General features: G+C 39.6%; 1 protein-coding gene across 37 annotated transcripts; it reads right to left on the bottom strand.

Annotated features, from left to right (window-relative positions):
• Positions 1 to 49,554: 49,554 nt before the first annotated feature.
• On the bottom strand, positions 49,555 to 281,314 carry LOC137779604 (neurexin-1a). 37 transcript variants are annotated; one of them, XM_068567607.1, is made up of 24 exons: positions 281,164 to 281,314; positions 278,294 to 279,637; positions 262,164 to 262,181; positions 260,698 to 260,727; positions 259,977 to 259,988; positions 259,472 to 259,519; positions 199,831 to 200,132; positions 196,675 to 196,698; positions 195,450 to 195,611; positions 191,031 to 191,472; positions 185,220 to 185,603; positions 177,593 to 177,796; positions 175,457 to 175,483; positions 170,291 to 170,413; positions 169,308 to 169,689; positions 167,896 to 168,086; positions 166,924 to 167,097; positions 163,021 to 163,140; positions 128,856 to 129,037; positions 89,801 to 89,972; positions 83,486 to 83,575; positions 81,784 to 82,103; positions 62,435 to 62,522; positions 49,555 to 51,406 (listed from the first exon to the last, which is right to left on the bottom strand). In XM_068567607.1, the coding sequence occupies exons 2-24, from the start codon at positions 279,003 to 279,005 to the stop codon at positions 51,102 to 51,104; spliced, it is 4,512 nt and encodes a 1,503-aa protein (XP_068423708.1). In that variant the 5' UTR covers positions 279,006 to 279,637; positions 281,164 to 281,314; the 3' UTR covers positions 49,555 to 51,101. The 37 variants fall into 37 exon arrangements, with proteins under 37 accessions (XP_068423708.1, XP_068423707.1, XP_068423711.1 ...); XM_068567606.1 differs by lacking the exon at positions 281,164 to 281,314 and adding an exon at positions 280,961 to 281,022; XM_068567610.1 differs by lacking the exon at positions 281,164 to 281,314 and adding an exon at positions 280,961 to 281,022 and having other exon boundaries at positions 62,444 to 62,522.
• Between the last annotated feature and the right edge of the window lie 7,044 nt (positions 281,315 to 288,358).

Below are 288,358 nucleotides of genomic sequence, written 5' to 3'. Positions count from 1 at the left end.
TGCTACAAACCACTAGATGTCACTAAAATGTACCCACTGTCCCCGTTAAGGGCAGCAATGGTTTCGCTATTACTGGTGTTTAAACGCGGTATACCATCAACCGAGTGATGAAGTTGGCAGATTGATCAACATTCATCAAAAGCACAGTATGGACAGCGCCTCTAACCATAAAGACCAATGAGTACGGTGAGTAATGGCACTCCTGAAATGCCCTTGAGAAATGTATAATCCCCAATTCTTCTCACAGTGATGCTGCAACAGTTGAAGGCAGATTTCGCAGGGCAGCCCTCCGGGGGTGTAACTGAGTGAATATAAGTGCAGGTGGTGCTGAAAGAGAATACATGCTCAGTCAACTTTACCTTTATAAATACAGGCACAAAAGAAAAATCCCAAGTGTTGAGCTGCATACTTAAAAGGAGCATGTAAGGGGGGAGACGGCTGAAAAAGAGAGACGTCGTAGTTCAGAGATCGACTGCGTTGTTGACAGAGTGAGGAGTAGAGCGAGGCGCTTCTCCCTCTCAGACCCGACTCACAAGTGCAGCCTGCAGGTAAGGCACACCGGCATGGCTACTGTGTGTTTATAATCCACCCCACCCCGTGAAAAAAAAAGAAAGATATAAAAACGACTGAAAACACAGAATGCAGAGGATGAGGAGTCATTAAAAAGACATTAACCCTTTCATGCATGAATTATGATGACCTCTCAGGATTTGTTTTACCAAGTTATTAAGGCTTGAAAAAGAAGATTTGAACCTTAGTTTTTTTATCGAGTTTTTTAAGACGTATATGCTCACTCAGGTGGGCAGCATGTGTTTTTGTTTTCAACTGAAGAAATATGTATGTATTTAATAAAGAAATCCCTTTTTTGTGAGAAATGTCTCTTACACTTGCAATCGCTTATCACTAGACAACCCTGTCTCCTACAAATTACGTTCCTCCAGAACTAAACTGCATCTTCAATTACGTTGACTATAGAAACATATTTTCACCCTGATTACGTCTGTGATCAACGTATTACAAATGATTATACGCATATACGTTGCTTATACACACATTTGAGTTTTATTGTTTATTACAAATTTGTTTATAATTGTGTGCTCGTGTTATTCTTTTCTTGCTTTCCCGCTGGATTTAAGCATATTTGAGTTTCTAAACTTTGCAGAGAAAAAGAAAAGGGCGGTGTGAAGCCGGTAACGGGGCCGGTCTGAAGACCCGTTGGCCGCAGGTGTGAGGTACTCACACACCGCCCAGGTGTGCATTTGTGATCGTGAAGTGACAAAATGGACGCCATTGTCCACTTACTTGAATGTGCTCTCAGCTTGCTTATTCACAGTGCATGTGCAATGCCGCTGCAACAAATACTCCTTTTTGAGGTATAGGTGAGATTATATTCACATTCCATGTGCAATAGGTTAAGGGGAAACTTTTAAACATACATATTTTAACTTGTTTATTCAATTCCTAATAAAAGCACGGATTTACACCTCTGATTGCGCTGACTGTATGGTTTGTGGTAGAAACACTTCTGCAGTTTTAAAGCCACTATAAAGCCGATGGAGGCGAGGTTGTACATTGTCTTGGAGACAGAAAACCGGCAACATGCGCGCACATTTTAGCAACAGGTGCAGTCCTCCCACAGGGTGTCTTCACAGAGTGTGAAGCTCCACCTTAAGTTCAGACAGATACAAGGTTGGACTGTCTAAGCTATGTCAATGAATCAATAGAGCGCCCTGTAATCTCTCTCTCTTGTTTGGTAACCAAGTCTCTTGGAAAGGAAGTAATGCCTTTGAACAGAGAGGATAGTGCAATCTCGGATCAAGGACGATGTGTTTTCTTCAGGGTATTTTGTGGAGGTTGTTATCAACGCAGCAGGAGAGAAGCTGTTGTGGGAGTAGAAATAGATAGAGACAGACAGACAAAGCCAGACAAGGAGGGAGAGAGAGAGAGAGAGAGAGAGAGAGAGAGAGAGAGAGAGAGAGAGAGAGAGAGAGAGAGAGAGAGAGAGAGACAGGGGGTGGGGAGGAAGACCGAAATTAACAATCTGTCATTTTCTCTACTCATAAACACGCAGACTGTTTGACTCACTACTATACGAGCATGGAATACTTGGAGAGAGAAAAACGTATGCTTCCATTTAATTCACTATGAGTAGACATTTTAAAGCAGCAGCATTCAAGCGTTTTTGAGCTCATTGACAATCAAGACAATCCTAATACATTTTGGAGCAATCTGTGCGTTTTCCTTCAGTGCATTTCTCATTCTTTGCTTTCTGAAACAATCAGGTTTTATATACTACTATTAGGAGTCCCAAAATGTTTACAAATCCTACACATATGGGCTTTACACCATAATAGCATGGCAAACACTCTAATTCCCCCAATCATGTTCATCCAATAAGGAAAAAAGGGATTAAATGAGGAAATAAATGAGTGAAGGGAATGCATTTGTAAGATCAATGATGCTCATGTGTGCTTGTTTTATTTGACTGAAGTTATTAGGTTTCATGTATTTTCCATCCTTTAGTCATGCCTTCAAGGCTAATAGAACTACAAAGTCATTTTTTTTTAAATTTTTTGATTAAACAACACAGCCTTGTGTCCCAGTTTTTAGAGTTGATAGTTGTGGGAACACAAGCAGAAGAAATACAATTGGTAGCACTTTATAGTAACTACACACTATTTAGTATTAGTAAAGTTAGTGAACATATAATTCATCATTTATATAAACATTATTCCAACAAGACTACTCATGAGTAAGAATGAAACATTTATAACAGTGTTTATGAATTGCATACTAATAAGTTACTAATGAGTATTCATGTAATACATATAAATACACATATAAATGATAAAGTATGTGTTTATTTATGCTTTGCTAAATAGTGTGTACTAATAATAAAGTGCTACCATATAATCTTTACCTTATTCAGTCCAATCATTAGTTGGCGGTGTCCACTGTGTTCCCAGGAGTTATAACAAAAAAATGTATTCTCATTCTTTTTTGTTGTGAACCTATTTTCCCCTCTGACTGTTTGCTCTCCTTTTGCTTCAGTCAGTGATTTCCTGCGTTTCCCACAGTGCCTTTCATTGGCCTGGCCGAAGGAGCTTCTCTGCACCCAAAAGGTTCAGAGTAATCACAAAGGCAATAGCTTTTTCCATTTGAGAAAAATAGGTAATACGAGGAGGTAATACCAGTCGCTCAAAGTACAAACACAGAAATTATTTGCGACCTTAAACTGACTGAATTAGTAGCAAGATTTCTGTCTTTCCTGTCTATCCTTTATGCTCAGCTGTGTTCTGCAATTACACACAGGCAGTAGATTTTTATTTCTCATATTTCAGCCCAGTCGGTTGGAAAAATGTTGGCGTTGTACGTTACGGCAAAGCCCCGGTATATTGAAATATAATTTCTATGTGGACATTTTTTCATTCAGGCAGAGCAAACAATATGTCACAGGTCTGTCACCCAGGACACCGCTGTTCGAGTCCTGTGTGACACATAAAGTAAACCTTGTGTTTACACTTGTTTGGTAACGTTGTTAACAAGCGCTGGTTACCTGAAGTGATATGGGTGTTATTTATTTATGTAATATGTTTTTATGATGTCATCATTTTAACACAAACCATACAAACTATATACAACCTCCCTTTTGTAGCTTAAACCTAACTAAATATTTCATAGGTTAAACAATGTGCGTTTCTGCAAGCTTGATACAAACTATTCATGACATACTGTATTCTGGGGTTTGCAAAAACATACAATGCCAGTATTTTGCCTGGCAACTGTGTTTTAGGCCTGACCAAGCTCAGTGACTGAGGAAGATTATACATATGGTTGTTTGTTGAAGTATGTTTGAATGATTGTTTTGTGGACACAACGTCATGGAAGTGGGAACTTTTTCGCCTTTGATTCTCAGCAAATGAGACTAAAACATGTACTGAAAATGGATGGTAGATCACTGATTGATAGCTAACAAGAAAACTATATTGAAAGAAAAATGTGGCTGTTTGACCCAGATGTAGAAATGCTTAAAATATAACAGTCTGCTTTCCCCCTAAATGATAATTATTCAACACATTCCTTCTGTGATAACTCCAAACTTGGACATAATCAAACTTAAACGTTTCCGGTCAATAGAATATTGTACGTTTCTTAATCGTTTCTGGTGGGCCAAACTGTGAACTGTTAAAAAAGAAAATGAATATAAGAGATTTACAGATTGAACAGTGGTAGAGGGAGAGACAATAATGCAAATGTTTGTGGGGAAATCATATGATTGAATATCTCTTCTAAGCAATATTAACATAACATCTAATTGTAATGGAGTTGTGTGTACTACTGACTTTCCAAATCAGAATAATTTTTAGCGCTATGCTGAACAAAAGTTCAACTTGTCTCTGAAGCTGTGCAGTAAGGTGTGGAGGCGTACATCTCTCAGAACTGTGCAATCAAACTAAAAACATGTATTTCCCCACATGTACTAATAGCTTCAAATCAGATTCATATTGAGCACAAAATAGAGACCATCTGTTCCTGAGCCATATCCTATTAACCTAAATTATACAACCATGTAAATGCATATGTTGGGTAACATATCAGACTTAGTTTACTTTTTTTAATAGTACATTTCTTTTTTCTATTTTGTTGAGATACCGCTGTTATATACTTAATGTACACTGACTCGTATTAAGTTTATCTTATTTGCAATATTAGTATTATCTACAGTAATTCACATTGAGGCTTCTCTCAGATAAATTAATTTCACATTTAACAAATAGCTTTATCGGGGAAATACGTTATCTATGAAAAGTCTCATTAAACTGATTCTTAATGAATCCATGGAAAGACAAGTCAGTTCTTTGTGTCCTCTGTCAACGATCAAACACTCACATTACACTCACACACAGCAGAGATTATGGTAAATATATGCAGATGTGGAGTTATTCATTATTCATATAGAAAAGCAGACAAAACATGCATTCTGAAATATATAATCTTAATCTGTCTGCCAATTTCCTTTAATCACACTTCCACTTGGTTCCTTTAAAATATTTGATCTTGTTTCCAGCTGTTTGACCCACTGTGGTCGGCTAAGCCTGCAATTGTCAACCCTCCAGTCACCTGGCAACGAAACACTTCTAAGCCGTCAATCAGGGTAAATTACACAGTCATAACGGAAAGTTAGAATTTTCTGGAAATCATTTTAACCCCAACCAAAACCTTCCCAATCTCAGAACAAGTAGAGAGGCAAAGTATGACTTCATTAGCTGGTAAAAGATGGACTCAGATTTTGTCGCTGTTACCAACATATCAACCTGAATCTACTCTCTATTTAAGAAAGAAATATAACCTCAGTTATATTGTTCCCTGTTTGGTGAGAATAATTATGTGCATTTTTTTCACCTTCTTTAACTTTATAATGAATACATTCAGTGTTTTGTAGAAGAATGTAAGGATACAAATTTAGTCGAGTGAAGTGTTTGCTAAATAATAATTTATTTGAAGAGTGGTGCGATACACACCAGCCTTTTTGCTAACATAACAGGAGAGAAGCATTTAATCAGAGAAACAGTACAAAAAACAGCTTGTTTACTGCAAGCTCAAACATTCAGTAGGGTAACAATGTAATGACCAAGTAGTGGAGCAAACGTGAGTTAATAAAAGAGCAAGATGATCAAATTATAAAAAAAAGAAAACCCAATGGTTTCAGTCTAGAATTGTGAAGCCTGTTTTATCTTCCTCTCAATTAAAAGCATGTATCATTCTTTGACATGAACGACCTCTCTTTAATTTTATGTATTTTTACTTGTTTTAAAATTGGTTGTTGAATGACACAACAGATGGACATTCAACATCATCACGCTGACAAGTCCAGCCTCGTTGTGTTTATACTCACGCCCATGTGACCATGGTGCATGAGCTTTTTACTTCTGGATATCATAAACCTATAATTCCCACAGATTTTCTGCAATAATCCAAAATCTAATGGAACAAATACCATTGGCTTTTAGTCCAGGGAAGCAGTGTGTTGCTAAATTCCAGGTTGTCCAACACAATATGTCATCCCTGCAGCACTCTATTTGGTTTGATTAATGAGCATGCTGTACTGCAGCCTTACGTATCAAATAATGACCTACATTGTATATCATTGTGACTCCAACAGACATAAGCATGTACGCTAGACTTCAACTGCATCTGAATCTCAAGTATAAAAACTAAATCAGGTCAGGATGTAGGAGTGTAGATGCAAGCGAGGCATCAATCTAACTATTCAAAATGTACAGATTGAATGTAAACATGCAGCTGACAGAAAACCTTCTCAACAGAGGTCCTTTAGAAATCCCATTAACATTCAGGTCAGAGTCATAGCCATATCGGTTTTATTTTCCCCTGAACCAAAATCTGACTCCCAGCAGTGATAGTCTCTGTATGCGACACATAAAGGTTCACAGAGGGGGGTTCATTCTCATTTTTCTTCTTCCTGTCTCAATTCTTTGCCACTTCCCACATCCCCAAAACAACGTCTCTAAATAGATTGCACATTTGGCATCTCAATGCACATGAGTTGTGCCCTGAGATGTCATAGTACATTAACCCAATTTCAATGGATTTAATCCTGTCTCACTTCCACCAACAGCCCACCACCCCGAGGTCTCCTCTCAGCCCCCCTTGCTGTCAAAAGACATGCTCCATTTCATGGCGGCGGTGTTGGGGAGCGTCTTCTGTCTGTTGTGCCGGCCAGGAATATGTGACTAGAGGAGGACACGAGTAATAACTAAAACCCATATTTTCTTGTTTGAGACGGTTTTTAAAACTCACAGCACGAGTGCAGAGTGGGCATATCATTAAGCGTATCTAGGTCTTGTTCAAACCCGCAGGCAGTATAAATGAAACCTCTCCTAATGGTCCACGGAACCATTTACAGGCAACAAAATACATTGTCTCTGTCAACTAAAGGGAAATTTGAGTGTATCTATTGAGTCTATTCATTTTATTTTGGCCATAACACTGTTTCTCTACAAATGGACCTTAAGCAAAACGATTTTCTCAAAGCATAATCATGATTGTGTGGGTATGCTTGGATGTGCTTTTCTAGACTTTTCAACAGTAAAACTTAAGTTGGGGTCTTGAGGCTAAAAGGAGCTAAATGAGAGCATTTCTTTTCCAGATATAGACCAGATATTTTTTAACTGAAATATTAATGAAATATTGATATTTACCACTTGATAATGATGTACATGAGCGCAAACTTCTGATTCCATGGTCAAGACGTTACAGTCAGCTGGCTGCCTGCCAGAAAAATGAAATGCAAATGTAGCCAACAAAGTTTTCAGCATCTGCAACAGAACAGAGCAACTTTAGCATATTTCTGCTTCTTGCGTCTCCTCTTAGACCTTTCTGAATCATTCTGTCCAACAAACAAAGAGTTCTGCGAAGCAGAGAGGTCTGAGAGGAAAATCAGCAGCACCCTCGCACAGTAACACACTCTGTGATGTATGTTGTTTAGAGTCAGCCAGGAATTCAAGAAAAACCTGCAAAGAGTCATAATTGTTGCAGTATATACTTAAAAAAAAAATCTCTGTGGGCTTGACACCACCTCTCACTGCTCCGTCAGTCCCAGCTTCCTCTCCCAGGGAGGCTGTTAGCATAAGATTGTTCTTCACTCTTTTGAAAAATCTGAGTTGAAGAATGGCTGAAAAATTGCAGCTCCAAATGTGGTTGGAAATCTTGTCTTGCACTCCAGCATGATTCTCTGACATTGTATTCTGATACAATATGAAGCTGAATTGCTGTCATAATTAGTCAGAATGACCTCTCAGCTTTACAGAGCTTTTAAGTATCTTTTTGGTTTGGTTGTTTGGCCCATACATGATAGGATTTAGTTATCATTTGTATGGTTATCCAACAGATTTCCAAATTACCTGCTGTGGGCCTCATAGATATGGTTTAGTAGGGGCCTGCTACACCCATAGAAGGTTGAGAAGGCGTCATCCATTCACATGGTTGATCACCGATACGAATATATAATATGCCTGAGTAATTATGACGGGAGCAAAGGTGGAAGGCAGGTCATTTAATATATAGAGAGTGGGGTGGCAATCAGGGGTTGTGTCTCGAGAGTACACTACAATTAGCAAAACTCTTGTGAGATGGTTAGGCTAGACATTAACCTTTAATGGTTAAGGTTAGGTCATTGGTCAGCGAGTCTCATCAAGCATTTTGGAAGTTTTCCTTATTTATGGGTTACAACATATGACTACAGGTCAGATAGGTCCAACAAACACAGGTCTTTCATCCAGGAACCTGCTATTCTTGTCTCGTTTGAAACCAAAAATCATCTTTAAACATATTTTGCTATTCTTTTATTTGATCTCAAAAGCGAGGAGACACTTTTATAACAAGACACACTAAAGGAAAGCGTCATCCTTCTCTTCTCAGGTGGACAATACTCCACTATATCTTTACATTATAGTTGTTGTATTATATTGGATACTTCTGCTCCTTCAATTTAATATATATACATATAATATATATATATATATATATATATATATATATATATATATATATATATATATATATATATATATATATATATATAATGTAATATTGTAATTTCAAGTAGTACCTTTTTAAATAATTTGTTTTTTAATCTCCTCCTTCCTCTATATCGCCCCCTAGAGTTTGTAATATACACATGGATATTATCCAAACAGAAAAATAGGCACATCAGGTACTCATGTTATCTGGGGAGTGTTGCCAAAGGCAAAAACATTGCAATTTTTGATGGTGATAAGCATCAGAAAATTGTGCAGCGACTTTAGTTTTCTTCATTGGAGCAGGACGGCTGGTTGAGTATCTTTTTGATAAGACATGAGACACGCCTAATGTGATGATTGAGATTAAGCAGCATGTTGACAATATACATTATTTGGTTAGATCTAAATTCTTCAGAGGGAAACACATTCAGGGAGTTGTACGATGTTTGATGTCGGGGTATTTTAAAACAGATTTACAGTTTTGTTTTTTTGCCGACTAAAAATTTACATATACATTTTTTTCAAAACAGAATTTAGATTTTGCAGTTGATTTGGATCCACCGCTTCCTAAAGTTAAAGAAAAAAAAAACCTGAGAAGAATTTATATCTGAGTAAATTGGAAATCAACACAGACTGTTATAAATATAATTGGTTGATTATATTGCTCATTATAAGTGACGAGCACTAAGTGGCAATATTAATTTGACTCATGAATGCCACTTTGGCATAAACAACACAAAGACAGAATGAGCCGGTCACGTCCAGGAAGCAGCCAGTGTTTCTCTGCGAGGAAACAAAACAGTGTTATCATCGCTTTAATGCAAAGTCATCCTGTTTGACACTAATAATATAGAACATCTTTTGCTTTAATATAGAATCCATTTCCTGCCCGCAGCGATATGATGCATTCTACCGCTCTTCATTCTGTGTGTAATGAGGAGGTTTCCATGTCCGCATGCAAAGGGGTGGAAGGGATGTGAACACCTGTGTAACATATTGCAGCCTCACACAACAAAGCTGCAATAAATACCACCTTTCTGAAGCCTAAGGCTTAATTTGTCAGCTCTTCAGTGACATTGTCAACACAAATTGAACATTATAAGCTTCACAAAGGCTGTATTTATTGCAAGGCTATTGAATTGTATTTGCATAATATTATACAGGTGTCCATGTTGCTGTATTCTATGCAAATGGGAATATTCAAAATTGCAGCACTTCAAAGATTTGGGTTAAAAATGTAATTAGCAAATTCCAGTTAGGACAAGGAAATGCAGTGTTCATTATACTAAATACCTATCTATAACTCCTACTTTATGGAAACTTTATATCCAAGAATGTCTTTTTGAAAAAATCATAACCACAGTGGCCCTTTTTAAATTTTTGACATTTCTGTTGCGGATGCAGTGGTAGCAGAAATAAAGAAAAAAGACAAAGAAGAAATGTCAGAATGATGAGTTAGGAGCTCATTACCAGTCAATTTACACAGTAAAAATGCGGGTACTTTTTTTTTACCAAGATAGTGAAACTTACTTCAATGCCTGAAATGACTTTGACTTCTTAGTATACTGAGGTTTGCATAACCTGTTTCTGTTTGTTCTGTTTCCTGGGTGCCATCACCTCTAGCACCCATAACTTTTAAAAAGAACATTTCATACCATCTCATCGTCTGAGAGGAACAGTTTCATGTCCTCTACCTCTGCATCACTTCCCCATAGTGCGGTTGGTCTCTGACATTCCAAGGCAACATCTCATCTGCAATACTAAAAAGCTGTTATACTGTTATACTTTCCAGTGGAGGACTCAGACAATGTCAAAGTGGAGCAGGAAGGCAAAGGGCAAAGATGCTGCAATTGATCTTATTCAAGCAACCATAGCCTGTAAAAGAAGAAGCTTCACCCGGGGAGGACTCGTCCGACGTGTCCTCACCCCTGATGCTTGTGTACTTCTTTAGTAAGTGACCTTTTGATCATCACTGAACACTATTTATTTACAATCTCATTCCAAATACAGTGTAGATACAGAACATTAGTATTGACATAACTATGTGCAATATAAAGATAGATAGTGAAGTAATGTCGAGGGAGCGTGGTACCCACCGTCTGGTTCCCCCCTCAGGGAAACCCTGTTAGCACTGAGAGCACTTTTCCCATCCGTCCATCCATTTTCAGCCGCTTATCCGGGGTCGGATCGTGGTGGCAGCAGGCCCAGCGGACCGGCCGAGGCTTCCCTCTCACCCACAACATCTTCTGGCTCATTCTGGAGGACCCCGAGGCGTTCCCAGACCAGCCGGGAGATATAATCCCTCCAGCGTATCCTGGGTCTTCCCCGGGGCCTCTTCCCAGTTGGACGTGCATGGGAAAACTCTAATGGGAGGCGTCCAGGAGGCATCCGGATTAGATGCCCGAACCACCTCAGCCGACTCCTTTTGATACGAACGAGTATCGGCTTAACTCCAAGCTCCCTCCTGATGTCAGAGCTCCTTCTCATATGTCTAAGGCTGAGCCCGGCCACCCTATGGAGGAAGCTCATTTCGGCCGCTTGTATCCGCGACCTATGCTTCTTTCGGTCACGACCCAGAGTTCGTGGCCAAAGGTGAGCCGTTACAGCAACTGTTTTACTGCTGCAGCTGCACCGATCCGCTCACCTTACCCTCACTCGTAAACAAGACCCCGAGATACTTGGATAGCCCGTGCCAACGAGTCTGGCACCCCATACACCCGCAGCACCACCCACACAGTCGAAAGCCTTCTCCAAGTTCACAAAGCACATGTAGACTGGTTGGGCAGGACCCCTCCAGTAGTCTTGCGCAATAGATCAAATGGCATTTTGTGTCCAAATTTAAAGGGTGTTCCTTACTTTCATAGCTACAATCAAATAGTTATATATTTATACACAATCTTATATCACATTGTCTCGTGACACATTCATTTTTATGCATAAAGCTTGAGCTATTATTTCTCCGCAGGTAATTTTACCAACAATGATGCTAACGAGCATTTAATTGTAAAAGTACTCAAATCTTTGTAATTATGTATATTATGTAAATCGGGTCATTAAGTGATATCTTTTTTTATGTGATCCTATGCTTTGAATTGTGCTAAGTGTCCGAGTTAGACAGTTTTTCCCAAACCTTTTAAAGTGCACACTTTCAAGGGAACATTTTCCTTTAACTTTATATATAGCCATAACAGCCTCAATTGATTTTGATGAATTCATTTGTTTTGTAGATATGTGGGAAACAACACAACGCTGACACAATGGTGGTGCTGGATGAAGAGTCAGGGACTCATCATGGTCATGTCAATAAATGTGTGTGAACTACAAAATTGAACTGCAATCTATTCACTGCTTGTTGAGACTTTAATTATAATCAAAAAGCAGCAAATCACTTATAATACACTTAATTCACAATTGAACCATTGACATGATATGCTTTAAAAATAGAGATAAAATATAAGTGACAACATCTTTCCACCATAAAACATAGATATACACACATGATGCAGTCAAAACAGTGTCAGAAGTGAAAAATCAAGTGATGTCCAGCACTATGGGAGGCTGTCAAACCAGAAGAGATCAGCTGTCAAGTCACCAAAGACTGTGAGGCAATGTACAAAGACTGTTGCTCTCTACCAGATTTCTAAGCTGCAACGGGTAACCAGGCAACTCAAACTCTCTGTTGGCCAAGGAACAAGTTTCTGAACTCAACAATTTCATTTTTTTGACAAAACTTTGTTGTCTTTCTGTCTTTCTTCTTTGTCCTTAAATTTGCTCTCAAACCTTTCAGGAAATACGATCTCCTCCTGAACAAAAATTAAAAAGAGTATTTCATAAAATATCCCAATCCAAGCTTCAACATTTGTTCGTTTACACTGCTAAAATAGATTCTATATTAAAGGATCAATTTAATTAGCTTGTCTTACATTTCAAGCAATGGTCTACAATGGTTTCTCTCAACTAGACAGTCGTTTCGGAGGTAATAATGAATATCTCTTATGAAATTGTACACATCCATTCCCTCTTCTCTCTCATTTATGAAATATGGATTATGTTCCTTATCCAGTGATCATAAACCACTGCTGCCGTGTTGCTGAGTCTCACATCTTAATCATCAAGGCCTGATGTTGAATATATCTGAACAATCCACTTTGTTTTACAGCATCACAACCAAGTCAATTGGTTCCAAATCATAAAGTCCTTCGACGCAGGGAGTGATATAGTCCCTTTGGCTTCCAGTGATTGGATTTAGCAGTCCTTGACTCTACATTTTATTGGTTGCTGGCACTGATCTACAGAGTGATCAATAGCTAGAAAAAGACTGACCTTGCTGAAATTGTCCACCTTGGGATCACGTGAGGATGGAGTTGTTGATGTGTGTCGCGCCCTAGTTCGACAGTTAAAAGGAAAGCATAAACCTCTCCGGCTAATTCATAGGAAGTGGTTGTTTTAATGCATGAATAAATAGGGAGCCAGCCAATGAGCCACAAGAAGACAAATCCTACATTATGCTTTCACACATACCATGCTTTGTAGCTATGGAATAATTCCAATAATTATGAGTCTTATTAAAGGAAGACATTGAAGAGTAACATTGTAGTGTGTTCTCACAAGGCCATTTAAGGGTAAAAGTGATTTAAAACAATCTGTCTCTCCCATTAAAAATATATATTTCTATTACAGAGAGAATAGTTGGTTAATATTTTCATAAAAGGGAATCTGTGCAAAAAAAGAGAGATATAGTATGAAGTTATGCTGTAGAAGAGAAAAGCAGTTATTTGTACTGACATTTTAAGACTTAAGCCAGCGCAAAATTTGACTTCCTGGTTGTCTTAATATTATGTTTTGCACATGGTAAGCTGTGTTTAGCACATCTGAAATAAATCTTTAAGCACAAATCATTGATAATGCATGAGTGTAGCAAATACAGCCATTTACCATTCATACATAATTTACAAAACAGTTAGATACATAAGTGAATATGTTGAATAAATAAATAATTTATAATTAAGAGTTGAACTCGATCTTATAGCTAGCAGCTCCATGAGGCTATAACATACACCATAGATCCACATTTGTGGAGAAATGCTGGACAGACAACTTTGCTGAAATATAGTAAATGTACACAGGAGCATATCAGACTCAGATAGACAGTCTCAGCTTAATGTGTAGTTAAATTAACATTTTAAGTATGTTGCTGTGTTAATCGTGCCTCAAATTTCATTCTTTCTAACAGCCATCTGCAGACGCTTCCTCTTAATGCAACAATACGTTTGATTGTATGTAAGTCAAACCAAACCTGGAGCTCAACACTCCGAGCTCCAGCTCCTCCCCCCTCACCCTGTGTGACTTCCCCTCGCTATGGAGTCCTTCTGCTTCCCAGGCTCCATCCTAACCCAAGACCTCAAGTGGGAGCTGAACATCAGCTCCATCACCTAGAAGGCTCAGCAGAGAATGTTCTCACTGCGACAGCTGAAGAAATTCAACCTGCCAAAGACAATGATGGTGCACTTTGAGTCCATCCTCTGCTCCTTCACCACCATCTGGTACGCTGCAGCCACTGCCAAGGACAAGGACAGGCTGCAGCGCTCTGCCGAGAGGGTGATTGGCTGCAATCTGCCGTCCCTCCAGGACTTGTTCGCTTCAAGGACCCTGAAGCGGGCAAGGTAGATTGTGTCCAGGGTGAGAGGGATTATCTACAAACTGGAGGTTGCGGTCCATCAGGACACACCAACAGTTTTTCCCCATCGTCAGTCGGCCTCATCAACAGAGACTGGGTCCCCCACTGACTCACTCTGTGACCCCCAAATAAGTTCCTACCTGTCACTCCCCTGTACATGCCTTAATATCTTATATACACTTGCCACTTTCACATTACACTTACATTTTTACCTTAAAGTACTGTTATATGCTTGTCTGTGCACTTATATTCTAGATTAAATTGTACATTTAAACATACTCCCATTTGTTGCACTCTGTTTATTGTTCAATGTTGTGCACCACCCGCCGTGACAAATTCCTTGTATGTGAAAACATACATGGCGATATATGGTTCTGATCCTGATTCTGGTCGTCAGGATCCATCCTCTGGAGACCACATATGTCTACACCAAACCTCATGGTAATCTATCCCAATAGTAAAGAGACTTCAGAGACTTCAGATCTCTTGTGTTTATGTGTCTAAAAATAATGCAGCTCTTTGTGACGCAGATATGAACACAAGAAAGCCTTTACACTAAATATGTATATATTAATAATACAATCATCTGATCAATACTGTTCCTTTTCTTCTTCTGTCAACAATTTTGTTCTGTATTATAAATAATAGTATGACTCTTGCTAAGCTATTTTATCTTTCGCTCATTTAAACTTGAATTTGTGTTCCGTCTTCTCCACAAAAGAAAAAAAAAACTCCATGCTTTCCAATCAGAATAAGTCATACAACATACACATGATGCATGGCGCTGGCTTGTGCCAAGGAAATGACTTGCACCTTTATGTTATGATGGTATTGACTTTGTCTAATAAACGAGTAGTTAAGGTAGGATTGTTAGGCGATTATCAGCTGTGACAACCTGTCCTTTGCTTGCAGCTAGTTTAGGTTTTTGCTAATATGCCAGCGATTCTAAGGAGACTTCAGGTGAAGAAGGCAAATATGGTGTGGAATGGCATGATTAGAAATAACCTTCTTGCAGAGCCATCAGAAACTGCTCTGAAGTGTCCTTTGAATCGACCTTACTGAAAATCTGGACAAGTGCCTGGATGCACGGCATAATAAACATTGAAAGATTTTTGTCAGGCAAGCAAGGCTTGGCAACCCTTTTGTGATGACTCATGACTACCACAGGCCTCCAGTATAACGATATAAAAAAAGTATTAAGTACCTTACAAGTAAGGACATTTGAGTAAAATTCCTCGATAAACTCTGAGGTGCTAAACTTTTCATAAAATCTTACTCTGTGGGGGCTTTAAAACACGCTTCTAAAGAGGAAAGACTGCCTTTCACACTGTACTACAATGCAGAGGAGCAAAGACTCATATAAAGCAGCTCACATACCAAATTACCATCATTCTGGTCTTTGAAATAAAAACACACAAAGCCAGTTGGAAAAGATCTCTCAACAACAACACTAAGTATTTAGCGTCATACCATCAATATCAAATGCAATCATCAAGGCAGAGAAGTCATCATAAGAGAAGCCTCATGTCATCATCATATGCAGACTTCAGTGATTGACTGTAAAAGACAATGCCACGTTGATTACTTTCCCTGCATCCACATCCAATGTATAATTAGTGTATATCCATCCATCCATCCATTTTCAGCTGCTTATCCGGGGTCGGCTCGTGGTGGCAGCAGGCCCAGCAGACCGACCCAGGCTTCCCTCTCACCCGCAACATCTTCCAGCTCATTCTGGAGGACCCCGAGGCGTTCCCAGGCCAGCCGGGAGATATAATGCCTCCAGCGTGTCCTGGGTCTTGCCGGAGCCTCTTCCCAGTTGGACGTGCCTGGAAAACCTCTAATAGGAGGCGTCCAGGAGCCATACGGATTAGATGCTCGAACCACCTCAGCTGACTCCTTTCAATACGAAGGAGTAGCGGCTCGACTCCAAGCTCCCTCCTGATGTCAGAGCTCCTTTCCCTATCTCTAAGGCTGAGCCTGGCCACCCTACGGAGGAAGCTCATCTCGGCTGCTTGTATCCACGACCTAGTTCTTCCGGTCACGACCCAGAGTTTGTGACCAAAGGTGAGGGTTGGAACGAAGACCGACCAGGAAATGGAGAGCTTCGCCTTCCGACTCAGCTCCCTCTTCACCAATTAGTGTATATTGTTTTTCATATTCTTTGACCACAGTATTATCTGCTTGCTATCTTTCAATTTGTTTTTCAAGACATGAGGCACATTATCTGAAAACAACCTACTTAGACATTGCAAGGATCTCTAAAGAAGAGGACACCAGTACTCAAGTGTAAGATCAGGCTTTACTGGGGCTTGATTTGATTGCTTATACAATTCCCATTCTTAGAAATTCATAAGTGCACATGTAAATAAAAGTGTATTGCCTAATATTGCAGTCTGATGCAAAACAAACAGTGTGAAACACAATTGCAGGCTTTTCAGAGATGAAAACAGAGTTTTTGTTTGTTTTACTTGTCAGTAGGGTACAACTGTGATGTTTCTTAACTGGACCTAAGTGCAAGGATCACACCACATGTCTAATTTAGGACTTCTGTTATCTTTTTCTTGGATTCAGCACCCTGGACAGCTCTTTTGATAAAAAAATAACTCAATGTACAAACCTAAAAAATTGCACACATATATATATATATATATATATATATATATATATATATATATATATATATATATATATATATATAGCTATACACGACAAGCAAGGATATCATTACAATGGTGGATATGCAACACAGTCTTTGTCCTTTTAGCTAAATCTCAAAATTGGATTTTAAAACACTTTAACTGCACAACCAACAGGTGCATTCTGGGTCAGGAAAAAACTCTCATGATGGTGAATTTTTATTGTCAGCAGTGGTTCCGATCCTTTACTTCAGTAAAACTACAACACCACACTGTACAAAAAAGCACGTAAATGTCCTTAATTAAAGTTTTTTTTCTTTTCAATGTACTTAAAGTATCAAAAGTAAAAGTAGTCATTGTGCAGTAAAATGTTCCCTGTTAGTGTTTTCTTTTATATATGATATAAAACATATTACTCCTGCATTAATGATGCATTTAGTGCTGTAGATGTTTGTGGTTCTGGTCATTTTAACTCCTTTATACTGTTAGTTTAGTCTTTTCTATGATTCTTATCCACCTTCTAATTCTTTAAGATCGTCTTATGTTTGTGGCATTGCTGTCCTGTGAGACCCATGTATCTCTAAGAAGTCGTCTTTTTTATGAGTTCAGAAACACAGCTGTTGTCAGCTTTACGATGTAGCAAATTCCAGTTGCTTTAAGAGACTTTTAAAATATTTTATTTGGCTTCAAAAGTAAGATATTTCGCTCAATACATAAAGGAAGACTTTCTGATTTACTTCATCACAAAGATTCAACAAGAACACATATGGAGATACATGCTTATTGCTGGACAAGAAAGGTATGACATTTTTATCTGAAATGTAACTAAAGCTGTCACAGATTGAAATGTATCCTTCTGTAGTGAGTAAAGCTATAAAAATGTCCTTTAATATGTTTTCTACTTAAATGCAATACTTAAGGTACAAAGTCACATGAATAGCTTTTCAGTGCTCGTTCTCCAAACTCGCAAAAAGGTTTATTGTGTGCGATTGACAAGAGATTGGAACAAATAATCATATCATCCACAGAGGTTAACTGAGCAAATGAATAGCATTCAGAGCAGATTACGGACAACTTTGCAGAGTACAGAAAAAAAACAACAGCATCAGAATTAAAATTGCTATAATACACTTTTGCTACAGTCACTGCTGACTGATGGGTTGCAACTCTCCTGGAGAAATGTTCAGCAATCAATGTGTTGCTTAGCAACATAGCATTGCACACGTACAAAAATAAATAAGCAGGCTCTTATGTGTGTGCTTGATGAATGCACCACTTCTGGTGTTACTTACACCTGTGTAGTATGTCTTGTTGTCTCGTGAGGTGATGCTTTCTTCTGCTGTTTATTGTATAACAAGCATGATCCTATTGAATTCACATGTTTCTATTCCTTTTCTTATTTCTACACACTGCCATTGCTGTTGAATTTTGGATTTCTCTCAGTTTGTTCTAGGCTTTTTTGCGGAACGAAAGTGTACATGTTTAGAATTGATATTCAGTTTTACTCATAGGACGCAACGTCTCCATCTATAGAAAATAAATGTACTGTCTGGCTCAGACGCTGGGCTTCGCTTGAACTCGTTCTACTAGTCTACAGAGTTTTGAGAACCATAAAAAAGTTATTATTAAAGTAAATCTACCTCTCGTACACTTCTTCACCAAGGCCCATCTTTCGTGTAGAAGGTTTGGACGTTCTACAAAAGTGAGAAAAAGTGCTTAGGTGCTTGTCAGAACTTCTGACTACAAAACAACTCAAGCTTGGTAGAGAGGAATTTTACAAGAAATCCAGTGTGGAAGAAAATGAAAGAAAAAATAAATTGGGAGATAATGTCTACTATCACACATGAAATGACTCTGACTATCGAGGAACTCCATAAAGACTTGAAGGCATACAAGCTGAAGAAATTTGAGACGCACTAAAGACGACTAAAATGGCACTGCTTATAACCTCCAAGGCATGAAGATGAAATTCAACTCTTCAGAGAAACCAAATTTTGAACATACTGCAGAAACAGAAACTCTGGATAACAGTGGCTCTTATATATTGCACACAAAGGATACCTCCAGTTCTATTAAACCCCATTTGTAAAAATAAAAAAACGTGAAGGGGACAAGGGGTGAGTGGATGTGTTATTTGACAACAAACAGGACACATTTCCATTGTTGTGCTGTATATGCCCCAAATCTCCTTATCCAAGTGTCATATACGATATCTAAATATCAGTCCATGCATGCCATTGTGCATGTATGCACATTTATCACTAAGTGGATGGGAGATGTAAAACTGAGAAAACTCAAATCATGCAGAGCTGGATCAGGTTGTAGATTACATGTTATTACAGCAGTGTTCTCTGCAGAATGTTTTTCCCTGCTTGATAAATCAAGCCCAATGTCTTTTCACTCCCACAGTGTTCAGACCACAAGCTGTGTAGTTGTCTGGAAAAACGGGTCATTGCCTTGATCATGAAAGCTTGTTCATGCTGTAATAGAGCGTGATAAATTAAACTCACTTTAACGGCTTTCAAACCATCATCTGCATTTTGGTGAAGTCCTCTCGGAGCGGGCGGTGCTCTCTTATTCATTACAGTAATCTACATCCAAGTCTTCTGTACTGGGCACAGAAAAAGGTTCATTAAATTGCATTTTCAGATATTGGATCACATTTCTTCCGTAACCGCCAGTGCAAGGAAAAGGAAAATAACGTGACCCGGTTAACAAGTGGGATAACTCATAAAAAATATGAAAAAAGAGACAGATAAATTGAAAGATGTCATTTCAACAGCTTCCTGGAAGATTATCTCGCGTAAATATTTGATGGCCTCTCTTTTTTGTGTCCGATATATATATATCCATTTTTAAAGCACATGTTTTTTCCACCTTGCATACATTAATCTTAACCCTTTTGCTTTTACGACAATATGACAAAGAATAGACCCAGCTCTTGTTTAATGGATGGTTTCCACTTTAACTGGATGGTTTATACTTTTAAATAGCTTACTATATTCCGCACAGTAATCCAAAGCTGTTGCTGCCTGCCTGTTCATGAGTCTTTCCCTCTGTGGAAGTGGATTAAAGCGCAACAGACTACGTGCTAACGTAGTGACTGTACAGCAGCGTTCCATAGTGTTCATATCTCCACTAGTTTACTCAAACAGCACCAAACAGTGAATAAACTTTGCAGACATGTCATCAGACGTTATATGGCTGAACTGTGGATATGTGTGTCCACCTTCACTGACAGATAAAGCACCTGCACTGTATCAAGGCCACGCACAATCGTCCCTCTGTGATCCTTTGGCTATATTTGTTGATTCACTGCACAGAGGGAATGTACTATTGATTTGCCCAGCCGTCTTACTTTCTACAGCTTAGACTGAAATGATGGCTTACTGACTGATGGCATGCTGCACCTCCTCTCATGCTGGGATCCATATGGTTTGAATCCTTAAAATTTCCAGCTGTATTGTGGAGCATTATTAAACAAACTGATTTACACTAAATTGATGGCAGACTTCCCACGAGTGTGTCATCCTTTCATCTTTTCTTAAATCAAGTATAGTCATTTTATCATCAATAGTGCCTCATTGCAAAAACGCACCAAGTAACTGTTCAACACCCCGTCGGCATCAAATACAACGACAAATGTGTCTTTGTTAATTTTTTTAATCACAATTATAGTTTAATAAAAATGAAAACAAAAAGAGTTTAAAAAACTAAAAAGAGAAACTCATTTGTTTCTTTAGAGGACTTTAGTTATTGTTTTCCACATTTTAAAAGAACAATGTACTGATCACTACCTTTAGAGATGGGTGGGCACAGGCACATTTAGCTTAGGGAAGTTCACAGTTCACAGTAATGGCAGAAGTACGATCCTTTAGGCTAATACTCATTGGAAGTAAAAGTCATGCATTCAAAGTAGGAACACACATATTACCAGCAGAATGCAATTACATTATCATAAGTAAAATCAAACATTCTGCAAAAAACAAATGTCTGTATAAAGATATGATACAGTATTATCATACGGTACATGTTTATGTTATCGCTGGAGTTGCTCAATTAATCTGCTTTATTTGCAGTTGGGTAGTTGAATAGAAGTATAAAATAGCATAATTTAGAAATACCCATGTCAAGTACAAGAATCTCAAAGCGTTACTACAGTACTTGACTAAATGTACTTACATTTTACCACAGGTTAGTAGATATTTAGAAAAACTTCTCAATAAGAGCATTGAGGGAATCTCAATCACATTGCCTCTATCTGAAACTCATCTCGTCATCCACAATTCTGTCAGCACACTCATTTTATCAAGACTGTGGCTTTCCAGCATTGGAGACTATTTAATAGTAAAAAAACTACCACATCAACTTCGGAGCAAAAAAAATGACATTTTTCTTAATGGAAAATGTATTACTCATTGCTTGTCACTGCTCAATGACACTTTAACATCATCTTGCTTGCAACCAAGTCAATTCTAATCTATATTCCTGCAGCAAAACACCTTAATTCAGATTAGAGCATGCACAAGTCGTCTTTTCAAGCGCATCTCAACCCCAATTTCAGATATTTTTTAGATATATCCATAATTTAACACGTTTAATCTTGAGTTTTTTTTGGGGGGGGGTATCAAAGTAGGATCATATTCAGTACAATATGCTGATAAAAGATATTAAGAAGTAGGTGTGCAGACTGCTGGAGGCATTGTGTTACTACTTGCACTGATTCTCCTGTGGTGACACTTATTATTAAAACCATTGCATATTTAAACAGCCAACTTTGCACAGAGCCAGTTATATATGCTAAACTCCTTCTATTTTTAAGGTAAATATGTGCTCTGCTCTCACGCCTTTAATTGCTTAAGTGCTTTCCACAGCACACCTGGACTACAGTATCCATATTGGGACTACAAGGGCTGTTAAAGGCACTTATAATTCCAAAGGACAAAAGGCAGAGTACTGAGACTATTAGAGACACACCAGCCATACAAAACACTACAAAGTGCAGAATCTCAGTAGGGAGATGCACTTTGTGCCATGCTTAACCATTAGCCCAAGACAACTTTGAGTGGGTACACCCCTGAATGGATTCTGTCCACAGGTAGAAGACTGAGACAGATAAAAAGAATTATCTCGATATAATGTGTTGAAATATTCACCACTGTAACACGGCTCCGTTCCTGTCTCCAAGGGCCTGGCTTTTCTTGACTCCAGACTTGGCGTCAAAGAGTTCATCCACATTCTATAACGATCTTGTATTAAGCAGTTCTTAGGGAACCTTGGGCTCACATCCAAGTCCCTCAATAAACCTGTCAGACACTCTTCCCTTGAAGCTGCACTGGGATTTCCTCACTGGCTTCTTGTAAGTGCTGCATGTTCTCTTGTGTTACTTTGTGAAGTCAGAAAACACAGTATTTGTAATATCATGTAAGAACAGGCACATTTATTTATTTGAGCTTACACTTCCAGTAACACAAGACAATGTTTGAAGAATTAAAATTGTAAAGCAGTGACCGATAAAAAAAAAAAAGAAAGACATGAAAGTGTTATTTGGCAATAAAAGCCAAGGGCTTACAAAAAATGTCGCATGTTGAATTAAATTTTTTTTTTTTAAAAATCTCAGGATGAAAACACAAGCAGCTAAACAGAGAAAAAAAATGGAAGTTTCTAAAGGACATAATCACATTTTATTATCACACTGATGACTGCCTTGAACACAAGCCATGACCCATGTGCTGTGTGTAGCGGATGTTTCGTTTGCAGAGCGTGTGAATTGATTCAATCCATTCTTGGATTTTTTTTCTGCCAACGTGCTGGTGTGATTTATAAATATCATTTCAGGATGTGGTGTCGCTTTTCAATTTCACACTGTCTTTTCAGGAAGCCAGCGACTGCGATGCAGTTTCCATGCTTTTCCCTTGCAGGGACAAAAGTACTGTGTATAAGATATTTATTTATCTTAACCCTTTTCAATAGAAAAGCCATTTACCGGATAGCCACGAACAAAAAAACTTTTTTAGACTATCAAGCAAAACAAAACAACCAGCTAGGAGGCAAGTTTGATGACACTGCATCACATTTCGGTGTCCAAAAAAACCTTTAAAATATTGCACGGATCTACGAGGATCATAGGCAAGGGGTAAGCTGAGCTACTCTAAGAACAATCAATAAAGCACTACATAACAAACACACCACCAAAACACTTCTGGAATATAAATACATTTCATGTTAGGTCAGATATAGTTTTAGATTTCCAAATTTTCCCATTAATAAATACTACATGTACAAAACTCTTCAATGGTGCAAACATAGTGACTTTTGACTGCTTATGTTTTTCCCTTACAATTCTTTTGCTTTATTGTCAGGTGGTCATACCTCCTCCTTCCACAACAATAAAAATCCATCATGGCACCTGCACACAAAACAAAACCTGCATCAAATACCATCCCCTGGTCAAAAAACTCAAACAAAAACAAACCAACCAACCTACGTATGAATATTTTAAATGCTACCACAAACACTGAAATCCTTCAGTGCAAAAGGCACATTTTCGCCTGGGCTGAAAAACAACAATGGCTGCAGCACACGTGTCTGAGTATGTATGCAAAGATTCATTAGGCACCACTGACACCCTGTGATTGCCTCAGATAAAACGATTCGGCAGGTTAAAGCCAAAGTGAGGAGTGAGAAGTACCATATTCTGTACAGGAACAGGGAAGGAACAGGGAAGAACGGATCATTTCTTCCTTCCTTTAAGTTGTTGATGCCAGCTGCGAGAGTGAACATAATACCCTGGAATCTGCAGCATCGATCGGACCCCGCCATCCTTTGAAGTCTTCAGTCCACTCATATAATATCAATGAAGCTGAAGTTAGAGGCCATGGACGTTTTATTCAACCTGATTCTCTTCGCTCGTGTTTCTTTTTTTTTTTGTTCATAAGCTTATTTAGTTTCCACTTTGATGTTGCAAAGAAAGAACTCTTTCAGGACACATGAGGAGATCCAGCATTCAATCATTCATCCACAGGACTGTTTACATCTGTGTGGTTGCAGAGAAGGGTTTGACATTTATTAGCGCTGTTGGGCAAATTACCTGAAATATTTAATCAACTGATACACTGACACTTAAGTTCCTAGTAATTTGCTAATTACTCAACAGCAATACATTATGAATTCCACGAGCAGCACACCTCAGTCAATGGACGCGTTTAAAGACTCCCCACCCACACATCACATAGTCTATACTTAACACCTGTAGAAATAGAAAGCGAGATATTGCAGTTTAACAGCCTATATTTTGGAGGTATTTATTTAACCCTCTTTATAGGACCCACGGCCACACTTAACTCTCTTCATTGTTCCCTACACGTTAAGCCTTGCCCCATGTTGCATTTATATTGGTTAGCTTATCTGTTATACTTTTGCAGCAGGTCATATTCGGTCTTCAAGGTTTTCTTTTGCCTGAAAGTTTTTTCTGACCACCAACAGCTGGCTTACGTTGTGCTACTTAGTGAGGCTTTGCTGCAAACACTGCTTGTATGTGCTTCTAATGAAGTACAACACCAGAATATTAACTTAACTTGCTAGTATTAACATGCTTATGCCACTTATCAATATTTTAATTTGCATTTCAACCAAAACTATTGACCTGCTTTGCTTTTCAAATGAGGCATCCTTGAAGGTCTCCGAGGTCCTGAATTGCATTGATTTATGGATGACTATTTTCACTCCTAGCCATATCCTATCAGTCAGAAGAAAGGCGAGCAGACAAGGTAAGCACATTAAACCTGAGCATATTCATTATATTGTAATGAGCAAATTTTAGACTAAATTTAAACATGCTTTCCATTTTGCATGACACAAAGCTACAGCGGTCTCTCTATGGGCCATGTTCCCTTTGGCTCGATACCACCTGGAATGCTAAAGATGACCCAGTATCCATTTGCTCCTGTCGTTTCTTTATCCCAACCGCTTCCCCCTGGAGTCAAGCAGCTATGAATAATGAGATGAAGCCCCATGCATTAATGTAACAGCATGGCCCCTTAAGGAACGTGTGCTAGCAGGTGATTGTTCGCGGCCTCTGTGGGGCTGTCAGTAAACATGTGCCACATGCAGCGTGGGCCATTTTAGCAGGAGCAACCTCCCTTGCCCGCACCCCTCACCCTGCGTCCTGGGAAATTATGGATGAGTCTCTAGCTAACCCCAAAGCAGCATGTTAGCTTTCAGGCCACCTCTGGCTACAAGTGATTTATGAGTACACATCAACATGAGCATTGCTTATAATACAGTGACATTTAAAAGACTAGAAAATTTCGCAAGAAATTTTGAAAGTGTGGCTACTACTGCCGTAAGACCTCGCAATATATAGCTTTTGTTTCTGACGCCCGTCTCTCCTCCAAAGCACTTGAGTTGGTTTGTGTGTTAAACTGATTGGCTGATATGAAGCACCTGTGTGCTGCCGTCGTCATGGTGACCAAGTGAGCGCCAGCAGACTGATTAGAGGCAGACTGGACTGTGGACTTAAGGAAATAAACTACTGAACGTCCTGAACACACACAAACGTATATGAAATACCATATGACCTTATTAATGATCACAGTGTTGACAACTACACAATATAAAACACACGTAAACGTCTTTGTGTGTCTGTGTGTGTGTGTATGTGTCTGTTTGTGTGTGTGTGTTTGTGTGTCTGTTTGTGTGTGTGTGTGTGTTTGTTTGTTTGTGTATGTGTTTGTTTGTTTGTGTGTGTGTCTGTGTGTCTGTGTGTGTGAGACAAACAGACAGAGAGACAGAAGTCATCTGTGTTGTGTGTGCGTGTGTAAGTGTCTGCGTGTCTGTTAAACTGCCCTAACGAGAACACCTGTGGGTCGTTTGATCAAAGGTTGCCATGGTGATGACTTCAAAGGGACTTCCTTACGCTGAGCTTAATAGACCTAAATACTGTGGAACTCCTTTCAAACTATTTTAAAAAAATGGTACTTTAAAAGCCACTATTGCTTCGATATCGCATATTGAGCGTTAGGAAGACCTGCTGAACAGATACTGTGACTGGCGAGTCTGTACGATAAAACATGTGTCTGTACGGGCGATTTACAAATCAGGTACGAGCTTCAGGGGAGACGTGGTTTTGGAGGGAGATTTAACATGGCGGCGGATGGCAGAGCGAGGTGGACTTGCTCTCACATTCAGTCCGATTTCAAGACGTCTGAGTCTGTTGGATTCCTATCGACCGCAGTTTATGACAGAAGACAAGATTTCCAACGTTTCTATCCAACAATGGTGTATGAAGAGTGAACATTGTGGGAGTAAAGACAAAATACGTTTTATTTTTTTAACAGTTTCTGTCGCTTCTTCTCACTCTGTTAATTGGCGCGCCACCCTCTACGAACGTTTCGTGAAATTTTTTTTATGTTTTTTGCATTTTTCGGGAAAACGTACGGGCGAATCTCTTAGAAAAGTCATACCTCACGATTCCCGCGCAAACCGCACGTTTCGATGTAATTTTTGCGCATGTGCTGGCAACGCTCTGGGAGGAGTAGTGGTTTGACTATAAGAAGAATAATAATAATAATAAGCCCGCAGGAGAACATGAAGTGTGCTTCCAGCATGGGGTCTCTGACCCCATGCGGCTGAAGCCACACTTAATGAAAGAGATGAGATGTGCATCATGGGTAATTGAACACACTTGAGTATTTTTACAGTGGAAATAAACATAGACTGCTTACCAGGAGATATCTGAAGGCAACGCGCCAGCAATGCCTGAAAGCCTTAAATGACTGACGGATGTTACTTTCAATATGCTAAACATTCTTATTCACTTCTGCATCTGCAGGTCGATATTTGCAGGATAATCTCTCAGTTTTCAACTGTTTCAAATCCATCCAACTCGCAGCCTCATTTCATACAAGCATGGCTAAGCAAATATTTAGAAGTAAAGTGCACTGGCTGATGCCTATAACATATGCCTTATTGATCACAAAAGACTGATAGGTGTGAGCTGATGATCAATCAAAGAGCAGACAAACATTATTCAAATTCTGAAAACTTTTATAACATTTAAGCTTTTAACTACATAAACCAAACCATACATCCACTTTGATTAGACATTCATGCACTACTTTCATAATCATTATTATTAGTATTTATTGTGTTAACACAGAACCAACTTATAGATTGAAAAAGCCTCCTGGGTAAGCCGATCAAGATACAGTACATTTTAAACAACACAGTCCCTTATTACATTTGCACGTTATACATTTACAACAACACGATGCAGTGTCTTGCATTTAAGTAGTAAAATAGAACGGTTCTGAATAAGTTTTCAAGAAGTTATTCGTTGCAAATAATTGTATGTGTCGTTACCATAGTTAATGAAATGCTTGATGTGATTACGCCTTTAAACTTCAGTATGCCAGAGTTCATGTGTGTGTGGGTCCACCAGTGGGATTTAAGCAGTTTATTTATGTTTGTGTTTAAGAAAGTTCTCAGTACTAATGTGGATCTGCAGCTAAATTATCAAATGAAGCTAAAAAGGGATACCTTCACAATAAAAACAGTTGCAATTCCTTTACGTCACATTCTAACATCGTCATTTAACTACAGTGGTTTCTCCTTTTTGGCAAATAAAATGATGTATTTGAAATAAAACGATGTATATCAAAATAGATGATTAGACTGTTGAGCAGGAGATCGCTGCTGCCTTGACTATGCTGGTACGGTGAGAATTTTAAAAGTTTACTCCCACTAATCTAACAGTGGAGAAGCTGCCGCTCTTATTGCTCCATTGCTCAGGAGACAGACACATGGAGTCCCTCAGGGGCAATATTTAAGTCCCTGTTATGGCATTTCAGCCCGCTGCAATGGCTTCCTGTGCAATTTTCAAGCCATAAAAGGCAGTACTGTCTCAGACAGGTAATGGCATTATTACACTTCTTGCATCTCATTATTTTATTTTAAATGCGGAACAAGTGCTGTGGATACCGTGTACTGAGACATAATGCAACTGGGTTGAGCAAGTTGTGTTCTAATTTATCTGTTTATTGTCTATTTATCTTACCCTTCATTATAATTGTGAGACAGATTCCAGTCTGGTGAAAAAATTGAGGCAAGCAAGTCCTTCTGGAGCTCTAAGGTTTGCCATAAATAGGTACTTAATGGCTTACAGCTGCCACTGCATGTACTTCTGTTTTGCTTTATTATTTTGCATAAAGTCTGGCAACAGTCATTCATTATTGTTGCCTCCAATGAACAAGAAGGGGACCTTAATCCAAATGGAGCTTTATTCTAGTTTAGTAGAAAGAGCACAACACCAGAGTTTTATGTACTGTAAATAAACCCAATTATCCCCTATATTGGCCTCACAATGACAGTCAGAGCCAGTGATGCTTGAAGTCTTTCTCTCATTTCCGGCTTCACTTGTTCATTTGCTTCAACCTATAACAAACTGTTCCGTGTGAATGACGTTCATATTTTCTCAGATAATCTAGTATTTAAGAAAATACTGTGACGTGATTATCCATCATTAACATTACATTAGATCCAATTTAAGCATCAGGCTCAGCCTCAATGAGCACTCTTTAAGAGGCCAAAGTGCATGGGGTTTATTATTTGAACACTCTTTTTTGCTGTGCTTTCTAGAGCAAGAAAGGATACGTTTAGATGTCACTGATACATATTATTTCCATTTACTGAAAGGAGAGAAATGCAATCTTGATTAGAAAAGAAAATAAGCAAAATTAACTTTGAAAGGCAGCGGAATAATCTTGAATAGGTGATGCATAGACACAAAATGTTAGTCCGGTGGTAGTTCCTTCCTGTCAGCCACCACCTCCTTATCTAAATTATGCATTACTAAACATTCATAATCTATATGTAATACTGTATACGTATAATTCATGAAAATGGACTGAACGAAAAGCTATCTCAGAGATGTCCACGATAAAAAATATAATGTGAATGAACACATGCTGTATCTACATACTGTACAAAGTATATGCTTGTATACACAGACTATTTCCACATAATACTTCCCTGACATCTTTTATATATTTTTGGCTATTTTTAGGGTTGCCTCCTCAAGGGAAGCATCAGGCTTGTCACCACTGTGCTGAAAATGTGTCACTATCCTTATTTTCTGGGGCTGTAAGAGCAGGACTGAACAGCAGTAGGTAATCTTCTTCTTCTTCTTCTTCTTCTTCTTCTTCTTCTCCTTCTTCTTCTTCTTCTTCTTCTTCTTCTTCTTCTTCTTCCTAACACATATTATCATATGTGATAATCATGGGATGACGATGGCATCAGACAACATGTATGTGTTCAATGATGTGTGGGAAGTGTATTTGATGTATATTATTACAGGGAAAACACTCTGTATCATTGAAGCAGGTCTCTAACTGACCATTTGCTGAATCTAACTTCCGTAGTGACTGTTCACGCTCTCCATTTGAGCAGGACACATACAGTATGGAGTTTACAATGACAAGAGTAGCAGACGGCAGATTCACCACACAAACTGTGTCCTTTTTTCCGGGCTTTAATTTCACACAAAAGTAAACAAAAACGGGCTTCTCATCTCAAGCCAACAAGCCTCAATTTTGTCTACTGAAATGACGACTGGCAGATCGTATCAGCTGTTGCTAGCTAGCTAATTAACATTCGCTCTGAAGTAGAAATAAAAGAGTTCTCGTGCTGCAGTGTAGAGCTTGTTAGCTCCAGTGTAGTGTGAATAGAAGTGTAATTAAAATTGTATTTGTTCAAACATAGCCTAATTGGATGGCTTGGATAGTTACTAAAAGAAAACATACATGAACAAACAACCTAGAGGTTACATTCATGCTTTATTGTTATTTTTTCAAACACTTTTCAAAAGGCTTTGAGGGTGATCTCACAGAAATGACCCCGACCTGTTCACCGTGCAGTGGTGGTGGCAGTATTGTGTTAAAATGACATGCCGGTACCAGGGAAACATTGTCAACAAATAGTAAATTAGGATCTTTCGTAGAATTGGACTCACGTTTAAAACATATGAAATGCTCAGAGCTAGTGATGTTGTCTTTTGTCACTCCGAACAAATTGAATCATTGATTATTTTATTCGGTTTTTACGTCTCATAAATCTAAGTCTTTTGGTGCAAAACCCTGTTTTTAGTTTGGGCTTTTAATTATTTAATCCTTCAGTTATAGGTGTGCTTAAAAACCCCTTTCCCCTTTTTAATAAACTACACACACAACAAACACAACACAAACAGGACTTGCACAACGTTATGTTGTATATATTTTTCTGATTCTTATTTACAGCCTAAACTTTTAGATTTTCATAAACCTAACAAAGTGGTTTTGTTGCCTGAACGCTAAATTGATTCTGTGTTGGTGGCACATAGGTTTACTCATTACATGCCTCCACCTCGCACGAGGGCTGCACGATTATGGCCCAAGTCATAATCACGATTATTTTGATCAACATTGCAATCACAATTATTTATCTTGATTATTCAATCATTTCATGAACAACATATTTTTATTGCGCTTTCATTACATTACATATCTTTTAGCTGACGCTTTTATCCACAGCGACTTACAATAGTAAGTAAGAGCATTCAACCGTGAGTACAAACTCAGAACAACACGAATCAAGAGAGTACAATTTCTTCGATAAAGTCAAACTACATAGTGCTATCAGTGAGAGCCATCGATGTGCTGCCAAAGTGCTGCTGCTACTGTCTTTATTCAAGGTACAGTCGAGAAAGATAACTTTTTAATTTGCGGCGGAAGATGTAAACTCTTTCTGCTGTCCTGATGTCAATGGGGAGCTCATTCCAGCATTGTTTAAAGGAACAAGAACACTACTTCCACGTGCATTGTTGTGCTACATTCTGGCAAATATTCAAATGTTCGCATCAGACTGGTCCTTATCACATCCTTATAATACCTCGGAGAAGGAAAATATAAATAAAATTACCTCACACACATTTTATCCAAAATTAAATCAACTGAGCACTGCTTTCTCTTCTATGTTGTGCTACTTTCCAGTTAATGTACACTGTACACGTCTTCGAATCAAAATAATGTTCTTATTCACCCAAAGCAAAAATACGATTTACCCAAAATTAAGGGCTAACTAAAAAGAAATATGCCATCAAAATATTCAACATCTATTTCCTTCGTGACGTTTTTCATACACTGCAGAAAATAACTGTTTGGGGATCACGTATTTCTTGTCTAGTGTCTAAAGCCTGCGATTGCATCCGTTATTTCAGTGTGTATTTGGGAGGTGGATGGATATGCTGTCACACTATGCAGGGTCGCTGTTGTGGTTTTCTGGGTTGACGTTGGAAATGCACGCAGATTTCGTGAGGTAGCGTTAGCTTTTGCCTTCGTGCATATGTTGTACTGTGGTTTGTGGTGATTTTTTAGCTGGTGTAACAAGTTAGTTGTATTTCTCTGCGGCACAAACGCAACTCTAACACACTCTGTGCACACGATTTGTTCTTGCTTAACATCATTTGCCCTATAAATCCTAACAATTTCCACACAACGACTTGCCTTCTGCTCATGACATGTTATTTACCTTTCAGACGGCGACACCCGTGAGCGTCTCTGCTCTGTTTTACTGTTTCTTTACTCTTCCTCTAATAACTGAGTCGACTGCATGTAGAACTTTTTTTGAGGCTGTCTGCAGCCACCATGACACCTCTCACCTCGTTCTCCTCTGCTGGATGGCTGACTGTTAGTCGTGGTTGATTTGGCTGAGTAAGCATTTTGAATGTTAATATTGCTGACGCTCATGCTCAATTAATTGTGGCAGCCAAAATCGTGATCGCGATTAAAATTGTATTAATTGTGCAGCCATAAATTGCACTGTGCTTAAAACCATGTTGAGAAATCACTTTAGCTCGAATCAATGGAGCATAAATGTCCCCAAACCAAGAAGCAAGAAAGATAGAGTAGGCGCCAACAATAAAAACAGATAGTATGGTAGCGTCCTGTTCCAGTATTTCTTTCTACAGCAACCTGTAGCGTCAGTTAGCTAATAGTATGCTCCCTACTAGTGAGATGCTTTCATTGACAGCATATGTTCCAGCAGATACACAGCTGGACACATATCTTACATGTTCACCTTTCTATGTTTGCTTTTGAAATACCAAAAGAAACAACAAACTCTTGAGATACCAAATATTGTTGTTTCTCATGCCAGGTAGCACCGGCACCGCTTTGGCATGTAGCCTGCTGAAATCCAAAGCTCGACGGCCTGCTGTTGCTAAACTGGACGGGTTTTTAAGTGAACATTCTTTATGTGTCTAACAACTAAGATGGTGGCGGCAGATTGTGTTATTTGTTTGTGTGTCTTTGTTTTTGTGTGTGTACTTGCACATATGTTTGTGAGTGGGTTTAAGAGAGTGTGATGAGAAATCGCTGTTGTCTCATCCCATGTATGTTTGGCATGGAGCCGTTCTGCTCAGCAGTGGCTCGTAGAGTAGAGGACCCAGACTGCAACGCTACATTTGGGACTAAATGATACTGCGAGGCATTGTATCAATTAGATAGATGAATGACCAGGGGTTTTAATTAGAACACTGGGTACACCGTCTATTTCATTATTCAGTGGAACCAAACTAATTCTGCTGCCCAACAGCAGCGTGGAGCCGGCTGCTCCATCAGGAGTCTGCCTCTGATAAGAGCACTGGGGCTTTGAAAGGTGGTGACATAAAGAGGAATAATATGGTCTCATCAGAGGGAGGACAAAATCCGAAAAAATAACATCATCCAACTGGGTAAAGAACCACAGTTCCGCAGTTTCTGTATATCCAGGCATGCCTCTGATCTTTCCTCTCATTGTCCTGAATGATAACAAACTCTGAGAACTTCAAAACCCATATAATGTGTTGTGCACATCCCTTGAACCTGTGTAAACTGAAGTCACCTCAGTGGCTGGTTGAGAGAGATTTTGCTTCTGTTTAAAATAGGATGCTGTATCTTAGGCGTTGATTAATCACCTCTTATACGCAGAGAATGTTCTTTACACAACAACAGAATTTCATTAAAGCCAAAGTAAGTTGTCTCACAGTTGGCAACAGGAGTGTAGTTTTACATAGAAATAGGGTTTACGAATGATGGAGAATCCTGTGATGTGGTGGAGTCAGTGATCTTTGAAGTCCCACTCAAAGTAAATTAATTTCAAGGACGCTGTAAGCGGCCAGCAGATCTGTCCTCTAAAAAAACGTCAAACCAGCTGTGACATTTTCTGGAAATCCAAAGCACGGTGAGGCTTGTTTCAATATCTGTTGCTGATACTGTATGAATTTAAAATGGATTCCTCATGTGAATAGATGTAATACTTACCCAGTGTTCTTCCTTTTGAAATGATCTTCCTATTATTCCTATAACATTTCTGTTACACCTCAACCATTATTACAGAAAAACATTCTCTCTTGTGGGAGACATCACATAGTTTAAATGTCTAGGTTTTTTTTTGTCAGCGTTGATCAAATCCAATTATTAAAAACATTTCCACCCTGACATTTTTTCTGACTTTTCTCATTTGAATTATTTCAATCAAAGCAGAAAAATACTAATTATGGCTCCAGTGACTCAGGGGAGAAGAGTGGTATATAAGTTTTGACAATAACTTCAATGTTATATTACCAAGGATGATTATTATTAAAAAAAAACAACATTCTTACATTGCACAGTTTTATTGCTGCTGATGAAATAATAATAATATGACAAACCAATGCTATGATGGGAAAACAAGATTGCTGTATTAATATGTATAATTGGTTTGAACTGAGCAAATCAGGTTCCATCAGATCTCATTCTGACCTCGGTTATGCATCACTGACTGCAGACATCACCCTCTATTACTGCCGTGTGATGCACTCTGAAAAATGCCCTTTTATATGTACTACGAGTAACCATGCTTCTTTGCTCAAACATTCATTTGTATTACGGTAATGGCTGCGTTGTATTAAAAAGCAGCATATGGTCCTAGTCCAGTCTCTGGCATAAAGTGTTGACAATATGCTTTTGCTATGTTCACCTCATTTTACAGACAAGTACTTTATTTAATACCAACAACAAGGTTAGATGACACTGTAGGTAATTAGTCGGGAGTCCGTTGATCGCTTTTTAATTGCTCAGCAATGCAGCACTTTGATGAGAAGCAATAAGAGAGTTTCACTGTGTCCTCTCTGCAAACACAGCACTCTATTACAATCTGGACTCCACAATACTGCAAATGTGACAGCACTGTTATGCTGCACAATAAGCTTTTGAGCTACCTCCCCTTCTTTTACAGTTTCCTCCAGTGAATCATGTCAACCAAACAGTTGTCAGCATTGTTGACATCTTTTGCTCTCCTGTTTTGGCAAAAATGTAAAACATAGCAAAGGGAAATGCTGAGACGGCACTTGCCGCTTTCATTTTGTTTATTCTCTCCGCCTTTTATTTTTTGCTGGCTGCAGTTGGCGTCCCTCTAAATTGCACAGTGACCCCAATACCCCACCCCTGCAACACACAAATACACACACTCAAATGCACACACAAATTGCTGTCTTGTCCCCAAACAGCACTGAAGGCCCAGCAGATATAAACAAGTTACTGCTGCACACAGGAGGCAATTTATTGTTGCTCCTCTGCAGTTATCCACCTCTATAGGTCAAGATCAGAGGGACCTCGTTGAGCTAAGCAAGTCCAGAGGTGAGGCTGTGAGGCCGATAAGGTTTCATTCAGATCAAGTGATGTTACATAATGGCAGAGAGATGATAAGTCGAGGTTTCCCTTCACTGTGGCACCATGTGAACACAAATGTTTGACAGAAGATTGTTAAAACAACTCTCATCTGACTTCCTGCATTCCCTGGCAGCCGTTCTGAATAAATGATATCAGTACCTGTTGTACTGAAATGAAAGCAAATGACCCTGCCCTGACAACTAAACACTGAACATATCATAGCGAGGCCTGCACTGCATTTGCAATGATGTCTGAGTAGTTTAGTTGTGACTTTCCTACAGCAGAACAGGGAAATGCAGAACATGTCCTTGAGCTGAAAACAAAGGTTCAGTGAGCCTTCCAGACTCTCAGCAAAAACGACCAGCTCTTGGAGTACAAGAGGAAGAAGTGGTGATGGATCAATAGCGAGTCTGGCAGAATGTGGTGCATAGGTATTGATCTCTGAAAAATAAAGGATGAAAAACAACCAACTGGCCTTTTCTAAGAATCACTTGTCTCGTGCAGCATAAGCTTGAGTCAGACGTGGATATTTTCCTGATTTGTAGCTTTTTAGTTCATCTGTTCAGTCAGTCAACCAAGTCAAGGGATCTCCACAGAGATTCAAACTGAAATGCTACATCAACCTGAGTCATTAATAAAATCCAGGGACTGATTCAGATGCTGAGATCAGTGGAGGAAGTGCCAGCATTTACAAAAAAAATTAAACTTAGTGATGTTTCTGAACGAAGAGAACCAAATACAGATGTATTTTCAGAAACCGAAAGAACTGCTGGCTGTGGTCTGTCACCATTTTTGAAGCTCTACCAGGCAGGAAGAGATCCTTTTTTTCTGTGAAAGTGGTTTCCAAGTTACAATATGCATGTTTTCACTTTGAGGTAGAAGATGTATTGTTAGTCCTGCCCTCCTCCTCCGCTGGTCAAGTTCCCGCTTCCACACTTGTCACTCATCTTGATTAGCTGTCCACAATGAAACAGCTTGGAGCCTGGGGCTAATGTAACTAGCATCCATAAAGCCACTGCAGGTGTAGAAGAAGCCCACACAGAGCCCAGAAAAACTACAACAGCATTTCTGGTTTTAAGAGTCTATATGCCACATGTTTAGCTTTGATACAAATCTCCTGCACTTAATATTACAATTCAGCTGTCACAGTTTCCTTGTGTTTCGCCTTCACTGAGTTTCCAGTCTCTCTCTCTCTCTCTCTCTCTCTCTCTCTCTCTCTCTCTCTCTCTCTCTGTATCTGTCTCTCTTACTACATACATTGTTTTAAGTCTTCTTATTTATAAAATCTTATAAAATTAAACCTTAATATATATATATATATATATATATATATGTATATATATATATATATATATATATATATATATATATATATATATATATATATATATATATATATATATGATCAGTTTAGTCACTGTGGTTGAATATGATAATTATTATGAAATAGAAAAGAAAATAATTTGTAATAATAAGTTGTCTATTAATCGACTAACCTGAGTATGGCAGAACAGCAGATATCTTTTTGATGATATAATATAGGTGAGTATTGTTGTCATTCTAACTATTTCAGGAATGCGGACATTTCCTCTCAGTAATTGTAAATAATACCACAAAGAGAGTTGAGAGTCTCCTTTCTGTTAAAGCTGTTACTGAAGTCACGATGGAGTAAACATTAACTGTTTACATTCATGTTAAAAATGAATGTTTTCACTGCGTTATTTTCATGAAGCGATTAACTTATGCTACCAAAAGGATACCTCATGTATTTTTAATATGATAATTTAAGATAATAACTATTTAATGTGCACACATTTATATCACTTATGTGTATCCACCTTTAGAGTCCGACGTGTCACAGCTTCTCTTGTTCAGGGATTGATAGCTTTTCAGATCAAGCTCTCCTTGCTCGTGCAGATGTGCATGTACCTGAGTCAGCCAATTCAGCAATATGGAGCTTATGGGTACTCTTAACTGAGTACATGGGCCACAAATGCCTTTAAAACAGACCAACAGCACATCTATGGGAGAAATCCACCCACGGAGGTACAGTAAGTGGCAGGTCATTATGTCCTGAAAAACAAAGAATACATTAGAGCTCTAATTGCCAGAAGATCATAGAGTTACTTTCATTCACGAGTGAGACGACTGTCTGGCAATCAAGCAAACAAAACAATGCTGAGAAAACTGAGAGAAATCTGTGAAGAAAGAGTTCACACTTGTTGATTAATTGGAAGTCACTTCAACATTACTTGATTGCATCGGTTGTTCTTGTGCTTCTCAAGTTGATTTCCTGTTATTTTAATGAAACTACTTATGCACCCAATTTCAAATGTTTTGGTTGATATTGTCACCATTTTGACTGAAACTTAAATCAAAGGCTGTATGTTTTGTCATATTTTCTCTGCTGTTCAAGTAGAGCATCTGTCAAAAACAGAGTGTACCCGTGCTGCAAGTCAATAACGTGGGAACCCTGTTTTCATGAAACACCTTGCTGCAGATCACACAAGTGAGAAAAGCAAACGTGCCATTCACTGATTTATGTGCTGTCCTGTGGTCGTGTGCATATTGCACAGCTGACTGAGGCAAAGACGACTGCAGTCACATGAGGATGCACTTGTGAACAAGGGAGACCTTGCTATAATTATGATGACTCAGTGCAATGTTGACAGCATGTCTGTGCGCTGCGCTGTTTATTTTAAAGACAGAGAGCATGAGCATCCTATTAAACCGTGGATAGAAAATTGCCTCAGGTTTTATGTTTTCAGGCAGTGATGACTCAGTTAAGAAGGCGACAACCGCAAGAATACACTTTCTTCCCAAGATAAATAATAAATTGTGACCTTGTCCATGACAATAAAAACACGGAGGGGTTTAGATTTCATTTGAACTTGTAGGCACATTACCGCTCATTCGCCCACCCACCGCCTTTCTTTCCTCACCACCTCAGCATCACATAATACCTTCACATAGCCTCCTATTAATGTACACAGGAGGGAAATTTAACCTTATAAGCAGCATAATATAATGGACTGTTTAGTAAGCCTTGGTCCCCTTTGTTTCTGCTGCTATGCCTGTCAAACTAGACCAGCACCCAGTGGAGTTTACGATATTAGCTCTGGCAGATTTACCACTGCAGTAATATGAAACAGTGGGGCTTTGATTTCTCACAGATGTCAAAAGCAGGCTTCTCAACTGTGACTGCTGACCGTGGCTTTTGTCATATGAATTTTTATCAGCTTTTCTATCCAGTAACGTCTTTGCTAGGTTATGGCATGGTCCTTTGGGAATATTTCTACGACTTCTAGTACATGGTAACTTGCTGGGCATGGTAACATTTGCAACTTACAATAGAACATGCACACACTTTGTCCTTTTTTCTGGGTTATGGAAAGGCTAAAGAAAATGAAAAAAAAAACACACTCTTTCACAGTCTTGAGATATCAAGGAACACTCTTGTACATTTACAATGTTTAAAGTGCAATTTGTGCTTGCTATTTCTAGTTACTCAGTGCCTATAGTTTCTGAACTACTGAAAGGTGAAAGCAGCAATCAACTCATCAAGTCACTTATGTTCTTTTAGTCAATGCCCACCATATTTAACATATAGAAAGAGTGTGTCTCCGTGACATCAAGAAAATACAAAAGGAAAGTGACTCCAGCAACACAGAATGGAAATACATTTCTTATTCCTTCATTACTGCACATTATTACTCTGGAATACTGACTGAACCGATGCAAAATAAAATCTCACGTAGCATTGATCGAAGGATATTAAATATTGATTTCAGCATTACGATGGATCCCAGAAGCAGAAAATAAATTTAATTTGAAAGAGCATATTTAATTCTGGGAACAAAGATTGTACCCGCTGGCACAAATCAATCAGTTGTTCATCATCTTCACAGCCACCACCACAACAAAGATAATGATCAGCTCCAACTCTCAAGCAAACAGAAAGTGACTTGTGCTAATGAGAGCCTTCCTCTTAGGGTATGATTAAGAGTCGGCTGACAAAGATAAAGTGCATATGCTCCTCAGATTAGACGATATCTGCAGGATGAGACTATTTGCATTATGACCTGTGCTGCTCATCTTCCCGCAGCAGCTCTAAAATGTTATGGCACATCAGAAATATTTGTTAAATTTCCCGTCAGTTCCAACTGATTGAAGACTTCACTGATGTCTCCAGAAACTTTGTGGGAAAGGATCACATAACCCCTTCAATAAAACTCTTGTTTAACTTGGACAAGTGCAGCTACAAATCCTCAGCTTGTTTTATTCTGACGCATGGAAAGCCTGAAAAAATAGACATGACTTTCTTCAGTTTAAAACATGCCACTCCAATATTATAATATTATTAGATCACAGTGTGCAGCTTAGTTATTTTTATCATGTTTTTTGACAGAAATGCACCCCAAAATTAATTATTATTGAATTATCTGTTATTGTCATTAATTATCTGATATCTCATAGACTTTTGTTTCCTGCGTAGATCTCTAAATAATCCCACACTGTGACATCGAAATACTGACAGCTACTCTTAATAAATCAAGCATTCCCGAAAACAGTTTTAAGCTCTGTAACCCTCTTAGGATGTCCTCTGCCGACACGACTCACGTGACTTACTCTTTCAGAGGGTAGAGCTAAGATATGGCAAAACCATACGAGGCATCCATTGGCACTAACCACATCATGGATGTCAGGAAGAAGGCTAAATAACGCTCCAAATTTGGGCTCAACAACAGTATGTTTAAATATTGGTCTGCAGGTCGTAGCTCAGTCCTCTGTAGACAATCCAATTATTATCTGCTGTTGCCTCCATCTACCTGCAAACACACAAACTTGATTGTATCGAATATGAGATGATTAGTTGAGGTTATTGACGATATTTGGATTCAGGTGAAGGGTCAATGTTTGGTGATGATGTTAGTTAATACCATATCATCAAACCTCATTAGGTAATATTTTGTAAATTCTGCGATTTTTTTGGAGTATTCAATGTTTTGTTCAATTCCAAAACAGTTATTGTAGATAAACAATTCGGAGCATTTTTTTTTAGCACATACTGGATGAGACCTAGACCTTGTTAAGTGTTTGATTGCCCAAATATGAGAGGGGTCTGAATACCACTGTGTGCAGGTATGCACTGGATGCAGATACAGTATGCAGCCTACATCTTCAGGCTCTGAATGTCCTCAAACTTGTAGCCAAAGTAAGCAACTCTACTTCCTCTTTGTTTTATTCCCATGTCCTTAGAAGTCATATGAAGCAAACTTGATATAACAAAGAAAAAATAGGAGGAAACTGTCACCTTGATGTTTCTACTGCAGTTTTTCATTGAAGCTGGTCTCAGAGGACAAGTGCTAAGGAAAACATCATTATGTGGGGAGAAATGTACCGGTAATAAACCCAAATGGCACTGAGAGGTGCAGTTGTCAACCATGATAAATGGCACCTATGCATCCTGAATGTGTTTGGTGCCCTTGCCATGTTGACTCCCTCTCCTGAGGGCGGACTCTCGACTGCTGAGTTTGGTCTGGAGCTCCAACCTTAACCCCTCCGCACGGGGCTCAACGCTGACAGGACGAAGGCAGCACCGAGATTGCCAAGAATTCTGACTCACAATGCTTTACTTATCCTCATTCACATTGCATTTATAAGGTGTTGAACGTGTTATGGTCTAGGAAAATAAGAAGGAATGGTGTAGAAGTACCATGTGTCATACAAAGAAAGGTTTGCTTTGTAATGTCTGTTGCCTCTCATTTACATGCTATGTTTTCAAAGCATACGATGTAATTGTGCACGTGGTTGTGTTAATGTATGATAATATAATACAACTAACCGCAGTTGTAGTCACTGTATCAAATTAAAAAAAAACAATTACAGATTCTGTACTATGATGACCATCTGAGGTATCAAAAATCGCAGCAAATAAAAAGCTTTCCTGCCCTGTGATGGACTGGCGACTTGTCCAGGGTGAACTCTGCCTTCGCCCCTTGACAGCTGGGATCGGCTCCAGCGCCCCGCGACCCTAATGAGGATAAGCGCTTCAGATAATGGATGGATGGATAAAAAGCTTTATGCTACATCATTGTCCACACAAAATGCAAAACAAATGAGAAAAACAATAGCCAATAAAGAAATGATCATTTTAAACTGAAATAATACCATAGAGAAAAACAACGCGTTTCATTTAACTGAGTGAAAAGCTTTAGCTCATGTTAGGCTTCTTTTCCCATTTCTGTACAGTTAAAGGGCTGTACTGCTAATGTACAAGCAGGCAAGGGTCATAATTCAAGATATTTTGGGAATAATTTGGAGACATACTTCTGTCTCATCCATTTTGCAAAATTGCATAATAGCGAGGATATCTGGGAGAATTTCTTTTTTACATGAAATAAATTGTCTTCAGTTTAATTTCAATGTGCTGCTTCGGGAGCAAATGTTTGTGTCTTACTGAAATGCTCTGCTTGTTTGATCTCTATTCTTTCCTCATCAGAAATGTCCGATACCCAGCCCGGTTCCTCTAAGGTCACATTGGGACGTGACTTTTATCAATCCCCGGGGATTCTCAATTACCTACAGAACTGAGACCTTTCAACCACCTTCACATTTCCCCCTTTTTCAGAATATGTCATAATATTCAAGCAGCAATTATTTAAAGAAACATATGACAAGGAATAAAAAACAATGCCAAAACACCCTAGTTTATCTCTTAGTGTAGTACAAACTGGACAGAAATTTTCAGTGGTGCAAAGCAGTTCGGCAGAGAACGAGCGACAACCCCAATCACCAAGTCTTTATTTAGTAATCAATATGAAGGAACAGCTGCAATTTAAACATTTAAAAACAGAACTTGTGCCAGCATAATTTTTATTTGGCCTTGTACAAAAAAAGAGCAAAGCCTTTCACAGCTCGCTGCTGTGTGGTGGTTCGGCAGGCCTCACTAAACGGATGCTTACAGATGCACTGAACGTTCTGCGTAAGCACAGTTTTTTTTTGTGTGTCTGAAAGATGAACACCCGTTAGTGATCTTGTAAGACTAAACACTTTTTGCTCCATGGACTGTAATTAATTTGATTCAGAACATCAATATCAAATTGTATTTTCAGATTCATGGTTAGACATATCTCCTTTAACCTGGTCAGTGAGAGTTGCTTCTATTTAGCATTGATGATTCATAGCATGCCAGCTTATGGTTTCTAAACAAACACTGAGTAAATGAAATGGAAACTTGTGTAGTCTGGTGTACTGCTGTGAAATAGAATCCATTAGGCGTGTCTCAAGTTCGGGGAGAGGGCATGAAAACAGGAAAATGGATGATTATAGAAAAGGGGAATTACATTAGTGTGTCGAATTAAAGGGACATCTGGTATCCAGCTGAGATGGAAGCAAAGAGACTCAGTCAGAGAGGAGAAATGGCATATGATGAATGCAAAAGACAGGGACAAAGACATTGTGTGTGCGTGTGAGAGATGCAGGGGAGGAGGGATGAGAGGAAAGGATAAGCATGGTGCTAAAAATACCTCCCCACCCTATGAGTTTTCGTCTATTGGCATAGACGATGTGTGCTGAAATAAAGCCGTGAGCTTGTTATTGTTATTTCATTATTTCCTAAATTGTGTGTACAACATATATAGTGTACCCCGAGAGGGAAAACGCTTGAGCGAGTTGCTGGCAACTGGAAATGAACAAAAGTGCACAATTGACCCACTGAGAGCAAATTAAGTAAAACAACATTAAAAATATATTATCAAGGATCTCTAAAGCAACCAAACCATAACAACTGTCTGGGTCATATTATCTGAAATTCCAAAGATAAAAAGGCTTTGTGGATGATTCAAAAGTTTAAAAAAAACATTCACTGTTCACTAGGCCTTCTGGATACACAGGATTAATTTGGGTGAGACATTCAAAATGTAATCAAAACCTACAGGTTTACCATATAAATGCCAAAGGGTTCATTTTCAACTTTTCCCTCACTTTAAATTGTTTTTGTTTCCGTCTAAAAGGGTTGCACCAATGGACAGGCTCTCAAAATGTTATCTAAGGTCTGTTCCTGATGGCATAAGAAGCTCCCTCCCAGCATCCTAGGGGCTGAACATACATTAAGGCTGATCTGCTCGGCCTTGACGCGCTGACAAAGACATTCTAGCTGCGTTGCCTGGAAGATATACTGTAAGTTATACATGAGAACATGACAATATTTGTTGTCAGTGGAGAGCTTTACCAGTTTGTTATGAAACAAGTGCATAAACTGAATCTGCTGTCAACATTTACAGGTGGTTAAAACACAGTGTGGCACCGAGGAAGAACACAATAGTTCTCTCCTGCTGTCAGATATGTTATTCACTTTCGGGGAGCAGCTGTTTACGCCATTGCTTTCTGTTATATTTTAGCTGTGTTACCGCAGGCTTAGAAATCACTGAGGGGTTTCTGATTATCTCTGTGAAATAGTTGTTGTGCAGACACTGACCTTGTGTCTCTGAAATGGTCCAGATGTGTGTCCTGGATGAACGCTCATACCTTCCTGCATGTTTTGGGGTGAACACCCGAATGGTGCAGGAAGCCACAGCCGCGCTCCGGGAGGCTGCACCTGAGCTAAATGCTAACATGTGCATGCTTAACATGCTCATAATGTTAATGTGCTGATTAGACTGTAAGATGCACAACATCTTAATTCGATGCAGTAGAGTGATAACTGCAATTTATTTTATTATTTTTGATTTACTTTAAACACAAAGTACAGCAGAGAATGATATGAATGCCTCTGTTTTGTCATCTTAAGCAACATATTTAACACATTGTAATATTTACTTCATAGTTTTAGAACATAAAAGTTGTGAAGTGCAATTCATCCTGAGAGAGACATGAATGTCTGTACCAAATGTCATCCCCGTCCATCCAATGGTTATTTATACATGTCAGTCTGGACCGAAGTGGTGCATTGCTTCGCTCTAGAAACATGCAGAATAATGTCTGTAAAGAAGCCCCACTGAGATCAGAGAGAGTTTCTAAATCCACTAAACATGCACACTTACTTGTAGCCCAACAGAGCATGGGTAAGGAGAGACCAACAACAAACACTTTCCCGTCACGGGCTTGTAACACTGAGAGGGCAGAGAGGAAACCTGGAGGTGGAAGGACAACAGTGTGACACTGCCAGACATCAAGCAAAGTGGGAAATAAACTGCTCGGATCTGTAACTTACCCTGACAGGGAGAGACAATTGTTGGCCAAGAAGTTAAACATGCCAGTGGCAACTCTCAGCAAAAATAGCTTCATGTAACAACAATGGAGCAGAGGCAGAGGAGGAAGGTCCAAGCAGCCTTTTACAGTGAAACTCACCCTCAGCAACTCAACCGTTCAACAGAAGAGGGCTCTGACATCGATACGGAAGAACTAGAGTATCACATCCTGACGGCAGATAAAGACAATTGCACGAATGTGCTTCACAAAGTAGACTATACTGTTACTCTAAAATGTCTGACTCCTACGTGGGACACATTAAACAATACAGAGGAATCCCACTATAGAAGCATCTTTTGCAAGACAATCAATCTATACAACAGGAGAATAGGGCAATACCAATTCATCAACAAGAGTCGGAAGTGGACACAGCTGAAAATGTCTTCTGTCATATTGCATGCACAGGGCACAATCACATATAATGCATTACATGCTGAAAAAGTAAACCATAAAAAAAAATGGTTGCAGCAGCACAACGCATCGAGTAGCAGAGTGTAGCTCAGCCTAGATCAGGTATATGCCCTGTTCGACCTTGCCTGAAGAGCATGTGCTGGCTGGTTTCAACAGACAGAAACTACTGCGGGTTCACTGGAGTCTCCCCGGGAACACTCCCTCAACACCGCCTCACGGAGGAAAGAGATGACAGCTTTGAACCGAACCTTCAGGGAACAGCAGCCTTTGGTTCAGATGTCGTATGTGGAGGTCAAGTAAAAATCCAGGAAGTGCAAATCTTCATGGAAAAAATTAACTCAGGCGACAGCAAATATAACACACACACACACACACACACACACACACACACACACACACACACACACACACAGATATCATATTATTTATAACATACAGCTACTTTAACTGCTGTCTTATCATCTTTTCTCAAGCAGTATAACAAGATTTTACTGTGTAAGAAAGTATGATCTCTTAAATATGTTGTATTTTTCAATAATGTTTTAGATATATTTTTCTCTCCTGATTCCATTTTGTTTGATGGAATAATTGAGATGATGTTTGAGTATAATCAGGTTCAAACATTGTGTCCCTCTTTGTGTTCATTGTATCTAATAGGCACTCCCATTGTGATGTCATTGTTGAACAGAGTCGACAACTCGTTGTGATGATGTGTGTGATGTATTTGCTCTAAATACTGGTAATCCAGTTGATCCTTGGATGTTGTTTTTTCTTCTATAATTTACATTTGCATCAAACTACCTGCATTTCTCCCTTTTACTTCTGTGCTTATTCTACTCTTCCCCCGACAGGGCATCGTCCAACTCACAATATGCCCTGTCCTTTATTCTATCATCCCAGACTGTACTGCAGTGCTGTTTTGTCTTTTTTTCCAACCCAGCCTCAACTCAATTTAAGTGTTTATACATCACAGCCTGTGATAATTGAGATTAAACTGTTCCCACGAGGAAATATGACAGTACCAGAAATAATAATTGAACAAAATACAAATGAAGTCACATGTACAAGTATTTAGTCTGAAGGAGTTTTCGCAGCAAAACAAAAGCTATATTTTAGCCGACATAACATTGGCAGTGCGTTCTCCTGCAAAAGATGTTGCGATGGCAACATTTCAATAATTAATTGTGATGAACTGTCAGAACGTGCATCCGTACAAGCAGAAGATCAAATTAGTGTGTGTCTACGTTCTGACAGGCAGCAGAGCAAGACCAGCATTTTGCCATTGTGTTTGCACATGTCCTGGCTCTCTGCTAAGACTTTCTGTAGGCTAACAACTCTAGTCCTTGATTATTTCTCAAGACCACTGTTTTGATCCAAATGCAGAGCACTCAGAAATGCAAACAAGAAGAAATTATTTTCCCCATGACAACTATACAGTGGTATAATGTGATTTTTGACTTAAAGGAGTGATAGCTTATTTTATAAGTCAGTTTCTTCATATAAAGTCAGTCCCAAATGAACACGCTGTATTTAAAATAAGAACCGGTTCGGTTATTTCACACTAGAGATATCTTTTGTTGTTTTTTGGTCTCTGCTGTGTATGAAAAAGGTGACGCTACGAGCACCTGTGCACCAATTTAAAATGTTTCAACATTTGAGTCAGACCTCAGCAAACCTCCAGATAGACTTTACGAAGCTGAGAGGCCTCTTCTTAATTGTAAAGCTTTTGACAAGGAACAAAATCTGATTTTTTTTTTTGTGTCACATTTTCAGAGACTTGAAAGCGGACTTCCTGTATTCTGCTTCATGATATCACTTGTACTGAAAGCATCGCCAGCAAAGCTCTCTTGCTTCACACAGTGCTATTTTAGTATGAATGTGTGATGTTGTGTTTGCAAGGCACCTACCCTGCTGAGGTGTCCATGAGCAAGCGTCAGCCAACTGAAATGAGGAATTTCCATATGGAGATCAGTAACTTAGCAAACATTACACAAAATAATGCTGCTTGAGCAGCTGATGAAGAGCCGTGACAGTTGTGGGGACCCTCTTGAAGGACCATCTGTTTGCTGAAGGGGTTTTAATCCGACTCATAGGCTGTCACACATATGTGCTTTTTTCCCTGTTCCCCCATTATCTGAAAATCAAGGACTTAATATAGGACTTAGACTAGAGTAAGGCTATGTAACGCTTCAGTTGAACTAGATCTAACAAGTAAAAGCCTTGTAGAGCTTTCCATTGTGTGTCAAGTGATGCTTCATTGTCAAGTATCTGATCCTTTGACTGAGGCGTATGGAGTGTTTGACCTCTGGTAATAGTTTGGTGCTCATATTTATTCAGCGACATGATGTCTAACTAGGTGTTCAACTTCATACAGTGTTTAAAATATGTTTGAAAATTAAAATATATAAATAAATGCTTAAAAATGCTCTAATCATTTTCATCAAACTCACATGTGTTTACGTAATAAATACAATATGCTGTCGTCAATGCAATATTTTAAGATTTTCAGACAGAAAACCTGTTCAAACACTTGATTACAAGTGAGAATGTTAACATTTACAATCAAGCCCAAATCTTCTAGTGTGAACGTGACACACACTTTCCCAGCACCTAGCCTACTATAAATCACACACTGCATGAAGAGATGTAAGAGTCAAAATTATAATCAAAAAACAGATGAAACAGTGAATTAAATAATTAAGTCAGAAGTCACTTCACGCATCTTTAGGACATTAGACATAATATCAATTGTGACGATTCATAATGTATTTTAGATATTCAAAATTACATAAGACTTGACAGTCTGGCTGCTAATATATATATATATATATATATATATATATATATATATATATATATATATATATATATATATATATATATATATATATATATGCCAATAGTACCAGTTGTAAGATGTATTATTTTGGTGAATTTGAGATATCACTTCCCTCATTTTTGTATTTGTGATAGACAGCAGTTATTTCTTCATAGACACAGGTCACAGGTCAATAGGTCATGAACGAGAGTTTAGTCTGTCATGAAGTTATAAAAATAGTATAGTATTGCGTACCATAAAAATGTTAGGTCAGGCGTAGTTGGCATGCCAATAAAACATTTCATAAAACTAAAAAATTTGTACATGTTAAAAAATGTTAAATAAAGGTTCATCATAAATAAAGTGTCCTGGGTTTGAATTTCTACTACTGGCACGTTGCTGCATATTATTCACTTTCTCCACCCTCTCACTATCCACGCTGCACAATAATAAAGGCAATGCATAAACCTGAACAAATATCTTCATAAAAATGTCATGTATGTATCAAAAAAGTCATGTAATTTAAATAATTTTATAAAGATGTCATCCCATAGTATGCTACCACATTAGTCATTGTTTTAAATGCCCTGAAATGTTAGAAAGATTCATAGTATAGTATGCCATAACAATGTAATACAAAATGTGTCTTAAAAGTTGATGTATTTTACTGTATACTTTTTCATTAAAGTGACATAGAAAATATAATATTTCAATATGCCATAAAATGCTTTGACGGTCATAGTCTAGTATGTAATAAAAAAGATCAGAAAAATGTAATAGTAAAGAATGTCATACAATTGTTCATTGTACAGTATGTTGTAAGAAATCATAGCACAGTATGTCGTGAAAAATGTCAGAAACAGTCAGTTTTGTGCGGTGTTGTGTCCAATTGTCATTGAGAGTATGCCATTGAAATGTCATCGTACGATATCTTTTGCAGAATATCATAATGTATTTCTTTTAAATAATATTAAAAAAATGTGTCTTTGTATAATTTACTTTTTTATGATTATTTTCGTCAATCCATAGTTTTTTCGACATGCTACTTTATAGCTTTTCTATGAGTTTTTTCAACATGCTGTACTTCAAATACTTTTGTAATCATGTTGCATTCATACAATAAACTAAGTCGTAAAAAAAAAATGTCAGAAAAAGTACTTGTAAAGTATGGTGATATACAGAATACATATTGTAGTATGCCTGTGATGACCCGCTCACCGTGCATGCCTGTTACGTTGTTTGTGTGGCTGTTTCTCGTGCAGTACACTCATCAGCAACTGGCAACACATGGCCTTTTGTGCCCGTATTGAATTTCCGACCCTCTTGGAAATCAGTGGCTCATTCTCTCTCCTCCATCACACACTATTTGGTTTTTGGTTGAAATTGTGTTTTTTGTGTCTACACCATACAACAATGCATACACACTTTTCCACTCGTGCCTACTATGCTGAACTTACGTACTCCACATGCCACTGTTCGTTTAGATTACCCTTTGTGTTGCCTTTGAATTACTAATTTAAAAACATGTGAATATGTTTACACTATATTACAATTATTTATAATATATATATATATATATATATATATATATATATATATATATATATATATATAATTAAGATATAATAACATATACATATAATAACATATAGATATAATAACGTGATGTCATAAGGGCGAACTGTTCAATATTCTAAATGTAGCTCCTCCCCCGCGCCCTACTGGCTTAGTTTCTAAATAAAACCCAGATTCTTAACTAAACTAACCCTAAGATGCAACTTTGCTGTGAATAGACAGTGCAAGCCACCATACAACTGTCCATCCAGAAACATCCCATAATATAATGTGTACTATTGGTACTGTAAAAGGAGAAACATCCTATATTCAACATGTACTACAGGTACTATACAAGTACTCACATCCCATAATTCAACATGTACTATTCTTGCTGTAAAAGTAGAAATATCAGAAAAAAGGCTTATCATGAAGAGTGAGGGGACACTCCCATGAGCAAGATATTAATGTTGTTCACTATTCCTGGACTTTGTTAAGCATAGTCTTCACTCTAGATGGTCAGAGAACATTATTAACTAATACTTAACTAACGAGTAGTAACTACCTGAATTAATCATGAATTGCAGCCTTTTTACCATTTACTAACACTTTACAAATGATCGTATCAATCATCTATAAGTCCTAATACTTCATTTTAAAATGGGGAATCTGTCATGTATAAAGTATGTCAGACAATGTTATTGAAGTTCAATGATAAAGTGGTGCAATACTGAAATGAAAAGTATAACGCCTGCATGTTGAAATACATTGTGTTAATAGACCGTCGTAGTTTCACTGAGGTGGTATCTTCTTCATTTGATTCTTCAAAACTAGTTTTTATCAATATATTTTTTACGTGGAATACAAGAAGAGTAACATTTGAACACAAAACACTAGAGAACAAAAAAGAGCAAACAAAAGAGAATTTATAATCATTATTTATAGTTCATGGTCATTTTCCTCATACTCAATCCAAGTACAGGTCTCCGGAAAGCAGAATTGACTGACAGAATGACAGAACAAACACAGAACAGTTGAAATGGAGACTTATTTTGAGCTATTCTCCTCTGGTTTTGCATCAGCCCAAGCACACATTAGACAATCTTATAATACCACTTGGAAACACACACAGCAAGTTTATTTATTTTAATCATTGTCATCATCCATCATCATTATGATCATCATCATCATCATCACTCATATTCTTGGTGTTCATTCTCTCTCATGTAAGTCAGGATTGAGGAGGAAGGCAGTGATTCTACCGGTATCCTTAAGAGCGCCACACAAGTTTTCATGCCACGCCTCTCCGCCTATCAACGCCTTGTGCAGTTTTTGGGAACGGTTAGGCTACTACTGGTCCGGAATCATCTATCTCGGGTTGGCATTTGTATAAAAACTATATAGGAACACATGTAAAAAAACAGGGGAGAATCAAATAATTATCCAACTGAGAAAAATGCGGATGTCTTCATAAAATCTTCTATGTCTAGCAACACTTAATAACACTTATGTCTTCTTTTTGTCCTTTTTATGTTTTATTCAAAAATGGTTGAGGAGCAGTTATAGTTTGCATCATCTATACAACAGGCTATAAAACACCACTTTGTCACAGTCCAGAAAGCACATATAGATGTGGTTGTACTGTATATAAACATATGTACTGTAATAAGATAATTTTGCGTGCATGGCTCCAAAATGATCACTTTGAGACATCCCCGTGATTCTGAGAAAACTCTCTCCTTTGAGTTTACATGATGTAAAAACAAAGGTCTCCAGATTTTTTTACTGGCACATATTCTTTTAAAACATAGTCTTTCAACTGCCATCCATTCTCACCTTTGTACTGCGGCAGCTCAGTCAGTCAGGTATTTGTCTTTGCCGGCCATCACGCCTCTTAAGTGAGTACTTTGGCTGATTCCTCGGGCAACCATCCGTTTTTTTTTTTCTGAATTCACCGTCTCCTGATATTTTTTTTCATCCACGGTAAATGTTTGGCGTATTTATGTATGTATCTATTTATGCATTGTGTCATTTCCTCTAGAAAAAGTCTCAACACAATCACAGGCAATGTATATGAAAACAGGAAGTTTGTAATGCTGATTCTCCCTTTGCAAAGTGCGTCAGCTCCTCTGTTTACCAGAAACAAAGGAGTTCGATCACATAATCCTGGCCAAGGAAACAAGTCACAGATGGGTTAATGTTGTTTGGTTGTCATGTTCGATATGTATTCAGTTCATTTTCGACTGGTTGCCAGAGACATTTTCTATCCGTCTCCTTCTGGACTGAATCTTTTCAACTGTCTCAAGTGCTTGACTCTAAAGAAAGTTATTTTTTCACTTTTCATATTTACTTTTCAGAGCATTGTCTTGTAGGAAAAATGACTAAATAATGTTCATCTTTGTTATTATACTATACACATGTTGATGTCCTGATTTGTCTCTTCCACAAATGTTCAAGTTGGTCTGGCAAAGACCAAAGCTTTGACAATCACACGTAGTACTCCTTGTCCTTGTTCTTCTTGCTCTTGCTTGAGGTTTTTGCGGTGTTCACTGGCTTCTCTTTGACGACGGTGCCGTTGGACTGCGCAGAGTTGCTGATGTAGTTGCGACTTTCGTCTACGTGGTACGAACCTTCGTCTCTGTTCCGGTATTTGTACATAGCGTAAAGCAGGATGAGAATACACAGCGCCGCTGCTGCCACGATGCCAACCACCATCCCCGTTGTGCTGCTGGACTCCCGGAAGACCTCCGACGTGCCTGGGTAGCCATTCGGTCCAGCACCAGTGGGGTTGGCTGCAAGGGAGTCAGAGGTATAATTACCACCAGTGTTCTTCGCTCACTATCTTTTACATTTCATCATTATTGGTTTAACTGGATTCATAGTTGGGAACAAATGCATCTATTCTTTGCATGTGTGTATCTATATCACAGTTTAAAATGTTGCCTCAAGGTTGCTGAAGCTAAAAGTAAATGTTGGCTGATTGGATCAAAAAGCATGTAGTTACACTTCGAGGCAACAACAAACAACGTGTATCACTAAACAATGGTAAGCATTTGAATAGAATCAGTCAGATTGGGTGTAGTTAAATTAATACAAAAGTAGAATCTGAATCTCAAAGCCTTTAGAAATCTTAATGGTTTGCAAGCTAAAACTGTCAAAACTTACCCTCACAGTTGAATAAGAAACTAATACAGATTTTGACTGAATTTTAAATTATTTGACAGTTACAGAATTGTCAAATTACTCTAGAAATTATATTGAAATGCCACCCAGTCGTTCCTGCAACTCCCTGGAGAAATAAAAAATGCAGGAGTTGGACATTTTTGTAGATTTTGCCTTTTATCTGATTGCCTAACAGCATTTCAATTTCTGCACATTTTTTTCTGATGATATTCAATTACAGCACAGTCATGAATAAACAGAGCACATTTCCTACATTCACTATATGTCTAAGCAGCATGACTGCATCACATAGTTTGTGAAAATACATCTTTCAGAGAGAAACAATTCTACAATTGACTCAGCAGATTTTGCCAAAGGCTGTCCCCATCTTCTGTTCTGAAATGGTGCCATTCAATGGAGCATATTTTGAAAATGCGTCAACCCCCTGATATTATTCAGTCCTCCTGGCACGTCTCTGTGTGTGTTTTTGTAGCAGTCATCATTTCTGCTTAAGCCCTCTTTGTTGCGTTTCGTGAAATCCAAACAGTCAACACTAACATTTAGAAATGAAAGCACTCTGGTTCCGCTGGATTGGGGCAAAAACATTTTTGAGGGATTTACAGCTGGGTTCAGATCTTAGTTGTGTTGACGTGAAGATGTTACGCTTCGATTAGCATTTACACTGGACAAACTGACACGTAAATAGCTGCGTTTTCCTGTAGGTCTGAATCATTTCCTCTGTGTTGACTGGACAGCTATGTTAAAGCTGTACAGCAAGCTTTGCAGTATTGGACTTTCCTGCGGCTTCTTGCCCACAGAGTGCAGGGACATTTATGGAGCAATGCACTGAAGAGCCTTTACTGTAGCAATGGACATCCTGCGCTGTGAAGCAAAATATGGACCACTTTGTACCTCCCTGTAAATTACCTTTAGAATGGTTCGCTCAAGGTTTGATGTTTATTTTGAAATTCTGGTAGAAGTGGTGGACTAGACACTGTCAAAAGCGTATCTTCCACACCTGCATGCTAACGGCACAAGGTTTGTCAGCTTTAGATTGTGTTTCATGAATATTATTCATATTATAACGCTACAGTGCTAAATGCTGTCCGGATATTAAAGATGGTTTACATATATTTTAGTTTTGCCTATTCAGTATGTTCACAGTGTGTTCATGTAGCCACCGTAATGTGTAAAGCTGAAGAGTTAGACCAGCATTGTGCCATCTTATGATAAGCCTAATGGCACATACATGACGAGTTACTACAATATTTATCTGAATATTTGTAAATATTGATGTGAGCCAGAGTCATTCATTTAAGAAATTAGATTTTACATTTACAATGACAGGTTTCAACATTTCCCATGTAATGAATATTTTATATTTATTCAAATTAATATGACACGTTCCGTCCCTTATGTCCTATTTTGCTGTCCCACTTTCCTCACTACTTTTGTTCAAAAACATATTGGTTCCAAAAATAATTGCATTCTCCAGCTTTGATATCAAACCAGCTTAAAAAAAGAAATTTCAATTTAAAACAAGAACAATGTCTCTTCATTATTTCAATCTTTTGATCTTGGCCGGTCAGAGGGATATTTCCACACGGATAACTTTCTTCCTGAGCAACAGCTCAGTATCCATAGTAGAGCATCCATCGAGGAACTCTTCATCCAACTCGTACATCAAAAGGGAAAAGCATGGAAAACAAAATGTAGCTGCTATACCTCTCTGAGCGCGAGCAAAGAGGCTCAGAGAGCCTCTTTGTATAAAACAGGTTGTTTCTCCCTGATCCATGAAGGACAGGCAGAATGAATGAGATGATACAGCACATCCCATCCTACACACTACTTTTGTTGCAATTTCTGAATGTGGAAAGAGCACAATATAAATGCAAGACAGATCTTTGGAATTTTTTCAAATGACAGTAATACAACTGGCTTTTGCTATTCTAATTTGAAGGACTGTGACAATGCTCTTGCATGTTTTTTTCCTATTTAATAAAGGATCAAATGTACCATTCTGCAAACCATGCTAATTTGCTTTCTTTTGGGATCCATTGGCTCTTGACAATTTTCAATTGAGTAAATCTATCGTAGTGAACAAAACTTTATTTTTGTCATTGTTACATCATTACTGCTTGGAAAATAATGTGCAATCATTACACTTCCTACCACTATTACACAGTAATTATTGTTAATGTTATGATCCAGTGCCAGTGTTTACACAATAAAGAACTTTCAATGTTCGATGACACTGATGGCATCATGCTGTACTCCGCTGGATCGTTTCCACCAGTGAAGAGGGAAGTGATTGCCTATCAGTATCCCACCTTCATGTTCTGAAAGCTGTCTAGGTTATAACACAGCGCTCCTTATGTCTCTGATAGCTCTCTTTACGGTTTCTCTCTCTTGAGTCTCACTAAGTGTTGATGGCCTTTGGGATAAAGTACTTTTTTAAATTGCATTCATTTCTCTTCTTGAGCAACAATGGACACTGTTTGTGAATGGTGTAATATTAGCCAATGACCCACACCAATGGCACGTGTGATTTATCTTAGCTTAGCGCTTGTTCGTGCCATGCCTAAAGGGCATAAAAAAGTGAAAACTGCACAGGGCCAAAGTTCTCTAAGCGGTCTGCCAGGTGAAAATTTGTTGCTGGTGTTCATTGACATGTTTTCCACCATGGTTAGACTGATCAGTGGCCCAAGTATACTTCCAATGCCAGCAGACATTCAAGGGCAAGTGGAGAGTACCACTGGTGGATTGAGTGTGACTGAGCGTTGCAACAGATTAGCTCTGCTTCTGACAAGCCCACTTATCCTTGCAGACAGGTGTGAAGAATGCTCTCCCCTTGTGGGCAAAAGCCACTGGTTGCCACGGCTCTTCCCCTGCAAGTCATTGTGCGGGCATTATTGGTGAGTTACTTTCATATTTGCCATCTACCCTTTGTTCGGGGTCAAAAAAGTTGAAAGTGTAGATAACGTAGCAGGTTGATGGAGGGGAGCGCTCTCAATGTGACACTCGAGGGTTGTATATGAGACCACGGCTGGCTCTTACAGCAAGGAGACAGAGCTAGAATAGTTCAGGAGGCAGGCGGACTCAGGCTGCTATGTCAGGAGTGAGTCATGCGATAACAGAACCACAGTGCACCGTTGTTCCTTCTGTGAACCAACACTTCCAGCTCTGGGCTTTGTTATTCCCTCTCGCCTGGATCTGTTGATTGGCTCCCCACAGGCTGCGTTCGCACAGAGACTTTACAATTGGGACACCCTCAATCAACAGACCACATTGCATCGTTCCTTAGTGTAAAAAAAGAAAGAAAAAATCAAATCTTTAAGAAATCCAACACAATTTCTTAACAAAGAACGCTGAGTAGTGACCACTACTTCAAGCATAAACGCTGAATTTAGCACAATGCTGAAACACCATGTTTTGTTCAAAAGATTAGCAGTCATTACAGCTCATTAACTTGCATTTTGTCTCAGCAGAGTCTATCAAAGAGTCACCTGATGGTACATAGGGATCTCCTTTAGATTGGCTGATACACCTGACGATGCGGCCCATTTGCTACCCATGAGTGTGGCTGTGCACCCTGTCCCGCTTTGTTTCAAGATGAGTTCACACAATTAATGTGGCAGACACGAGGCCTTTGAGGAAGCCTCATAAGACTTCAGTCAAAATGCATCTGACTGTCTATTTATTAGCACTCCATCACCTCAGAATGAAGGCACATAAACTGAGAAAGAAATAGCGCCTGAAACAAGTGTTTAAAATGATGGCTGCTCTTATACTTCTCTACTCGAGCTTACCCAAGGGTAAAATTAGACATGGGGAAAATGACCTTAAAGTGGCGCCTAGCTTCATAGCAGCATAGCAGGGATGCAGTTGTGAAGCGATATAGGTAAGCTCAGTGGGGTTAACTTTTGTGTAAACCGCCAGAATAACTTTCTCTTCTCCGTCCCAGAGCGAAACTAAAATTACAGAGTCACATCGAGATCGTCATAAAATCCTTGCTGGTTTATTCACAAGGACAACAGTTAATGTTTCAGTTATTTAGTCACAAATCATTTGCTTTCACTAGTCTTTGTTGAGAATCTGCAAGGATAAATAAAGAAGCAAAGACGATCCAATCTGTGACCCTCATTTATAAATGTTTGAAAGATTTGCTGGGATAGTCAACGAGGATTACTTATCGTCACACATAGAGGCAATGACATGGACCCACATCGGTTTGGCCTCCATGTTCTGCTGAGTGCATGGTTGATATCATATTTTCTCCTAATTCTACATGGATTCTTCCTGGAAACACAAGTGTCCCTCTTGGAGATATTAGTATCAGTGCAATAGAACTCGTCATTAAAATGCCTACGCAATGCCGGATATGATTTTCCTCCTTTTTGCCTGACTTATTTTTGCCATGTGCTCTCAAGGAGAGGAATGGGATCAGAGATTTCAGACTGTCAGGCGGAATTTAAATAAATGACCCTCTTCAAAGACAATCTTTCCTCATTTGTAGCCAGCGAGAGGGTTCATTTGTTTGGTAATTTGTAACAGGGTGAGCAGTTGAAGGGGACCATGGATGAAGGAATGGAGGGGTTACTTCAGGTGTGAGTAGCGCTCGTTGAGCGTTAATGGAGCAACCCGGACTACTTAAAATATATTGAATGGAGAGACTATGATTGGCCTTTCTTTAACTGATGGTGGTAATGTGACACATTTATGGAGTGCATATGGATGATGCTTTATTGTTAATGTATGCACTCTGACAAACGTTGAGTTTAGGCAAAAACTGAAAGTTATTTTTAGTAGGACAATAATAAAAAGGAGATTTTGAACTCGGCCCTCTGCAACCTGCAATAGTTAATTAACATGAGTGGCGCATCACGCATCGTTGACAGCTTAAGAAGGTGTGGCTGTGTGATGCCTTTAGAGCGACCGCTGGCTGCGTTGGCATGCTCAATGACACGTTGCTGTTATTCAGCCAAATTATACCATCTTCTTACTTCACATATCCAGCTATAATCAAACGCTGTCAGAGCCGCCATATAGTTTGGGATCAGTCTGTAGACAGGTCACTGTATCAACTGCAGCAAAGCCAAAACACTTATTAAATCCCTCTTGCCTCTTTAATTATCTGAATGTCCTCGAGAAGTGATGAGAGCCATCCTGTACTTGTGACATGCTGGCAGCATGCCTGATGACAGCGTGCATGTGTGAGCCTGAAGTAGCTTTGCTCATGCTGATGGTGGATGAGGAACAGAGAGCTGAGTGGGCAAGTGAGAATTATTAAAAGGTGTCTGAATTAGCCCAAAGGAAGGTATGGCGCAGTTTAAGCTTTTGCCCATAGGGGCTCCACTTAAAGAGGTGAGATGAAGAAGCTTACTCAGCTTGAATGTCACATGTCTGGAGCTAGTTTCTTGATTAGATTCATAGAGTCAGGTTACATGTTACTTGGGTCTATTTTTGTGACGTATACAGTTGGTCTCTAGCGACACAGAAGCGTTTCCTGGTAAACAAGCTGAGAATTTTTCTGCAACCAAATCTAAACTACAGACTCACAATGTGGGTTATTAAAACAACAACTCTACTGTAAAATGTGTCCATGATTGTGATAGCCACTCTTTTAGTTAAAAAAAAAAAAAGTTTTTTTTTTTACTAGAGACGATTTTGCATAATGGCCGAAATAATATGGTAAGTATTCTATTTTTCTGGCTTGGAAAAAGACAGTAAGTGCCCAGATCAGAGGCCTTTCATGCTGCCACTAGACAGGGAAGTCAATTAAGAAAAATGCAGCATTAACGTACACCTTTGGAAAGCATTTCACCGATTGGTCAACTGTGAATATTTCCAAGCATCAGCTTACTTATACCATCAACATAACTGACCTTTAGCTGGGCTTCTTTTCTTGGGAAAGCAAAGTCTTTCATGCCCTACTTAGACTTATAAACCGACACATTGTGTTAGCATCAATGTCAGCACACCCAAAAGATGTGTGGTGGAAAAATAAAAATAATTGAAAATATAAATATGGTGGGATCAGTAAAGAGAAAGACTGACAGTGAGTGTGAAATCCTGTTTTCTCTCAGAACACACTTAATTTAAAATAGAATGTAGAAAGAAGACTTGGACGGCATAATCCTTACTGAAAGAGCGCAGAAAAACAAAAATGGCAGAATTCCATAAGATTATCTGCATAAATTGGCAAGGTATGCAGTAATAACAGAAATGATTTTCTGTTAAGAGCTTTTGTGATGCTTGAAGGTCATCAGTGCTGCTTGATGGGTACGAGGTCTTGTCCCATTCAATGGGCATCTAGTCTTCAGAAGGGTGTTCATTCACTGCTAGAGGCATTCTGTTGGCATGCAAGGTGCATGCCACTGTGTTCAGCAAAGGAGGGAATGAACACACACAGAGCTCCAGCTGGGTATGATTGAATAACCTATTAAATGTGGGCAGTGACCTCTTAAGCCAGAACAGTGCTCTTAATGTTTCATTAATCTCACAGCTACTTTTAAAACAATAATTTACTCTAATTTATCCCCCTCTGGCTGGGTGCATTCCAGTCATTGCCATCAGGTTAAAGAAAGTATTAATTTGCAGTTTGATTTATTGGTTTACTCTATGTATTGTGTTTGCCCACCCATAAATTAAATCTATTAAACCAAATGTCAACCACATTAGTAGCTGCTACAGTTATGTCACTGCAGAAGGTTTGAGGACAGAGAAAAATGAAAGAGCATAGAATGAAGAGGAAACTAGAGATGATTAACCTAATAATATCTTAGTCCTTTTATTCACAGCTCCAGTAGTCTTTCCCAGTAGATTGCCCGTAGGCAGGTTAAGGTGAAATGTAGAGACGAGATACTGCTGGTGTGTACTTGCATATGAAACAGAGCTCATTTCTTTAATACATATTACATAATTAATGATGGCTCAATGGTGGAAAAGGTGGAAACCAATTAAAGATACATTTCCAGCGGATGCGTACAATGGTATTTTAGGGAACATAGTTTGCCTTCAGTGTATTGTGTATTCTGAAAAAGAATGAACTGTATTTATTGAAATAAGACATTTTGAACTTTTGCTATGGATACGAGCATAAAGCAAAACAACAAGGGAGTGGTTTGATATTTTGATAAATACTCTCTGGAAACAGCTAGTTGCAGCTAAAATGGGAAAATTCTGTCTTTACACTTTGTTTTTTGGACAGATTAAACAATTGTAAAATAATACATCAATCAGTGAGCGCTACAGGTGCTGTTAGAGATATTTTGTAACCAGGTTAGCCGTCTCCAGTATTTATGCGTAACTAAACCAACAGGGCCACATTTGGACACAATTGGTCTGGCAATCGTACTGTGAATAGAAACTATTGCACATGAAAAGAAGAAGTCAAATAATTACATTCACAGTATAAATGATGAAATTCATACTGTTTACAATACCATATTGCAACAAAATAGTGTTATCAAATTGATCAGATTTGCTGACTAAAATTTGACCGATTTGAAGAAATAAGGATGGCTAGCAGCAAGAACACTCAGGAGAAACCCCAAATGATGGGGAACAAAGGCGGTTGCAGGGTAACCTTGGATTTGGGTCACTGTGCAGCAGCTGCCCTCCATCAATGGCCTGCATGACGCCAATGAAATGAAGCAGGCCGGTAAGAGACATCCGTTCCAGCTGACCCCATGCAGCTCGACAACAACCTGTTCCATTAACTTTCAGCACGAAAACTGAGGTTGGTACTTGAAAATCAGCACCAAGCACCATCTTGACAGACATCTAATCAGGCTATTTTCACACAACTCAGCAATTTTCTCCAGATGATTGGCCAACACTTTACTTTGGCCTTTAAATGAACACTTTTTTTTTGTGGAAAAGGATACTTTTATGCTAAATGTCCAGATTTATATAGTGTTTCTTAAACATCAGACTAGAACCTAAAAGGCATATTACTTCCCTTGTTACCATTCTGTCTCAGGTGAGATCATATGGGAACTCATGCAGTTTACACATTTTACTTTCCTTCCCAATTTCCACAATAGCCATCACAAAGACAGAGGCCCTAATGGGTGTCTGAATTTATGGTCACAGTGAAATTCAGTTCGCACAGCCCTGATGCTTCCTTCATGCACACTCCATCATTACAGATCCTCTTTTACAGATCAGATGTGTTGCAGAATCATGGGTCTGTGTATCCCTCCGTGGTTTCCTGAACCGGGTTGTGTGGGGGGTGGGGATTCAATTTGCTGCAGTATGATCTAATCTGAGTCCTGCCGGGTGATAAGCTCTGCTGGTACCACCGGCTTTCTATGGTTTCCGGGGGTAAGAGAAATAAAGCATGGCAATAAGTAAGTTTACCCAATTGATGTCACTCAACTGCTGATAGGGACTGCTGTGGGACTCCAGGTGATACATGGGATGATCTAGAGTTGACCTTGGGCCACAGATAGCTCACATAATAGTCTGCTTCAAAGCCCACCTCTAGGAATCACTTATGCAGCAACATTATTATACGGTATTACATGTTCTGTGAAGTCTGAGCACAAGGTTGAGAGAAACAGAGATATCGAGATGGGGCACGTCTGTCATCTGCTTTTGAGTCAATGTGTTTGCTGCAAAACTACATATTTGTGTCATTAGAAGGATTTGGCTGAACAGTAATATGAGAAAGTGGTCCCTTTATCAGCGACAGTGGATCCAGTTCTTTATGTATAGTAAACCCGTCTGCGATGTGGTGAGTGCTTGGCAGAGCGTGTGAATCGTTCTGAATGTAGATATTAATCAGCAAACGGTGTTAGACAGCTGCCACCCTGGGAGCCCACAGCTCTGGTGTCAAATCCCCTTCAGTGATCACAGAAGGAGAGGGATACTTTGCTCGGGGAGTGTGCGTCCCTGAGCATCACACAGTTCGCGACTGATGTTTTGGCAGATGCCCTTGTCAAAAAATATCATAATGTAAGCTGCTAGTGTGAATCAATGCGCACACCAATCTCCTGTGCATGGCATTTGACAGAGTTAGCAGATGTGCATTGGAAGCACCTATTGTAATGCTGCACAGTGGGAATATCACTCTAATGTGCACTATGAGGGTTAGCAAAAGCGATCTTGCTAGTGGAAAGCCAAAGGAACAGGAAGAGAGACAGACTAGAAAGTTGATAGTCTTTGCTGTGGGGCAGACATTAATTTAGTGGAGATTTTATGACCACATACTGATCGATAGCACATCGAGATGGAGTGGGGGGCCTTGGGTCTGGATTTAATTGTTCTTTGTGCGTCTCATCACTTCAAAATGCATTTGAAAATCCTTCTATTCAAAGGCGGGAGCAAGGGTTAGACTTAATTGCCTTCCGTGTGTGGCAAGGTAAGAGATTAAAAGTTTGGCAGCATTGCAGGGAACAGACGGATATACAATCCCAATTTGTCAGAGTAAAGCTAATAATAACCGGCGGAACAGGGAGTGCTTCCTTTTGTTCCCACACACAATAACAACTAGAGACCAAAAAAAATATTTGTATTTAATGAAGAGAGACACCTGATAAATGCCGCAATCATAAACTAAAAGGTATATCATGTGCAGCTGCCATGAACAATAGTAAGGAAATAGGAAACAACAGGATGGACTCCCACTGCTCGCTGTGAAACGTAATTAACAGTGGAAACCCTCTACACACTTGTGCAAATCAGCCTTCACACACTCTCTGGGTTTACCCTCACGCATCGGAGTCATGTGGGTCTGACAATTACAACTGTGCGTTGTTCTGTCTTTGTGAGAACTTATCTGTTTGTGCATTAGAAAATGCTGTGTGCTGAACGATGACAAAATAGGTGCACAATTAATCAGTGTACGAACTGAAAATTTGAATTTTATGACAGAAATAATTTAACACTTTCGGACATGCATTTTGTGGTTTATATTTTTGTTGTTAAATAAAAATATTGTGAAGAGGTTTGATATATCTAAGTTGTAACTTATTTTAGAACCAACTGCCAGTTAGCTTAGCTTAGCATAAAGACTGGGACCAAGGGAAACAAAAATAAACCAATTAAAAAAAAGATAAATTATTATGAAGTCAATAAATAATAATTCATTAATTATTGAGCTTCAGAGGTGGTAGTGAGTGGATTTCATTATTTTTAATAGAACAAGAAAAGATGGCCCGTTTCCAATACCTATGTTAAGCTAAGCTAACCGGCTACCGACTGTAGCTTTATAACTAGTGCACACTATGTCGATCTTATCTATAGCTCATCAAGAAAGCAAACGTTTTGACCTATTTCTTTAAGCGATTGCAGTTAAAACGTAAGCCCAGCTGACCTATGTTCAGATAGTCCATTGCAGCCGAAGGCTTTTCAGACGGAAAGTTTTACTGCATTTATACTTTCTGCTCCTGTACATTGAAATATAAGAACCAGTCATATCGTACTCAATGGCAGAATGGAAGCTTCCCAGACCGACCTAATGGACAGCCTCTGGCTTGCTGTACAAGAAGAGAAACTCTGCCTCTGAGAAGAGTTCAAGCTCGAACTAAAGCTCCACTCTGCTCATTTAAACAGTGTGTGTTAGCCTAGAAAGTCTTGGTGGGGGCGGACTATGACACACAGAGACACAGTGACACACCCAGAGAGAAGTAGAATAAAAAGAGATGACTAACCTAACCCACCTGAGCTCGGCTCACAGGGATCAATGTCTTCATCATCGCTCGGACACTCGGCTGATGCCACCAGCAAGTCGTCGGTAGTCTGAGAAGAGAGAAGCACACAGTGGAGTGGTGAGGGCATGAAATACTTATCTGCATCAACAGGGTAAGATGGCTCCCACTCAGAGCTACCAGTAGTGGGGTTTCCAGAGGGTTAGGTTAAGGACAACGAGGCAGATGAGATGTGAATCCAGACAGCTACACTGTGTGGCTGCTGGATTTAGCTGTCAGCACGGTCACACGCTGTCGTGCGCTGCAGCAGCTGCTGCGCTGCTTTCCAGGCAACGCTATCCTTACAGAAATAAGATCTGATTACCGAGGAACAGTGGAGGCTAAAGTTCACAGCACAATTGTCAACTTGCATGCTCAGTTTGTGCAGCAGAAAGTGGCTTTGCATAGCCCCTCAACGGATAGTTAAGAGCCATCACAACACACCTCTGACATTTAGAGGACAAGCAGCCGTGAAGCCTTAAAGAAAGAGATTGGAAAACAAAGGGCAGAGCAGCAGAGGTTTAATCAATATTTTTTTCCTTCTCATTTCTTTCAATGTGAGTCAGTATCTCTTTGACAAAATGACCGTAAACCAAAATCATTGCATATCCTGTACAGAAGCGCTTCATTATTCACAGCAAAATCCATTTTAGGCTATTTTCAATGCACGTCATCACCCAACCAACACGACTCATTTTAACTTCTTCAAAAATGGGAAAGGGCAAACAAAGGATCGGGGAAAAAGTATACTGTTAAAACATTATACTGCAATGTTCTTTTATAGTCTCGCTTCGGGCCATTTGATCAACTCTGCGTTAAAGGTCATTTAATTTAAGCATGCCAGCCTATTCAGGGCCGGGTTAGATTTTGGGTTACGGAGCGCTGCTAAGCAGAATAACCTGCTGCTATACATTTAGCCTTGCACCTCTACTTACCCTGTTTGCACTAATATTTTAAAACTTAAAATGCAAAACTGACCTATATATTGCACTTACATTGTCATACTCTCTGGTGTGGATGTGTATGGAAGTCACAGTGAGAAATGCATCAGGCCCCAAAATTGAAGATGGACCTGAGGTTTTATTTAATTTGTGCCATTATTTCACTGATGTTTGACTGTGCATCAAACTATATCTGCAAGTTGGATTAGTATTGACTCATCTTAAGGAAATTAAAGGAGATGTCATTTGCTTAACATCCATTTGGCTTCATATAATGCAATTTTATTGTGACTAACATCATTTGGACATTCTGGACACGGACCAACATCATCTTTACATAATAGACCGGAAAATGATAGATCAAACCCATTAAGGGAGTTGTGGCGGAGGGCTGTTTTTGGTGCATCTGTGCTGGGTGAGGCCCGGGGAAGCCGTCCAAATGTATATTTAATTTGCTGTGCATGAGGCTGATATACAGTGTCGGCCATCCAGATGGCAAAACCGCCGGATCCTGGAGTGCCACATCCATCACTTCAGCCTTGTGATTTGTTTTTCCTGGCGGGAGATCTTGACACTCTGCACTCACTGGCAAAGGTACGGGAATCAAGTAATCAATACTCCCTCTCTCTTCTTCCCACCTTACCACTCTCAATTTCTCTCTCTCTTTCTCTCCTTTCAACTGTGTCCTTCAGATTTACTTGGAAGCAGAGAAGAGAAAGCAATGAGATGTGGGTATACTAGATGTAGGTTAACTCCCTACAGAATAACCTGAGCGGAGGTGTATGCCCATTCATATTTACATGTTTCTGTTTCCTCATTCAGGTCAAACCGCAACAGCCTGAGGCCTTAAACTCCATATTTGTTTATCTCTTTCACAGAGAATCTTTGATTTAACAATGAAACGTCCAAGAAATGAGTTCATTTTTATGAGATGAGTCTGCATTTTAAAGCTAATTTTCAATCCTGCAGAAAATCTGCCCTTTCAAAATCATCATTATACAGACATACAGTAATAACTGAAAGGAACTGAAATCTGTCATTGCACCATGATTGACATTTTTAAATAAGTGACAGGGAGCCATGATGTATACTTTCATAGCACCGCCATAAAAAAAATAATTTCACCCTTTCAAGGACAATGGCTGTGTGTAGTTCTGTGTAAGTGAAGCTCAATTGTGCCTGTAAGCCACTTCTAAATCCAATTCTTCTGTGATCTTATCAAAATATCAACCCTATGCTTTACTTTTAAATTAATCTTGTGTGTATGGTAGATGTAAGCCTCTGAATCAACACTAAAATGAATTCACATTTTACTAGGCATCTGTCTGCCAGCCAGGATTAGTGTGTCGGTCAACATTTTGATGTGGTCATGACCTGGTTGGAATCCAATAACATTACCAATTCATGGTGTCCTCCTCCAATGCTTGACTTCTTTTTCACCCGTGACAATTCAATGTGGGCTATGTGACGGGCTTAGCATGCAATTTAGCCACTGTGATGAAAACTGACATGGTAACTTGGGTGGGATGTCTGGAAAGGACACTGGAATCTTTGGATATCTTTTATTAAAGGAGAAAAACATGGCCTATGCATGGGGTGATTTCAGCACTGTGATTTCGAAATAAAAACAAAAGAGGTTTCCTGATCTAAATGTCACCATTTTCTTACGTTTTCCAGGAATACTTTACGTGTCTGGGAGAGTTCATTAACTCAGCAGAGTCAAGCTTACTGATGTGTAGAGCATCATGCCCACAGGAAAGATGCTCCAATAGATAAGCGAATAAACAAGATGTACCTGTAGTTCATTTTATGAAGGTACTTCTAAAATGCTAAAAGCAAAGGCCCTGGGCTTGCGATGCATCATTAATCTAGCGGTAAAGTGCTGAAGCCATGGTGAACCTAAAGCACAGCTCATTTATCTGCCCGCTCAGAGCAGCACAGAGCAGAGTAGTATGAGATGTACTGAGAAAACCTGGGAAGACAGTTGGAGTATGGAACACACAATATGGCAGAAAAAGGGGTCCTGGAGAGAGAAACCTACTTTTACTGTTTATATAACACAAATTAATTTGTTCAAGTAGAGTCATTTTACACGTGTTAGGTGTCAGGGCAGTTTTATAAACAAACACAAGAAAAGTTAAATACATCTTGCTTGACTATTTAGCGGAGTACAGTTATTGGCTGACCTCGGCTCTTGCACTGATTGAACCATCAATGGAGATGTGGACCAGGAAATTCCAACCCGACTCAGCCAAAGGCATCCTGGTGCGTTCTTTAGCAGTGTCATGGTGGTTTTCGATCTCTGACGATTGATAATAGTCCTCCTTAATGAGAAGTCCGTGGTCTACATGCATGCTCACTAAAGCTTAGTCAGCGGTGTCATTCTGCCAGACAATAAGTTATCTCTAACCCCGCAAACACTTTTCTGTTCCCCACCAATGCTACTACTACACAGTGTCTAATGCCACATTCTAATATCTACAGTATGGCAACTTGACTGTAACGCTCTATATTTGTACACTTTTCCCCTGAATGCCCGTTTTCCCCTGTAAATCCTCGTAGGGAGAGGAAGGGAGGGCTGCTCTTCAGAGAGGAGGCTGTGTGCTGCTAACCCAGAGCTCAAGAGCAAGAGACACCTTCTCTGTGATAACCTGTCGGCATGTCTCTAAGGAGAGCCGTGGGTTTTCACATTGTTTTCTCTCTGGTCTAATTTGATGAATGCTCTCTGGCACACAACATGTCTCTTTGGAGACGAGCTGAAAGTCAGGAGGACACTGAAGGCATCTGAAGGGTTTATCCAAACCATGCCTCTGCTGTCCCGGTAATGTATTCCACTGAGGATGCATGCGGTTTTCTTTTTCCTCTCTCCTTTTGTCCCCCCTCCCTCTTATAAGCCCTGTTTTTGTCCAATATAAGCCCTTGCTTTACAAATCTCTTTTTCTTTCTTGTTATATAGCTAATATGTAACAATAATACAATGTATGTTGTTTGACTCAATGTCTGTATTCTGTTGCTTATCAAGACTTTGTGTAAATCATAATACTTTTTCAGAATGCCAAAAATGCTGTGCAGTCAATTCTGGGTTGATTGAAAAACTCAAACAGGAAATGGCTTTGCTCCACACTTTCACAACTCATAAAACACCTTCCTGTTTACTAAACTACAAGCAGACCTGCAGATTCTGCCACATAACTTATCTTTCTCTGCATCTGATCCATCATTTCCACAACTCATACGTTTACATAGTTATAATATGAAGAACGTTGCCGATCACAGTGTATGTAATTATATTTTATTCATATCCAACTTTAAATGGAGCAGGTTTTAGAATTATTTTGTGTACGAAAAATGGATTTGTTGGAATAGTATTGCTTCATTAATAATGATGCTGAGAATATCTATTGGAAATATTTTGTATTTTGTGTTAGAAAGTACTTTTCTGTCAGAAAAAATGAAATCGCAAATAAAAAGCAGAGCATTATATTACAATGCCAGGAAAAAAAATATTAATTGCGACAATATTGTTTGATGCTCTTCTTGATATTATACTTTTTTAATAAAACAAAAAAGGAAATCTCATGATAATCCTGGATAAATCATATCAAGGTTTCACTCAGGGCTCCAACACCAAAGGTGTTACTCATATCTCGTCTCATTACATTACTTTTTATTTAGCTGACGCTTTTATCCAAAACGACTTACATTTTTGCTCTATACACCGTAGACACAGCAATGGGGAGCAATTCAGGGTTTAGTTAAGTTAACGCCGAGGACTACCAGAGCATGGGCTCTAACCACCGATCTTCTGATTGAAAGACGGGCATGCTAACCGCTGAGTCACAGTCGTATCCCACAAGTCTCTCGTTGGCCATTGAAGCCAAAGCTCCAAATGCCTCTAAAAGCAGAGGAATCGGCCTTCCTTATGTTCCTGTGCGAACCGTGGGCCATTGTTTCTCATGCTGACTCTGATTTACGATAGTGGCCCCACTAGTGTCCAGATCTGACCACAGTTGTAGTCCACACAGACTAATTGGGAGGAGTTTGTTGTCCTAAACCTCACTCTTGCAACAACACCTCATTAGAGCACCCGCATGAGAGAGAGGGAGAGGGAGGGAGGCTGTTGGACGGCGTATAGAGCGGCACATGGTTAGACACGGCATGCATCTACACATGGCAGCTATCACACTGCAGGAGCAGCTCTTATCAGAACGCCTGATGACATCCAAGTATCTAACTTAGCACGCTGGAACTAGGTCGATGTTGATGAATAATTTAGTCCCAGATGCTCAATAGATTCCAACTGAATAATGAAGGCGTGTGGGCCTTTAAGATGGAGTTCAGCTCAGTGTATTGCCTGGCCTTCGCCCACTCTCTTCCTGCTGCTGGTCTGCTAAGCTGTCAACATCATGGACTCAGACAGACACAGACTACAGCAAGGCTGAAAGACAATGGAGTGACGTTATTGCTATCACAGCACAGCTGTGCAGCATACAATGAATGGTTTGTATTTATTCATGTGTAAAAAACTTCTGAGACATTTTGTATTATCTTGGCTTTTTTACAATGAAACAAAAGCTCTGATGTGGGGCTTCACGGTGGTACAACAGATTGCCACTGAGAGTGAGTGAGTAGGGAATAGGGGACAACCAGCTGGGTAAAAATGGTGTCCAACTCTCTGCCGTTACCTCGCTGAAGAGGGTTTACATCCGATTCTATGATTCTCAGCAATTGGATCAACAAAGCATTAAAACAGGAAAAGAGTAGTTGCTCTTTTCCTGTTTTAATGCTTTGTTGATCCATTTCATTATTTTTCCCAGAAAGTGAATAGAGATGTTACTGAAATATTGTCAACTGAGTGTTTCTGAGCACTGCACTAATCTCTTCTCATAGAAAATACAGTCCTGTAGTCTTGCACCGACAAATTATGTTGAAAATCCCTCACGTCTGAACGTCACACACCTTTGACCTTTTTGAAAGTGTTGTGCTGCTATTACTTATGGAGAAGAAAAATAACTACAAATATATAATAGGCACAGTTGAGAGCAACTAGAAAGTTTTGTTAGCATAAGCCGACTTTAAAACACTGAAACTATGATTTGTTGATAAACAAACTGTTCTGCCCACAACAATCCTGACTTATGTGACTCCAACAACATCAATTGGGAAAAAAAAGCATAACCACCATCTTTATTCTTCAATGCTGTCAGTAATTAGCTGAGGCATATGAGCAGACCAATGAGGGCCTTCTGCAGGTAGTGTGATTCTTCAGTGCACATGAGAATTCATGTTAAAAAAGATGCAGACATTTCTCAAAGGCAATTAACTCAGAGTAATTGGTATCTCCTCCTTTCTGTTTATGTTTCTTTTTTTCTGCTTGTGTATGCCATAGCGTTAAACTGGCCGTGGTGGACATCTGTTTTCTCTTGCTAAGTTATGAGCCACTGTCCCTTTTGGGAGAAAGGCTTTGCTTTATTTAAAACGAAGCAGATGTTGCTGCAACTGGACCCCAGGCAGAGTATCAGAGTGTCATTAAAAAAAGAATGGACGGAGGCTCTCCATCTCCTCCCTTGGTACCCACATGTTCCTGTCTTGCCATACATCTTCCTCAAGGCTTAAGTCACTGCTCCCCAGACAGTCTAACAAGGTGCTGGGAGGCAACTCCACACACCTGGTACACTCACAGCGCACAGTGTGGAAACATACAGCCATAGCTTCACACAGAAACACACACATACCAACTGGTAATGAATGATATTTCATTTTTCTTAAATGTCAAACAGTTTGGTGGATTCAATATATCCAGAAACAGTTATTTGTTAATGTGTATGTCCTCAACAGAGCAATGGATTTAAATATTACTGAGGTGTGTGAGGGTTGTTGCTAATGCAACTGTGTGATGATGCTTTTCTTATAGTGGGAGCAAAGTTAGTAAGTAATCAATACAGTAAAAACGTCCAGATTTTGTGTTTAACGATGAAAAATAATTGAACAAAAAGGCTTTAGAATGAGTGAGCAGTGACAGGGCAATTGCTGGTTTGGTGCACAGGCCCAGAAAAGCTATCCCGTGAGAAATGAAAGGCTGCCTTTGAGAGAGCGACACAAAGGGACAGGTAGGGTGTAATGTAGAAGTGTAAAGGTGTACTGTACAAGTGGGTATGGATGAGGTAAATAGAGAGCTGCTTCTAAATGTACACATGCCTGTGCCCTCATTAATTGTGGTCGCTCTGTGGGACCTAAAACTCTGCTGTGTGAGGACTTCTTTTAATGTGGCTGCTTCAAGGCACTGCTGCGCCACTTTGTAGATGTTTCTTGAGTCCCCACCGCTCTCAACTTACTTTCCAGGAACAGTCATCCGCATGGCCTTAATAAAAAGTCAACACTTAGCAAAGTGTGTGATGCGGCTCAGGCACCGAGGTAACCAGGAAAGATGTCTGGTTGCGTGGGAGGAAACACAATCCATTTCCCAGTCAGTGCCTGCGTCAAACTATCACCATGTCACTCACTGACTCAGAGTGAACCATGTGTGAAGACCGGTGCCCAATTCCACCCCTCATACAACCCGAGACTCAAGACATTCTGTGCCACTAATGACACAGTTGATATTTTGATTTCTAATTAAGCAGGGGGCTTTTTATGTATTACGGGGGACATATAAATAATATACACACAATATGGACGAGTGCCTGTAGACACCTCACAGCGCAGAGAGAGCACATTGAGCGGCTGCCATGTAAGATACAGCTTCAAGCAGATTACACAGGAGAAGGCTGGATGCCTTCTGCTAGCGACATGCTCTAAATGATAAAATCTTAATATGAAATTCATAACACTATCTGCCTCCATCTACCTCCTACGCTACCCCCTCTTGTTCTCTCATTTCTTTTTCTCTTTCCTATGCGTAAACACGGCTCCATAGAAGTATATTACATGGTCGACTATGTCCCTCCCCTTTACCCCCGCTTTCACACTTCTCAGATAAATGAAATCTGTCTGCATTGAAGCATTTTCCCCTCTGGATGTCCTGATATTTTCCTTATCTGAAATCGAATCTGGTGCTCTGTGCACGTCTGTAGCTCGCCTTGGTAGTAATCTGGCCTGAGAGCAGAGAACTGCCCTGCAGGAATATCATACACTAAGGATAAGCTAGCGAGTGAGGGAGGAATAACAATTACCAGAGAATGGCTTGTAATCATGGCGCTTTCCATCTAAATGCTAACATACATCACATTTGTCATTTTGGGGAAACTGTTCAGTTCATTCCAAAGTGACGATGAAATTCTTCATATTCTTGTTCCTTTCCCTCAAAATCTAAAAATAGCTGACAAATATAGGCATACATCTGTGTGTGTTTTGGGAAAGAGAGCGGCGGAAGCAAGATATGTGCAGCTTGGCCACAAATCACTGTCTTCCTGACTTCACCTGCGTCTTGACATGCAGTCCCAGTCCCTCATCAGGTGACAGCAACAAATTTGTCAACTTAATATAGATGCCATCACTGCTGAGATGAATGTAAGCGGGTCTCAGTCCCGTGAGTAACGTTTGCAAAAACATGACATGAGAAAAAAGGAAGAGAAGTCTTGCCCTACAACAGCAGACCAGGTCACCTTTGGCTCCCACAGAGCGTCTTCATAATCACATTTCTGTCCTCCATGCAATGATATTAAGAGGAGACTTCACAAAAGACACAGTATTACATTTCAGGGCGGAAATCTAAAATTGTAGTAGTACAAATTCTCTATTGCCAAGCAAAATAAATTGTTCCTCACCAATCCATTCCTGTGGCAGTGTTGTAATGTAAGCCTAGAGTCGTTTGACTGGATCGGCTCTTAATTATTTATAGATAGTTTATTATTATTTTTTGACTTGTCATTCAACTTTTGATTTTATCTTATTTATCCTCAAAGGAATTCACTGATATTTTGTGAAAATATTCTTATTTGGTCTCCCGCCAAGAGTTTGAGGAGAACATTGATGCCACTTCGGTCCATGTCTGTATGCTGAATATGAAGATAGAGCCAGCAGCCATTTGGCTTAACTTTGCATAACGACTGGAAACTGGGAGAAACAGCTAACTTGGCTGTTTGAAGATAACTAAATTCACTTACCATTTACATTTTATCTTGACTTTTGTTTTTTTTCCTTTTTACAGATATATTTGTACTGATTAAAACAAGTAAATGTGTTAATTAGTGAACATTGTTATCTTTGAACAGAGCCAAGCTAGCAGGTTCCCGTCTTTGTGCTAAGCTAAGCCTATGGAGAAAGAGAAAGAGAGAACATATTTCCCAAAATGTCTACCTATTCATTTCAACAAAGTTAGATTCAAATTGTAAGCACTCGTTGCCTTGATTATGTTACATTCTTTGCCGACGTCATTTGTCCGTTACTCTCTTCTCTCGTCCACTTGCCTAACAAACAAACTAGCTTCATTTGCTGGCATGCGGATGTCTTTATTTCATTTCTGTACCTCCTGGAATGTGTTTTACCTTAATTTAATTGGCGTGGCAATGACATTACTGTATATTATCCCCGCCTTCCATCCCTGAAATTGCCTTTGTTGCACTCGATCTGGTGTTCAACATCAGAAGACGGCTGCCATCTTGGTATGTGTACAGTACGATCTTAATCTCAGCTGGAGACTCAGTTGCCACACTTGTATGCAACTCCAGATACACAAAATTAGATAGATGAGTGTAGATTTACACTCTATGTCTTCCAATTCATAATGTTCCTCGCAACCAAATACATTTTTTACAACTGAAGGGATAGATAAAGAGTTTTATCCAAAGATAAAACAAGACTATAATGTCAGTTTTGGTGAGAACTCAAGTCATACATTTGACAGGCATTGCTTGTATCACAAATAAAGGTGCTTTTAGATGCATAAGCCTCTGTCAGTTTATGCCTGACACTTTCTATTTTATCTGATGTTCAACAGTTGGGCCAGGACTATTTTGTTCTTCTACAAATCATACTGTACAAGCAAATGTCCTGAGAGACAACAATATGGTCGATAAAACATGCTGTAAAGCTGTAAGTGTCTCCTCTACGCACAATCCAACACATTATGAAATAGAGACAACATTCACACTGCGTAGGTTTCATTTTTGTCATCCAAACAGACTTGGTGGGACGATCAGTCCTCTGTAAGGCTGCCAGTAGTGCACAACCTGCAGAAGCAAAGATGCTTCTTTGTTGACTATCTTAATAACAGCAATATGAAGTACTTGGCTGTAACAATTTTAGAAACCTTTAAATCAAGCAAACAGGAAACAAAGTACCACACGAGGACAAGGCTTCCCGGGGCCTTAAGCAGGCTATTTTTCAATTACTGTACCTTCTGCAGACGAGCTTGTCTCTGCTGTTGGCTATCAAAAAAGTGCAAAAAGAAACATTCAACAAATGTGAACGCATGTCAACACACACTGGCATGCATGTGTTCAACCCCTGCCAAGGTGGACTGGATCAACGAGTCACATGACCTCCATGTGTACAACACGGTGTTGAAGGGCAGCTTCCATAATGGCCCCCGGTGAGGCTTAGATGATGGATATGGTCTGTCGCTGGGAGTGAACGGCGCAGCCTGGGGCCACTGTGGGGCCACCGTGGGTCTGTGGCATTGCCTTCTCTGCCATCTGTCAGCACTGGGTGGGCATAAACGCATGACTTGGGCCCGGGGCCGTACACACCAGGAACACCTTCAACAGAACACACCTCACTTCAGGGACAAGGTGGGGAGGTCAGCGAGACAGACGAGTGCTGCACTGGAGTGCTGTCTGTCTACATATCCTGCATTTGAACACGTTTCTGCGCTTATCCAATGATGGTTACACATGAATACTGTTTTTTTTTAGTTTCTGCGGCTTGGAAAGGGAGTGACACCAGACCTTATTGTGACGGAATATGATTACATTAAGACCAAAAACACAATAGTGCATCCATCAGTGAAGCAAGCCATTTGATAGAAAATGCCGTTTTTTCCCTCAAGCTTAGAGCATCTCAGTAGCATGATGGTCAATCCCATACTTCTGCATTGCAGGAGAAATCTTATCCTGAGGATGTTTTCTTTCTGTGAATAATTGAAAGCACCACAACCTCACAGGGCACCGACACTCCAAGCTAAACACTGCAGTCAGTGAGACACCTAGATTTACTATCCTGAGTGGAATGGGACTCATCAAACATCATGAATCCTTCTCCCCGTTAATGTGGATCATTATGTGTTTCCTTAGTAACCTCTCTGTTAGTCGTGCATGTGACCGGTTTCAAATTGGTGAGCATACAGAGGTAGAAATTAGAAAACAAAAGTAAGTGTGTCTGCTTTTCATCTGACATCTATTCCTTTGAATACAAATAGGAGACGAGAGAGAGAAAAAAAAACAATAATCTCTGCAAATCAATTAATTTCTCATTTAGCTCTACTTGGTGCAGGCATGAATATTAAAATCTGGCTCAGATTTGAACTGATTGGATGTTGTTATCATGTGAAATATGAAAATGAGGTAGGGTCCGGCTGATCTGAAAGTAATGCTAACTGTGTTAAATGTTTGGTAATTCTTCAGAGGAGCACTTCTTTGATTCAAAATGTTTTACTGTTTCTTTTTTTCTGTAATGTTTTTCTGTTTAACAATATGTCATCACATTTCATTCAAGTGAATTCAAGCAAAATATTTTCATGAACTGCAAAAGAAGGAAACAAAAACGAAGAGGATAAAAAGACATGAAGAATAGTTTTATATTTGACTTTTCAAAACCGCAATTTCCCTTTTTTCATGACAATTTAATTCCAGAGGGATTGGGGTCCAGGTGGGTTATTACCACATCTGTGGAAGATAGTCTGGGCAGACTCTGCATTTCATTTAACTGTCAGCTGAGTTTGTTGGTGGACAAATAGAATACCATTTACCTTCAACAGCCTGGTATTTTCTCCGTCTCTCTGACTTTCAACAAAAAGCAATAAAAGCTGTCCTTCACAGAATTCAGCAGTCAGAATGGTGAGCACTGTATGCGAGTTGTGATCACAACGCTGACACCAGCACAAACACAGATGGGTACAACTCCTAATCCCATAAAACAAACAAACAAAGTAAACCCATGCTTTTTATTCTTAAATAAAATTAGCAGGAACCTTTATCTTAACTGCCAGCTATTCAGAACACAGTTCTACCTTTCTTGTTAAATGCTTGCGTTTCTTTCATTACTTGACAAGAAAAGGGCCTTTTGAATAGTTATTAATATGCCTGTCAATCAAAAATAACTTAATGCACTATTGTGAGCAATTTGTGTATTCAAATCTTGGTCAAGCTTAACTGAAATGTAAGGAATCTGGTGATTGTTTGGTCTGGGCCAAAAGACAAAACCAAAATGGTTTATCTTAATTATCTATATCTTTATTAAATACAAGAGTATGCAAGCAACATTATGTACTGAAGAATACATTTAAAATATCTATGGAATGAATATGTAACATACATAGGCCATATGAAGACATTAGACTGACTTATAATGGCGGATGTTGGATAGTGCGTTCGCTGTTTGATTTCACAATGACCTTCGGGTAGCATTGGTATTCCCAGAATCCTGTATGGTTTCCTGTAGTGGTATTGAGTCATTATTTCCAGGAGGTAGTGGGGCAGTGTGACCAATCACTTATTTTCTATATCTTATTTTCTCTTGAAAAGAGAAAAGCTTAAAAATGATTGTGTCGCTTTTCTATCTTTTGATTCAGAAGGAAATAGAGCAGCCACTTGGTTTGACTGTATGGAGTAGAGAGAGAGCTGGTCACTGGGTTGGTCTCTTTATGCTCCATTCTGTCAAACACCTACTGCAGGTGGGGCTCCTCAATGAACTTCATGCTACTGACGTTTAAGTCTTCACATGTAAATGTAATAGAAAATATCCATTGGCACCATATTTTCTCTTTCATAGTTTTCTCTTTAACATCATAACTGCTCTCGACTACCAAAAAGAGCATGAACATGACAACATTGGCCTCTATGTCTCCTTTTCAGTGAAACACAGTGGAAAACAATGCATAACCTGAAAAAAAGAGTACTACTTACAAGTTTAGGGTATGGGAAGCTAGTGAAAAGGACTACAAAAGAATTAGTGCAGATGAAAATATAACTTAATTTAATTTAAATTTCTGTTTAATCATAAGTGACTTCAAACAGGCTTTTCATAGCAATTGACTGTACATCTATGGACGTTTAAATTCAATTGCAACAGGTAGAACATTAATCTGCAGGATTTGGCTTTCTGGATGGTGGTTTTAGATACTTGGTTTAGACGATGTTGACTTGCTCATATTCAAAGTGTTGACAGTAGATCATGTATCTAAAATGAATAAAGACTGAATCATCCTTAAGATCACATCCAAGTATAATATCATGTAACACAATGTAAGAACCTGCAATGCAGTTGCCTGAGTAGTGCCTAATACCCAAGTTAAGTCTCAGGTCTGAGTATCGATGCATGCAGGATTAGTATTAAATCTAGGCTGTGCAGATTTATTGCAGATTAAGCTTGTAAAACAATAATCCCTACTGGTATCAAGACAATCACAACAATGCCTGAAGGTAATAGCAGATAGAAAAAAAAAGAAAAACAGTGCATGGATGATAATAAAAGAAGAGAAGCTGCAAACTGAGCAGTTATTGGATACTAAGTTGCAGAAGATTTTTCACCACAAGATTACTGTGACACTAAGTTTATTATAGTGTTTTTGTAAGAGCCGGGGAAGAGGCTACAGGGTATTCAAACACTGCACTAAAAGTGTAGCAGTGCAGCGTGCCAATCTTCGATTATCCCTGTGAATTATAGCGAAGCCAGGTTTTTAGCCCCTCGTCTCAGGGCCCCAGACAAACAGAGCCACTACAAGCCAGATCATCCGGAACTCAACCATGTGCTGTGAGTGCAAATTAAATGGCCCGCACAATGCGTTTTGAATGTTCCTCACTACTCCTGAACGACCATTACACCCACCTCACCTAGGGTTAATTCAGAAATAGAAGGGCCAATTGGCTATTTGGTGCCAATGATGTGACATAGTGGCCATTCATTCCCTCAAGGGACAGGCTATAATCTGCATTTCTTGAAAGCAGCAACAAGCTCCGAAACAGAAAATGCACTCTGCAAAAAGGCTACAAAAAAACTACGGCGAGCATTAAACGGTCAATTCTACTGTATGTTGGATTTAAGGCATAGTTTACTATATTGGTCCAAACTAGATAACACTTCAAAAAAGTGAGAGATTGTTATTCAAACACAGAGGAGAAATGATTATAATCTTGGTGATCCTCTAAAATTTCAAGTTAGTGTCACCAGCAGGTAAAAGTGACATTTTCTTAGGGAAAAACATTGACATCAAATGATTAAATGATTAACACAAAGGTTTGTACCGACAGTCATAGCTGCCAAACAATGTAGCCCGACTGGCGATCCCTCTTCTACCACTGTGAGATTGATGTTTTTGGTTTTGACTTAATTTTATTCGAGCCTAATGTGAGGTCCCGGGACAGAGCATGTCTTATCTGTACAGATTGTAAAGCCCTCTAAAGCAAATTTGTAATTTGTGATTTTCGGCTACACAAATGAATTTGAATTGTAAGACCTTATAATACAACATGTATGTCCTAGTGTCTCTCTATGATGCTGAAACCAACACAGACTTTAGAGGATGTTGCTGCAGACAGCAGTGGAGGTGGATGGCAGCCTCACACTATGGCCGCTTGGGAGATTTATATACTGTATGTCTGCTGGCCAGAGTTGATAATACAGAGGGAAGCAGGTGAGGATCTATCACTGTCAAGAGTTCTCAATGGTTCCTCCAGATAGCGGGCTTTCATCTTTTTTTAGCCAGGAGGGAAACGGCTACATAGGGCGCCATCTCTAATCCTCGAGTGCTTTTGATTAAGAATCATCGGGTGTTAAATGCTCTCTTTCTACGGCTTGACATTTTCCTTCATTTTGTTCACCAGCAATTCAAAAAGCTGCACACAACATGTTGCTGTATTGGCTTTGGCTTCCATGTATTACTTATTTATTAAATACATCACAACAATATTTAGCACTTGCCCATTTGCAGCAGTTGTCAAGTGTTACATATATATATATATATATATATATATATATATATATATATATATATATATATATATATATATATATATATATATAAATTAGGGCTGGGCAAAGCTCAAAAAAAAGAATTGCGATTAATCACATTATGAGCCAAATTCAACAATAAAGTAAAAAAAATAGTGCATTGAATGCTTTTATTTTAAAGTAATGTTACCAGAACAATATTACAGCATTCTGGAGCAACAACAAGTTCACATACATACATAGTTTATAAATATTTTTTCTTTTTTTTCTGAACAGGTACTGCTCAGTAGTAAGGGTCCCTGTGAGGGACAAACCACTCCTTCTTTGGTCCATGTTCAGTCTGTTGCTTACCTTAAAGATGTTAAAGACCAGCAATTAATTACCAATTAGCACAAAGAAAGTTTAGAATCACACATTTTCTCAAGCAATAAAATAAATCAGATGTAAAAATAGTCTAAAACATATCTGTCGACAAGAGAAACAAGAAGCCCTTCTAGGTGTCTGTGTATGGTAGCTGGTCCTTTGTATGTGACTGGATGCAGAAGTAGATGGTTCATAGAACAGGATTAATTGGATGTGACCAGGCACCGCTTCAGGGAGCAGACAATTCATTAAGACATGGCAGTCCGCCTCATACAGTAAGCTGCCTTCTATACGTAGGGCAGGAAGCCACTTCAAAGACTATTTGACATATTGTAGAATTCTTTAGTCGGGAAACCGCAAGATATTATTTAAAATAAAGGTAACATCAAGGCTATGCCCATTTAGAATCTCTGCATCTGTGTGGCTTATAAGTCCTGGAATTGAATCACTCCAGTATACCTCAAGCAAAGGGGGAATTATTCGAACTATTAAAATAAAACTTGTGACTCATCAGCTTTTCCCATGGTGCATCTCTGCCCTGATTAGACAAGTGAGCTCTAAGATGGTAATATTATTTCTTAATAAAGCATGAGGACACCCAGTGGTTTGAGAAGAATGACATTAATGTAATGCTACCCATAAGCCAAGGCCCACAGTATTTAATACAATAAACCCCCAATTGAGCATTTAAATAACTTTTTGATAGGACACCTGAGAAGTCAGAGTTCCCCCAGACACTTTAAAATCATTATGCTACGGATGATTAGCACAGACTTTACCCTTCAGGAGATAAGTGGGCTAGTGCACAAAGACATATCCTACAGCTCCAGAGCCAGAGTTACTGGAATATTTAATTGTGCTCGTCTATGTTGACCACGTGTGTACAGCAAGACAGCAGTGTTGACTGCTAACTTCTTTTTTTAAGGCATGTATCAACAGTAATCAGCTATAAGAACCTAGCAATTATGCACACTTATAAGCGACTGGTTACTAAGATCAAGATCCGTTTCATTTGAGTATCTCAAAAAATTATGTTCCAAGTTTAGTTGTGCATTTAAAACATGATATCAATCACATAATATTGTGCTCAACACAAAAAAATATAATACAATAAAAATCCCTCTATTTTATGCTGAATCTACATTTATCTATCTAAGTGGTTTTATTGGAGTGGAGGGGGGGGGGGGGGGGGGGTACACTGAAAGCGATATCGGGCTCCTTAGCCGCTAAATACTCCACTATATTCACCAGCTAGTTGCAGTCACTAATTGTTATTTTAATCTGGGCTACCAGTAGGTTCTTCATTATGAGTGGACACTACCAAACAAAGTCATGGGAAACAGTGTTCTTAAAACAAATTAGATTACAGGTGCTTTAAATGCTAATGCTGAAAGCTCCACTACGGCCGGCCATACTCAAAATGTACGTGTCTCAGTAATGTAAGGATCTCAGGATATAAAAGAATTCACTGAACTGCATTCCCATCAGAGTGGAGACTGAACAGCTGGACAACGATTAAAATGCTGACTATTCAAGCCATGGTAAGAGACAGTGATTGCACCATTTCTTTTTACAGAGGCCAGACACAACGTCTTTCTAAGTGTAGTGTCCTGAAACAGCAATGTCCTACCGCGAGTGGTCTCCATGGGAAGGTCGTCAAGTTGAATCAAACTGAAGGCATTGACATCTCCCAATGCACACGTTTCTGCATGCTTCATTCATTTCTCCGCCTACATCACAGAGCATCTCTTTAATCCGATGACCTTTCATTCTGTACGAATGCATTAGATAACACCTAAACCAACACATTTTTCAGGTCTTTAAAAGGCACTTTAAAAGGTGAGCTTGCAACAAAACTTGAGAGAACTAAATTAATTTTGCCAAAAAGAATCGTTACAGTATCACCACTAACCTGAAGCCTTACTGGTACACGACTAACATTTAAAACAATAGGCACAAGTAGATTCCTCTAAAACATATCTACACACAGCTGAAAAATAATTGCACAGTACATTGCAGTGCGCTTACACCAAAGCCACTAGCTGTACACAAGAAACTGTTATTGATTAAACTATTCCATATACGTATCAGAATCTGCTTAGCATAAGAGCATAATAATGTCAGGTATCCAAACATCTGATCATATCTAAAGCATGAAATATGTTGTGTGTATATCTCTGTAATACACTGCTTTTCTAAATGACCATGGCCATTAATATCACTTTATTTCTCTTTTGATGAAAATGCCTGAAAAAGGAGGGCATCCATCTTATCAAGCATGTTCCTCTCTGCCAATCTTATGGCTCCTTGGTGGCAATTTATAACACCACATGGCGCTGGGATATAATTATAGTCTATTGTTTGATATTTTGCCTGCATTACATGCTTCTGCAACGGTTCAGGAATCATGCTGAGTCTGAGAGAAAACCATTCCACTGGATCAATATTTATGATTGTATTATTTGTCAGCATCTGCAGACCTTACACAAACGGTTTAAATGGTCAGATGTATAGAGATAGAGAGCAAGGAGTTAGGGGACAGCCACTAACGTGAATCTACGTGGTCCACGTGAATCTTTACTTCACGTGGACCTTTTCATAATATGAGCTGGAGCTTGAACAGTCTGCTCAACTCAAAGAAAAACTTGACATTTTGTTTTGCTTTGAATAGTTGATCTTTTTTTTAAAGCTCTATACAAAAGCTTAAGCCAGACTTCAAAGATACATCAACATTCAAGGCTTCTCTTATGCTTTCACTTCGTTCTGAAGCGACAATGTGAAAATACAAATTTAGTTTACTTCTGAAAAATGAAACACGACATTGCACTTCGAAGGCACTAAAATGCTTCTGCTAATATTCTTGAAATACCTTTATCTTAAAATAAAAATAGAGACATGTGCATTAACTGTTGTCTGAATGAAACTGTGAAGGCATACAAAGTCATACCTATAGTGAAAAAGGAATAAAAATCAAATAATTTATTTATATTTTCAATATGAAGGGAAACACACCCCCTTCGCAAGATGCTATAATCTTCCTTTACCCAATCCGATTAATTCAAAATGAGATAAATCCAAAATGATTTTCAAAGTTTTTTGTCAGAGGTGATTACATCCTGACTAAAGGGTCTTCTTAGCGCACAACTACGTATTCTTTCCCTTCAACTGAAAACTTGAAATTCTGAACCTATTTTTACTTTGTTTGTGTTCTCGTATGTGTAGCTTTTTGGCTCCTCGTGTGTTTTTGCCATCTAATTTTCAATGCAATGATGCAAGTAAACAAAGACAACTGTTAAATTCCTATTTACCTTTTGAGAACCTCGAGGATTTAGCAGTTACTTTCCGATTAGGAAGTTGATTCTTGTGCACAAAAAGACATTTCTAAATGGCACAATAATTATTTAGTAGTTTTTTGTTCTTGGAAAGGACTGTGCGAGTAAACGTTTTGTGTTGCATTGTTTACTCACACATTGTGACACCTGAGAAGTAATATGCTGCTGCAGATGCTGTCCCGCTCATGCAGGACAGATAAAGGTGATGGAGGACCAAGAGATGATGGTTATCACTCTAATACACACACACACACACACACACACACACACACACACACACACACACTCGCACATCTGATAGCACGGGGAGAAACGCTCAACAATGTGCCTGTGGCGCTGCTCCCAATGCTGGAACGACACACTTATTTTCCTTCAGCTTTTAGGTCACAGGATACGAGGAGAAGACAAGCATGACACAATTAAGTAAAGCAAACGCTTCACTATACAAAACCATGATGATGACATGTAATAGAATAACCCAGGATGACCTTAACGTCAAGTTGTGCATTGTGAGTGTTTCAAAATGGATCAAGTTGAGGCAATAATGACACAAGTTTAAAGATGATCTTACCTGCTGTGGCTCTCGTGGCGTGGTCTGTTTGACTCGCCTGCTGGACGCCGTGGTGGTGGTTATCTCCATGATGGACGTGGACGTCTCTGAGCGATTGGCTGTGGTGCTTGACTGCGGCGTGATAGAGGAGGGTGAATCCCCCACGAGCCGCACGCTGCCCTGGATCTTAATGTTGGGATCTCCCTCTGCGGCCATGTTGAAAACCTTCAAGCCATTATAGTAGAGGCCCGAAAGCTGGCCCTGAAAGGATCGACTTCGGTCTCTCTCCCAGCCCCCAATCTGTATAGTGGTCTGGCTGTTGAAGATTGTGAGCTGCCGCCCTGCGGAAAAACAATGTTACATATATACAAGAATGTCGGACTGTGGAGTCAGACACTTTTACTTAACAGGAAAAAAAACAACCACAGAAAGACAGATTATTTGCCCAGTGGCTAATGAGACCAATAAATTGTGGGTTGTAGAGGCGAACCCTGGTAATTTATTGCAAAAATAATGATGAAATGTTCATGATAAGAAAAACAAACAAACATGGAAAATAAAAAACACAGGATTTAGAAAATCAATGCAGCTTTGCTAAAAGGGCAGTCTAAGCAAAAATAACAAGAACAGAAAGATTAATCAGAAATAGTTATGTTTAAACATTTAAAAAGATAACATAATCTTGAAAGTAATATGAAAGGGACAATTTGTTTGCAGAAAATTGCCTGGGAATTAAGACAAATAAATAAAACATTTGTCTAACAAAATCTAAAAATCTTTTATACCATTATGCTTTGCCTATGTTATCTTGCAATTTCACTTCTAATTTCAAGGTATTACAAACTTGGTACGCGGTAAGCATGAAAAAAACCAAACATCATCTAAAATGGCTACAGACTTTGTGAGGATTGGACTTTTCTTGAGTGCAATCTCACAAAAATCAGGACACACTTCAGGAAATTTGAATCTATTCATCCTTTTAGCAAAAGCAACCAAGGGAAATTAAACAGAGCAGATATGGTTTGGTTAATGAAAAATTAAAATATTTGATGACAGCACTTTCATAGCGCTAAACAGAAGACAAACAAAATATACAGATGATAGGGCTTGTTTCACATTTAAAGTGAAAATGTTAATAAGGTATTGAACTATAAAAAACAAAGCATGCACTCAATTTGTTTTATATTACAGTTCCTTGATCTAATGCCCTATACATATTTACAATGTCTGTTAAAGGGACTCAGAATTCTGATGCCAATTCATATTGCTCTCTATTTATCACTAACAGTTTAATCAGAACAATCAAATGACACCAATTACTGTACATGTTTCCAAAAGTGTTTCAAATAACACTTGGCAATTTATAAATAACTAAACAAGAAAGTTTAAATTTATCATTTAGATGTTTACAGCAAAATGCTACTGTGGTTTATAGACATTTTAACAATGCTGATATTACTTCATTAAGTGGATTTAAATTCATATTTACAGTCCCTTTAACCTTAATTTGACAATAAACACGTATTAAAACAGCTCACATCTATAAAATAAATACATTTTTATGAAAAGTATGAAACACTACAAACTAAATTTAACTGTCCAAATCATTTTATTTTAAGTTTTACTGAACATTTATTTTTTTATGGTTTATTATTTACAAAATATTGCCACAACTTGGTTATTATCAAATTATTTTATTTGAAATTTTAATCAGTGATTTTACCTTTGTCGAGTAGCCATTCGTCAACTACTCGACCGAGTCGGTATGGGATTCGCTGTCTAGCAATCGCCAGGCGTTCGTTATCATTGTTGCCTTTAAAGTTTAAAGAGACATTTCAGTGGTTACAATCTGTAGGGTCAAAAGTTAAATGTTCATACGCTGGAGCGATACAACTGCACAATCTTTTTATATTTAAAACGTTTTATATATTTAACAACAATTTTACTAAAACATTATTTGAACAAACTTCACTCATTTTGTTTTATTTTAGCCAACCAATTAGGCCTATATTAATTGAAAATAAGTGGACTAGCACGCACACGTTTCATCTAGATTAATAGACCTATGTTATCAACCAACCCAAATCACAAATTTATACATTTCCATTACACAATATTTACTCAAATATTTCCATCCCCTTTTAACTGGCCTTTAAATTAATTAATTACATCATTTAAATTTATTGTTGACTCAACCGTTTATGGTTTAAAGGAAAATTTAACTTTAACATATTACAAATGCCCACCCCATTTATAAATAGCCTAATTTACACGAAATAATGAACTAATTGGAATACAACAATAAACATTGTATACAATCACAGCATCTGGTCAGAGAAAAGTCAGAAGACAATGTCAAAGTAGGCACAAACATTGTACAATCTTCAATAAAACAGCTTTGACAAAAGCTACGAGTCATAAGGAAGGACGTCTAAATATTGCACATTGATGACGTCGGAGGTGATGGAAAAGTAGCTTTCCAAAAGTATTCAGGAAATAAGCCAAAAAAAGTGTGACAGAAAGATCAGTTCCAGAAAAACTCCACTCCAAGAATGGAGGAGCACTTCGGCATTAATGAGGGCAAACTCTGCATCACCCCTTTGTCAAGGCCAATAACCCCTCCAGAACAGAAGACTTTCAGCAAAGTGGCACTGTCTCGAAGAGCTTTTCCCCTGGCATTGTCTGCAGAGATTGAATTCAGTCAGCTCCATTCTTCCCGGCAGATTGACAATGTTTGTCCCATCAACTATATTAATTCAGTTCTGGCAGATAAAAGATCCGGTAGCTAACAATGATTCGGTGAAGAATAGCTTCGAAGGGGAAAAAGTGGCAGAGACATGACGGAAAGGCGGTAACTTTGTAACAGATGCACACAGTTGGCCTGATGAAAGGTCTTAGAGGTAAGAAGACGCATAAAAAGACATTTTTTAATCGCATCAGCTTGAATTACTGTAGAGGATCAGCTACCAGAAAAGGGTTTAAAGCTTGGCTATAGAGCTCATAGAATTTGGCTGCAGTTGATTGTGCCCGGCTGGAGCACAAAGGCTTGTGAAGGAGATTTAGTGGAACACTTCTCCCTCAACACTGACGTAGACGGATGCATTCTGCATTACAAGAAAGCCACACAGCGAAACAATGTCCAGTTATCTGATGTGATGCTGCACATTCGGGACACATTCTGAGTGTACCTATTTTCATATTTCTATACTTTTTCCGCCACGTTAAAGTGCAACCCAAACTCAGCCTTTAAACCTGCACATGGATGACATCTTTAACATAAATTGGTTAAAAGTAAGGATTAAGATGTAAATATACAATATTTAATGATTTCCTCACAAAGTTGGGCACTGTAGTTTTTAGCAAATGTCACTCAAGCGTGAGGAAATCGTTTGTTGGTTAACTATTTTCAGCTGCAGATTAATTCAAGCGCGGGGCTCAGTGAGCATTTACAACAGCGGAACTGTGTCTGTGGGATTGACTAAAATAAGTAAAGTAAACTACACTGCCCAGGCTCATGGTAATGAGGGAACATGTCACCCAGTGCACAGTGTATCTTATTAATGTGTTTTAAATAGTTTTTAGACAACAATTGAGCTCCGTGGCCCAGAGGTGTAAATCATAACAGGCTGGATATACACAGGCAATACTTTTAAGAACAATTCCTTGTTGTTTTTGGTCATTTCATGGGATTTGTTAACAATAACAACAATTTAGCATACCACCAGAAACCAAAACACAACAGTATTGTAGTAACTAAGAATAACTGAATACGATATTGAATTCATTCTTCAGCGTAAAAATCACCAAGCTTCCTCCAGGTACGTGGATGTAAAGCACACCAGCTTTCGGCTGCTTCCAGCTTATGTAACGTACCATTCTGTGGAAAACACACTGAATTTCTCTGATGCAAGGCTCCTGGAGCTCTGCACCACCTAAGTCACCGAAGCGCTGTGCATGATGGAAATATTTTATACAAACAAATTTCCTAAAACAGACAAGCAGGCGCGCACACAGGACTGCACTTTCTTATATTGTGAATGTGTTAATTTAATGTGTAATCCATTAATTGCTGTTGTCATGGAGTATTTATGAGCTTTGCTAATTCCTGCCACCTCCATTTGTCAGTCATGGGGTGTTAGTTATGTCACCTCTCTGTTTCCGGCTACTGTGACACCTTATCCGAGGAGAGGTCACCAGCAAACTGGGCTCAGGAGAACAGTTAGCCTCCAGCTGTTGGGAGGACACATGAGTTATGACTGAAGGAGAGCAACACTCATTCAACGGCTTTTTCTCTGACTAATTAATTATTAATTTATGTGAATTTCATTATACAATTGCTTGCTTTGTTCCGTATTAGCCGCAACGTATAAACACGTTCATCTTTTTGTGTTTCACAACGTGCTGCTCTGAACATGTTGTATTACTACTGGAAAGACAATCTCAGACGGGCAGGTGCACACACAGAGTAAACACACACTTATCCTCGCACAAAGTATGCTACTGTGCCAAAATCCTCTAGTTTTGTGCAGAAACATGCTCCATTTTCATAGACAGTCGTGCTTTATCCGCTTGGCTCTGCCCCCCTGTGGAACACTAAGTCCATCGCTAAGTCTATCCTTATTCTGAGGTTAATTAAGTGTGGATATAATCAAGGTGTGATCGTGTATTGATCCTCACTATGGGACACCAGAGTGTTAAACAATGCTATCCTCTGGGCTTCGATGCAGCAGCAGAGCCCATTCATCCTGCCCGCGAGCGGCGCCTGCGACTGCTGCTGAGCGGTGATTTGGTTTGGTATGGGACAGCCTGGCTTATCGCCTCCGCCAGACAGCCGCGATTCAGCTGAGCCATCCCAACTGACCCGCTTTGCCCTCACTCACTTGTTTTCTTTTTTGTTAATAAAGTGGTCAGATAAGGTGGAAGCTTTATCTCATTACAAGCTCTTGGACACTCGTCACATTAAATGAACAAATATGCAAATGCTTCCTCTGTTCATGGATCCGGGAGGATTAAAAAAAAGGAAGAACCTACACAAATCTCACTTTAATTTGTATTATTCTGTTCTCTTTTTTTTCCTTTCTCTGGCTGTGGCAGCCATTGCACCATTTTAAAGCATGCTCAGGGACTACTGCGTGCACAATGGGCTGAATGGGCTGATGGCTAAAACACAGAAGAAACCGAAGCAGGATGGAGCTAACGCTTATGGATAACGCTTAGCCTCCTTCTACTCAAATCAGACTCCACACTGCAAGGTGGAAAAAACAGGACAGAGGGTAAGATCAACAGAGGGGGCAAGGCTGCACAGATAGGGGTAAAAAGGACAGAAAAAAAGACGTAACTTAGAGCTGAGGGGAGTGGAAGGAGAGACAGCGAGCTCTGTAAGTGCACCACGCTCTGATAACAGTACAAGAATAAGGCCAGGGACTTCTCCATTATCTTTGTGTGCAGCGAGTGTTCATTGGGTGCTCCGATAGGATACTGCGCCGTACCCTGCGGGCCTGGCAGCGCCATTGTGATGGTATTACTTCCATGGCTAAGACTCGGGAGAAGGGGCTGATTTTATTTTTGTTGCTGCTCCGCCTTTTGTGTGCACTACAAAATAAACGCGGGGCAAGAATAAAAGAAAAGAGAACCAAACTACAACAAACACAAGGCTCGTGATGTGTCTGTGTGTGCGTTTAGCAATTTTAGATCCTAGTAATTGTGCTAAAGACTTTTAATGGTCCATAAGTATGCAACAGTATGACACTTTTTAATGAGATTACGAGGGCAGCAATACAGGTCCTGGTTGAAGCAATTATTTCCTTGCTTTGAGAATGATCGCTCCCTGTCATACAATCTCCTGCTCTCTGTCATTCTCACTCTCCAGCCATCAATTTTAACTTTGCTGTCTACTCTTATTATAATCACTGTTGTTCTGTGAGTGGCCTAAGAGTGTCTGGGAGCTGCTATTATGAGTGTGTTAGAGGCATACATGGATACTAATCAAACTACAGGCGAGCTGAGAGAATAATGGCTTTGTGTGCTGGGGGTGAGGGGAGGAACTGCGCAGTAATTGTGATTGGATGTAATTAGTCTGCTACGAGCCTAATAAGGTAGCTGGATTTGGCATTGTCACTGATGGATGATTGGAGAGGATGAGATTGGTCATTTCTCCCCTGCAGCATTTACAACTCAGCACTTATCATAAGAGGAATTATATAGCTTTCTAAATGTCCCAATACATTGACCAAGAATTAAAAATGAAGAGATTTCTGTTCCTTTACAATATGTTCACCACCAAGATAAAACATACTGCATAATGTTTTTAAATACCAGACATTAAATAGATTAAAATTATTATTAAATAAATAATAAATTAAATAATAAATTATTAACTTCAAAGGCTACAGGACGTAAGTGATCTTGAGTGATAGTGTTTTACCAAGTGGTTCATTTTCTAACACCATCATATTTTCCTCGGAAGTATTAAAACCTTTAATTACAGACACTTATGTATCCCATCAACTTCAATGCTGCACCTTCGTGTATAAAAACAAAGTTGTTTTCATCAACTTCATCTAGTTTATGAGCAGCACATCTGGATGTATCATCGGCGTCTCGAGGACTGAGGGTGTTTGTTGTTTCAAGATTGAGATCTTAGCATCGAGGCGTTTAACCCTGCTGTGCATTCTGCCATGTCCACGACATGTCAAAATACATTAGCTTCCATTTTCACCTGAGGCAAGCAGCAACGATTGAGTCCCAGTGATAAAACCGTCTTTCATGTGGATGAATGCACTGGTCACAGCTAAAAAGGTCACCAAACATTAAGCAAAAGGGTAGCAACAGGTTGAATTTGTCTTCCGTTTGTCCTGCTGCCCAGTCAATTGATGCATGCTCACAATCTAACACATTTGGATTTAGGGGCGCAGTTCTTACTCTTGTTGAGTAAGCCTTGCTATGCAGTCACATAATAGTCACACTTCTTCAATACTCTGTAGGTTTTGTCAAAGCCTTTGAGCAGTTAAACAAGTGTACAATTTTAACAACAGAAGCAGTGGCATTTAAATTCATTTTGAAAGCCATCATACGACTAACATCTTGACATTCTGCAGAAACATACCAGTGTTGCTGAGTTGTTTTCCATTTCCAACAGTAGATTACTTCATATTTTCCCAAATAAAAATAATGAGATGGCTTGCATATTCACCAATGAATCTCCACTGTCCAGATTTCAGTGATAAAAAGGTGGAACTTAAAACATATTTTATACTTTCAATTAAATTACTGAATACTCATTACATGGGTCAGTAATGCGGGAATTCATCTTCTATTGTCATGTAAACTGTGTGTATTAAAAGTGCTACAAAAATGACTATAATTACTACTATGAGTCATCAGTTATGACACAGTAAACCAATGCAACTTAATTTTTGTCAATCTGTAATTATAATAAACATGTGAGTGCATATTCATGGTTAAATGTAACTAATCATCTGCCATCTATTTCTGAGTAAGCAACCAATTAATAAAGGCATTCATTGGTTTTGAGTAGCTTATTAAAGGTTTATCCACCTTGTTGCCTTAATTCAATCAATCTTCTGTATTGGTAAAGAAATAAATATTGAACAGGCACACGATTACTTGCCACAGTAAAAGTGGTAATTTGTCTGTAAATAGTCTATTGATTTGCCGTTCTGTGAGCATAAACTGTAGGTGGATGATTTATTTATATGGGAACTATAATGCAGACATGTTGACAGGGTAGGTGGATGCCCTTTTATACAGTTTATATTTTAGACTATGGGAGAGCTTAAGTGCAATCCATTTACACAGACCCGGCTTGTTTAACGGCATTGATTAATGTAAAGTGATAAACATCAGAGATGAGAAATAAACTCAACAACACTTGTATTATTCGTGAGAACTGCTGGAAACAGAAAAATAAAAAGCAATTAAAGCACATGCCAATTCAACATGAAAACATCCTAACAGACAAAGCATTACTTGTTGGCTTGATAATCTAACGTAATTAGAGACAGAGTGGGTGACTCACCTGTGGGGTAGCGCTCAATGACTGGCAGGTCATCCACCTGCAGAGTGGCATTACCCCCACTCCTCGTAAACTTCACTATATGGTACTTTCCGTCATTTACAAACTTTGACGTCTCCTCAATATTAATGTCATCTGTTCCGACATTAAACACAACGGCAATATTTCCTTTTTCCTGAAAAGAGAAGAACACAGAAGACAAGAAGCTGTTAGTGACAATAAACATAACTGCTTTGGAAAGTGTTTTGCTAAGGGATTATTTGTAAACTATTACACTTTTTTTTTCTTAGGGGAGGGTCGTCGTTGTTTTTTGGGACAGTGGGGGAGGCTCAAAATTGATTGATATTTTGTGATCACGCCATTAGTCATTAGGCTTTAGTGGGTGCAACCTTTACTTTATTCTGCATCTTAACAAAGGAGAAATACCATAAGGTAAAATGGGTCATATTAAGTCACTGTGATTAAAAAAAACGTCTGGAATATTTAGTAAAGGGAACACAAATACACCCACACATATTAGAGTTAATATTTCTAAATAGAAAACATCTATTTTAGATACACTTTGTTTTGCTTCCGTTTAAGATTAAATATTAATTTACATTTTTAGTAATTCAGGGAGGAAGATAAAGGTCAATGGTAACTTATTGCAATATAACTGCATCGATGACTTAATGGAATAAGCGTGATTGAATTATACACCTTTAAAAAAAAATAAAAGTCAGTATGTAAGCAGCATTTATTGTGCATTAGCTGTACTGCACTTTTTAAAGTGGGAAGTCCAGCTTAATGAAAGGAGGCATACGGTTATTGCTTTTTGGCCTGCAGCCCATTTTCCAGAGAAGGACCAGGGTCCAAACATACTATAATGGTCATTTTAACAACAACAACAACACAAAAAGCAATTTTAATCAGAGAAGTCTTTAAACTGTAAAACAAGTTTAAACAACATACTCCACAAAATCATGGAAGGAAGGACATTTAACATGATGCCATTAGTGTTGCTCTTTTCTCTGTGTGGCGTTGCTGTGGTCCTGTGGGGTTCACATCTGTCGCGCTTTTGAGGAATATTTCCGATCACATTCTTTTTTTTTTGTGTTATAAATTACTCTAAGTCAAGGGTCTGCTGAAAGAGCCATATTGGACCAAAAAAAAACAAAAAACAAATCTGTCTGGAGCCGTAACACATTAAAAGCCTTATATAAGCCTTATAATGAAAGCAACACATGCTGTAAGTGTCTATATCAGCCTACTATCAAAAAGTAGGCTACAAATACATGAGCATTCATGATTAAAGGTTTATTTTCCCTGCAGCATCCTGGAGCGACCCTGTCTCCTACAAACTACGTTCCCCCGAAATACGCATCTTCAATTACTTTGACTAGAAACATATTTTATCCCTGATTACGTCTGTCTTTGATATTTTACAAATACATTGATTATACGTCAGTGATTGCATACTAAAATACGTGTATAAGTATTTGTAATACGTATTACAAATACGTTGCTTATACACATATTTTAGTTTCATTGTTTATTACAAATACGTTTATAATCGTGTGTTTGTGTTATTGTTTTCTTGCTTTCTCGCTGAATTTAAGCATATGTGAATTTCTAAACTCTGCGGAGGAAAAGAAAAGGAGCCGTGTGAGGCCGGTAACGAGGCCGAAGGCGCCGGTAACGGCCCGCGTCGCACAGGGTCCGGTCTTTAAGTCGGGTTGTTTGTGAATGCAGCCCAAAGGGGGAGATAAATTCATCTAGTGCAGTGAACTCCTGCAGTGAACTCAACAGACACTTGGATCATCTTCTCATTACAAAGCTAACATGCAGGCAATCCTTCCGCATTGGCAATGAAAGCAAATGATTTGGTCCAAGAACTGTTGAATCCTCTGTTCTCCTCAGCTAACTTTCTTTATGTCCCTTTGGGATCCACAGCCCATCACACATCCGCAGGTTTGTTTGCAACAACCTGCCTGGCACTGTGCCAAGCTGAAGAAGCTAACAGAAGTGTTGAAATTTGATATTTTGCTACACATTTTTACAGCATTAGAAAACATTAAGAATGTTTGTCCTCCTACAGAAACTATATTAAAACAAAAAATATATATATTTTCCCCCCATCTTTTTTCATTATCATATATTTTTGAAAAAGCTCCAGGGAGCCACCAGGGTGGCGCTAAAGAGCCGCATGCAGCTCTAGAGCCACGGGTTGCCGACAACTGCTCTAAGTGAACATAAAACATGCCTGGGCCTACAACCAGAGAGATTACTGTATGGATTATTGCCTTGGATTGGAAGCCTTATTTAACTGCTGTATGTGTTCTTAAACATGGTATTGCTCTTTAAAATAAAAACATTATAATAAAAATTTACCAGCACTGTGCATTTGGTCCTTTATTGTTTTTATGATTTCAGTTCAATGAATTAAATAGTGAGTGGTTAGGAGTATCCTCGAGCGCCAGTGCTTGATGTACCTGTTGTGGCCTTCTGTCTGAGGCTGCCATCTGGTTCTTTAAAAGTGCAATCTTTTTTTTTTTCGTTTTAGTTCCAGCCAGTCATCTATCACATGCACACACACACACACACACACACAAACACACACACACAAGCTTCTGCGCCTCCCTTTCAAAATACTGTAGACACATCCTTATCAGCAATTTAAAAGCCTCAATGTAGCTTCAAAGCGCGCAGAAATTATATCATTGAATCTGAGCAGTTTGTGTGAGATGGAATCATTAAACTGCAGTGAATACTGGCATCATTACGCAGAGAGCATAAAAACATAAGCATGGGAACATTAAGTGAACGTCTCACAGGAAGTTTGAACCCAGCTTAGCCTCAGTTTCCTCAGGTCCACATGCTACGGGTATCTTCTCTAATAAGCTCCTTCAGCAGGATATGATCGCCGACTCAGAATCTTACTGCAGTTAAGATGTTGGTGCAGCCTCTCTCTCTGCTTATGAGCTGCAGTGAAAGCAGCATCTGGTTGGAGGCTCAACCTGCTGGAGCAGTGCAGCACTCTGCATGTCATTATCCAGTCAGCACAGCCAATACTACACTACATCTCTCTCTCTCTCTCTCTCTCTCTCTCTCTCTCTCTCTCTCTCTCTCTCTCTCTCTCTCTCTCATGCAAACACAGACTCTTTTTCAAGCCACACACACACACACGCGCGCTCTAGTTCTCTTGAAGTGCAGAATGAGTCCAGCATGTCTCAAGAGCCACAAGCTAAAGTGCAATTAAAACCATTTGTAATGTGTCACACCACGTTACCAAAACTAGGACAATTGTATGCTTTGTAATGTAATTTCAACAGATTATATAATCTGATGCATTAAAGCTACAGCACTAACACAATTTACTGACTCCTCGGGGGCACAGACACCAATCAACAAAAATAAAAAGCAGATGGCTACAGTGCTCGTGTCAGGTTTCCACAACTGAATGGGCGAGTGGATGCTGCAGAGACACTGGTTTTGTAGTAAAGCCTTGTTCTCAGGTTAAAAGATTCACCCTCTTCTTTTTGAAAGCCCTTCAGCAAGATCCAGCAGATCTTTTAGCAAGACTAACTGCAGCCAGAGGCAGCAGAGCCCATGACATCATCTGACCTCGGACCACAGCTGATTTTTACACAAAAACATACTATATTTGAAGTACTTGACTATACAATAAGCTTCTACTTCAGACTAGAATCTGCGGTTACAAAGGGCAACTTTCTTTCAAGGACTACCACACACTGAACACATTAATTTAGAACTTTTTATTACCATTGCTCTTGTAAAAAAAGAGAAGAGACAAAAAAAAAAGGTTTAGTGAAGGAACCAACCCAATTAAAATCCTGCTTTTAATAGCCTCCTTCAATTGACTTTTAATGTTCCCCATGGTCTCGTTAATAAATTTACTGCATTTAGTCACAAACTGCCAACTCGAATTTCCATAGCATAAAAGAAAAAGCCTTCATAATCTTGAAATAGATGAAGAGGTAGATGAAAGGGGGTGGACAGACAAAGGACAAAAAGCCATCATATTTAGGGAGTCAGATATCAGATGAAAGATAAGAGTTAAATCTTGAGGCTGAGAAAACAGTTACATTTTTGACATGTTTCTCCCAGATTAACTTTTAGTGTTATTGCCTCTGCGCTCTGAGATAGGGCTGGCATTTGCTTTAAACATCAATATTATTTTTTTCTAAATAATAATCCTATATATTTTAGCATTTCCTGAAATTCGATCTACTTAGACAAGTAGTATCTCACAGAGAGGAGCCTAATCCTGGAGCTCTAATTAGATGCGGCTTATGTCAGAGTGTGATTGATAGCTGCTTACATAAACCCGATGCAGTGCACCCTGTACAATTTTAGTGCCGCTATCTTGGTGAGGACTGCTCCCCACAGGGTTGCGCCACTGGGAACATACTGTATGGTGCAAATATACCGCACCCGAAGAACTCAGCCCTGCCTGACACTCCGCACGCCGCCTTGATTAATTGCTCATCAAGCTGCAATAGAGTTTAATTAACTGATGAAGTTGATCCACCATTCTCCTCTAATCTGCTCTTTTTTATGCTTCTCATCCTTGCAGCTGGAGAGTGGAGTAGCTGCCGCAATACTCATGGTGTCAGTTTCTCGTTAAAACTTCCCATCTGCACTCATTATACAACCATAGAGATACTTGTTTTACTGGCTATAAAGCCAAAAACAGCCTCTGCAGACAAAGTGTTTATTTTTTTCTGTAATTATTAGGAGCACTGAGTAGCATCATTTTTTTTATTCTTTTAATCATGTCAACAAAACTATGTTTGAATAAATATGTATTAAATGCTTGAAGTCATTCAATAAAATTCCCTTAATGACAATTTAGGTTGTAAAATATCCATAAAACTTAACTTAGAACTTCTTTATAACAGTGTTACTATAAATAACACATCAAATAATACATAACACATTTTTTATTTATGTTTTTGTTAAAATGATATGGTATGTTCATAATCTGCTTAAGGCTAAAACAAACCAAGTGCAAAACAGAGCGAGTTGAATGATCCACGCGTTTGGAAAGGCTTACTGGAGCGAGCATATTTCCCCTGCCCACGTTAAGACTACGGAAAAAAAAAATAGAGAGAGTGAGAAGTGGTGCCGGACGTCCTCTCCAATCTTTGGAAAAATGAACACCGCGGTGCAGGCTGTAATGTTTTGCTTGTTTACGAGTCATTCATGTTGACAACTATTGTGCACCCGCCACATTTCATATCTCACCAGTTCGACGCCTCGGGGCTGCAACACATCTCCCTCCGGTGAGCGTGTCTGTGAGGGTCTGTTGGCAGGTGGGAGAGCACCTCCGTCATCTACTCAGCGTGTGCTACGGGTGGGTGTCTCTGTGTGTGTGTGTGTGCATTGAGGGGATACTGTGCTCTCACTGCATAAGCTAAATGTCTTAATGTAGCTGGGGCCAGCAGACTGCTGTTCACCTTATCTTTTAATTACCTCTGACAGTCTTCTGCTTCTCCTTTTTTAGAAAAGCCTAGTTAATGAAATTACAGAAGTAATGGAATAATCAGAAGAAAGGTTTTTTCCCCCCTTACAGCACGTAGTCCATAAACTACATATTTACAGTAACTTATCTCTAACCTGCAATTATGGGTTCGCAAACATGTGTTTATTTGTCACTCAGACAAAATTTATAACAAACATTAAGACAGTATAAAACCACTTCTACGGGGTTGCAGAAAATGAAAGCCGAGAATCACCAAACGATACATTAACTGTCTAATATCCCTGTCAACTTAATGATGTTATGAATGACACAACTACAGTATATCTATATGGGAAGTCAGTGGGGCTTATATTACATTTTATTTCACACATCTATGGTAATAAAAGATTAAAGCTCAAAATCTTTAAAAAAAAATCCCTATTACAAATTACAAATCAAACATGTCTGTGACCTATACTTGCTTTGCAATATATCCTATCGTGACATGTGTATCGTGATACGTCTCATGATGTGCTTGACCATACACAACCTGAATATAAAGTCATTATTTGGAGATTACTAAAATCACAGCCATGTTTTAGGAGAACAAGTCAAGTTTATGTATCTCTTACTTCTTGTCTTTATTAACTGTGTGAACTTGGACTCAACTCCTAGAAAACTATGTCCATGGATTCTGAGCTTCACATTAGCCAACTTTTAAAACGTGTTCTAAAACAAAGTTGTTTGACTTCATTTCACTATTGCCTTGGAGCGTTTCCATTGCGGTAAGGTATAAGTGAGTTTGCTGGGAGCTCCGCTTATTTCAAAATCAAGTCCGTTGGCTAAAGTGCCTAATTATCTGTGAAGTTGGCTTGAAATTGTTTCCATTGCTAGGAGATTCTCTCAAGTAGCTTTCTTCAGTAGAGCTTCATCAAATACCTCAAGTTAATAAATCATCAAGTCAACCGCAGCGGCTGTTTGACAGAGGGCTCCAAGAGACACACTGCTATTGTACCGTTATGAAGTGAAATAATGCAAAAACATTTATTTATGCTTATGTGGAAGCAGCACCTTCTGTGTGAGATGTTGCAAGAACACATACATAACCTCTGAGTTTTTTTACACGGGGGAAACTATTGCATTTAAAATACAGTTTTCCACTCATTGGTGTTACAGTAGCACTGTAGTTCAAAAGTTCACATTCAGTTTGAAGTGTCCATAATGGGAGCTGGACAGTGGCACTTTTGAAAAGCTGCTGTTTTTGAGTTTTTTTCCCCCCTTGAAATGACATTTTGCTGTCAGTCAAAAGTCTTTCTCTTGCCCCCTTTGACACATTCCATCAAGGGAGGTCAACCGATATCTAAAATTGTGTTCTCTCTCACTCAAAGAAATCAATTCAGGTTTTGAGGTGATTCTCCTGTCTGTCCTCTTGTGACAGCTGGAACTCAGTTGGGGTGAGTTGACCTTCATTTCTGTCCTCTCCGCCAGGACTTTCCTGCATCCCTTTGAGCACACTCAGAGTCCAGCTCACTTCATCTCTACGGTTCATGCAGCACGGCTCCCTGGCTAGTTTGGGGAGAACGGGGATAGTAGAACCACCTTAGTGAGGAATGGAAAAGGCTCAGGTAGAGCTGGAGACATACGCCTGAAGGCAGGGGACATATGCTATCTGACCCGTTCTCCTTAGGCCAAGACTCCCAGACACTCAACACGATAAGGATACACATCGTGACAGACATGTTGTCATGTCTGCTTGAGTCATCTCTATTTCAGGAGGAGAAAAAAAGAGACCAGATCAGATAAGTATGTCCTGCATGTCAACATTTATATACTAAATCCTACAAATTATAAACAGTGGCCTTAAGAAGCGGTGCTATTATTCTGATGGATTTCACCAAGCTAGGTTTCTTGTTATATTAAGATTAATAATATTAATAGACAATCCCGTCTTGTTCTACTGAGATCAGTTCCACTATGTTTTCTCACAGTGGGAGCGCCTCGTGTAATTATGTGACAGGTTTGCTAATCCCGTAAAAGGTGTCACACACATTTCACCCCAGTGAGGCAGAATCGCAATCCTGACATAGTTCAGATAAATGATGTCTCATTTCCATAATTATGGCATTGTCTTTTCAATTTATAACCATGTCATTATTTGGGTGACTGATATAACAATAAGTTCATAACACAGAAAATGTGTCATTTTGACTGGCATAAACAATTCATTGATGGATTTGAGGTCAAACATTCGTAAATATGAGCGTAATAGAGTCCAACCAAAGACTATTTTCTTTGAGAGCAGACATTCATTCTGACATTTAAACTCTAAAAAACGTTCTCAGTTTTCTATAGCTCAACTTTTGGCTCAGTTTGAGAGAAAAATAAAAAAAAACCTGGCTGGAACTAATGCAACCAGGAGAGCTCCAGTCTTTCCTCATAGCACATCAGTTATACAGGTGAAATAAAACACATGCACTCCGAGCATGAAATAAGAACTTTAAATCTGTTATCAATTTCACCTGTGTGATCTAGCTCATGAGGAGAACTATATGTACGTACGCAACACAAACAAAAAGATTTAACGTATTGGTTTGATAGAATGGCCTCAAAAATAATTGACAAAACAGAAGAAGAAAAAAAAACATCACAGCAAAGCTTCCCGGTAGACTTAAAGAGCAAACACCCCACACCACTTTTAGTATCTCTACCTACAAAAGTACCTTGTTTACCAAGTTATCCATACTTATATTCCCCATGTACTATATTTATACCCTTACATAGACTAACATAGACACTTTTGTTTTTGTTGAGGAAGAAGATGTTCTTCGAATCGAGAGTGAAATAAAAATAGCGTGAATACTGTAACCTGTGAATCAACACCACAGCCCCCATACTGTAGATCTATGCTCCACTATAGACACTTCAGAATAAGACTACCACGTTGTTGGATTTAGAGAAATGGATGTCTTCCAACAGTCTTGACACCACCATTAACTGGTAAAGTAACAGTTATATTTGGCACCAGGAGCCAGCAACGCTTGCCTGTTGCATTAGAGCCTCTTGTGTTTAGGAGAGTAAATTTAGCAATAGCCTTTAAAAGCGAAAACAGCTTAGATTCAGGCATGAACATATCACTACACGCATTTGTATAAAATGTAATACATTAAGCTTGTTAATGGTAAGTGATTTAGCCTCATAACTTGGAACAGTTTGTACAAATATGAATAAAAAAGCCCAATCATTGTTGTTTGTGCTGTAAAATATATTCATCCATGATTAATTTGCTATTCATGGAGTTAACTGTAAAGAGAAAGCTATTGTTGCAACATACAGGAGGATTGGTAATACAGGTTGGAGGTTTTTAAGGTTGTTGTTATAGTGAGGGCACAGTAGGAATACAGTTACAGCAACAGTCATAAGAATAACACTCACAAGAGAAACACATGGTCAATGTTAGCTTGCATACCGGATATCTACCATCCATAAATGTATATTGTCATTGGGTGTCATTTAACTGGGTTAAAGGTGCCGTTTTCTTTATAAAAACCCCAAAGTACTTGTTTCTAATACTTCCACTGAACTAAGAAACTGTCAAGCTTTAAAATTGCCCCTATCAATCAAGAGGCTTTAAAGGATGCAACAAGCAATTTCATGGATGACTTTTTTCAACTTCTCCAACAGTATTCCCCATCAGCCCCATGTATTATTGTGGCATTTCGTTCCTTTATCCAGCCCAGTTTCTCTTTGATTCCAGCGTCATAGGCAAAAAGAGTCCCTTAGTGCCTTCTCACTTATTCATGTCCACTGACTTCCTTCTCTTTTAATGTTAACTTAAGCTCAAACTGATTTTCCTATTCCCACTCTGAAGCAAGTTCATCTCAGAAGAGGAGTACATTAAACAATCTAGAACAAGAGGTGTTAAGTTACTATGCTTTACTTAAATCTCCGAGGAATGAACCTTGTCCTAGATTGTTCACATTATGGGAGCTATGGTTGCTTTCACAATATTTTAAAAATGTAATTTAACACCATTGTAGCTGCTCCCAGGCCTCATTTTCATTTTGAACAATGCCTGGCAGATGGAGGGCTTCAGCGAATGTGGGGCAGCTGAGAGTAAAAATATATTTGATGTTGAAGTATTTGTGATACAGAATCAAGCCTCCCTGTTCGCTGTAAAGGATGCTCAGCTTGCAGGCAAATGGGTGAAGTGAGATCTAATCATTTTGCTCCAATCAATAAAAGCTGAGCACATGAATGGATGCCCTATGAATCCTTAGTAAGAGAGCCAAAAGTGCATCTTTGAAAGAAAATTCATTTCAAAAAAAGAAAGAAAAAGACAATCATTAATTTCTTCACATAGAAAAACATGTATTGTAATATTGATTCCTATTACAGAACAAAATCAAACCAATCCTTACTCTTGACTACAACTGTCTCCCATGTATATATTATTTGGCTGCAATACAAATCATTTATAACAGCGGTAGTCAGACACACAGGATAGTGCTGTCCTACTTCACACTAAGAAACAAAGAAGAGATTTGCTATATACCGAAAAGAAAACACATTAAAATTATCAGGAGGGACAGGCGTGAAAAGTGGGATTTCTGCGGTGTATGTGATTTTACTGAATACTGTTTCTCTACAGTCCTAAATGCCTGTCTGCTCTGAGCCATATCTTTTCAAAACACAAGGGAGCCTGATACTTGGACAAAGCACCCTAAAGAGATGGGATAGGATCATTGTCTTTATCCCCAGGTCCAGCAGCTCTTTTTGAGTGAACCTGAACCAGTCGCTCTCTACTTATGCATGCATTCACACACTGCTGAAGATTGTGAGGCAACAATACAACTACCTTACTTGAACCAGGTGTATTAGAGAGTATATCAGGTTTTAAGTTTATGCCATATTTGTGTACTGACATCTAATTTCTGTTAGGCTGTCGAGTAACAACAGCAATGGTTTTCTCAGTTGGACCGCACAAAAGCTGGTTTTCCCTCAGTTAATGACTTTCTACAGTTAGCCAATCACAGGCAGCCGCTGAACCTCAATGGAGACATATCATGCTCAATTTTCAGGTTCATACTTTTATTTTAGGTTTACATAAGAACATGTTCACATGAAAAACATTGTTTTTCTCGTAAAGCTGTATTCACCCTCTGTTTAGCACCTGTCTCTTTAAGCCCTCCTGCTAAGAAAAGAACAGTCTGCTCTGACTTACAAGAATAATATGGTGCATCTTTGCAAAAGCAGTTTTCAAGCTGTGGGTGGAGATAGTCAGATGGGGGAGTATATTATAATCGGCCAGCATATGACAGATGAAGGGGAACCAACTCTGAATGGCTCGTTAAATCACATGTTTTCTGATCTCGGCAGCACAGATATCTGACTGGGTTGTCATATTTTACAGTTTGTGGATTGGAAGAAAAAAGTTTCTTTATAAAAAATTTTATTTAAAAAAATGTGTATTCTTGTTGATTTGTCTGCTCGGATGGATAGTAGGTTACAACAACAAAATACATACATGCACAATAAAGTGAAGACCAAATTAGCAATACAATCTATCTATCATATATATATATATATATATATATATATATATATATATATATATATATATATATATATATATATATATATATATATATATATATATATAAATAAGTCTAAGGATTACAAAAATAAATAGTATACATTCTTGTCAGTTTTCCTAAACTGAGTGAACGGCCATCAACATCTGCCAGCTTCCTCTGCACACAAGTTTTTAAAATGCATCTCTCTCCTCGTCTTGTGGCAGGCTGACATTATGGTGTCGAAGAAAATGCCTGTTAGGGCCACAGAGCAAGGTGACAAGTCTAGCCAGAAGCCGTCATTATGAGCCAGTCATGAACCCAAATACATTTTTATTATAGGGCAGAAGCAGTGCTTTTTTTTTTCTTTTTTCGTTTTTACATTCTCCAAATTAACACACCCCACTGCAATCATCAGCATCAACTTAAATGGATCTCAATCACCTTAATCAAGAATGAGATGCCACAACTGTTAATGTTTTTTTTCTTCTTCTCACAATTCGACTAGGTATAAACATGCCTCATTCAACCCACTCAATTTCAGGATTCAGTCCAATTATTCTCACTTGTCACTTATTGTGGGTGCAGTAAGAAACACCTAAGAAATGGCTTTGGGTGAAATTGTACAGATGGAAACGCAGACTGTGGTAAAGACAGCCCTTCTGGACACCATGTGACAGCTATTTGGATGCTTGTCATCTCTGTGGAGCTGACCAGGCACTTTCATCCAAGTTCAACGACTGTTGTGGCGCATACTTGTTTCTGCCCACCTTGTTTATATGTACAGATGCTACAACATGTGGTCCACAGAGGTTTAGCGGGGGATAGAAGTGACTAGTGCAGCACAGACAAGAAGGTTTCAAAATGATCTACGCCTTTTCAAACAGCAATTTCTGTGCATTAGTGGCTCTGCTAAATCATGTGCAGCTATGATCGATTCATGCCGTGTACAATGGTTGGTACTGGTCACAAAACAATGGCGCCGAGTGGCTAACTTGCGCCCCTGAGATGTGGCTGCCGATGCCACCGCCTCATTTGTCTTCACAGAATCCATGTTGGTTATTAGATATTCGTCAATTGATTATCATTAGTGTGACTGAACTTTGTAACTCTGCACTGTGTAGCAATTCAATGGTCAACTAAACACGGTATTGACACATTTTAAAAGTTGCATAATGAGGACTTCAATTACATTTGCGCTAACGAGACAACATTGATTAAGGCAGGCTCTTGGGTTGGATCAACAACAAATTGATGGAGGACTAGCGTGTAAGGAGAATGTCTTCTCACCAGTGGCTTTTTTAACAATGTTTTTTTATTCTATTCTGTAATTGATTTTCTCAGATTATTTTGATGCCAAAAGCCAACTCCAAATTTGACTGTTAAGGTTCAGCCAGAAGGTATAAACAAACAAGATAACACTGTCCACTGCCTTTTTACAGACTACTCAATTTAAAAAAAAAAAAGAATCCATTTATAACCCTACTACTAGTCTTACTGCAATTGGTAGACTGTTCTTCTGGACTGTGGTCCACCGTTTTCTGGTCTGCTTGTTATGGCATATCCTGCTGGTGGTGAACTTAGAACAGGCAGTCAGGTGTTACTACGATACACCTTAAAACCTGTCAGACAGAAAGCCCAGCACATTTCATAAGGCCTCTCCAGAAGTTGTGGTCAGGCTATGGAAGAAAAGTAATTTGCTGATACCCTTTCCCCCCACAGTTAACCTAATTTCTCCGTGCTGGGCAATTTCTCCAACCTGTCCAGAGATAGGGAACACAGCTCAGCCTGCTGAGAGTACAGACTTGGTTTGACTCCCTTCTGGGCCGGCTGATAGCTCTCACCACAAAGTACCACCTAGTCCTGTTGATGATAACTACTGAAGCCTTATTGAAGTAAGCAAACTATCCAGACCTCTGTAACCTTTTAGAACAAATCACCTCCAGCATATCAATTGATTACAGAGTATATAGACATGTAGTAGAAGCATCACCTAAAATACAATGGTTCGTTAGTTACATAGTACTAATATTGTGGTCAGTAATGAGAGATTCAGAGGGTGGACTTCATACGTACAATTTTTTATCTCCTTTTCGGCATAAATATGTAAACCGCAGCTATTTTTCTGGTAAAACAGGATCCGTAGGGGCCAAGGCAAGTGATGAAGACTTGTGTCAGGCCAAGTGAGCTGGAACTGATGGTGCACATAATTAATGGTCTGAAATAGACTGAGAATTAGTGCTGGGCTGGGATGTTAATTGACTATGATACTTGGGCTGGTGCCTCTCAGCCTGGGGCTCTTACTCTTCCCCCCCCCTCGCTTTGCTCTATCACTTCACTTCGATTTTCGCTGTGTCCTATTTCTTCCACTCCTCGCTTGCTTTCCCCTGATTTTGCCTCCTACTCAATTTCCCTCTCCCTTTTTCAATCTCATTTTCCATGTTCCTTATCCTTTCCTTGTCAGTCTCCATTACCTTGAAGGTATCTGGGGACTTCAAAAACAGAAAGAAAGACATGCGATGTGAACTTCTCATGTTGGAACTGCAACCTACACAAACTTTGCAAGCCTCGGCTGTCTCTCGTACGGGACAGAGAAGCCTCTGTCCTGATGAGTCGTAACACTAATAGGACTACCATGCTAACACACACAGAACTGCAAGGTAACAATGCATAGTTACCGTGACATTGTGTTGATACCACGGGTTTAGCATCCTCTTCCATAATTCATCTGTTTAAATAGATGACCTGTGCAACTCTGGAGCACGAGTTTGGGAAAGGTTGTGTACTTTGATAAATATGCAAACGAGGTCATAAAGAAGCTGGGTTCAGCATTTTCTTCAACCTCCAATAAAGTTTTTCCTTCCACAATCATAGGATTGGACATTAAAAACAGAGACTTGGCAAAACTGAAGCAGCAGAGCCTGAGATATCTTATCTCACTTATTTCGACTAAAGGTCCCAAACCACCAGATCCTACATTCCTCATAATGCAATATATTAGCCTATTAGACTATCCTGCTTAAGTTTGCTAACTTTTTTAAAAGCTCAATTTCCCTGTTAAAAACAAGAGAAATAATAACAATATTAAGTTTATAAAAAATATTAATGAAAAGTGTAATTAACAGTACTGGCACTGACACCTACAGTAGTGTTTTATGTCAGGAATAAAAATAACAGAAAAGAAGCTGACATTTTTTCAATTGTCTGCGAGCTAAAACGGTCTAAAATTAACTTTATCTACTTTTTACCATATATATATATATATATATATATATATATATATATATATATATATATATATATATATATATATATATATATATATATATATATATATATTAGTCTGAAAACACAAAGAACAAAAAATATAAGCTACACATTACTTTTACTTCCTCCGTTGTGTTAGCGTGTAATAATTATTGAAAGCCTGGTGTAGCCTCCTGAATAATTCAGTTCCACAACTTATCTCGTTCTCGTAATTTATTTCCTCAATCACAAGTGCAGCAGTTGCAAAAGCAGTTTGTTGAACAACTAACTTGAAGGTTGGCCACGAAGTGGGGCCTTTTATACACAGGTTATCATCACAGGTTCGTCTGGCATTGGTCTAACATCTGATTCGCGCTATCTTGTCAGGAGCAGAATCCAGTATTCTCATCATTTTCTCACAAACTAGGACGTACAATGTGCCAATAATCAATAAGCGATAAACAGGTTTGAGTGTTGGGGAGTGCAGGCTTGTGACTAGTTTTCCCTCAAGAACTGGATTGTATAGACAGAAACAACTACAGCTGCATATTGTTTTCTGACCTCGCTAACCTAACCTGAACTTCAATAGGTATGCAGAATATGACAAACATCTACAGAAATTAAGGATTTTTATTATCAGTCTGCTTTGAGTAGATTCACCGTAGCTGGTACAGAAACATGCATGCATGTGTCTGTGTGTTGTTAGCGTGAATCAATATTGGAAGCCTGGTGTAGCCTCCAGAAGAATTCAGTTCGACAACTTCTCTCTTTTCCGTCATGTATTTTCTCAATCACAGGTAAAGTAACAAGCGTTGCAGTTGCAAAAGCAATGAGTTGAACAACCAACTTTCAGGTAGGCAAAAGAACAACTGCCCCACAAACGGAAGTGGGGCCTTTTCATACACAGTCTATCGTCACAGGTTCGTCTCCCCTCGTCCTAACATCTGATTCGCTCTATCCTGTCAGGAGGAGGAGAATCCCGTGTTCTCCTCTTTTCTCACAGAAAGAGATATAGATATAGATTTATATTATCAGTTTGTCATTGTATTGATGGTTATTGGATAGAATTTGGTTTACTTTAAGTGGCAATCAGAACTAAGGTTCTACAGCGTAGCATTTATTCAGCGGTTGCAAGCACATCTCACATGTACAGCATGTACGTGTCTGTCAGAGGGCGGATGGCCTGATGATTTTACTGCAAACCATTTATCCCCATTTGGCGGGAGGCAGGTGCTAATTTCAGACCCGGCCTACTGTCATTAGTACTATAATCCATATGTGAGAAAGACATTATTTACGTAACAGAAGTAATATAAAAATTATTCCGCAGCTTTCCATAAATGCAGTTTTGAAAAAAAAGGAGTCAGTAGCTCTTGGTTTTGTGCGTTTTAGCGGAACTTTTATTAGGTCCGAAATGGATGTTTTTGCTACATGTATTTGTATGCTAAACACATTTATTCAATGATTATAGAGCAATTCCAGCTGTCATAACCACTACCACAACCAAACTCACAGCATGTTGGACACTGCCAAAACTTCTCAACCATCATTTATCGCTTGCCTCTGTGCCTGACTCACAGAGATTGACTGGTGATGGAGAGGAGGAGAAGCAGAAGATAGAGCAAAATAAATAAACTGGAGTTAATGACGGAAGTCAATTATGGGAAAAAAAAGAGAAAACAGAGCAAAGCAAGGCTAGGAAGAAAATAAAGGTGATAACAGGGAAGAGAGAAGGGGAAAAAGTATAGAGGAGGTGCACTAAGATGGAAGCTAAGAGATAGGTATCACGGCAAACAGCTGGTCTGCAGGGAATTGGCTGGACTGAAGGTATAAGGTCGGCCTCATCCCTCCATCAGAGATTACATCGTGTCCAGATGTCTGGTTGTCCACACGCAGATAGAAATCACTGTCATCCCAATACCTGCCCAATCACTACCCATTACTCTCTCTCTCAACCACAGATGCTTGCTTCCCGGCTACACACGTTGCCTCGGAGATGATCCCTCTGACATCACACTGTCATAGAGGTCTCACCTGTCACTGCACATGACCATTACCTTCCATATTACTGAGTAGGCTTTTTTTATTTTTTTTGCGTGGGCCGCCGTGGCTGAAGCGGCCGCTGGCGAGAGCAAGGAAAGGCCGCCATTGATTTGTAACGCTGAAGGACAGGCTGAGGTTGGAGGCCTGAGGTTGTGGGACTGAGCTTGCACAGGCTGTCAGGGTTTAAAGGCTGCTGAGTTCTGAGACAGCTCAGCGTACTGAGGCATTTATCAGCAGCAAGGTAACTGGCTTCTCTGAAAGCAGTTCAGGCGAAAAATGAACAGCTGCCATGGCTGCGCTCACAAAGACCCCACCATTCTTTCTGCCTTTCACCAGCATAAGTTCCCAGCAACAGGAAACAAGTCAGCCATATTGTCATTCAAATACATAACTACTCACAACGAGACATATTTCTCTGACGGGAAATGGCATATTGAAATAGAGGGCTGCTAAACTGCATACGGTATGCAGGAAGGAAACAAAAACATTTCAAACAGCATCTGGGATGCACATTTTCTGTGCTTTGACCATTCACAATCTCCTGAATTTATGGAAATATGTCTCTGTGACAGCATATCGCTGAAAAAAAACCTTTAGAGATAAAGAAATAAATGAAAAAAATAGAAATGCTGCAAAATAAGAGAAGTAACCTCATCTATTTTTGAATAATCTGCCGCCTACTGTAGACGCTGCCTCACCCAGATATGCAAAATCCATGATATGATATTTATAATGCCACCAGCTCTTCTCAACACAAAAACCATTGACACACTGTTCTTTTCACCTCTCCAATTTCTACCACATTCATTAATTAGGTGGTTGGTATAGGACTGGCTTTCAAGAATCAGACAGAAGTCTCCTTTTACTCAAATAGCAAATGCACCCTAGTTGAAAATCAGTGATGTGAAAAATAGAATAAGATACTTTGTATTTAAAAGAAATGCAGGTGTAGCAGTAATCACAGGTTTGGTGAAGACATATTGCAAAAGAGAGACTAATAATGCTGTGGAAAGTGGATATTGTGAGACTGCAATGTTGTGAATGTATGTATAGCAGAACTGCATACTAAATGTCTTGCGATGTGCTTGAAAGAGTGTCTTTCCAGTCTGACTACTTGAACTGGAGGATGTTTTAGCCATGTGTCCTTCTTTAAAGGACAATTTTCCTTCTTTGTTTTCACTCTGCAGGCTGTGTGCGTCAGTCAGTAGCCTCGTCTAAAGTCTGGATGGCTTCATTATCACAAGAGCTGCCTCTTGCACTAAAATTGCTCTTGCGTTTTTATTACAAAGACGTTAGCAATGTATGTGTCCCTTGAATCAATCAGGTGTAACCAGATGCCTGTTCTATTACCGCAGGAGAGCAGTGTATGTGTCATTGGTTCATCCAATAACCTTACTTGTAAGACAATGATTAGCCATGTGGTAACAGTGCATTCAACAACTTCAATATTATTATATCACCTTTCCAATTGCCTGCTATTCTGCCATGGCTCCAACTGTTATTCCTGTCGCTGTCCAGCTCATGGTTTCCATATCTCTGTCTTATTGAAGCTCAAACAGAATGTGGGCCTATTTCCCCGTGCAGCTCAAAATGTTGGGGAGGGCTGCAGATTAAAAAGCTTTCCCCTGGGTGTGCTCACCAGGCTGTTCAGCGCCGCTCGCCAGGGAGATTCACTACATACATTCTCTTTTATGGCCCTTTCCTTATTCATCATAACACAGCTTCAATTTTATTAACTTCTCCAGCCAAGCATACATCTTTGCCTGTGCCATCAGTCTTTCTATTTCTATCCATACAGCACCCCTTTCCATCCAGTTCCCCATGATGCTCATAAGCTTACGCACACAAACGCAAACTGTTAGTCGCTCACATGTATACAGATTTAACACAGGGGAAGGCTGGGTAAATGGACACATTTTTTATTTCCATCTAAACTGGTCTTTGTCTTCCTGTTGGTAAGTGCTGTTCCCCAGCTGTGGCTTTCCTCAACTCTGTCTCAGGCCCAGCTGGCCTCCTTCACAAAGTAAGTTGAACATGGAAAAATATGAAAAGCAACATTGGATATTATATTATGAAATACTGACTTTGGAAGAAGACTGCAGTCTGACAAGTAGAAATGGCAGCCATAAACAACTAATGGACAGACACATTATTCTTGACTTTTTAAATGTTAAATTATTGTCAGTGCACATTCATTTAAAGTATTCTAAACATGAACACATACAATTTTACTTATGTGTCCTTTTCTTGGGCTGTCTGAGCTCTATTCCAGACACTGCAACAAAGGGACATTTTACACTGGTCACGGTCTTCTCTGACATAAGAAACAGGCTGTGACTGTGTTTCTTTCACTGGTGTTAGTTGTGAAGATCTTGGCACCTACAGTTTGGTTCTTGTACGCCACCGTGGTTTGGATCTTTAGCTTTGCTTTATCGGGTTCACTTTGCCTATAAGGCATATGTCCTTGAACCCAACAGGGAGGAGAGTTGCAAACCCTTTGAAACTGTTGGGATGACTTGAGCAGAACTTACTATCTGGTGCTGCATATGTGCTAAGAACAGGGATGTGGTTCAGAAAATGGATGCAACAGATCAAACCACGTACTCTCAAGGAAGTTGATGGCACGAGGCTACCTCGTGTGAAAAGCTTTGATGGAGGAGCACTACCCATATTGTATCATGGCATCTGAAGTTTTTAGAGTGAAGAAAATGAACAGTGTTCAAAGAAACAAGGTTCAGTACTAGTGTAGATATACTATGGCTGTCATGTGTGCCACATGAGAAAAGAAGAAAGCTATCATAGGGATATCTGGATTTATGAAATATTGAGCATCATAGAAACACTGTACCCCAAAATGGGATATTGTGTCTACTTCTTTTTTTATCTTCCTTGATCTTATATCTTTGCATTTAAAAACTTTTCGCAAATTGGTGGAAACAGATCACTTCACAAACTGAACATGGAGTGGTATGAATATTTAGCAGAATAGCTCGAGAGAAGACAATGCCAGTTGGTCAGTTTACCACTGAATTATCTAAATAACTATACAATTGATTGCAATGTGATTTGGTACAGACTTTCATTGTGACCAGGATTGCCATTAAATATGCTAAGCATTGGTGGACCGTCAGGGCCTTCTAAGCCTTCTCTGGTGGCCTAAACAAAATCACAAAGTTAAAGCTATTTTATAATTATTTTTCTATAATTAAAAGTTATAGCTATTTTATAATGTGATTGTTTTTCACAAATGCAGTACATGTATTATAATGATGTTTCCTTATTAGCTTAATTTCTCATTACACAGCTATGTTCATCTATTCCTCTGCTCCTTCAGGCCTCTAGTATGCCTTGATTGGGAGTGCGGGAGTGTGCTGCGTCGTGTTTTGCTGCGCGGCACCGCCTAACCCACAGAAGGCTTAGGTCTAAAACGCACGACCCGCCACTGATGTTAAGACATTCTTTTCATTCTCAGGATGAATTGTAATAACTTTGGCTATCTTTAACTTATTATCGAGAGACAGTCAATTGTGTCCAATACTTTGGTTCATGACAACATTCTTCAAAATGAAAGACATTCCCACCAGCCTCAGTTGCTATAGTTAGCATGCTGAAATTAGGTGGATTGAGGTTACCAGTAATGTTAGAATACTGGTGCTAGAATTGACCATAACTCAGTATTAAATATATATCTCAGTTATTTGTAGCTCAGATAAATGAACATTAAGCATCACCTGAAGACAGAAAAAAAGACAAGCAAAACATGCCACGCATGATGCTCTGCTTCTCATTAAAGATTCATGAGTTGCCCTCAGCCCTCTTATCCCCAAAAAATATTCTACAAAAAGACACATTCATCATCAAGATGCTGTCTCGATCATAATGAGAAAAGCCAAAACGGAGCAGAAACTGTCGTCTTCAGTTGTCCGATTCCCACCATATGCTGCAGCTCCTGTCGACATACTTTCTGCTTAAGGGAAAGCCAATTTATTTCCCCAGAAGGATGGACCACTTGTGACATTTGGCGGTGGCGCATCAGACGTTTCATCCAGCTGTTTCAGACCCAGACACAAACAAAACACACACGCAGAGGTGGTGGTCGGGGTTGCCGTAGTCGCAACAGAAGCTTTTCTAAGTTAAGTGGGCTGACTTATGATTGCTGCATTTTTCCGTGTAATAAACTGTGGGGGTCCTTACATAACCACTTCTAGGTTGTGGTGCCAGCAAACGTGCACACATAAGAAGACGCATACAGCCAAAACGGTTGTGTTCCAATATCCCATTGTGTCAATTCTTCAAATAAATACTTCCATTGATGCCTTTCTGTGTCATATTGCATTTGGTTGAATGGCCCCCACAATATCTACCGTAGACCCCAGGAATTGTTCCTCCACGCTACTCAAAGTAATGGGATGGTTTGCCAAAAGCTATTAGAGTGTGATCTGCTTTGATCGGGAAAAGATGTGCTTCAAGGATGCCGATTCATATCACAAAGTACATGGACAAGATTTCCAATTCACTGCATTGTACTGACAAAACAGCAAATCTATTCAGCCAGGATGAGGCACAATTACATTTCATTCATATCGCACAATGGAAATTGTCCGGCAAATTAGAAGCATTTCAGCTGAGGTGCTTTTACTGTTCGGAAGAGAGCAGCCATCGCATGCATGATATTTGTGTTTAAACAATTTCAAAAATATGAAGAGAATACCGTATTTACAAATGTTATTAAATTGATTTGAAATAATATAACATATAGAGAAGATGTGACGTCATCATGTTACAACTCTTTTTAGACCTAATACAGACTGGTAGGGTTATATTGCTTTTCTATGAAAATGACAGCAAAGCATGAGCAGCAGGAAACACAACTGAATGCATCTGCAGTGCCAGTGTGTGTGTGCACATATAAATGTCTTACCGAGTACATCTTCAAGCATGCAGACGAGTTTGTATCGTTGTGTGTGCAGGGGAGTAGGTGTGCTACCCTGATAGAGGGTTTACAGGGTTGAGATCTGCATGGAATCTGGAAATAGGGCTGCGTGAATACAAAAAAAGGGGATTGTTGTGCCAGGCCTCCTGGATGCATGTCTAATAAAATGCTTTCATTAGCAGAGCCACCCAGGTGTAACGTGGCCATGAAGGCTGGATACCCAAGTAGATGGGGAGTGCTGGAGCCTTGTTATGGCGAGAGCAAATTTAAGCTCACTCTACCTGACATTAATCTGTGTGATGGCTCAATAGACTCTTTATGGCCCTGTGTGTATGTGGGCATGTATCGGTTAGTGGGTTCACATGAGAAAGGGACAAGTGTGTGTGTGTGTGTGTGGCACACTTGATTTGCACTGAGACATGCATGGCTGTCACAGGGTGCTGAAGGCAGGTCTACACATGCATGTGCTCAGATTTCCATACTTAGCTCTGGGGCCCTTGCTGATGTGATGTAATCACTTTATCACGGTAATGGAAATTGGATTTAATTCTCTCTTTTCAGCGGCGGCACGTTGATTCACCCTCACTTCAGCTTGGAGGGGAAAATTGACGGTAACTGATTCCTTACCGACTGCCCCTCATCCAGGCCATAAACACCGATCTTATTTGTAGAGGCGGTAAAATTGTTTAATTAAAAACAATAATTCACTACAGGTCGTTATGTGCTGCTAATTAAGCAAAGTTGACAGAGCAAGGTGTGTGTGGTGAGGTGGCAGTTACAGGAGATATATTGCGTTGTAGTCATTACCCTGATGATGCGGAGGGCATGTAGGAGTCAGTTCTCTTATTTGTGTCTCACTGAGGAAGCATCTTAAGAGATTCATGAAGAGATGAAGGACACACTTGTCGGAAAGTACAGGCAACCTGACTCTGTACTAGGGACTCCTACCAGCCTTAAAATGATGTGCTTCCTCACAAAATTTGTTTAGAAAGAAAAGAAGCTCTGTAGCCAAGTTAAACATTAAAACTGGCTGTAAAAAAATAAAAAATCTCCATCTCTCTCTCCCCCTCTCTCTTTCTCTGATATTCTACTACTTCCCCCTTCAACGAGGAGCTGGAAGTGCAATTTTGTAAATCCGCCCAGCAGATCAAAGTGCTACCATGTTCTAATGGCTGCCACCCACCCTCAAGTCTCTCCTTGGAAGAGCACCATCAGCAGAGAGTGTCTAAGAAGAGCCAAGACAGCCTGATTAATCTTCTAATAGTTCCAGAGAGAGATAAAGACAGATACTGGAGACGCAGCAACAGAGAAGGGAAGCGACAGAAAAAGTGGCAACTCAGTTATCGTATTACACTGTACGTTCTGGTCAGAGAAAGTGAGGAGACGACAAGCAACGGGAATTCTGATGAAAATGGCCACTTTTTGTCTTTGTTGTGACGATAATGCTCCTCTGTAAGATGGCGGCTCACTGCAGCGCCGTCTCCTGCCCTCCCGCCTCTCTCGTCTCTCTTTCACAAACTCCTCAGTCTGCTTGACAGGATGATAATAACTATCACACGGATTCCATAAATATGTGAAATAAAGATCAGAATACAAGATAAAAGGGAAGTTATTACCAACTCGGTTGGCAAGTGGACACGTTGGCCTTGGAGGATGTCATATTTGAGAAGTTCAGGGGAATTTAGAAGGCAGACAAATAGAAATAATGAGACAATTTCCCAATTCAATTGAAGCCACAAACTGAGCTTGTTCTAACACAATGGGCATATGTGTCAAATCCTTTGCATTTATTTGAGTGAAGCAAAAGATAATTTGCGTTTTACTTTTCTACACAAGCCAAGAAGCCACTTAATGAACTCCTTTTAATCCTTTCAGATCAGTACAATTAATCTTTTTTAGTGAAAAACTCAATCACAACCTTCAAAGAGGAGATGTTGACAAGCCCTTCGCACACTTAAGGGAATATCACTTATGCAGGAGCCTAAGGCAATCAAAATGAAAATGTATACACAACAAAAGCACCTTCAAAACCATCATGGCGTGAAAGCAAGCAATATGTTCAGAATGTGTAAAATAACTGCACATCACACTGATCCCTCCTTCTTTGGTAGCGCTTATATTAATAAACAAAATTATATTTGGCACATGGAAAATAGGCATTATGCTGGTGTACAGCCTGCATCACCGTAATCATTCCTCTGGCTTGTGTTGGATGTTTATTGTGTATTACTGGGGGGATGTGACAGAGAATACGTTGACTTGCTATCACAGCTCCTTCTCTGGTTCCTGGTGGTCTGAGATAGTGACAAAAGGAGGGATATGTTGAGATTAAAAGGTGAGCGGATCTACCAGGTAGCCGTTTTTGTGCCAGTTGTTGCATTTGAATGAAATACCAGGCAGGCTCTTTATACAAACCACCCATGTTTTTAAAGCCGCAGTTTGAGAGCTGAGCAATTACATAACCAGATGTGGTAGTTACCAAGCAATAAACACAAAACATGATAACACCTGTCCTAGTACTCATCCTTGGTTAAAGCAAGCATTTATGAGACCAGTGTATAGCGTTTTATTTTGCCAGGATTGAATTTTTTGTGTTAAACATCAGGTTCCAGTGATCCATAAAGGATTTTTAAAATTTTTTTTTTACATAGCCCGATACAGCTGATGCAGTAAAAAAAAAACAACATTTGCAGCAAATTTTATAATACTGAGCACTGCTCACTCCTCCCACCAATTATTGCTATACTTTCACAGTAAGTGGTACCACCTGGGTTAGAAAAACATCATGAAGCGATTCCATTATTTTCTATGAGCACGAAATCAGTCGGAAAACATTCACAGCGTGAGTGCAGCATCACAGCCGAGTTTGACTGAAAACTTACTAGGAACATTGATGAAAGTGCAGCATAGATTTTTGATTCCCAAATCAAGCTGTGGGGTTGAGTTATGGCCTGTGCCATCCAAGGCAGGAGTATGGAACACTGTATTGAAAGGGCCCACTACCTGACAAACGGAGAAGTGCTATGAGTGATTGTCAGCTTTTCAGTTTGTCTATGACAGCGTCTGTCTTCATTCAGCGCTCTTAAATTGGCTTCGGAACCGATTGGAAATGGTTCTTTTATTATACAGTTCCCATAACTCCCCCTCTCATCAAAGCAGGGCCATCTTTCAACTGGAAGATGACGTTTCCATTAGGGTCTGCCAACCTCTTACTGCGGCTCTGTGAGTTGTGGTGCTGGAGGAGAGCATTGTTAACCAACACAACAACAACAACAGCAGCAGGATCTCACTGTTTGGGCTTACACAAGCCCAGGTTGTTGCAAGGTAGTTCATCAGATGACTGCTCACCCAGAAACACACACAGTAGCATAGACACACATCAACAGACACACACACACACACACACACACACACACACACACACACGGCGTCTTTCTATCTCTCTTGCCCTCTTTTACTCGCTTTCTGACACACAAATACAAAAATTCACAGATCTGACAGAGTCTGACAACAGAGATACAGAAAAAGAAGACAGAACTTGGCCAAAGGGAGTGTGCCTGACAGCTCCTCCTCACCAGTTTCAGTGTTTCATCAAAGGTACAAGTGGCCCATGAGGTTCAGCTGCCAATCTGGCAACATGTTCAGTCCCCAAAACACAGAACGGGGGATCTTTCAAAAGACTGAAGCCCGGTAACTCCCTCCCCTGCACGTTACTGTCTTCATTAACTTTGTCTCTCGACGCGGCTCACGTAAGGCTCGGTTTTTAGAAAGCGGGACGGCTTCAAGGCACCGGGACAGCACACAGAGCGAGGGCACGTTCTGTTTTCTACCACATATTAAGGCAGCGTGTCGGCCAGGCCCGGTGACATTGTTGATGCTAATGAGGACATGGCTGTGCCCGGTGTGCGTGTGCATGTGTGTGTGTGTGTGGGTCGGGCAGAGCCATACGCTCTGGTCCCACTCTGGGAGTTTTAATTAGATCTACAATATCCGACTGTCTGTCTGCATTGGCCCAATCAGCTACTATTTGGATGCATTATAAATCATCAGTCTAAGTAAGCACTAAAGATCTGCACTTTGTGAAGCAATTCATCCATACAAGGCTGATAATAATCATACACTGCTGCTTATTTTCTGTTTTCTGTCCACCCCTTTTTTCTTTCTTTAGCGCTCTTTTATTCATTTCTCGAGGTGGCTGGGCTAAAACAGCGTTTCCTCCATCGTGATTTTATCAGACTCAACTCCTTGACTTTTGCACCTTGCTGTAAATGTCAGATTTCTTTATGAGGCCTGAGATGCGTTTATTGAACAGTTCACACTAACTGGCGCACACAAGTGTTTTTCACACCACACATGCATGCACATGTGATCAGTGCTTCACGGCCAACTATAATTCTGATTTCTACGAGTCTGCTGAAAATTCATGGTGTTCGTGGCGGGCAGCAGAAGAGTCGCTGCCCACAGAACCACCACAAATAAATCAAGATTTCATGGGAACTGAAATGGCTCCCTGCAAAACGTTACAAACCTGCAAGGCTTTTCTGAAATGTGTCCTGTAATTGTAATTATTGTCTATACGCAATTAAAACAAATACCAATTACTGGAATAGTAAAGTAAGTTAAGTCCTTCCGTATGGTTTTTGCCTTCAACTGTACACTTGTGTGACTCAAAATGGGCCAACAATGTAAAATAGAAATTCACCCAACGTATCTCATGCCATATGCTAGTGTACCGATCCAATCTCAGTCCTGATTCAGCATTCTTCTGGAGTTGTGGTTTATAACGGGGAAGTGATCAGGCCAGGGTGGCAAGCAGTACTGCCATGATGATAAATGTTGCGCATTAGAACAGTCTGGACCTCTGTGTCCAGGCTGGCCTGCTACTCCGCCTAGTGGAGCACAGAGCTGAGGGAGGGAAGAGGAAGCAGGTTTGACATGCTGTTCCTGAATATTTCTTTTTTTTAATCTACTTGTCACTCGTTGACTGTAACCGAGCCTTTCGGAATAAAGACCAAGGCAGAAGTCCTGTCCCTGGACCAGTAACTTATATGCCCCCCTCCCTCCCCGACGGACATCTGTGTAGACTTAGATCTTTCATGCATGCCATGTTATCTCAAAAAAAAAAGTAAACATAAAAAGAGAGACAAAAAGGAAAAAAAAAGTCACACATGCTGAACAACTTCCAACTGTGAAGAGCATGCACTCACAAACTCATACATGCATAATAGTGTTTATCCGAGAGTCTGACGGCCAGCGACAAATGGTCACAGAGGTTCTGAGGACCAGGTTGTAACTGACAAGCTGTCAGTTTTCCCAAAACACAGAGGCCGTATATAAGAATGGGATGGATAGGAAATCACATGCACATTCATGCTCGTGTCCTTTTACAGACTTAATCCAACTACGACCCTCATTCAATCTTATCCTACTCATCCCTCTGTGCCAACATCAGGCTTTTGCTTTAATGAAATGCTTGAGTCCTTACTCTTTATCTTTCAGCTTCATCCTTTCTCTTTCCCTCCTCCATTGTCTTTGGGTTTTTATCAGTCATCTTGCAAGGAAAGGTAATAAAAGGCCAACATACTGAGGGAGCCTTGCTCTGCTTTGTCATTTTGCCGTCTCGCACACTCCTTTTTGTCTTTTATTATTGTTTGTGGCAGCAGACCTTATCACTGAGATGGTCGTGAGATAAGCCCTCTGTGGTTCTTTGTGTTGAAATAATACGACAGGCTGATAAGGCCTTGTGGGTGAGTAGTTCACTGCTGCTTCTCTCCTCCCCGACTGCGTTTTCCTCTTTCCACGCTGTGTTAGGAAGTTCCCAGAGGGCCGAGAGTTATCAAACCTGTCAGGTTCCACCTTTGGAAAAATGTCAACCCACCCTCCTTGACACATGCAATTACATGTAAATGTTCATTTGCAGAGTACCGTGGCTTTAAATCGTTCAACAATTAACTCAAATGTCTAAAGAGATGAAGTGTTTACACACTACCGAATTTACAACTGTCAATTACAACATGCATGTTTTTTTGTTTTTTTTAACCTTACATCAAATTATTTGTAATAAGCTATATTGACATGCAAAAAGTTACATCTAGAGGATACTTTTGTTAACAGGTTGATGCCCAAATCGTAAAACTAAAGGCTTTGTCGACATATTGGAGCACAAGGAGTTAGTTCTGGACAGACACAAAAACCTTTCTCTGCCATCTGTTTTACCACTGATGGAGTCACAAGTCCCCGGCTCATGTCTAATCTTCTGCTCCTATTAAGATTTCATGAAGTGGTAATGATTATACAATTACTTCCAGCTTGCAAATACCATAATAATGGCCACGGCAACCCAGGTTTGTGACATTACGGAGTGGATGTTTATGGATTGAAAATCAAACAAACGCAGACTGTCTGACTGGCTGGCTGGACATCGATTTGTGTTGCTATTGACTAAAGGGTGGTGGGCAACACTGGTGCTCAACTGCAGTTACATTTTCATATAAATAACCAGGGCTATCTGTCCCTTAATTGCCTCGCAATTTACGATATGGTTGAAAAGTGGACAGAGTATCTATTACAATACAAAGATGGCCTTTGATTGATGGCATGTCGTTTTCTTAAACCAACCTCCAAAAACACATTTTAATTGTATCACGGTTGACTTCATTGCTTCATTGTTTGTCTCTTTTTCATCCCCCACAGTTGAAGCCAATACAGAGCTGACAAATGCAAAATGCCCGCATTGCCGATAGCAGCCCTCAGCTGTACGGTATACACTATAGGTGGTTGGGCTTCATACCTGATCAGACATTATAATGCTTCTGTGGTGAAGGAAGATTAAAACTTTGACTTGAGTGTTAAGCTCAGTCTGGATCCAGCAGAGACATAGAATTCCCACAACAATTTTCAAAGTCTTTTATAGCAGCTCCTTGTCAGACACAAGGCTATTTCACAAAGTGCACTGGTGAATTAAAGAGTTAAGGAGAAGCAGATACTTCAAGCATGACTGATGTATTAGGCCAAGTAAAGGGAGGAGACGAAGAGGAGAAAATGAATTAGGCCTCACATGCACTTTTAATTACTCTTGTCAAGGTATTTGCGTCACCCTTCTGGGAAAAGCACACCAAACCATCACTCATACCAACAACTTAGAAGACCCGCAGAATAAGTCATCAAGTTTAACACCTCTTCTATGGTGCAACATTTACCGCACCATAAACAAAAACATTCTCCCTGCAACGTCTCTATGAGGAAAGGTGCGCTGCATGGTTGATAAACTGAGCAGAATGAGGCCACTGATCCAGGGGTGCTCTTCTCACCTCATGTGCGTTTACCTGAGGGATAGAAGAGGACAAAGGAACAACATGTGCCTGTCCGTTTGATCTCGCTGTACAAGGTGCGCTGCACATGTAGGCTGCTGACACGTCATGGGCTGTTTGCTCTTGCACAGGCAGCACTGCCGGCCTTCGGAGCGCAGCTCTTGTTATAGCAGAGGGGCAAAGGAATATGTTCATGCACATGTGCACACACACGCACAACCTATTCCTTTGATGAGGCTGTGGAATAAGCTATCTGTGACCAGGGGCTGTGGAAGAGTGCTTGGCTGCAATGTTAGTCTCTTGCAGCTGAAAGACTCTGGCCAGACAGTCTGCCCTAAGAGCAATAACGTTGAAGAAAATACATATGGGTCTTGCAATATTTAACTTGAACGTCAAGTGCTGCTCAGAGTAAACTTGGAGTTAAAATCTGTGTTTCTCCATTGGATCCGAGTAATATTGACTGGTAGCCATGGAGGATATAGGGAGGGTCACTGTATCCATTATTCATAAACAAGGGACAAGAGGGGGTGTGAGTGTTTCTGCTGACAATGCGGTTGCTCTCCCAGAAGCCAACAGATATTTTAAAGGCGGATATAGTTCCCCATCTCGCTAACCCCAGTCACGATTGGTTTCAGTTGTGCTGACTTCCGTGTATCCACATGATACGTCTTGCCTCTCAATCTGCAGCTTCCTGCTGCTCATTTACTCTTAATCTTTTATGAGTCTGTGTGGTTTTTGGGTGAAGGCAAATGGTACAAATAGAGCAATCATTCTCTTGTTTCTGAAAGACACAAAGAGCATGACACTGCCTTCTATAAAACAAAACAAAAGAAAATGAAAAAAAGAAGAAGAAAAAAATATCAAGGAATAAAGTTGACTGAGCTATGACACAAACGGAGTCCACCAATTCACTCACTGCGGCACACAAGACAATGTTTCCACAGCAGCACATAATTAAAAACAGCATGCGTGTATGTGTATTATATTTTAAACAGGCTTTCGAAGGAAAGCACAAGGGGCTGGAGATGAGAGCTGTGCAGCAGTGAAAAAGGTAATTAAGTTGACCAGAACAAGGAAGCCGTCTGTTTAATATTTCATGCAGCCCCACACAAAGCACTGTGGAAGCCATCAACAACAGGGCACCGAAAACAATTAGGAAATAATTAGCCCAGAAACACCCTGGAAGATTTTTTGTTGCTGGGGATATATGTAAGTAATTGTAGAAGTAATTTCAGACTTGGCCTGTTCCAAGTTGACTTTGCTTGACCCTGCTAAACACCAGCAGGCACCACTCGGCATACAGTGTATGTGTGGTAGTACATGTGAAAGTACACACAAACATGTTTACTCTTGTTCAAAGTCTTTATGTTGGGATTTGCAGGAAATACACATCCTTCCAGTGTAAAAGTCAAACTGCAATTTGAATTATCTCTTCTTCTGTGAGGAAATGATACTGCAGCTATTGTGCATATTTCTCTATTTTTCACAAGAAGATAAAACAATTTTTAAGAACATTCTTTGAAAACAGCTTCTAAGCTCGAGCCTCTGGGTTCGTTTCATGGCAGCTGTTAACCGACATGCTTTCCAGTCCATTTTGAATTTGTATCTTAAATGGAATCTGCCAAGCTGGAATAAAAATGAAAAGTCAGAAAGTGGAAGTTACGCTAATTTGCCTCCAGTTTAGCTCCCTCATGGAAGCAGTGATACCCACTACTGGATTTTGCATTTCATCCATGTTTTACAAACACCTGTTGCATCCAACTATAATCAACCTTGTAATCCATTGGCTATTAATCAGATGATAGACAAGCCTTCTCGGACTATAAGCTGTAAACTGAGCGCTACAAAACTAAAATTTTATACCGTTGACAACAGAATGCATATGAATGCACAATATGCACAAATATGCACAAATATGCATAGAGTTTAAGCTAACATGAGCAGTTATTCTTGTATTATTTCATATTTGTGAATTGACTGTGAATCTGTCAAGTTACTTGAAGGCAAACAATTTGTCCAAACTAAAAATGTACATCCCATGACGAACAGTAATGTTGTGTAGTAACAAAAAATAAATAATTGCAAAAAGAGTAAAAATAAAATGTATTTTTTTATTGTAATGCCAATTTAATTACATTAACATGTATTTGTTGAAAGTTGACATGGCAAAAGAATATTTAAAATGAAGAAATATTTGTACAGAACAATTTCGAGAGAACATGTGCTCCATATGCGTTAGCTGGGAGATGATGTACTTCAGCGCACTGCAATGGAGCGAGACAGAGTGAGGCTATTTCCATCCCACCCTGAGGGCTGGGGCAGCTGTGTCAAAAGTCAACAACTATAGTGACTCCATGCTGCGACGTTCAGTCCCAAAAGCACACAAACGCTTTCTCCCATCCACATTATCTCTCAAATTTAACTAAAACCAAAAAGTCAAATAAATAATTTATTTACAGGATCATGTCCAGCTAGAATCGAGGGGAAAGTCTGAGCAAGTACAGCCTGTATCCGTCTGTTGAACCGTCATAACAAATAGAAAGTCAATGCTCTTAACCTTGTAACCCTGAAGAAAAGCGAACACGCCCGACAGTGTAACATTAACAATGAAATCAAATTTACCCCATGTTAGCCATGGCAATATTGCCCTGTATGAGGCAAGCCCATAATGTATTGATGTACAGCTTTGAGAATGACAAGCTGTACTCACTGAGATTTGTTACACTAATAAAAGTGAAGACACATTATTGTCCTGCCATCTCAAATGCACACACATCCTCCTCTCTCTTGTTCCCCCTCCCACATACACACATATTCCTCTTCATGGACCACTTGGCTCTGTAGTGGCAAAGAGCTTGAACAAATTGAGAAATGATTGGAATTGAAAGATGAGTAATGGTGATTCTAGCGCTGTCCCTTCTCAATATGGAGATGATGAGATTTGATTCTTTGAGGTCAGGTGCATCATCTGAGCTGAGTGGCTGCCCGGTCTATGACTAAAAGAGATAGGAGGCCATTCGCTCTCACATACAAGCTTTTTGCCACAATCAGTCGCGGTTGACATAAAATCAATGCTATATTTACCAGTGCCATATTACTACTATTCATCGCCATCACAGGTTCTGTACGTTAAACGTATTAGGAGCGAGGGAATACGTTAAGAGTTACGGACTATTATCCTTAATCGTGGCCGTCTCCTCCCCGTTCACGTTGGTGGAATTAAATCAACACTGAGGGACTAAATGAGGTCAATGAAGCTCCCCCATCCATGCCTCTCACTGCTATCTCCTCATCATGGTCAGCTATTAACTCAACATTACAGTGCCATTAGGCTAGCTATGTCACATACTGCACCGCAAACTGCCAAACAAACTGCCAAGCAAGTGGCACTTCTGGTTTTGCTGACACTCAACGAAACAAAGTCTAAGTGGGGAATAAGGTAAATGGCATTTGGTTGTGAATTTGAATGTGGCGGCGTTGGTTAGAGCTGGGAAGTTTGTTCATATGCACTACTCTGCCTAGTCCGTATTGAATGTCTTTTTTATATTTATCTTGTTTATTGTAGATAATATGTATATATGTACGACAAGAGTCAAATTCCATGTCTGTGTACACCAGTGGCGGGCCGTCAGGGCCTCCTAATGCTGTGTTTATATACCAAACTACCGTGTTAGTTTACTCGCTTGACAATAAAAGGGTTTTCACAACAATTTATAATAACACAGATTATAATCGCAGCATGTTAAAGGGGCCATGGCTTATCACCGTCGCTTCTCTCAATGAATAGAGCAATCTTTTCCACTATCAACTATGAAAGAAATAACCACTAGTTCTGCTTTATAATTGTTGTGGAATTCACAAAAACGTGGGAACATAAAACGCCCCCCTGTCTGGGTTCATAACACCATCCGTCGCCGCACACAGCACGGTGAATTTCACCAACTCCAGGAACTGCGTCTGGTGTTATGTTCCCATGTCGCTATCCACTATAAAAATAACCACTAGTTCTGCTTTATACTTGTTGTGTGAATTCTACGTACGTCGGAACATCAAACTCCATCGTGTCAAACAGGCTGTTCGCGCCGCCTCAAACGCGCCTAACGTTGACCAGGGCGAACTGTCCTCAGTGCGCCTCTCCGTGTGGCATCGCCAGGGTGGGGATCGGCCCACGTAAAGGGCGTAAGCGGTCTGCGGCGATGTCGGCAACCCCCCGGACCCGTCTCGAAACACGGACCAAGGAGTCTATCGCACGCGCGAGTCAGAGCATCTCTGAAAACCCCATGGATCAATGAAAGAATTTGAAAAAAAAGAAAAAAAAATACAATTAAGCGCCTATTTGACTAATGATTCTCAAATTACATGCTCTGTTGCTTATATACCTTTTAACAAAAGTAGGGAAGGTTGGCAGCTCCCGGCTGTCTAAGTTATCGTACCAGTGAGCCGGGGAAACTCCAGAAGTAAGAGTGACTTGTGTCAGCGCAAAGCGTGGAAAGTTCAATCACTTGTGAGATGGATGTGTTTACTCCTACCCTCTGTTCATTGGAGCGTGACAGTTCAATGATGAATAATGTCATGGGGAACAAATCTGTGTTTGGACACTGTTTCTTTAATACAAAAGCACTTCCGCTCAATTTTTTTTTGATCAGGGCTTGAATATTACATACAGAGTATTCAAAATGTTTGTTTGCTTATGTCAATGTGCTTGAGGAAGCAACCAGGACCGGGGCTTGGTCTGGGTTTATTTTCCCTTATTACAACAAATTCAACAGAGATGTGGTATTGTAAATGACATGACATTGCATCTTACCAATATTATGGTACTCATGTTTAGAATTTGCTCAAAGTGCATATCACAGACACAATGATACACACCAAATAGAAAATATTGAAAATCGTTCAACTGAAGATGAAATCAAACATTTTATCACTCCCCATATATGTGAGCATCAGTGTGCTTTTAGCTTTTCCATTTTCAAAGATATAAACAAACTGTATTCCCAAAATAACATTGTATGTGTCAGTTGCTCTCGATGTGTGCTAATAACTCATTGATGAGCCTTGACCGAGCAAGCAACACAGAAAAGCTGCCTAGCAGTGAATCCTGGAGGGCTTGCATGCAGGTCTGTTCTCTGTCTGCGTGCAGAGCAAACCTGAGAGGTAATTACTAGGTCTGAAACCTAACAGGAGTAGTGGATGAGAATAAGATCCCTTCCCTGGACAGGTGTTTTAATGGGAGTACAGGGGATAGCGTGACTCTGGTTCTCTCCGGAGACCCGCAGCCTCTCTCCCAGGTAACACTCTCACCTGAAGCATCAAATCAGACAGTACAGGATTCACTTAATGATGCACGCGATTGTGCATGGGTAAGGTGAACTGCAAAAGCTTATGAAGGATTACATTTTTTAACTTGAAAATTTGAGGTATTCAGACGGTTGGCCGAGTAGTATTTCTTCACAAGCCATTTTTCATGATTAATAGGAGAGTGGGGAGAGCTGAAACTGCAATTAAAGGTGTCTTCCATCAGAAGAAAACCCTCTTCCTAGAAGTCAGCTAAAGGAGGACCGAGGGGAACCATGCTGCACCAGAGAAGTCATTATTTCTCCACCATCCCCTCCGCTCTATGGAATACATTAACTTTGCTGTCTTAGCCAGAGTGCCTTCATTGCTTGTTTTTTTTTTTTAAAGGGATGCATGCAATTAGAAGAAGGGAAAGAAGAAAGTGCTTGAAATAGTCCCCAACCCCCACACAGAGATTGAGTACCAGCACACAACAAGCTCACTAGGCCCCTCGGGGCCCTGCCTGAGACTGAGGAGAGCCTCTGATAGTCACTGTCACCGCTGCTCATTGACAACAACAAAAAAAAAGGAAAAAAAAGAAAGGAAAACAACTGCAAAGCCTCCATTTCACTGACTAAATGGTTTCCTGAAAATGTACAGATGGATTTCCGATAACAGACATCCACCCTTGTTTGTGCGGAAAGATAAATGATACTTCCTTTGTGGGTGATAACACAAGTAGAATTCACCTCTATGTTAATATTCTTAATGTACACAGACACTGCACAGTGAAACATATTAGCACGTTGAACAGAGAAGGTCCTGCGCACCCAGTTTGAGTAAACTTCGTTTAAATTCTTCTTCTGCATGGATTACGAGGGTGCAAACACCCAGGATCATTACATCCATAATTACCTGTTTTGCATAATGTCATTGGGAATTTCCCTATATTTTCCATAACTACAAGTGCAATGAATTACTTTTCTTTACTGTATATTACTCGGATACTTAGCCCAGGCATACTATCATGCATAGACAAGTCTTCAATCCACATGGGACACTTGTCAAAGCCTTATGAATATGCCGCACCTTCGAAAAAGTAATAGGGATTGTTGAGAAATGGCGGAGGCCTTATTATGAATCTAGTGCTCTTTCCATGTGCGCTGCAGTAATGAGCCTGAAGAAAGTGATTGTCGTACATTTGATGGTTCACCGACTCCACAGTCATTGTCTTTATCTGCGATAGAAAGGAGAGGCGGGGGAAGGATTGCAATTCCTTTGAGGTGCATTTAAATCATAGTTTTCACATATTACTCAGAAAATTCCCTCTTGAGAGTGTGAGCTGAGATGGCGTCCTTCAAGCCCCGCTGGGTTTCCTGTCATCATGAAATGGGAGCAGGAGATTAGGGGGGTGAGGGATGTAGGATGGAGAAGGAGGGGGCTAAATACTGAAATCTGGTCTAATCCCATCTCATACAGCTGAAGATACACTCCTCCTAAGACATTTGTGCTCAGATCTAAGGTAACTGGAAGAAATTAAGGGAATAACGTTGAGAATCAGCCTCATAATGTATTGTTTGGAAAGTGTGCTTTTCTGAATAAACAAACAACTAATTTGTTTAGATTTAATAATGGAAATTAAAAGTTTATCATACTTCTCAAATGTTTATGCTTGTCTTTCGAAAATAAAACAAGTTCTGCACAAGGAGAAGTGAAATTAACTCACTCAATACAATTGTAGGAGCCATTAGTCACAGGTGTGTATTTAATTGTGGTAATGTGTGTTTTATTGTGATAGTTTAAATATGGGGCACCGGTACAACCAAAGGGGGTTTGATGACACATGGGTGTCGGAGAGATCAGACGGTTTTACAGCTAAACCAGAGTACTTCCAAAACAGACCAGGAAGACAAAATAACAACATGTAACCGTCAGTTTATTATTAAACGGGAAATCACTCAAAGATATACAGCTGGACTCTTTTACTGAAGCAGTGTGTAAGAAACAGGATCCTATCCCGCACCTAGCAGAGTGGCAGACACATTGATCAGCCACTACACGATGTTAGAGAAGAATGGGCACAGCCGTTTTATGTAATGGTATTTCACACTACAATGTCAGCCACAAAGGGTAAAATTCAACCATGGTTCTGCAGGTGACTAGCTGAGTGCTGCTTTTCATGCACACAAAAAAAAAAAAACGCATCAACGTGGCACATTTCGCACAGCTCATTGTGTTTAATGGGGTGCTGTAAAACACGTCCTTCCCATTGTAATTAATGAGGAGACGACAGAAGCGTGAAACATATCTAGAGGGTTTGTATCAAGTATCCCATTTCATAATATTATTGTGATTTCATTTCCTGCTATTCTTCCATTTGGCTGCATCACAAAGCTTAGAGAATATCCCTGATGGCAATTAAATAACACAACTAATTATGTTTGGTTAGCATACTATACAAGTCTTTTATAACACACTTTAAACGTAATGACAATCATTTAATCGGACAGCATTTCGTCAAATGTTTTAATATTGTGATTCATTAATAACATTTGGCAAAACTGTTGCACAGAATAAAACATTGCGTAATACACTTCCATTCTGTGGTATTTGTGGTTCAGCGAAAATAACTATAGGAACAACAATCTGTATGACCTTCATGCACCTCTTCTGTGTTTTCTCTCACTCTTCTCTCATTTTCTAATGAAATGCAACATTGCACAAAGCCCCGAGATCAATGTGCAGGAATACATAAATATGAAGCATTCAGAGTAACCGCTGATGTGAGTGGAGACACATTGCCCCTGCTGTAAGAACATTTCTTATCAACATTTCCTCCCTGTAAAATGTCAATGGAATGCTGCACATGTCATCAACAAAGCTACGCATGCACCCGCTGTAAGCTGCGTGATCTCCCTGCCTTGTTACACCATGTGAGTTCCCCTCTCTCACCTCTCCTGTCGGTGCAGCTCATGTCTCTTAACCTCTAACATTCATCACTAGTCCACATCAGTGAACTGAAAAGCTTGCATCCAGCCTGAAAATGTCTTCTTAAAAGATGTTTCCACGAAGATGTGCCCTGTGTCTTTCCTGGGCAAACTTCTCTTTGTGTGTTAGCTCTAGTGTAGACACAGAGTTGCAATGTATGACGTAAATATCTTTCAAGATGTTCACAGGCTACATCATTTGAATAAGTAAGCAGGGAATAAGCTGCAAACCTGAGTGTTCCTAGGAATTCACCTTTACCTCTGGTCAGGAGGGCTTGAATGAATTGCTACATGATATTTAAATCAAATGCAAAAGTGTGGGAATTGTTCGGCAAGAAGTTGGCAAGTGTGCGTGATGTACAAGCAAGTGAGAACATTTGTATGTATATTAATTCAGAGCCGCATTGGGATGAGCCACCTAGCAAAGCCCCGTTGTGCCATTTAATTAAAAAATGTGGCCTGTCTATGCAAATCGTTGGATAGCACATTTTTCATCACTCGCATGAAAATAGTGAATAAAGAAAATCTTGCCTGTTTCATCCCCGTTCAGGTGTTTCATGCAAGTGGACAAGAGCCCAAAAAACTGCAGAACACACGAGGGTCTTAGTGAAGCATTTGAACATCTGAGAGAGCACATCTGCTCTTTTACACTCATGATCCAATTGATGGTCTTTTGAACATCTTGTTGGTGTCCCTGTGTGGCAATTGGTGATAAATGATGTGCGTGAAAAAGGTTGAATCCTTATAAATTGGCCGGATACTCATGGATTTAAACTAGGGGCTAAAAATCACTTGGCCCAGAAAAAAAAAGCAAATCCGCACAGAGCAAGTACACCGCTGTCTCATAAGACCAACATCATGGCAGCTCCGAGTCCGCAGGACAGGCCTTCTTGTGTCACTGTGTGCTTACTGTATGTGTGCATATCGGTGTGTGGGCAGCTGAGGTTGAGGCAAACTTCAAGACCAATTTTATGTTTGTGAGCGTGTGCTGATCTGTAACTTTGCTGTGTGTGTATGTAATGTCCATGTATGCTCCTGGCAAACATCAGTGTCCCTTCCCTGGATATGTGCATGTGTGTAACCACGTACAACATGCAGATTAATGTTAAGGATAGACAGGTGTAGTACATTTTCTGAAATGTGTAATACAGCAGAAAACATTACCCTTATATTTAAGGCTTTTCAAACATTGTTTAAACCAGCCAAATGAATATGAAACACAAAAAAAAACTAAATAAAAAAACACAAAGGATTAACATGTAGAGGTTGATAACCACTTACTTTTGTGTTTTATTGACTAGGTTATCTTTGATGCGGCATGTTTCAGACAGATGTCCATCATGCCTACGCTCAGGTTGAGCACCCGTTAGTACTTTCTCTGCGCAGGCCATTTGTGTATCTAACCTTACTTCCACCAGTCGATAGAGGTTACTTAGCTCTGAGAGGACACGGTCATTCCGTGTCACCAGAATAAGAAAGCAATGCAGGCAAAAAGCCATCGGGCAATATAAATACTGCCAATGTAAAATATTTTTTCCACTTGAGCTCAAACAAAGTAAATCATCCACAAGCACTTCAAATGATTCAGATGGATAATGTTTATCACAGATTACTAAAAAAAAGAAAATATTAGAATTTGACTGTGCTTCACAGCAGTGGGGCAGCACTCCCTAAAGCACCAACTGTCCCGCGCTAATGAGCGTTTATATCAGTAAGATGGTGCTAGCGGGAGGAAGGTCATGTGGTAAAAAAATGAATTGTATCCAGGGTGCTCTACACACCTGCCACAACACGGGGACCAAACAAGGTGAGCAAGCTCCTTCTTACCACACACAACATAAACACACTGATGGCATGCATGTCGCCCTCTCCATCAAATCATGTCTTCCTCATTATTTTGTAGTTAGAGTTTACACTACCACCACCATTAAAGCCCTGTTAAATTGTCTTTAAATCAACCGAAGTCACAACCACTTCTTTAGATTTTATTTGTTTAGAGAGTACCACTTACAAAGGACGGTGTGGGTTGATCAAATTTAACTGCCAAATTTAAAGTCCCTTCTATTGCAAATAAGTAGGAAACGATAGAAATACAGTATGATAGAGCAATGTGTGGTAAAAAAACTGAATGAGAAAATGTGGCTTTATGCTAACACGATACATCTATAGTGATGTGTGCTTGATTAGAAAGCAATTGAAAGAATGCTAATAAACAGTTTTTGACTTACGATGTGCAGCTTCAGGAAGTCTCCGAGACCAGAGGAGCTGTCCACCCTCACCAGGACAGCATCCTTCAGGTGTGTGCTGAAGCCAATCGCTAGCCGGTCTGCCCTTGTGCTGGGACGGTCATTTGGCGGCCATGTGTATGTGATCAGTCCACCATCTCGCCCAAATATGTACGTTGTTCCCGCTACAGAGAAAAAAAAGCAGAAATAACATAGTATAAGACGTTGAGAGTGTATTCTCCCTTACAACCGTGTACCAGGCATGAACCACTGACCGTCAACACAACAAGATTATAAACACAACAAAGCCGCCATCAATGCCATGTGTACAGAGCACTGTCAGTCTGAAGTGTTTCATTGTGCTGAGTAATGACTTTGCAACGCACTGGACAACACATCACTCTTGAATAGCACTCAGCTCCATCTGAGGGTTTAAGTACACTCATGTCAATTCATGAGAATGGGAAAATTCAGCAGAAATGAGAGAGGCAGGTATTGCTGCCACTTTCCCCATAATGCTCCACAATTACTCAGTTTTACTGCCATCGCCCGCTTCACCTCGAGAGGGGAGAGACACAAGTGAATGCGAGCAAATTTGCAGTCATGTCCCCGGTGCCCAGGTAACCAGCATGCCAAACGGGCACCTCCCTGTCTCTCGCGCTTCATTAGCAGCCTCAAAGGCAGACTCAGCCGGCAGCCTTATTGACTGACTGGTCCAATTATGCCCTCCTTGTGACCTCCAAACCAGCTACTTCCTGTCTTGCTGCATTAGCTCGTTGTCTGTCGCAGCCATATGAAAGGTTTGAACATGACCTGGTAGATGGGAGAGCAGTTCTAATTACGTAGCTATTCAGTGAGAAAGAGCCCTGCGGCATTATTACAGTGACCTAGTCAAATTGACGGTTGGAAATAAGTCCGTCTCGCCTAATGAAGGAAGTGGTCTATTAAAACTGGCAGCTTGTTCCTGTATGAAGCCACATCCCATGTTGTGCTGCTTGCAAACCAGCCAGAGCTGTCAGAGTTGTCTCAATCAAATAAGTTCCTATTTCTTTGCAATTAGAAACCATCATTGGGATATAGTTTGAACTCCTTTCTGAGAGGACTTAAAAAAAGTATGCTTGTGGAAGAAAGTGTGTATATACAGTATGTGTGTGCAAGTTTAATTGAATGAGTATGGCATGGGGAAATAAATGCCTGTGAGAAACGTTGCAATGAATGCAGCTGTCAAATTAGCATAAAAACAGATATCTTTATGAAGAATTAGACAAATATCTGCTAGTGTGTTACATGTGTGTGTGAGTAAGAAGGAGAAACAGAGCGAGCGAGCGTGTTAATATTCATGAGGACGGGGAGTTAAACAGCCTGAGCCTGAACAATAGAATATAAATCATTCTGACTGTAATTTCAATATTTTCTTGTAAACCAGTTCACGAGGAAATAAAACTATCGATACATTTTGCATATATTTATTTATTTCTGTTTTCCTCCCTCTGGCATTTCTTGGCAGTGCAGTGAGTAAAGTGCGTCACTCTGCTCTCAAGTTCCTTTTCCAATTTCACTCCCTCATTGGAGTCAATACACAGTGTCAACCATTAGCTAAAAAGAATTCCATCATTAATTAACAATAATGTGATTAACGAATGAAGTTGCGACATACAGATCTATGGCGGGATTTATTGTTTTCATAAAGAATCACTCGCATTTGTAAAACGTAATGAAATAACACTGTAAGCATTCTTGTTCGCCTAATGGATAAAGCGTTATGAAGCTTGATGACTTCTACAAAGGAAAAGACATTATGTGTAATATATTTGCGAGGCAGGCATCATTTCTTTTTCATGAAGTCTGGCGGCTACTGCTGAAAACCTGCCTTGTTCCATTAATGCATATCTGATGTCGGCGACTTCACAGCGCAATCTCCAATTCATGTAGCTCGCGCTGGACTGTTGTCACTGTCTCCAAGTTCCCCCCCAAGCCATCGAACACTTGCTCCATGCTCCAGCTTATTATAATTAAGCTCTTTTAAACCATGTCAGAGTGGGAACTCACTGGGCCCTAAAGCGGCCATTTCCTCCTCTGTCTATTCACACAATTTGACACCCACTTTATCCCACTGACAGCTTATTTACTGTTGGTGACCTCAAAAAAAACAAAAAAAAACACTATAACATAAAGATTGCTCATTTCAGTGGGCTGGTACACAGATATTGCCACTGACACCCTTAAGCTAAAAGGATGAACATCAAGACCCTTATGTCAAGGCAGCAAAGGTCAACGCAACTAACTTCATTTCGACGTGTAGATTATATAAATGCTTCCAAAAGAAGATCCGGAGAATGATTATAATAAGGTTACTGATATGTGGTAAAGCAGTCTAAAAAGTCATGCAAGCACCCTGGACCAGTAAAACCCTCTTTGAGGGATGGTAGAGGATTAAGATGTATGGAGAAACATGGCTAATGCACACCTACACAGTTGTGCAGTGGCATGAAATCTGTAGACACATGCCTGTGTGACTCCAGTGGCGGCAGTAATGATGCGCTGGCTCCATATTTGTTATTTGGGCGCTCTCCCGAGACACATTGGCCAATATGGATCTGTTGTAGTCATTAGATACAGTGGTGTCCTGGAATTACTTCGCTGTTTGTTGTCTTGTTAATTTAACAAGAGTTTCAAAGTACAAAGTGCTTCTAGGTGGAGCATTACGCAATGAAAAACTAAAGAAACGGAACAAAAATTCTAATTGTATAGCTCCACATCGTCCATTTCTAACTCCTACATTCATATATATTTACCCAGAGCGGTCATGGTGTAGAATCCAAGAGGCTATTTTGAGTAGGCATTGGTGTGTCTTACTCAAGACTATTACATGATGAGACCTCCAGGATGAACTTCTCAACAACAAGCTTCCTCTGTTGAAGGATAATGAATTAATCTGTCCTCATGTTGGACTACATTGAGAGCTGGCTGCCCTCTGCTGCGTCAGTTAACATCAAAGAAGCTACACATTGACAGATCAAACACTCCGCTTTCATTAAAAATGTAGCACCAGCCATCCTTCCCCTGCATTTGGCCAAAGAGGTGTGTGGGACAGTAGACTGTAGGAAAGCGGGCATGGCCTCTGTGTTCGAGCTCTCTTGGCACTGACTTTTCAATGTCCATATCTGCTGAAGTCGGAGCATATAGCAAACTACTCCGCAGTGTCACGGGAAGAGGCGGATGTGTGCGAGCAAAGGAAAGCATACTGGCTCTGTGCCCAAGTGTAGCCGTTGTGGGGTGGTTAGGATAAACAAACAAAGCTTATACTGCTCAGCTCAGGTCAGGATCCCAGACCGTCTTTCCTCTGACCTCCAACACGGCCATCGTAACGAGCCTCATATTACCATCTCTGCCGAGAAACTGGGGAGGAATCCAATCATAATTACATAGTGGTGATGGAAATATGAAAAGGATATATGACATTATGGATCTGCTTTCTGTCAGCACCCAACACTTGCGTTTCTCTCTTTTTGCTGCCAAGGATTCCCGTAATGACTGGTGTGCAAAAATAGATTTTTCGAGATGTGGCATATAGAATAGCTCTCTCCGGTTATTCTTTCATCCTTTTCATGCATCTGTTCAATGGAATTTCAAAGTATGATAAACTCTTTTGCCAATCCTCTCTCGTTTATATATCTAATGTTAAGGTTATATAAGGATATAACCCAGTGGCGAGCCGTGAAAATTGTCATCACACCAGCAGTAGAGTTTAACAGCTGATCGTGCGAACCCACCTCCTTTACATCATGCACATCTTAGAACATCTATATAATCTAAAACACTAAAACCCATTTGTTACTGGGACAGAAATAAGTAGGTGAACATTTGCATGAATTGCTACACGTCGCTCATCCACAAACCATTTAAGGACAAAACTATATTAAGGATAACATCATTTGGGTTTATCTTTGGTCTGTGGCCCCCACAGGGAGGAGTACAATTAAAAGAAGCTTAATGATGTCTATTGGATTACTATTTTAGGTTTCGAGAGAAATCATTACAGCGATTTATGAGGACACCATTGTCTAATAAAACACGATCGGTATCTGGTAAAGGAGCCATCTCCGATCAATGCCCCTTAAGATGTTGTGCCATGAGGGATAATTGTAAGTCAACTTGATACATTTTTTTGTCCTTCCCCCTAATGTAGCCTTGTCACTATATCTTACCTTTTGGAACAATTAAAAGGTCTGGTGGCTGAGGAGATTAGGTGGTAAATAGATATTGGGGTTATGAGCAAAACTCTTCAAACATTCTTCTTTTCAGCTGCATGTTCCAACTTGTCAGCGATTACAAAGCTGTGAATTACAGAGACGGGCAAATAGAGGCACAGTTCACACAGCCTCAGTGTACAATTAAATGGTACATCACACCCTGTGATCCAAAATATTATATTATATATTATATATATATATATATATATATATATATATATATATATAAAAAATATTGTGGGGATTTGTGTCTGAGCCACGATATCATTTCCACGAGGCTTCCCTGCCAGAAAATAAAATTACTGAATAATATTCAAACATCTTTTTGACATGAACCAGCAATAATTTTTAAAATGTCAATAAAACTAATATAAATATCACATTTTTATTTTTCCTGTTAGCCAGTCTTATAGTTATTTCAACAGGCAAAATAATTAAAGGACAAAGAGCTCAGCTTTCAGCTTTGGTGTCAAGGACCTTAAAAATGTACCTGTGCATCATGTCTGAGTGTGACAACATGCTGAGGCGTTGTTTACACAGTCACTCCCAGCAATGTTGAAAACATATTAAAATGATCAATTATTTTAATTTCTGTCAACATATTAATTAAATATACACACGGTTGTAAAATAGTAGTAATTATTTGTCAAACCTTGCAATATTATATGATTATATAATCAGGGTGACTGTGGATCGGTGGGAGAGAAGAATCCTCATTCAGAGGACCAGCGGTTCGATCCCCGCCTCTGCTCGTCCATGTTGATGTGGGCAAGACAAATTTGTGTGATTTTGGTGACCACGAAGGTGTTATGTAGTTTAGTCAAAAGAATACACTGTAAAGCTGTTGCATGTTATTTTATGTTGATTGCTATGACATTTCTGCACTGATATTTTCATTGTCTGTTCAGACAATTCTCCAAGACTTTCTCATTTTACTGTAAACATTTGTGTCAGTTTAATCCGTTTATTTCTCATTTGTTCAGTGTGGCTGCTGCTATAAATGAGAAACATCTCGTTTATAGAGAAAACTGTACTTTCCTGTCACTGCACCGTGGGGTTTTGTGTTGGCAAGGTGACATTTCTGTCAGGGGTTTTTCTTGTCGGTGCCAGTTTGGTGTTCTGGTGACATGCTGGGAAATTAACTGCTCCGAAGTAGTCAGAGAAAAACTGTGGTATTAAGAATCATCTGGGATTGTTGCTTTTCCCATACCAAGTGTGGTGCACTGAAGTTGTGCTCTATGCTACTTCCATGCCTTTACCAATTTATGTGTACATGTACGGATCCTAATCATAGGCTTCTAAAGTATGCTTTGAGATATGTAGGCCAATTTGACACTAATGCAATTCCCTCACGCGGGACCAAAAATAAAGATGATTTTTTGTTGTCATTCCAAGTATATCCACATGTGGCTGTACAATGGAGGAGGAACAGGCTGGAGGATGCACCTTTTCCATTGCCAGACTGGCACTGTAGTTGGCTGCCAGTTCTGTTGGCTGTTCACCTAATGTCAAAGATCCATTTATTTTATTTGGCAAAAGAGCTCCAGAGTAGCACAGTAGCATAATGTTTTGTTGTTTTTTTTTCCCATGCTAAAACAGTTGCAACTGATAATTATGCGGCTTTTGCTCAAGGACACGCAAGCTTGTTTTGTGGAACAGTACATCCCTAGCTCTCTACTGTACGCTGAGTTGTTAGGGGAGCTGCTTTGACTGATGAAGAAAACTCAAAAAATAAAACTACTACTCATAGGTTGTTCTGCCCTGCTGCCAACAACACACAACCTTTGTGAACATCTCCTCACGACAAAAATCACTACTCATATGTGCCTCTATGTGTCCATTGACTTACAAAAATAGAGCCCCCAGTATTTAGAAAAAGAAAATGTAAAAAAAAAATGTAAATGAAAATGTCACAAATTATTATTTCTAAGTGAAGTTAAGTTTAGATGTTTGCTTAAAGGCGACAGCGTTAGATTGAGTATATGTTCAAGCTTGCAATTTATGCTCATTTTGATTAAATTATATTAATCTAGACTGCTTATTATTTTCTTAAACCTTTGACTGCAAGAAAATGTCCTTGTAAGTCCAGTTGTTGTCTTGAGTTGACGTCTGCAGTCATTTTAGTGTTCACAGGTTTGTTTTAGAAAAGGCTTTCAAATGTGATGGTGACTGCTGTGTTACGTTGCATTTGGAGGCATTGTAAATGGAGCATTTGATTATGGTAGGTCTACAGAAATCTATTTACTCTTGTCATTGTTAAACTTGACGTAACAATTTTGAAAAAGCCTTATCTGTTATTTGAAAACATTTCTTTTTTTCATGATCAACATTTTCATGATTAAAATAATATAATGATGTTAAACAAAAACAAAAACCGACCCTCGAGTTAAGGGCCAATTTAGCAGTAACCAAATGTTTTCACAAGAGGTGATTAATTGCCTGTCACCTTTGACTGGCAGCCTCTGTATGTGAGAATAGTTAAGAACAGTGAACAACAGCTTTGAAAATACCAATTGAGTGCAATTGTTCTTCCAGCTGTTTGGAGTCAGCAGTTAAAGCCCAGTGGGGACAGAAGAAGAACATTGGGCTGGACAATGAAAACTGGATAGAGCAAGGTATACAAAGCTACATCCCTGTGCCCCTCTCCTTCTCTCTCCCCCCCCCAACCCCAACACACACACACACTTTTTGTTCTGTATCTGTTCATCGTTCCAATGCAGTATAGCGAGGTCCTTTCAACAATTTAAACATCACTCTCAAGCTTTGCTCCTGGAGAAAGCCATTCTCCATCTTCACTGGTGTGTGATCAGTCCTTTGGGAGACTAAAAAGGCAATGGATTGTTGACTTGTCTTAATCCTCTCAGCACAAACAACTGCCTCCCTTATAATGGAAAAGGCAGTTAGAACAGAACTAGCAAGCATACAAAAAGGTTTCATCACAGGTTGAGGCGGGAAAAATGCTGTCCAACATACCAGTGAAATTAGAGCAAAACGAACGTTCAATGTCAACCCTTCAACTATATGTGAGGGGCAAGGTTCCCTAAAAAAGATGAAAACAATGAGCACCTCATGCATTTTATAGACAAAATATGTATTAAGTGAGAATTGATGGATCTTAAGCAATTTTGCCAGTGAGTCTATTACTACTGCAATTATTTCATGAAACAAACCCATAGCATAAAATACTGTATACTGCACACTCCGCCACCTTGCTTTGCTTTCTTCCACGCTTCTTTCTCCCCCATTTTATTTTTAAGTGATAAATCCTCCCGTCAGTCTTTATCAGAAGGCTGGGGTTGAGCGAGTCTCTTTTTAGTCAGCAGAAAGCGGAGTGGACAGAGGTGCTCAATCAACCAGGAGCACGACTTGCCTGCTTACTTTGTGTTGGCTTAATAACTCTGGGCATATTGGCATATATACAGCACAGTCGATATAAACTTTTACAGTTCGTTGCTCAGAGACTTAATCTTCACCACCGAACGATAGAGTGTTCAGTTATATTTATACACACCAATACCGTATGTGTATTTTAATGTGTTTCAGTAAGAGCAAATGTAATGACTTATTGATGATAATGGATGTAAATGATAAGTGGTACTGAAGCAAACATGGATAAAAAACAAAGCTGCATTCTCAAAGGGAAGATTTTAAAGGCCTCAGGCACTTACTCTTCGTCTTTAGGCTAGACTAGGCAAATATTCTAATTAGGCCATCTCCACAGTATTGTTTTAACAGTATCCAGTGACCTATGCGCCTTAAGCTCCTTCTAATGAAGACAATCCCAAAGCAGCATTTCTGCATAGTACAGCTGATGGTGTCCAACCTGCCTTCATAAGCTGCAAAGGATTAGTCCTCTCTCCCTGCTTTGCTAATTTGATATAATTAAATTAAGTGGGGACTAAAAGTGGAGCATTGCTGCTTGCCCCATGATTGGTCATACTTATTAGAGGGTATACGATTATTGGAATTATAGGAGCAACAAAATCGAATAAAAATGGCGAGAGAGAGAGAGAGAGAGAGAGAGAGAGAGAGAGAGAGAGAGAGAGAGAGAGAGAAAGAGAGAGAGAGAGAGAGAAACATAGGAGCACTGACGTCAGAACTCGAGGCTGGAACCGTATCACATCAAGGGGGAAGGACGGAGGAAAAAGGGAGGAAGAGAGAGAGAAAGAAACGGAGAGAGATAAAGATGTGCAATAAAAAATGGTTGATTAAGAAGTAGTTTAATATCTTTATACTGCAGGGAGCAATAGCAGAATCTCACTGTACTTTATCAAACATGCGCACAGGCAGACACGCGAATGCGCACGCACACACACACACACACACACACACACACACACACACACACACACACACACACACACACACAATTTAAGAATACTTGAAAACAATTGAGACAATTTCTCAAAGACTTCTATACAAACAGACTTTTTACAACTAAAGGAGTTGCATTAAACATTTTTTATGAATGCCTAATGAGACACTTGATATTGTAACTTTCTATAGTGTCTCTAACGTAAAAACACACAAAAACAGCCAAGTGTCTCTGTAGTGGCAGGTTTTTCGATTGGCATGAATAGTTTACGCCATCACATGACATGTCTATTACTTGTACAATACAATAACATCAACCGTAAACAAATCAGGTCTAAAACCTTTACAAAAAACTACTCTCCATATCAAACCAAAGTTACTATAACTAATGATATATTAGGGGCTATATACACCTTTGCATGTAGTTAATTCAAGATGTGTATGTTTAAATTCCTCTAAAATGTATCAATTAGCTGTATTGATTATTTTCACATTTGCTGCCCCCATTATCTAAATACTAATTACTTTTCATTCGTGAAGTATTAAAGTCACACAGGTGTATACACAAATAGGCTTTAACATGTGAGTATTGTGTGACAAAATGTGGTGCAACATTGGAAACAAAATGTAATGCCACTCACAGGAAGCATTTCTTCTTAATGTGGGATTATAGATGGACTCCGAACGTATCCGACCCTAAACTCATACAATCTGCAGTTCGACAGAGATTCTGAATCAAGAAATTTGTCCCTGCGTCACACTGTTGCAGTATTTGGCCACATTTCATCTTTGGGCTGCTCTGAAGAGATAAGCTTCACCTCACCATGTCGGGGCCCCCGGGCAGCCATACCAACTACCCTCACTCTTCATGGCAGGGAACCATCAATTCATGGTTGAGGTAAAGTTCTGCCCCTTGGGCCAGTAATATAAAGCCATGAATGCTCAGTCGACCAGTGTCACTCACACCCTTTTGCCCCTTCCTCTGCCATGCTCACTTCCCCTGAGCCCTAAGTGATACATGAGCCCCTGCCTTGTGAAGCAGAATTGCCCATCCAGGCAGAGCTGACAAGAACCACTGTCTTAATGGGGCAATACACCAAACGGGCCCTTTGTTACCCCGACCAGCTGCATATCTGCCTCCCTAGCCAACAGCCTTGGCTCTGATAGAGGTGTCTCACAGTATCGACAGCTTCTAATTTACTCTCTCATCATCACTTGCCTCATTTGCTCCTCAGACTCAAAGCTCCCTTTCTCTCAATTCAGGTCAGCCATTTTGTTTGCCAGCAATTTGTTGATTAGATTTTTTTGCATCCAGTGTTTAATTTGCGTGCCAGCGAACACACATATCAAAGTTAGACTAAGATAAAATCAAGCATCAGGCAATTCTCTGTTTTTTCATTCACAGTTAAAAGCCTCTTTGACTGATTGCGTGCCATCAAACATCGGTGCATTATTTAGTTTCAGTGTGTCTCTGCGTGGATGTACCAAACATCACAGCCTCCCAATGGTCTCTAGAAGCTGTTGTCTTCTCTATTAGGGAGCCAACAGATGTGGAGTATGACTGCAGTTCTAATTACCGAAAAAGACAAGTGTGGGGGATAATTACACAGTGGAAGTGAGGCAGAAAGTGGAGTCCAGGGCCAGAGCTCTGATCTGAGACTAGAGACAACTCCGGGTGCCCGTCACCATATGCAGCCAACCTGCATCAACACAAACACTGCTCTCACAAAGAAGCTGCTTTCGGCTCAGAGGGAGCTGCTGTTCTTTATTGAGCATAATCGTACATTAGCACTATTCACAAAAGCAAAAGATATAGCCGGCCGGTAAAATTACGACAGGATTGTGACGCAGTAGGGCATTTGTTTGAAATTATTGTAATACATCCACATCTCCTCCGCCACATGAGAGAGAATAGCATGAAGAGACTTTTCCACTGCCCCTCGTCTTTAACGAATCTCTGTTTAGGTCAAGGCATCGTGGATGTGCAGTGGGTAGATCAAACGCAGAGAAATGTACGGTGCAACATGTTTGGTCTTTCTTATATGCTGCTTGTCATTGTTCCCATTGATGTAAAACGGGCACATATTGGAGTACCCACATTAATGTATGAATAAAAATGTGTTCTGTACATTTAATGTTGTACTAAGAAACAGTTGCTTATGTGACGTCTCTGAATGACAGTGCTTGTTTTTAACTGTTTATTCCTAAGCCGTACCCAGGAGGGAACAGGCGCGCCTTGGCCTTAATTGCAGGATTAAACATCTGCTTTGCTTTTTGCTGAGTAGCCTCACTTTGCAAGTAAGCCTCTACTAAATGTTGAGATAGTATTTAATGAGCTGCATAACTTACAGAAATTATGCAATAACATGAACATGGTGAAAATATACATTACACACACACACACACACACACACACACACACACACACACACACACACACACACACACACACACACACACACACACACCTCTGCCACCACCTTATAAACAGGCAATGTTCTAAAGGAGCACCAATTCGAGAGCAGTGCCGTTCTTTATCTCACACTGATGCTATGCATCTACCAACAAATAAAATAGAAATAAATAAATAAAAAAGTGTTGAAATACAATGCATACCCACGCACAATGTTGCAAAAATATATGCTAATATTAGCTTGCACTTAGGTAGGCGTGTTTTTATCAGTCCATGCCAGAAGGCCTGAGGCACTAAGAAATGGAAGGAGCAATGAGGAAGGTGAAATCCCACACAATCCTATTAGAGTGGATTAGGGAGCAGCTTTCTTTCCGTTGCCACTCGGCTGCAGGTAAGCAATTGTAAATTGCAAAAAAAGAATAGTTGTGACATGGTTGGTTCTTATTTAGGCCTTGTATTGTAACAGGGCAGCCATTCATTTGTTTTTATTTTCATCATTATTCCAACACTCATGATATTAAAGTTGTTGGGTAATGATGTGTAGGGTAAGAATAATTAGAACACTGTCAATCAAACAACCCACGTAGGAGAGCAGAAGGATGCAGGTTTTTTTTTTTTTTGACGAGACATGTGAAACATAGTAGAGGCTCATTATTGATCACATGATCAATGGCAATTATACTTTTGTCTTCTGTGGGCTGGCTGCCACAGAAATCCATCCCTTCCGGCCTCCTCTGTATCTGGGGTCATCAGGGTGTAAAGGCTGAAAGATTTCACCCACCATCTTTAGTTCTTTTTTTACACCAATGACCTTTCCCAGAACCCAATTAGTCCCTCACTGGGGGAGTTATAACTGTACTCTTGTTACTACGGTATGTCTGAACGATCTTTTTTTTTTTATGTATCTTTAAAGTGTATTTTTCACTTTATAAGCCATTTTGAATTCTAACTAACCAATTATATGTTACACTATATAACTGAAACCTTTCCCCATGTGCAAATTTGCATATCACTTCCACTACCCAGTAAGACCCTTGTGACAATGATTCAAAGTGATCAAAGAGATGAAAGATGATCTGGGAGAGGGACACTTTGTGTGTGCAGTAAGCTTGTGTGCATTTGTGAGTAAATGTGCAATGAGTGTGTGTTTGTATACAAGCCTGACTGGCAAAGAGATAGCTGCTGCCTCATTATAATGACTGAGAATGAGGCTTCTCCAGGGTGACTGAACTCAATTCAGATTAGATTTTTTTTTTTAAATAACAAATGTGGGTTTTTGCATTCTGGATCTCCACTTTATTTTTTTTTATTTTTTTCTCTTTTCTTTTGTCGCTCCGCTGGGAAATAGAGAGGCATTTATAGAGTCAATCAGAATGTACTGTGGGGAACTATTTGAGCTCTTTCATTAACGTCTTTAACACGTTGACCTGCACTACAGATGCATCACTGCTCCACGCTTGATGTCTCCCATACAGTAAATGACTGCATGCAAAAATACAGCCGTGGTTCAAACACAGTTAATGTCGACGGGATGCTTTTCTCTTTTTTTGAAGTCTCCTTTCACATTCAATTGTTTTCTTATTCCTCTTAATGCACAAATATTTGACGTGTCCAAGTTCTGCTTGCCAATTTGAACGTGATTCCGCCTCTTTGCTATACAGTACATTGGTACATCTGTTGTACTCTTGTTTTGATGTGGCTTGCTGTTGAAACAAATGTCTTATATAATCTAATAATTATTATGTATCTGGTGTGGTTTCAGTGGTATTATCCCATCACAATATGCAATTGCATTATACAGGGTTAACGGCTGTGTATGTGTGACGCCAACATTGCATAATGGAAAACAGTGCACTCGACCAAGTGATAGTTTGACTCACATTTCTGTGCACGATGACGCGTTTTCCACATCACACTTGTTCGATGTCAAACGGATGTAACACTCACTCGCAAACTTTGTACCTTTAAAGAAATACCTTTAGGTGTAATAGGTGTAAACAGACAGATGGACGAGGATGAACAAGAACGAGGGAGATGGCAAAGTAGACGACGCTGTTGACGATGATTCACCGAGTGCCTTATGGGTATAGAGCTTCCTGACTCAAACTCATCCAAGACCAAAGCATGTTGAGTCAAAGGAAGGGGCTCTTTTTCTTTCTCTCTCCCTCTCTTTTTCCCCAAGTCTGTAACCAAAACCAGACGCATTACTCAGCTGACCCCTCGCTGTCCACCACACGCACAGTCAGGTCTCTTTTCCCTTCATGCCATCCATAGCCCGGTCACCACCGAAACCACAAAAACCACTGCGGGCGCAAAAGGCTGCCCACTCTGTCTGCTTGGATGGACTCTGCGGACCAACCAGAGGGCTGAGAGCAGGGGGGTTAGGCCAAGCGGTCGGGAAGAGATGGAGTACAGAGAGCCGGACATTAGGAAAGAGGGAAGGAGGAAGAGGACGAGAGTATCCTAAGATGCAAGTAGGTTAAAGACCTGCACACGAATACAAAACAGAAAAAGAGAGTGTTTGTGTTCTCACACATCAGAGAGAGGCGAATGAAACGACTGCAGTATTCACTCTCTCATTCCTGGGTCAATAACTGCCTTTGCTCCCTCTAGAGCAGAGGAACATGTACTCAGATCCTTATCAGGGCAGCTATCATCTCAGCTGCCTCACAGAAGCAGAGATACTGTCATCCTCACACTATCGCAGAATGACATCAGCACAGAGACATGGGAGTAATTATATTATACAAGCCCACAACACACCGGCAGCAAGGCAACATCAGAGAATATCCACTTTCTCTCTATCGTTCTTTCGCTCTCTTCCTTCACCACCTCCATTGTTCTTTATTCTCCATCTTCTTTCACTTCTTCCCCATGTCCTCTTTCCCCCACTTCTCTGTTCTCTGCAGCAGGGATAGCACAGGCGAGCACCGTCCCTAACCCATTCAACCATTAGCTCTGAAAAGTAGAGCTTTAAAAATGATTATAATCACATAAATTGCTTCGCCGACTTTAATCAAACCCCCGAGTTTTGAAATACAAAAGTCATTTGTGCAGCAGTTGATGGATCAAATGTTGGTGGTGGTGTGTGTGTGTGTGTGTGTGTGTGTGTGTGTGTGTGTGTGTGTGTGAGAATGGGGGGGGAGGGGGAGGTCATAGTCATCATGGATCTTCACGTTGACTTCAACCCCCCCTCCCAGACGTATGGGTTATGGTTATGGGAACACAACTGAGAATGTGGAAGATACTGTTTATTTTGAAAGCAAGAATTTCAGATAACTATCTTCTGTATTTAACCAGAGTTTAAAGCAGATAATCTAAAGAAATCAATGAATTTTCTCTTTTCCCATTAACCAGTAAAGATTAGTTTAAACTCTAAAACACTTTTTCCTACTGATCTGATCATAAATCCAATCTCAACGATTAAGAACAGCAGATACAGAAATATGATAACCTTGTTATCCGGCATATCGAGTATCATATCCATCTATGTGAAAGAGGACTATCACCTCAGGGAGTCTATTCATGATGAATGGTATGTCTGCTCCTCAGAGTTGATACTGTCTGAACCTCATTACTGCTAGCCCTAAACAAACAATGCATCATACTCCAACTCAATTTCATACATCCTGACCATGGTAATTTTCTTCTTCTTTCCACATAAATCAATGACAGGCATACACGTTCAATACAAAGGAGACGAAGCATGGTTTCGCTTTCAGTATTCTGATATATATATATATATATATATATATATATATATATATATATATATATATATATATATATATATATATATAAGAGAGAGAGAGAGAGAGAGAGAGAGAGAGAGAGAGAGAGAGAGAGAGAGAGAGAGAGAGAGAGAGAAATGTGTGTTTTCCTATGAAATCACTTAAAGGAATTGACGTCATGGTGGATATTTGTCAAAAATGGATGGATAATCCAACATTGGAGCAGGCAGAGTTAATAGTTTAATTTAGCAACATACTAAGTAAAGAAAAATGCATTTTCATGAAATCGAGGCAATTTACATATAGAGCTAACTGTCTGCACTCTATTGGCTTTGTTTGCTCTAATCACTTGAGACAATGTTAAATGCACTGTGACAATAATAGGATTAGATTTTAACTTTGGCGATGATACCACAAGCTATGAGAGAGATGAGAACAGTGGGGGCAGAGAAACGGTGAGAAAGAACAATTGAAGATGGCATAAGGCTATACTTTTTGTTGTTTAATACATAGAAATTACAAATACAAAGCAAAAAAGATACTGTTAAAAATACAGAATCAAACCTGAGGGGATTTGCATCTTGTGTTCACAAATTAAAATTAAACAATTGAGCTGTGCATGTTTAATTGCTGCAGAGAAAAGATACCCCATGTAAGGAACAAGCCCCATGAAAATTAAACCAATTGCAGCACAGCTAAGACAACATCACCAGGGCTTTTACAACAGCAGGCTTTGTCCTGGAGCCAGGTACCATGTTAAACAGCATGTCTCCCATTTTGCATTCATGCACCCTCAGTGCGCTGTTCAACCAAAAATGTAATCATGTTAGCAAGAAAGCTTTTCATTACCCCCCCCCCCCCTCCTCACACACACACACACACCCTTCCTACTTTCTCTCTCATAATAACAGCACGGTGGAGGCAGCAACGCTAACTATGATATTAGGTCTCGGAATGTGCCTGAAAGCCCAACATGCCCCGGAGGTCCTGAGAGGGAGCAGGAGGCGAGCTGAGCGCTGTCCACTCCAGACAGGTCACGGCAGAGTGGCCTAATTGCCTCTCTTGTTGTCTCAGTAGGCCGGCAAACCTCCCCATCTCCCTCATCATCACTGAAGAGCACTGACTGACTCCCTTGTTCGTACAGGTCTAACTCTGCCCAGTGATCCGGGCACCAGTTAAGTTTCTGAGCTGCTTTTGTGTCCAATAAAAACATCCTCAAAATGCCTCACAACTCAACGCCTTGTACTTTTAAACTTAAATATAAGAGACTCTAAACCATTGCAGTACTTTTGTCTTTTGTGCGTTATTAAGCAGTGTCTGCTGAATGAAAGCCAGGGTACCTCAGCATTACGTCAGTATTACACCAGTAGTGATTACGTCACTTAAAAACGCTTGGGCAGTATGGAAAGACTTCTGCGTGTTATACTGCTTCAATTTTAAACATCAGCATCACTCACAACTGCAGGTAAAACATTTTTTTTTAAAAATCATACTGCGAAAAATACAAGGATCGCCAAAGTATGAAAAGAAAAAAAAACTGCAGTATTTCTAAAATCATTCTCACACATGCTGTATTGAGGAGAGCATACTGCAGTCTACCATGAATACTTGAGGTGAGGTTATATAATTCCTCATACTTGAGATTCTTCCTATTTTATTTCCCTGTGTCATGAACCTTTGTGCCAAACAGGGTAAAGAGGCCTCATCCACACTCCACGCTGGGCGGAGGCCAGCAGCGGCTCGACGGCCAGCAGCGGCTCGACGCCCTGCAGCGCTGGAGACAACACATCTTTGTCTCTCCCAAACACCCAGGGGCAACATGGAGCGCTGCAGTGTTCTAATCCTGTCTAATCTGGACACAGAGAAGCATCTGGAGATAGGGATATGGCTAATCTCCGACACGGAGACAGAGGGCACTTTGCTGAGACTGTAAAACAAGGGATGGATCTAAGCTAGACACGTGTGTGTTCTGGAAAGGGTAAGCTTCAAAATAAACAATATTAAAATATATATTTTACTGGAATCGACAACATTAACCAAAGAGTGAATAAAGATTGCAAAAACTTTACGACTGGGACAAAATGTAAAATAGCTTAAGAAGTTACTGAACGTATTGCTAGTAAGACAAGGAAATACTTACTGTGCCCTGCTCTAAGGGATGCAGGGGATCTGTGGATGGCAATAGGCACAATATGGTGACGCTTGTTTCCATGGGACAGGTGAATGTGGTGGAGACTCTCAACAGCACCTGGTTCTGACCCGGCCACAAAGCCCAGGGCCAGGGCTGTGATCCACAAGGCCAGATGGGTGAGTGAGGCTGAATTCCGGTTTAGAGGCTCCGTTAGTGGCCTCAGAGGAGGAAACTGTGTCCACCAGCCACCGAACATCGTCCCTGAGTGGCCAGATGAGGATTCAGATCAAGGTGGAACTTTGGTGAGCCTTACAGCCCCATACTTCTCACCTTGCCAAAATGCACTTCGCCCAGAGACACTCGCACAGATCCACAGTGAAAGAAGAAAAAAGAAAAAGGGGACACCACACAAAATGTCGGTTGTGAGATTAAAAAAAAAAAGCCTCTTGCTGTTCTCCACTGAGTTAAGAAATCCGTAGCAGCACCCAGGGAGGTAAAGAGGTATCATAAATCATCATACAGAAACAATCAGAAACATTCACTCAGGAAATTAGGGCAACCTCCAACAGCAGTGGAGAAATCCCTGCTTGCTCCGATTCCCAGAGTTCCGATATTTCTCCCTGTTTCTCTGTCTCCTTGTTAAGCTTTCACAAAATCAAATATCTTCCCCAAAAAACTATGTGAATATTCCAAAAATTGCAATAGCCAGGAAAAAAAGAAAGCCAACTTCAAGAGACTGACAGCACCTGTGCAAAGTGAATTTCTTCAGAAAATCAAGACAGATATTCGGATGTCCCCCTCTTTTCCACCTCCAGTGGTCTCAAAGGATGTCCAGAGGAATGGGACCATAGTTAAATCCGAGTCTCATTTGCATGAGTTAGACAGCTGCAGCAGCGCGCGAGAGACGGCGTGATTGCACCTGTAAGTTGTGCCAAGTAGCGCACCAGTTCTCCATCTAGAGATCTCGGCTCTCAACGAGACCAAGCGATAGCAGTGACAGTACCTGAGAGAGCAGCCCTGGGCAGGAACACACAATCACACACACAGGCAGCGTCGCCAGCGCCGTTCCAGAAGATGTGCGCAAGAGGAAGAGGGGAGAGAGGAGGAGAAGGAGGAGGAGGGCAGAGGGAGGGGGAGCCTCAACAGCCAGCCAGGAAGCAGGAGAGAGAGTGGCTATGCAAATGGGCAGCATTCACATAGCGAATCACTGGAGCCTGAGTGCATTACAGAGGAAGAGCCTATTTAGGCAGAATAGCAGGAATTGAAGCTATGTCCCCCAGCCCTGATTCCTTTCACAACCTCCCTCTGCTCTCCCCGTTCAGTCATTTTCAATCCACTCTCCTGTGTGGACATTCATGGGCAGTAAAAGAAAGACGAGAATGCAGGACAGGCTCGATTCATTTTTGTTTTTACTTCTACCCTGTAATCTCTAGATTCTTCTCATTCCACTCCCCGTCTCCCTTCTTCTATCTTTTCCTTTTTCTTCTCTCTGAATTTTGGGAAGTTGTTTGATAATAGTCCTGCGGATATAAACAATTCAAGCCAAGCAGTCCAACACAATCCTTGCCTCTCCATCCCCCAGCAAAACTGTTTTCTATAGGTTCTTGACTGGACTCTGCAGTCTGTCACTAGCAAGATTTTAGAAGAGTGATGATGATGCAGCTCACATAGGCTCTCTCTCTCTCTCTTACACACAATCACACACACACACACACACACACACACACACACACGCGTAAACAAAGCATGCACAGTGCTCGCGCTGGCAGTATAGAACTGTCCACAGAGAGGGTGCTGAATCTGGGCAAGCCTGCCTCGCCTGCTAATAAAAGACCATTTCTCACAAGAGGGGGAATGCTGATCGCAGACTCCGTGCACAGCGCTGGGTTACGGGAATGTGGAGAACATGTGGACATAAAAGCCCTGCTGATAAACACAATCCGGTTCAGCTGGGAAGTGTGCTCAGTGTTCAGAGTTCAGGACTGAAGAGCACAAGGCTCAGCTGCAGTGTGCCTGCTTCTGTTTGCACACCGGCCATTCAACATCCCCCCCACCCCTCTTCAAAATTCAGTATTTTAAGCTGGAGGGGGGAAAAAACTGTAAGCACTGCTTAGCTGATCTTCACGGTTTACAGGGAATACACAGGCATTTCATGCCCAAAGAAAGACAACTTAGCTAGCGTCACACAGAGGATAATGTGTCCTTTTCCACTGACTGTTCACATGAAGGCAATGAAAGACACCTTTAGGAAAAGAAGAACCAATTAAATTAACATAAATGAGGAACATTTTACTTGATTCATTTACTGAATACAAAAACTTACTGTATTGTGAATTTTAATATAGCAAAAAAACAATGAAAGCAGTAACTTTATTGGTATGAAATTAACATAACCGGCAAGATATAATCTGCCATCTGGCACCAGGACAGATGAGGATTTCTCTTTTTTTTTATCTGGTATTGTGTTCCTATATAGTAGCAAAATGCGATTGAAGTACAAAGCAGATGCTGCACACATTAGGCGACTGTGCTGTTCTCACCTTGTAGAATCTCAATAACTTGGTGCAGCCACCTGGTGCTAAAAAGTCAGCCACATGGAACCATTGCTCTGTTATCATTTGCATTGGTGAAAAGGAAAGCTCCTGCTGAATGTGTTTACACTTTTATAATCATCAGCAGTGTGATTTGCATAATTGCACCTAATAAGGAAATCTATCAGGGCTGCTTGACAAGGACAACAACCTGACTTTCAATGTCCTCAATGGCAAACTTTTTGAGAAAAACATTTGATATTCTGTTAAATAGAAGAGTAATGTTTGCATGTTTCCACTGGGTATTTACACTTTATGAGGGCATGCATCGTGTTGTTGGTATGCAGCAGCTTAAGTTAATGACATCAGCAGTGAGGCATGCATTGATCAGGTTCACCATTAGTTACTTGTTAGTTTGTGCCCCCAAGTGGTGGAACTGTGAAATGCACAAAATGTCTGTTGGTTTCTCACAAAGCCAGCATGTTAAGCTGAAATAGTAAGTACAACATGACCATCGTGGCATACAAAAGGCTTCATTATAGGACTATTACCAAAAGCCTCACCACTGCATCAAATCACTTTGTATAATGATGAAAGAAGAGTTGTGTTAGGATACATCATTCTGATTTGAATCAATTCCTATAAGATCCCCTGCACTATAATGCCACTAAGCATTCAGAAGGTTGCCCATTGCTCTGATCCATCATGACAAATTGGCGAACTGAAGTATGAAGAGCAAGACAATCGGATGACAATGACAACTAAATAATTTCAGCCTGCACAAAAGCAAACACCTGGGACCAAAAGCTAAACCAACGTCTGCACAGTTACAATAGCATCTGCTTTAACCAGATGTAGAGAGATGGCCTCAAAATGAGAAAATCCTCTCCCACAACTAAACTTTCACGATTAGATTACTTTTTGTTTAGTTTTTTTCCATCGTGTTCCTAATCTTGTTCCCGTTAGTGAGATGTCTCCTTGACACAAAGCCAAATACAGCTCTTCTTTGTTTCCATTTAAGACCCAAAGGATTGTGCAAGTCTCTGATGCATGTGATGCTTTGAGCTCATACCCCCTTTTGGATTTAAATTTCTTTGTTTTTGTTTCTTTTGAAGGTAAAAAAAAAAGCCACCAAGTTATTTAAAAAGCAAACGAGGAAAAAGATTGAGAAACCCTTCTCCCTCGAAGTAAGTGATGAGAGAGAAGAAGAGAAATTGGTCTTGGGTGTAATCGTCCCTTTGAGAACAAAAGAGAATAAAAGGACATGAGTGGTCTGTAGTAGTTACTCACTTAAGACTCCAACCACCACAGTACACTCCACTGATGAGATGATTTTTGTTGGACTGGAGGAATAGTGGAGGGAGAGCAACGGATGGGGTCTAAGAGTGCCTGACCTCACTGGAGCAAGGCCTTTACATCCGTTAACGGTTTATCAGGCGACACTTTATCACACATGGAGAGACTCTTTAGAAAGAAACGGGCACTTGGAACCACTTTAAAAGCAATGTTTCTCCTTACCAAGAGCCACTAAGCTATTTACTTCAAACATCACAGGAAAATGCATTTAATTACCTTTTTTTTTTTTAAATAACTCAACCATCGACAAGCTAAGAGGTCCAGGATTACAGTCGCTTACTGCTTTCTATTCAGGTGCAGTTTGGTGCATCAGATGCAACCTTTGGCTCGGAGCAGATCAAGCATTTAGGGCTAAACCATGCATGAACCTGGTATACCTGTTGTCTGCTGAACACATCTGTGACACATCTGTGTCAGGCCCAGCAACATATGTGTCCTTTTAAAAGAGTGTTTAAAGGCTTTTACATCTGGAGTGTACTGTACACTGGCAGGGGGAATAGACTCCACTGAGCATGGTGTACTAAAGGTAGAACAAATGTCACAGTTACCTGTCACAAGTCACCTTATCTTCAGGAAACGTTATCAGAGGAGGAGGGGGAAGGGCAAGAAGAATAGCAATAAGAGGAAGGAGGAGAAAGAAGCAAAGATGAAGAAGAAGACTGGCTAGAAGAGGGAGAAGGAGGAGGACAAAGTGAAAAAGATCTGAAAAAAAAGACAGAGCAAAAGAAGGACAAGGGGAAAAAGAAAGGAGGAACATGAGGAGTAAAAAAGAAAAAATGGAGAGGGAAAAGAAGGAAAAAGAGGGGGAAGATGAGAAAGAGAAGAGCAACCAACTGTGATTGGTGTCAAATGTATCTTTTGATGCACACAAGACAGCCAGAGGAACAAGCGAGGGTTAAAGCTACATTACAAACCATGTCAGTCATTCGTCACAAAGACGAGGTATACAACATTATTACTGCCTGCCACTCATTGACACATGTTAATCCCAAGCTTTTTATATAACTGGAAGTATACTGTGAATATCAAACGTTTCATTACGCGTTGAAACATGCTTTGCCATCACTGCAGAGGGACAGACAGGCACACAGTGCGCTGATGCTAATGTATGCAAGTGTACGAAAATAGAAACAGAGTTCTGTCTTACTCATCCCCAGATGTGACATGATAAGAACAGACAGATACAGGGAGGCAACACTCAATACAAACACACAAGCTATACAGTATTTCAGCACAGCGGGCGGTCAGAGTGTTAATACCGTTTGTGTTGGCGGAGGATGTTACATCAGAGTGCCCGTCTGTCAGATTATGCTACTGTATCAGTTCCGAGTGGGCGAAGTTAACTCTGAGCGCCAGAGGTCAAAAAGGCATCGACTTGATGCTTTCTAATTCATCATCAGCACCTCAGCATCTCTGGCACCAGAGCCATGCAGCTTATGGTTTAAATCATCACCACCGTCACGACTATCTTCATCATTAAGTGATTAGCTCTTTCTATGAATATCTATTGCTCATGCATGTGCTGCTGTCGAGCAGTCAGTGATGCATGCACCTTTGGCTTAAAATAATCAGCGACATGGTCCTCATGCACAACAGAGTTGTGCTGCACACACTGTTCATTATGCAAGCTGTGAAGACTACATAAATAACACCACTCAAGCTGATAAAACGGCTCACTAATAAGGAATAATGCAAAATTAGTGTTGTAAAATCAAATCCGCAAATGGCACTGCGTGGTGGTGTAATGGAATGACTTCATTGTCACTTGGAGCCAAACAAAGAAACAACAACTCTACATTAAAACTCATTCATCCTTCTTCTAATTTTGACATTCTTATTAATTTAATGCATCTACTAAATGAAGTTAAAAAGAACTCATTTGAAATCACTGTTTTGATATTGTTAATAACTAAAGTGGTTTGGTTTTAGTATTCACATACTGCAGCGTTTATTTTGGTGTGTGTGCTTTTCAAGATAATGCAGAATATTTTTCTCTACACCATTTATCACCATAAAAGTACAGTGACAGGGTTGTAGTCAAATAATGATACTGTTTTGTCTTGTTTAGCATAAACACACAGATACCAACATGCACACAGCATTCTTCCATAACCAGGGCCAAAGCAGGCCAAAACTACGTATATGGAAGATTTTAAATTTTTTTATTGCACATTAAGTGTTTTTTTTTTCTGCTGCTTTGCAATCTGGCTGATGTGATAGACAGTATTTTTTTTTCCTGATGCATAAACAATGCCACAATATTGCAATTAATTTCCATAAATCCATTTAAATACAAATTAAGATCAAGTACAGATGAAATAACATTCAAAAATCCTTGAACCTAAGTGCAAATAAAGTGTGTGCGCATACACACACGCTTATGTATTTATGTGTGTCAGTGAGTGGGTGTGTGCTTGTGTGACGATGTGTCTGTGAATGCATAAACTAAATCCTGACTGTCAGTGAGAGAGATAGGGTTCAAAGGTCGGCAGCTTTCCGGAGGCTTTCTCTCTATCTCCTCTGACAGTTTCCAAGATGCAGTGGGCCACCAGGGCACTGTGTCTGTCTCTGTCTTTCCTAAAATCCGTCCAAAGTAGATCAGTTCCTTTCTCAAAGCGCTTCATCCTGAACAGGTCAAGGACTGCCTGTGTCTTCCATCAGGAGTCCAAAGCTTCTTTGTTAGCGCACCACTCTGCCACTAACTGGGACAACAATCTAAATTTGAAACAAACCGCTTTTTATCAAAAGCTTTTTGCCTACTTTTGAATGAAGTGCATTCATTTGAAGAACCCCCCCCCCCCCCCCCTTCCAAAAAAAACAACAATGCCCATATTCTGGTTTTAAACAATACCCATATTCAAGTTTTAATACAAAGCCCTGCTGCACCCAGCGCCAGTCGTCAAGTGGGGATCCTACTGCATGGATTCATATAATGAAAGTATTTCCATCATACACAAAGTGTATTCAATGGGCACAACACCACTGCTCTTCTTTAGTGTTGAGTGGGAATAAGTGAAAGTGCACTTTAAACTATTGAACCTCAATTACGTGGAATGTGTTGACATACATTACAAGGATTCATCACTGTGCACTTTTCATTCCCATCTCTGGTTTGAATCATCTAAGTAACATGAAATCATTGAAGAAAAATCAAGTCAGATGAACGCTATTCAGAGACGAGTATGGGGGTTGTAGGGCTCCTCCTGGCTTTCACCTTCATGACACAGGAGACAGAAGTTGCACTTCCCACTGGAAGCCATTCAATTAGAAGTGTTTCGCTGCTGGGTCTAAACAGAAGGTGAAGCTGAGCTGGGCAAACTGTTCTGTTCCTGTAGGAGAATCAAAGTCGGTTCTTCTGACCACATACTAACAAGGGAGTGGAACAAGGTAAAGCAGAGGAGCTGAGCAATGTCTGCTGCATGGTAGGGAAGCATGAGGGTGAGCTTCAGCAGAGAGTCATGCAGAGTGACAGTCGATACGTTTTTTTTTGTTTTTTTTAAAAGGAGATTACTTTATAGTCTAAATACTGTTTCAACAAGCTGATGCTGATGGCACTGGAGATCCTGCTAACAACCAAAATTAAAGGAGCTGGGCTGAGATAACATATTCTGGGTCAGTCCCACCCCGCTCCGCCACTCAGTCAGGATTTTTTCTCTGCGACTGTAGACGATCGCGGCAAACAAGGGCAAGATCTTTGGAGTGCCTTTTGACTCTGGTTTATAGGGTATTTCAGAGGAGGAACCGTCATGAGCAATGTTGATGTGTTGCCAGTGCCACTGTCCTTCATGACATCAAAAGCATGGAAATTGTGAGACCAATGCTTTAGGAAGTCAGAGGGGACCATCATGCAATCCCAACAGCCAGCAGGATTTTAGACACCAGTGGTGACACACTTTCACTGCCAGGTAGATGTAGAAGGCTGTAAGGGGATCTGGCGCTGTGATGTGTGTTGTTGTGTGGGGCTTTGGCTACATAATTAGACAAATTGGCCAAACCTACATGCAAAATGAATGGTGCTGCTTCATAGAGAAGAGTGCATAATGCACATTTAAAATGCAATTTACTGTACCCTGACTACTAATTTAATGCAAATACTTTCTGAGCCAATAAAAGTCATGAGGACAAGACATGGTTACATTTTCCACAGTGATGACACAGAAAACGTGCAACAACATACAATGCAAAGCGACCAGGAAGTCGCCAGTGTTCCAGAGCCATTCAAGCCGAAGTAAAAGATGAGTATATGAATGGCCAGTGGCCTAAATCACAGACAGCAGGAAATATATATCTGTGAAAAGTGTGTCACTCTAGTTGTCTGCATACATCACATTAGAAACACTAATATAACTCGCTGAGTTCTCAAGGCTGCTAATGAGGTGGCTGCCCCATAAACCACATATCCTGTCCCCAAAATGTCTTACAAGCCTTATAAGCAGGTTTCCTCTCAAAGTTATGACTAATGCCTAGTTCACACTGAAGGACTTACGCACTGATTTTTTAACTCCCAGCTCCCTGACAAAAGCCACACATCTGCGTAGTTTTTGCATTCACGCGTTGTTTGCAAGAATAAACGCGTTACCGATTTCCATGAGGAAACAAGAGACTGAACAAGAGAGCCAACGACATCAACACGCATCACTACACTATCACTTTTTACATGTCTTTTCTTGACAAAACGTAGTTTGAAAATCTCATCTGGGATTCCTCCTGATGAAAGATCTTGCCGTGTGTGACCGGGTCACCAGTCAGTCATGTGTGTGAAAACCACAACAAATTCAGGAGACAAGATTACAAGACAGCCAGTTGTGTAGTGTGACATGTAAAGAGGTCTGATGTATGTGAAGGTTGCGTGGTGTGAACTTGGCTTCAGTAAGTCAGTGATCTGTGTGTGCACCGATTCTCCAGCCAAGCTGTCTACAGATGAGAGGATTTGAGTAGTGCCAGACATGAAGTCTCTCCTTTATGCATCTAAACTTTAGAAGCTTGTTGAGTTCAAGGACAATTCAGACCAATGTTCTATTGCTCTTCAAATGTGGAAGAAAGACGGGAGAGTTTGTATTTTATATACAAAAGAACATAAAGCTTTTGAAAATATGACTCCATTCTTGGTTCAAGGCTTTGATTAAGATTACTTTTTCCAACTATCGGGTCTTTCACCCATTGCTCCTGTGTGTGAATATCTCACTTGAGTTCTCTGCTCTGACCTCAGGGTGCTATGCTCTGACCTCAGGGTGCTATGCTCTGACCTCAGGGTGCTATTCTCTGACCTAAGGGTTCAATGCTCTGACCTCAGGGTTCTCTGTTCTGACCTCAAGGTTCTCTGTTCTGACCTCAAGGTTCTCTGTTCTGACCTCAGGGTGCTATGCTCTCACATAGGGTTCTAAGTTCTAACCACAGGGTTCTATGCTCTGACCTCAGGGTTCTATGTTCTAACCTCAGGGTTATACGTTCTAACCTCAGGGTTCTCTGCTCTAACCTCAGGGTTATATGTTCTAACCTCAGGGTTCTATGCTCTAACCTCAGGGTTCTATGCTCTAACCACAGGGTTCTATGCTCTAACCACAGGGTTCTAAGTTCTAACCACAGAGTGCTATGCTCTGAACTCAGGGTTATCTGATCTGACCTCAGATTCTATGCTCTGAACTCAGAGTTACAATCTTGAGTCAAATCTCTGATTGACCCGTCCACATTTCTCTTTTCGGAGCGCCAAGTGAAATAACTTCTGACTCTTATATGTTTTCAACTACTGGGTCTCCCCCGTGTGTGTGAATATGGCTCCGAGTCTAGGGCGACACTTATGGAATGCACCTATGTGATCATGTGGGATGATATACAATGTGTGCAATTAGTCGGTGTGTTTCCTGGACCGCTGAACAAGTGCCATTAAGCCTAGAAAAGCTACGCCGGTTAAAATAGGAGCACTATAATAATTCTCAATTTTTCAATAAATTTTTGGTCCAGAGAGAACCGATTTGGGTCCACCTATTTGTGACCCCTGATCTAGAGGCTCTTGTAGCTTTATTACAATCATAGTATGTGTGTATTACTAAGCAGCGTTACTAATAATAAGAAAAAAAGGTTTAAGGGTAGAACATGTTTATCTATGCAGCATATCTGACTCTCCAGATGTCTACTTAATTTGGAGTAATAGTTGATTGTCTAGTAAACAAAGCAATATGATATGTCGGTCTGAAACAGTGTTGCTTTAGGGTAAAAGCTAAGGTAATGAAAGATACTGCAATGAAAGACAAGTCCACTTGTCATAAGCCAGGATATTTGGAAAAACTCAACAGCAATGTCTCAAATGTAAAAGTTATTTAGTTTTTTTGCATTTATCGGTTAGCGGTTCTTGATCGGTAAACGAGGGATGCTATTGGTTAGAAAAATGTTCACATGTAGCATCTAGGGTTCGCCATTAAGCCAATAAAGAAAGATAAGGAAAAATATTAGAAAAGCACCATGTCTGCACATACTGTTAGTGTAATGGTAACTCTGACCTCGGGTAACATTCATGGACAGGTATGTACTGGCAGAGATGGAATATATATTATGGATTTTGATAATTTGTTTCCAATTGGAAGAGAACAATTTACTGCTTCTTGTTTTCCTTTCGTCTGGAAAATATTGTTTTGATTACAGTGTCAATTTGTAAATCATGGAACTGAAAATATAATTTTCTCTAATATTAAACTACTTCTGACTGTGAAATCATTCACAGAATGTCAACAGAAGCAAACCAAACTTGTATTTCTCAATAGTTAAGTACACAAGCTATCGGTTTATTTGTTTTAGGGATGTGTAAGATTCATGCCACCGTTCTGCACAGTGTCATGTTCAACAGCCCGAGGGGAATATCCAGTGCCGGTGTATTACACACCAGGGTTGTTTAGCAGATACTCTATATACCTTTAATTAGCATTGTGGAGAAACAACAGCTTCTTATTTCCTGTCAACATCCCCTCCAGGCTACCAATTAATAAAAAACACCTCAAAGATTAGGTTCTCACCACTGCACTGCAATGAGCTCTCGATGAGATTCTGATTACACCAGAGATTACAAAGAAGACAGCTTAATGTTCTTAATGCTAGTGCACGACTCTGATCTGACTGTAGACTGTTCAATGGGACAAAGATAATGTTGAAAAGCACAAGAAGTGCTCTCCTCAACTGAGTTTGTTTTGTTGCGGGCGTACCAGAACTCTGCGATATGATATGAACAGCATGGGCTTATGAGGCAAGCTGACATATGTCAAACACTGCTGCTCCTCCATACTGTACGGATGCCATGGTGCCAGCTCCACGACACATAAAAGGCATGTGGCATGCCTCCTCACAGCTGTATGATACGTTTCACCATCAGTCTGTGGGTGTATGTGTGTAAAGCATCTTTATGATAATTTAGTATTCTATCCATCAAGCCATCTAAGTCATGTTAGTGATTCTCCACGACTTCATGCTGGGAAAGCACTGCTTGGGCAAAGTTACAGACGCGTTACAGCATCCACAGTGGGAGGAAAGGAGACCTGGTTTCCATGCCAACAGGCTTTACCCTCTGCTTCCTGGCACAAAAACCCATTTAAATTCAGACACTCAATCAGTACGAAGAAATTATTGAAAATTAGGGCAGACAGTGACCACTTATATTGAGTTGGAAGTAGAGAAAAATAGAGTAGAATGAGGACAACCTGAAGACAAACACAATAAAGCCTCATTCCCATGCTATTGCACAGGAATGAGGCCTTATTGAGGGACTCAGAGTCCATATTGAACAGCAAACCAGTAAAAAGCTTTGCAATGAGTGATAATAAGTGCAGATCCACATTCTGCAAAACTGTACAAACACATACAATAAATATGTGAAATTAGGTAAAGATCAGGGATGTGCAGTCAGGAGACACCTTCAAGAAAAACAAATAACATATAAATATGTTGCAACTATTTATTTGTGCTGTAAATATAATTTCTGTATGATTCCAATCATTTCAAGTATCATAATCAGAGGAGACAGCGAGGTGAGGCAAAGACGAGCTGTGCCTCACCTCAAATTGCGCAATCTGCCTTTTGCTTTCTTATTGTTTGTCATTACTGTAATATTTGTAGACACTTTTATTATACTCCTTTCTTTCCATGGAATAGGAACTAAAAGATGATAACTTGTTCTTTTACAACATGGTCACAGAGATTTTTTACTCATAAGGATAGACGAGTGGACTTCATTTACAAGTAAAGGTCAGACCATGCATACACTGCCTATTTGTATTTGTATTGAATGAGGATGAAGGTGGACTTGTTTGGCAAATCAAACGCACACGGAGAGTGTAGAGGAAATGCATTCTCTCTGAGCTGCTATACATTGGTCAAAAGTCAAATATGTACCTTATCTGTGTAAATAATGCTGAAATGAAATACAACCAGTAGTAAATGTGCAATCTGCCAATTGAATGGTGATTTAAGCTCCTCGAATGGGTTCTTATAATTGTAAATCTGAACCTGAAAGAGTCTGTGTCTCAGCAACCACAAACCTCATCTAGATCAGGTATGAAGCTTCTAATAAATAGTTTTCATTTCAAACGGGTGTCTTCATCTAGTAGTAGAGAAGCATGTGATAAACACCAGGTTCAAACATTGTTCATTATTATTATTATTATTAGTTTTGGGACATCAGTGGAACCTTATGGCAAAAAACAATACACATTTCATGTCTGTGCTTTTGACACAGACAGTATTATTAGGATCAATTCATTGTTGGTTTTGGATATATATATATATATATATATCTATATCTATATCTATATCTATATATCTATATATCTATATATATCTCTCTCTCTCTCTCTCTCTCTCTCTCTCTCTCTCTCTATATATATATATATATATTTCTTATTGTCAACAAATTAACTGGGATTTGCAAAGCCTTCCCTGCCTAACAACAGATCAGTTAAACTTTACATTGAACATGCTTTTATTTTTGGAAGTTTATTTTTGCACATTCGCAGGAACGTTTCCTGAAGCGAAAAGACAGAAGCACTTAAGAGCGATTCTCTCATATCTCGGGACACAATGGCTGTTCGAAGCTAGGCCAAGCTTTCAATACACACACCAAATTCCAAATATTTTTCAGACCCATTAATTTGTTTCGCTGAGCTGCTTTAAAAAGAAGGCCCGATCCAGGGCAAAGAGGATATTACTTCCATGTGACAGCAGGCTGTTTACTCCAGTGTTGCGTATCCCCTTGGCCTCACAACTGGACCGAGTTTCCCCTCGTATTGATCCAAACCAAACTAAGTGCTCCATGGTCATGCCACCAGAGAGAAAAAGGGACAAAACGGTCTGCTGTACTTCCTGCATGCTTGCATGTGTGTGCTTTTCCGCATCGTAAATCTAGAGGACCATAATAGAGGACCATGCACTATAATAAAAGACAATTTAAGGAACATGCCTGAAGAATTAAAAGAAGCTAAACTGACTCCAAAAAGATGCTACTTATAATACAATGTCAGAAAAATCCACCAGTGTGCAGATTGTTTGTGTTCATTTTCTGAACTTAGATTTCTTAGATTATTCTGTCCTTTTTTTAAATTATTTATTTGAATTGTGGCTTTTGTGGACTGATCCAACAAACATGTCAGTGTGTGTGTGTTCCTCTATGTTAGAGTAGTTGTCTATAGACTACGTGAAGAAGGGCCTCATGACAGAAATAGGGTCTTTTGTTTTTTCCTCTGTATGTGCTAAACCAAAATCAGACCCATGTCTAATGCAGATTACACACTGGATACTGAGCCTGGGGCCCAGACGGACTATTCTCAAGGTACGAGAATGAGCATTGACTCAGATGCATAAGAAATGGAGTGAGAGGAGTTCGTCTTTGCCCCTTGGGCACAGACAATGGAGACTAGACCCATACAACCTCCATTGTTGATACAATATTGACATGGCACTAATAGCTCTGGCTAAAAGTCTGGGTGGAGGAGCAATCAGGCGATACTAAAATTGCGTGAAGGCCAGGCTCACCCCTTGCTGAAGCCTCTCTACGACCCACTTTAGCTCAACAGTAAACACCATTCTGTTCGTCTCTGTGCATTACACTCAGATGCTACACCACTTCAGGCAAACCCCCTGGCAAACCTACTGGCATCAAAAATATCTCCTAGTGATGAGACAAATGCATGCTTAACACCATTCACAACAGTCATAGTTCATCTTACATGCACAAGGATCTGACAGACACTCATCTTGGCCAGTGTGGATTGTATTTCTTGTTCTACCCTAGTTTCACTGACTGCAGGTATCCAGAGGGGATAATTGGTTCTAAAAATACTACTCTAAAAGGCCCATGTGTCCACAGTTCATTCAACAAAAATAAAAGTACTAGCACATCACTAGGATGAAGTGTTTGGGAGATGATGAAGAGAAGATCTGAAGATAGTTTTTATATCTATGTCATCATCCCACCAATCATTCTGAACTAGAAGGTACAGCACTGTTCTGGAAAGTTGTAATACTTTTATCATAACACATTCACAGCCAAAAAAATGGTGGATAGCTGTGAAAGAAATAAAACCCAGTGCAGAGTGCATGTGGATACATGCCAGGCTCCAATGTAGAAGGGGAAAGGGAAGCTACATTATTGATTAGCGACTAAATACATCTATTCATCCATTATCAGAAACAACTTATTCTTTTCAGGGTCGGGGGGGCGGGGGGGGGGGTGTGATGCTGGGTTGCATGTCTTTGGACTGTAGGAGGAAATCCGCGTTGACGCAAAGAGAACATGCAAATCCAGACAGATCAACGTGTGCCCTCTTGTTGTGAGGCGCACTCCAGCGCTGGAGAATGGGTGCACTCCAGTAAACTGAAGTTCACGACACTCAATATACAATAAAACAGCACACAAATATCAATATGAAGTATTCTGCTCTCGATGAATGACATCTTCAATGTACATAGCTGTATTCTACTCTCAGACATCATATTAGTTCCCTTATGATTTGTGATCGACGGCCGTACTCTGCATGCTCTGAATGTTACGGGGCCGGGGGCTGAGGAATGGAGGTTTTCTCCTTGTGAGAGGGCAGACTACCCACTGGAGAAATATGAGGTAATGCAGCAAGCTCCCCATTTAGGTTGCTTTATCAGAGACCCATTGCGCTGTTGTAAATTGCCTGCACCTCAGCTTATGCAAATATATCTGGTAAAAAAGTGATATTTTCCTTAGAGACGCTGCTCCCGTTTCTTTGGCGCTCCCCTTTCTCCTCTCTATATTCCCATGACAATCCATCAACACAGATAAAACCCCGCCATCTCCAGCTTCATTTTTCCTTCTCATAGCATTTCCCTGGCAGCGAGAGGATGTCTCGCATCACTATTCCGAGGACTACTTCATCCTTGGTGAAAGAGATTCTTGGAAAGTATGTTTTTTATGTGGTTACATATTGTATCCCTTGGGACTGCTTATTGATCTGTCCTATTGTTTTGTCAGGTTAGTAGGAATAATGAGACTAGCTGCAGTAGCTAGACTCAGCAGGTCGAGCACTTCTGCGGCAACACTATATATGTGTGCATGTCCTGAGAGCTGTTCTGCTCCTACTGCTGGAAATGAGCCGTATCGGCCTGCTTAGGATGAATATGTATGACGGGAAGAAAGTTCCAAACTGCTTTTCTTCTCTCTTTAATAAACACGGGTGGTTCACGAGGAGTTCGCCATCTAAAATATCCCTCCACACCTCAAGCCCCACTGCTGTGTTGACCTGAACATAGTCTGAGGAATGAAAGGGAGAGTGAAATGGGCTGAGACGGGCTAGGATCAGGACGGGCTTCACTCGACTCACATCTCATGGACAGAAGAATCCTTTTAGTGTTATCATAGGGAGAAGATATGTTCGCCTTACGGGGTTGCATGGGAATCTATTAACATGTTCTGTTGATAACAAAAGATGGGGTCTCGCCAAGCTGGTAGAAGTGACACAGAATGCATTAACATTTATGATGCTCTCTCCTCTCTTTTGTGTCATCTCCAGAGTGCCCACTCTGTTCTTTTCTCCTTAATGCAGTTCAGCACATTGCCCATTCACCCCTTACTGTGTGAACTGCTGCAGAAGAAAATAATGATGAAAAAAAATCCCCAGTGCATGTTTTGCATAAGGAAATAGCCCATTTTCTAAAAGGAGCAGAAGACATTACCCTAGTTCTCTCAAAAGCTAAGCATTAATGAGCACTGAATCCCTTAAACAAAACGCCTATTTAACTGTCTTTAACGGAGATTAATATCATATAACTTTTAAATTGCATAATGTGGCTCAAAGTAAGTTCAATCTCGATGGTGTGTTTGAGGTTTTAATTTATGAGGCCACAGTGTTAGCCACCCGACCACAGTGCAGTGCAGAAAAGCATGATGTCATTCTCTATTTAAAAAAAAAAAACTTTTGATATGTGCATTTAAGAAGTTTTTTGAAACTTTTTACACATAATTTTAGCTCAGAATCATAAACTTAACATTTTACTAAACTGTATTTTTCAAGGAAAGGCTTGAGTATAGCTATCTGTTGTCGAGTTGATTGCTTTAAATATTAAAATAGATAATATGATTGTCATAACAATAAATAACCTGCAAGTAACACACTGAAGTTTACAACACACAATGGCACACAAATATCAGTCCATTTATAATCTGTGACTGACGGTTGTACAATGCATCCCGGTTATAAATGTTACAGGACTTCCCATGAGAGAAATATGAGGTAATGCAGGAAGCTCCCCATCTAAGGTGTGTTTGAGGTTTTAATTTGTATTGGTCAATGCATAATGCAACAGCATACAATTGCAATAATTTATAAGTCCATTTCTGGTTATTTTGTTTGCTTGATGGACTTGTTTTTGATGTTTTACTTAGCAGAACACAATGTTTGTTGCTCCCTCTAGTGGTACATCTCTCAAACTTTAATGAGCTTTCACTGAACCGTCAGCCAGATGTCCCAATCCTAAACTACTCTGCCCTGCAGAGTTAAGACGGCTCTCGGCCCCCTCAGTGAAGACAATGTATGTTCAAGCAGAGCTACTGAAGTTGGTTGAAGATTCCTTCTAAATGACCGAGTGGCAGAGCACAGCACAGTTTAGAGCCTTCACTTAGTTTAATTGGAGAATTGACAAAGCAAGTTTTCTGGTAAACATTGTGCTTCATAAGTCACAAATACACATAGCACACGGGCAGAAAAAACAATAATGAGCTGGAACACCAATGCTGTGTGAAAGCACCAGATAAATATGTCCATGCTGTTGATGACAACAACCACTTTTAAACGTCCGACACCAAGAATCTTCTGGATGAGTTGAATTAGCTCCAGAGGTGGACTAGATTATACGTCTAATGCTTTGAGTTGCGTATGAAGTATGTTTTCTTTGTATTTGTCTGACTCATTTAAAAACAGAAAGTGGAAGCCTACCGTCATTACAGAGCGGTCCTCCGAATGTCGTCATGCTGCAGTCACAGCTGAAGCCCTCCCACTGCTGAAGACACACACCCTGGTTGGCACACGAGTCCTCTTGGCACGTCGTGCTGGGGCCTGAATATGAAGACAAATGGCAACTTGCTGAGCAGACTTTTACAATAACATGCAGCACATTCTGCAGATTGACCCTGCAGTGAAATTAAATGTCACGCCGAACACACACACAAACACACACACACACACACACACACACACACACACACACACACACACACACACACAATAGGCTTCTGCAAATGGAAGCATACACGGAACAAACACACATATGCTGTGCAAACACTACAACTGTGAGTTTAGCCATATTTTGTATTCCTTCGATAAAAACTGCTTCAAATTCACAGGTTCAAGCCAAACTGACTGCATTTCCAGTCAACAGACTCAATAAAAACACCACACATGTACAAAAACATCATTTTTTTTAAATCGCTTTACGATTAAAGTATTATTATTAGTGATTTCCAACATTAAATATTTCAGAACAGCGGAATGCGTAATATTAAATGAAATGAAATGTTGCAATTCTGGGTTACAGACACTATTTACATCACGCTTTTATACAATACAGCAGCATGTATTTAAACTTAGATAAAAGAGAACATTACAATAATCTCTTGTTCCAGAGATTGATAAAAAAAAATTAAAAAAAAGTTAATTGCAACATAAGAATAAAAAAGACATTAAGAGTATCAAAAGTAATACTAACACCAGCACCTTAAAGAATAACAATAAAGATATATAAAGTAAAATATTTTGACTAAAAAAAGGATATGTTGTGCATACAATTTAAACTAATACTTGCAATATTGGAAAAGTAATTTCACATGATATACATGTACATGTATACATTAGCGTCTAGATTTGATGTACAGTATTGTTACACCAGCAAGTTAATGCTTCTACAAACTATAGACTGCAGTTCATCTTTCCTCCTCCAAGCGGCAACGTGTCCCTGAACACCTGTGCAGAGGTTGGTGCAGTCACAGGACGCATGTTACTACCAGCTGGGAGTGGGCTCTTAGAAGAATGATGCTCCGAAGGAGGGACCGGAGTTATTAATGTGCTGTTTAATATATGAACGTAATCGAGCTTCCAGATGTGTTTGAGGTCAAAGTATTTGTGCATCCAGGTATTTCCATCATTCCACGTCAGTCTGAGTACGAGTGGCAGTGATACCGAGTGTTTTCAGTTCATGGAGAAATGTTAGTGGAATGGCACAGGTTAGTATGATGGATGATGATGAGTATTATTATTATTAAAAGGAGATTGTTTTTTTTTTGGTTTCAACAATTCAATATTTAGTATTATTTGTCAACATCTGGATATTGGGTACATTTAATGCCACATGGATGTATAATCTGAATAACACACATAATCCTGCTTGCCTGGAGCACTCCTTTACAGCCAGAATTACCCACAGAGAACACATCTACCTTTTCGATAGTTGTTTTATTAATAGTGGATATTTATTCTTTTGTAACTTGACTTACTCTTGTGATATTTTAAAATGAGTCGCTCAGCTATTGAATACAGACATACATTAAAAACTCAACTTTAAAAAGGATGTTTTCTGAATGATTTTCGCCACAGAAACTTGCTGCTTAGCCGCAGTGTAGCTATATTAACTGCTTAATAGATTTATATGTTGGCTGGAGATCATTCAGAGCTAAAAATACAATTATAAAAAGCTGGTCAGTGTTTGTTTTGAAACGATGTTTCTGGAAAACCTTGGAATTCATGTAAATATAAATTGAATTGCATGATAGACTTGTAATTCCACTGCTTATAACGTCGTTCATGGGGTCCTATGGGGTCCAATAGGTGTTGACTTAAAAATATGTATGTGTATTGGCATACTTATACATATTTCTAGTAAATATAAGATACAGAATTATATTCCTTTTTTTTTTTTTTTTAGAAGACCCAATTTCGGTAATGTTTTCTGAAGCATGAAGTGGAGAATAATTCAATTATGTAATTTTAATTCATGTGGAATACAAATCCAGTAACTATAATGTAATTATATTGCTTCATATTTATCAATATACATCTGGATTTAATTAAATTACTGACCACTGGTGCTTCATTTTGAGGCCTACTTTAAACTGTTAATCGCAACAGGCTGTAAATTGTTCTTAATATATATCTATAGAGTGCCAGAGATTACAGGAATATATGGCATTAGTAAACATGGGACTTATAACAACGATGATTCATGTCATATAAAACATGAAAATGACTGAGGTTTGAGTTAGCATCTTAATTATTTTAAATGGGAATTTATGCAAGTGTATAAAGTCATGCAAAAATATTTACAATTAAAAGCACATACATAACCACAGCAAAAACTAAAGCCCAATATAGGCAACACACAAAACGCAGGTGTAAAACAAAATGTGATCTCCATAGACTTTGATACAAGATGGTAATGGTACTTGTATTCTATGGGACTGAAGCCTATTCCATACAGCAGGTGGGTGAATTAAAATTAGGCAGATCTATTGTTCAGGGAGTGGAAAGTGTGGAGGTAGAGACTGAAGACGTGGGGGGCGGAGGCATTGCAGATGCAAAGGGAGGAAGGACATAGGACTCTGTATCAAACACACAAAGCTATCTACCTTGCAAGTCAGCTTTCATCAATGCAACTTTTGTCAGCAAAATAATAGGAAAGGAAAAGGCAAAGTATTCCAGCTGTTAGTAAAGGATCAAGTCGTCAGAGATGGAGGAACAGAAACACAGACTGTTGAAGCAGGAGAGAGAGTGAGGAATGAGGCTGATGTCGGTTCTCAGAAGGAGCCAGAGGGGACAAATTGTATTGTATGGTGCAAACCGGATTAATCTAAACTGTTATACCAACTACTCTCCAAATCATCAGCAATATAAAGAAAAGACATTGTTATAGGTAAGTCATTATTATCGGAAGTAGATATGCCTTCTCCATGTTATTTGGGAAAATCTACAGTTATAGAAAAGTAAGTATTTTCTCTTATTCATATTCTGAAATAATACCTGCCGTAGCAAAATGCAAAATACTGTCGACAAATATATACTACCTTTTGATACCTGTAGATGTGTTTTAAAAAGAAGCCATTTTTCATTGACAGCGACCATTGATGCTATGTGGCGCGAAACAAAAACAGCGAGCTTGACAGACCCACAGAGGGCGCTGAATTTGATTAGAGTAGTAATGTCGAAAGATGAGAAGATCAGACTAAAAAAACAACAGCGGATGAATTGACAAATCAAACTAAGTGAGTGAAGTTGAAAAATAAATCTAATATTGTCTCTGGATGTCGTGCACACATTAGACTGGGCAAATGATATTCATGCATGCAACAAAGGCTTCATACATAATTCAAAAGGATTGCTTCTGGCAAACTCTCAGATCCAGGAAGCATGCATGGAGTAAAACAGAATGGGGCTAAAATGGAAAATAACACTGGCAGTATAAATATGGCAAAGAGAATAATCAGATTATGGCTAAGTGAAACAGAAAGGATTGCCTATGGAGGAGTGTCAGAGCTTGATGCATTTTAACAGAATGCTAACACACTTTATGGATGTTAAATTATGTGTCACAGGTTGGCAATGTGGCTGTGTTTTCACTTGTATGCGTGTCCTCGTCGGACAAGCACAAGAGGATAGTTTTGTGATAATGAGGGGAAACCTAAGTAATTATGAGACTTTCTCAGATAAATCAGGTTTAAATGAAACATCTCAGACCAATGCAATTCAAACCTGAGCTTATGTTAGCGCATGTAGCGAACTCCAGAGACAAAAAAAAGTTTGAAAGCAACAGACAGACAACACGTTTCCTTAGCGGGCCGAGAGATTACTCACCTTCACATCCTCTCTCTATCTGTCCCACACAGTCCAGAGCATCCGACATCAAGTCTGGGAGACGGCCGTTCAGATCCACCGATGCCAGACAACCTTGAAAACCCTCCTTAGCATGCACCAGTTTGGGCAGCTCCTTGAACATCTCTTTAGCCACCCCGCCAATATAAAGATGACCTGTGCAGAAATATGACAATACTGACCCCTAGTGGACACACAACACAGTACTAAGCTTCCCACGTTACGCTTGTTAAAGGAAGTAACAAGCGCATCACTTCAGACAGCATATCCTGACTAAAGAAACCTGGCGTTATTTGTCAATATTGATGATGCTTGTTTGATACAGAAAAGTTTGTTAACCACATAAAGTGCAGGAAGATAATCCTTAGTGTTGTTTCCGAATTTTTTACCCAAGTGTGTCAAATGTAATAATAAAAAAAAAAATCAATATTGTTTGATTTTTTTACATACAAGACAGAAATGTGTCACTCGTGTCATGAACTATCTCTATAAACTGTAATTACAAAATTATGTAAGGTTGCAAATTAGTTTAGTTTATATTTTCAGCACAACAAGTTTTCATAATGTTAATTGACCATTCTTTTAAATTCTTTTAAATGGATCAAATGCTGGCGCACTAAGCACAAACTGTCCTTCCTATGAATTCCCTCCTCCACACGCAAACCCATAGTGTTGCCTACCGAACAGATGGGGGCTGAGCTTTCTGCTCAAGGGTATATCAGTAGTGGTAATGAGTGAGAGCCAAGCATAGCTTTTTGCCTCCACACCTGCATGGTTGCTAGTGCAACCTTTCAGTCACAGACCAGCTTCTCTCACCTCTAGGCCACTGCTGCCCTAATTTAATGGAATCTGTAATATCTATCTATCTATCTATCGATATATATATATATATATCTATATATATATATCTATATCTATATATATATATATCTATAATTCACTATGCCTACGCACCCTTCAGGTCCAGGTTCTTGGCCCCCGTGGTCGTCTGCGTGGTGATCTTGGTATCAATCTTGACCATGTGGAGGTTGTTGGTGTCTCTGGAGATTATGACGTTGTGCCAATGGTTGTCGTTCAGGGGCTTGTTTGAGTTGCCTTTGATCAAGTGAGCTCCATTTCCCAGGTCAGACACATAGTGCAGGTAACTGGAACCGGATATTTCACAACATTAGTCGATGCGACCACGGTCAGCAGCGGAAGGACATGAACTTTACGAAGGACTTTACGAAAGGCTTTGTCCAAAAATATGTATGTATTCAATAAAGTCCAGTTCATTTACAGAGTTTTTGCGTAACAGACAAAATTCATCCGATTTCAACAACAATAAAATCAAAAAGTTTAGTAGAAAAATCAAAAAGTTTAATAAACCTTTGAAAACTAGAGTAAGAGTGTGTGTTTGTTATTGTGTGCTTGTGTGTTCAAATGTGCAGATATGAGAGTATCAGAAAGTGCAGCTGTCTAAGAAGGAGCTAAATAATTGGCAGGTTGCAGCGTTAACAAAAGGTTGTGGGCTGTGCTGAACAAATTTGTCTTGAATTCTTTAGTTTACAGGCAATTTCTGATTTGCATGCTTATTTTAATTAAAATGTTTGACTTTAATGTTTAGCACATTGTATAATACCTTAACTCCAGGCAATACTTAAAAGAAGGTCATTCTATAGCAGCATTTCAGCAAGAAGAAATGTGCCCTTGTGTGGTTGATTCTCTTTTATGTTGGGTATTTGTTGTGCCTTCATGAAGATTAAAAAGAACAGTAATAGCCCACAGCTCTTTCAGTAAATATTCTGGCATAGAGGTGATAAGAAAATAATTTGAATTCCCATTATAAAGGCGCCAAAGCTGTCAGGAATTATATTCTGTTTGGAAACTGTCATGTTGTATGAAGAGCTGCACTATACAACTATATTCCATTCATATGGAGATCCTCGCATCAATAAACTACTCTCAAACTAATTAAATAGTTGAAATGGTTACTTGTCTTTACACCTGGTGGCAGGTAAGATTGCCCTAAAAATTAAGTGAAGTGTGCAAAGAGAAGAGCTGTGTGGTTACTGGACCATGAGCAGTTACCACTCATGAACCAAAACAAGAGAGCCACCCATACAAATTCAAACGTATTAAAAAAAATCCACATGAAATATATCTGAGTACTAGAAATATTGTTGTTTGACAAGTTCTCTCACAGCAGGACTCCACAGTGAGGACTCCTGCACCAAAAATGCTCACAAATGTAGTTAAAAAAGGAAGAACATATATTGTGGTTGCCAACTTCATGGTCTAAAAAAGTCCAGGTAAAGTAAATTGAAGATGTAAAAAAGTAAATGATTTGCTGTACACATATGGGTGAGGTTTTTGCATCCACTCACCCTTTGACCAGCTCCACCACAATGAAGTCATTCCCATCCCCGCTGTTGAACAGGATGAGGCCGTCGGAGGAGGTGGTTTTAAACTGAAAGAAAAGGTGCATGGAGTAGTAGGCCTGCAGGGTAGTGAGGGTCACGTAGCTGGAGCGCGACTTGAAGGTGACGGGGTCAGCGATGATGTTCTTGAAGCCGATCATGGCATTGAGCTCACAGTAATCAATGTCGCCATTTTTACAGAGGTCTATGTAGGCCATGCCGTTGAAAGCGAGGCTCTGGAGGTGGCCGATAAAGTTGGACGGCACCATGGACATGAAGCGCTTCTCAGTCACAATGCCTGTCTCAATGTTATGGAACTCCAGTTGGGTGTGGTCACCTGCCATTTGACCTTTGATCAGCAGAGGGAGGGAGAGATGATGTTATTGGGGGTAACAATTAAAGGAGCAATGATTTACAATTACAACAACATTTAAAAGGGCGGGTGTTGCATGAGTTAATATAACACATTTTCAGACCAAATTGTTGAAATAAAAGTTTAAGTTTAGATTTTCTGTGAATAACTCATTGAAACTGGCTGTTTTCTTAAGGGTGTACATTGAGCAATACAGTGGTCTGAAATGTACAAACCAGAAAAGTACACACCGAATGTCAAAGATAACGTCCCCTTCCGTCTGTCTGCATAGTTTTATAGTAAAATTAACAGTTTTATTAAGATAAATGGGTATTATTCTCCCACATTGTGGCTTTTTGCAGCCATTTTTGGCGTTCTGCTAAAGGACATGTTTTTACATTGTCTTAGAAAACACTCAGAAAATCAAATGAATGAAGACTCACACCAGATGAGCAAAACGTCTAAACCCGTCACAGCACAATATAGTACAGATTAATTTAGTCTTACCTAGAATCTGTGAGCTCAACAAATCTTATGGCTAATTCATGTGTATAGGAAGAAAAAAAGCATTCGGTCAGAGGAGCATGAGGAGAAGTACCTTCCACAGACTGCAGATCATCTACGGTCAGTTTCAAACTCTTGCCTCTCCTGAACACACGTACTGTGTGCCACTCATTATCGTTCAGATTCTGACCCGCAAAAATAGTCTCTGGGCCTTTGCCTGCAGGACAGTCCAAACAACGGTTAACACACATGCATGCATACAGTAGAAAAGTACAGATATTATCAGACAGGCTGAGAGATAGAGAGGGGGGGATCGGAAGAAGGACAAAGTGGAGGAGTTCAGTAGTTTGACAGAGGCAGAAAACATTAAGGTCAACATCGTTAATGGGGCATAAAAGCACATTGTTCTGACTTGCATTTCCTGTCCTGATCGCCTCATTAGATATGGCAACACATTTCTGAAATCTCCCTGAGCAGCATTTATTAAAACCAAGAGGAGGGAGGCAGTAATCAGGATGTCACGTCTATATTTACGACAATAGTAAACCTGACTGTTGTGTTGTAAATGTATAGTGTTGAATAGAAATCGGATGAATAGGCATTTCATTATAGCTGGTCTTTCATTTCTTGTGCTATAGCTGTGTTCCTATAAGGCCACTTGGTGGCAGCATATAACAGCCAAAAGCCCACGACGGAGCAAAGCACTAAACCACCCGGCATCACTCTCAATCTTGTTTACCTCCAACAGTGCAACCCAGTTTATGATTTCTCTTATGTCCACCATGTGACATGAAACGGTAGTATTGAGATCAACACTTGCATAACAGAAGAAATGTCCTTGATGGTGAAAAGAACACATTAAAAAGACAAAATAGACAACTGTCCCTGGAAATCCAGTGTTTCAAAAAAAAAAAAAGGAAATACAGAATGTGATTTGCATCAGCACCCTTGAAAATAAATGGGGGTTTCAAAAAGGAGCCGCTCACTGAAGTCGTCAGTAACATGAAAGAAACTGCACAAATTCTATTCAATTTGATGCCCTCTCATTAAATCCATAAATAATACAAAATGAACATTCAACTCATTAATATTTAACGAATAACAATACTTTCACATCTCTGAATCATCTCTTCCCTGACTGCTGAAACCAGCATATTCATTTTGCATTAAGTGTGTCACTGCTAGTGGGCAGAAATGGAGACGTCACACAGAATCAAGGTGCCAAAAAACCTTAAGGAGAGAAGATCAAATTTAGAATCGGAGCTAAATCAGAGCGACTGCACCAAATCTACGTGATCCCATGAGCAGAAAGAAAAGAAATAGAAATTCTAGCACTGGTCCAATATGAGCAACACATCATGTTTTGCATGCAGCCTCTGTCTTATAGCATCCATGACTTGCCTTGACTATACATGTACCGCTGATGTTCCCCTGCTGCGCATACACAACCCAACAGGCCAATGAGAACCAGCCACTGTGACATGACTAAAATCCTGGGGCACCGCATTCCTTGTTCACTGTGGGGAGTATTTCAGATGGGTGCCATCTTCATTCCCCTGCACCCATTTGTGGCTATTTATTTCCTCCTTTTCTGCAATCTGCAAAGCCCCAATGCAATGTGTATGCAAATGTGAGGGTGCCAAAGTACTGGGACACAGTCAATCTCAGAGGCACAGTTCCGCTTTGTAAGCACTAAACACCGGGGCAGGATTGAAACCAGACGACTGGTGAGGGATTAGGGAGGAGAGATATGAAATAATGGGATGGAGTTGGACTTGAAAGCATGCTTGATCTTTGCCTTCCATCATCCTGTCCCGCTCTCCAAGGAGAAAAGAAAGGGGAAAAGAGGTCAATCGTATTAAGGTGCACAACATTCACTACAGTAGGGCCCGGGTTTATGCCTGCAGTGCAGTCTGTGGTCCAAACCGCCAGCTGCTGGCCAGACATTAAGGTCCTTCAGCCTACTGTCTGCCGCGTCCATCCCTCTCTAGTGCCTCACTGATGGTGATCTATCTGCAGTGATGGATCTGCAGTGATCTCACTCTGCCTCATTGACTTCATGCCCAAAGGAACAGTGGAGAACTGTGGCATGGGGCAGCATGAGAAGATGCGATTATCCAGTCAATCAGCTCCGGCTAGCTGGATGACAGGCCCGATACTGGCGCTGCCTGCTCGCCACTGTGACTCACCCAGGTGGAGCGGAGGGGTCACTCGCTGACCAAGCAGCCGGTCACGACGCTCGGCAACATGCTTGCTCAATCAATGCCTTGCTCGCATGAAAAGCCATCGTTCAGGTTAAATAGTGTTAAAACAATAAATGATGACAATCAATACTAAGCTGCGGTTGCTGGCCATTTAAGTTTATTTCTTCTCTAAACTGAGACTGCTCGATACTGAACATGTTTAAAGGTTGTTTCGAGAGTAACTTGATGTTAATACTGACATTAGAGAAATGTTAGCAATAACTGCGTAATGGTGTCAAGTTAACTACCTTATGGTTTGACGCCAAACACACTTGGGGGATGTCAATGTTTTTTCCAGCTTTTAATTTATCCAGCTAATATTTGTTACGAGGACCTCTGAGCCAACATGTTAGTCTCTTTATCAAACTAATTCAGTGCAACGGGAGAGAACATCCTGGTAATTGCTCTTTCATTTCAGGCACTTCAGTGTTGTCTCTCTTCACTGGGTATTTCAGTTTATAATGTTGCACAGACATAGTATGGCTTGTATTAAGTAGTTATAAGTGTTTTGCTAAATTTGGAGCTTAGCCCATATTTACAATTAAATGTACCTTTTCAGATTAACTGATATAGCATGTGTCATCCTGAATGAGTCCACTGTATTCACCTTCTCATGCATCATAACGAGCACAAGGGTTTAACGTCCATGTAAAAAACGCTTTTACAAAAATTCAAAGACTGATGCATTGAAAATATTAATTATGAAAGAAAACCTGAGTTTAAAACTTGCCAAAGATCATGGAAAAAATAATTATATGGGGTTGCCCTCTCCACTGCTCCACTGTAGATTGTGATTATTCTGCAGTTCAAGTAAATGAATTGTAGAAGACCATAATGTCAGATAAGAAGGAAAAAAATCCAATCTGTCACAAGATATATTTAGTTCATATTTTTAGTTTGTTGTCACTCAGTGCCTGTTAACGGTGTTTAAATCGAAGTGGCAGTGTTTCCCTCGGACAGCTACGGGCAGCCCCAGGGAGCCTAGGTCTCTAATTGACAGTGATGTGTTCTTTGAGTCGCTGCTGAAATTCTCCATCCACCGAGCTGACCGGCGCTGCAGCGCCTGACAAGTCACATTAATTAACACAGAAAAAAAGGACCAAAATAACACAGAGAAAAATTATAACCTAGAAAATATGAATTAAACGCTTCATAAGTGGAAATGCACTGCCATAACAGTTATTTCCAAGAACTTTAATTAAACATTTTCTTATGACAAAAACAGTTCTGGGTCTATTGAAGATGCCATTTCCTGCTATTTTACTTCAATATTAGTATTCTCTTCATTATTATATAAAATCTAAATCAAATCAAAATACTTTTTCTTTGAATTATAGCTTAGTTGTGTGTCGAAAACGCCTACAATACAGCACATTTCTTTTCATCTGTTAAACCATAATTCATTCATGGAAATTTAACAATATAGCACAGTGTCATTAAAGACAATATTTTGTATGAAGAAAATGGGCCACATACTCACATACTGCTTTACACAACACTTTTGATGCTGGTTACTAAAGCAACAATTGTTCGTCCTGAACATCTAAAGAGTAAAAATATTTGCTTAGAGGTCTTTACCTTCAACCAGTACTATACGTTTAACACTTATCCTGACCTCATCTATTTTAGCAAAACTGTGCCTGCAATAAAATAAAATTCAAAACTATTAGCAGAGAAAAATTGGGAACTAAATACAGAAATTAAGTAATCAGTTAAATATTTGGAAAATATCAGTACAACAACCCCTGGAGTCCATGTATGCACACGTTATGCCTTTACACCAGCCTCACAGACCAAGAACGACCTTTTAAAGCATTAGAGGGGGGAATCAGAGCTTAGAGCTTTGTATTTGCATACACAAACAAGGGATGCAATCCAAGATGCATGAACAACGCTATTTAGCATTTAGAAAGGTGTTAAGACGGGCTGGCTCACAGAAGCGTGTCTAGAGGTCACATCATGTGATTCTGTGCAGAGGCGTTTGTTGTGTAAGTCTCTGCTTCTCGTCAGGCTATGACCTTCAAATACTGTAACACATACACAGAGATAACATATCAAACACTTTCAGAGAGAACGGCATGTCATATACAATATGCGACGCTCACTCCATTATAGAGCTTGAACTGTCTTATTGCTGTTGGTATTTACCAACTGTTTATTGAGAGTGTGTCCGTCGCTTCAGTCATTAACCAGGAAAAGGGCTCACGTATTGCGACTCCAGAGGAGTAATTATTAATTCATCACTGTTCCTGAATAATAAATGTCAGGGATATTTACCTCCCAAAATATTGCAATGTAACCTCTTTGTTGAAACGCACACACACACATATACACACAGATATCCACCATGAATTCCCACAACAAGATCTATTCTGTCCCCCTTCCTATTCATCCTTTTCTTTCTGCTCTGTGAGGCAGGTTAATGAGAATAATAAAAATCACACTCTGTATTTCCTCTGTGCCTTCAATGGCCTCATCAATTTACAACCGGCTTGAAATACTGAAGTAGAAAAAAATAAAAAAAATTCCGAGGGCGAGACAAGGAAATCATGCATGTCTAAAATACCTGCAATTCCAAAGCATGCGTTTTATATTAACCAGAATTTATGAGCGAAAGGGTTTGCTAATTAGAAAACAACTCTGTGTGTGGAATCACAGCTGACTGCCAAATTTGGGTTTGTCATTAATTCAAGCCTCCCTCCATCTCCTCCCCACTGCTCATCCTTCTCCTGGACACCAGATGCACACGGCGCCAGCAGGCATTTCTGATGCGCCCGTGGCCCTTGCACCGCAATAAGATGTAACGCCTATGTCGATGCAAGGTGCAAGTCAGATATAATTCAGTGCACGGATAAAGTCCTGTTGGCATAGCTTTAGGAGTTTTTAATGCCAAGATTTTTAATGGCTGCAGAGAAGACATAGTAAACATGACCACATAACACTTATAGATAATAAAACATGAATGTCCAGAAACAGTTAGAGTTAGAGAAGAAGAAGAAAGGTGAACAGTAACTTACTGGAGGAACAGTTTATCCTGATACAATCTAGATGGGGAAGAATAGATGAGAGATAAATTCATCTTTCAACGTTACAGCTGCAGACATCATTAAAGCATACAGTCCACCCCTCTGGGGACACACACACAGACACTGTCCGTCCTCTGATGCTCTCACCCATGGCCCTGAGCTGCAGGAGCTGGTAAAAGCACTGCAGTGTAGCTGTGCCAGAGGAATATGTTTTCAACCAATGTAGAACAGAAAATCATCAGTGCCATAGTTTAGTTATGCAAGATTGTTTGTATTGCTTTGTTTTCCCATGGAGCCAAACTGAATGATTTACATGTTGCATGCAGGGATATTTCTATATAGGATATGATCTTCTATACAGCATGAGAGCATCAGATTTTGGTCAGGGTCAGACAGGGCCAGGAGGAAGCTTTAATGCCACTTTATATTCACTACATTTTTAGACGCAACAGTTAACTACATTAATCTGACGGCAATAGTTAGTTGTCAGTTTGCAGATTAACCTTTTTACACATATGGTCATTATAAAATACGGTGCAATGATGCAGTCTAGATTTTACTACCTCACACTCTATGAAGTAGGTAAAATAAGTACCACCTCAGCAAGAATTAAAATGCTGCTCAAACATTAATGTGTCGGTGGTAATCGTCATCCTATCACTTTAAGTGGGGCCATTCAGCATAATGACTCATTCGGCTTTTCATACTTTAAATTCATTTTGCTGGTAATTCTTACACACTTTGATATTAAGTAAAAATTTCAAGGCAAAACTTTTGACTTGTAACAGAGCTCCTGTTACTCAATCTGAAAGCTGTTTTACGACTGCCTATCAGAACTTAAAGTACCTAGAATTTAGCTCAATCAGGACCATTGAAATACTATTACAAGTAGAGGAACGTGCTATAATGATCCATAATAAATGTGTGTACACATTTATTATGTGTACCCAATAACAAACTAATCTTCTAGCACACAGTAATACCATATTGACTGCCACTATTCCTGAATCTTGTTTTTTAACCCCTCTGTTTCCTTAGGCTCTGCTCATGCCATGTGCTTAGAAAGGTGACCCAGATCAAACTCCCTCCCCTCCATCCCATTTGGCCCTGTCTGTTGTGTGTTGTCAACCACAGCAGAAAAGTGGTCGCAAACAGCCAGAGACCGACACCAGCCGACCCTTACAGGGAATGCTCTGCGTTTTGGAAGGAGGGACGGGGAAGACTGAGGGCTTCAAGGGCTGAGGGCCGGGGGGAAAAACTAAAAAACTCAAAAATACGTGAAAGACAAAACACGGCTATGTGTTGTTTTCATCACATGGAATGTTTTTGGAGTCACAATAATCTGACTCGTCAGCTCCGTCAGTGTGTGGCGCTGTTGTCCTCCGTGGTGGGACACATGCTTCCCTGTGGTCGGCAGAAGACGCAGACGGCCTACTTTGTATGCACCGCTAAACGGCTCCGCTTAGGGAGCCCATTTCTATTTAGCCAGTGGAAAGGAGAAATAGATAGCTATCATTTGCTCGGCATTGCTCCGTTTGAGAGATATCAAACTTTTTACAGGCATCATTGGATTCTTTCCTGAGCAAATAAGCAGACAGACACACACAGTTTTTTATTGTGTCCTCAATTTGCTTTTTGCTGTTGGCGTGGGCATATCTAGTCTTGCGCCGATTTATGAGCAATCAACTGCATACTGGGAGAACAAATGATTGCAGGGCATTGATTTGCCACAACTCACAACTAAGAGCTGCATCATATTCACCGATCACTATATTAGAAGAGTTGTGATTTAATACACATTCTCATCTTCTGAAGAATTATGAGCTTCCTTACATGACAACACCAGGAAAGAATACAACAATCCCCTTTAGAGCAAGACACATGTATGGATCTTGATCTGAAGCGAACTGATGGAACGGGCGGCGAGCATTCCCTGCTGGGCGACAGCAGCTGTGTGCTCAACTGGCAGTGAGCGGAGAGCCGCAGACTCTTGCCATTGAAAGTCTTCACAACCTCTCCCTCTATTCAAAATATGTACATGGTGTCTGTGTGTGAGAGAGAGTGTGTTTGTGTATGTTTGTGACACGTGACTTTGACGCTGCAGTCAAAGCATGTCCGAGACGTTACCTAAATTGACAGTCAAGCGGACGCGGCCGCTCTCCAGCTCGAGACGCAGAGTGTCAGCAGAGTCCCTCGATGTGGTGGCTATTAGGATGCCGTAGGCTCGCTGGGAGCGGAAGCGCAGAGACACATCCTCAGCCTCTGTGTGCATCACCACAGGCAGCTGGACCTTCATAAACTTACTGCCGTCGTAGCTGAGGATAGTCGCCTCTGCAGAGAGAATGAAGAGGAAAACGAGATGAGTGATCCAGTTTCATGATGAACCGATGAGCGCCGCTATCAGTTATGCTTTCAATGAAGTCCTTTGTGAATTTAATTTAATGTTGTGACTTTACATCTTGATGAAAGGCATGCATTAAGGGATCAAGGGTGGAGATATTAAACATTAAATACATGTTCAACTACAGTACTTTGATTTGAAGGTCACCATATCAAAGTGTGAAAACAGGGAAAACTCCGGGCTTCTTTCCAGTAGTGTCTTAGATGATGTGCTCGCTTTGCAGGTCTGCATATATATGTATTCATTCGGACTGCAGATGAATCCGGAACTAGAGTATTGATATTACAAAAAAATCAATAAGTCAATATAAAACTCACCGATTTAGTCCTAGATGGCAAGTACACAAATAGTGTAAATATTTAGTCTTGCTTCACATTGCAGCTGACATATACAAAAACTCTCTCACAAGTCTAAGTCATATCTTCTCTGGGCCAATAAAGGTGGCAGCTTCCATCAGTGAAAACAGTATGGAGGTAGACAAATGCCAGGACATTTGTGGAATAAAACGGAACATATCCAGACATCCATCCATCCATTATCTGAGCCGCTTATCCTCATTAGTGTCGCGGGGCGCTGGAGCCGATCCCAGCTTTCAAGGGGCGAAGGCAGGGTTCACCCTGGACAAGTCGCCAGTCTATCACAGGGCAGACATAGAGACAAACAACCATTCACGCTCACATTCACACCTACGGGCAATTTAGAGTCCAGTTAACCTAAGCAGCATGTTTTTGGACTGTGGGAGGAAGCTGGAGAACCCGGAGAGAACCCACGCTGCCACGGGGAGAACATGCAAACTCCACACAGAAGGACCTGACAGACCAGAATCCAAACCCCGCCCAGACCGGGATCCGAACCCCAGACCCTCTTGCTGTGAGGCGTCAATGCTAGCCACTACACCACTGTGCAGAATTTCAGTTTAAATAATTTGAGACAAACAAATACAATTCTTACATCCACACGTTTTGTTATCTGCAAAGTTGCAGTGACAAACTACAAAAAGGACAAATTGATATTGACTGAGGGGAAAAAAAAACACAAACAGCAACAGAATTCTAATAGTCTGCGGACCTTGAATATTGAGCTTCTGCTCAGGGTGACTGCATTTATTCAAAGCATTAGGCAGCCGTCTAGAGAAATGCAGGGGAGATTGTTTAACGCTGGCAGGGGGTTGTAACTGCATTTCCGGTAGTGTAACTAAACCGTAACCCAATAACAAAGCCATTGCTGCAGCTGCGGTGCCGAGACCGATAGAAGCCAAGTTGGAAGGACGGGAGATGGAGAGTGGTGGGGGAGATGGGTACCAATGTACACACACCACCTCATCACCACTTCCTCTTCACACAGAGCCAATGTCACATCCATCCCCTGGGATGACTCCGTCACATTCCTCACCCAAATCCAATTTCTCCGCGCCCTCCTGGGGTATGCTGCAGATGACAGGGGCGTGTGACAAACGAGTTCTCACTGCTAAACTGTCTGCTTCCTGCCAGGCAGCTGAAGCAAAGAGCTCCATTTAGACACCGTTAGCAGATGCCAGCAGAAATGGAGCAAGTGCCCAATACTTGCTAAATTAGCTAGCACGACAACCCGATCAGAGCATACTCTAGTAGCGGAAAGTATTTGAGGTATTCTTAATATGCAACTGTGCTTGATACTGTAAACACACACAAATAAATAGTAAGTGTCTATTGTTCAGGTCTATGTTTACACTGGGAAGATGGGATGAGAAAATCATTACTGCCAAACAACGAGTAACAGATCTGAGTGCTGCACTATAAGACTGCAAAACCCTATCCCCTCTAAAATGCCTCGGTCAGAAATCGGATCAGTTATGCTTGTGGGAATATGCTTAAACCAAAAGAAACTAAAAGAAGATACAAACACATGGACTGAGATTGATGAGAAATTGATTGATGTATTCTTCTTTTCCTTAAAAAAAAAAAAAAAAAGGTACAGTGCTGTGCCAACACTGGTTTGTTAATTACCGACCGTATAAAAGCCATGTAGTCTGATCCGTTGACTTCCATTATGATGAAAACAAACTGCCATTAAGAATTAAAGTGGGAAGAGAAGTAGTGATGTGTTGTACCCAGTAAAACATATTTTATAAATGAAGAACATTTCACTCATAATTAAGCCAGATTCCTTTTTGTCAGACCGAATAGATCAAATTAATCTCAACTGATGTGAATACTGAATTTCATCCAAGACGTCCACTTTGCTTATTTATGGAATTTTAGACAACCTATCTTATGAATTTCAGCAAAGTCCAGATAGATATTAAAAAACGAAGAATGACATGTGAGGGAATCATTACCTAATGCAAAGTGAGCACCTGTCAAAAATCCAATCCTGGAAGCAAAGTCATTTTTAATGGCACTTCCATATCTAATATCAAAATAAATTGAAAGAACCTGAAGCTGGAGCTGAAGAGGAGGCGGCATGGAGGGAGAATATATAACTAAACCAAGCATTCAGTTACAGACTTGTTAAACACAACACAAACACTGTTCTGTGATTTTCATAAGAAACCAAGGAGTGATCGGGGTGGAGGGGCACTTTCAGGGAAGTAACAAATTAGGTTGTACTACTAAGAAGGAGTATTAAAGACAGCGAGACACACAGTTCTTCCTCCACTCAGCCCCAAAGTGAACAGGCTCTGCAGGAAGGGAGAGCTGTCGGCTGCATGTCACAGAATTGTGATGTCCCACAGTATCAGGACGCTGGGCCCAATCCAATTCAATACTTGCCAGAAAACACCTGCCAAAGGCTTTTGGAAAATGTTTTCATGGCTCTGAGATATCATAAATAATTCAAAGCTGCTCATGTCTTCTTCACTGCAGACGTCTTTGAGCATCTTAGTATACACGATCCAGATAATACACTCACTGCTATTAAACGTGTGAAAACAACCTGCCAGGTTGAGTGGATTTCCAAAGACGGGGAAAATGTCCTCTATAGAGAAAGAAACGGCATCATCCTAAGCCAACATCACATCTGCTGCCCTGTGACCGAAGGGCAACTTCATTAAGGCTGCGAAATGAGAACAAAGATAGAAAATGGATCAGTGTGTCCGTTCAGATTGGTGAAATCTGCATCTTCAGCTCGTGCTGTCGGGAATACACGAGGCAGTCAAGATGGTCAAGATTTAGCATGTGCAAATTAGGTTTTTTTTTGCCAATTTACCCATTAAAGGAGAATTACAACTAAGATTAATGAATGATTTACAAGTTAATCTTTAGTCTTTGGTCTTCGCTGTGCTCTTAAGAAGACCCACTTTAAGAAGCTGTGGAAACCAGACATCGAAAGCTGTAATGTACTGATACAATATAGTACTTTGACAAAGACTCTTTGAATGTTTCCTTCAGGTTTGTCTGCTAAATAAAAATGTGATTGTCTACTTGACTCCAAACCAAACCTCTATTCCACAACACTCACATTTTTAACCAATTTTCTGCGCATCTGTGTACAACGCTTAAGGCATGAGACGACCAGTTCTCTCTAATTTGTGACTATGTTCAAGTGTGGTGAATAACACAGCGTGTTGTCCAAGGGCATGGCTAAAATGTGTTTTGCTAAAGAGGAATATGGCTGAGTTTTGCTAAAACTCTGCCATATTCCTATTTGAGGGCATTTCACAATTATGCAATAACGTTCTGCACCTCTTGGCTTTAGCTTCGGGCCAATGGCAAATGGCTTCATGCTCTGAAAAGCAATAAATGTGCTCAAAGAATCAGTTTTTCTAGTTATACTAATTTAAATAATGGTATTATGTTTTCTACTCAAGGTGTGGATTTTACCACTAGGACTATGTTTTGGCACTGGATATCCACCACCTATCAACAATCCTCGCAATGATACATTCCAATTTAATAGATTTATATTGTATGTTCATGGCGTGTTACAGAATAATGACCTCAAGTGAATGACTATACTATAGGACTACTATATTTAACAACTAAATAAGGAAGATGTTAAGCTCATAAAATCCCTGCTGGGGAGCAGTAACAGCAGGACAAAGAAATGTGCAGAGCCTCGGATAAGGATAATGTAAATGTGTGTCAAGCACATGGTGTACAGCGAGTATATAGTGTATCGACCTGAATATTGATCTTCAGCATCTATATTTATTCAACGCAGCTATCTGTAAGCAAACATTCATCTGCAGCCATCATCCATGTGGTATAATGCAGGTGCTGTCAGTGTTGGAATCCAGCATGTCATATCTCGTTAGGGAATATGTACATGTGCTGCTACGCACCTACCCCACCATCTGGGAGGCTGCCTTACACCCCAAGACTAATATTTGGGCTAATTAGCAACTGGAGGAACAATGAAGAGGAAGACATTTGGGATGCACAGGGGGAAATTGCTTTGTCTGCTTAATTAAAACCTCTCAAAATAGGGTGAATAGCTCCGTGGTTGTCTTCTGAAGCTCCACCTCCTGTTCCTTCCACTCGTTGTCGTCCTCCTCCTCCTCCGCCATATGCAGTAGCTGTATTTTGCCACCGGGTGGTACACCATCCATGGATAAGTGAGAGCTGGGGTAATTCTTTTGACAGCTCCTCGGCCTGCTGGTGCCTGCTTCATCCTACCAGCGCAGAGGCAATCTGGAGCCATCAAAACAGCTGGAAACATGCCATGGCCCATCCTCCATACCACTGCTCCCACTCTCGCCGATGCTAGTCTCATACATAAAGCAGAGACAGCGAGAAACCAAGAGAGACGAGAACATGGCAGTCAAGACACTCCAGAAGATACTTGAGTATAAGAAGGGGGGGCCATAGTGATGGAGACCTTTCTGGGAAGTAGTTTGATACACAGCGCTGCATGCTTCCTGCTTTTGTTGTTTTCAGATGAAGTTAGAGTGGATTTTATCTTTTTGAATCCAAGAACGCTCAGTCCGGATAAGTAATTATCTTACTGAAGTGAAGCGATCTGTATCCAATGCCCACTCTACCTCCCTCGTGTACTATGCCCTAATTCCTGTCAACTCATTAGCTAAAATGGAAGCGCACGTGTGAAGAATGAGAGCCAAACCTCACTGACTCATTCATCAGAGATTGAGATTCACTTTCTCTCTTTTTTTTTTTACCAAGATTACAATTAATTTCCTGTCTGCGCACTACATTACTGCATTTACAAGTCTCATCATGTCATAAGACATTCCTGACTAAATTAATTAATTTCAGAAAACAGGAAATATTCTTGGTATCGTGTGCCTTTATTTGGTTTTGCTTCCATTTCACTCAGTCGATTTCTATCATTCTTGTCTCATTAGGATCTTAGCCAGACATGTTCTACATCCAATGGGATATTTACATAACAACATAATTTTAAAAAGGTGAGTGGCTTGAGCACTAAGGAAAAGCTTGCTCATATGAGCATATGTACAGCTGACATGATGTAACTGCGTGGGATGCCTTTCATTCCGACTGGAGTTAATTTTTTCTCCGGTGGGAGAACCTATTTCTGCTGTCTGTCGTCCCTGTGTGGATGCATCACACTGCGATAACAGTGTGACATACTTGGGCTCTTTTTGACATTCACCTTGATTATGCATATGATAACTGCTTTTTGCTCATTTGCTGCGATCGCTCAAAACTCTCTGTATACTGCTTCAACATCTTGGGAGTTACAAGGTTACATTCTACATCAGTGGTTCTCAAATGGTAGTACGTGTACTACTGGGAGTACATGGATGCACTTCAGGGGATATGTAAAAAATTAGCATTCATTCAAAAATTCTTTAAAAATTGTAATTTATTAAATATTTAATGTAATAAAAGTGTAAGTACATGAACTGAATTTTATATATTCTATATTAAATCAGACCTTGATGGCACAGTGCTGTGTACTACATCTTTTTTTCAACAATAAATGTTTTGTGCTGGTTAGGGGGTACTTGGTTGAAAACATATTTCACAGTTTCATCACTCCAAAAAGGTTGAGAACCACTTTTCTACACATTGCATTAGTTGAGTGTCACAGTTGTGTTATATAATATTCATAATAAACGTACTCTTAACTAGTGGCTTTACATTCAGCCAACATACAATTTGGATGATGCTCTCTGTTGTTATTAACTAAATACAAAATAAACAAGTCATTATACCACTCATCTGGGATTCAGTTAAAATAAAACAATTGAATGATAGTGTTAACAATCAGTAGAAATGTATTACACCCAAATCCTGGGCTACTAGTATAGGTTCAAATTAGTCTGATTGTGTGAATAAGCTTGAAATTCAAATTTGAGTCAAAGAATGATTGCATCAGAGCGGCCAATATTAGCAAGTGAAGGATTTGGGTTCATCATACAGCTGGTTGTTACTTTAATCTAGCTAGTTTTTTATCAAAGAGGCCAAAGTGCAATCCTTTGGTCAAAAAATGCAACAAGCTTAAGCTGAACAGGTAGACAAGTAGGAACATGTTGAGCTGAACAAATGACTGTTATTTTTAGATATATTACAGATTAGGTATCAATGAAATTCAAATACAGCAAAAATAATCTACAGTGTCCAGACTAGCGCAACGGTCTTGTGGGGGGTGGGTAACTGCAAGTGAATGCAACTCTTACTAGAAACAAATACTGGTTATAATGCGATAAACTATACCTCTACCAACATGAAACACTACTGGGGAATGTGAGATACTATATTATTACGAGCCCCCATAAAAACCATGTGATAAACTACTGCAGAGTCAGGTTTACGTCTGCTCCGGCAATAAGAGTTCACCATATGACTCTCCCTCCTATTTCTCTTCACCGGAGGAGAGAGGGATAAGTATTCTGCAGCAGGTCTGGTCATGAGCGAGTGGTTTGATGAGCCAAATGGTTAGAAGAAGACAGCCAATTTACAGGCGAGTGTGCATGGTGGACGTGACCAGCAGCGTCTCAGTGGTGCATCAGTCACCTGCCACTCAACATAGTCCAACATCAGGCAGTGAACACTCTGCCTGACTCATTCTGTCTGCCTCTGTGTGTCTGTCTGTCTCCACATGCACACTTTTTCTGTTTCCTTTTACTTGCAGTTTGCCGTTTGAGAGCTGCTGATCAACCATGTTCAGTAGACATAAAAAGACCACCTACAGGCTTTGTCTGGTTATGCTGTTCAAACTGAACCTGAAATGAGGTCCCGTTCAGACAAAGAATACAAAATCTAAAGAGTGTATAATCAAAATTAGTATTTGACAGTCTACGCAGTAATCGCACATAAAGACAATACATAGTGACGTAGAAGTGTGTCACTGTGTTGCATCGTCAACAGCTCCCACTCACAAATCCAGGTAATGCCAAACAGACAGAAACAACACCACTTCCAAACTGCTACGTAGGCAAAAAAGACCTACCTCTTTCACAGGAGCGCCCCAGGTATCCAGTCCCAGAACAGTCACACACGTAGCGGTTCCAGCCCTCTCTACACACTCCGTTGTTTTGGCAGGGGTTGCTCAAACACTGTTTGGGAAGCTCCTTAGAGCAGGAGGGCTTCACCCCGGCGGCCTTCTGGACTTCAGCCAGGCGCCGGACATCCTTACTCTGTCCGTCAATGAATAGATCCCGGATGCAGCCCACGTAGCCGTAGTTGAGCAGTGCTGTCCACACCTCAGTGGGGAACACCAGCCCCATTTTGTTTTCAGGCAGACCCCCGAGGTAGAGATTGTCATCCAAGTCCAAGATCTCACTTTCTCCAGGGGCTGTGTAGGCAGTGCGGAAAGTGTTGATAGAGATGGTACCTAAAGAAAAAAAAGTATATTTTTTTCTTTGCCCAACAACTCTGAGGTTATTTATCAAATGGACACATAGTGCAGGCACCTATTGGTGACTGCACATGCAACAAAGCACAACCAAGCACAACCGAAAAACCATCTGCCCAACAGGAAGACAAACATACAGAGAAAACTCATTTAAAGATGGTTTGATGAAGAAATTAGCCTAATTGGTGTTACCTATCTGGACAAGGTCAGGATTTTCTTCCTTTAGAATGACTGATGAGTCTTGATAAGACACATTAATCATGGGACAGATAGTCTATTAGTAGCTTAATCTAGGATCCCTAAGAGTATCCTCTTCATTTTCCTTGGATTTCCCAAAATAAATCTCTTTTATCTATAAAGCAATGGTCATAAAATGGAAAAGAGAGGAGAAGAAAAATCGTTGTCCCCTCTATCATTTCAGCCAACCAAACAAATAAAAAATAAAAAAACATCATAGCCATCTTTTTGAACTTGATTAACGGACTGGAGGCTGTTTTTTTCACTCTGTCTCTCCCTCTGTTTGCCTCTAAACCTGCAATGAGAGTTTGTGTGTTTCCCCACCATGATTTATCACTCTCATTCAGGTTTAATTCTCGATCTGGAGCACGGTAAACAACAGAGGACATGACTGGACTGTAAAGCTGTGGAAAGGAAAGGCCTTACTGTGGGACTCAGACCGGGTGATTAATTTGTATATGGATCCGTTACTCTCGGGGCAGGAGCCATTGTGGATCTTTAATTAATGGTGGCTGCCTCCACTGCCCGCATCCTCGTCCAGTAATCTATATACCCTGCTGCTGAAGATCCACACAGGACACTGCCTGGGGAAAGTGGCAGAGAAATATTAGGCTAAGGATGCTCAAAAATAAAATTGCCATAAAGTCATAATTTGCATTTTGAGTGGCAGATGCATGCCATTGCCGATATGAAGCAGCTTTTAAGTTACTTTTCTACTCAAAGTGTTTATGTTGGGGAAACAAGCCCTAAGCCACACATGAATTTTCAGCAGGCTGTCGGGAACATTTTAGAGACACATTAAACATTAAATGGAGCCTTTCAAGTTTCATTACAGCTTCCACAAGCATGCATGAATGTACATATCACAATTAATTATACATATGATAAATACCTATAGGTCTGTAATTATTTGAATTCGAAGAAAGGCTGCCAACTAAATTAAAATCACTGTAAAAGCTAATAATAATAATCTTGGTTATGCATGTTCTTCATAGCCAAGGTGAGCCTGCCTTCTTGCAAAAGGGCTTGAGAGCGACAGCTAAGGACCTCGTGCACAATGATTAACCAGGTCCCGCTAACATGTTTCAGCTCTTTTCTCAGGGTCTTGGCCCCAGGCATCTGTTCCGGCTCTTTCCTGCCGCCACCCACTGCCCCTGCTCTCTCCAGCCACAGCTGTTGTGACTTCCAAGCTTTGCACACTTGGCAAGGGCCACCCATCACGCGGCCAGAACAGCTCCCTTCAGGTTATCGCTAACGAGCTCAGTACATCAAACTCATTAGCGAGGAAACTTTCCTCGGATCGAGCCCGGCTGAAGAATGAGCACCAGTGTGGTCAACGTGAATAGTGAAGCTTTATGTCAGATGTCACTATATGACAGGTTGTAGTTGTATGCCAAAACATCTTTGGGGGTTAAACTATACCTTGTGGATTATAAATGTACAAAGTAAATACTTCAGGAGTCGTCATCTAATGGCTTCTTTAAATCCCATGTTATCTTTACCGCAATCTTATTTACAGTCGTAAACGGCAAACAAGGATGCCGTAAGTCTACAGTAAGCATGTCTGTCTGAATTGATATAAGTGGGAGACAAGAGAAGGATGTCAGCATCTTTCAGGCATCTGCTCAGGGTGTTCCGCTCACTTGTCACAGTAGTGCAAGGAATTGTGTCAACACAGTCAAGCTATGTTAAGTCAGAAGGCACTATAGAATCCCATGGGGACACGTGCCATCGCCAGGCTAGCAGCATGGGACACATGTCGCACATAACACACATTGCAGGACTGCCTATGTTTGGAACAGTGTTCATAGCCAAGAGGGGAAGGGGATGTGTCTCTGTGAATGCTACAGAGCATAAAAGAGGAGGAGATGGATACAGAACAAGATGAGAACATAGAGATAAAGATGTCTGGAGAGAAGATGATGACAGATAAGAAATCAGATGAGAGAACGGCAGCAGCGAATACAAACTTGAGAAGCACATGCAGGATGTATAGTTTATGAGGGATTAAAATTATGCAAGAAATATTGTATATGAGGATGGATAATGATGGCGAATATCAGCATTCTAGCTAACTTTAAAACTACATTTCTGTCTCTCCCTCTCTTTCTCCATGGCCTGAGCCGTAAGAAGTACTCCATCATTAAACCTGAAGGCATGGGTCCAAAGGACAGCTCAGATCTCTCTCACACTTTCTGCATCAGCAGTCAGGCTCAACTTGGCATGATGTCCCCTAACCCCACTCACACATCCCCAAAACATGTTAGACAGGGGATTACTACAATCCAGTTAGGGCGATACGGCCAAATCTCTCTATGTGATTGGATTCTCTGTAGAGAGAGAATCTTGTGAGTGGGCTATGGGGATGAGGGGATGTGTTGACTATATGTGTGCGTATGTGCATGTGTGCGTCCGTGTACTGTACGTGTGTGCATGTTTATGTGCAAAGCAGTGGGCTGCATGCCCTGGCAGGAAGTGGGGCTTCAACAGAGCAATGTCCGTGTAATGTCTCTGATGAGTGGCCCACAGCACTCCCGGCCCTGTAGCCCTCAGTTAAAAGCAGAGTGTCTCTTAGCGTCTCTAATGCATTGAGGTTAGAAGATGCTGTCTGAGAGCGAAAGTCCATTTACAGGGTTGCTTCCTGCAGGAAGAGCCAGCCAAACTAAATAGGGCAAGGATCATTATGCACAATTGTCGCGGCTGCAGGAAGTGTTGCACATGGAGGAGCCGGCTGCAGATAATTTGGTTTGGCTCTTGAGTTGATGTTTTTGTTTTGAGTGATGTTCTTGGTGGTGTATATTAATAAAACATCTGACACGCAGATGAAAGCAGAGCATACCACATTTTTCGTGACTCACACACTCAGGGGAAATAGTGTATTCTTTTCTTGTGCTTTAAAATTACTGTAATTCTATAAATTATTAAAAAGTATAACCAAAGGGCGCTGGGGTGTATGAAAGCCTATACAAGTCAAGCATTATGCTGTAGGAGGGGCTGGTATTTTCTACTGAAATTCAAATGTGAACCAATACAACTGAATAATGTGTTGACATGAATGGATTATGTTCATTCAGGCTCTCATAAAAAGGTAACAGATGTACTACAGCACGGCACAGTACACCACAAAAATGTTGCTCCACAAATTAACTATTTTTTTTATTTCACAGAGCTCTAAATGTGCTTAGCTTTAACCCAAATATCAATATGTAGCAATAACTCATACAAAAAAGTGTGTTTAGAAAGTTGTTTTATACCACTCGATTTACACAAATCTGCTATTTAATGCATCATTAAAATTGCATGTATCCTGTGGGAATGGAAATCGCAGGAGGCCTTTTCAGTACAAAGGAACTGCACAAATTTTGATGCTTCCATTTGAGGAGCCGGGCACACACCATTACACACTGCAAACAATAGCGCTTTGTGCAGTTCAAATCTCAAGACGCAAGATCTAGATTTAGGAGGACTGCATACTTGTGGAAATTAATGGCCTTAAATATAAAAGGGTAAGCAAAGATAAAATAGTGCTGGTAAATTGTTTATTCAATTTAAACAGCGCGTGAGTGCACTGTGCGGCACTCGAAGCATTTTGTTACTCTCCTCACATGGGAAGTCATTATATGACGGAGACTTTCTTATGTTTCTTTTACACTCCAGTATGCAAGTGTTGACGCCTTAGACTTGAGGAAAAGGAAGGAAAAGTTATTCTGAAATGTCATTAGTGCACAGCTCAGCTCAGCACTGTGCAGTAACTGTCTCAGTCCTGGGAGAGACCACCTCCTGTTTCCATGGAAACGCAGGCAGAGTAGACAGAGAGAACAGCCAGCAGAGCGAGCGCGGCGGACAAAAAAAAGATGTTCAATAGCTTTTGTGTGTGTGTGTGTGTGTGTGTGTGTGTGTGTGTGTGTGCACGCACACTGTAGTGTGTGGGTGGGGGTGGACGATGGAAGGTTACTCGATAGATAATGAACAAAATCTAATTAGACAACGTTTCTTATCGTCTGGTCTACCATAAGTAAATGTTGTAGATTTATGTTATTTGAGAAGTCAATGCAGCTTTTGCTACCACACTTATATTAAGTTGATTCCAAGACACTCAGGAACGTGTATCACTGTTCACGACTGTAGTCATAGTATTTTGTTAATAATCCCCTCTATGATTCATACAGCCAAAGGTAGTTTTGTAAAAAAAAAGAAGAAAAAAAAGCACATGAATGGGCAATGGGCTCCGTAGCATTTCTAACAATGTATACAGCTCAATTGAGACCACAGCCCAGTGTTGCTTTGGGGGGGTAATGAAACAGTTAATCTAATTTCCCCCTCTTGAGATGGAGTGGAAAACATGGTCAAGGGGTATATCTAATTTGCAGCATGACATTGCAGGGCCTTGGCTTTAAGCACACACTAACAAATTGCTGCTTAGATAAGCAAATCAACAGGAACCAGAGCAGAGCAACCCGGAGCTTAGAGGGCACAACGGTAGATGGGGAAAGTTATTTTGCGGCAAATATGTCCCTGGAATCACAAAATATGACACATAGATACCACCAGATGAAGTGCTACACTGCTATCGAAACCTTATTTTTGATATTAAATGGTTGAAAAAGTTTTCAAGCATCTAGTGCAAATAAATAATTGTGAGTTGGGATGTAGGATCAGCCTTGGTCAGGTAATGGATATTTTATTTCACAGAAAACTTAACTGTGATGCTGCAAATATTTTTGTTTCAGTTAAATAATTAATCCAGGTTGTGCACAGAAGAGCTTGTACTCTAGGTCTCTAATGTACATTAGATGTGGAAATGAATGCTGGTTGTTCAGAAGTATAAAAAAGCAAACGTATACATATGCCGGGTCCCTGGGGGATGAACACACTGCAACTATCGAAAACAACTCAAGTAACAAAAAGACAATCAAATAACCAAAACAATAGAATGACGAAAAGACAAAAGCAGCATAACAGAATGCTCTGACAAGTCACCCATTAAGTGTGCTGCAGATATCTGAAAAAATATCTGAATCATTCAGTTCAATTTCCTAGATTAAAATAATTATTTGAATCATTTTCTAATACAATTGATGAGTAGTAAACCTCTGCAGATTTCCGATTTGATAATTCAGAGCCAATCATTTCCTGTTGCATGTTCATTGTCTATAGATGGAAAGTTACCTGATCTGCCGTCTCGCTGGAAGTCCACATGGTACCACTCGCCGTCATTGACTTTCTTATTGACTGCCTTGGTCTTCGTGGTACCTGAGCCCATGTCCAGCAGTAGGTACAGATGGCCATCCAGCATCTCAATGGCAAAGAAGTCCACCTTGAGAGTCTGAGGATTCTTGGAATCCTTTGGCTGCGGCTTGGGCTTGCCATGGCTGAAGAGCAGAAGGCCGTTGGGCTCCGTGGTGCGGAAGTCAAAGGAGATGGAGCCCGTCTTCTTAGCGTTCCACTTGTTAAGGATGACAAAAGACTCTGGTGTCTCAAATGTGATGGGGTCCAGAGTGGCCACATTCTCGCACTTAAAGGCCACAGTGCCATGGACCTTCATCTTGGGATCACCCTGCTTGGCCATCCTGGACAGCTCAAGTCTCACATCGTTGTTTTTGTATACAACCTGAAGGGGGAGTAGAGAAAGACAGTAAATTCTATAATCATACACACCATTGGTGTCTCATTTAAAATGTGAAAGATTGACCTCTGTCACAGTTTCCATGTAAATGTTTCACGCAAACTAATAAGTATTATGCATAGCTGCATAACTTCAAAAAAAGTGATCAACTACAAAAAAATGACTGTACATGTATAAACACAGAATGCATTGTAGCACAGACATTTATATTCTCAGACACTGAAAACCAGACAGGGTTTGGCTTAAATATGGTTCACTGCATGAAGTGCATTAGTGCTGTAACCTTTGAGGTGCCAAGTGCTGAAGAACTAGAGCGCAGAAGTGACAGACAGCAGCAGCCCATTACAGAAACTTGGACCACAATGTCATTAAAATACCAATTAACCATGGATGAGAATCATTAGCATACAGTGCAGTAATATCAACTGACCAATTTGCCAACTTGATCATTTTCAATTACAGTTGGAATCAACTCCATCTGTGTATGTGAAACTCATTTGTAATCTCCCGTTTCATAAAAGGTAACATAAAAGACATAATCAACTATGTTGTAAACACTGCAGAAGGCTGCTTTTGAAGTACATTCTCCAGAATGCTGATCAAAACAGATCTAAAGACAAAGAAGTAGCTATGTTTCTGTAAAGGGAAACATTGTGTCCCACACTGTGTGTAAATCAAACAGTGTGCCACTGTAATTGGCAAGTCTTACAAAAACTCAGAGACAGCCGTAACTTTGTCATTATCCAATCTCCGAAATGAAAAGAGTATCTTGATAAATGCAGCTGTTGTGGTGAGAATCCCTCGCTCTTGTTATGTCTAATTTCCATATGAGAAAGTAATTAACATTTTGGTGAATGTCAAAACTTTTCATTAAAACATCAGTGTGGTGACAGCATTTCAAAATTACTTCACCAGTGAAGCACTCTGAGTCACATTGAAGTGATTTAATAAAATGTGTCAATCAATTTGCAAAGTACAAAAAAACACAAGATTTAATTTACATAAATGTCTGTTTAAGTCACAATCTATTGCAGGAGAAGGTAATACAATGGTGATTGAGCCAATGGACCACTGATGAAAGTATTCAAATATTTAACCATTTGCAGTGTTAAGAACTGGGTGTCTGTAACAATCACAGAAAAGATGTCCGTTTTAGATTTTCTCCATCATATACACACACAAATTTAACTAAGCACACAATTCTAAAAAAAAAAAACTTGTTGTTGATGCATTTGTCAACAACAAGCTGCATGAATTGCTAAACTCGGGAGCACAATTCCATGGATTTCACTCAAATAGAAAATGTAAGTCCACCAGGACTGAAATCTTAAAGATCGGCACTTAAAACACGAAGCTGTCAATAGTATGCCAGACAGACTTTCCCCAGGGGGCACGGGCGGAGTCAATGATCTCTTCCACACCGCTCTCGCACGACTAATTAGTAGATAAGGTTATCAAGTGACAGACAGCCCCATTATGGTAACATGCATATGTATTTTCATGACAAAATAGTTCTAGTTGTAAATCTATTTTGCTTTCAATGGGACACATCCAATAAGGTACAGCTGTCGAAAACACTGGCCATGTTCTATATTTGCTGCCGTGCTAAGCGTTCACCTGAAAACGGGAGCAATTCCAATGGGATTGCGTTTGCATGGAGCATTACATCTATCAATGAATCAGATCTGCTGTGTCTAACTGTTCATGTAGATGGCGCTCACACTGGAGGTGCATTAGAATTAGGCAAGCTCAGGCTATTTTTCTTATAAATGCTTTGTGACTGACTGTATCAGACTGCATTTTACTGCACGAAAAAAAGGGGAAACCAAAAATGGCAGGCTTTTTTTCCACCGTCTCTATCTTCCTCTATCTTGTTAAAAAAAAAAAAAAACATTTATATTTTTTACATCTGAAACCAATTAAATGTTTTAAAGATTTCATAGAAATATAATAGGAATAGAAAGGTCATTTGATTAAACTCCTGACAAGAACAAATGTAAAGAGGAGTAAATAAATAAAAGATGATATCTGCGCCTGCTGGACCTTAGTTATGTAGACTAAAGGTGCAGCAGACACAGCCTATAAACCCAAATCAATTCTTTATAGTCAAGACAAAGGGCACCTTTCAGAGTCAAAGGGAGCTTTGGTCTGAGCTACAACTGGTGCTGCACTAGTAGTGCTGCACTAATTTGTCATCAAGCTCGGGCTGTGACAACTGAGCAATTACTGCACCAGCGTTTGTTTTGCCATCAGAACCAACAGGCAGGCGTGGCAACTCAGACTGGAATCTGCACACCAGAGCTGCAACACGCCACTTTAAGCATCCCATCCATCAGGGCAGTGTACTGTGGCACATGCTGTTAAACCACCTCTCATATGTTATCTTGACATACACAGAGTTTGACCTGAGATGGGATTTCTGTATAATAGAACAAACTGGATAGACTTTACTGTGAAGGGACCAAGTCCTTTTTAACTTTGATAATGCCATTTGCATTGTCTATTAAATCTATAATAATAATAATAATAATAATACATTATTCTCAGAGAAAATACACATGGGGATGTTCTCTAGGCCTCACATCCGAGGAGAACCATCAGTTATTTCCCCATATTTTTACATTTTTGAGCAATTCAAAACATTGATCTCAGGATAGTAAGAGTAGACGCTGTGATTACGCTGACCATGAGGAGTAAGGGTCGTGCTTATGGTATGCAAATTCCACTAGCTATGTCACCACATCTGGAGCACCTCAGAGACTTGTAGTTAACTAAGATACTCCCCATCAGAACCAGCACTCTAATGAGCTGTACATGGCATGTGGACATGTGGTCCAAGCTGTGCCTGCTCATTAAAGAGAGCTGCCTTGGACTCCTCTAAGAGGATCGCCGATGACGACAGCCTGCGCTTGAGGTGAGAGACCAAATGTAGGACACAACGGTGCAAAACAAAGTAGAACAACACAAAGGGAAAGGGACGACTGGACCCAGAAACAGCTTTTAAAATATAAAGATAAATAGATACATAATTTTTGCAGTACTTTGGAGATCTACCTGCATCAAATCTTTGTATTTCCCCGGTGGCTCGTGAAGTATATGCTTTAGGTCAAAATCCCTATTAACCAGCAACTGAAAAAAATACTACTAAAAATACTACTGTACAGCTTAAAGTGACATTTATAAATTATAAAACCTCTGCAGAAGAAATCACCTCCTTCTCTTTTAGATGGGGATAGAGTACATTTTATAAAGCAATACTAGAACATATGAGTAAAGAGGCAAGTGACAAATGACAGTGTCAGTAAATCATGAGCCAGAGGGTCCATTACACCACTGAGCATTAAAGATACAAAATGTGCTGAATTTAATACATCCCCTGACAGTATTTATCAAACAATGATGTACTTTCACTTTGTTGTGTCTGCTTGTCAAGGTGATGGTTAAAGCCAAGTTGCACATTTAGAGCACAACGTAATAGACGCACTACTACAACAACACACTAAAGAACAGGAATACGGTGATGCATTTGGTAAGTCGTCTAAAATAATGATATTCCAATACCCCTGTGGAAGAATTGTGAGGTGTTAAGTGTGATAGTTGGCTGACTGCTCATGGAAAGCCAACTGTCTCATCCCAGGATCACTGCTCCTGTTTAAAGTGCACCTGACGAAGCTGTATGAAGCCTGTGGTAAAGAAAGTTGTGTGTGCGGCCGTGTGGTACACCAGACACCACCAAGTGAATGTGTGTGCTCATGTATAACATTATGAACGCTCTGAGGGGGCGGTAGAGGAAAAATAAAGTTTGTGTGAGAGTATGAGGGAAAGAGGAGAAACAAGCTAAAGTGTAAAGGATGAGACAGGGTCAGTGTGTGGGTGGAAGGGCCTGTTTGGAGTCCTGAGGTGAAGCCAGTCATATCCTGTACACCCACCAACCTCAGAGTGTACACAGAAGTGGTGTTTACCTCCTTGAGGCAGCCCATGAAGTTGTTGCTAACTGGAGATCCAGGCAGGTCAGCTGTGCTAGGACTCCCTCCAACATAAAAAAAGTCGTCAGAGCCTAGCATGGTGTAGTCTTCTTGTGTGTATCCTGTGGTGGTCAGAATCCCATCCACGGATATTGTTACCTAGAGAACAAAGCACAGGGAAAGGACACGCTATACTCAGACAGCCTATATACTGCAATGTTATTGCCTTTCCTTCTTGTTGTCTATGACAGACTTCCCTATATGTTTCTAAAACCCATTTTCATGTCTGTTTTCATTGTCTTTTTTCTTGTTTTTGTATTATTTTGTCCAGTTTGATTAGTTGAAAGACTGCAAGCCTTCCAAGGAACGCTATTCTAGTTTGAGTGTTAGTGAAGTGCCCATACTACAGTGTTAGTATTTCCCGTACTGCAACTTAAAGGTACTTGAGCAGACACAAAAATGGTGTTAGTAGAATGTTATCTAGGTTAGTTAAACTTTTCTATATTAGTACGTCCAGCAGTTCTACAAAAATAAATCAGAAAGTGCTACTGGGTTAGAGAGGGAGCACATGCCATGAAAAGCACAATCACCTTTTAGTAATGGACAATGAGTGAGGGGTATACGAGAAAAAAATAGCATGCATACTTGTGTCTTTTCTTTTTGAGTACAAGCCCACAAAAAGAAAATGATAGGCTGGGATACTGTGAATCAGTATCTTGACACTTGCCACAGTGGCAGATGCATGCAAAAGCTTATGGACACCACAAAGAGAAATAAGAACGCACCGGAAAAGCACCAATGACAAACACAGCTTAATTGTCACATTCATGTTGACAAAAGACAGAGTCAAAGTGCATGCCATGCAGAGTGAATGGGGGATACAACTGGCTGAGCCAAAGAGCATCAGGCCAGCCAGACAGAAGAAGGTCCTCATTTTTAACCACAGCTTGATGCAAAAGGCTCGAAATGATGCTCCTAAAAAGGTGGATCAAACAGAATTGGACAGGAAACAAGTGAAATAAAGAGGGCGAAACCAATGAATGAACCAAGAAATTAAAAAGGATTCGAAAAAAGTAAGCAGAAGAGTACCAACCGCAATTTCCCTTTTTTGTAAATGACGTCTACAGTAAAAAAAAAAAAAAAAGAAAGAAAAGAAACACACGGCAAACCCAAACTAAGAAACAATTAGAATGATATCTACCGAACAATGTAGTTTGTTTACCATAGCGTGTCCAATGCCTGAGTGCTTTGTGGAAAAGGGGGGAGAAAGGAAATTAAAAACTGTGAACAGAATAACGACTGTTACTCAAATAATATATGATGGTCAATACTGTTAGTACATTGTTAAAACGGCAAAAACCATACTGGTTAGTAGAATGACACATTCCATGAATGATGTTAGTTGGATTCCAAAGCATGTTAGTAACATAGAGTAAAAAGGGCAAAATAAGTTCAACAAGAAAAAAGCAGTCTAAGGAAATAACAATATTGCTAGATCAGCAACTCCCTAAGATATTCATGGTGTTTTTGAACCATGTTCTGTAAAAGACCCGACCGTTACCCTTACCCAAGTCCTGAGAAAAGGTTATGAATGACAGACATCAATTTGTTCAGAAGAAAGAATGCCTAAAGCACATCAGTTGACCCTCTCTTTCAAAGTCCCAAGTTCAAGACCACGTTAAAGCTTTGTTTCTTTTGTTGGTTCTGGTATTTGCGGTGTTTTGTACTTGGTTTTAGGCTGGAGACCAATCCAGTGCATCAGACTTTCCGTCTCATACAATACTGTACCTCCGTTTTGGTCTTATTGATGAACTTTAGGATCACTTTACTGCAATGAGACAAAGCAAAGAACACCCTGACACAGAATGAGGAGGATGGGAATTTTGATTCCCCTAAAGAGCATGCACTCAATATGCTTGGTTTTCTTTTACAATTTGAATGCAGTGAATGTTCAAGCTGGCCAAATCCTGAGGTTTGCCAATAATCAATGTGCTGATTATGCAAAAGCAGCAGCATTGGAATTGAGGTGAAGACAAACGTTTCCCACCAAATGAGCAGGAACAAAACTAGAGATGTTTTCTGAACAATACTTTTCTAAAACGTTGTGTAAAATCAAATAAATATTCTCAAATATTTTATGCGGGTCACAATAATCGTTTTGATACAGAGGAGTAAATGGAAGAAATATGTGTTATCCATTTAACATAGACTAAACAGTCTGACGGGTTCTTCATGATAAAATACAATCTATTGTTAGTCACACTGTGGTGAAATTTGCAAATATTTGCACTTGAAAAGCTAACATTGTCTTAAGCTAACACTCCACGTAACATCTTCACATCCACTTATCTTCAGGTCATAAAGAGGCTGAATCTCACTGTCTGCAACATCCAGGCGCATCCCAATTGTCTTGTATCGGCAGCAGCAGATTTCTCTCAGAATGATGTGAAGGGCAAAGATGCTAGGACAAATGATGGCATGAGGCCACTCTGCTAGATTTTTTTCTCACTAAGATAACATTGCAGTTATCGCCAAAGAGAGTATTATATTCATCATCATTTTCACCATTATCAGTTAAGCCACCACTGTAAGAGGACTCCCTGCTGCCCCAGTAAATGGATGCTCTACCTGGAGTGCAGCTGAACTATTAGTCTCTGAACCAAGATGAACAACAATTATGACCTTGCTACATTAAACTTTACATGGTCACTGGACTAGCTGTTATGAAACACATGAGACACCTGTAGCACTGGTTTGTGCACCAGGGGTGAGATCCCAAATGCCATGTTGCACATTGAGACTCACTTACCTATCAGTGCTATCAGGCCCTGGAGTACTGGAGGAAACTTAATATCCTGATGTATTCAGCCTCTTGGGCACAGTGAGTCATAACACCTCAAACTACTGTAAACGGGGGGGAAAAAGTGATCAAAATCTCGTTATCGTTGTGGCAACTTTTAAGCAGCAGGGATGGAAAATCATATTCACTAATAGACTCAGTGGTGGCTTACATGAATTGACATGTGGGAGCGGCTTGTTACTGTTGAAAGCCACTGAAAACATGTTGATGTGTGGCTTTAGCAAAACTTTGGCTTGGCCATGGATCCAACAGACTGGTACTGTTGATGTCCAAGGGTGGTTTGCCAGTTGCCTTCCAACACCATTTAGTACTGTATATGTTGGACTGGTACAAATCAGTAGTAGTTAGTCTGTTTGCAATGTACACATTCAAATACCTTTGTAGCTTCTCTCCTGCCAGGCGAATCCAAACTTACAGGTGGATGAGTTTGCACAATTGCCAAAGGCCCTGCTTTACACCTTTTCTTCATCCCATCTGATTCCTCCGCTCTCGGTGAGAATCAGGCAGGAACCAATTCTAGCCAGTCTCCCATTTTTTAGCAATGTTGTCACATGCAATTGGCACCATTAGTGGGTGGTTTCAAGAACCGTCCTGTGGTGTTTCAGAACGAGGATTTCTAAAGAAGTCCTAATACGGAAGAAATCTTGTGCTGCCTAACCAGGTCACAATGTTCCTACATACAGTCGTCTCTTTAAAGTTAATAATGCAGAGGGGAGTCAGCTTTGCCATGTAGGAGAGCACATTAAAGCCTATTGATCCTGTTAGAAGGGTTTGCCTGTGCTCATAAAACATTGATTTAAAAGAGTGACCAAGCCACAACCTCTGGTGTTAAGAAATTAAGCCAACACGCATGTGTCAAAACATTGCTGTTCCTCAAATGGCCACTTTAGGATGGCTCAAAAAGTGAGTCGCTGCTTATAGACCGCCATGTTAAAATGCCTCCCAGCTCTTCAGATGGGTGATGTCACGGAGACTACATCCATCTTTAAACAATAAGAGTGAGATTTAGTTATGCTTATGTAATGTTTATACTTTGTCCAAAATCTTGCTTTTAAAATGCTTTTAAAACAAAATAATCCCTCAGCAGTGATATCATTCTTTAAACAAATTTGTACTCAATACCTGGCATAGATCAAATTTAAACTGCGGTCAAATATTTTAACATAAAAATAAACCATTTACCTCTAATACTTTGTTGATACGGACTATTCCCAAGGAACTGACCTGAGTTAGGTCATATTTCATTGTCACTTACATACGGAAAACTGTCAGATTTGTAGTTGCTTTTAAGGGAAAATAAGTTGTTTTTCTTTTCCCCTCAAACTGTAACTTAATAGAGGTCTTAATTCATCTAGATGTCCTTGCTCGGTTGTGGTTCTGTTTTATCTCCACCACGATTCAATTTAGCAATCCAATTACAATGTCTGGAAAAAACAATATATTGTATGATGGTAATGATTTAAGTGCATTTGTTTTGATTCATTTACTGAGTCTCTGCATCACCCTCTGTACTGTTACCTGACGTAGATTCCTTGTTACTTTGACATCATGCCAATCATTGTCATTAAATTTCCCATTGACCGGCTCCACAAGAGCTTCAAAGGCTCCAGAACCCAAATTAATGACGAGTGAGACAGCCCCATTTTTCAGTGCCAGGTTGACGTAATCAGCTGATTTGCCCGTGTGCAGCATTAGTCCATTCCTCTGCAGCGTTTTGAATGACAATGTGATTTCATCACTGCTGCTTTGAATAGGGTTCAAGGACAAGTCGTAGCAGAAGAACTCCGATCCTTTGAAGGTGGCGACATGCTCTTCTTTTCCTGCGGAGACAGAGGAAGACAAATGCGGTGCATTAATATTTCGGCCTCGTGGGTGCCTGCTGGGGAGCTGTCAGAAAAAAATGAGAAAGAAGGTCTCAAGAATAGTGGATTAATAATAAACACAATGAAATAAGAGAAAAGTGGCAAGCTGAAATGTGATGGAAGGTAGACACACTTACTAGCTTTCAATGACAAGCTATTACCTACCTTAGCCATAGAACACAGGTTTTTTGCATTACCCATCACACATTTAGTCCCACTTTGAATACCCTTTTTTGTAATTACATGAACAGTACTACTATTTTGGACATCACATCTCACACAATGTAGAGGTCTACCTGGCACACATTGAGGTGCTCCTTCACACAAACACATTATAGCAATGCTTTTCCTTTTTGTTTCCTTGTACTATGGTGTCTTTTGTGATGAGCACTCACTGCGACGTCAACATAGCTACAGCTGCCCTAAACGGCAATCGTGAGCATGCGTGTACAATGTTTAAAACCGTGTGCCCGTGTACTTTTGTACTATATGCTGGACTGAATTTGCTGTGGCTAATTTACACCAGCCTCATGAGAAGATTGTCAAATTGACAACATCACATCAGCCCATAGGATTCAACACCACATTCACACATGATAATTATGCAAGCACGAAGAACAAAATAAAAGAGTTAAGAAAGTACCCGAGAAGCAGATTGCCTCCAATCATATTCTGCTGCATGTTTAAATCAAAGGTTGTGATATGAGTGTAGTGCAAACACACATTTCAAACTGGAGCATTGAAATGTAAACAATATGACCCCTTATTAGAAAACCAGGAAAGCTTCTGAGCTCACACAGGACAAGGGTTAAACAAAAAGCTGAGATATTGTTTTATCTTCACACGGATATATTGGAGGGGATTCACTTGTGTAAGTGTGGCCTTTGTGTTGATAAATATATGTGAGAAATATTAAATCTCTGTATACTGACAACATTTGATTAGTGACTCCTATGACTGGTGTGATTTCATTTACATCTTTTACATCAATATCAACATGACCTTTTGACTTTGACAAATCAATACAGTATCAAGATTTATAAAAGGTAGAATGTCTCCAATTTTTCAGACCACCAATTTCCCAGAATACAACCGTTCAAGCAGAAAGCATTCCCGTGACAGATTCCTTTGAGCCCCTCCCACCAGCAGAAAGGTTAGTTCAGTTCCATGTTTCTCAGTGAACTTGAGCAGGTCTGCGCTCATCAGCCATCTTCAGATATGACATGACAAAGCCAAAATAACCTTGAGAAAAACTTCAGCACCGTTGTTGTGAGATGAATAGTGGCACTGAGTGTCAGAGGGTGATGCATGTAAATACCCATTAGAAAGTGTTTAAAAACAGGTTTAGACAGATAACAAGCCATTAAAGCCACTGGCAGAAAATAAGCCACCAAAACACAAATGGACCAAAGCATTCAATTATCATGAATGGGAAGTGCTGCTCATTTATATATGCTTGCCAAACACAAACACGTTCAAAAGACACTCGCTCACACATGCTTAGAGGAGCATTCAGGCATGGATGCAGCAACACAACAACTAAAAGGGGTTGCTGTCCACATCAATTTGTCACCTCATTGATTCCCCCTTAAAAGGCACGGTAGAGCACCTCTAGGAAAACTGCAACGGGTCGTAATTGAAGTTGGCTGGATCTTACCACTCTTTGGTCATTCCCTCAATGCCAGAGCCCCCTATCAGTGAAAATGAAAGACCTCTACCCTCTTCACTAAATCCACCTATCCCTGTTCCACAAGCTCAGTGACCACATAACAAATAGAGCCACTAGTTTAGGGTCATTCTCATCTCTTTCTCTCTACACACACATCCCCATGTCTGTACTTCAGTTAATTCCCTTAACCAATGAAGAATGAATTGTGTGTGTTCAGCAGGGGTTTTGTTAGGAATTTACAACACTTGGGGCTCAGCCCAAAGGCAGTGTCAGGCGAGGTTGCATACATCTTCTTAGAAAATCCTATTCCCATTCAAAACACTAGTGTTGCCAGTCTGGTGTCAACATATACAGGTCTAAATGAAGCAAAACAAGTCAACGATCAGTAATCACTCAGCTGCATTATATTTGAAAAATAGATTGTGTTGTATCCAAAAAAGTATCAGTCCATTCAGAACTGAGGGGAACAAACGTAAACAGATTATTCTAATAACCCACTTATTGAAAACACAAGACTGCTATTTCATTTTAAATGATGACAAGCATGACTTGTCAAGCTTTAGCTTTTGGAGGCATTTCACCAACAGAGCTGTCAGCCAAGTCAAGTGTCAGGCCAAGCTAGCACTAAATCCTCCATCTGGTCACTAAGGGTAGGACACAGCTGGCTCCCGGTAGCTGTCTTTCCACATTTTGGGAACAAGCCACTCTTTCATGCTAACTATATTCCCTATTTTTGGAAAAAGTGCTGGGGAGGAGAAATACTCTGCACTACCTTTCACTGTTATAGTACTTTCTGTCTTTACCTTCCCCTTTTATTTAAAATAAAGCGCAGATAAAGCTGCATTAAGTGTTTTGAGGGGAGTGTTGCGGAAAATAGATTTAATATTAAATTTACAAAAATTCGACTTTATACTATACATTAGCTATTCTGCAGTTATTAAGCCTAAAAAACAACAAGCAAATGTGTATACCTCAAGTCGTTGAGAAAGCAATATGGGGTTGGAGTGAGTTTCACTGAACATAAATATGCGTTAATGCTTCCTAATTGTTATCCCTGATCCATGATCCTGCTATATTGTAAACAATAAATCCTTGATGAAATCGGCAGTAGAATTAGCGAAGTTGGCCTTTTTATTTCCTAATCATTTGAATTGTGGTAAAAAAAAATAGTCTGAAGCCTTGAATAGCTGCTTTAACAAAACAAAACAAAAACAATCTGTATCAGTCAATATGGCTAATTGACAATCAGCAATCGTATCGGCACAAAAAAAGAAATTGAGGATACTCTTAGCTTTTCCCCTGCTGATCCTGTCCAAGACTCAAAACTTTGAGACGATCTGAACTGTAAGTTTTGTGATCCGCTGCCATGAACTTTAAAATTCAATTCCGGTATTAACTTGTGCTTTACAGAGGAAAGTTTGACTTTCTCTAAAGTTACATTTGTGTCCGATATGATCACAAAAAAAAATTTAACGTTAAAGGTATAGCTTCTTGTGACAAACCCAACAAGAGTAAGAACGCTCTAAACTCGTGGCCTTTGGGCGATGGTCAACATTTTGAATGAAAAACATGCCACCCTTGTGATTCAAGCACATTTCTTTCACACGATTGTGGAATTGTGGCGTGAGTCTGTGTTTCACCTATAGGTTTGTAATTAATTGTTTTCTGTGCTATACTGTTTAAACCTTAATGGTTAAACTTAAGTGCCATACATACAGTAAAACATCCCTTCTTCTTCTCAAATTAAATATGACAGTGACTGGCACCTCCCCGACCAAAAAAACTGACAAATGCATCACAAATGCAGACAGCTGGGCAGGTTTGTACGGTGGCGTCTAACTCAACACAGACATGCCAGATTTTAGAGCAGGATCTTCTTAAATACAGACAACTAAGTCCAACAGAGCCCGCCCCTTAAGGAGTAAACATATTCTGAAAGTAAAATTTGACAATTTTGACAATTATCCCCTTTTCATGTTTAAAAGAGATAATGACTTCCACCTGAATTCACCCCATTAGACTACCAAATGCCAAAAGCGTTGTGATATTTTGTGCAGTCAGTGTGTAATTTCTCCACCTTCACAGGAAGGCCGCAGCAACTACCCACTGGTGAATGCTGTACACTCAAAGAGATGCACAGGGTCGCAGAAGACACAGCAACCTGCAGTGTTAACATTTAGCATGTGTCACTTAGATGTATAGTTCTCCTGCAGTAAAAAAGCAACTTGATCTTAGAACAGACTAGCATTTTGTCATTGTGTTCTCCTGGGTATTTGGGCACGTCCCACTTGTCTCTCTGGGCTGTCGTATTGTCTACAGTCAATCAAACTACAGCAAGCTGCCGGCACCTTAACGCCCTTGAGTCACGACACTGAATGTGAACATGGATAAGAGCCAGCTCCTTTAGTCTTTTTTAGAGAACAGAGGACAGAAAAGACATGAACAGAAAAGACAAGAACAGAGTGAAAGTGTAGCTCATAGGGAAAGGCCATAAATAGCTACGTAGGTAAGAACTCGTCACAGTCTATTAAACCACATTGGTGTCTTCACGACGACCAAGTCATAAACTGTTCCATTAACAGAAACCTATTTGAAATAGATTTTCTTTTCTTAGATTCATAAGCGATAGACCGGTATAATATCCATAATGAAAATATTACAAATGTTCTTCGACACTCTTTCCCCATAATCTTTTTTATTAGTTGTATTTAGGATTTGTCCTCTGCCATATGAAGAATTGTTAATCAATAGCGTGTAATCATTTGTGCCATTCAGGTACCTCATTCTCTATCACATTACATTTGAGGTTGGGGTGCAGAAACTAACTACCCATATTGAAGGAAGTAATACAATTATTTGCCACTTTAATAAAATCAGTGTCATAACGAGTCAAAGCGGCATGTTGCTGCATGAAGCTGCACTACAAACAGGTCTCTATACCTCGCCGTAAAAATAGAAGAGGCGGCGTAAGTATCACTTAACCCTCACTTAATAGAAGCTGAGTATGCGGAAACAAATCACTCATTTATTATGACGCAACAAGGGGCCACAAGCAAGAGCATATGTACGACAGTGCCAGCATGTGACCCAACGACCAGGAGGCTCCTCATCAGTCACTTTGCTCTGACACTAATCTGGCATCTGCTACTCTATGGCTGCTTTCTAAATTAGCTTGCACCCAGGGGAGTGTGGTGCCTGTCAGCATCAAATCACAACACAACAGTCTAAAACAGACCTGGCAGGATATGTGAAAAATTACCAGTAAAATGAAGGGCTGAGGTAGCTTTAATTTTTAATTGCCGATATTCAGATCTGTGATATTTTCAATCTGATGATGCAAGTGATACATTTGTCGAAAGTGCCGGGACAAACAAAATTAAAATTATTGTCAAATCATGAAAAATGGCAGAAACATTATTTTCAAGTCCAAATAGAATCACAGTATTGTCGTACATGTGTTTTAAGCCGCAGAAAGCATTTAACGAATAATACATTTTAAAAAAATGTAATTTGATCATTATTACTGGAGAAGATATGATTGTCCTCCAGTGTCAACCGAGACAAAAGACAGGATGACATACAGTATAACAAGAAGGGCCCATGGCTATTTTAAGGGCCTAGATGGTATAATAGGCATTCTTCATAATTATGTTGCCCATCTCCAATGCTATAGTCTTGTTCATGACAGTCCCCAGGATTAACTATGACTATACCATGAACCTCTGTTTCCCTGTCACAGATCTCACGAACACCCACCTCCCTCTCACCACTAGAAATACCCTTTTTCAGCTCTCAGTAACAAGCTAAAGTAAAAAGAAAAAGAGCTTGTGTGCCACACTCAGTTTTCAAAGGTTCAGAGGAAGTTCACAGTTGTGGGAAAAAATAAATCAGACACACTACCAAAGTAGCACCTGTGGATTTATAAGGACTAGATGTGCCATAAATACAATTGGACGCTAAAGCTGTGCAACGTGGAGAGCAAGGTTGTTTAAATATCTGTGGCAACAAGGCTCTGTGACTGACACCGCGTTCACTCTTTTCCTATTCACTCTCTGCACCCTTGTTTGACTGGCAGCCTATTAAAATGATACAGAAGTTAGTGTCTGGCAGCCTATTAAAGCGATAGGAAGTTAGTGTCATGAAGCCGGCCTAAGCCTCTTACATTATGACACAGAGGAGAGTTTCTGAAGTACTACATTCTTCGAGAACACATTTTATGACATGATAATCACCATTCAAAAGACTTAATAAAATGTCTTAAACTGCTCCTGCTCCGCAACTTAGTCACTCCCAATTCATTCATCTTTGCATTTCAGATACATTCTTGTTTTTTTTTATATTTCTGCAATAAAGTAAAGATTGTTGTTGTCGCTACTGATCGTGTTGACAGAGCAGCAAGAACAGGCGAGAAAGCCTGAGCTGGCTCAGTAAAACTTACCAAGGCATTTAACTGCAGGAGTCAGCATGTGTGGATGTGTCTTACACATACCAAGTTCTGTCAGACACCACACTGTGCTAGCTTAACGTGCAGTGTCATTTAGATTCACGGTATGAAGGGTGTCTTGCTGTGCTCAGAGAAAGTCTCCTCCCCTGATGTCAGTCTGCAGAAACACTTCATCCATAGTAAATTTACTCATAATTGGCTTCGCCATTCAGCTTGTCATTATGTATGGTAGCATGCGTCTATTAGGCCCTTATTAGAACTTGTTTGGCTCATATTCAAGATGTGTGTGTATGTGTGTGTGTGTGTGTGTGTGTGTGTGTGTGTGTGTGTGTGTGTGTGTGTGTGTGTTAAAACGGAGAAATAAAAACAAATTAGGAGAATCTAGTCATTGTAAGGGGCTACATGACAAACTGCACTGCCAGCAACGAGGTGAAATAGTGAGGCCACAATGTTGCCAGCTAAGAGCAAAGCAACCTTTAATTTATCAAAGAAGGCAGCTATTAGCAAGTAGCTATGTGCCTAGTTTCTTTACCAAACAGAAAGGACTGAATACAACTATTAACATAGAGGCATTTTTAACTGCTTGCACCAACTAACTTATCAGACTGTGAACTCAACAATACAACAGCACCAATCAGAGATAATGAGGGAAGGGGACATTGAACGTAACATTATGCGCAGGCTCTGCACAGGTGAGAGCTAACACCTAGTTAGCATGTCCAACGGTAGCCGACATCAAATAAAGCAAGTGATGAATATAAATAAAAGTATATTTATGTAATTTAAAGTACTCACTGTTTGCCAGACGCGCACAACAGTCAAGAGCAAGAGGAATATTAATTAGCATGGACGAAAACCGTGTCCTCGTAAAAGGTGGAGACGGACCCTACCACTCTAGAGGGGTGCGGATTAGTCCAAGTGCAAGTAGTGCTTTTCAATCTGTAATTGATTGATAACAAAATAAATTAAAAAAAATTAAACCAATTATCAAAATTGTTGCAGGTTATTTTTCCGTTAAACAAATGTTCTGCTTTTTTTAATGCATTGCGTTAGGCTAATATTATGGATTTGTAGAAGCGCGGTGTATTCATAGAGGCAACACACTCTGTTTTTATTTATTAAATTTGGTAATTCAATGGACATGCAGCCACTTGTTTGACAAACAAAAGCCAAAATGTCTCCCAATACAACCAATGAGCTGTCAATGTGGGTAACATTAGCAATAGCCAACACCTTGCTTGCAAAACAGTTGTCTATTAGCCAGCTGACTAAACACTTCAATGTACAAATATACCATCCCAGACAATGCATCTTTAAGACTTACATAACTGGCTGATAAATACATATTTCTCAGTAAAACAGTGTTAGTGTGCTCTAAATACTTTTTATGACAACCATTTAGTAAGTAAGTTTAGTAAGTACAGGCTTAACCTTGAAAGATACTCCTTCTGGTGTGCGGGATTTAAAAGTGTAGCTTGTTAACTTCATAGTTGGAATAATGTTAACTCTGTTTTAAAAGCAAGTACTATTTAATTGGTTGTGTAGTGACAAAATAATGGAATGGCCAGGACAGAAAAGACTATAAAGAGTAGTGCTAATTTCTTCACAACTGAAATCCTCACTGGATTTCATACATGCCGCCCGAACCCTGTCTAGCGACAAATAGCAACCCTGTCTCCTACAAATTACGTTCCCCCAGAACTAAACTGCATCTTCAATTACGTTGACTAGAAACATATCTTCACCCTGATTACGTCGGTGTTTGACGTATTACAAATACGTCCGTGATCAACATATTACAAATATGTTGATTATAGGCGTATACGTTGCTTATACACATATTTTAGTTTCATTGTTCATTACAAATATGTTTATAATTGTGTGCTTGTGTTTTTGTTTCCTTGCTTTCCCGGTGGATTTAAGCATATTTGAATTTCTAAAGTTTGCGGAGGAAAAGAAAAGGGCGGTGTGAAGTCGGTAACGGGGCCGGCCTGGAGACCCCTTGGCGGGACGGGGGTTGTTAACGTCCCAGACCCAGACAATGTATTTGTAATATGTTGATCACAGACATATTTGTAATACGTCAAACACCGACGTAATCAGGGTGAAAATACGTTTCTATAGTCAACATAATTGAAGATGCAGTTTAGTTCTGGGGGAACGTAATTTGTAGGAGACAGGGTTGCAAATAGAACAACATACTTCAAGAAAGAAAGCATTCAGTTTTTTGAGGGACAAGGAAGGTGGAAACATATATCACATTCTGCTTTGCATAACCTCCAAATCCAACTTAATCACACCCAATGTATTCCTAAAACCAATTATTTGTTGTGTACAAGAGTATGGTGATATTATCAACTTGCAATATAGGAATCCCACAAGAGAAAACTCTTTGGAGCACAGGGTGAATTTGGTCCCCAGAATTGCCCACATATTCCGTGATTTGTACACATGCACTGACATCACCACACTGATGTATTTCCACAAAATAACAGCCAACAGCATCACAGATAGCCCCATGCTTAACAGCTGGTGCCAGGGATCACAGCTCAATCATTTTACTTTCTCCAGAAACTCAACCAGGTGCAAGAGCAAATGTAAAAAAAAGGAGGAAAAAAAGGCTCATTAGACCATTTTCTGCATGCTCAGTGTTCCGTGTGTCAATATGTTGGATATTAGAGAGGAGCAACTTGTATACAAACAGTAATTACGACAATAATGGTAATGATAATAATGTTTTTTTTTACAATCATTTGTATTACTGTGATATGTAAATTACTGTAGGTCATAATACACAGCACAATATACTTAAGGAATTGTTTTACTCATAATAGTTATGTTCTTTTTTACATTAATTTGTATTACTTAGATATTTAAATAAGGTGATGATACACAGTGCAGTACTTAAGGAATTGTTTAACTCATATGCACACTATTAGTGCATATGAGTATGAGTTTATCCCAATACACACGTTTATCTATCTATCTCTTTCTCTAAATTAAATACATTTAGAAATGCATATTTATACAAATACAAATTAACTAATTCTTGCTGCAATTTGCCATGGAGTGGTGCTTAACAAAGTAAACATAAATATTTGTTTGCTCGACTGTAAAAGAGCAGCAACTGCTGGCACAGAGCCAGACTGAAGGTCAGAGCTGCATCGTGTTATTTATAGCCACTATCTTTATCAACATCTCTCTCAAATAACAATAAAGTGATTCATAAAGCATGGCAAGGATAATATGACATGACGCTGATGCATAATTTTCAAAATATGAAATCACGGTTTTAGGGTTGATTGCTTTTTGAAAGTGTTGGAAACCAGCCAATAAAATCTAATAAAATTCAGCACTAACAAAGACCTAAACAGTCATTTTAGAGTGTCTGCCAGATCACACCGAGTCTGCTCACTCTAATTGGCAATGGCTCAATCAGGTGCATTGGCAATGCTCTTCTGGGAGCAGCTCCCACGAGGACAAGAAACCATCACAGCTGTAATGGCATCACCACTTTGATAATGCACACCTGTGCACACATGATCCATGCATGCATTATAACAAATAGACAATAGAACTGATGTGGGTGCCCGTATATTTTCCAGAGTACACATAAACAAGATTACATTCTCAATAGCAATACTGACTCCAGCAATGTCGACATCACAAACTGCTATTTCCTCTTTGTGTTTCAGACAAACAAGGTTTTATGTCCCGACTCACTCGGCACATTAATGTGCATGCTAGGGAAAACATTTCATTTTATTCATAAAGAACACTCTGCAATAACCTGTCATCTTATTGTACCACAAGACTTTAAATAATAATTATTTTTGTTCTCCTATCAAACACAATTAACGAGCTGCTTCTGCATAAATCCCAATATTACAATCACAGATCTGAGCAAGAAAAAAGGAGAAAGGGTGATATTTGTGTGTGTGTGTGTGTGTGTGTGTGTGTGTGTGTGTGTGTGTGTGTGTGTGTGTGTGTGTGTGTGTGTGTGTGTGTGTCTAGGCTTTAAATAGTCTCTTGAAAGCATTCTATGAGCATCAGGAGTGGGTTTGTAAGAAAAGTGAAGAAGGCTTCTTGTTTAAAACTATGGAAGATTCTGGAGATCAAATATACAGTGTGTTTGAGATAAAAAAGGGAAGACATTTATAGTTGGCAGCTGGGCCGTTAAACTAGATCTGTGCTTCCCCTTCCACCAACAACATTTATTTGAAGTGGTTTTAACAAATAACTCCTTCAAAAGCAGCATTTTGAGGACTTAATGGCCCTGGCAGGAGACAAGTAAGTCAATCTCTTGACGATATACAGGAGTCACTTTATCTGATGTACAAATGGGGAAAGGGTAAAAACCCAAGTTCAGAAATAGCAAGACCCTACAGAAGTCAACTAATCTCCCAGGGCATCATGGGATGAGAAAAAAAGAACATAAACATACAGACAAATATCATTTGAATACACATGCACTCAGGCCCAAAAAAAAACAACTGAATGAATATACATCCTCAACCTCACACTTCCAGCTGCAAGGCTCTCGTTTGCTCTCAGCCCATTACAGAATCACAACAGCATTATAGTGAAGAGGGAGTGGAATGTGCTGAATACTAATCTGCAAAGCCCAATCCATTTCTACAGAGTAAATCCAGGGGATAATAATGTAAGCCTTGGGGAGATGGGAGGATCAATATCCTCATCAAAAGAGAATCATCGTCATATTAACGTATGGAGTAGTCACCACTTTACTTTACTAAACACACATCTAAAGAGCAGGAGACTATAAAATGCTCCTTCTATAGGAAAATGTAATCAACACATCAGCGCTAATTAATCATACCTACAATCAAACACCATATGAACAGGTGTGTCGTAACGTTTCTTAGCAGCTCTCTTTCTGAATGAGTCATATCTTAAATATGCTTGCAATAATAACTCTCTGCCACAAGCATCTTCACACGTTGCTCAATTTGGATGTCCCCTTGTCAATGTTTCCAGCGCAGACGTGAATTGCACGCTGCGAGGTTACGGTCCACTTTTGATTACTGGAGCGGGGGAAGCAGTGTCTAACTGTAAAGGACTGGCACATTTGGCAGATGTCTAATTTGGGCCATATACATGGGGACATTCCTCACACAAGAGCAAAGTCAAAAGGCGCTGAGGCATGTCATTGCATAGAAATAATTCATGTGCTAATTACATTGCCAGTGTGTCTCGGGATGATTTCTGTGCAGAGCTGCTCTTGTCTTCCCGGCTCTCAGCTCTGAGATCCAGTCTCTGTCTTACACAGCATGAATCCTTGATAGTGAGCAGACACCCAGACACATCAGAAAAGACACTTTCTTATCCTTATCCGCAGTGCTCATCCCTCACTGCCCAGGCAATGCATACATCAACTTAAGTAGCAAGCTGCAATGCTTCAATGTGTCCTTAGATGGATTGTATATCGTGCAAGCGAGGAAATACGCTGTTATTATCTGCCATTTGATAGTTTGACTAATTGTTTTTGCTCATTTTGACTCATCCAGTATTTAAACACAAAGGACAAGTCCTCAATGATAATACAAATATGAATTCATTATTGAAGGACATGGCAGATGTACATTCGTAACCTTTTTTCTATTTGCATCATTCAGCCACATTCATGACGTGTGGTGGATAAGTCCCTATTATCTGTGTAACATGAAAGTCAAAGTCAGTATGTATTCATTCATAGAAACAGAACAAAGGAAGCAGAGAGATGAGAGAGCCAGAGAGATTCACATAGACGTAGTTGACAAACGTGTACTATCATGAGTGAAAAAACTGCTGAAATGTAAAAGTGAGTGATGTGAAGATTTACAATACAACTGCGAGTGTCAGTAGCACTCAGAACTCAATAAAACTAAAGCTACTTAATCAACTGTGGCGGAAACACCTACTGGTGTATTTTATGGGCTGCCAAAATAAATTATACCATTTAATTTGAAAAGACATCATCATCTGCGGGTCACTGCCGTAACCTTCATTTCAAACCAGATTGGAGCGTGAATGAAGAGGTCCAAATACAGAACCAGTTATCACATGTTTGTAAAGATTGTAAAGGGAAGCAAAGCCTCAGAATAACAAGCGGACCTTTTATCAACAAAGTTACCATATACATTTCTCAACTGAATTATGTAAGTGGAAGGCATTGAAGTGAAAACTAAATCTTCACAAATGTATTTTCTAATCATTCATTTTCATTCACATTATATTGACAGTTGGGGTAAGTAAGTTTCACTTTGAAATGAAAATTAAATTGACTTTTACTTGTGGGACCCAGTGTGTACCAACATTTTCCTTTGATGTCTCAGTGGTAGTAACTTCACAGTACCATGTCTTCCAGTGGCATAGATATATACTTTTGATCTTTCAGTTCCAAAGTCAACACAATGAGATCACGTTGTTCATTCATGCCTTCCATACTCTGACACTGGCAAAGTGGCCTGTCTGTCAGGACCAGTTCTTTCAGGTGCAGTGAGGTGAACTTGAGATAAATGTATCCTGAATCTAAACCAAACCTTCACAGCACATCACCTCCACTCTCTCTTCCTCAGACAAGAAATGGGAACAAAGAGCCCTGCAGTTTGGTGTTGTGCACTGCTTTTTTGTTGTTGTTATTTTTCCTTTTTTAAGTTGTGTTTTTCTGTCAGATTTTTAGTGGTCACTCAACAGCGGTTTGCCAATAGCCTTTACGTGTGTTGACTCCCCTGTGGTGAAAGCACACGGCACGGCGCGCAAAGCAGAGCAGCATTGTTGCATGTTTAAAAATGTGCTCCAATGAACAAGTCGCTGCGGGACAGTGAAGCTTGACAGAATCCCAGCATCACCTCGCTGAGCTGCTGGGCAAGGTCAACAACACCAGAGTGGGCTCCTGTTCTCATTTGCCAAAGGATGGCGCTTCTTAACTTCCCTTGTTATATTTATACAACAGCAGCTGCATTTTCTTTCATGTCGGCCTGGGCAACAACTTTCCCCAGCGCATCCTGCAGATACCTCGCTTGCTTTGCTGCCGACACGATGTCGCTGAAATGCAAACACCGAGGAATTTCCCCAGGACCCACCGTGTGCATTTAACATCAACACACCCAGTGCTTTTCCCTCCCAAGTTGCCCGTTACTACGCCAGTACTGTACTGAGGGGTATTTGAGCAGGAGAGACAATACATTCCTCTTTGTGTTTCACAGAGAGCCTCCCAGCTATGAGTAAGATCACACCGAGTTAGTGGAGAACCAGAGGCACAAGTGTTTGCACTGAGCCAAACACTCCATGGCAATGGAGATGAGAACCAGGTGAAAGCAGAGGAGGAGCATTCATGCAGCGCTGTCACCGCATCGCTTTAACGGCTAAAAACACCTCTCGAAAGTTGTGCTAAAAATACAACGCTTCGCACTCACTTCACAGGTGATAGGGAATTACGGTACGGCCTTAACAGCGTCAGAACAAATAGCTTCTATGAAAGCCAGTCTGGTAAGAGGATTAACAAAAATATAGACTAATTAAACAACCCTGCAAGTTGAATGCAAAGCAAGATGCAACTGTTGTTAATCTATTCCTCAGCTTGGCAGTCTGCTTAATCAAATCAGTCCATCGCTCCGATTGCATTGACACTGTTGTCCTCGCTCTGGTTTGTTCAGAGAGGGTTGTCACCTCTCCTTCCACTTCCATCACCTTAGCAATTGATAGTGGCAGGACCCCCTCCCCACCTTTATCTACAGGGAAAGACTGTCAACCGGCAAAGATGCTGACCTATGGAGGGAAAATGACTCATGTTGGGGTGTTACTGTTTCAGCAGCACCATTGCCCGGCTGACACTAGACCAAGGTCATTTCATAATAGGTTGTCCAGCTGCCACTCTGCTGTCAACAGGCCTGAGTGATGAAGGAGGGTGCAGCCAGTTATGGTGACAGGAGTCAAGGCTACGGTGAGCTTGATAAAGATCAGCCTCTATCAGGAGTGAAAACGGCAAACAAAGAGGGATGGAAAAAAAGATGATCCTGCATTTTGCCCCCTAAGCTTCCAAAGCGGTGACAAATAGATCTGCTTTGTAGCTCGCGGCTGCGAGACGCTCTGTTTTGCATTCTGCTGGGAGCCGCAGTCGCCGTGCCACAGGAATAAATGCATGTGATCGGCGAGAGCAGTCGTCACAGTGCAGCAATACCCTGAGAAGTATTGACTGTGTTACAGCTCTTTTCTCAGGTTGCTGTCAATCCTGTCAGTCCTATGAATTGATCAGTAAGGGTTCACATCCATCAGGGTGACTCATCCAGTGCAGACATGATGTTTTACTCGATCCCCTGGGCTGAAGAAGATGGGAATTTGTTGTTCAATCTTTGTTTGTTTCCTATTTCTTGTGTCTCTGCTTTTCACATTCTTATCCATATATAGGATACCATATCGATTTTTGAAGACATTGTCTGTGTCCGGCCCAGAACTGCCTTTCTGACTTTTTTTTTCTGGTTTCAGGTCGGCATTTTCAGGTGTGCACCCTACAAGAGGACCTAGGGCTTTGTTAGTCATTGCCAGCTTTGATTTTGTTTTTTCATATTAAACAACAGCTCTAATCAAACATGTTTTAGTAGTACTATTTAGCTAAATAGTCCAATGAAGTGGAAGGATGGGAACAACAAGTATAAATCAGGCTATTTTAGTATTTCAAAATGGGTTTAAAAATGCTTTATCAAATACATCAAACAAATGCTACACAAATGCTACTGTATTATATAATATACATATTTTATAACTGTATTATAATACTGTTCGGGGTACAGATTCAACAAGTTGTCATATCTGAACATGTTCTATCCATTCCTAAAAAACTTTGGTCCAGCCATTAAAATAATTGTTTACTGTGGGAGCAATCTAAAGATGAGGGCATATCATTTCCATGACTTGTATTAATAGTGTTGGAGTTCATGTTTGTCAAACTATCATTGTGGAAAAATAGAAGGGGGTTGAAGGGAGACGCAATAATAAAATACAAATGTAATTGGGATAGTGTGTTCCAGGTTGTGCATATGTATTTTCTGTTTGCTTTGTACTCATACGGTGTTATCCAGAAAGAGACTCTGTACTTGATGGGATTTTCTTGTTTTGGCAGTTTAAAGACAAAGGAATGATTCAGTACATACATAGACTAATTCCATTTCATTCCTTCTGCTGTAACAAATGAATGTACAAAATATGACATGCATACACAAATACAAATCCCACAAATGTCCCATAAATGTGCACATTTGTGTGTGAGTGTGTGTGTAATTCCTTGTTTCTTCTGATGCCTCTCACAAGGAAAGGACTCCTTTTCTATTGTAAAGCATGGCACAATAAAAGCCTGGAAATTTACGAATTAATTAAAAGAACGACTGCTTTTTCTGTTCCTCTGAAGTGTGCTCCAGAGACTGGTGAAATGGCCCTAACAAGAGGCCCAGCGTGTGCTTCTTTATGCTACTTCAAGAAATGTATACCAGAAAGGGTGGGACAGGGGACAGTGCACACTTTTCATAGGGGATCATTTTAGTCCCCCTTTTTAAAATGTGTCACTCCCTCACTCTACATAAAACATTTTCACTGTGATGCACATGTATCATTGGAGGTCTGCAGATTGGTATATTTATTATGCTTTTCTCATCATAGACAAAAAACTAAAATACTACAAAAATAACATGTTATTAAATCTCTTGTCAGATAAATTCTTGGTGCCACTGACAAACACACAGAGTGAGTCTATTTTCTGTCAGAAACGGAGATAAAATAAAAGGATCATGCTTTGTGTGCTACTTTACAGAGAGTCCTTCTCTAACACTCTCCATCAGGGCCGTAGCCCTGGGTGACCGAGCCTTTTACCTATCTGCAGCGTTCAGCCACCTGCCATGGAAATCGCGGCTGTTTCCGCCATATGCCTCAATGTTCTGCCAAGCCCTCTCTGGTCTGTTCCGCCTTGAGCAAATTTCATTATGGGATTGCTGGGAGCACTCGGCGCTGCTCATTAAGGCTATCAGTGTGGCACGTCACCGTTTGTAACACGGGAGGTGCGGGAGGTTGGACACCTCCAGCACAGAAGACCGCTTAACTACTTTAGCATCCGTATAACTTTCGTTCAGGAATGGTCGCTTTCTCAAATATACAGAGAAGCCGTGCTGAGGATTTCGCTGTGAGGTGAAAAATCGGTGAGTTAGGAACTATTTGATGGATTGAATTAACCTTCTAGCATTAGTCAGGAAAAGTGTCCAAAAAAGGTGTAAATTAAAATCATATCACCTGAAACAAAGATCCAATAAAAAGTTGAAGCCATTGTTCTAAAATCTTTGCACAATGTATATTAAAGTGAGACGATGTAACTCTTAAATGAAGATTCAACACAGCCTTCCTCTTTTAAACAAAAAAAAATACTTTAAACACTAAAAGCTCATCCTCGCTCAGATGAATACACTAAGTTTTTACGTGGCGATAACCTTATTTGGTCTGGTATGATCATGCGTTTATTGTGGCTCAGACGGCACACTATGTTTTAGCATTACCGTTACCCTATGAATAATGTCGACGGTACCTTTAGAAACAACTTGAAGCTATGGTGTGCCTTGCTATGTGATAACTCAAATAAAAACAAATGAATGCACTGCTGATCTGCACAGTTCGCATTAATTGTGCATAACTCAACTGTGCATGCTGCTTGGCCTTTTCTAGGACAATCCTGATCTGCTGTGGTGTGTATTGGGAGCTAAACAGCTAATACACTCCTGGCAGCCTATTCTGGCACACAAAGTGTTTATTAAGACCGAGCTGATTCAGTACAAGATATGGTTTACTCCACTATCATACACGAGCCACTGTTGTGTTACCATGAGGCAGAGGCAGTTGTCCACTAACATGTCCATCGTATAGCCAGATGGAGCTGGGCCACAGGGATCAAACGGAGAGTTGTGCTATCCTGCCAGCTAACACCCAGCACCCTCTGACATTTCACCGACACACCACTGTCTATCTCTTCACTGCCCTTGAAAAAGAAATGAGTTCACCGTGCTCAGGTATGAGATACTGAGCACCACAACAACAATAGCTTACCTCCCTGACTGTCTTTTACATTGTTTACTCGCGATTGTTTCCTCATTTGTGTTCTCATGCGCAAAGGCCAATCTGGGGCCTGTGCACCGGAGAGGCAGAGTTTAGCCTCACTGTGCTTTAACGTGATGTTCACTCAGCCGTACCGGTGCCATGCACCCAGAGCCATCACTGTGTATTAACCCCTGGATGCTGCCTAGCATTGTTTCACTGGACAGCAAATGCAGAATGCCTCAAGTCCTGAGGGTCCACAGACCTCAAGCTAGCCAAGGAGAGGGAAGTCAGGGTCAAACAATGCACAAATAATTTAGAAAGAAATAGGCAGGGCTATAGATCTACTATTTTGTCCTTCTGAATGAATGGGTTAATAGTTATAGTGTGTGAGTGATTCATGTTGAAAAGTGAATCGATCTCTTCTCTATAGACCCTTGTCAGAGATTGATGAGACACAAAGATAACCGATCAATGCAGCCCGTAATGAACTGGCTTTAACTGTCAATAAGCCTTTGTATCTAAGGCTGTGTGGTGCCTTCTTACTATATTTATGTGTTGAGAATAAACAACATGGTCACTTTAGAGGCCAATCTCAAAACATGATTTGGTGGCAATATATGACATTTAACATCTTAATCATCTGAGCATAGTTTGGCAGTTTCAAGGCCTGTGCTGTACCGAGGCAACTGATGGATTAGAAGGTGCTTGGATGTGGCATGGCCTCCGGCCATTAACAGGAATCCACTGCAGGCTCACATTACTAATACTGTTCTCTGGTGTTGCCCCGTGAATCAGAAAATAGCAAGGTAACATATTAAATGTAAATACAGAAATAACTACACTTTAATTTGCTACAGGACGGCTAAAATTGAAAAACCAGTCAGAGGAAAGTCACGTTTTCTTTTTAAACTTGCAATAACAGATTGCTTTGGTGTTTTGAGGACAAATCTGACACAATGACAATTACCGTTTGGTTGATATGTCTCTCTATACACATCTAGTCCTCTATACACATCTAGTCCTTATAAAGCAAGACTGTAAGCTGTGCATCTTGACACATGGCCAAGTCAAGCAATTCCCTCTCTTTTAGTTAGATTTTCCTCCTGGTTCTTTAACTGCTAAATGCACCATTATGTTCATCCGGTAGTTGATTACTGTGTCTTTATGTCCTTTAGTGTTCCACAGGTAGTGGTAGCAAAAGTGTTTTTTTTTTGCTGATCACAGCTGCCAAAAATGAGCATGAACCCAAACAGTAAGGTTGCGTAACAAAAAAAATAAAAAAATCAAAAACAATGAGCTTAAAGTTGCTGTGAAGCTCTTTATTACTAAGGGGAAATTAGTTTAAAAAAATACTGTGGCTTTGTCATTACTATCAACCCCTTTCACATTACAAATCCTCATTTGATCCATTGTTAGAATTAGAACATTCATTATAGCCGCCCCTAAATAGTCCGATTTTACCTTAGCTTGCAAAATGACCCGAAGACTGTAGTTAACGCTACAAAAGCTTAAACTATCTTTTACTTTCCTCCAGAAAACTGTCTGCTCAGACATTATGAGAGCTAGCACACCTTTACAACCACAAAAGGAAAACATATTGCACTGGAATTGAACCTGTGCCAATGCAACAATGTGGATGAGAGCACAATCGAAATGGATGGACCGTGTTTTACAGACAATGACAAACAGTGAAAGTGTTGACAACCGTTTCCCTCCAGGAACCTCAGGCAAACAGCAGTAGCAGTAATCATAGAGGGGGCATGATGGGTTGGCACTCAGGCATGATGAAGGGCATGACTTCACATCCAAATGACCCACACCAGTAGCTATGAGCTCTGCACTGTTAGAGCGGCAAGCCACAGTGACGTCTGCCCTCATTTACAACAATGCTTACGGAGATTAAAATAGCCAAGCAGCTTCAACAAATGTAGTGAGCCAAGGGATACAAAGCTAAAGGCGATAAGTCTGCTCTCGTCTGTTTTTTCAAGCCTTTTTTTTTTTGGGAAGCTACGACTATCCTCTTCCTGTGACTCCAGGGTGGCAGTCTGTCAGGCAGGAGTGGCACCAAACCAATGTCTAATGGCTCTTAGGGCCCCCGAATTGACAGTTTCAGTCTACGGTTCTCGATTACGTTGATTCACTCCACCACAAAAGGAGACACAACATATTGTGATCAACCTAAGAGGACATTTCGGAGGGATCCACAGACATGCCCAAGTGTATATACCAAACTGGCTGAGGCCAATTCTTGCCTAATTACCATGTAGAGGTCTTCTCCTGCAACCTGTTACAATGGAGCAGCAGAAGAGGCGCTCAGATGAATATCGAAGTAAAAAAAAAGGAGAGGCACAGATCATTTAAAGTGCATTTTAGCAGTTTCATAGTGAGTCTCTCTCATTTTCCTGCTTTCTTTAAGCCGGCCTTGTGTACACATATTCTGGAGGACATTAATTAAAATATGTGATAAGAGTTGATCAGTTTAGCGGATGCTAATGCCTCTCAGCAACATCAATCATGCAAAGAGGTTGATAACTATTTCACTGTTTTCCCCCAAGATGCTTATCTCACACAATTGTGCCATTATGACTCCCTTTTCGTACATCTGTTTGGGCCTGCAGCTGTGGTGATTCAGAGGATTTCCCACGATAATCTTAAGATAAAACCTAAAATCTCGTCCTACAATCTAACAAATTCTGAACCTGAATAATGAAATAAATTAAATAAAAACGTATAGTTTGTCATATCTGCTTCACTATATATTACAGTTTGAATAACTCCCTCTACAAGCAGATTAGTTTACTACTATTAAGATAAAAAATATAATTATATAAAAAAAGACATGAAAGTTTTCATTGTAAATACGATTTTCTACTTTTTTCTGCTTCTCGACCGACGCGTTGGGAGTGTTGGCCTCACTCAACTGATAGGAATCTCGTGCATTTAGCAGGTATTTGGTCATAACCAAAGTGGCACTGCAGAGGAAACAATAACTCCATATAATTGCAAGAGAATCACAACATGATAATCATTTCTACAGGAGAGTACGAACTTTGTCCTGCTGAGTGTCATGTGGTCTCTGCTGTGTGTGTAGTTATTTGTGAGTCTCTCCCACTGCTTATTTACAAAGCAGTGTCATTAAATTACACCACTGAAATGTGCAAGTTTAGAGAGTAAATCTTTCCATTGTGCATCTGCTCATAAAACACGGGCTGCTTTTGCAGAGGTGGCCAATTACAGTGCAGATTAATGTTGTTGACAGAACATGTATTCACACAAGGTAGTGGGTGCCCAAGCTTTCCCCCAGGCTTTTGGAAAAGAGGTGCAGTCTATGATGTTGTGCCAGAAGGAAGGACTTCATTACTCATAGCCGAGGCTGTGTCTCTAGTGTGAAAGCAAAGAGAACAAGAGGCGGGGGGGGGGGGGTAAAGAAAAAAGCGGCAGAGAATAATGCAATATCCTGAAATTAAAGCCCAAAAGCTCAGCGTTAGTGTAGTGTAAATGGAAACTTTGCGAGGCTAATGAAAATCTGAAGGACTTCTCGGTCCTTCTGTCTCCCTCCTATATGTGCCGCCAGCCCAAAGGTCACCTGTGTTAGCCTTGGCCCTAGTTTCTAAATGTCCTTCCGCTTTATAATTCATCTCCATCCCAGCACCCTGCAGACCACAGCTCACTGACACGACAGCAGCTTTAAAAACATGAGACTGGAGATGAAGGCAGACAGATGGATGGAGAAGGGGCACGAGTGAATGGCCGACTGCAAAGAAAAAAAGAGAAAAGAACAGCAACTCAACTGAGGAGTACCTTAGTTCAGAGTGTGTTCCTTACCAAACTGTGTGTTGACATCATCAGACACGGCCAGGAATTTCTGAATGATGGGCTGAGGAAATATGGCCTCATGTCATACAAGGTCTAGGCTCTTTCTCGTGACAAAAAACAAACAGCTGTGATATCAAACGCTGTTCGGGTGAAATTAAACTGTAAAACAATGTGCCACGCCTTGAAACCAGTGGCTATCTAATACTAGTACACACATCATGACACCAGAGTGAAATACAACCACCACTAAACACACCTGGAAACTGTAAAATCCTCAGTTTACTGGAACAAGTCTTTTAAAATAGTTTGAAAAAACAAGACAATATGTGCAACTCCTTGTATGGAAGTGTACAGTTCACATTAATCCTGATACAGAAAGAGGAATGCCTTCGCACAACTATGCGTTAAAGCTTATCACAGACCTCAATTGCAGATAGTAAATGAAGCCATACATTTGATGGAAGTCCATAAACAGGCCCTTTAAATCGGCATTCTGTTTTTCCTCTCTGTTGAATAATGACAGGGAGCACTTTAACACTGGTAGGACTCAGGGAGATCCCTTCTTGGTATTTATTTCCCAATTTCCTCTCATATCATCAGTCTGCATCGCATCACTTCCTCAGCACGTTCAATAATTTCAGAAAATATCCCGGCCGAGATGCCATCTTATACTGAAGCTTAAAAGGTGTGTGTGTGGGTGTGCGTGTGTGTGTGTGTGTGTGTGTGTGTGTGTGTGTGTGTGCGTGTGTGCGCGCGCTTCTGTGTCGGCACGTCTGAGGCTCAGCCAAGACCTTGTAAAACAAAATGGCTGCAATGAATAAAGAGTGAATGGGATTTATGAATAAATAGAGGCAGATCACTCGTGGACCCGCGTGATGGACAGATAGATGAACCCTTGCCTGCTGAGATGGGGAGCTGATTTGCACTTTGTATCCCTTCAATCCCTCTGTCTGTGGGGGAAAGTGCCATCTCAGCGTGTTACTGGCAGGCGGAGGCATCAGGGGGAGTGTACCCGCCTACTCACCCGAAGCTCCTGGCTGGCCTGTCCCTTACTGTCTGTCACAGGCACCCTGCAGAGGGAGCAAGCAGCCAGCAGCTCTGCTAAACAATCCTGCACATCGAACATATTGCATGTAAAATCTTGCTGTCATATCTCTTATTTGCCTCTGTGTTTTAACATAGTTTGCTGCACTAACTGGGAAATACAAAATATTACAAACACTCGTGTCTGATCACAATGGACACTGCACTATGAAAGTAAAGCAGCGGGATCACTGATCACAGCGACATGGAATATATACATCCAAAGAGATATTTGAGCTTTGGAGCAATGTTTTTGTGAGTATATATATATATATATATATATATATATATATATATATATATATATATATATATATATATATATATATATATATATATATATATCTGTATTGAGTATTGGTGTATTATAGGTATTATATTGCTCATATTATCTACCTCTATCCAGATACAAATACATCTTTTACAGCACCTTTGATAGATTACAGGAAACATGACCTCTATAAATACCCAGAAATAACACTTTAGTTCAATTCTAAAAATTGAGGTACATGACAAGAGGCTGTGTTGGAAATATACTGTAAAAAAAACAGGAGAAACAAACAAAATGGGGCCATTACATTGGAGAAAACCTGTGAAATGGTTTCAGGAGACAGCGGCAATTAAATATCAGGAAAGACACTGTTCATACTGGCTGGCAAAGACACTGAGGTCGTCTCAAGCTTCATTTGTCTGCTACAAACAAGGATTAAATGATCAAATGTTTACTCATTTGGCCACTCGGAATTCATAATTCTCTTTGTGCTTGATCTCTTTCCAGCTACGCAGAAACAATATCAGGAGAACTTCACCATCAACACTGAATCTCTGACTCACCTTTGTAACTACACCAGTCATTTTGAAACCTTGCCAGAGTTACAGCCCCAGCAGAGTTCAATAAATTGCTAAGGAATAGCCAAGTGCTGGAGGAGGGCAGTTTCATCCTTGAGTCACGGGGAAGGCTAAATAAACTAATTAAAAAATATTGCTGGGAGCGTGCTGTGTTCAAGGGGAATGGGTTTGAGCTTAATGAGTGGCTTAACATCAGGAAACATAGCTGGGGGCACAAACACACTAAAGCCAAGTGACAACGCTTGTGAGACTGCTACATCACCTTTGCTATTCAAGTTCAGGTCAGTTTGTGCGTGTGTGTACGTGTGTGTGTGTGTGTGTGTGTGTGTGTGTGTGTGTGTGTGTGTGTGTGTGTGTGTGTGTGTGTGTGTGTGTGTGTGTGTGTGAGCAAAGGAGAATGGGTGTGTATTAGTCCTGTGGTGAAGCCCTCCACAGTTGGGGTGGATGGTTGGCTGGTCTAATCACAATGCGAAGTCTCTAGGTGACTGGTACATCAATCTGACATGGCTCCTCAGGCAGCTGAGAGGAGACAAGGCCCCGCCATCTAGTGCCGTGCCATGTGATTCATTACGCCAGTGGGCAAAAGAAGGCACCTCGCTGCATGATAAAAGTGACACCTGAAGAGGAGGTTAAAAGAGGAAGCAGGCACGAAGGGTGGGCACATGTAAAATGTGAAGGAAAGCGTCTGAAATTAGAATAATCCTGCAGTTGTGTCTCTGTGGTGGCCCTTGTTACTTAAAGATCACTGCTGTGATTGTCCTCCTCAATATGACAAGGGCAACTTTACCCTCTGGTGTACAGCATGTTGCCATGGTGTCACCGTAGCAGCAACGAGAACATAGTACACAAAGTGCAACCTTGCACATGGCCTACAGATTGGTTTAGTAGAAACTGATGAATGTAATCTACTATAATATTGTGTTTAGAAATCTAGCTATTCATAGTATAATACAGCATGATGGATTTATCACACCGCAAGCGCATCTTTGGTGAGATCATGTGATAAGAAATTGTTTTATTAATGGACGAGCCCTAATGGACAATAACAGTGGCAAAGTGACCATTTTAGCTCATCTAATTTTATTATGAATCCTTAAATGGAGTCAATGAAAACTAAAGGCCTGTTTTCCAAAAGAATCAAGTGATTTTATAATGATGACAGGTTACCATTCATATGCATGTGTACCATGGAGTGTGAGTCACCTTTCTGAATGCTAACTAGGGTTATTCTGATTTAATTTGCACACATTTATGTCCAAACAAGTAAACATACTTCCACTTATGAATGCACCGAACATTTCCGACTGATGGAACTTTGGCCTAGTGAGACATCAGAGACAGTCTCCTTATTTCATAATAATAATATTCAAGGGAAGTGAAGTACAAAACGCATCCATTTAATTCCTATGCTGTTGTGAATTAAAGGAACAACTTTTCCTCAAACAGTTATATAGTGAAGGTGTTACTGGAAACATGTTCATCTTCATAAGAATCCAGGATATGATTCTGGACCATAAGCAAATTCACTTTTAAGGCTGGGAACTTCTCCCTCTGTGACATACTCAATCATTCAGAGCACCAATATATTTGATGCCCTCAGTTTGATGTAATTCAATTCAGCCCTGCAATGCAATGTGTTTCTGTTTACTTCAAATATGGTTGTGTCACTTCTTGAAGGATCTTTGAGAATAAATCAACCTTAAACTGTAGCCGAACACAGACGTATTACTGTATGTGTATCTTTTGTAAAAGAGGAGCTGTGATTAGCTGTGATTCCCCTAAAATTAGACATTAATCCTTTCGCATTAATTTTAAAGTTTTTAGTTACAACACATTTATCCGCCTAATCACACATTACAACTTTAATAATGGAACACTAAGATTTCATGAAACGAGCAGCAAATCCATGAAGGCGCATAGACATGGAATGAAAAAATCTGAAAACTCTAATTACTTATTTCTCTCAAATCTTCCCAATGTTTGAACCAGCATTGATTACTTTGTATCTGGTTAGAGTTAATTTTGCAGCAGTAAATGCAGAGGAAGACAAACACTCCCTTACACACACATTTACATGGCAGCTGTGTGAAAGTCACCAAAGGTGACTCTTGGACCGCGTATTATTTTGAATTTAAATAATGTGATTATCATTCCCCTCTTTCAAACGGCTCCATCAAACTGTTTGGCTTCTGCTGTGTCACCTGCAGACTGCAGCTCCTAAAGAAGAGCTAGTCGATGTTTGCTCAGTGTGATGCCCCACTATGTTTCCAGAGAGGAGCAAACAAACTCAACGGCAAACAGAGCGAACAGTTCATAATCACATCGCATGCTGGTGCTGTCAACTGTCTATCAAGTAAGTAAGTATAAGTAAGTATCTTCCACTGTGATAAAAAATATACAATGTACCTCGCCAAACAATTTAATGATGTAATTACTTCTACAACAACACATACTAATTTTCTTTTTTATAATTTCATTGTTCTTTTAATTTCATGGCACTCAATCAATGTACAAATTAATGAATAATTTAAAAAAAAGAGAAATGGGGCACTAATATTGTACTTCACATCTGTCTCCAGAGGATTAAGAAATATTCTCATATCCTTCTCAGAGACACCTGCTGCTGCCCTGCAGGGCTAATGTCACCTTCATCTCGTACATAATTGTATGTGTTTCAGCAGCTGTCCCGTCACGCTGACAAGCATCTAGTGACACACACACACATGCATGGATATTCTCTCTTTTTGTCCCCCTTCTGTTCTTGTTACCCCTTCGGCTCTGTGCTATCCTTGTGTCATCAGTGGACTGCACCTGCAGCATGCCATTATACACCAATAGAAATATCTAGAAGACATGAAGGAATTTGAATTATTCATCGTATAATTTAAATACTGATTTATTTTTTTTAAACACATGATACAACTGTTTCAACATCTCATTCCTTGTTAAGAACCTAGCCTCTCAGCAACGGCTGCCTCCTAAAGATTTAAGAATATTTTATCTCCAAAACTGACGTGTGTGTGTGTGTGTATATATATATATATATATATATATATATATATATATATATATATATATATATATATATATATATATACACACACTTTTCTATGTTGAATAGCAAAGTGCAAAATGTCTTACACATGGACATCATAATGTATGTTATTATCATGTCACCTTAAAAGCTGGACCATATTTTCTCCAGTTTTACCATGTGTTGATTTACTTTGTTCAGATCTTACAGCATGTACCTTTCCCGAGGCGTAGCTGCCCTGCGATACACGCTCAAGGTCGAAGCAGGGTGGGAGCTGGAACCGTGTGTCCCTTCAGTAATACAAATGTTATAATAATTTAACCTGCCTACATTCTATTTCCGAGTTGTTGTTGGATTGGCGGGGGTCTATATTGTGGTATGAGACGTTATTTTAATTAGCACAAGCCAGACCAACATATCAACTAATCTGTATATTACTATCGGTCCAGACATACCCTAAAACACTTTTTCTTCAATTTTCTTTTTACAATTAGTATGAAGCTAGCCAGCGCTGTGATCGATGTCAGTTCATATCACAGTGAACTCCTTCCAGCCGGGTCAAAAAGCTACTTTCAATAAACCCACTAGAAGAATCTAAGATGAAGATCTGTGGGGCAACGCCCACAAACTTCATGGAATGATGACACCATTGAAACAGTTTCATGAATAGGTAAAGTCAGTACTAAAGTACGGTCTCTCAGTAATGTCATTCATGCAATAAATCCTGTCATTCACCTTTCACTTAGCCTCTCCTGAGTGGAATGGAGAGGAGGATCAACTTCATATTAAGGCGACATGTTAGAAGCGCGGGGATTTGATGATAAAGCAAGTTAATAAAGATTGATTAATTGAAGGACTGTTTTTTTATGACGCCATCAGATAAAGTGATGCTGTTATGCTATCAAAGAGATGTTTTATGAAATCAATTCAACACTAATGCAGATTCAGAATCAAGAATGCATCCATAGAAGTATAAAAAAATACACTACAGACATTATCTGCAGCATGTTCAGGTTGCACCAAGTGGAAATTACATGTTCTGTACATTTCTAATGCCTAATGGGTCAAAACATGTACATCTTCTCATGCACATAACCAGTAGCCGGGGGGCAAAAACCCTGCAGGAGTTACATCATCGGCAGTAAACAGTTATTTGTTGACGTGTTACGTGTTTACATTTTACGATGTTTCCCAAAACATGGTACTGCACACTGTGTTAGGTCTACACGCAACACTTTTGGATTTGGAATCTTTAAATCCATCATTAAATGAATGCAGCCCTCCACATCTCCTAAGTAAGATATCAGATTGTTTTCTTGCACTTTTCCTCTCCACATCCGTCTCCTTCTCTTTTGATTGTGATTAAAAATATGTATATTTGTCAAAATGATACCAAGATACCAAACTAATAAGAATAATACATATGAGATGTTGTGTGCTTGCAATAGGTTAACTTTGTCGAGATTAAATATAATGTCTGTTTTTCAGTTATTTATTATTAATTCAGTTTGCGCAGAGATATATAATTTAATTTGCATGGGGATGAGGACGCTCAAAATGCTGTATCTTTCTCATTATCCAATTAGTTCTCTTTATTCTGGTAAATCATAAGCCAAGATCGGCTCTAATGTCCGCTGAAATATGTATGTATTGAATTACATTTAAATTCTGTGATTTGTTTTTGTCTGAGGAGTATCACTATTAGCATTGAACCTCCATAGCTGATGAGTGTTCTAGACTCATGCAAGGATACTTGTCAGTGACCTGGATCAAGTTCAGAGTTCAACTTGATGTGTGTTTTCTATTAATGAGCATAAATATCATAGTGTACTGTAACTCTCTTATCCTTGTATAAAAGCTGTTTATAGGGCTTTGGTTTTACATCGATCGTGACTAATTATCTTCTGTGATCTCTTGATAATTAACGCTACGCTCAATAGTCTCATCATGTTGCTTTCCATCCTCTCTTCCAACCATTTCCATTTTGGGAGATATGGTGTTGGTGCGTCCCACACACTGTAATTGGCAAATTAATTTGGGTTACGCATAGAAGAAGCATTGTCTCTATGGCAACAGTAGACATATCTGTTATGCTTAGTCTGGGCCAAAGATATCCTAATGAGGTGACCTGTTTCAGAGACTGCACAAGTCAACGGTGCCACATATACAGGTATTTGTTTTTCTCAGAGCTGCAAACATGTCACATGTAGTTGTACAACTGTAGTTGTTGAAAATAATGTCTTGGGTGTTAAGTGAGGGCCAATAAAATAACATTAACCTTCCCGAAGTATTGGATTTATCATACACAGGGTGTCAGCAGGGAGCTTTCAAAAGCACAAAGCTTAACGGGCTGTTGTAAAGAAAGATGAGGAACTCAGTCTGAAGTCAAAATACTGACATTTCTGAAAATATACATTAGGAGCAAATGCCTGCATGTGAGCAATTAGATGTACCCTATTAGATGAGCAACCCTTGGCACAGAGTATTAAGCAGATATTAATTTTCCCAACGGAGCTCATTAATGATCTTATTCCCCATATCATGATCCTCAAGGACCTAACAGGATTCTCATCTTCATAAAATGCACCTGCAATGACATATACCTGCTTTAGATACATCTTTGTAGAGGTGTAAAAACAACCAGAAAAACTATGTATACTATGTGTTTTTGGGGGGGATTTTTCAGAATAAACTTGAATGTGTGTTAAAATAAAAGCCTGCCAATGTATTCTAAGAAGACAAGTGACACTTTTCCTCACATATTAATTTCCATTTGATGTTATCTAACATGTAGAGCAATCACACAGCTGGGATTTAGAACACTCAACAAGACATTGAACATAACACAACAACAGTTGTAAACGAGCAAAGTACTAGTTTAAATTTAAAATGTGTGCAGGGGGTATTCAACAAAAGGACAACTTCATAACATATTTTCATATGACCAAAATCCTACTTTTTCCTTAGTTATATTTCCGGGCAGTACAAATTGTTTAACTATTTTATCTCATCCCATATCTCAAATATTGAGTATCTATCAGTCTGTTTAAATCTTTGACATTGCCGTTGTCTCTTTAAACAGTCCGCGCTGATTGGGATGCAGTTGACTAGGTGGATTGTCAGCACAGGCCACGCACTGAGGCTGAGCCTGAGAGTCATTAACACTCAACAAGCACGGTGCAGCCCCAGGGCACCCTGCTATCTGACAGTAATGCATTCTAATCTTGTCAGCCCATTGAGAGCTTCAGCTACATTACAGATAACAGGAGCAGAATCAAACGCCGCTGTCTGTCAACATCTCAGATCAATCAGGAGCTGAAAGTCTGTGGGGCAGCCGCACGTGCACTCAGGCCAATCACCGCAAAATCCGAGTCGACGAATCCAACTCCAGTATCGGAGGGCAAGTATGCTGAGTTGTGCTGTCTTCCTGCTCGTCACAAAAACAAGCGATGTCCCAAAAGTGATTTAGATTAGTGTACTTCTTTTGCACATCCCCTCACCCCCAGCGCAGAAGGAAGCTGATATATTTTATTCAGCAAGAGTGGGTTAGTGAGGCTCCAGACAGTGTTGAGAGAAAGGGCACGGAGTGGAGCTGAGGAGGGTTTATTTTGAGGGTTTTGGCTGTGCATTATTCAGCAATCGAGTCAGACATGTCAGGCTCACCTTCTCCAGAATCATTCCTCCCTCTTTAATAAATAAAAATAGCATTTCGGCTCAGTACTAATTAAACAGTGTGAGCACTAGCTATTAGCAGGTAATGATTACTTAATTTAAAAAGTCCACAATCTCAATAGGAATTAAAGGGCCTAGCTGTTGGATGTACGTAGGAATTTCAGAGGCCTTTTTAGCAGTTGGAGCATCTGACGCATCGCTGCAGTATGTGGAGCGACTCCCCAAGCACATGAAATAAATGCTTTGTATAAAAAAACACAAAAGAAAAATTCGGCATGAACTTCCTGTCTATCTCCATTGCATACTGTTGTAGGTGAAGTGTTTCAGGTAAATTCTATCATATCTGTTTCCATCACTTTACATTTCCAGTCATCCTGTATCCATAAAGTGATACTTTAGACCATTAAGTAGATTCATTATTCATAAGGAGATTGTTACTTTGCCGGTTCACTTCCCATAATTGTCCTAATATTTTTCCATGCAAATTATAGGTACAGAAAGTGCAAGAGAAAGAGGATAAACATCATAAATAATCAAAAAGATGTCATCAATGTAGACATGGCTCAGAATACAGAGCTGTCCCATGGCAGGCAAAAGTCACTGGCCCCACAATACATAATCTATGCCATATTGACAAACACACAAATACACTCAGACACACGTATACACACACAAACACACACAAAGGTGTGTTTTCATGACTACACATTCCTGGAGATGTATTCTAACCCTCAACATAACCTCAGCCTAATCCTAAACCCTACACTGACCCCTAAACCTAACCGTCCTAAAATCTAATAATTTATGCAATTTGTCCATATAAGAAAGGCAAGATACACACACACACACACACACACACACACACACACACACACACACACACACACACACACAGACACACACCCACACACACACTCACACACACACACACACACCAACTATTTGTCTTATGGCCATAAAGGAATATGAAACGTATTCAAAGGCCGTTTAGAGGTAATACATTTGGAAGAGAAAATAAACAGTATTGAGTCATGCTTCTGGATGCCCTTTCTTGTCTCTATTAGTCTAAACCATACTTGTGATATGTGATAGATCATGTAAAAAGAAAGGAATAGAAACATAGTGTATATCCTCCTTTAAATTAACCGCCTGAAAGTAAAAAATACACTTTATCTCTCTCAAAGAATAACATAATTCCCAGTCAAAGAAATATTTCTTTAATTTTCGCCTAAGCGATCCAACAACTGCCTTCCTTTGAGAACAGTTTTTTTAAGAAGACCAATTGTTCTCTCCTCACTGAGACATCAACAGGACCTCTTTCCCGATTGTTAAAACACAACACTTAATAAGCTGTCTTTGTTTCAGATTTTCAGTCTGGACAAACACACCGGCTGTTCCGAAAACATTTATCATAAAATATCCACTAAATTTAATGAATAAACAAAGTGGGAAAAAATCTGTGCAGTCTGAGAGATAAAGTTCAGCTCAATTTATGATATTAACAGAAATATTATTATTATTTAACTAACCAAAATCATATTTATTGTTTATACCCATATTTAGTCAACCTATTCAACACTGAAATAGAGTTGAATATGAATTAAATGAGCAAAGCTTTTACCAGCTCATATTTTAAAATATAGAAAAGGTAACAGATGCACAAGCACAATGCAAATGTTTTTGTGTGGAAAGAAGCATTTGGCAAACAAACACAAAAGGGAACACAAAAGGGAATCAAAGTGTCTCTGTGGAGTGCGCCTCTGTGTCCTCGACCGTTTGTTCATTTAGAAATGTCATCGGCTACCGGACTCCCCAGAATGCTGGCTAAAAGCCTCACGACAATGGCCTGCTTCTTTTACAGCCTGGCTTGGCAAAGGGATAGTGATCTGTTTGTGTGTACCTGTGGTCACCAAGAGAGTCTGAAAGCAGAAGTCTGTATCCTGGACTAAACCAAGGCCATGATATGAGTTGGCGACCACCCCGGGGAAGGTTATGGTGCAGCGCAGATAAGAGCTCCTCGCTGCAGCGCAGAAGACCAAAAAGACAAAATAGCACTCGGGGACAGGGACATACTTCAGGATAGCAACATTGATCCGATGTGGATGCTATTAGGATGAATCTTTATTCATATTCTTCTACAAGACAACTCAAAAACGACATGCCAGATTGTCATGAAATGTGGTGTCATCATGGTTCTCATTATTCTGGTGATCCTCTGACTACTCCTCTGGATCAACCATCAGATCAAAACTTCACTTGGACCACAACACAAGTCCATGATATGAGCATGTGGGGATTTTATTTTATTTTTATTTTTTTTAATGTTTTCAATGATCCCGTAAACCTTCACCTTAGAATGCCAAAAGACCAAATTAAGGTGCACTATCTTCTCTAACCTTTAAGAGGCTGTAATTGATACGTTTTATAATAGCAATGTATCAAATGAAAATGTGAAAGCAGTTTGACAACGTGAAAGGTGCCGCTTGTACCGATGCACCTGAATGTGTAGCTTCCCTTTGGCTTTACGGAGCTTTTAATTGCGTTTGGCCTGCAGCAGGCAGCTGTTTTCAGACAATAATTTATGTATTGCAGGTTTAACCACACGTTGGTTGCCATGCAAAGTTACTTTGGAAAGCATGAAAAAAGTTGGCATTAGGCGTCACTGAACATTATGTCCAGGCTTTCTCGTCCGCAATACAAGTTTGAGATGCTTGGTTGCACCAAAAATAATCTACATCACTCATCTGCTTCCCACTTTATTGTGTCTGATGCTCATCGCTTAAACACCTCCACACAACTGCATAATGAGAAACTGCTGAAATCAAGCAGACACATAATTAATACCAGTTGATGCTCCATATGCATACCTTCGGGAGGATGGGTGCCGATGTTAAACTACAGTTATAAATTGTGCTATTATGTATTGTGTTTCTATATTTAATGTAGCCCTCCGGCCCACGATGTATTGAGAGAGGACAAATCCCATCTCAAGGTAAAAGCACGAACTTTACGGCGGATACTGTATGTAGCTTGTTAGAGGAAGTTCCTCAGGGGACCAACTTGGAATAGGATGCACACTGGTGCCTTTGTAACCGCAGGGCAGGCGAGTCACCAGGGATGGGGAGACAACAGGCATCACAGGAAACAAACAGTGCAGCTAATCAGCACGCTCTTTGAATTGCAGAACATGCTCCCATATCCAATGTACACGACTGAAACATTGTTTTTCCCTTTCTCTTAATGTATGTCATTAGTGGAGAAATCAAAGGGGGATAGAAGAGGGTTTAATGGAAACACAGCAAAAACAACAGGATGTGTATTAGTCACAAAACAAAAACTGTCTACTAAACTTCTACATGTTAGATGTAAAGAAAACTGCCCATATCGTCTGGGTAGTACTTTATGACTTCATAATAAGTGCACACTATTTAGCATTAGTAAAGCATGAATAATCAATGAATTTATCACTTATAAACCATTATGCCAACATGAATACTCATTAGTAACTAATTTATAAACACAGTTATGAATGTTTTATTCTTGATTGATAAGCTAGGGTTTCATACTTTATAAATGATTGAGTCCCAATTTGTAAATTAAGTATTCAGGACTTAAAGATGATTCATAAGATCATTTGTAAAGCGTTAGTATATGATACACAAAATTAATTAAGTAGTTAATTCAGTAGTTCCTACTCGTTAGTTAAGTATTAGTTAAGCATGTTCTGTGACCTAATCTAAAGTGACGTCTATCTATGCTTTACAAAGCATTACAAATGTCATGATTATGTCAGTATCTACTACTCATTAGTTAATTATTAGTTAAGTATGTTCTGTGACCTAATTTACACTGAGGACAAGCTTTGCTTTACAAAGCATTTATAAGCATTTCCTCAAAGCTAGCAGAAGTCTTAGTTATCTTCTAAACAGAAAAGAGAAATAAACACAACACAAAGTGATAAAGAACATTAAAATGACGGTGCTGGGGGGCCATGCCCGTCAGTGGCACGAGTATTCTGTAGTTGGCAAATTACACTTTATTGATTATGCTAGTTATGGCTAGCCCGCTTAACTAAGGAGTAGTAGCGACTAAATTAATCATAAATTGCAGCATTTTGTGTATCATTTACTAACACTTTACAAATTGTCTTCCATATCACCAAAGTATGAAACCCTAGCTTATTAATCAAAAATGAGACATTCATAACTGTGTTTATTGATGAGTTACTAATGGGTATTTATGTTGGAACAATGGTTTATAAATGATGAATTCATTGTTTATTTATGCTTTAGTAATGCTAAATAGCGTGCACTTATTATAAAGTGCTACCAACTTCTGTTGTGGTAGTGTGGACACGACACAAATTTCACATCATAAAGGATTTTCAGAATGCATTTTTAGTCTATATAATTATAGCCAGTACATGAATAGAGGCATATTGATTTAACTTGCAGGTCAATCAACAGTCCAGGCTGCACATCATAATCTTTGTCACAATAATGAATTAATACCATTTCTGACCCTTACATTTTGTATGTGCAATTCATCAAACCGAACAGACAGTGTATATGAATGAAAATGTGAAGCACTGAATTAAAGAGTATTGAAAGCATGCCCAGATAGTCGGAGCTTTAAATTATGGTGACATGGTGCTTAATGGCAGATGTGGCTCCCAGGGTCACCCTTTATTAAGGTTTGGTCCTCATAAATCTATTCCATATGGAGTGCTCATTGTCACTGCTTGCTAGTGGACTAGTAATTCATGAGACATCTGAAGGAGAAAAAAAAGGGGGGACAAATGCCCCACAGAGTCCCACAAAACTCTAAAATAACGAGCCGGCAGAACTGTCAGGAGCACAGCTTAAAGAACAAAAAATGAAGTAATAGGAACACATCGGGAAATGTCAAAACTCCCCAGTGGGATCCAGCAACACTTCCAAAGAGATGTGGATCACAGTGTTCATGTCACACAGAGCCCTCCACTCACGGACATTGTGGGAAATCTGCTTAATGTCTCTTTAAACAGATACAAATAGAATATAACTATTGATATCAATGTCACGCTGGAAAAAGACCACAAGACTGCTTAATGTGCTGTAAAAACGACAACGCTCCAGAGGCAGATCAGAGGACAACTGGTTCATTTCACGCTTGCATGGGACATGATAAGAGCAGTATCAAGAACAACAACTATGTATGCAAGTGTATTAGCAATGACAAACGGCTGGTGCAGCACACACAGGGAAGAAATCCACATAATGTCAAGCTGAATGCAGCTCTGGGTTAGGCTGAAAGAGAAAGGAAGGGCACTCTCATTGAATATTTCAAATGGCACAAGACAACAAGAGTCAGATATTAAAATGACAGTTTAAATACCAGTGGGTGAAGAATAATTTTAGGTCCACAGGGCCTGATTCACAAGCTGTGTTGGTTTTATTGTGGCACTATCTGAGGAGGCTGATGGTTGGTGCTGGAATTTATGGAGTAAGGATTGACCTCCTGATACTTGGTGAAGGTTTTATGAGTCACCAATATGGGTCGCAGGTCATGAATTACTACCAAACAAGCCCATGCCAATGACTTGCTATCTGGGGACACAGAACAAAACTCAAAGACTGTGTTGGTATTTCTGATGCCTTTTAAAATAATATTCTTAAAGTGCTCAAACATAAGCCTGGCTGTATAATACTTTAAAGCTGCTGTAGTCAATATTTTTATATGAACAATTAAACCATTGTCTATAATGTAAAAGGCTCATTCATAGTGTTGAACAGATAGAGAATTGTCACCAAACTAGTTCCTCTCAGCTTTACAGAGCATTTTATCGTCTTCCAGCTCATATTTGACTTTTACGGTGTTTGGTTCACTCCCATTTCCCTCATCAAGCCGGTAACAGCAGGCAGCGGGTTTTCAGAGAAAAACTTTGTCAGATATTTCCGTCAGTAGCAGGTGGAGACCAAAACAGAGCGAAACACTCTTCCAAACACACAACTCCAAATAAATGTAACGCAGTTTGTATTTTTCCATAGTTCATTCTAAAAAGCTTCAACATGTTACTGCAGTAAACTACACCTCTCAGAAACACCCTTATCTGAACAATAGTTGTTAAAAAAAAAAGGCAGACAATTTCATTAAATGTTACTGTCCACTACATCCCTATTTAAATGAAGATATGAACATAAATATTTTAGCCTTTCAGCAAGTGTAACAGAGGGGGACAGAAGCTAGCTTGAAAAGGGTGAAGGACTTTTTGCTTTGTAGCGCTTAGAGCTACAAAGCAAAAGGATTAGACAAGATTAATACAAGGTCTGTGCCCATGCAGTATCCTCCTTTTTAATAATAAAATGTGTAAAATCCAACAGTCTGCTCTGATTTTACCAGTCAAAACAACTATTTTTGTTGCGTGAACACAATTTCCAGCTAACTATTTATGTCTCATTGATTGTACCTTCTACTGCTGCACCTTAATATTACCCTATACTCTGTTTATTCACACATTGGCAAGACTTGACTATCTGCTTCCTACAGAGAACATCAAGGTCTAAAGGAGTGCCAGACAGTGCGACAAACGAAACAGTACGATGTAAGAAGTGCTGTAAATATGACACTGACTTTCAGTATAGCGATACAGTTTACCCAGAGTTTATTCATAAATCAGCCTATGCAACTTGTCATGTTATTTACCATTTCATTTGTTATGATCTACAGTATGAAGACATTTGATATCTACAATAGTGGTATGATTTGCATGTACTTTAGGTTTAGCAGGCAATATCAGCCCTCACACCACACTTCTACATGGCAGTAGAGTGATACTTTTGTTTGCATTTCAAGCAATCCAATCTCTATTACACCTCTTGCATTCATTCTTCTCTGCAGTCCCTACATTCTGCACATAGAAGTTATGTCACTCTCATGTGCAAGCGGCATGATTTATTTATATAAGTGTCTCTCCGGAGAATGAGCTGTTGCTCTCTTCCTCCATCAGCAAATGCAATCTCACCACAATATTGTCGTGGCAATTTGTCTTTATTTAAGTCCCCATTTGCTTTCTCAGCCGCGTGGGTCATTTTCTTGCAGTCGGCCAAAAGTGGCTTTTAGTTTCCTCAGAACCGCATTTGTTATATTTCACACTTAAAATGATATTTCGACTTGGTAAAATATTCAGATTGTAGTGCTCATGTTATATATTTTTTGATATCAGCAGACACGGTTTTTTCTACAATCCACAGAAATATAAAGTATATTACAGAGATTATTTACCTACAAGTTTGTTTCAAAATCTTTTCAAATCAAAGGCAGATAAATCACATTACCGCAGGCTTTATTTTTGTGTACTCTGTGGAATTAAGGGTACTAAAAGCAAAACACTGAAATATGGCGAGGAAAACCCACCACAGGAAAAAACAAAAATTATATGCGGCTTTTCCTGTATGTGGTTGATACATCACGCTTCAGAATCTTCAAAATATTAAAACACAATTGTAAACCTTTGTGTTCAATCTTAAACCAGTTTTTAAAAATAAAATCCAAGTGGCTATTTTTAACCACATCAAAGGAAATTACTTTTACAGCCATTAAGGGAAGTTGCTTCCTGATATGCTGACGATGTGCTTAGCACTACAATATGAATTCACTTGAGTAGCTGCAGCCTGTGTAGGTGTGGCTGCTCTCCTACTGCGGCTTGACCCAGCAGTGAAGACTGGGCGTCTGACTTGAGGCGCTACATCTCAGGACTAATTACAGCGAGGGTTGCCAGGCAACTGCAGCAATTGGGGCCTTGCGGGTCCAGGGGTGGCCGTAGTGGTCCGACCAGCACTAGTCAAGTCTGTGATGGATCTTCATCTACCCCCAGTGACCTTCTGGCCCTCTGGCTTAGACACAGCGGCCATGAACCACATAGCCTGCTGGATGCTGTGAGTGAGAATACAACAAAACATGTGACTTCCCCGGCTGATGGAGCAGCGCAACTGTTCCAGCTGTATTCAATTTCGTGAATTAAGATGGGATTTGTTTCCCTTTTTCACGTATTGACGATGCACGCATCTGCACCAACATAAACACTTTTTCTAATGACTTCTAAAAGGCAGTTTCTGTCACACACACACCCTATTATTCAATGAATTCCACATCATTGCATCCCCATCCCGTGTTTAGCCTCCTTGCATGGCAATTACGAGGCTGTTTTGTATTCTATGACAGCGTGGACATATTCAACACATGCCACCCCTCCTCCCCCATGCCCTCCTGTCCCTGTCTTATTGTTGTATCCCTCTGTGAGTTATGTCTCTCGCAGAGAGGCAGACAGCAGTCCCAAGACCTCCTTCTCGTAATTACCACCCTTGTTTTACCACAGGGATGCCAACAAGCTAATTACTGAGGAATAATCACATGTTTGTCAAGACCCCTGCAATCTCGGGTACGCAAACTGTGTGTTTCTTGTCAGATTGTCTCGCACGCACAAACACACACAGCCCGTCTCCTGCACTCTCACTGATATAAAGATTCTTCTGTTTAGAAGAAAAGGTGGTCATCTCTGCCTATATTGTTTGACTATTCGTGATTTTAAAAAATGGTGGCATTCAGCGCACTTTTATGTTACCAGACAGTCCTGCACACATATAAAAGACTATACAAAAGCACAACAATGCACGTTCTGTTCTCCATGTGGGTGTTATGACTGAAGATGCTCTGGAGACGCTATCTTCAAACGGCCACCCACACACACAGACACATAAACGTGAAGTGCGTGCTTGACCTTTTTGCTGTAAAAAGCATATCACACACTGTTGTACACAATTAGCAAAGTGGTTCTCAGCACTTAAATACTTGAAGTGAGTGTGGCAGAATTAATTTCAATGACAGACTCTAAAAACATATATTTAGCTCAAAGTGTTTAGAAACACCTGAGCAGTTTATGTGTAATCAAAATACAATCAAAGCAGAGTGACTTGACTGGAATGCTGACCTTAAAATATATAGTAGTTATGAGACAAAACAAACATTTGAGAAGATTGAGAGCTAATTGAGTGTCAGGATGAGGACTCAACGCCTCCATGAGACACACTCTTGATTTTCCTTATCACATTTAATGTTTTGTATGTAGCAGGTTCAAGATGTTACATTTAAAAAATACCTACAATCCAATACAACACTGCATTTACTATGCAGTTTGTTTAAGCTCTCAGATCTATTTCATCTTGAACTTTTGAATTTCCATTTGAATGTTTGCAAAGGAATTATACTGGAAGCAAATATAGAATTGCATCACTTACACTGATATTCACACTATGACCTGGGTCAGGGCTGACATCTTAGCAGCTGGAGGACATCTATTGTTTTTGTAAAAACGGGCTTTATTGCCTCAGATGTACTTAATTCTTAAGGAAAGAAACCTACAATGTTACAGGATTTATCAGTGGCGGGCCGTCAGGGCCCTCTCAGCCTTCTTTGAAGACCTGAACAGAATCACAAAGTTATAACTATTTTATAATTCAAAAATAATTAATAATGATATTTTTATTTTTTTACTTTTTATAATTAAAAGTTATAGCTTTTTTTTTTTTTAATAATGTAATTGTTTTTCCACAAATCCACTACATGTATTATAATATGTTTACTGGATACCAATAGCTGGGAGAGACACAGACAAAGGCCGAGGAGGCAGAGAAGACGACGTGGAGCAAGGGAATCAAACTCAGGCTTGAAACACGGCGAGCGACTGAGGCGCCCCATGCTCCCTATTAAAAAATCCCAGTGTGTCTGAGGCGATAGAGGTACCAATTGAAAGCTGTTGTGTCCTCTCTTTAGGTGGTCGGGTCACAGCTTCACAGACCCGACTGCCGCCGCCCCACAATGCACTGCTCTCCAGTCAGCAATGAGGTGCCCATTATTTATATTACACCATCACACAGAAGGGCCACTGCAAAGCTGGTGACAATACAAACTAGGACAAACAAGGAGTGGTGGGGAGTGGTGGCGTCCTAACATCCACCAGACTAGTTTTCTCTGTTGATCTGCCACTTTACCAAATATTCTCTTCTTGCATTAGCCACCCACCCCGCCCTCACGGCTGGCTCGCCTCCCTCTCTTCTGACCTCCTTCTGAGCCACTGTGGTCCTTGCAGTCCACACGTCTGGTCATTAATAACACTCCCTGCTCTGTTTTTCCTGCCAAACAGAGCAGTGCTTTGCTGTCATCCTGACACAAATTAATTCCCCTTATTTATCTTCTGGCACCAAGGCCGGCATAGGCGGAATAACTGTTTAAAGAAAAAAAGGACAAAGAATTATAGATGGTGTGTTCTTGATGACAGGACCATTTGTTTCTCAAATAAGTCTCAAGATGAAGTTCAAAACAATCATTTTGATACCAGAAATCCTGTGTCGTGTTTTTTTCTCATCAATCCCTGACTGAGAGATTTGTGTGGGCTTTCTGTGGTAATATAAGTGTGTCTGCCTGCTAGAATGTATATATATATATATATATATATATATATATATATATATATATATATATATATATATATAGATATAGATATATATATATATATATATATATATATATATATATCTATATCTATATATATATATATATATATATAGAGAGAGAGAGAGAGAGAGAGAGAGAGAGAGAGAGAGAGAGAGAGAGAGAGAGATACACATCACATGACGAGCTGATTTTATCCTGACAAATGTAAGTGATGTGCAAATATAGACAGCATTTTAATATTTTTAAAACATTTGTATGAAGATATGCTGTTTAGAAAAGCAGGTTAGTGGACCTTGACTCTTAATTCATTCATCAAACCACTCTGTCTAAGTATGTACTATAAGTACTTAACTCTGCAGTGTGAATTGCAGTGTGAATAATAACAGCTTCTGCACTTGCATATCAACCATCAAGTCCATCGCTGGCAACGGAGAGAAGTCTATCTGCCGATGAACATGGCATATGGTTGAGAGCCTCAGCAAAAGTTATGAATTGGCTTTTGAGTCCGTGTACACCCTTCTACACAGCATAACCTTTGCAGAAATCCAACAGAACGTCTGGTAGGCAATCAACCAAACAACTCTTGCCACTCCAATTTCCATTACTTTACTTGGCTCCCTGTCGTTGCTCACATTGAGTCACATATGCTCATCTAAAGAGTGGCCACCTGTGTGAACTGCGATCCGAATTGGAAAATATCTTCTCCTGTGTGGAGTGATTGACACAACTAATTTCAGTCAGCAAAATCCCTCCCTGTCTTCAGAAATCGCTTATCTTCCAAGACTGCCTCTTAATAGTCTCTCTCTTTCAAAAACTCTCCTTCTTTTCTTCTCAATCTCCTCTTTCTATTTCGTTTCTTTCGTGTTACTTAATGCACCTGCAGTATCTTAACGCACACAGTTTACTAGCTAAATATGGCTCCGCTCAATGGACACAGAAGATTTGGCAACAACTATAAACTTTTATTTAACTTAAATTCAATGTTGATATATTATATTAGTATTATTACAGTCCCAAACAACCACAGTTTCTCCATAATCCGACTGTGCATCAGTCTTGACACAACGACAGTGTGGACTCCATCGCCCTCAGTGTACATGTTGGTCCCACAGGACCAGGAGCACCAGCATATCCTCATTCAAATGTAAGCTGTTCTAGCTCCACTGACAGTGAGAAATGGATTTAATAGCCAGAGAACAGCTTGTCAGCAGTCTAAAACCCCACAATGTTAGCTGACTTTTTTTTTTTTTTTTTAACTCATCTCTGAATCCCCGGGGTATTGCAGTGGGAGGGAGATTGGAAATATTGTCAACAATCTTTTTTTCTTCTCCGCAATGTATATGATTCATTGCTTATTCACAGTGAAGCTGCGTACAGCAGGTTCTTTGTGTGAAACCACATGTAAAGATGAGTTACATGTATCACAAGGGAGAGGGCTGAAGCTGCCTGTAATGCATAATAAATTAAAGTCTGTGTTCAATTGGATCTGTTGCAGTTGTGTTATATTGCTGCTAATTACTCTGCTGTTTCAAACATAATGAAATGACTCACTGAAGTGGTATTTGATTATATTTAAAAGCTGACAGAATGACAATGATGGTGCCTTGCCAACATGTCCAGCCAACTATACTAAAACAAGCAGGCAGTTAGACAGAATAAAGTAGTCTGGCTTTTCATGCAATGGAAGGAATTAAAACGGAAGATGAGGCGCAGGAGCCCAACATTTGGCCCTTTGGAAAAAGTGTTCTTCACTTTTCAATTTTTCAGAGTAGTATCTTCAAAGATAATAAAATGTTTTCTTTCTCCCTTTCCAGGGAGTGCTCGGAGTGGTGCGAAATAATTTCACTGATAATGTGCCTCTGGGTACACTCTAGGCTCATGCATTGCAATCCATGTACAAGGAGAACTTTAGGAGGGACAAAAACCCAATCAGAAGACCATCAGCTTTATCACTTCTCCAGCAGACTAAAGAACAAACAGCATTCAAAGGATGCTGTACCTTTGTTATCAGGTGCTTCATGTAGTGGTGCACTGCAATACTCTCCAACAGCGCAGCTTTAAAAGCAACGTGAGGAGGAAGGTCTGTGGCTCTGCAGATTCCTATCTGCCGTCTCTCCAGGGGAACAGCAGGCAACTCAGGGGCGTGTTGTTATATTTCACACTTAATGATGTGCAAGGCATCCTCTGCTCTTATCTACAGGCCTATTTTAGTCACTGACACAGTCTCTAAATTACAAAGAAAATGCACCTTCAGCAATGTTAAACGATACATATTCTGTTTCCTAAGAACCACAATAATCATGTTCATACAAATAACAAACAACTCTATCCTATACTTCGATACTCTGAAGCCATTAATTCTGTTAAACTAATAATGACATGGTTTTCAGACGTTTGTGCTGTATTAAAAAATAATTCCCTCAAGGCGTTCCTGAAACAAGATGTTCATGAGAATGGGATAGAATGGCGGACAACCCGAAAACAAAGTATAAATGTTCAATAAACATATAAAGCTTCGAGCTGTGATTGGACACTTGATTTTGAACCAATCATGTGTGGACTAAATATTCAGTTTACCTGAATTTAACTTGATTCTATTAAAATTTGCATGAAAGGACTATATGGCCTGATAGCATGATATCATTATTAAGTCTAAAATACCACACACACACACACACACACACACACACACACACACACACACACACACACACACACACACACACACACACAGTGTTAGTTCTTGCGATGTAATGGGTTGGTGGGTTGTTGCATATAATGCCATTAAGGTTGGTAGTCATGTCAAATTGCTCTTAAAGTGATTGATGTCATGACTCTCCAGCAGCACAAACTGGGGCAACATACAGTATTCATCAGTGATGTGCAGTGAGGGTTGTAGTTGGGGAGGCACTGACTCACAAGTCAGATTTCCAAACATACAGTAGGATGCCAATCGGATGGAATGGGAAAATATAAGAGATTAGGAGCAAATATGATGCTGAAAACCATTTTAAACACGACTGTTTAGTCAACCCTGTCTCCTACAATTTACGTTCCCCCAGAACTAATACGTATTTTCAATTGCGTTGACTAGAAACGTAGATTTCTGACCACATCCAAACATCTTAACTGTACCAGTATGTTTGTGTTTAACGTATTATAACATTTCTGTACGACCAGTACAGTTAAGATGTTTGGATGTGGTCAGAAATGTTCCAAACACATCCATATCACTACTTTCAAAACCAGATGTTGTGTTCCGCTCGTTTGAATATGTTTCACGTCAGTGTCAGCTGCAGCTGACAACCCGACTTAGAGAAGTCCAGACCCGGTGTGACGCTGGCTGACCCGGCACCTTCGGGCAAGCGGTCTTCAGACCGGCCCCGTTACCGGCCTCACACCGGCCCTTTTCTTTTCTTTTCTTCTGCAGAGTTTACCAATTCAAATGTGCTTGAATTCAGTGGGAAAGCAATAAAACAATAACACAAGCACACGATTATTAACGTATTTGTAATAAACAATACAACTAAAATACGTATATAAGCAACATATTCGTAATACGTCGACGTAATCAGGGAGAAAAGGAGGCAGAGGTACTGACTGCCTCAAGGCAAGCATTTTCCCCGTGGATTCATGTCAGATCAATAAGACGTAAATATTACACACGTACGTGAAATACATTACTGAACACCATGGAAATTAAGACGTATAATAAAAGTGTCCTTAACCATATTGGAAACATACACCGAAATGGGAACAAGCACGCGCCATTTGCACGCGCCCAATCCAGTTTGTGAGTGACTGCTCCCGTGCCTCACCTCTCGTCTCTGTTGTATTTAAACAGGAAATACAGAATTTCGGTGATTTTGACTATAAAAATGGTCAAAACACATTAATTAAAAGACATATTAATACTTATGTTATTTTAGTATTTCCTTTCTTTTTCTTCTCATGATGACAGGGGAGGCACTGCCTCACCTGCCTCCCCTGACTGCACATCAGTGGTATTCATACATAATTAAAATAGCATCATCTCCCTCTGTTTACAAGTGCATTGTGAGAGATGGAAGATAGTAGAATTCATTGTAGGTATACGCATACTTGGCCAAATAAAGCTAAATCTGATTTAGCTTTACTGGCATTGTGTTTCTCTATTTCCCTTATCATTACATTTACTTTACACTATTTACAAAATCTTTACTTGTTTACTTAGTCTTAAACATATATGTTTTCATGTCTGGTGAAATTACTGTTTGTTTAAACTTAACATTGAGAACACAAACTTGAATGTCACTCTCAAGGCGGAAGAAGTACACATTTAAACTATAATGTACCCAGAGAGAGAGAGAGAAAGAGAGAGAGAGAGAGAGAGAGAGAGAGAGAGAGAGAGAGAGAGAGAGAGAGAGAGAGAGAGAGACCCCGGATATGAAAGACAGATTCTGAACAGAGCACTACCTCACTGCTGTTTAGGAGACAACTTTGTTGAGCTTTGATTTTTAATTTCCTGTGGGTGAAGTGACACTACCCAATGCCAGAATTTAATTTCAGCAAGTATAGGAACATTGTGTGTGATCTCAATTACGGTGGATAGTATGCCGTTCTGGACTCACCTCCACTCTGTGATGCTGCCAGATAAAATCTAGTTTTATGTAAAATCTAGTTTTATGTAAAAGCTTTAATCAAAAAGCTGCTTGCAAGCTTTGTTGGAGTTCTTCAATGAAACCAATAGCCGCTGGCACTAAACACTGCCCAAACGAGCCAAAAAGCTACTTCCAGCAGAGTTAGGAATGATCCTGCCTCCCATAATGGAACTAATATGTTAAACATCTGTGTACATTAATCTGCTGCAATCACGTCAAATGAAGTACGTCACAAATTCAGAATTATTATCGCATGTTCTTAGTTTAGTTAAGGTTGATGTCGTCTACAAATGCTGTTCATTTTGATAATTGTATTGTAGATAGATAGATAGATAGATAGATAGATAGATAGATAGATAGATAGATAGATAGATAGATAGATAGATAGATAGATAGATACTTTGCTGCTATATGCACTCGCTACCTTATAAGATTATCTGGTCCAATCCCACAAGCTGAAAATGATAAAGCCCAAGGATAAATTTTGGCTGACGCTAAAGAAAAATTAAAATGAATGATCCTGGTTGGTTTAACAGACACTTTAATTCGGAGGAGTCTTGCTGTGGTCGCCCATTCGTGGTAACATGGACATTTTGACAACTCCCCACCGACCTTCACCTGAGCTCAGGGACGTGGAATTATGGCCTCAGCGGGGCCATCGGAGGGCAATATATTTACTGTTCATTATGTCATCCCCACAGGCCGCACAGGGTTCATCAAGTGCTAATAAAATGAAATCTCCTGTTAAAAAAAAAGGAGAAAAAAAAAACAGCTTCTGCCTTTTAAACAGGGAATTGAGCTCTCTTATCAGATTTCTTTTACAATTATAGAGGAGATAATATTGTTTTTAAACACTGTATAAAAAACTGGTCGAAGGCTAATTACAAAACAACAGGAACACAGTCACCCATCGACATTCCTTTCTAAGATTATCATTCCTCAAGCAGCTTAATTGTAGTCAGCAATATTCTTGAGGCTCGTGCAAGTGCACCGGTTACAGTGATAACGCTGAGGAAGATACATGATAGATTACTAAAACCCAACAGGGAATAACCGCAAATGAAACAATTAGTTTCATTTATAATTCATGAGAGGTGTGAATGCCACTAGAGAGAAGAGCTGTGGATGATAAATTCCCAATTTTATCTAATAAAAAATATTCATACTGCAATACATATCTAACTGTTCAAACTTAACAAGGCAGTGCTGACATTATTATCTGTGACTCATTAGCCTCATAAGGCAATCACATGACATCACCTACACCCACATGTTGCAACCTCTTCCTTCGTTCATTAGTGAAAGTTTGTGGCGTTAAAGGCTCACCGTGCTCTTCTAAACTTATCGAAAAACAATTAAACATAGCACAGGAATATTGCAGCCATTTTGATGCTCCTCTGGTGGATCTAACCGACAAACCAAAAAGCAAGAGTGCACTGATGACTAGAAACTCATTGATACAGCAGCGATGGATAAAGTGGGGTCACGTAATCTCCCACTGCCTTTCATCAGCTCGTTCTCCCTCTGAGGATGTGTGGGCAACACACAGCACAGGTGATTTGACTCCGAGGAGCGGGGAGGAAAGCCGAGGCAGGGGAGGCCAAATGAATAACACAGGAGCCGATGAATCCACTGCATCCAAAGTGAAAAACATTACTTAAGATGAGCAGCAGAACTAGGCACACTAATAACAGAGGATGGTTGTATAACGCGCCACAGCTTGAATCTCTCATCCAGGAATGTTTTTCATTTTCATTTTCAGTCATGACTGTGTACACTTATGTGAATTGATCATCAACGACAAAATGAAGAAAATTCAACTGATCAATGTGGCCTGAGACAACAGTTTGAAATATATATTCGGGTATCTTTTTTTTCTTCTTTCCCCTAAGGGTCAGCAACACGAGCAATCAGTGTGCCTGCAGTGTTTAGCCAACACACTTGCTTAGTTAGGTTTAGATAAAAGATTGTTGTTTGGGATAAAGTAACCAAAGAAGTTACGTGACCAATAAATCAACATGACGTCCGGCTTCACCCAAAACAAAAACAGCCGTCCCTTGGGTGAAAGTCCTGTGTATTTTTTTACCCTCCTGTCTTGCAGACTTCATTTCTCTGTGTACTATGTCACCTGTTCTGGCTGACTATGATGTGGGTTGTATCAGCCCATTTTCACTCCCGGGGCGTCACATGCCCACACTTTGTCACCCCCCTCAGCGTCTGAGCCAACGCATAAAGCATCCTCCAGTGTCTGTATGAGACGCAACAGACTTTCAAGTAACAACAATGTAATCCTATCCCCATTATTATTATTAGACGCTCAGAGAAAATGCTCTGGGAGTGTGATGACACGGTGTAAAGACTGAAAAAATACAAGCAGGGTGGTTGGCTCAAACAAACAAAGGACTTTCAACCAGGAGACTGGTGTTATTTTTAAGTTTAGTGTTCTGTACTTATGTAATGCTTTTTACGTCCTACTTTAATATGTTCTTATTTTAAGACAACCAGGAGGTTTTTCCATAACCTAACTAGATGGTTAGTATATTTGTTTGAATAAAGTGAATTTGTTAACATGTGTTGACTCTGCCTGGGAAGCGTTAGGTGAGTATTAATGAAACATTTGCTCAAAAGTTACCTTTCTCCTGCTAAAATATGAATAAACTATAATGATTGAGAGCAGGATATTTTTGTTAATTAAAACTGATTTTATCTTCAAACAGAACAAACTCAATGTGTCTTCCAAGTGGAGTAGATATGGTACTTTGCTTTTAATTTAATAAGAGATCTATCTGTCAAACAAAGATGAGCTACTCAAACATAGAGTAAGATGCCACGTCACTATGAGAGAGGAAAGTTTTGTATTCTGCCAGTTTTTATTCCCCTATGCTATTATATGTTGTATTATACCTATGTACGATTAACATTTCTCTCTCCATATCTTTTATAATTAAAATGATAATAATAAAAATTAAAAGCTATATATATTTTATAAGGTAATTGTTTTTCACAAATACACTGCATGTATTATAATATTTTTTTCCCTATTAGCTTATGTTCTCGGTGAACAGCTCCTGTCTCTTGTCTGTTTCTCAAGGCTCTCTGTATGTCTTTCTCTCTTATTTTTCTCTCTCTCTCCGCCGGTTAAACAGTGATGGCCTTCAGCCTGGCCACTGTGTGTTCCTTGTGTTCCCTGCACAGTGCACACACACTCCGGTACTTTAGGTGGCGCTGTATGCACCTAGTCAAGTTGGTTGTGCTACTTTAACTTTAATGTTTATCAATCTAATATCATCAACATTTTAATTCCTCTACAAGTTAATGACTAAAGTTAATGGAAAATAGAACGGTATTCACTTGTGTATCGAAAAAATGCATTTGTTAGCACAATTGTTAATTTCAAAACCATCTTTAATTTCTTCTTATTTGTGTTACAAACACATTTGTCTCTGCTTCTATTCTCACTTTGTACATCCATATTTAGTAGTAAACACTATAATGCCACCATGACAAGAGTCCTACGAAGGACAAATGAAAATGTCGAGGAGTGTGAATGATTCTATATAAATTAGTCACACTGTATCCCTTTTCCCCAACATGTCTGGAAAGCAATACGCTGCAGACTAACAGTGTAACAGGAGAAGATGAATGTACCATTAGAGATGGGGAAATAACAATCTCTTTGAATGCAGCTAAGCTACTGCCTTGCGCTCATAAATCACAGACACAAAGCAGCACTACAGTACAATACGCCACTCTGTAAACATCTTTTATGTCCATTTAAAAAATATCATCTCATAATACATACTGAAAGGATACTTATAATTGCATGTATATAGCACATCATAACACCTGGCAGCTGGTAAAATGGCCTTGTGATCTAAAAGCTGAACTATAAACAAACCAACATGCAAAGGATGGATTTCACAGTCTACAGCTGAAGCATGGGTATCTCCTTTTTATCTATTTTCTGCTGAGAGTCATCCGCTCCCTTCCCCTGCCAACGAATAGAGTTTTTCATCACTGCAGTCTCTCACTGGCATCGACCAGCACTATTGATCTGGAGCAGATCTCCTTCCATTCTACCTACCTGGGGAGCCAGATGAGCCTTGTTCAAATTGATCCAACCTTTTTATTCTACATTCTCCTTCACCCTTTCCTAACATTTGGAAAATGCATATGCTTGTCATCTTTTATAAGAAATATTCTTTGTAAAATGCATGATAACCATTCATCCAAAGTATGATGTTGGGAACTTATCAACATTGATGATGTACACAACAAGGAATGCTGTTAAAGGCTGTCGCCAACCACAGAAAACTGTCAGTTCAGAAAAGTTAGTAAAGGCACGCTTCTGCTTATCTGAATAAGGATGCTGGCAACGAAGCCGAGACTGGCAGAAAGAGGGAAAACATGTCTATCAGAAAGCCAGACAGGCTGGACTGATGTATGAAAATAGATGTTCGCTCAAAACAAACAAACCTAATTTCCTTCAGAAAGAAACAACTGCTTTTTTTTCTTTCCTTCATTACAAATTTTCCCTCTGTGTCTGTTATAATCACATGACTGTTTTATAATCCCCCTTTATCACACTTATTCTTTCCTCACAGTACACCCCCATTCTTTTCTTTGCCCATTCCCGTTTTTTTTTTAGATCAGCGGTCCCCAATTCTTTTTTGCGCCACGGAACGGATTTGTGTCAGTCAATATTTTCACGGTGTGGACGACAAATATGACGTAATAAATTAGTGGGAGCCCTGAGCTGGTTTCTCTGGAAGGAGCTGTGTGTAATTTATATCCGGTCTACTCCGTAGCTTATACCTTTATGTCCAGTCTACTGCTTAACTTAGACCTTTCTGGGCCACATCATTTTGGCTACCAGGCCAAAATGATGTGGCCAGATCCGGCTTGAGTCTGGCACGCCGGAAGAAAGACGTGAGCCCGGGTTCGGTTGGGGATTCTGTTGCTGACTCGGCATAAATGACGCCCCGGAATCGGGCCAACACTGCCGTCAATGGGCCCTAATCAAAACTTACCGGGGCCAGCACCGGCCCGAAGCCGGCACGCCAGAAGAAACACGTCGGCCTGGGTCCGGTTGCCGACTCTGCGGAGTCTCAGTATGAATGACGCACCAGAATCGGGTTGAATATAAAAAAGTATTGTTTCTGTGTCATGATCTGCTTGAATTAAATCCTGCTTCACAAAGACAGGATGTTGAAATGGAGGCAGGTTTGAGCTTTTTTGGCGATCTCAGGATATTCTGCCTTGATTTTAGACCAAAATACCGGCAGAGTTAAGTCAGACTTTTAAGTTTTGTTTTTTAGGTAACGTGTGTCAAGAGACTCAGACGCACAGATGGATGTATCTGGTCCTTTTTCAAAATAAAACATTTTTATAAGTTTTTTTAATTGACTTTTTTTTAAATTCATTCTTTCTGTGCGGCCCGGTACTAACTGACCCGCTGACCGGTACCAGGCTGCGGCCCAGGGCTTGGGGGCCACTGCTTTAGATGCCTTTCTGTCCGCTTTAAGTTCGTCACTCATTCTGTGTCTCCCTCTCCCCCCAGGAGCAGATTTTTTGGTAATGTACTAATGTACTTTACCTTTACTTTTTTTTAAATGTACTTTTGCCAATTTGCCATGTCCAGATACACAAATCTCACCCTAGGCAATTACAGCTTTTTTCCCGACCTCTGTGAAAACTGGGATGGTATATGGAACAGATGAGCTCGGAAGTGCAGGCACGATCAAGGTAAATTGTCAGTGGCGGGCTATCAGGGCCCGCTCAGCCTTCTCTGCTGGCCTAGACAAAATCACCAAGTTAGAGCTTTTATAATAAAATTTTTATAATTTATTTTTAATAATTAAAAGTTATATATATATATACATATATATATATATATATATATATATATATATGTATATATATATATATATATATATATATATATATATTATAATTGTTTTTTTTACAAATACACTACATGTATTATAATTATTTTTCTCAATTTGCAAATTTTCTCATTGACCAGCTCCTGTTTCCTGTCTGTTCCTAATGCCTTGCTGTCTGGCCAGCTCGCTGCTCTACATTGACGCTCGCTGCCCTAGAACGCTGCTTTAACAATCTTTATCCAAACACATCTTACCTCTTTCTCTCTGTATGTCTCTCTGTATGTCTCTCTCTCTTTTCTCTCTCTTCTCTCTCTCCGCCAGTTAAACAGTGATGGCTAGCAAGTAAATCTGGCTACTGATGGCTGCACAGTTTTGATAAATTATAGTAGTAACATGGATGGAAAGAGGATTACATTATGTTCCTGGAGTAAAAGTAAAATGATAAAAGTACAAAGTAGGTCAGTAAAATTAATTCTGCATAAATGTTATTTTTAAGTGCATTAAATGTCAACTTATTTAGATATCCTGCAGTCCCTGGATGTGAACTGCACTACCAAGTCTTTATGTCCTAACCAACAATAAAATCCAGCCTGTGCATACAACTGATTAGCGACCATAACAATATAACCGTCTCCTCATTCTAGCCTTACAGCCTGACATTATTACGCTATATAAATGAAATTGCCTGCTGTTTTTACACACTGTTTAGTGAATCACACACACACACACACCATTTTGTTTCTGGGCGACATAGTTGTTGATGTCCTCCTCTACACAGTGATGTACAAAAATCAATATGGTTGATGTTGTACTCACCTGTCTAAACAGGTGCACTGTAAAGTTTTCTATCTATTCTCTTTTACTTCCTTCCACATAGAATATAATCAGCCTCAGCCTCCTTGTCCCATTAAACCCTTTTACACTCCACTCCTCAAAATTAGCTGAATAGGAAAACATCCAGAAACAGCAGAACGATTGTGCACACTTCACTGAATCTCAATGAAGGTACAAATGTTCCTGAGCAAATGCAGAAGCTGGTGCATGGAGGCTCAACATTGCTACCTGGTACATCATATAACATCATATAAGGCAGTAGCAAAGTATTTATACAAATGGTGTTATTGCCACAGAATAATTTGGTAATCTTGACAAAACATTCAAAATTAGAGTAATTTGTGCCATTACTGCACAAACCTATGATTTTTAAATAGCCAAGCAACCATTAATAGCAACTTTCATTTTTGTATTCACTCTACCCATAACTGGACGATGGCATCCCGTAAAACTACACTGTACACTCCCATGTTTGGTTGCTGATGAAAAGATTGAGTGAGTGTCATGAAGCTGAAGTCACAGCCTGGCATCACACCAACACTGAAGGGGTAGTATCGCAGGGAGAAATAAAGAAAGTAAAGCATCTGGCACCAATAAGTGCATAGCTCAAACACACATTTTTCAAACGTGTTGTAATCTTAAATTGTCATTCCATCGTCAGATACCCGGAATCCTGTTCATGCCTTTGATTTAAATTAAAGTTTGATGACATAAAGGCTTTAAAGCCATGTTTCGACAGCCATTGGCCTCTTTGGTTTGGAGAGAGGCCAGGCAGTTTGGCCTCAACAGAATTTTCACATGAAAAAATCTGAGATGAGAGAATCACTTTGATTTAACAGCTTATTACTCATGGACTATCTCCAGGAGATATGTGAGGAGACAGCGAGGAAGCGGGGCTTTAAAATGACCTGTGATCAAACCACATCCTTCACAAAGAGCTGATGGCTTTGGGCAGAAGGTGCAGAATGTTGGGAAAAATAAACTGTAGCATACCTGCATAGTCTTTTCTAAATGTCTCCCTAGCAAACAACTTGGAAGGTTTGGGCAACAACACTTGGGTGTAGGAAGAGATTGTGGTTAAGATTAAAATAACTATGGATGTTATGACATGTTGCTGTCTCAAAATTCGATTTTTATTTAAAAATCTTTATTATTCACTGTGTAGCTACAATAGCTATGATCCTTGAAGGTTATGAGATTGTACATTATTACAGCAGAGTCAACATGTTCATTATATTGTTCCACAAGCTTCCGGGAATTGGTTGATCAGTCGCTATGTATTGGATATGTGCATCACTAATCAAAGACTACTATTACACCTGACTGTACGACAAAATCCATATCTCACTAACATTATGGCATTAATTCACCACACTTCCCCCCCTCACTTTAGCATTCATCATGTTTTTCACACTGCCGTTATGAGGGAGCATGACTAATTATACGTGTGAAATCAGTTTTGACAGAATTCCGTTGGCGTTCTCTTGAATCTTGAATGCATATGCAGCCACTTCATCGTAGCTGTCATAGTCTACCAAATCTTTGTGGATGTAGCAACAATTACACATCTTAGTAGTTGCCTTGAGTGCTCTGCTGCATGAAGATAATGAAGGTATTAGTGCGGATAAAACTGTAAATCAGTATTTGTTACTTTCATCATAGGGATTTAAAGCTATTTCAGGGAGGAGTTGCTTTCTTATTAACTTTGAAATGTAGGTCAGTCAACAGGAAAATCTGCTTAATTTTGCCAAAATAAAAGTCTGCTTAAAATCTTCTTTCAAAAAATATTTGCAAAGATGTGAGAAAAAAATTAGCTGTTGAGACTCAAAACTGCAACACTGTGACACTTGCAGGATAATGCTATGCTACACATTTTCGTTCACCTCCATGTTTATGACTTCTCGGTGAACTTTTCTTGGTGAACTCTTTGAATATGACAGAAATTGCAAGGTAACATCAACAAAAGGGCAGCTTTACGTCTTTCTGTAAGCACTCGGCTTATACTTTTGAAAGCTTTGCCTGCAGGAGGAGACAGGATGTATGCAGGATGTCTTCTAGTACATCGTAAAGTGATTTATCTTCACAAAAGTAACTCTGCTTCTGAGTTAACAAGGTATGTAACTCCTTAGGCCAGCTTAATAGTGAGCTGATCTGAGACCAAAAACATTTAGGATTTGAATATTATATTTCCACATTCCCTTTCTGAGTGAGAGCTACTGATTTGTATGTTATAAAATATATAATAAATTGGGAGTTTTCAGACCAGATGGTGGTGTTACCCATATGTCAAGATGTGGAGATGAATTCTGAGTCAGCTTCTCGAACAGCACTTCTACTGGCATTTTACATCATTCATCATCACTGTAAGGCAGTGCTGGGCTAACAATGGCCCGTGGGCCATATACGCCTCCCTGCACGCTCATGTGACACACCAAAATTTGACGCGTGAGTAGATTACAAGCAAAGTCAATGCACGGATGCGAATGGTTGCACAAAAAAAAAGATTTCGGCGGTGTGGCGCATTTGACGGCAGTGACGATGTGTCATAACCGCCGTCCTGTCGTTGCTGAATCAAACTGCTGCTGGTCCGCCTGAAGTAGCGCTGATAGCGGCTGTCATTCATGGACCTAAATGGACATATACTTGCATAGCACTTTTCTAGTCTTCCGACCACTACATGATATTATTCACCCATTCACACCATGCAAGGTGCCACATCAGTATCATCAACCATTCATGCATATTCATAAACTGTAGGCGCAGCTACGGGAGCAATTTAGGGTTAAGTGTCTTGCTCAAGGACACGCCCCCTTTCATGCGCGAGTAACATTCGCGACGCGTTTGATGTGAACGCAGCTTTGCTATGCTAGGCCTGTCAAATTTGTCAAATTTTAAAACTCATTGTGACCCCTGAGCCTAAAAGTCTGCCCACCACTGCTGTAAAGGGTATTATCTTTGACTATGACCTCCAGGAGAATTAAGACCGTCAGAACACATTTCTATATTTGTTTTGTTAGATAAAAGAAGAAATATGATACACATATTTCACAGGTTTGTATTTATCTAAAAAGAAATAACTGAAACCACATTTATGCTTATAAGGTTGAAACTAATAAAGTATAATCCAGGCGAGTAAATATAGCTGAAAGTATTTCATTGACAGTTTTCAAGGTTTGATGTGAAGCTAAAGAGGTTGCACTTTTGGTTGATTCAATGCACACCACATGGTATGGTGTTACCTGCACAAAGTCTTGACGAGATGCTCTTTGACATGCTGTTGAACATCATCTAAAAGAACTTTGTCTTCATTGCAAAGGTGTCGTGGGCTTTAAATGGGCTATTTTTATTATACTAAGACCTAGGGTAAATTTGGTCATGCCCAGATTAAAACGTAAACACATTCCTCGAAAACGAATGGAAATAAAACCATCAAGATTTCAGAGCATCATGATAAAGAAAAGAGGGATTCTGATGTATTATTGAGGCAGTGGTTTTTAACCATGTGTTTTTTCTTGATTTGTACCTTGTGACCTGATATAAAAGGGTCCTCTAACTACGGGAACTCTTTTATAGCTGTTCGAACTTTCTGGAGGAACTAAGGCTAGCAAACTCACAGCCCTCTTTCAGATCACCACTCGCTTTAACCATCTGGCTTTTTCCTAATTATTTACTGACTGTGTAGTTACTTCTTATTTGTTCTTCTCAAAGTTAGTGATATGTGAGATCCAGAAACTAATGTGGCATTCTGCTTGGAACAACTAAAGTATAATCTTCAAACAAGTTACAGGGAATAAAGTCACAGAAGCATTTCACAGCCCAAAGCTGGGAAGCAAAATACAAGGTTACAAATTACTTACCAGAACAATATTTATATATTCATAGATATAAGCCTGTCATTAAAACCGATTCTGATTCAGTGTCGCTATTACTTTCCAATTGTATGAGTTAAAGCATCCATTCCTGGGGATTTGTAGTTATATGTGTGAGAACACAACACATATACACCTGGTTTACTCCTGCAATCACTGTGAAATTGTCACATGTGATAATTAAATTCTCAGTATCTACCTCTGTTTATGCAAACTCAAACAACAGAACCATTGCAATGTGAGATGTAAAGGTGTAATGTATGGGATTCAGAGCATTACATTATCAGCAAACAACAATTTCCTCTGTAGCTATAGTCGAGTAATGTCTCCTTGAGCAAAGAATGAAGGCGCTCTCCCTCTGTGTGCATTGATATCAGAGCTTCTTGTTGCTTTGTTGACAGCCAGGCCGCTCTCACATGTTACTGCATGTGAGCGTGCCCCACTGGCTAGCTCACGGCTGCCGCTCTGCACTTTGCTCATCGAGAGGTTACAGCTGATAAATGCCGCCCAACTCAGCATCATCATTGAGGAAGAGTAGCACCCACCCTCTAGTTTCCCCAGGTAAGCACTGTTATTAGCTCTGTAAGCTCTTTAGTAGTAGTTTCCACTGTTAGCGCTGTTCGCCGTGTTGAGAAACATTGAGAGACAACATAAATGCTTCCAATGTCATATCACATTCATGTTACTATCTGAAGGCATCTATCAGTGAAGTTTACGACACTCAAAATGCACTGCTTCATCAGCATTCTCTACAATAAAAAGGATAATGTGTTTAAACTTACATTTAAATCAACATTAAATAGCATTAAACAACATTAAACAGCACATGTGCAATCAAAATAGAAACGGGACAATTTATTTCTTTAGAAAGTGAAAGCAATTACATTAGAAAGTATACTAATTTAGAAAAAGCCTAGTAGTACCTGTAAGCCTGTGTGCACAGCCTGCAGTCCCTCTTAAGCTGCACATGGCAGTTTATTGTGATGACAGCAATTAAATACCCAGTGATTTGTGTGCCAGCGGTATTATGACTTATCCTACAGTGTGCCCTGTTCTCTCTCTCTGAATGGAAACAAGGTTTTAGGAAACCAACTGAAAGCAGCACACAGAAACTAGCCCATCCTCAAGGGACCAGCCATGAAACAGAGGATAAACCATACAAGTGGTTAACGTGACACAGGAGGACCTCAAGGGGGCTAACATAATACGCAGTATTCTCACAAGCTTAAAGCAGCAGACCATGAATACAGACAACTGTCCAGGTTCCTAGATTTAATGCTCAAGTGGGGCTATGTGTTTGTGACTACACAGTACATAACCGGACTGACTATGTTTCACACTGTTCCACACAGGGAATACTAACAGTGGCCCAAATTAGAAGCAGTGTGCTACGTATGTCAGATTTGTGCCTCGCCAGCATTCTTTCAATCTCTCCCTGTGGCTTCCCTTCTGCCACAGCTGAACTGGGTGTTTGGTACTGTGTTGTAAAAACCTGTGGGTTTCAGATATAGCCAAATAGTGTACACTATTAACTATGGAGCAACAGCATCAAGGTTGTGTTAGGGCTCTAAATTAGCTCTTATGGTCAATCATTTGACTAGTGTGAAACTACTAAGGGGAGTAATCGTCTCGTCATAGATTTTAATTTCTACACTGTAACTGTACCAAGGACAACCAGATTTACAGTTTTTCCCATTTATACGTGTATGTTTTAGACAGCAAAAGGCCATTTCATTGAACAACTGGCATTTGTGTTTACATAATACCAAATGCCGAGATCCTTTTTTTTAAAAAAAATAATTAGGTCAATGACAACTATTCTGTTATTCCAAGGATTTTGCAAAACTTGACGGCTGTAAAAATGCAAAGTTTGGAAACACCTACAGTGGTGATTTTCTAATAAAAACAAAAAATATGACCAGCGTTATATTTGCTTTATGTATGCAATGAAAAGCCAACTGGTTTGCATCCACTTGCTGAACCAGGAACCAGTAAGATTGTGGAAATGACACTTACCTTAGGAGATGGAAAAATACATCTCTTTTATTTGTATGTGTGTGTGTGTAAATGCTATTCATGTATATATCACCGCAGCTTTGACTTCTAGCAGTCGAAAATCGGACATTACAATAGCTATAATTCTTGTTGACACATCCTGAAGTAAAGTTAGAGCAGTTTGAGGTCGATGCATGAAGTATATTTAATTTGCCATCGTTTATTGTTGTTTGATGAACAATGTCAGATATGGGGTCATACACACTTTCATTGGACTACTTGTGCTAATGAAAATATATTCTGGCCAATGCTTCCTAAACGTGGTTAACGCTTGACCGGTCTTATTGTCGCCTTGCATGAACACGTGCAATAACATTCCATGTACTTTTCCTTCAGTTGTTTCATTAACCAACTTGAAAAAGGAAAATGAAAGTCGGAAACAGACAGCTCATCTTCAAAGTAAAGCATTCCTTTCATAGCGTTTTGAATATGACTCAGAGTGCACATTTGTAATCTGCTTACAACATGGGTCTGTAAATGCTTATTAACAATAGTGATAACATAAGACTGAGGAATTTGACTTTTTAATACTTTAAAACTTTAAGACTTTTACGAAAGTAACATATCCAATGCAGGGCTTTTGATTGGAACAGATTTTTTTTCACAATGTGGTTCTCGGACTTGTTCTTGAAAAGGTGCGTTTGTTCAAAGCCAGACCCTCTTTCTGACTGGTCTGCTGACGACAGTTTATTGAATATTATAAATGCCTATAAACCATGAAACACATGTATTTGGGGACAAATACTGAAGTCAAAGCAGCAATTTTTTAACTTTGTTTCTTTTATGTGTCCTATGTCTCTGTGTAGTCTGCACTGAATCAGTTCAATATTAATCAACACATATAGTATTAATATAATAGCCAATATGAATTATTATTAGTAATAATAGATAACAAAGTAGTCTGCAATAAAGGTTGAAGATGAGAAGGAGCTAATTGGCTGGTCTGAAATCCATGTTACCATGATGCCAATTAGCTCCAGGCACGAGTAGAAAGTCTGCAATTTTTTTAAAGTAAAGCAATTTAAAAAGTAAAATGTGTTTCATATCTTATAACTATTGTTAACAAGCATTGTAATACAGGCCTGTATTGTTAGAAGAAACATGCGCACCTGTAGAAGACTGTCAAACTGAAAACACTATAAGTAAAGGTAAGCATTAAAACAAGTGTCTGTGTTCCTTATGCAATGGTAAGAGATGATGTGAAAGTACTCTAGGCATAAGTAAAAGTTGCAGAAATATGACTTCTATACTTTTACCTACACGGCAAGCTGTCTCTGCTTGGCTTCCTTCACTCAGTTCTCATTTTTCCAATTGGTTAATAGGACAATCCAATGGAAGAGTGCAAGGAATTCAATTTGACAATGAAACAGCGATGCGTTAACCGTGTTGAGACAAGATTGGCTATCAAAGAATGTATTAGAATACATTTACATAAGCACAAGTAGACCAATGATATTAGGTATTACCCCATTTCTGAACATGAACAAAGGCAGGTAAATTACACTTCATTCATAGAGCGTTTGAAGACTTACCTGTTCAGATGGTGCTTCACAAGTATGATAAGAGAAAGCATTTAACGTAACACAATATTTATTTTTGGCAAAATAGAAACGTTCAAAACTGCAAAAAATAAACTAATAGCATAGTATATGTCAAAGCAACAACAAGAGCAAGCAAAATCAAGAAAAAAAAACTAATTATTCCAGTGAAAATACTTAAACGCCGTAGTGTTGATCACTACTTTTCAAATTTTACACCGTACAAGTCATTTCCCAATTAGTAAACAACACATACTGACAGTCAAGTTTCCCACATTAAGTTAATGATAACTTGCTAGATTTGATTTTACTTCATTGACTAACTTGAAAGAATCAAAGTTTTACCTTGAATGCTGAGAAGGGACCTTAGTAGCCAAACTTCCCCTCTCTGCCCTGAGGAGGAGAGTCAAATGGCAAAGATCAGAAGTCCACTTACCCCACAGGGAGAAGAGGTGATGATCACAGCCAGGATGGGAGGCCCACAACACCATGATCCAGCCTCACCCAGCAAACCCAAAACCCATTATTTGAACAAAAAGAGTGTAGTTACCCCCTGGGTGGTGGTGGTGGTGGTGGTGTACTGGAACTAGGATAGCAACTATTCTGTTAATATGCCCATGTGAGTCTCTTTAATGATTCCCATGCATCAAGCAGAAAGGAAAGGTGACACAGCTTAAACATGTGAATGCAAAGCGAAAGCGGCACCTACCTTGGAAATCGTTCATATATAGTTGAGAAAGCAATTTTTTAAACGCCAATGACCTTTATATACTGCAGTTAGGCCAAATATATACTGCCACAAACACTGCTGTCATAGTTTCATGGATTCAGAGAATTATAAGGGTTGTACCTTTACTTTTACCTATGAGATTTGATGAAATGTTCCATGAAGAAAGCAGATTCCAGACAAAAAGGGAGAACAAAAGCAGAGGGGAGACTGATAAGTGTCGTGGTCAAGTCGGGAAAGGACAGACGGCAGGAGAAAGAGGCGACATATATGTGCAGATAGAGGGAAATGTGTGAAAGCAAGAGGCAACTAACAAAGGAAAGTGGAATGAGAGTAACAACACTTCACATCACTGCTCTGCTGCATGATAAAAGTATGCAGCAGCTGTACAAATGGAAACTCAAATGGACAGATTGTCAGATGAGGATTAGCTTTAAAATTCAGTAAGCTATTTTTCCACCACCATGCATTATTTCCTTATATTGTTTATGCAAATATACATTTACTCAAACCCACATCACCATAACACTGGAATTGTACAGTAGATGTGAATAATTAAAAAGAAGGAAAATACAGACTGAAATGACACGGCTACTCAGCAGAGAAGGGGCGGGGGGGGGGGGAACCCAAATGAGCTTGAAAAAGGGGGTCATACAGAGAGACAAAAAAAGTAACTGGGAGAATGAAAATAAACTAGGTCATTCAAAATAAGCAAAATGACAGCCCATATATGAAGCTTCAAGCCTGAGTACTGCACAGGAGACATATGCAAACACACTTCTGAGCACAATGGGAGCAAGAGGGACATTAAAGGAGTGATGGGAAAAAGGAACAGAGCTCATACCTTGGTCGCCCATCATCAGGTGTGCCAGACCTTAAAGGAAAACAAGAGCACAGTCAGCAGAGAACAAGGGATCATGGGAAGCTGTGTGACACTGACACGCAGGCATCTCTTTCAGAGCAGATGTCTGTGTTATTTGAGGAGTGTTGGGAAAGGGAAGAGTGGGAAAAAGAGGAGGATGCACGGACAGGGTTGGCGCAATGAGCATTTGGTCAACCAAAGCAGGTTGCAATGCATCATCAGCCTCTTACTAGTCTTCATTCAGAAAGCTATGTTCAGGCTGACCTTTTTTTCATTAAGATGAGAAGTGCACAGACTACCATTCCACCTACCCAAGAGAGAGCGATCCCTCTGCACAAATATAGCAGACGAGTCTTTTACCTTGACCTCCAACAACTGTCAACAGTGAGTCATACATTTGTCATACAAAGAAAAAGGAAGCTGATCGGAGACACTCCAGAAAGGAATTTTTATGTTAGCTGCAACTAATTCCAGGCATTCCCTTTAGCAAGCTTTTCTTCCTGATATACATTGTACATTGTCATTACCCTTAAACCCTGTTACCCTGTTTGAAAATGATTTCAAACTCAAACAACTAATAATCGTCTTCGTTCCTGTGAGTCTTAGTACACAAAATGGAACTTTTTTGCTTAAAAAGAAAATAGCTGGATGTCTGGGAAGTGCTTAAAGTCTATGTTACTTTGTCTTAAAATACACTTACCAACAAGACATTTAACCAAATAAAAAATATATATTTTCAATTTAATAGAGAACCCTAACTTCTTCATTGTGTCAGGTTGTAATAGCAATCACCACAAATGGACATTTACAATTTAAGGACTGAATCTATATTGTTCTGTTTTGTAGAACTTAGTGCAATACTTTATTATAGTATTGCTCAGCTTTTAAAAACAACTTTCACTCAGGACACTTGGACTTGTTGTTGTTTTAATATTATTTGATTCTTTCTTTCTTTTTGACTGATTTGTTTTTATCAGGAGTTCATCTTGGTTTCAGCATTGGCGCTCAAGGTCTAAAGCCCTGCTGTTTTATTTATTTATTATTGAGGAAATAAAACTGAGCGCTGAATAACCTCTAAGATAAAATGGTGAGGCAGCAAACCAGCAATACTCCAAGGCTACTCTCAGTACTACTACTACTACTACTACTACTACTACTACTACTACTACTACATAGTATAGAGTAGGACAAATGCATCCCAATCATAATTTAGGTATTAGTCTAATCACACACATGAAGAGTCATTAATGTGGGGTGTAAAAATAGAAGCAAAAAAAAAAAAAAAACCCAACGTAAACCTGATTAATGAGACTTACCACTCCAGTTATTTCAATGCATTTACTAGCATAACACATTTGCTTACATGTATTTGAGGGGCTTTAGCCATGATAATGTTTAAGCAAACACACAATTTATCAATAATGGAAACCAACAGTAAAAATACCCACCTTCAGTCTCGTTGTCTTCTGGAATCACGGACAGGCAAAGAGAAAGAGAGGAAGACATTCATTAAGCAGCATGCAGACTAGGACTGGCCATTGCATGTCGTAACCATGCAAGGCATTAAACATCACATGCAAGTGAACTATTGTAACTCCTGCAGAGGAAAGGCTGATCTATGCTTCGGCCTTCATTTTGTTGTCCACCCATTTTGCTCGTACACTGACCTGGAATACAGGACAGAGATGTAACTAAATGAGCCCTTCTGAATATTTGATATAACCTTGAAGAACTAGACTCTTGGTTGGGGGCAGATAAAAAACTGGCATCACTGTTAAAAGATTGAAGAACCAGTATTGATCATGATTTGTAAGGGGATAAACATCTTCAGGCCTGAGGCCGGTTCATTCTGTTGCGTAAGGCTAATTACATTTCCAACTCTTTTTTTTTCCTTTTTCAAACATGATGGACTTTAACTTTTGGTTACAGCGAGTATTTAATTCAACAGACTCAATGGAATCCGTGTGCAGTGTTTTGGTTGTTTTGAAAAGCTGCGCCATATGTGATGAAATGCAGTGCAAGAGAAAAGAACCCAAATAAATAGTTGGCTGTGGTAAAGCAATGCTTTTAAGGTTTTAGATTGGGCAGTGGGGTCTCGTGACTGAAAGTATCAGGTAACTTGATCTCCGTATGGACAACCATGACCAGTGAGCACGTATCGGTAACGCAAAAGGAGATTGTCCCCCGAAGCAAAGTTCCCTAACATTGGCAATCAAAGTGAGGTGTAAGGAAGTAACAAGACAACTGCAATGTAAAACCTCTAAGAAAGGAGGCCGGGAGAAGAATTACATCTTGGTTAAGTAATAGCAAACAGGTGAGGTAAACATCATGCTACCAATGAAAGGAAAACAAATGGGTTTGAGAAAACATGCAAAACCATTGAAATGAGAGAGGCCCAACTGCCGACAAAAACAATAAAGAATAGTCAGTCAACAGTTTGATTCACCATTAAGTGCTTGTAATCTGCCTGGGGACTGATTCCATATTCATTACTCAAATATTTAAAATCAGAATAGCAGAAATACACAAAAATGTTTGTTTTAAACTTTGCGGATATGACATTTTTATGAATTCTCAAGAAGGTAAACATGAACTGAAATCATGAGGACAAGTAGCATGCAAAGTCTAATCAATATTTGTAAAATAAAAAATAAAAACCTGGAATCAATCCAATTAGTTTAAACATGCGGCCAATTGGGCACAAAAGCCCAGTTGCCACTACAAAATAAACTCCTACCTCTGTCATATGGTTTCTTGCCCAGATTCAAGCGTTTTTTTTGACCCAAGACTTACCATCACCACTGGTTCCCATTCCAAATCAGACATCATGCACCAAAAAACAATCCAAATCATCATTTTGTGAACAAATTACAATGCAACCAACCACTTTCACGACTAAATGTAACTACTAAATGTATGTAAAACATATTTTACATACATTTAGTTACATTTAATTACTATTATCAATTAAAGTAATAGCTCATTTATCCAAGGCCTTGTGGAATGGAAGATATTTGGGATATCTATACTATTTATAAATTGACTTTCAAATTTTTTTAAACCAAAAAAAGTCTGATTTGCACACAGATTCATATAAATTCAACTATATATTTTGATATGTGTGCGGCCTCATGCATTATGAGGATCTTATTTCCTGATAGTCTTGCTTTCAGTTTGGATGTCGATACGACAGTAAAAAAGTGCACTTTGTTCACAAAAAGTTAGCTTGATGATGAAAAGCACATTGCTGAAATGGCATTCTGACAAAGCAAGCATGAAGCTGGCAGTTGCAAAGCGACCTCATGAGAAGTGTTACGTTTGAGAATCACAACCGTTTGCTATGGCAAGACCCCAAAGACTGATGGTCCCACAATGTGTAGTCATCCCTCCCTCTGCATTATAAATCCAAGTGTGGCTTAAGAGCATTGTTTTGATAGTTTGTTTTAGATCGCGTGTAAGGTTATTGTGCAATTAGCATTGCGTTATAGGGATTCCCTTTCTCCAATTATTGGTGATAAAAAAATAAAATAAAATCAGATTCCAAGGTAAAATAATGAATTTATCCTAATTAAGCTAGCATTAGAGGCATGCAGTATAGTAAATACCCTTATATGAAATCTGGTCTGAGCACCTTTTCTTCACACTGAGAGAGACGTAAATACAATGTAAATGGCAACAAGAGAGAAACAGAACGTTTCTAATACAGTGTACAGGTGCTCAGAGAATTTGATTTGTTGAAGGATTGTGCCCAGTAGTATAAGTCAGTCTTATGAATCGAACTCCAGCTGCCTTCAGTGGCCAAGGTAAACAAGGTTTCATTTGGTTGTATTTTGATCTGACATGTACCATTACAACAAGCCCTGTATCACACACACACACACACACACACACACACACACACACACACACACACACACACACACACACACTTTCTCAAATGTACCCAGCTGGTTGCATTCTAATCCAGAGACGTAAATCCATTTAATCCCCTTGACAAAGTGATCCGAGTGCTATTGTGCTGGTAACACTACACCGAAATGCACTCAACCGTCTATCAGATGATCTGCATCTCTAATGGTCTTGTGCTGTTGATCATGCACATGCTATTTAGCTCATGGAAAGTAATTACATTACTATTCATGTTGACGCCAAACTAACTAAAGCCTCTGGTGTGCAGTTGCAGAAAATAGAAAAATCTGGGATGGTAAATAGTTATATATAAATTGATTATCTGTTCTATTGGTCTCCTGCAGACATGATTCTGACAACTCAACACAACATTGATGTTTTGACTGTGAGATCAAAACTGTGACATCTGAATAACGCCAAAGTGACAGTTCGTAGAAAGCCACAGTCCAAACATGTTCTCATACTGACACTCTGTCAGACCCTTTGGCATCATCTTCTAATAGTGTCTCACTGCATGGCAGCAGGGAACACGTGGTTATAACGTTGTAAATTCAATCCAAAAACACCTAAGACAAAAAACAACATCACTAATTTATCCTTAAAATATCTACGACACTTTGCGACACAAACACCGGCCTCCGACACCGGCCTCTTGGTTGAAAGTTCTGTTTCTTTGACCCCTTTGTTTCTTTCTTTTTTCAAGTCTTAATACTACGATATTAACCTCTCTGAGCGTCTCTTAATGAAGACGATGGGTTTACATCGTAGTTGCTTACAGACTCTAAAGGGTGTCTTGTTTGTAAGCATCGGACGACAAAGGCGTGATAAAGCGTCACTGTTTGACTCTTATGAGAAAAAGCTGATTACACTTTAGACTGCTAGAAGCCAGCTCAATGAAATTCCATTAACACATCTATGTCGGTCCTGCTGTGTGTCTGAATGCAGTTGGCACCATCATAGGGCTCTTGTTGACACTACATTTCCTCTGAATCAACGTTTTGTCGTCCACTCATCTAAGTGTTTCAGGTTTATGGAATTCCTCGTCTCTATTATATGCATAGTTTCAGTTGGTTCTACTATTTATTTCAACCAATTAACATTACCTCCTTTTAATTATAGTCATGATTACTGTCTCCTCTTAAAATCAAAATGAATCAAAGTTATACTGAACCAAATTTACAGGTGCACAAATGTGTGGAAAATGTTTTTGGGTTTTGCCTAGTTTTGTAAACACTGTTGTGAGAAATAAGAAGCTGTAGCTGCAGTGATATTGGGATCCTGCAATGGGTTTCACAGATATGATGGAGCTTTATGCAATCCAATCCCATATTTTCTGTAACCTTGAGTAAGAACTCGGTAGGGCATCACCAATAAGATAACAATTGTCAAACAACTAATATTTTTCTTAAAGACTATCAGCAATCAGAGCCTCTTTTCAATAATATGTTTAAAAACAATATTTATGTAGCTTGCTATTGTATGTAGTGACTAATTGTATGTGTAATATAGCAGCTTTTAAACAAATGACCCAATTGTCTCCTCGAAGGTTGTCTCTTTAAAAGTCTGAAAATCAGACTCTACCTTAAAGTTTTGTAAAGTTTTGTGTTTATGTTCTGTATCTGTAATGTACCATTTTATACAGTCATCACTATTCAATTAAAACTAATTTATTCTCACGGCATTTGGCCTTTTTTGATAGACCGGTCAGACAAGAGGTGAGAGAGTACCTTAAATAAGGGTATGTTGTATAATAAGTAAAAAGCAATAACAATTAAGACGTTATATGTTCAGTGTTATGAATGATTAAGCAACTGACACTTCCAAATTAACGCGGTTCAGCTCCATCCTAAATAGCCTCAAACTGAAGCAGTTTATCATGCCAGCGTTGCTTTGAAAAAGTAGGTCAGCCAAATCTATGTTTTATTGTGGAGAAGCTGAAACTCTCCGGACAAAAAACTCTGATATTTGGACATCCTCGTAAAGGTGCTGCAAAAGAGAAATGAGTAGTGACTGCTGGAGGATGTTTAGGTGACACTCTGCAATGCGTCAACATGTTTTCCAGCTTGTTTGAAACATGGAGAGTCCAGCTTTCTTACGCCTTCTATCTTCTGTCTTCTATTTTAATGACGCACAGACTTTGACTGGAATCCTCCACAGTATATATATCTCACACATTGTCTCGACCAAGATCCTACAGTTCCCATAATGCAACTCAATAGCGTCTTTAGATTATATTTTCTGGGTTAGTTTTCTAACTTTTGGAAACCTGGGCCACGTCTGACATCATTCAAGGTTCAAGCTTTTTTATTTGGCATTTGTGTATAAACCAACATTGGAATTCTTGTTCAGGGCCCTTTCAGAACCAGTTTCTGAAATAAACACACACTATAATAAGAAAGAAAAAATATGAAAGTCTGAACATATCAAACTTGAAAAATGTAACAAATTAATCGCATGATTTTTCTGTGATTAATCACATTATGCACTAAGTATTAAATAGTTAAATAATGAAGTAAAAACTAGTGTATTGCTGGTTTTTTTTAAAAATAATGTTATCAGAACAATATCACAACACTGAAGTTACATACATACATATATAGTTTATAAATCTGTTTTTTTTTCTGAACAGATATCAGAAGAAACATTTGTATTTTATCAGGGAACAACATTAACAGTGTGTTCAGAAGTAAAGGTCTCTGTGAGGGACAAGCCACTCTTTATTTTGTCCATTTTCAGTCTGTTGCTTACCTTCAAGATGTATCTTAAAGACTAGCAGTTGATTAACTTTAAACAAAAGCAATGAGCGCTTATTACGTTTTTCATTTTAGTTAAGTTTTTCTTTCTCAGTGAGAAAAGTCAAGCTTGTGTTGGCTTGAACAAGTGCACTGAACATCTTCTGATGTGTGGAAAGTTCTCCTCTTTGAGACAAAAGTAAAGATCCAGAAGTGATACTGACTTAAAGTGATCTGCCATAGTGTATCAGAGTGTGGGGTCAGAAGCTTTGCTCATGCGCGAGTAATTTTCAATCTGGACGCGGAGGCTCCTGTGAGACGGACCGCCTGTGAGAGCTTAGTGAGGCGGAGCGACTCACAGAAGCACCCGCTGCTTATTGAGGACAGAAACTGCATAACAATATGTGCTTTGACATCAGGCTCAAGTCAGCAAGTCGTCAACACTGCCTGTCGGTGAGGCTACAGAAGCGCGCGCATGTACATAAAATGGCCTTCAAAGTAAAAGCAGTGTCGTTGTATTGCATTTCTGCCGTGCATCTTATTTATATATTTTTTTATTTTTATTGACTTCCCGCGGGCCGGACTGGGAGAGCTGTGAGATGGCCAGTTCTGAACTACGCCGCCTGTAAGAGATTTAAAGTGCAGCACATGTGTGCGGCAGTGATAAGACGAGCCTCCCAATGGAAAAAAAAATGCAGTTAACGCATGAACAAATAATTAACGTTGTTAAAGGATTGACACGATTGAGGACTTGCCCAGCCCTAATAAAAACACTATACATAAGGTGGTAATTTGTACAAGAAAGGTGGTAATAGGTACACAACTGTTTTCACAGACTGAGTAGTACCGATGAGTAAACTGAACTTCATAAAATGAACTTCATAAAATGAGTGAACTGCTCCTTTACATTATTAGGCAAACAAAACATGAATTCTCTCGTCTACATGGTCTCCCCCAATAACCTCCCACCCCTGCACTGCAGTATTGCAGTATTAATAATCAGGGGTGCTAATGTCATCACCATAAATGCAATAACAAAGAAGAACAGAAGGCACTGAAGACATTGCCAGCCCATTAGACAGTTGTAAATTTGAAAAATAGTAGCAGGACGGCTGCTCTAAAATCCTTTGTCACAGAGGCACTTTGAGGGAAAATGTAAAAGCCTTGCAGCAAAGGTCAGAGCCACCAGACGATCGATTTGTTGTTAAATTACAAATTTGACCAAATCGAGAGTAATGAGTATAAGTGAGGACTCATCTCCTAGTACCACAGCCTAAACCTAATGCATCTATCTTACAGAGGAGCGTTAGTGGCATTACACAGCTCACCATCTTCCTCATTATCCTCCTCAAGCAACAGTAGGGGTAGAGAGAGAGGAAATGGGCAGAGTGAGCGGCCACTCTGATGGAAATTGATAGCTCCCAGAGCTCTGGCTATACTGCACAATTTCAAACTCTCACCAGTGGAGTCGGTCAACTCTTCATACAACCTTTTGGTGAGGTCACCCTACTGACACTGGATTCCTCAGTATTGGACAGTGTCCAATATCCATTTTGGAAGAATGTGTAAATTCAAGATAAGACTTGACGTCAATCATGACACCTGAACCGTTTTGGCCAGAATCTACCTCAACTTAACACATTTACTTCATTAGTAAACCATTTACAAATTGACGTTTAACTGTTAATACATTTTGTTGCACATCTGTTCTCATCTTGTTCTGTAGTCCCTTTACCAAAGTGTCTCCTTATACTTTAAATCATTCAGATCAGCATCCCGCTGAGAAAGGAAGAGGGAGACATGGAGACAAGGAAAAACGGTTCAAGCCGAACCTCAACGAAGAAGACTACCATGTTTGAAGATATCAGAGGAAGCTGAACCACCTACCACACACAGAGTGAGAGATGGTAGAATGCAATTTAAATAAAGTGCCATCATTCAACGAGAACCAAGATGCAGAAATGTTCAAAGAGGAACAGCCGCCATTTCATTCAGCGTTACTTCCCATCTGCCCATCAATTTATAAAGATCTGGATAATTTGACGTGTGATGTATATGAAATAACAGGTGCCTGTACACCATGACAACACCTCCATGGCAACACCTCCATGGCAACACCTCCTGAGATTCATATTTAATTTCTTATTATAAAGAAAATGGCCCACTATTTTGCCAAAAATTGGGTGGCATCCAAAATGATCCATTCTGTTAGTTTAACTGATGGTTTCTTATGGCATATGCTGAGTGTCATTATTCTATATACATGTATGGGTTTATACATCATAATGCAATTATTAATAATCATTACATGTTTTGATATTAATTCATTATTTTTTCAAATCTGCTACAAGTAATAACACAAAACATTTTAACACAATATATTAGTATTTTCTACTTAGCCTATACTTGCATGTGGAGCTTTCCTCTACATGAATGACAGTCTCAACAAATACATGGTTGGACATTTGGGTAAACTTGCGGCATAGAGTTAGATGAAGAGGTCCCACCGCTCTCCAATCTTTCCAATAAAACTATACAAGGAATCTTCATTTTGTTTGGATTTTGTCGGTCCCTGTGGAGGATAGTGGTGTTTCCAGTCCCTTTACGACCTCTGAAATGTTTGCAGAAGAGTCTGACAGTCTACACCGCACAGCATCCCTCCCTTCAGCCCTGCGCCCTGGGCCTCCAGCAGCATGGTGTCAGTGTTGGCTCCCAGTGAGGACCGGAAGCAAGGCGACACTATGCTCATGGCCCGGCTGCTGGCAGATGCCGAGCACTGGTCCTCTGGCTGGACATTCAGACTGCAGGTCAAACTATTGCCTGAAAGGTGCTACATTCTAAATAAAGAGTGTATCTATTGCCACAACAGCTGATTGGATAGTGGACGTGATGCTGCTGCAAAAGGCTGTTGGTCAGGATGGCGTTATCAGTTGTAACTGCTGTATGTGTGCAGTGCAGAGCTAACCAGAAGAGCACTCTCACTAATATACAATAAAAGGCACACACTGCTGACCCAGCTATGTCCACTCAGCACAGAGAAGCTCAGATTACAACAAACACAGATGGAGAGTGACTTCATTCTTTGCTCAGGCTAATGCTCTTTTATATATCTTTAAGTTACGTGGCGAATACTTGTTTGCTGCTCTATTTATACTCTGAATGTCGTAGACAACTTTAAGAAAGGTAATCAATAAAATTGGGATTTGAATGTACGTCTAACCACATTTGTTCTACAGCTACTCTTCGTCCTAAGACGGACACAATGGTGCACTATATATACTAAAATCTAAATATACTCACACAGTGTTCTTTTTTTTTTATTTGATTAATCGTACTATGCAGCTACGACAAGTTTCTCGGGACAGATGGTGTGTAGACAATAAAGTCCAATCCAGATATTTCCAAAGAGACAGCCCAAACAGAGGGGATTGTCGCAGCAGATGTGCAGAAGACCTCGTCAATCTTTTATATCTTGGGGATCAGAATGATTCAAGAGGATAATCACAGCAGCTTATACAGTATATCTAATAACTTTAATCGCAGGATTGACAATACCTAGGTTAGGTATTACAAATATGGAATAAATCTTTTTTGTGACGCAGTACCTGTTAAACACTTGAATATTAGGCCTGGCGGGGAAAAAAGATGTCTACTAAGAATCAATGTCAGCTTATTTGTAATTTATTGTATTAGAGATCACAGCCTCATGTTGAAGTACCTTTTCTAGCTAAATACGTTCAGCAGTTGCTTAAGGAAACTGTAGTTATGGCTCTCACTGTTGATGTGTGACAAATCCCTATCTGAAGAGAGGCTCTTCAGCTAAGGTTTTTTTTTTTTTTAAAGTATTAATAAAGCACACTGAGCAGCTAAGCTCTAAGTACTGGGAACAGTGAGCTACAGCCCTTACCAATAAAAATGACAAAAAAGACCTTTGATTTCTGATTCTGATTCATTAATCTATACGGGAGGTAGAGAATCCCTAAAGGTAACAAATAACCTCCCCTTCACTATTTTGTCAAATCAGGTTTATTTGTGCTATTACAGTCACATATGGCTTCAAAGTCACATAAAATGTTGTTAAAAAAAGTGATTTGTCTTTGCTCTACCCTGAGCATGACAGCTTTCAAATTATGACATCGCACTTTCGACTTGTTTTTAGCATTTCAGACGACTCTCATGAAGGATGACACCTAACCAGCATCATCAAAGGCAACTTATGTTCAAAGTGAAAATATCATCTGCAGCCCGGAATTTAAAGAGGCACAATTCATCATATGCAGCTTTTATTCTGAATCTGTATCGGGGAGGCCAAACCATTTAGATTGCATAAAGCATGCAGGGATAATGCAATGTGAGATTTTTTTCCAATCAAAACATAGATATGAATAAAGGCACCACATATGATAAATAAACCAACAAAAATAAACTCCTTCATGCTAGCGAACATGCTTTAATAAAAAACAAACTGTACACAGTTTAATACAAGCAAGAGTGTGCCGTGGCTACTCACACGTAGTTATTTGGGCTGTGGGACCAATCCCATTAAAGGAGAGTTTTGTGTCAAAGAATTTCACAAACACCCTTTGACAGTCAGGAGCAGTTGTATTTAAACAAGGCAAAAATCCTCCTGGAAAATCCCTCTAATCTTTTGATCCCAATATCTGTCTTTGGACTCAGAGACAGCGGTACACTAATAATCTGCTTTCGTCTGAGTGAAGCTGCAGGAGGCTTCGAGACAGAATGACACTTTAAGAGATACAGTGAGGCCACGTGTTTGTGCAACAGACATTACTCAAAGAAACCGCTCATTCCAATTAAGAATTGATCATGCTATATAGTGTGTCTCAAAGCAGTTCATTCTGTGTGAAAATGTTTAAAGCTGTTGAAAAAAGGTGATAAAAAATGGTTTATGTCATTCATATGCATCCATAAACTCCCTTAAGAATGATAGTGTTGCTTTTGACAAACACAAGCTACTTATTTAATTCACTAAAGTTACTGTTTTCATATGAGTTACCCTGTGCAATTATCTACACAGCTGTCTGTGGACTGCAATATTAACTGCTCTTGTATACAAACTGATGCAAAGTCCCAAACTGTAAAACCTCTACAAATGCCAAACCCCACCAGGAGTAAACACAACATATATTTCCAACTACAGTAGTATTTGAGACGCATTCATTTAAGTTGTTAAATGCACAGTTGTGTACCATTAGCTTTTTTCAATCAGGTTTTTTTTTGTTCAGTTGTTCAGCCATCCAATTTGGCATAAAACGTGAAGTACTGACGAAAATCACACTGCCAGAGCATCAACAGAACTTTTGGTTTGAATTAATTCGCCTCTTCATTCAAGGACACACACAGTCCAACAAGAGTCCAACACGTTTTCTTACTAGATGTTGTGCAAAAAGCCAGAATCATCAAATTATTGTCCAAAGAAAGAAATGCTCTCTTTTTTGTTTGACACCAAAAGGCCTTTTGTTTTTCAGTATCACTGTAGCCAAATAGTTTTTTATTAAAGTAGCACTAATCAATATCTCAAGGAACAAATGTCCCTTCGGAGTTGGTGGAGACAAAAATTAAGTTACAGTAAAATGTGAATAAATATTATTCAAATATTGTAGCCATGACTGCAAAAGAGTGTCACTGTTGCTCCTCTTCCTTCATATTCCAGGTGGTGTTAAATCAGGTGGCGTGTCATTGTTGACAGATAATGTAAAACAACACCCCAAATGTGATGAAGGGGTTGCCGAAGTCTTTGCATTTAAAATTCTACAATCTCATTTGCAAATGACTTCAAAATCAATTAGTGTGAGACAGACGTAGTCAAGGAACCAGTGTCATATAAGACATAAAAAAGAACAACAGCATACAAAAACACATCAGAAAAAAATGCATATTTTGTGTGCACATTTACACGTATAATAATTTACGTTGACATTTTGCCTCCTGCATATGTTGCACTAATTCATGTTGCACACATGTGTTGTTCAATCAGGTTTCAAGCCTTCTTGTTCCATGACTGCCAAGTTGATGATTATGATTCAAATGTGAAAAAAGGTGTGACATGATTTCACTTACTGTAGGCCACAGTCATACTTGGTACGCTGTCATTATGCATTAGGAGCTTAATGAAGTGGCTTAAATAATCTGGCTGTCAGTCCTACAATGACTTCTAACACTATCTGTACAAGGACCTTGAAGCTATTCTCTCAGCTAAAGTGCAACACAATCACAATTATTTACTGTATCCAGTCAATTTATCCTTTGAATTACATAACGCACAAAATGAGATAAAATACAATGCCGTCCAGTCTTTAGATCTGCCCTACTTTTGTACTTTGGCTGATTTATGTTCAGCAAATGTACAATGAAATGAACATCATTCCATTATTTCAGGACAAAATAATTTATCTAATGAGAAAAAGGAGGACAGATTCTGGGAACTTACTGGCCATACAACAGAGCATTTAAATAATTGTTTTACCGATCAAAGGGATTTATGTGTGCGTGTGTGTGGTGTTGTGCAATGTGCAAGCTTGTGGTTGGATAGTGGAGACTTGACAGGTCTGGTGCAAATCCTGTGAGCCTTTCATCTGATCAAAGCAATAAAACAGCTTTTAAATTATTTAATGGTCAGGTACATTTTAAACTCCAATATACTTTGGAGGTAATCAATGTATGGGCACTAGATAAACATATGGGCAGACTTTTCTGCATCATATGCTTTGTTGTTACAGTTAAATTTGATTCTCACAAGGCCGAAACCATAGCTTTGATTACCATTTTCAATTAATGGTCTGATAAAATTCTCCATAGACAGACATTTGCAGTAGTAGCTGTTGTTTCCTGCCAACCTTGTGCTCTTCGGGAGGTGAGAAAGCAAGCAGAAATCATATAATACCTTGAGGTGCGGAGACAACAAATCTCTGTACTGAATTAGCTGGCAATGGTATTATTGAGTGAAGGCTTTCATGAAAAGTGACTTAAGATACGAGGACTTAACACAATTTCAGCCCTGATGGCTCCAGTGGGAATTGAATCTCTTTGTCTTGCAATGTTAGTGCCATGCATAAATGAGCTATAAAGCACTTTCATCATCTGTGTTGGATTACCACGATTTATATGGTCTGGTGTACAATATAGTAACACTGAAAACATGGCTGGACACAAAGGTGAAATACAGACTAACAGTCTTACAGTGTTTTAGCGCAAACTAATTACGCATGTCATTGTGTGTAATTTTGGGATTGGGAACATATAGCTATATTTAAAGATGCATTAGTCAATATTTGTATATTATCAATGGGTCAAATGGCTGCATGTAATGTAAGAGGGGTTGCCCGTAGTGACAAATCGACGGAGAATGATCACCCAAGTCTGGTTTTAAAGCACCTTTCGGCTCATTGTTTTGGTCTTACAACCCACAGCTCTAATGGTCTATTTTGTCTAACTGCTATCCTCCAACAGCAAGGGGAGGCTATCCTCGTCTCTTCGATATAATCCTTGTATGATACCAGCCCAGCATCAAACAACCGACAATAAGTCACTAGTGACCCTAAGAAGTTGGTGGAGACCAAAACGGAGCTAAAAAAAAGGGAAAATCGTAATTAATTTGCCAAGAAAGCCCACTATACTGGTCACACATGCTGGCAAACTAGAAACAATGCATTGAGATGGTGAGACTACCTCTCACATTAACCAATGTTTTCTGATCTGAGATCTGTTCTTATCTACATATATTCAAGAGCAGACTAACACACATGAGTGCTGACATTTTTGTACAAAATAAATTTGACAGTGGTCAAACAACCATGTACCTTTTTTTTTAGGTATTTAAAACCATAACTGAGAAAGTAGGTTCAGTCCCAAACGGCAGGCGTTGTGACTGATATATTGTCTGTTTGTTTGTGAGACTTCTGTTGTGTAATCTTTTGGATCTAATAATTTCAGTTTAATAACTTGTAGTTTCTCTTCCATGCTTTGGTGTGGTATATAATAAGCTGGGCAGATGTACGACTACCCTGAAAGACCTTTAGTGCAAAAATAGCTTGTTCAGGAGACTTGCTAAATTTGGAAAAAAAAATCACCTCCTTGTCATTGTCGCTGCAGCACCTAAAATAAGAATTAACCAAGTATTAATTGTTTTTCTTGCCTCTTTTGTGCCATTAAAGAAACACTTACTTTCAGCAGGAATATTTGTTTAAGATTAATTTACCAGAACGGGACTCCAGAGTCCATCCTTTCAAACCTTTAACTTATTAAGCTTGTCCACAATGCAACCAACTCCTCTACATGTGTGCATAGACATGCTACATAATTGTTGTTATCATATAATAGCTTTCATCTTCATGAACTATAATGGTTGTGGTCCCCATTGCGATGGTATACTCGTTACATTGACCTCTTTTCAAACAATGACTGCTCATCGTTTATGCAGCACTAAGATGATATATTTTACATCTTTCTTCTTAACATTACAATAACGTAACCAATTATGGCCATATATATATAGAATATAAAAAATATATAAAAGTAGAATGTGCTGCCAAGAAACAGGCAGCACATTTTACTTTTATTTTGTATTTAATCTAGAGCCAAAGTGTCAGCCTAACACTGAACTATGAATGCATACATACACACACACACACACACACACACACACACACACACACATACACATATATATATAATATATATATATATATATATATATATATATATATATATATATATATATATATATATATATATATATATATATATATACTAGGGGAATGTTTTTTTATCTCTTAAAAACAGTGTTTAGTTTTTGTACAATATATTTGTATTCTTTTATTTTTTTAATGTATCTTGCAAGAAATTTGATTTATATATCTCCATATCAAATTGTTTTTAATGTGTCTGTACTTGAACCCTCTCCCAGTATTCTTGACTGACATGTAGGATCCTAAATAGTTCATAACGCTAATTGTTTTTGACTCATCTCAGACAAATTATAGGAAGTTCACCTTTGGAAATAAGTTTTAGTAAGTAGGCAAAAACACTTTATAGTCATACTTTATAATTAAATTAAATAAAAATGCTTAATACCCAGAATGTGTGTTGAGATTGTTATTTCCTCAAAAAAATAATGTTAATGCATAAAATATGTATTTAAAACAATTTGATATAACTGTCTGGATACTAATCTGTTGTGAAGATGGTAACATTGAAAACAAAGTTGCTTATGCATTTTACATCATGAATCATCATCAATTCATTGCATCGCTTTCTTAACGACAAATGTATCCCAGCTTTCCTGAGATAGACCTGTCAACAAGCCACATTTGCAGAGGTAAAAAAGATGGCCGCAATAAAATTAGTGATCGCATTGTGGTTCACAAAAAGACCTTTGCCTTTGGCTTTCAAGGCGTTTTGGGGATTTCCCCTAAACTGGAGAAAGATTTGCGATTATACACTCTACTTAAAAAGAGCAAAAAGAGAACGACTATATTGTTTGGGTGGCATGTCCAAGTATATTTACTGACACAGTTCTTTTTTAATCTAAATTAATCCAGGGTGTTTTGATGCAGTGTGGCTATACAGCACTGCTATTTCTCACTGTAGTTCATTGGTTTAAATAAACAAATACTTAATGTTGCCAACACTGAAAGCCTGTTAGTGAACTACAGCAACAATCATTCATTCTGTCAGTGCATGCGGTTGGTAACTGACCCAAAGCTGCATTAACACCTTCAACAAAACATGAATACAGCAGAGAGAGAAAAAACATAGCCCAGTGTGTAGAGGACATTCTAATTAGGAATACTTAATATTTGCCTTAATGACTAATGACAATACGATGGGGATATTTTACTGTATGATGCAGTAATAAGTTATCTAACGATGGCTCAATGAGCTTATTGTTAATAAAATATGTATGTGATTGAATAAAGATACATGGGCCTTTGAAATTAAATGGCCTATAGAAATAGATAAATATAAGAAAAACACACACACTCACACCCCTCCCCCATCGACACTGACCAACAAACCTGCTCTTCCCCACCACAGCACTAAACTGCCAACCTGTGGGAAGAGCCACACTCAATCACTCAATGCCTGAATGCTGATGCTTTTTCATTAGAAAAAAGGGATAAAAACAAAAAGAGATTCTGATATTTTGACACCAATATTTGGCTACGACAGTCACAGTATTCTCACAAGCTCAAAGAACCTTATGTTCTCTTCTTCGCCGGGTCTCTAGTGTTTTTATTCTTCTGCATTACCCAGCTGATTATTTTATCTGTTGGAATTATTCAATCAATTAGGATAGCATTTCAGACGGAAATCATGCCTCGGCCATGCTCCAGTTTGTCGAAAATTATCGGATGATAGATCATAATGTGTTGGGCTTAAAGTATCAATATAATAATAATGACAATGTGAGCAACTGACACAAGAATCTCCCCCAGTTATTTCTTTTGGTTCTCTTCTGTTGCCAACTATTCAGATCTCTTGGGCGCTTTTTAAACTGTATGAAGTCAATGACATCATTCATGTTTACTCCATCTGACTCTGATGATTACTCTTGCTCTTGCTTTTGAAGTAAGCCATTGGAGATGATGTTTCATAGGTCAACCAATCCCCATGGACCTGTTTTATAAAAATGGAAGAAACCTTCGGGGATGGAAACACCCGCAAGTTTTGCTAATGAGGCCTTGCAGGAGACTCACTCATTACAAACACCTGTATAGCAGATCGATGATACACATGGTAAGATTTAAACAAGCATAACCAAGTAGAGGAGGGCAATGCATTTATTTAGGACTGATGGTAATTGCATGAGAATACTTGAATTTGTTTTAAATCAGTCCATGTTGCGGCTGACTTGAAAAGGGTACAGAGGACATGTTGTACCGACTGTATGTCTGAACTGAATCCAAATGTCTTACCTTCACTGCAGTCCTTCCCTTGAAACCCTGTCCGAGAGCAGTCACATGTTGGTTCGTTGTTAATTATACTGCAGACTCCTCCATTTAAGCACATGTTGGCTGAACCGCAGAGGTCCTCCTTCACTCCTTCACTGTTGATCGTGATAGACTCTGTGTTGTTGACCTTTATGTCAGTTATCCATCCAGTGTAAGGTAGCTGATCCTTGACTGCAGCTGATGTGAGTCGTAACGCCACGGATCGTAACTCCGGTGGTATTCCACCAACAAACAAATGGCTAAAAACAGTCATATCCCGTCTTTTTGACTTCACCTCCACCCATTTTTTCTCATTGTCCACCTTCAGGGTCGTGTTCTTAAAGTTTCTCCTTATTGTGACCGCGTGCCATTGGCTGTCGTTGACCGCCGTGTCAGATACAACGGTCGCAGGTTCGGCACAGAAGATTGAGAATCGGAGGCTGAGTTTACCATTCAGTATGAAAAGTTCGAGAAAGTCACAAAATCCCTCGTCATCGAAGTAGACTAGCAGCCCGTGGGAACTCTTTGTTTTCATATTGAAGCTCATTTCACTTTCGCAACACGCATTCCAAACTGGAAATCTAGCCCACTGGCCCTCAGCACCTGTAAACTCTAGACAAGTGCCGATCTCTACAAAGCAGCAAAAAAGCAGCCCAACCCATAAGATATGGGCACTATGTGGCTTTTGTATAACCATTGTGCATTCACAAAATCTATGCAGATGGACAGAGACTTATAGGGCTGAATTTGTTTATATGAAGCTTTGCTTAAGCAACAAATAGAGAGTACACCGGCTAACAAGTGACTGTCTCCATGGATAAACAATTGTAAACTGATGCATTGTAAGACAAAAAGTTAAATGCTATTGTATATTTGCACAGCAACAGGCTTGGCCAACAATTATTTCCTGAAGCAAATACCATTACCTCATACTGTCCATGTAGGCCACTGGCCAAACCTCTCACTGTTTGCTCCCAAATAGTTTGAACTGTTTAAAGGTCCTCTCTGCCATGGCTATTTAGAGCAAAGTGACAGGGATTCAAATATCCATTGGGCACACTTGATCTAATTTATGTAATTATGGAACAGTCCCTTCTGGTGCCAGTTAGTGTGTGCACTGTTTCACTTGAGTTGAAATGGCAGCTTTAATCTTCATGCTCATGCCAACATTCTTTGGCGGGTAACTGGAAGCCTTGCTTGGGGCTTTTTCACATAGTCATCCTCAGTAGCAATGAGAAGAAGAAAAATCCCATATGGAGACACGTTGGCTGATAAGCTCAGCAAAAGAAGCAGTCTGTCTGTCAAGGCAGTCCTCAGTCCCAAAGCTCTCTGCAAAACAAAAGCAAATTTGATACAGTACAAGTGCTTTCACCATATCCATTCCCAAATCCACTTTGGCCAAAGCCTTAATCAAAAGTCAGAGTTAATACTATGATTGAGGCTGAAGCACAGCCAATCAAACACTTATATCCAGAGAGGCCTTTTTTATAGCAGCAAACATGAGCATATCAATAGAATGGATGAATGAATATCAGCAGGGCTTTCCAGGAAGCATACAGCAGCACTGAACAGTCAGCATCCACGAATGACTTCATCTTGTGTGTCGGACACCATGTTTTTTTGTTTTTTTTCACGCAGTCCTTCGAACATCAAAAACACATAGGTGAGAAAAAATAAGAAAAACAAAAACAAACATGAAATAATGATAAAGCCTGCACCGTCATGATCGCGCCTCTGAAAACAATTCCTGAGGACAATCTCAGTCATACTAAAGTAAAACATAAAAAATTGCTGATTTACAACTCTCAATCTTTAGTCTAGGAATAATACTTTTGTGTTATTTTACGCTCGTTATAACTTCTGCAGCCACCAATGACCATTGTCAGCAGCATTCCGATATGCAGTAAGCAAGTCACCGGGCTGTCCTCTCTTGAAGACCTACCATGAGAAAAAGTGCGTCATTTGATTCACAATGGTTTGTTTGTGAAAGACGAACCAGTCGGGTTGCCGCTGGGTCTCAGTCAGACCCCCAAAATGTGCTCTTCATAATATTTGCCTCGTCACTATTTTTCGGACTAAGACGGATTCTGCATTTTCGAAACACTGGAAGCGTTTAATATTCAACTGGAGAAAGACGAAAAACCTGATTTGCGCAATTAGTTTGCATTTCAAAGAAGACACATCGGGTTTACTTCGGCACCGCAAACGTTGAAACGAGCGGAAACATCCTCTCCAGAAACAGCAAACGTGATGAATACCATTACCAGTGTATACAGATTATCATGCTCAATACGATGTGTGGTAATCCTCACTAAAATATTGCGTTTCACAGGCTATTTTTTGTCATAACAGGACATTAATAATATATCCTATACCTTAACATATTACCCTGGGTGAGGGCTGTAAAGGACGCACTATTATACGATTATAATTATGCTCCTGACGCTCATAAAATGTCTTGCAAAAAGATAAGACATTATTTTATTATTTGTTTTTACCTTTTGCGCGTACACCTTTACTTCTACGGGACCCTACATAGTTGGCACGAGAGAAAGAAAAAACAAAAACGATTTCATGCAAAACACTTGCACGGGCTGAGCGCCTGTAAACCACGACTGTCCGTATATGTTCGGTCTGTTTAAGAGCCTGTACCTCAAATCCAGTCTGGCGAAACCTCCACATCAAGATCTGCTTCCAAGTGAATGAATCGCAGCATCAGAGAGAGAGAGAGAGAGAGAGAGAGAGAGAGAGAGAGAGAGAGAGAGAGAGAGAGAGAGAGAGAGAGAGAGACGAGTCCACTTTCTCTCTAACTCTCCCACTAAAACCCTTACATGCTTGGTGGTTAAATAAATTACCTTAAATATGCCGTCCTCCAAGTTTGTTTTCCAATAATAAAACAACAAAGAACAACTAACGAGAAAAATGAAACCGGATGGAGTGGGTCGGGAGAGCGGGACGAAAATCCAGTTATCTTTGTGGAAGAGAAGGTGCAATCTGGTTTCCCTGTTGAGCTTATCCAGCGACTGTCAGGAGCCACAGACAGACCGTATCACGTGTCTCTCAATGATGTCTGCCGGGGAGGGGCTGCATGCAGTACCTCGGACAGCGCCTCTGCCTCCATAAGCATCCATCCACGGGCATTCACGGCAAAAGCAACTTTGGAGATAAGGCTTGTAAAACTGCTCCGATTGATCGATTGATCGCATTAGAGACACCAAAAGCAGGGGAGCAGTCAGAGATGGTACAGGTGAAGAACTGAGGAGTAGGATGTACTGCAAACTACCACATCTTATATTACATCTGTGTATATTCAATCTAAAAAAAAATAAATACACGTTTTATTGCAACCGATCAGACCCACATAGTAAAAGATGGAAAATAACTCACCAAGAGTCAGTTTCGGGGTTATTATGAAATCCAGTAGAATGATTGAATACTCAGAGGAAGTTTAATGCCCCTTTTATAAGTAAAACTCTATTTTTCATGGCGTGTATGGTACACTGTATATTTCCAGCATCTCTAAGGAGGTTCTGTATTTTATAATGTATGAATGATAAAAGAAAAAACCTTTTAGCACATTCTGTATAGCATAGCTCAGTAAAATCTATGTTTCGCTACAAAAAAAAACAAACAAAAGGGCAATGTGTGTTGGTTGCACATTTATTTGGAGAAGATATGTAAATGTATATTTGTTTTCAGAATGAACACTGGTGTAATACTCCAATAAGTACCGCTAAGAGTTCTAATCAAAGATGCCTTTCCTCAATGTAATTAGTACAACAATCTTGACTGCTAGTTGCATACATTAATAACCTGCTTTCCAGTAACTAAGATTGGAACAATTAACAAACTACATGCGTTAGTCCTGGGATGGGTGAACCTTAAGTAAGCCTTGATGCTGCATTTTGTCAGAACCATGCAGTGAAACAACCACATTTGCTAATAACATATTGTACAAGTGTTGTTTTATATATGTAATAAACTATGAGTAGTTCGCAAACTATGATAAATTAGGTAAGAAATATTTACAGCTAGCTAGCTGACTAAGCTAACATCCGCTTGATGAATTGGTAGAACTCCAGCCAAGTTTTTGAAGTTCCAGATGACTTGTTTTAATTTGAGAACTCCGAAAAACTTGTCTTGAATAAATTTCAATACACACATGTGCTTAAAGATTAAAGGTAAAAGCTACATGTCCCAGAGAAAAAGTTAACATTCTCACCAGTTAATGATTCCCATGAAAGACAGGAAATTAAGAATCATCATCTTATAACTGATCATTATAATATGATATATTATAATTATAATTCTGTATGGCAGCTTTGCAGAGGTTACCTTTAACCTTTGTTGTTTGAAGAGGGTTTGATTTTTACTTTACAAGAGAAAGAGGTTTAAAAATCTCAAATGTTAATGTTAATAATAGTCCCAGTGTGTGAATTTACAGTAATGTAAACTGGAAGCGCAACATTTTGAGTGACACTTTTTTATTTGACTCATAGCAATTCTGAGCAATTACTTTTATCTTGGGTGGAGGTTTTCCAGCAGATAATGTACTGTCCTTCATGTTAACCTCACCTTGGAGAATTCTGCTACAATCCAAATATATATATAATTGTATTGTAGCTGTATTTTATTCCCAGGGATATCTATTTTTATGTGTGCAGGAATCAATTTTTACAACGTGTATGCGACTTTGGAATGAACACCTTTATATTTAATGAATATATTTCCCCCTCTCTAATCCACAGTTGAATAAAGCTTACTAATGAATTCATTTAATCTGTTTGGTCTCATTGAGTTGAGGTTGTGTCAGAACTGGCTGTAGGTAGAGAGACGAGGTGGCTCAGCCAGGCAGCGGGCACAGCTGCATGTTATCAGGCTGATTAGCAGCCATGTGCTCGCTCTTTTGTTTTTTTTTGCAGCGAGGCTTCTAATGAAAGACACACATAAAACTGACAAAAACAAGACACGCTGGCAAACATGGACTCACACTTAAGTTCAGTGTACTCTGTATTACAAGTCCATGCCATCTAGCCGCTCTGTCTTCACCTGTATTTTTCTTTTTATTTCAGTGTATCTGGAGCGCCCATTATGACTACACATTTTAAGAAAACTGACCTACACAGGCCTTCCACACCTACGGTTTGATAATCTACTAAGTTATCGTCACAAACCTGTTCATATGTACTGATTGACGCTGGTCCATTTTCAATCCAGTTGGACCTTAATTAACAATCCAGTTTGTCTTTCCACCAGAGCTTTTGCAAACCTAAAACATTGTTCTCATTCCATGTCGGGGGCATGCTTGCTGGGGACACATTTACTAAAGAGACACACATTTACTTTTTAAAGTAGCCATTATTTCCATGAGACTTTTACCACTCGCCAGCTGAGACCATATCTCTCCCTATTGAAAGCATCTGTATCCCCTAGATTAAAGCTGATTGAATTTATAAATCTGTATCATTACAGTTATTAGATTAGGAGAGGGGGAAAAGGACATTGCAACTCTGAATTTCATTTCAGAGGAATTAATGAATCGGAGGATTGTGGACCACAAAGAGCTGGTCATATGTCCAGCCTGAATGAGCTTACTGATTGTATTGACTCATACATAATGACCCTTTTGAAGATGCATGAGAAATGCATTAACATGCCAACGATCTGATTAAAAGCTGGTTTTCAAAGCCTGAGCAAACAGCCTGGAACAAATTGCTTCACTCTTTATTGACATCAGATCCAGGGATTTTTGAATGAATTGATATTTGACCCTTACACATTTATTTATATACTTTTTTATTGCATTTTGTTAGAAAAATTCACTCGACCCCTCGGAGTAAAATCATTAAAACAGGAACATTTATTCGTTGCAAGGAAGGAGCAAAGTCAGAAGTACAACATGATAGACAAATTGCATATCCAGGTCTGCTCAAAGATCTCTCTAAGAACCATATCTTAAATATACATCATGACCCACTAACAGAAACCCTCATGACGTCTTCGGCCTAACCGTGAACCTTTTCCCTCGTCCCATAGAGCGGTTTGCAAGAAATGGTCATATGATAATAAAGGAACTGCTCGGTCTTTCAGATAGAAACATACAGATTCCCCAGTGTCCCTGCTATCAGGAGACGTGCTGAGTTTGTGTGTCAGATTAAACAGAGACAGTAAGATGAGAAGTCTGAATATAACAGTGAAACAGTAACTGATTAAGCGTGAATAGGTTTTTCTTCCAACACATTTCCATCATCCTTGCTTTAAAACACCAAAGTATACTCCAAACAAGTTTGTTTTTTTAACCCAACATTTGGATTCTATTTATAGATTGGCTGGCTTGAAGGGTTACGCAAGAGTTTCTCTTCATATGCAATTTTATTCCATTCAAATTGTAGATACAATGCCTTTATTTATACCATTGTTTCCATCATGAACTGTATGTACAATGAAATTTGTACTCTTTAAAGGATTAACTTTTCAACCCTTGAACAGTCTATAGACGACTGGATAGCACACCAGCATGTAATGTAAGTATTTTTTGGTGTTCATAATAAATAAATGACATTGTTTATTCCGTAGTCAAAACTACGGCCGGCGGCCCATTTTAATCTGGACCGCTGAGCATTATAATTATTCTAATAATAATAATCTTTTAAAAAAAATTATTATTAATAACTGTTCCTCATGTGGCCCCCTGGGAAAAATTGCCCACCCCTATGTATATATATATATATATATATATATATATATATATATATATATATATATATATATATATATATATATATATATATACTGTTTAAATGCAATATCTGTGTGTGTTTGTGTATGTGTGCGTGCATGTGTGTGTGTTTGTGTGTGTGAGTGTGTGTGTGTCATCAAGATGTCTAATATGTCTTATCTGGTCAGTGTGTGTTTTTCACATGTTATGATACGTTTTAGAGCACCACTCCAAACACAGGCTTTTGTATCAGCTGTTTTTCACATACTTCTTTGATTCATCCATACTGGTTTGTCCGGGTGCATCTATATCCTTGACCCCGCTTTCTACCGCCAGTGAATCCAGTACACAGCATTATCATTGTATTCCTGTTCTTGTATTTCGATGCCAGGCCACTGGGTCCAACAGTTCCCGACAAACAGAGAAAATTTCCGATCTGCAGATCATATCAGGCAGGACAGTCCTCATGCATTCATGACGGATGCAAAATTGATTTCCCCTTATCCTCTGTATGACATCTTCAGTCTGCGTGGCCTTGAGGGCTCTAATAAATCTTTTAAAAAAAATATGGAAGCAACCGTTTAAATGCAATATTTGTGTGTGTGTGTGTGTGTGTGTGTGTGTGTGTGTGTGTGTGTGTGTGTGTGCGCGTGCGTGTGAATATGTGTGTGTGTGTGTGTGTGTGTGTGTGTAAATTCTACACAATTATAATGAATATAGGACTTTAACATCAAACCTTTATTACAACATATGACCTTCGTATTAGGAAATGGACATTCATCTTGACTGAGGCATGCAAATTCAATCTTTATTTTTCATATCTTGTTTTATCAGATGCAGCCATTACAGGATTAATTACACACAAGTCTAAATGGGATTCCTAGATGTGAGTACTTTAAAAAATCACACGACCAGTATTTTTACGAGCCTGCTTTTTGTGGAAAATGCATCATTATTGATTATTGTTCACATGGTGTCGTTTGTTGTTTCTGTGACCTTTAAAGGGTCTTATCAAACTCCTTCCTCACAAGATTAGCATCTCTGTGGATGATCTCAGTTTATTTCAGACTGAACTGTGAGTCTCATACAACAGTTAAACTTGGCAAAGTTCATGAGATGTGTGCGCTGGAAAGGGAGTTACAAAGGAGTAGCCGTATCGTTGGACTGTATCTGTAAAGCATATGATAGTGTGGAATAATATTCATTGGAGTGCAAGCCGGTGTGAAATGGCCCGATAAAATGAGAATATTGACACACCTGCTGATCACAAATAGTAATCCCAGCATTTTATGGCAGCTTCTTTGCCTTATCGTTGGGACTGTCGCAGCTACTGCCATAGAAAAGGCTTTTTACTGAATACTGGTTCAACACACCCAAAATAGCAAAAAAGGATGGCGCACACACACACACACACACACACACACACACACACACACACACACACACACACACACACACACACACACACACACACACACACACACACACAGTATTAGACACATTTCATATTACAGTAAGAAGTGATTTACATAAGTTGAGCTACATAAAGTATACTTTCTATCTTATCTCTTATACCTTACCTTACATTTTTTTTTTTTAAATTATTGTAATATTGTTAAAATGGCCTGCAGTTTTTGCTAATATTTGCATCCCTGGGTCACAATTGTTAAATCTTCATTTAGCCACCAACATGAGAATGATGTCGTTGGAGGCAAGGAACAATTGCTATTTCAGATTTAGGGCGCAAATCAGCTCTAACAATGTCTTTCTCTTCTCTTTGCTGCTTTTCCAACAGAGAAAATGGCCTCCCAAAATATGAATGCAGAGAGGGTTATTAGGAGCATTTGAAAGGGTACGTTTTAAAAGGTTTTGGCTGACTCAGATAATCAGCTGTATTCAGCCGTAGAATGGTCGCTCGAGGCGGGGACCCTCCAGAACCTGAGCCGCCGCCAACTGGCGGTGCCTTTGCTCAAATTGCAGAACAGAACAGAACCGCACTCATTAAAGTGAGAGAGACGAGAGTGCCGGAGACATTTTTTTGTTGCTTGCGAACCGGAAAAGACAAGCAGGACCTTCTTTATCCATTTTGGTATTTTGCTAATTTATAGGTTTAGGAGTATCAATCTGCTGCTCAGCGCGCAGCAAGTACAACAGAGAGACACCGGTGGAAAAACATTATGTAGAGCCGGCTTACTTTCCAATCTCACTTGATTGATTAAGGATTTATTTGAACCAAAGCAGAGCTTCTGATTGTTGGATCAGGTTTAGATGAATATTATTTTGTTTTGATCAAGTTTGAATTATTTAATGATGAGTTAAGGCAATGCAATATATACATTTTATTTATCGGTTTAGGTGTTAGAATATTTTCATTTGTGTAACATTGATAACACACCGCTTGCACTAATTGGACATAAACACAAAAGGTTACAAGTATCGCCTTTTACTTCTCAGATATTGGATACCACAGACTCCAGTGAAAATGTATCTGCATTATGTTTACTTTTTCAGGTCCAGCATTTTAGTATATCCATAGCATGAACTCTCAAAGGGAAACGGCTTCTTAAAACCCCATTTCATTTCATGGTTCATTCAAAGCAAAAACATAAATTCCACAGTGAATAACCACATGCATGCGATCATCAGGTGTGTACTCTAACGCCATTATGAAAATAACACAATGTCTAAAAGTCACTGTAGCTGTCAAGTCTCCAGCATTTCCCTTTTGCATTCAACTTGTGCAGTGTGAATTTTGCATGCCAACATAAGATGTACAGAAAAATGACATAATGGGAATACAATGATAATCTACTAAATATACTTCTTGCTAACCACAAGATTATGTGACTTGTTATATTTAATGCACATTACTAGTGGTCTAAAAATGACATTTGATGTTTTATTTATATACATGTATTCTTGACACTTTCATTCCCTGTTATTCCCAAACCTCAGAGTCTTTGAGTTGTCAATACATTGTGGATTTAATATATCACATCCTTAAGATTGTCAAATCAATGTGTTGAAAGCAGCCTGCTGTCACTGTGATCCAAAAATGGCTAAGCAGCAGCGTTGTGCAGTGATAAAGGGATGACCAGGCAGACACACTCTGAATAAGTGATTAATGGCCACGGAGCTCTATTGTTCTTGTGTTTAAAGATTTCTTGTCTTTCACTTCATTAAACAGTTAGATCAAGTGGTTTTTCGACAGCGAGCTGTTTTGAAATGCTCGCTGTTGGAACAATGCCTGTCTATAAGTATATGCCGCTGTGGTTGAGGAAAAGTGATACATTTGTGAGTAAATTACATAAATTTCTTTAATAAAGTCAACA

The sequence above is a fragment of the Clinocottus analis genome, unplaced genomic scaffold (assembly GCF_023055335.1).
Source record: "Clinocottus analis isolate CAN_PGR_092001 unplaced genomic scaffold, fCliAna1.0.p SCAF_8, whole genome shotgun sequence".
Lineage (NCBI taxonomy): Eukaryota > Metazoa > Chordata > Actinopteri > Perciformes > Cottidae > Clinocottus > Clinocottus analis.
This window is presented reverse-complemented; position numbering and strand designations above follow the sequence as displayed.

Bases quoted from the DNA above. Each gene is read 5' to 3' on its own strand.
- LOC137779604 (XM_068567607.1), bottom strand. From the start codon at position 279,005: ATGGTTATACAAAAGCCACATAGTGCCCATATCTTATGGGTTGGGCTG. The intron at 196,699-199,830 runs GTAACAGTACAG...TTTTCCACAAAG, and splicing joins TAACAAGGAATCTACGTCAG to CACTCAGGCATTGGACACGC. The intron at 62,523-81,783 runs GTAAGATCATCT...CTCTCTTCTCAG, and splicing joins CGCCACGAGAGCCACAGCAG to ACTACCGACGACTTGCTGGT.